Source organism: Schistocerca serialis, chromosome 5, assembly GCF_023864345.2.
Source record: "Schistocerca serialis cubense isolate TAMUIC-IGC-003099 chromosome 5, iqSchSeri2.2, whole genome shotgun sequence".
Classification (NCBI taxonomy): Eukaryota; Metazoa; Arthropoda; class Insecta; order Orthoptera; family Acrididae; genus Schistocerca; species Schistocerca serialis.
This window is the reverse complement of record NC_064642.1, coordinates 38,559,161-38,847,518: the sequence shown is the minus strand read 5'-3', so window position 1 is coordinate 38,847,518 and position 288,358 is coordinate 38,559,161. Positions and strand designations below refer to the sequence as shown.

At 41.8% G+C, this 288,358-nt stretch overlaps 2 protein-coding genes across 2 annotated transcripts in view; both read right to left on the bottom strand.

The window, feature by feature from the left end:
• The window catches only part of LOC126481167 (leishmanolysin-like peptidase), a 549,175-nt gene extending 452,059 nt beyond the window's left edge, over positions 1 to 97,116 (bottom strand). Inside the window, exon 1 of the mRNA XM_050104734.1 lies at positions 96,984 to 97,116. Within this exon, the coding sequence (XP_049960691.1) occupies positions 96,984 to 97,103 (120 nt within the window). The 5' untranslated portion in view covers positions 97,104 to 97,116. The remainder of the gene's footprint in view (positions 1 to 96,983) is intronic.
• A 46,803-nt stretch (positions 97,117 to 143,919) lies between these two features.
• LOC126481396 (leucine-rich repeat and WD repeat-containing protein 1-like) lies at positions 143,920 to 278,798 on the bottom strand. Its single transcript, XM_050105126.1, has 6 exons — positions 278,589 to 278,798; positions 265,163 to 265,305; positions 260,905 to 261,119; positions 214,529 to 214,730; positions 214,192 to 214,451; positions 143,920 to 144,681 (listed from the first exon to the last, which is right to left on the bottom strand). The coding sequence occupies exons 1-6, from the start codon at positions 278,748 to 278,750 to the stop codon at positions 144,401 to 144,403; spliced, it is 1,263 nt and encodes a 420-aa protein (XP_049961083.1). The 5' UTR covers positions 278,751 to 278,798; the 3' UTR covers positions 143,920 to 144,400.
• Between the last annotated feature and the right edge of the window lie 9,560 nt (positions 278,799 to 288,358).

Here is a 288,358-nt window from a genome sequence, read left to right as displayed (position 1 = left end):
CGATTGCACGACACAAACCTTTACGCCTCGCCTGGGCCCGTCAACACCGACACTTTACTGTTGATGACTGGATACGTGTTGCCTCGTCGGAATAATTTGCTTTCAAATTGTCTCGAGCGGACTGATGTACGGGTATTGAGACAACCGCATGAATCCATGGACCCTGCATGTCAGCAGGGAACTGTTCAAGCTGATGGATGCTCTGTAATGGTGTTGGGCGCGTGCAGTTGGAGTGATACGCGACACTTGCTACGTCTAGATAAGGTGACACGTGGGTAAACATCCTGTCTGATCTCCTGCAACCATTCATGTCCGTTGTGCAGTCCTACGGACTTGGCCAATTCCAGCAGGACAACGCGACTCCCGACACGTCCAGAATTCCTGCAGAGTGGCTCCGGAAACACTGTTTTGAGTTTAAACACTTCCGCCATATGTAGCCCGTATTGATAAATAGTAGTCCCCATTTGCTTTATTTCATGCATACAGGTGGAAGTAAAGATTATTTTTTACCGCACTTTTGTTTTCAGTTATTGCAACTAATGATGGGCATTCGTTAGCCCGACGCCGGTCGTGAGTTTAAAAATAAAAGGCCTACGACTGGAGCGACTATTTCCATGTCTATTACGATACTCAACTGCGGATGTTCCCCAACAGTACTATTGCAGACAGCAAGACTATTACGAAATAATTTCCTCGCTGCTTCACGTGGTGAAAAGCAGTAAAATTAAGCAACATATGTAACAATGGAAAACGGATATAAAGTCAACTAGAAATTGGGTTAGCAACGAAGTATCTCATGATACATATTCTAGTGTTTTCTACCACACAGAGAGAGAAATAATCGAGGATCACTAGCCGAATGACACCAACATGTCAAGGTGTTTACGGCTGACGTGCTTCAGGGTAAGTGTCAAACTTCCTGTGGAATCTGATGTTTTATAGTTACTACACTACAATGTCCTCTGCCGACGCAGTTGGTGCCGGGGGTACGGGAAGGGGGAGGGGGTGCAGTCTCTTACTGCTGTAATACCCTTCATTCTCAGGACGAAACCGCTACAGATCCCAGATGCTTTAGCTGAATCATCTAGCTATTGCTGATGTCCACTCACTGTGACTCATTGTCTTATTGCCGCGACGCTCCGGTACGAAGGACGCTTCACTGGCTGCGCGCGCCGTAACTGCAGAGCCTCCTGCCCATAATCGCGGTGTCTGTTACGCAAGGTTTCGTTAACGAGGCGATTACGTAACGGCCGTCGCCGTCGTCGCAGCCTGCTTTGTGACAAAGCGGTGCGGCAGCTGGTCGCTTTGGCGTCACCTGAAGCGAGGCCGGCCGGAGGCGAGCGCGAGTTAACGGAATGGGGCGGGGTGAGGGGGCTGGGAAGCTAGACCAGCCTCCTCCAACCAGCCGCGTGCACTGCAGACAGCTGAAGGCGACGCCGACGCCACGCGGGCGGCTGCTCTGCGGCCGACAACGCCACCTGCGCAACCCCGCATCTCCGTCTATACCTCGCAGACTACAATGAGGTATCTGGCGGAGGGCACCTCACCTACGAGGTGCATTCAAGTTCTAAGGCCTACGATTTTTTTTCTCCGGACTGAAAAGAGATAGAAACATGCGCATTGTTTCAAAATGAGGCCGCGTTCATTGTCAATACGTCCCAGAGATGGCAGCACCGTACGGCAGATGGAATTTTACCGCCAGCGGCAAGAATGAGAACTGTTTTAAATACTTAAAATGGCGACGTTTTCCTTACTTGAACAGCGCGCAATCATTCGTATTCTGAATTTGCGTGGTGTGAAACCAATTGAAATTCATCGACAGTTGAAGGAGACATGTGGTGATGGAGTTTCGGATGTGTTGAAAGTGCTTTCGTGGGTGCCACAGTTTAATGAAGGCAGAACATCGTGTGACAACAAACTGAAACAATCTCGGGCTCGTACAAGCCGGTCTGACGACACAATCGAGAAAGTGGAGAGAATTGTTTTGGGGGATCGCCGAATGACTGTTGAACAGATCGCTTCCAGAGTTGGCATTTCTGTGGGTTCTGTGCACACAATCCTGCATGACGACCTGAAAATGCGAAAAGTGTCATCCAGGTGAGTGCCACAAATGCTGACGGACGACCACACGGCTGCCCGTGTGGCATGTTGCCGAGCAATGTTGACGCGCAACGACAGCATGAATGGGACTTTCTTTTCGTCGGTAGTGACAATGGATGAGACGTGGATGCCAGTTTTCAATCCAGAAACAAAGCGCCAGTCAGCTCAATGGAAGCACACAGATTCACCGCCACCAAAAAAATTTCGGGTAACCGCCAGTGCTGAGAAAATGATGGTGTCCACGTTCTGGGACAGCGAGGGCGTAATCCTTACCCATTGCGTTCCAAAGGGCACTACGGTAACAGGTGCATCCTACGAAAATGTTTTGAAGAACAAATTCCCTCCTGCACTGCAACAAAAACGTCCAGGAAGGGCTGCGCGTGTGCTGTTTCACCGAGACAACGCACCCGCACATCTAGCTAACGTTACGCAACAGTTTCTTCGTGATAACAACTTTGAAGTGATTCCTCATGCTCCCTACTCACCTGACCTGGCTCCTAGTGACTTTTGGCTTTTTCCAACAATGAAAGACACCTTCCGTGGCCGCACATTCACCAGCTGTGCTGCTATTGCCTCAGCGATTTTCCAGTGGTCAAAACAGACTCCTAAAGAAGCCTTCGCCACTGCCATGGAATCATGGCGTCAGAGTTGTGAAAAATGTGTACGTCTGCAGGGCGATTACGTCGAGAAGTAACGCCAGTTTCATCGATTTCGGGTGAGTAGTTAATTAGAAAAAAAATCGGAGGCCTTAGAACTTGAATGAACCTCGTATTTCCTGTGCCAGTGGACAGAACACCTGTCGGATCCGTACGGGACCGAATTTTTCTAATTTTAACCTCCTCCGTTTTTTCTCGAGAACACCCAGAAGGTAGCGAAGTATTTGCTGAATACTGAATTGTTGAGTCTTTTGTGCCCACTTGTTGGAGTACTGCCGGTTGGCTTTCTTAATTGGGATCTTTCGCCGACGACATCCTAATGGTTTTCCTTGACGTTTCGGCAACAGTAGAGACTGTCACTGTCAAAAATTCACCCTCCACTGCTGACGGCGAACGTAAGATACCACTTTGTAAGACTCTCAGTGGGTGTTGTACAACATTTCACAACGCTCAGAATGTCAAACCGCTATGTATTTTTTTAAGAATGAAGAAAAGGAAGATTTTGCATTTTAATGGTCGCTCTAAGTATTCTGTTACGTGTACTGTACGATGCCTGAACCAGATGTGGCGACAGCAGAGCCACCTACCAGCGAGAACCTGAACCACAGACGCTGACGGTGCGCCAAAGTTAATGCGGCCAAAAACTACGTAAATACGCGAGGAGATATTATAGGGACCGTATTATAATTCTCAGCTCAGGCGTGGTGTGTGACTACGATTAACGGAATCTTTGATATCGTACTGGCAGATGTTTTAGTTAGTGGCAACTCATAGAGGGAAGTGTTTGGTTATTTTTTTGTTTATATAGAACAGGAAGTGGCGGTGCCAAGTAGGACTACAAATGTTTGTCTCATGTTTATGATGATTAAGTTTAATGTGGAAATAGTAAAAGAGTATTGGGATACTTAGATTCTTTTGACCCAACACCACGCCAATCGATCAATAAAATTAGAACGAATAAAGGTACTTGTGATCCAATAAACCGTGCTTCCTAATTGGCGTAGAGTGGTTGGACACTGGACTCGCATTCGGGAGGACGACGGTTCAATCCCGCGTCCGGCCATCCTGATTTAGGTTTTCCGTGATTTCCCTAAATCGCTCCGGGCAAATGCCGGGATGGTTCCTTTCAAAGGGCACGGCCGACTTCCTTCCCCGTCCTTCCCTAATCCGATGAGACTGATGACCTCGCTGTCTGGTCTCCTTACCCAAAACAACCCAACCTAATTGGCCTAGAGAAAAAGTAGCGATTATTACCGAAGTTGGAATTTTTGAAAGTCGACAAACTAAATTGAAGGACACTATAACTTGAGGGCAAGGAAACGCTTTCAGCGCGTAACTAAAACAAAACAGTCAGATGACATGGAAATTTCCAGTGATCGATCGTCAATCGTGTTATCGTTCAGTAACGGATCTTTCCGAATATTTATGTCGAGTACGTTGATTTGTCTACGTTCGGGGCCAACTCCCCATTCCTGCACAGAGCGTCGATGTCCGGCAGGTCTTACTGCATCTGGCTACAATTCTGCAGCGTTGCACCTACCTGAATTTTATGACGACATAATCATGGAGCTCCGGACTTTATCCACTACGTCGCATATATTCTGAGTAAGTAATAAGCCTGTAACACTCCATTGGAGTAGACCCAAATCTATATTTACGTGTGAAGATTTCTCTTCTTTAAGAATTACTGGTCGAGTTCTGTATGCCAGGAATTCTTCAGTTCAGTAGCACAAAACTGGTCCGATATTCCGCAGAATCCTGTCTCGGGCATGGATGTGTGTGATGTCCTTAGGTTAGTTAGGTTTAAGTAGTTCTAAGTTCTAGGGGACTGATAACCTCAGAAGTTAAGTCCCATAGTGCTCAGAGCCATTTGAACCATTTGATATTCCGCAAGTTATCCATTAAGCGACGCTGCGGAACCAGGGAGTATGAGCGACTTCAGGTTCTCATTGTCGAACAGTTTTTTGTATAAACTCTTTCCGCACTATAAAAAAAATCATTGCCCTTAACTCTACTCTGGAGCACGACCACTTTGGGAAGCCAGTTGCCTGTCATTTTCCCACTCCCGAGATCTGGAACGCTACAGATTAACGGCGTCAAGTAAATCACCCGTTTCTCGACTTTTGGGAGGCATTCTCACGCAACGTGTTCCCCCACCATCGCAAAGTGGACCCACGGGTTCGACTCTCTGCAAATACGGTTGCAGGTTTCAAATCTACCGGATGAGCCCGAATGCCAGCGACGAATCTTCGGAGGTTGTTCAGTTATAGTTTCTGGGTTATTCTGGTATAAGGGACTCTAGCTCTCTTTTGGTTCTTTACAGCCTATAGTCCGATCCACGGACGATGGTGGTTCGCGCATGTCGAGCCATACGGATGTGGACGGCATTGTTGGCGATTCCTGGCGACAGTTGCGGTACGTGCTTTCCCCCTTGAACGAAGCGCATATCCTGAAAACTATGCCTCTCACTTGCTTATGGAGAATTTATCACTTATCGCCATCAGCGATAAAAACTCGCAACAACGAAATAGAAACTCACCAAACAATTCGCTACGATCACGTTTGGTGCTCGCCTCAGCTACGGCATTCAGAGCAGAGCGCTGAGAACACTGCTGAACGCTCTTTGGCTGTCGGAGTACGCGTGACGTAGGTGCGCAGAACAAGCGTAAACTCGACTGCCATCGTTCGTGACTCCAACTATAACAACATAATAACTGTGTATTGAGCTCGTTATTCGTCACCTTGGAAACAGGCCAACAGTCTATGATACACTGTCACCACAACATGCACCCGAAAACAGAGCGATGCAAAAGTTCCGTGACGTGACTGCCGCAGCTGCTGGAACAGACCGAAATAGCGCCGTTTTGCCGTTCCTCCTTCGCACTCACCAAGAGCCACTTCAGTGCGAGGTCCCAAAAGGCCAATGGCATTCGACGCTCCTCATTTTGTCTGCCGTGCAGCCGCAACATTGACTGCTAATGGCTGCTGGGGGCGGGACTGGGGTGCACAGCATGAAGCTACGGAGCTCACTTCATACAAGGGAACCTCCCCACGCACCCCCCTCAGATTTAGTTGTAAGTTGGCACAGTGGATAGGCCTCGAAAAACTGAACACAGATCAATCGAGAAAACAGGAAGAAGTTGTGTGGAACTATGAAAAAATAAGCAAAATATACAAACTGAGTAGTCCATGCGTCAGATAGGTAACCTCAAGGAGAGCGTGAGCTCAGGAGCGCCGTGGTCCCGTGGTTAGCGTGAGCAGCTGCGAAACGGGAGGTCCTTGGTTCAAGTCTTCCCTCGAGTAAAAGGTTTAATTTTTTATTTCAGACAATTATCAAAGATCAGTCAATCACACATAATCAACTTCGCTCTCCAAAATTCCAGGACATGTTCAGATTTGCTTGGACATATGCAGGATTTGACGATCTACACACGGAAAAGTTTGAAAACGTTAAAAACATATGTTTTGGCAGAGCACAGGGAAAACTGTGCGACTGTGAAACTGTTGCATTCATTTGTTGCAGTTTATGTGACAAACTCTTATGTTTTCATCACTTTTTTCGGAGTGATCATCACATCCACAAGAAAACGTAAATCGGGCAAGGTAGAAGAATCTTTTTACCCATCCGCCAAGTGTACAAGTTAGGTGGGTCGACAACATATTCGTGTCATGTGACGCACATGCCGTCACCAGTGTCGTATAGAATATATCAGACGTGTTTTCCTGTGGAGGAATCGTTTGACCTATGACATTGCGATCAAATGTTTTCGGTTCCCATTGGAGAGGCACGTCCTTTCGTCTACTAATCGCTCGGTTTTGCGGTGCGGTCGCAAAACACAGACACTAAACTTATTACAGTGAACAGAGACGTCAATGAACGAACGGAGAGATCATAACTTTGCGAAAATAAAGAAAGTACAGTTTTCACTCGAGGGAAGACTTGAACCAAGGACCTCTCGATCCGCAGCTTCTCACACTAACCACGGGACAACGGCCCTCCTGAGCTCACATTACCCTAGATGTTGCCTATATTGCGCATGGACTACTCAGTTTGTATATTTTGCTTATTTTTTTCATAGTTCCACACAACTTCTTCCTGTTTTCTCGATTGATCTGTGTTCAGTTCTTCAAGGCCTATCCACTGTGCCAACTTATAGCTAAATCTGAGCGGGGTACGATGGGGAGGTTCCCTTGTTAGTAGAGTTGTGGCGATTCGTGAATGAGTCGTTCATTTAAACGACTCTGAATAAAGAATCGTAAGAATCGAATCGTGATACGGACGAATCGTCGTTCAAAAGAATCGTAAGAGCGATTGCGTGTTTCCAAGTCGTGACGATTCCGAGTTTCAACGATTCATCGATTCTTAGTACGCTATGCTTCGAAGGCAACTTCCGATCATGCCGAGTCGTGCCGAATAATTACGACCGCCAGATGCTTCTGCCACTACTGTTTATGTGAGAAGACGACATACTTCTAAAGTGTAGGATACAAACGTATACAGCGACATTACTTCACTGCTAGTTTGCTAATTCTGTTAGTTCCACCAGTGCTGTCACTAAATGGCTGTCGCACTAGACCAATATTACAGAGCCTATATAGAGAGAATATAGGCTCTCTAACCAATACCTTTCTTGGCGGATTGCCGTGTAATACCGTCTTTAAACAAAAGCTTTTTAATTAATAATTTCAAGTTCGAGTTTTCGAATGTTATCGTGTTCAGATCCATATTAAATTTTAGTGGAGTAATGTCGCTGTATACGATTGAATCCTACTGTTCAGAAGTAGGTCATCTTCTCACGTAAATAGTAGTGACAGCGGCAAGTTCTGAGACAAATTACAAGCAAAATACCTATGCTTTGTATTTAGAAGAAATGAAAGTTAAGCTAAATTTGCTGTGTGGGAGGGTTGTCAGCTGCGTTATGAATTACAAGGGTGATGTGGACTTGGAAAGACATCTTAGCACAGAAAAACATAGGATGATATGAACCAAACCACGTCTGCCTCACTGCTAGATTTTGTTACTACAAAACAGACGTCTGTAGTCAGACACGTTCAAGCCACACAACCAAACTGGCATACCACATAATTTTGCACCACCTTTCGAACAAATCGACTCCTCTTTCCTGGTATACTGAAATAAAACAATAGATGCAATCAAATCAAACGTGACCTTTCATCAATTAAGGCATTACACGTATAAATTGAGAATCACACTTGTAACGTCATATGCATGTTTACTCATAAATAAACTATTTCTGGCATATCTTATCATGACACAGTTAGATTCTAACCCCACTGACAATTTAAGACATGTCCTGCCATCTGTGAGTAAAATGTAGAACTTTTCGCATTCCGTAAGAATCGTGCCATCGCAGACTAGAATGAATCGTGAAAGAATCGTGAACGAATCGTAGGAATCGAGTCGCAATGTGAGATTGAATCGTAGCAATCGAATCGGGAAAAAGAATCGTGTTGCCCAACTCTACTTCTTAATCAACGATTAACTCACAACAGTGCTACAGTGCTAGTGGTGTTGACACAAATCTAAACAATGGCAACAAAAAACAAAGCAAACATTGTTGTACATTCACAACAACAGTTGCCGAAGCCGACATTTCGGCAGAGCGGAACCCAAGGACTTTGGTAGACTGAGAAAGAAGTGGCACATGAAATATTAGCGTTTATGGAAAACGCGTCAGTGGAATGTGTGGTGTCGTTGACTGTACGGACAATATACATGAGGAATGCAGTGATGACTACACGAGATTAACAAGTGAAATTAATATGGGAACAACTATCAAGCTACGTAGTTCAGCATCCTTGTCGGACAGAGATGCATAAACCTCGTCTCCAGTGAAAAGTAGTAAAGAACAATCGATGTTCACGGAGCAAACACTAAACATAATTACGTACCCGGAGATCATCCGCAGCATACTAAAAAACAATTATGAATAGAACAAAGCTAATACTGAGCGAGTGTCGCACACGGGCACTGAAAACGGAAGACATCGCCTCTCCACTGCTGGCTTGTCAGCAAGACTCGGCTCCCCACCCTCGTAACTCAGAAGACGAATCATCTTCATGAAGCCACGGAATGGTCTCCCGTCTACAGATTCTTCCGAACGCCGACGAACCATATTTTAGTCTTTTGTCGTTCAGCGCGGAAAGTTTGCGGGAAAATATCTATATTCGTACAATGGTACGCTTCTGACAAGGGAACCTCCCCATCGCACCCCCCTCAGATTTAGTTATAAGTTGGCACAGTGGATAGGCCTTGAAAAACTGAACACAGATCAATCGAGAAGACAGGAAGAACTTGCGTGGAACTATGAAAAAAATAAGCAAAATATACAAACTGAGTAGTCTATGTGCAAGATAGGCAACATGAAGGATAGGGTGAGCTAAGCAGTGCCGTGGTCCCGTGGTTAGCGTGAGCAGCTGCGGAACGAGAGGTCCTTGGTTCAAGTCTACCCTCCAGTGAAAAGTTCATTTTTTCTTTTTTATTTTCAGACAATTATCAAAGTTCAGGCACTCACACATAATCAACTTCCCTCTCCAAAATTCCAGGATATGTTTAGATTTGCTTGGACATATACAGGATTTGATGGTACGCACACGGAAAAATTTGAAAACGTTAAAAACATATGTTTTGACAGAGCACAGGGAAAACTGTTGCATTCATTTGTTGCAGTTTATGTGACAAACTCTTATGTTTTCATCACTTTTTTGGGAGTGATTATCACATCCACAAGAAAACCTAAATCGGGCAAGGTAGAAGAATCTTTTTACCCAATCGCCAAGTATACAAGTTAGGTGGGTCGACAACATATTCCTGCCATGTGACGCACATGCCGTCACCAGTGTCATATAGAATGTGTGAGACGTGTTTTCCTGTGGAGGAATCGGTTGACCTATGACCTTGCGGTCAAATGTTTTCGGTTCCCATTGGAGATGCTCGTCCTTTCGTCTACTAATCGCACGGTTTTGCGGTGCGGTCACAAAACACAGACACCAAACTTATTACAGTGAAAAGGGACGTCAATGAACGAACGGGCAGATCCTAAATAAAAAAGTAAACTTTTCACTCGAGGGAAGACTTGAACCGAGGACCTCTCGTTCTGCAGCTGCTCACGCTAACCACGGGACCACGGCGCTCCTGAGCTCACACCATCCTTCATGTTGCCTATCTTGCGCATGGACTACTCAGTTTGTATATTTTGCTTATTTTTTTCATACTTCCACACAACTTCTTCCTGTTTTCTCGATTGATCTGTGTTCAGTTTTTCAAGGCATATCCATAAGAGTTAACGATTATTTACAAGGCATAGGTGATAATGTCAGTCTCCTTTAAATATTCATTTATACGATGTACAACCTATCAAATGATAGGTAATTGTGGTTGTAGATTATAGCAAAGTATGTAGATGAGTGCTTGTAAGGTGCAAAATTATAGCCACCTTACAAGGTGACCGTCTGATGTAGTACGCGTCATCCTGTCCACACTACTGCATACCAGGACAAGCAACTCTGAGACACCTCTCTTTCCCCTCAGCAGACGTGGACGCGTTACACATATGAAATAAAACCGTCGTAGAACGGAAACGGTACGTTTCCAGATATGGGATCCTATTCAAAATATTGTGTACTCACTCCCCTCTGCATCTCCTAGACGTTTGTAGCGGATATTTTAGAACACCCTGTAGCAGTGCTGAACCATAACGAGGCACGTATAACAGAGTTCGAAAACTCGGTGTTGTGACAATGGCAGTACCCGCAGACGCGCAGTTGCACAGCATTAGTAGCAACTACTGTTAACTTCGTTATGCCAAAAATAAAAACTTTTCGATTGAACAATTTCTGTTTCGTGTCAAACGGGGAAAAAGGCACGAGACTTCATAACACTCTGTCACGAGCGCAGCATTATTTCGTTTCAACCGTTTGTAACCTCCCCCTCACTTATCGACCTTAATGACAGTGAAAAATTAAACCGCGTGTACCTAATGGAAATTTGGGAAAAGCAATCGTCACCGAAGTTAATCTGTCGGTAAAGAGGGAGGAAAGGGTTACATCTAAACGCAACGAAAAATGCAAATGAAACTGGTCGAAGTTAATTTTGAGAAAAGGGTAAAATTAATAAAGAAAGTAAATGCGCGGCCGTTACGTTAACAATTAACTAGCGGTAATTAGATATTTGAGATTTGGGGGAAATCACGGTCGCCAGTCCTAAGGACAATTACTATAGTAACTGAAAAAGAAAGGTTATTACACATATAATTAGCACTAGAAGCGTGGCAACTGAAGGTTGATACGTGTAGTGTGAAAACTGAAAGTTTGTCAGAAGTAATAAATTTCGCTACACTCTGACTTAATTTAGGGAAAGAATTAATAAAACCGGAAAATTGAAAGTTAATTTAGTGACTGAAATTAATAGTGAGCTTTGTTTCTGAAGCACATCGAAATTCAGTAAAATACGGTTAGTCTTGGGCTACCTCAACAATCATTTCAAAACCTACTTGAATCTACGCAATTTAGAAATAAGTGATTTAACTTTGAACTTGAATTAAATGATTCTGGACAATTAAAAATAGTAACATTTAGTACGTAACAAGCTGAGCTGCAGTCACAGGTAAGCTAAAATATGCTAACAAAACTTGCACTCTTAATTTGTGCTTGTGTAATGTAAATATTGTAGCCAGCTATGAATACCTTAACTGAACTTTGAAATTAAAGCAGTAAAATGGAATGCTATTACTTTAATGCTGGCGTCTGAATTTCAACGACACTCGGGTTCATTTCGGAAAAGGAAGGAACCCTGCTTGGTAATGCAATTGGGGCAATGAGCAACAAAGGTTCAAGCTAAGTTACTGTAATTTTGTGATGCAACAATTTTAAAAGCTGAGGTCTGCCATACAGTTCTAAAACTTTACGTGCTTCCAGTCTTCCTTGTTGGTTGATTGAAGGTTTGAAGCCGTCGATCGAGGAGGTGGCGACAGTCGCTCATTGTCGGCCGTCGCTGTTGCAGAAGCTGGATGTTGGCGCGCCTTCTTCTCGACACGGTCTCCAGCCGAAACGGGCTCTTGGTGTGTGCCAGCTAAGGCTTCCCGTCCGCGACACCATGTCAGAAACCATCATCGCAAGTCGAGCGCAATTACATGCTGCCAAACCCCAAAAGCGCGGCAACTCGCGGGAGCTTCACACAACACACCTGCTCCACTGCACCACCCCAGCCAGACTCCCCTCTACCCGCGCTCCACGCGGCCGAGTTCACACTACCAAAGATCCTAAACACTGTGGTTCTCCACACGACCTATCGATGTATTAGTTCGATAGCATAGTTATCCCTAGGCAAGACCCAGTGTAAAAATACAAATAATATTTACAAAACAAACCAATTATACATCGACATAAGTGCATAAATATATATATAGAAATAGTAGAACAATTACAATATATAAAGACACAGAAATGTCATATCTTGAGGTAACAAAACGAGGAAAAAAAATTATAGTAAAATAGATGGAAATAATAGGATGTGCATTTCCGGCGTTACACGTTTCTTCGTCTAAAGCGTTTTCTTGTCAGCTACCTGACGAATCTTGTGAAACAGACATAAAAAACGGAACAGCATCAGAGGCAATGAAATGCACATATGGGCGATTTTCTGTTCACAGCGGTTACATGAAGGCTTCCTTGTTGTACATCAGATTTCAGAAGATGGAATCAGTAGGAGAGGGGGAAGTGAGATATTTTAAGGCGCTAAGGTGATCGGAGAAACACGCTGCTACAGGCTGGAGCAGTTACACCAAAAACCTGTGAAACTTGTGGCTTTTGCGGATTGAAGCAAATGTTGTGAACTTGTTGTGGCAACACGGACGTGGCTGCATATATTCAAAGCAGGGCCTTTAGGCGTGCTGGTTTTGTGGTTACGCGGGAAATCAGGTTTCACTCGGAGCGCCTCTCCTGCTAACAGGCGCGTCAGCGAGGCTCTCACTTGCGGTAAATATTATGGAAAAGCGGGGAAACTCTCCGCCACGGACCTCTCGCAAGGCAGTATTGAGTAATAGCAATTTCTGCGGTCCATCCCCCCCCCCCCCCCCCCCACGCTGCAACTGTTATGACAGCATATTTTTTGTAAACTGAATCGCTATATGGCGCTGATTACAGTCAATGAGAGCGATTGGTGAGAACTATTAAAGGGTGCAGTAGAGAATGAATTTTGTGTTATAGTTTCAGAAACAACACATCTTAAGATCAGGCAGAGAATAAGATATTCTGTAACAGGGGAATCATAGAGGCCCGAGTCCAATGCGATATCTTTTTTCAGTCTGTTTTAAACGTCATCTTTGATTTTATGTCAATTTTTGACAACAGCAGGTTTCTTACACCAAAGAATAGTTTATTTGCCTGTAGCAGTCTGTTAATTACCTCTTCTCTGCCGATGTCAGTTTCACCATTTAACACTAATTTGCCTTGTGTGTATGAGTTCACAAGTTGTCACTGATGTTTGCTTTCTGTTTTATTGTACGTCAGCTTTAAAGTAATTGCTTCAGTCAATTTAACGGTTCTCATCTGTCTGTCTTTTCGCCAAAATGATAATGCCATCCGAGCATTTCGCTATTCCTGGAATCCCCTGCCCGGATATTTTCTACTCTCGGGCGGTAACTTTCGAGGCCTGTGACAGCTACCACGTAAAGCAGGTCGCTTTCCTGCCAACTGTCAAGTGGCATTTCCTGCCTGCGTGGCTGCATACCGCGTCCGGGCAGCAAGAAGAGCCGCATGCAAGGCAGGAGATATGAGGCCGCAGCCTGCCACAAGAGGACGAACATACGGCGCTCACAAAAGGCAAAGGGGACAGTGCACCAGCTGGCAGCGGAAGTCTGCGTTTCCACGTTCTGAATGCACTTTTAGACGCAGACTCATTTCAGCTCACTGCAATTTTTCCTACGTTTTACCACCGAGTAGATCATCAAATGGAAGTTACATAGTGACAAATCTAACGAAAAGAGTGTATCTCCTAGCACTTTATATGTAGATGTCCGAAGCACATTTGTCCGGAAGTACGGGAGGTAGTCGAAGGTTAGTCATCGTAAAGAAAAAAATGGTGGATCATGCAGGAACCCAGTGAGAAATTCGCACAGACCAATACGAGCTGACATCAACAGCGATAACGTGTTGGTCATGATGCAGATGATCATAACATTGAAACTAGCTAAAAAATCCTACACAATAAAGACATAGAACTTACAAAGAATATAAGAAGGACTGACAACTCTGGGAGAGGCGATTACTTAAACTATAAATGAAAAACGAAGAAAAGGAAGACGTAGAGGAAAGCTGGACAAAATTCGAAAGTGCTGTAACCCAAACACCAAAGAAGAAATCGGATGCTTCCATGGATACAGAGCAAAGAAACCATGGGTAACAACAGAGACGATAATGAAAATGAAATAAAGGAGAAAATATGAAAATAAACGAGACGAGAATAGTCAAGACAACGCAGGAAAGAATGAATAATCACCTAAGAAGGGGAAAAAAGGTAGGGAACAGTGGTTGAAAGAAGAATGTGATGACATCGAAGACCTGGAGGGTAAATGACAAATAGTTTATAAGACACTGACGAGAGTTGCTTTGAATAAATGGACAATGAACTGTAGGCGGAGAGAAATGAAAACAGTAGAAGGAAAAACAAGTAAGAAAGAGGTGAAAAGGGCATATAGGACACTTATCTGCAGCAAAGGAGAATGGATGACGGGACACGAGAAAAAGTAGCTTCAGTTTTGACCTCTGAACAAGAGAACACGATAAACGAAATGAAGAGAGGTAATTCTGGTGGACTGGATCGTCTTCCTAGAGAATAACTTCAGCGTAAGGATGAAAAGGGCATAGCAGGAATGACACTTTTGTGTAAATGCGATACAGGAAAGTGGTACGTTGTCAGAAGACTGCGAAGAGAGTGATGGATGCAATCCACAAAAACTCGGGTATCAAGAAATGCACAGAATAGAGAAAAATGAGTGTAGCATTTTATGCTGTCAGAATTATGTGGAGATTATTGAACAACAGATAGGTACGTATAATGGAAGAATACGTGGGAAGAGAGTAATTTCGTTTCAGAAAACAGACAGGTACAAGAGATTCTACTGGGCAAATGAGAATGATTGGTATGTAGCAAGGGGAAAAGGAATGAGTCTGTGATTCATTGATCTAGAAATGCCTTTGACCGAGTCAAATAGGGAAAAATGACTGAAGTTCTAAAATTCAAGAAAGTGAACTGGAAGGACAGGAGACTTATTAAAACTAAAGATAGGAGACTAATACTCAAGCCAGCTAGCATTCTTGAAGCTACGATACGACAGATTGGTTTGAAACTGGAAGAGGAATAAGGCAGGGTGGTTGTCTTTCACCAACTCTGTTTACGAAACATATATATCGAATACTTGATGATGGAGACGCTACAAACATATAAGAAAGTGGTAAGCATAGGACACCGGAAGATTAGCTCAAATGGCTTTGAGCACTATGGGACTGAACATCTGAGGTCACCAGTCCCCTAGAACTTAGAACTATTTAAACCTAACTAACCTAAGGACATCACACACATCCATGCCCGAGGCAGGATTCGAACCTGCGACCGTCGCGGTCGCACGGTTCCAGACTGAAGCGCCTAGAACCGCTCGGCCACACCGGCCGGCCGGAAGATTAGCTGCATCATATTTTTTGATGACATAGTACTGCTTGCACATAAAACAATATGTCTTCAAGAACATTATCCAGACTACTGCAAATTTACGGAATGAAAATAAACACAAAGAAACTAAGGTTATGAGAGCAGATGACAAAGAGAACATGTGGGACAGTAAGATATTTAGGGAACATGTTAACTGGTAACTCAAGAAATGAATAAGAAGTAAAATCAACTGCGATGGCAAAGCAAGCTTTCCTGAAAAACAAACGTTTATTATGCAGAAAATTGAAGTTTAGAGTTAATAAAAAGGTTAGTTAAATGCGTCGTGTGATATGTTATTCTTTACGGCTGTGAGAACTGGTCACTGCAGAAGAGAGAGAAAGATAGAAAGAAAGTTGAAGCATTCGAGATGTGGATTTGCAGGAGAATGGTGAAAATAAAATGGGTAGGTAAAGTGAAGAACAATGAAGTGTTTCAAAGAGTGAAAAACGAAGAACTCTCCTAAATATACACTGGTGATAAAAATTAAAGCAACAAACCGTTAGTTTCCCTTTCTGTGTCTGACTCACTATATTATCATACAAACTGTCAACTAGGTGTCCGTATGAACTTGATCTGCACGGAATATGGCATTCCGATCAACGGACGACCACGCCAACGATGATGTCAAGGCACCTATGAAACGAGTTAGTGTTTGCCGGGTGGCCCCACATCCACACTCGCTATTTGCACAGTCACAGACAGAGAAAATGTCTACCAGACACTGCGCGGAGGAGAGCTATAGAAAGAACGGAAGCAGGACAGTCGCAATCTGATTTGGCCAGAAGCATTAGTGTGAATCGTTCTGTTGTTTCTCGGATGTGGCGACAGTTTAGAGAGACAGAAACCGTATCCCAAAGACCAGGGCAGGGCCAGCCACGTGTGACTTCAGAATAGAGGACCGTCATTTGGCTGTATGAATATCTTCACAAGAATTATACCTCATAACTCTGAGGTCATCGGTCTCTAGGTTTATACACTAGCATGGAGAGCTGCATCAAACCAGTATCAGGACTGAAGACCACCACCACCACCACCACCACCACCACCACCACCACCACAACAACAACAACAACAACTGTCTGCATTAGACTTGTACAATATCCATGTATCTGAGTAAAAAAAAAAATTTTAAAAATTGACTTTTTCCACATCCCAGAAACTCCTCTCCAAGGGATCCACGGAAAACGATAATGTGATGTATGTGCGTGACAGTACCGCCTTTGTACCGCACGGCAACTGGCATGTGAGCTCGTAGCATTCGCAGGACGTGGAGGCAAACTGTGTGCGGATGGCTTCGGTAGAGTGGCCTTTATTGTCGGACATCTGCTGCTGCATATGTGCCTACGACGGGAATGTCTACTAGAGTCGAGTCATCGACATGCCGCCTGGGCGGTCAAACAGTGGGCCAATGTTTTCACAGAGGAGTCCCGATTTAGCCTGGGGTGTGTTTCTCGTCTGGAGGGAACGTGGAACACAATTTTGGGACCGAAACATCGTGGAAAGAGACGAACATCGAGGAAGATCCCTAATGGAATGGAAAGGGATTATGTTGAAAGGGTACAGTACTGCCTGACATTGAAAATAGGTACAACATTCTTCGTTATTCTTGTCAGAACAACACATTTTTTCTAATAAAAACTCAATTTCAATTAATACAGCGAAGCCTGATACCAGTGTGGGAAAGAATGACAATTTATTTATTTAATTGATCACATGTGCACTCCCACAAAATAAATCCCTACATCCAGTTTGGTGAGATCTGTGAAATGAATGAATGTATGGTCGTCTACTAACCGCAGATAGTGAATGTGAATATATTATCATCTCTGAGACGACCCTTTGGTCACCTTTGGTAGAACCAAAAAGATAAAATTTACCGGAGCTTTGAGCGCCTGAAATGTGGCTGACCAATACGGTAGCAAGGTGCTCCCCCACTTCGGCAGAGGTGCGAGAGGACCTGAAGAACAGCCATGTTTCAGCACTCTGCTGCAGGATCTAGTGTTGGTAAGACCTGTCTTAGGCGTGCTCCGTAAGGACAAAAGAGTGGAGACATGGTATGCATGTGGAATATGCAAGAGTAGTTTGAAATAATAATTTCTCTATTTCAGGAACTTTTGTGGGGAGAATTAAATGTCAGGCAGGTAATATTAAGGGGATCGTATTAATCTTCGGAAGTGACCAACGGTCACAATGAAACCACGTGTAGCAATACGTTGAAATACTTCAGAGTGCTTAAGTTAAGCTGAATTTCTATCGCGTGTACTATAAGTTGGAAATATTTAAAAAATGGCGTGTGCAGGACTTGAAATTAGAGACGAGTACTTCCACGTGGTGAGTACTGTGTGAGTCTCAATCTGTGTATGAGACAAAGGATAAAGAGAAGTACTCGTCCATGGTATCAGTTGAGGAATCGCGTGTGTGATGAATATGTTCTTAATATTACTTTGCGTGTTATGTTTCCTTGTGACGCTTGATTCAAACTATAATACTCTGAGAGAGAAGCAAGGTGAGTCAGCCGTCTATCCAGCAACGCCACTTGGCTTGCATTGCACAGGAAGACGTCCATATATCTCCAGAGTTAATAGTAGGAAAGAAGAACTACGAAGTGGGGCAGTGTCGTGTTAAACTGGGATAAATACTAATTGAAGTGGGAAAGTTGAAAGTGATAGTGTTGTGACTATTTATTGTGTTGTATTCCATGTTGTAGTGTGGTGTATGTCATGTAATTTGGGTATGTGTGGTTTGCATGGGAGAGTAGCAAGGTAGTTTCAGAGGTAGTGGGTTATGCGTGTTCCTTTTGTACCGCTCGGTCTGGAGGAAAGTTTCGAGATGATGATTGTGAGAGTCGAAGTGTGAGATATAATAAAAGATCCACCATCCTATCCAGAAAGTGCACTGTAGCATTAAATAATTACGAGACCATAAGATAGAGAATCACCAATGTAAAGCCATGCCCACTGGGCGGAATTTCTCATGTGTTATTGTTGTAGGTTATAGAATTTGTGTGTTTAGGTTTTCGAATTTATCGGAATAAATAAGATGGTGAAAAGAAAAAGATTGGTGGCCTTTTCCTTCGAATTGTATGTTGTCATGATATCCAGAACTTATAATGTGTGCGCCATTCATATTCAGTGCGAAGGCCACGTGTTGATAAAAGCCGTTAAATAAAAAAAGAAAATGTGGTATTGCCAGTGCGTAGTGAACAGTCAGATTAGTGTAAATTACTAATAGTCAGATGTGCGTTTCCGTTGCGTAATATTCTTACAGGAGAATAATTTGTAACTTAATTGTGAGTACTAGAGTTCATGTTACTCGACAAATAAGAATGAATCCACTCGCTTGGCAGACCACTCATCTTGCAGGCCTGACTGCTTGATGCCACAGTATGAGCAAGGCATGTGGGTGCCTCTCAATGTTTACCGCTCGAACCCCTGTTCATGAAATTGTACGGATGAATCGGCAAGGTTTACGGCTGTCAGGTATTGTGACGGGATCTTGGAACCTCATCTGCGGTTGTTTCTAGGTGCTGTGGCCCCAAACTACGTATTGATGGACGATAATGCTCCACCTTATAGAGCACGGGTGGTTTGATTTGACTAATTTTGTGGTAAGTTCCTATGGGACCAAACTGCTGTGGTCATCGGTCTCTAGGCTGACACACTACATAATCTAACTTTAACTAACTTACGCTAAGGACAACACACACATCCATGCCCCAGGGAGGACTCGAACCTCAGACTTGGGGAGCCGTGCGAACCGTGGCAAGGCGCCCAGACTGCACGGCAGCACGGGTGGATGATATTTTCTTGGAAACGGAAGATACTGCACGCATGGCGTGGCCTGCTCGCTCTCCCGGCTTGAACCCCATACAGTAAGTCTGGGATGCACTAAGGAAATGGCTTGAATCACGTCAGCCTCCACCGACCACTCTCCAAGATTACGAGCAGCTCTGCAGGAAGCATGGCGGTTATTGCCTCAACACGAGACTGGTGACATCATTCACAGTACGTCCAGTGAGGCATGTATTGCTGCCATACATGGTGATACATCATCGTCAGCACAATAACCAGTATGTGCAAATCCGTTAAGCTGGAAACAAACGAAGAACATTTTTGTATACTGTTATGCATGTTGCAGTTGTTTACGTTCTTGTTGTTGCGTTGTTTTGGGGGAAGAGACCAAACAGTGAGGTCATCGGTCTCATCGGATTAGGGAAGGACGGTGAAGGAAGTCGGCCGTGCCCTTACAAAGGAACCATCCCAGAATTTGCCTGGAGCGATTTTAGGGAAATCACGGAAAATCTAAATCAGGCTGGCCGGACGCGGGATTGAACCGTCGTCCTCCCGAACACGAGTCCAGTGTGCTAACCACTGCGCCACCTCGCTCGGTAGTTGTTTACGTTCTGAATTCTTTGCATTGTTTCTACTTTACTACCACTTGTTTATACTGTTTCCTGGCAAAATAAAATCAAGTTTGCAAAATTCCCGTTTGTTGCTTTAATTTTTGACACCAGTGTAGTTAACGAAAGAATGGGCGGGGCATTACTGCGAGGAAGAAGAGGTTCAGTGGGAGGACAAAAGAAAATAGGAAGGAGGAGAATAAAAATACTGGCTGAAGTGGAAACTGGAAGATACCAATCCACGAAGCGGTTGTCCCGGAGGCGGATCCGACTGAGGCAACAACGGTGCCAGGAACCTGCCGATGCACACACCACCTTATAATTGTGACGACGATTGCGTCTCAAGTACTGTACAGCGGGGGAGGGCCGCTTCCACCGCGTACCAGTATGGAATCCTATCAACACGGCACTCAGGCGTGACGAGAATTCGTAGCTTAGCGCCTCGTATGGAAGGAGAAAACAGCGGTTCGTTGGCAACACTACCATACTGGCAGGCACGTCGCATTTCGAAACTGAACATTAAGGACACGATAGCGACGTAACGCCGGCTTATGCAAGGAAGACGCGTCATTTTCAACGATGAGTATGCGGTCTAGCTGTACTGTCTACTTGTCATGCTGCTCAGCATCTCCACCTCACCAGTCTGCAAACCAATGTCCCTCTTCTCCCAGTGTTTTCTCCACCAGAGATGCAAAATCTCTGAACAACTACAAAGAGTAGCTAATGTTCTACGTAAGTGCCGTGCTCACGTCTCTAACCTAAACACCATCTGAGTTACACTTCATATCGTGTCAACATGTTTGTGGATGCAGCGTCTTATCAAGCTTGGAATAAAACTACAGATAAAAACAAAGCCACAGACACTCCGTTTTACATGAATCACTGGATGAATAGCCCCATTTTCCAGCTAATCTATACTACCTAGATTACTACGCCCAGAACGCTTTATCCTGCAGGGACATACATCTATGAACGCAGTTGAACAGTGAATCGTAAGTGGAGACTGATAGTTACAAAAGCAAGCAAAGTCTGTCTTACAGTAGGGCACTATAGCATTAACATTAGGAAAAGAGGCGTATTTTCAACTCATTAGTAACGATTTGATAATTTTAGCCGGCCGAGCGGTTCTAGGCGCTACAGTTTGGAACCGCACGACCGCTACGGTCGCAGGTTCGAATCCTGCCTCGGGCATGGATGTGTGTGATGTCCTTCGGTTAGTTAGGTGTAAGTAGTTCTAAGTTCTAGTGGACTGATGACCTCAGCAGTTAAGTCCCATAGTGCTCAGAGCCATTTGAACCATTCATGATAATTTTAAATGATAATGTTTGTAAACACGCAGTGTCACTGAAAATATCCCTACCGGTTAAGAAATATCATTGGATAATATTATACTAAAATAAACTGAAGTGTCAAAGAAACTGGTATAGGCATGCGTATTCAAATACAGAGATATGCAAACAGGCAGAATACTGTGCCGCGGTCGGCAACGCCTATATAAGAGAACAAGCGACTGGCGTAGTTAGATAGGTTACTGCAGCTACAGTGACAGGTTATCAAGATTTAACCGAGTTGGGACGTGGTGTTATAGTAGGCGCACGAGCGATGGGAGGTAGAGATGAAGTGGAGATTTTCCCGTGCGACCATTTCACTAGTACACGATGAATATCAGGAATCCGGTAAAAGATGAAATCTCCGACATCGCCGCGGCCGGAAAAAGATATTTAAAGAGCGGGATCAACGACGACTGAAGAGAATCGTTCAATATGACAAAAGTGCAACCCTTCCGCAAATTGCTGCAGATTTCAATCCTGGGCCATCAACAAGTGTCAGCGTGCGAACCTTCAACGAAACATCATCGATATCGGATTTCGGAGCCGAAGGCCCACTCGTGTACCCTTTATGATTACAAGATACAAAGCTTTACGCCTCTCCTGGGTCAATAAACTCCGACATTGGACTGTTGATGGCTGGAAACGTGTTGCCTGGTCGGACGAGTCTCGTTTCAAATTGTATAGAGTGGATGGGATGGATGTGCACGGGTATGGAGACAACCTCATCAGTCCATGGACACTGCATGTCTACAGGGGACTCTTCAAGCTGGTGGAAGCTCCAATGGTGTGAGGCGTGTGCAGTTGGAGTAATATGGGACCCCTGGTACGTCTAGATACGACTCTGACAGGTGACACGTACGTAAGCATCCTGTCTGATCACCTGCATCCATTCGTTGCGTTTGTGCAATCCGACGAACTTGGGCAATTCCAGCAGGACAATGCGACACCGCACACGTCCAGAATTGCTGCAGAGTGGCTCCAGGAACACTCTGAGTTTTAACACTTCCGCTGGCCACCATACTTCCCAGACATGAACATTACTGAGCATATCTGGGATGTCCTGCAACGTGCTGTTCAGAAGAGATCTCCTCCGCCTCGTACTCTCACGGATTTATGAACCGTGCTGCAGGATTCGTGTTGTCAGTTCCCTCCAGCGCTACTTCAGAAATTACTCGAGTCCGTTCCACGTCATGCTGCGGCACTTCTGCGTGCTCGCGGGGACCCTAAACGGTATTAGGCAAGTGTACCAGTTTCTTTGGCTCTTCAGTGTATAACGTAAATGAATTTTCAGGTTCAAATGGCTCTGAGCACTATGGGACTTAACATCTGAGGCCATCAGTCCCCTAGAACTTAGAACTACTTAAACCTAACTGACCTAAGGACACCACACACATCCATGCCCGAGGCAGGATTCGAACCTGCGACCGTAGCGGTCACGCGGTTCCAGACTGAAGCGCCTAGAACCGCACGGCCACAACGGCCGGCTGAATTTTCAGGAATGCTCGCGTTTCATCATGTTATGCGACAGGGAGTAAAACTTTTAAACAGGAGACAGACATTGGTCTTTATGATACGGCATTGTATACAGTGGGATTGCAAGACTTCTGTTCTGCATCAGCTTTACAGAACGGCGTGTGACCCATTCCAGCGAGATAGTGTGCTCCGTGAAACGCATAACGGGCGATAACTAAAATACTTGTGTAGTTTGAAGAAGCTCAAACGAACTTTTATAAAGTGCTTGGTAACAGAAAGGGCATCAATATTTACGGGAATACACGTTCCCAGAATACCGGTAATTTTTATCTTTTTTATGCAAGATCTTCACTATACCACTTGTCAATCAAGAACATGATAGTTTCATGTACTCCTCGCTTTAGACATTCAAAAACTCTCAAATTAATATCTACACCATGCAATGAGGTACCACGTCAATGGCGTCTGTATCATCCACGTCAAACATCAATAAATTTTACTGTGTGTGTGTGTGTGTGTGTGTGTGTGTGTGTGTGTGTGTGTGTGTGTGTGAGAGTGAGAGTGAGAGAGAGAGAGAGAGAGAGAGAGAGAGAGAGAGAGAGAGAGAGAGAGAGAGAGAGGAGAGAGTGGAGAGAGGTGGGGGGGGGGGGGCATTCTGACAGAGCTCATTTGCTACATACATAATAGCACTCCTCCATTCCTCCACTAGGCACCCACACATGATTTAAGATAACGCATTAAGGTTTACATTATGTCATAGTTTTGCTATATTGTTAACAGTGAATTTTTTTAACTTGTGAGGTTCTTAAGAAAGTACTAGTCTTTTTTTAAATTGAATGATGTATTTGATATAGTGGTATGCGATAGCTCACGAAAACAGCATAGAGATGAATGCGATATCTGCAGAGCAACCGAGATGAAAGCATGCTGTTTCGACACATTTCAGCCTCACATTTAGCATATTTATCGGCCATTTTTGCGAAAATTTTCCTTGCGGACAATGACATGTGCTTTATGTTGCTTCGATATAATTAAGCGTTTAGAAAATATGAAATCTTTTAATTTTTCCTATTTCTTGTTTCATGACTTGCAGACCAATTTAGCATTCACAAAAAAAAAAAAATTGTCTACTAAGCAGCTACCCACATAGCAAGAGCCAAAATCGTTGTGCTGCGAAAGGAACGCGGAGCTGATTAAAAGCTTAATGCACCTATTACAGTGCGAGGACATAACAGGCGAAACATTCGCTTCTTTGCAGGTAGTCATCAGACAGCCTCACGAGAGGGAGGTGTAGTGAACAGATGCATTCCAGCATGATGCTAGCCAATAGGAGGGCCGTGCGCTCTCTAAAAATGTTTACGAACTATTACAGTCGAAACTAAACTATGAAGAGAGCTGGGTAGCTGACAGAGGTGTCATCAAAACTAACGATTGACACAGCTACTCAATCCGAAAGTTCATACTACTCAAAGCTTGAATTAATTCTCGCTGTCGACGAAGAGAGGCAGTAGTTGTACCAGTGCAGCACAGCCGAGAGCTACATTAGGCCTGTTTAACATCAGGAACATTTGCTTTTCCGATCTGTGTGTGACTTTCGAGTGGAGTGAAAAGAACATATGTACTTAGTGTCTTGAGTGATTCGGGTTTAGTACGTAACAAAAGCATTTGAAGGAAGTACTGCTCTTCTGCAATCAAATCAAGACATCAGCTGCGGAAACGCATTGTTTGCTAGTGGAAGCGTATGAAGAACGTGCTCTGTCGGAAACAGCTCTGACGATTCAAATACAGCGGTTCTGAGGTGAATGACAGATGCGTCCTGGTCCGTGTGGTGTGCCATGGGCTCATGCAGCCGGGACGAACGGTGGACGCTGAGCGCTACGAAGCGTAGTTAATCTGAATCGTGGAATATCCACAGAGATACGACAAAGTCAATCTGCTTCAAGACAACGCCACACCACACGTTGGAAACCGAGTGGAGGAAGCCCTGATGTGACTTCTATGCGATGTCTTACAACCCTCCTCCCCCCCCCCCTCTCTCTCTCTCTCTCTCTCTGCCCGCCCGCGCACACACACACACACACACACACACACACACACACACACACACACTGCCGTACTCACCCCAAATGGCACCACTTGTTTCGCTCCATGCAGCATGGGCTTTCTGGACCACACACATCCTTGAACGATCTCGAAAACTGGCTCCATGAGAGGATCACCTCAAAAGAACCTTAATCTATTTTTTTATTGCGGTATCCATTTGTTACCCGAAAGGTGGGGAAAGATTGTAGCTGCCGAACGGTACTAATTTCAGTAAATTATCTTACAAATTCACATGTGTATTCTGACCAACAAACATCGAGAACTAACTGAAATAATAACTTTTGATGTCGCATTCTATGACGACTGAAACAGAGATGGAATTATATGGAGCTGACGAAATGGTGAGGTGGGCGTGGCAATTTCGGTCTTTCATTCGATCTCTGAAGCGTGTACCGGCAGTATATCTGGCAGTGCACTACCAAAGGCAAGGATTCGCGCTCGAATTTCGGCACAAAGTTTCGACCTGTTACAGACGGGACCACGGCTTTGGTACATGTCTTATGTGAGGATAGTGAAACTGTGCAACGTATTTCTTATATACGTTGCACGCGGAATTCTCGGTGCATTTGTATCTCTTCCGACAAGTGAACAAGTAAAACAAAACGTAAATGAAATAAGAAACGTCAGTTTTTCTGAGAGTAATTATTATAGAAGTGTTTTGCTACTGCAATGTCATTGTCGTTTATATTATTTTCATGTATAATTGCGTGGGCTTCCGCGGCCAGAGTCAGTCGACATAAAAGTTTTCTGGGTTTGGTACCGCGTCATAATGTAAAAACTACTGCTGCTGGAGAAAAGCCAACGTTTCGGCCACGATTGCAGCGGCCTTCTTCTGGGTCTCAGAAGGCCGCTGCAATCGTGGCCGAAACGTTGGCTTTTCTATAGCAGCAGTAGTTTTTACATTATGACGCGGTACCAAACCCAGAAAACTTTTATGTCGACTATTTTCGAGTATACTTAACAACACAACCATTCTCAACTGGTTCACCAATTGACACTGTATCAGTGGGAATCTGAAAATCTGGGCGCCAGGAACGTAAAAATGAGAAATAGAAGTTCTGCTGTGACGAGTCAGACTGTGAAGACCAAGCAACTGGCCATATTCTAATAGCGTGTGAGCTGAGCACATGCACATGACAAGAGTACTAAGTACCAGAAGCTGAAACATTCGTCAATTCACTGAAAGATTGTGACATCAACCGCTATTTTCATTTGAGATACTCTCTATGATGATATTTTTGTTGAAAAAATTGTTATCTGTTACTGCTTTACGTCTTAATGGTATGACAGAAAACAACTAGGTTACTAAGCGTCATCTAAGTTGTGTATGTACGTGAATTGTTTATGTCATCGAAGGAAATTCTTATTAGGAAATTAGTGGAATGGAGTTGAAATTAGCTATCATCCATTAAAGAGATGTACTTCTATTTCTTTGAAACGTCACAAGATAAATTTAAAAGATCGTCAGAATAATTTAAAGTGAGAACACGTGGGAATTTCTGCGACTACCCTTGTATGCTCATTATCAACAAAGAATACATTAGTCGAAATAGCTCAAATGGCTCTAAGCACTATGGGACTTAACATCTGAGGCCATCAGTCCCCTAGACTTAGAAGTACTTAAACGTAACGACATCACACACATCCATGCCGGAGTCAGGATTCCAACCTGCGACCGTAGCAGCAGCGTGGTTCCGGACTGAAGCACCTAGAACAGCTCGGCCACCGCGGCCGCCAATACATTAGTCAACCGCAATATTCGTATCGTTGAGTTGTTTATCAATTCATATGCAAAACGCTTTAGACACTAAATATGGCTCGAGAGTAATATCGACGTGATCACCGACAACGGACCCACTTCGAAGTAAGCTTCAACAGTTATTTCCTGAGAAACTCATTCTCGAATAACTCATACAGTCGTGGGACAAAACAAAAATATCGACGGATCTTTACAACTGGCAAGTTTCGCCAGATATCGACGGCACAGTCTCTTGAGAAAATGTGGAAACGAAGACAAGAGTCAAGCGTCTATTACACATCAGCGTATTTTATACAGAAACGAAACAACCGCATGTTTTAAATTCCACGTTTAAGAAATCTTTCACGCAGGAGAATAGTACAAACGTACCGCCGTTTGACCATCGAACAGACTCCCTTACGGGCGACATAGTAATAAGCAGCACTGGCGCAAGGAAACAACTCTCAGTTGCACATAAACAAGTCGCCAGGTCCGGATGGAATCCCAGTTCGGTTTTATGAAGAGTAGTCTATGTCATAAATAAGAAGGGTGAAAGAAAGGGTCCAGAAAATTACATACCTATACCCTTAACATCGGTTTGCTGCAGAATTCTAGAGCATATTCTGAATTCGAATACAATAAATTTTCTGGAGACCGAAAAGCTCATGTCCACGAATCAGCGCAGCTTTAGAAGGTATAGCTCCTGCAACAAGCAGCTTGATCTTTTCTAACATGATATACTGCGAACTACGGATGAACGGCAACAGGCAGATTCCACATTTCTAGATTTCCGAAAAGCGTTCGACTCGGAACCCCACTGCAGGCAGGCTGTTAACGGAGGTACGTTCATAAAGAATAGGGTTCCAGATATGTAACTGGTTCGAAGACTTCTACAAGGTGTACAACTTTGCCGATAGGTGGCGACAACGGTAAGTAGCGGTCGAAAGAAACTGATTGCAGGCGTCAGGCAGTTAGCTTGAACCTCGGTCAACATAACCTCATTCAAACATTAGTCGATTTGTGTCTGCATCATAAAGTTGTTCTTGATTGAAAATGTCAGTTTACGAGCCTAATTCTCGTCATTTGCGGAAGGTGTTACTGTTTTGTTTCAATATGAAGGAAACAGCGGCTGAGTCTCATCAAGTACGTATGGTAAGGACGCTATTAGTGAAAGAACGTGTCGTGAGTGGTTTCAACGCTTCAAGAACGGTGATTTTAACGGCGTAGACCGGCATAGGGGTGGAAGAGAGAATCTTTTCAAAGATGCAGAATTGGAGACATTGCTGAGTGAAGACTCGCGTCAAACTCAAGAAGAATTGGCACGAATAGAGGGAGTGACACAGCAAGCCATTTCAAAACTTCTCAAGGCTAAGGGAATGATTCAGAAAGAAGGGACTTGAGTGCCATGTGAGCTGAAACCAAGAGACGTTGATCTGCGTTGGGGGTGTGATTGTGAATAGTTGCTTCAGAGGCAAAAACGGAAGGGATTTCTGCATCGTATTGTGACCGGGGACGATAAATGTGTTTATTACCATAACCCTAAACGCAAAAAATCATGGGGATGTCACGGCCATGCTTCCACGTCCGCGGCCAAACCGAATATTCACGGCTCCAAGATTATGCTCTCCATTTGGTGGGACCAGCTCGGCGTCGTGTACTGTGAGGCGTTAAAACCAAGTGAAACAACCACAGGTGCTAGTTATCGAACGCAGTTAATGCGTTTGAGAAGAGCATTAAAAGACAAACGGCCGCAATACAGTGGGAGGCACGATAAAGTGATTTTGCAGCACGACAACGCTCGACCCCACGTCGCAAAAGAGGTCAAAAAGTACTTGGAAACGTTAAAATGGGATGTCCTACCCCACTCGCCGTATTCTCCAGACATTGCTCCCTCTGTCTATCACCTGTTTAGAAGAATGGCGCATGGCCTGGCTGACCAACACATCCGATCTCATGAAGAAGTCACAAACTGGATCGATTCGTGGATCGCTGCAGCAGATGAACAATTTTTTCGACGCGGGATTCGTACACTGCCCGAAAGATGGGAGAAAGTAGTGGACAGAAATGGAAAATACTTTGAATGATACGTGTGTAACCAATTTGTTTAATTAAAGCCTCAAATGTTGGGGAAAAACGGCGGAAGCGAAATTGTACACCTTGTAATAGAACCCAGTATGTTGTCCTCGATGGCGAGTGTTCATCGGAGACGGAGGTAACATCAGAGATGCGCGACGGAAGTCTCATAGGACCGTTGCTATTTTCTACGTACATAAATGATCTGCCAAATAGAGTGGGCAGCAGTCTGCGGTTGTTCGCTGATAGTACTGTGGTGTACAGGAAGAGGTCGAAAGATCAGTGACTGTAGGATGATGCAAGGTGTTTTAGACAAAATTTCTAGTTGGTGTGATGAATGGCAGCTGGATCTAAATGTAGAAAAATTTAAGGTAATGCGGATGAGTAGGAAAAATAAGCCCCTAATGTTCGGGTACGGCATCGGTAGTGTCCTGCTTGACACAGTCAGGCGACTGATGACCTCAGAAGTTAAGTCGCATAGTGCTCAGAGCCATTTTGACACAGCCATGTCGTTTAAACATCTGGGCGAAGCGTTGCGAAGCGCTATGAAATGGGACGAGTTTGTAAGGACTGTGGTAGCGAAGGCGAAAGGTCGACTTCGGTTTATTGGGAGAGTTTTAGGAAAATGTGGTTCATCTCTAAAGGAGATCGCATGTAGGACATTAGCACGATCTAATCTTGAGTACTGTTCGTGTGTGTGGGATCCGCACCACGTCGGACTGAAAGAAGACATCGAAATAATCCAGAGGCGAGCTGCCATATTTGTTACCGGTAGGTTCGATCAGCATGCAAGTGTAATTGATTTGCTTCGGGAACTCAAGTGGGAATCCCTGGAGCGAAGAAGGCATTCATTTCGAGGAACACTGCTGAGAAAGTTTGCAGAACCGACTGCATGAGAACTGTGCGTGATTCGGAGACTGAAACGGTAGCCAGCTTATTGATGAAATCGTCCTAGTTTTCGCCAGAACTGATTCGGGAAATCAAGTAAAACATAAATCAGGATGGGTGGACAAGGACCTGAAGACAGTGCCTACAACAATCAAATGTTTTACAGTTACGCCAGCTCACTAAGTAGAGACATTTGTAAGTGGTTTCTGATAATGATACCGATACTTTTAAGTAGCGGCGCATGCACTTTATACCCAGCGTCACAAAACCTAACGGTAGCTGTCGGTAACAATAAAGTGGAATGGTTCGCAAATGAAACCCCCACACTGACAGAACAGCGTTGTCTACCTTCACATGCGTTTTTGCAGTCTTTTGCGTGTGTAAGGAGCTCATGAAGCCTTTGAATGTTATTTACATAACTGCACAGAATCAGTACGAGATTTGGCACAGATGGTCATCTCCCGTGGCCCGATCCTTTGTCTACAGGTTACCTTTCTTTGAAGTACCAGTGTCCGGCGACACTGGAAAATCCTCTGCTGCATGCGTTGGGATTGTTGTTGTTCTTCCTCCTCCTGTCCAGAACGACAACGTCGGCGATCATTAAACGAAAATCACAATCGAGTGGTCGAACGAAATGGGACAACGGGAGGAAGTTACAGCTTACAGGCCCGTCGACGATGTCATCAGAGACTAAATTGGACCAGGGTAGCAAAGAAAAACGGTACAGTCCTTTTCGAACGGTGAATCCCTGCATCCACCTTCTCCAGGAGTGTAATTTATATGACCTGCCAGATGCGTATGTAGCTCGGGAGGAAAAGGAAACGACAGTTTTTCTGCGACCCTCGTCAGATGACACCGCAAAGTCGAATTTCCGAATCCAATTTCAATCTAATAGACTGCGTTTTCAACTATTGTGCAATTATTTTTGACTGTCGCGAGAGTTTTTAGTACTGAGAATGTTATCACTGCCTCCACTTCCACCTTCTTACTTGCCTTTATGATCTCTGGATATTTATCATCACGCCGGCAGAGTTTTCTCTGGGCCCTGCTGCACAAAGTCTTCGTTCACGTTGCTTTCGTTACACTAAATTACACAGAGAATTCTATTTCAAAGGGAAATTACATTTCCATTGAAATAACGGCAACTCCCCCAGCGTTCAGAGGGAACACTCGGTACCGAATGACCTTTTTTGCTCTCGCATTCTATTAGTTTTCGCGTCTGCTTCCAATAAAGACGTAACAGATTTTCAGATACACTGTGCATGTTTGCAGAAAAACTAAAGAAGAAAATAATATAGAACGCTTATCCAGTAAATGAGCTAGAACTTTTTAATTTTTTTTTATTTACGCAGCAAACAACCTGTATAATGTAATTTCCATACGTACACAGTGTGTCAATTTGTACACATTATGCCTGGAAAAAAGAGAGGTGGGGGGAGAGTTATTTCTGCTCGTCATTACAGAGTAATCTTTAGCACAGGAGCGTCCCTGTAATTAACAACAGTGACGTTGCTAGTTCATTTCTGCAACGTGCACCAAGCGGTTCTATGGTTTAAAGTGGAAATCGAGTAAATATCTTTACTCACGAGAGCGCGGACGGGAAAGGCGTGGGCGGAATTCTTCTAACAAGAGCGGGCAAGACTTCAAAATTGCAATTTTTTTTATATAACTGATTTCATGAGTTTGCTAACGTGTCTTGCCCCCACAACTAGATTTTAGAAGAACTACTCAAAAGTTCTTGTATCTCAGAACTGCTCTTCCTCCACCGAATATGTTCTGAAGGTAGGTACGTAGACTACATTACCTTGACACGCAAGAGTCATTTCATTTATATTTGCCAATTACATCCTTCTATGTCATTAATACGGTTATGGATGACATCTCTCTGAATTAGAGTGTGAAATTATATACTATAATAAAAAAGATATTTTTATTCGTACACCTTCTGTGTCGGTTCACAAAGGAAATCACAAATCTGAAATACAGAAGAATCAGCAAAGTTGAGAAAATCGTATTCGATACCCATAAACATAACGAGTGGAAGTACGGAAACAGGAAATAAACTTCAAAAACGCTTATGAACTCTGATACCATTTTTAACGCATCCATCGATTATAAAGGTTTGCATTTGATCACGTTAACGGCTACATTATATTATTTTCATATTTATAACGTTAATACATTCACAGCTACTGTCCATAAAGATTAGTCTATTAGGGGACAGGGTAACAACATTCGAGAAGCAACCTCAAAAAAATCTTTTCACACATCGCGTGACGCTGTGATTTAACAATCGACGTGTAACAAACAGCCACCTCATGAAGGTGCATTTTTCTGGAACGCGTTGTGCCAGTAAATATTGCAAAATGATCGTGAATGAAGTTGAAGAAGTGTTTCTGATTCGAGGCACGCTGCTTAGGAATGCTTGGTGCGCAACTCCGTAATAATGAGGAAAATTTGATAAATCTTTATTTTGCCCGTCTCAGTTGCATGAATATACTGCTGCAATGGTTACGTCTTACGAGCTGACTTGCCCATTCTCAAACCACGCACCTTCTTATTAACCGTAACTAGTTACATAATGTGGTGCCAAAAGGCACGACCTGCTTCATGCAACATAGTCAAAACTGTGAGCACCAGATACGCTCATTGATACGAGAGGCTCTGTTTCACCTGAATGACACAGTCAAACTGACACGTAGCCTGTCGTATCAGTGGGCGTGTCTGTTGCTCACAGTTCGACTATCTTGTATGAAGCAGTTCGTGCCTTTTGGCACCGTGTTATGTAACTAGATAGGTTTAACATGAAAGTGTGTGGTTTGAGAATGAGCGAGTCAGTCCGAAACCGGTAACCACTGCAGCGTTAACTTGTATATTCATGCAACTGAGACAGACAAAATAAAAATTTATCAAATTTTCCTAAAAAAGTGTTTTTAAGGATTTCGTTACACAGTCGCAGACCGAGGAATCCCACGCAATGGAAAATTTAAAATCATTTTCACATGTTCAATTTTTATGACGACTGGCACAATTTAGGATTGAACAAATGTTTTGAAAGCCACATTTTTTAGTTGTTTGTATCAGTTGTAGACGAAAGTAGGAAACGTCTGAAAGCTATACTCAGTTTGGCTAGTCTCATGGCCGAACTAACAGCCTAGGACGAAATGGAGACCGCCTTCGTCTGCCCAGTTTGAGAGCGTATTGCGCAGAAATGCCAGCTGAAACGCAGGAAGTTTGAACTTTATCACAGCAGGTTCCGCTGTGTTGCAACACCAAGGAGATCGGGAAGGTGCCAGTACGGGTGTAACACACGTTTACGGCATCGAAGTTTCGAGGTATTTTTTTCCGCTCGCTTCTAGACTAGAGCAGGAAATTATGATGTGTGTGTTCGCCTGATGATTTTTTGACCACATAGGAAAGTGTCTACAGTATAGCGTGGTCTCATCATTCATAGTCTACTATAATCTCTGCCATGTAAAGCTGAAGGTAATCTGGCCAAGCCGCATGGTCTGTCCACGGAAAACTGTAAACTAGTTTGAAGCCATTTTGACTAGTTTTCGACCGTGACTGTCTCACGAAATATGTAAAGTTTTTTTTAATTTACCGCTACCAGTCACAAATTTGTGAACTACTGTATTATTTATTTAGCGACATGTTTCGATGGTTAAATCTCATCTTCAGGCTAAATGGCAGTACAAAAACAACTTTACAGTAAGGTCATACTGATATTACATAATCTTTTTTACAGGATGACCACAGCATTTACTAAAAGACTATGTAATATCAGTATGACCTTATTGTAAAGTTGTTTTTGTAATGCCAATTAGCCCTCGAAACATGTTGCTAAATAAATAAGTAATACAACAGTTCACAAATTTGTGACTGGTAGCGGTAAACTAAAAAAAAAAAAAACAAATTACATATAAAATGTAAACTGCTGTTGCGAGTTATCTGTCCATCGATGGAGGGGCGGGGGGGGGGGGGGGGGAGGTAGGAATGTCCTTAGTCCTTGTATTCAATTGGGACAGATGTAGCGGCCTCGTACAATACTGCCACGTGTATGTTGGAATGTCGAGAGATGAGGGGATGTATAGGGTACCTTGTGGCGTATTCCACGCAGCAGTCTGCTAGATCGGTCGATTTCTGCAGCTCGACGAGAGTTGTATTAGAAAGGGGCAGTCGAAAGATTACGGAGTATGGCCGAGCGGTTCTAGGCACTTCGGTCTGGAACCGCGCGACCGCTACGGTCGCAGGTTCGAATCCTGCCTCGGGCATGGATGTGTGTGATGTCCTTAGGTTAGTTAGGTTTAAGTAGTTCTAAGTTCTAGGGGACTAATGACCTCGGATATTAAGTCCCATAGTGCTCAGAGCCATTTGAGCCATTTATTTCACCTATTTTTTCTTGCCTTGACTACAAATCGCCCACCGCACCATGGAAACGACACAATGGCCTGAGAGCAGCGTGACCAACCAAGCAGACCTCACTTCACCTCCCAAATATCTGCACCTGGCATGTCTGCCCATGATGTAATTTTCGTGACATACTACCTAGAATGTCCCAGAAAGAAGCCACAACTGGCTATGTACCGGCACTTCAAATATATTAATATATCTGATCTTGCAACTGAGGCGCAAGAATTAGTTTGGGGGACGACATCTGTTTTCTTCTCCGACAGAAACAAAAAACTTCGTCGATTTACCAACAAAATTACTTAATTATATGACAAATATGCTCGCCTAAAGACCGGAATAGTAAAATGGAAACCTGCACCTTGGCTAACTTCTGAACTAAAACAGCTCATCAATCTCAGACGCGGCTGTACATAGGGGGCGCAAAAAATGGTTCAAATGGTTCTGAGCACTATGCGACTTAACTTCTGAGGTCATCAGTCGCCTAGAACTACTTAAACCTAACTAACCTAAGGACATCACACACATCTATGACCGAGGCAGGATTCGAACCTGCGACCGTAGTGGTCGCTCGGCTCCAGACTGCAGCGCCCAGAACCGCACGGCCACTCGGGCCGGCTAGGGGGCGCACAAACTACGCCATATAACTGAAAATCGTATTGCAGCAGCGGAAGTGTGTCAAGCTGTGAGAAATTCTGAATTCAGGCATGCCCGTACTTGAAGTGACAACAGATATAGACCAGCTGTCCTGCAGGAAACCTGCGTGTTCTAGGTATAGGCAAAGTAAAAGCTGCGCCTGACCCCACTGCCCCAGTCGATGAACTGAACCGGTACTTTACATTACCTACAACCACATTTGAACCGAAAACGAACCACAGACGCGTTGAGTACTTCATGAGACAGCAGCCACCAAAATATCTAACTGAAACATGTTACTTGCAACACCGTCAAAAAAGGCACAATGCGTATCAGATCAACAACTACTGGACACGATGGCCCCACAGTCCAAATGATGGACGTTGTTATTGACTCACTACTGCCCACTGTAACATATTTTCAAACACTCCTCAAGCACAACTGTTTTCCCTGAGGCCTGGAAACGTGGGCTAGAAAGAACGTTGGTACAGCATCCTTTGATTATCAACTTAACTGCATTCTTTCTGCACTGCCCAATGCCATAGAATACATAGTCCACAACCAGCTAGCAAATTACTTAACTACCAGAGCAAACTGTTTTTGAATGTCGGATTTTGTTTTTGCATCATCACCTAACCTTTAGTATTGTTTATATCAGGATCCACGCCATTCGAGACGACAGCACTATGAAGTAATGGTCTTCCACGCGACGCACTGATCGTTAATACTAGTTTAAAAATAGGTGGTAATCTTGGTCAGAAAACTGGAAAAATGACATTAATGAAAATCTATAAAAATGATTTTAGTACGGAAAGGAGAGATTGTAGATGTATATGAAAAAAACATTTAAGGGAACTCCAGAAGGCACTGTTCAGCGTGTCTCAATTTAAATAAGCTATCAACACCATTCGGCCCTCCCCCTTTCCCAATTACATTCGCTGACAAAAATTACTGAACAGTTCTTAATCCAACGACAAACGAAGAGCTAAGAAGAAAGCAGAAGGCAGGGAAAACAAGGTCTATACAACGGTTGGTAAAATAAATGAACTGTAATGATTAACATTGCAAGATCACAGGTTAATGTAAGCTTGGGAAAAGTCATTGGCAAGTATGAAATGCTGGTACATTAACAATCGATGCAACCGCCAGAATGTTGAATGGAAGCGTGTAGAACGTGAATGCGTTGCGTTGTACAGGTGCCGGATGTCAGTTTGTGGGACGGAGTTCCATGCCTGTTGCACTTGGACAGTCAACATAGGGACAGGTAATGCTGTTTATGAATGACGCTGGAGTTATCTCCCGATGATGTGCCATATGTGCCCGACTGGAGACAGGTATGGTTATCGAGTAGGCCACGGCAGCATGTGAACGCTCTGTAGAGCACATTGGATTACAACAGCGGTATGTGGGGGAGAGTTATCCTGTTGGAAAACACCCCTTTGAATGCTGTTCACAACAAGTAGAGGCACCAGACATGCGGTCGCGGTGCATGGGATGACAAGGAAAGTGCTCCTGCTGTCACAGGAAATTGCACCCCAGGTCACAGCTCCAGGTGTAGGTTCAGTGTGTCTGGCACGCAGAGCGGTTGGATGCAGGGCCTCAACTGGCCTCTTCCTAACCAACACACGGCCGTCACTGGCACCGAGACAGAACCAGCTTTCACCAGAAAAACAACAGACCTCCACCCTTCCCTCCGATGAGCTCTCGGTTGACACCACCGACGTTGCAAATGGGGGTGGTGTGAGGTCAGTGGAATGGCGTCTGGCTCGGAGCTGTCCTTGAAGTAATCTATTTGTAACAGATAGTTGTGGGACTGTGGTGCCAACTGCTGCTCAAATTGCTGCTACAGATGCCGAACGTTTGCACGAGAGCAATCGCCTAACACGATGGTCTTCTCTCTCGGTAGAGGCACGTGGCCATCCGAAACCCGGTCTTCTTGCGACCGTACATTCTCGTGACCGCCGCTGCCAGCAATCATTAAAGTGTCTACATCTCTGCAAAGTCTTTCTGCAGTATCGCAGCAGGAACATCCAGCTTCTCGCAGCCCTGTTACACGACCTCATTCAAACTCAGCGGGGCGTTGATAATGGCATCTTTGTCGCCTTGAAGGCATTCTTGACTAACATCAACTCACCGCGCTCAGTTTCGAAGGTAACTAACGCTCATGACCGTTACAGTGTTTATTTAAAGCAAACCCGATTTGCATCCTCATAGTGGCGCGAAAAAAATGTTGCGTTTTTTTTCTTTTTTTTTTACGCCAGCGTATTTCTACGAGGAATAAAATTACAGCACTAAAGTTCGTCGTAGGGGAACCGTTGTAAGGTGTTGAAAACTACTTCGTAAGATCCATCTTTTTGATTTACAGCTCCTTGTATTGGCCGTGTTTGCAGTTAAAAATTTTTGGATGTGAGGTCCGCCAGTTATGCAAAACACCGTTTTTCTCAGTACCCAAACATGTTTCGGCACCACTGTGCCATCATCAGTGGGTTTTCGTTTTTACGTATTCTGCGATGTGACCATTTTTGTTAAATGATTATAAAATTGTGTCAATTTTTAGTTCAAACAGATCATTTCTTTTTTAAATACCTTTACATTTGGTGTGCATGACTTTTCTGGATCACTTTTGTGTTAATTACTACCGGTAGCTTGTCATCTGCAACCAAACGATATTGACGAGAAAGTTTTTTGCCGGGAGTTAACCTATCTTCTAGAATGTAATTCAGTTTTTCGCGATGTTTTCGCGGCTATTTTCGTATTTACTTACGTTTTCGTGTGGCAAGCACTTCTGTTCTCCACATCCTGCTGAGATGTTGTGATGCATACGTAACCACAGCAAGTATTTTCCACAGGTAACGTAGTAAAACAATTTTTCACTACACCAGGACACAGTGTAAGGCATACAAAGAACGGGAAATATCGCCTTTGCAGAAGGCGGTATTTTGAAAAACCCGAATCTAATTCGCAAATACAGCAAAGTGGCATCAGAGGTTTGCATGCGCGGCAGGATGATTACGGGGACCACATTCGCGGCCTCCGTCCGCCGGAGCTCTCCGGAGTGAGTGGCGCGCGCGGCGTTTCGCAAGGGGCGCGGCGAAGCGGCAGGTGGCGGCGGGCGTGGCGCGCCGAATACAAAGCAGCGAGCCGCGGAGAGCCGGCCGGGCTGTATAGGCAGGCCTTCCTCACGGGCTCCACTCCGCGGCCGGCGGCTCAGGCTCTGGCTGACTCACGAGTAGTACGGCGATTTGCGCGAGCTGTGTTCAGACGCCAATAGACCACCTTCGAATGAATAGTTAAAGGGAAACAGAAAACTCTGGTTTCACCAACTGCGACATGGTTGCGTATACAAACAGTGATCCAATACTGTCAAATGTTTTTTAATCCAGTCTTTGATCACAATATGAATTCCAGAATGAGATTTTCACTCTGCAGCGGAGTGTGCGCTGATATGAAACTTCCTGGCAGATTAAAACTGTGTGCCCGACCGAGACTCGAACTCGGGACCTTTGCCATTCGCGGGCAAGTGCTCTACCAACTAAGCTACCGAAAGCACGACTCACGCCCCAGGCTGTGGCTAAGCCATGTCTCCGCAGTATCCTTTCTTTCAGGAGTGCTAGTTCTGCAAGGTTCGCAGAAGAGCTTCTGTAAAGTTTGGAAGGTAGGAGACGAGATAGTGGCAGAAGTAAAGCTGTGAGTACCGGGCGTGAGTCGTGCTTCGGTAGTTCAGTTGGTACAGCACTTGCCCGCGAAAGGCAAAGGTCCCGAGTTCGAGTCTCGGTCGGGCACACAGTTTTAATCTGCCAGGAAGTTTCACAATATGAATTATTTAGACGATGACCGGTTTCAGTCCGTAATGACCATCCTCAGATCTATAATATACAAATATATACACCTAGCGAGCAGTGTCTTTCAATATAATACAGCAATACGTATCACAATATACTATCATACAACCAGGGAAATGTACAGAAAATACGGTAAAACGTACCTTTTTTCACCATGTCCTAAAGTGATAATAGCATCGTCAAAACATATAAATATAATCATCACAGCATCGTCACAGAGATCTAAAATAAGGTGCAGAATAGGCCACATCGTCCACACAGTCATTATATTAGATTAATACTAGTTCCATGGATCATGAATACGATATTTCGTAATGATGTGGAACGAGTCGAATTTTCCAATACATGACATAATTAGGTTAATTTAACAACATACTTAAGTTAATATAAAAACTTTATTTTTTATTTTTTTTTTATTTTTTTTTCTTAATTTATATCTAAAAATTCCTCTATGGAGTAGAAGGAGTTGTCATTCAGAAATTCTTTTAATTTCTTCTTAAATACTTGTTGGTTATCTGTCAGACTTTTGATACTATTTGGTAAGTGACCAAAGGCTTTAGTGCCAGTATAATTCACCCCTTTCTGTGCCAAAGTTAGATTTAATCTTGAATAGTGAAGATCGTCCTTTCTCCTAGTATTGTAGTTATGCACACTGCTATTACTTTTAAATTGGGTTTGGTTGTTAATAACAAATTTCAGAAGAGAGTATATATACTGAGAAGCTACTGTGAATATCCCTAGATCCTTAAATAATTGTCTGCAGGATGATCTTGGGTGGACTCCAGCTATTATTCTGATTACACGCTTTTGTGCAATAAATATTTTATTCCTCAGTGATGAATTACCCCAAAATATGATGCCATATGAAAGCAATGAGTGAAAATAGGCGTAGTAAGCTAATTTACTAAGATGTTTATCACCAAAATTTGCAATGACCCTTATTGCATAAGTAGCTGAACTCATCAATGTGTTTCTTCCAATTTAATCTCTCATCAATGGACATACCTAAAAATTTGGAATATTCTACCTTAGCTATATGCTTCTGATTAAGGTCTATATTTATTAATGGCGTCATACCATTCACTGTACGGAACTGTATGTACTGTGTCTTATGAAAATTAAGTGAGAGTCCGTTTACAAGGAACCACTTAGTAATTTTCTGAAAGACAGTATTGACAATTTCATAAGTTAATTCTTGTTTCTCAGGTGTGATTACTATACTTGTATCATCAGCGAAGAGAACTAACTTTGCCTCTTCATGAATATAGAATGGCAAGTCATTAATATATAATAAGAACAACAAAGGACCCAAGACTGACCCTTGTGGAACCCCATTCTTGATAGTTCCCCAGTTTGAGGAATGTGCTGATCTTTGCATGTTACGAGAACTACTTATTTCAACTTTCTGCACTCTTCCAGTTAGGTACGAATTAAACCATTTGTGCACTGTCCCACTCATGCCACAATACTTGAGCTTGTCTAGCAGAATTTCATGATTTACACAATCAAAAGCCTTTGAGAGATCACAAAAAATCCCAATGGGTGGTGTTCGGTTATTCAGATCATTCAAAATTTGACTGGTGAAAGCATATATGGCATTTTCTGTTGAAAAACCTTTCTGGAAACCAAACTGACATTTTGTTAGTACTTCATTTTTACAGATATGTGAAGCTACTCTTGAATACATTACTTTCTCAAAAATTTTGGATAAAGCTGTTAGAACGGAGATTGGACGGTAATTGTTGACATCAGATCTATCCCCCTTTTTATGCAAAGGTATAACAATAGCATATTTCAGTCTATCAGGGAAAATGCCCTGTTCCAGAGAGCTATTACACAGGTGGCTGAGAATCTTACTTATCTGTTGAGAACAAGCTTTTAGTATTTTGCTGGAAATGCCATCAATTCCATGTGAGTTTTTGCTTTTAAGCAAGTTTATTATTTTCCTAATTTCAGAGGGAGAAGTGGGTGAGATTTCAATTGTATCAAATTGCATAGGTATGGCCTCTTCCATTAACAGCCTAGCATCTTCTAATGAACACCTGGATCCTACTATATCCACAACATTTAGAAAATGATTATTAAAAATATTTTCAACTTCTGACTTTTTGTTCGTCATTATTGCAACTGGCTACTGAAGTACAGTAGCTACCAGAAATCTGTTTGCCTACATCCTCCCTAGATGTCGCTACTGTCTGCTTAGATGTAGTCATCATTTACGCAAAAAACATGATCTGATAAAAAACAAATTATGTAAAATACATATAGCAGACTTTTAAAATTGATAACAATTGTGATACATTAAAAGACGAATACAGTTACCCACATAAAATTATTAAAAAGAAATACATGAATAGAATAGGACCGATCGTTTTTATGGTGAATTTACGTTCAACAATTAATACACGTAGTATATAGCCTGTAGCAACCTATAAATTGTCTATGAAAGATAAAACTTCTATATGACAGCTGAAAAAAAGGACAGATCAATGATCAGCGCCATCTGTTGGGTCGGCCGCCAGGATGTTATTTACGCGCGCACCGATCGTGAGAACTTAACCACTAGATGGCTTTACATACAACGTGATATGTCTCCCACAGAAAACTTTTAAACAATATATTAACAGTCAACAAATAAAATTATATAGTCTGGTTATACATTCAATGAATAGGTAGGACATAATCAGTTACAGGATTAGTGCGATTAATGTATGGAAGTAAGGCAAATGCCTAATGTTCTCGACATAAACCGTCAAGTAAGGCTAGCTATAAATATGGTTATCGTAATACGTTATCAAACAAAGCAAAGTAGGCGCTGGGCACCAAATCGCTTTGTCCATTGAGCACCCTAGTGGTCTCATGCTTTTTCGCTTTGTAAATCTCCAAGGTTTTTGGTACCTACTGTACTTCAGTAGCCAGTTGCAGTAATGACTGTGTGGACGATGCGGCCTGTTCTACGCCTTATTTTAGATCTATATGACGATGCTATGCTGATTATATTTATATGTTTTGACGATGCTATTATCACTTTAGGACATGGTGAAAAAAAGGTACGTTTTACCGTATTTTCTGTACATTTCCCTGGTTGTATGATAGTATATTGTGATACGTATTGCTGCATTATGTTGAAAGACTGCTCACTAGGTGTATATATTTGTATATTATAGATCTGAGGATGGTCATTACGAACTGAAACCGGTCATCGTCTAAAGAATTCATATTGTGATCAAAGACTGGAATAAACAACATCAGAAAACTCTGGGACAATTCGCCATTTTCCTTTTTCTCTGTCCGGTTCTTCAACATTACAATTTCTTTTGTATTAACAATGCTTAATATCACTCCTACTTTGTTTCCGCAGTGTCGACATCAGTAAAAAGCATAACTGCATCCGCCGTACCTGCCAGAACACGTCATCATTTCCGCAGTGTCGACATCAGTAAAAAGCATAACTGCATCCGCCGTACCTGCCAGAACATATCAGTTTTCTTTTCTCTCTACTGGCACTTGGGGCGGCAACCGGGCCTCACTCTTGGGTCCTACAAACTGTCATTACAGTTTGTAACTTGTTATCGGCGCTTCCATGCGAGGACGAAGACCGTTTCCTTCTGTTTATCTGGCCAGCACACCTTGATGTCGTACGACTGGCAGGAAAAAAAGCCCTGCGATCCACCGAGGATGGGTCAATTTCAACACCATCGTTTTCTTCTCCATTTACACCAGCATCTAGAAAACTTTGAACGTTGGTAAAAGACTCACGGTTTTTGAAGAAACGGCATTAAAAGCTGCATTTAATCTTCCAGTCTCCGTTTCTTTACCTACTTTGCAGCCCGGCCGGAAGTGGTTCCGCGTGTAGTACGAGCTCTAATATAATACGATCTCAGTAGAGCCCATTTGGTTCCGCGTTCATCACTTATAAGTAACCAAAGTTACAGCTGAGTGTGAAAAATGTTGTCACTGTTACCTTCAGGAAGTACAATAAAACGTAACACGAAGAGGGAAACAAAACGTATACTTACTGGATTTGTTAAACTTCTTACCGATGTCCCTCCACGTATTTTCTTTGACAAGAGTATTGTCGTAATTAAGCGACAAATCGCAGAGTTCTTGACGCTGAAGAACAAGTATTACAAGCTCCGCGTCCGTGTTTACGAAAAACAGGCAGAGTCTAGTGTGACGTCAGACAGGACACGTGCGTTCCAGGAAAATTCGTAGCAGTTCGGGCAAAGCCGGAAAGAGCCGAACACCGAGCGACCGCCAACAGGCGACGTACCGGCGCCTTGATGTACTTTCCACAGGAAAGCACTGTGTTTGCGCTGTGTAGCGGTAGTGGACTCGCTAGCCCGACAGCCAGACAGCCAGCCTACAGCCCTACAGGCGCAACGCACGGACACAGCAGCGACGCTGGACACGTGAAAACGAGGTGTGTGACGCCTGTGCAAAGGGAACCGGACGCGTACAGTCGCGATCCGCTGCGTCATGACACAGTCGCAGCACAGTCAGAACACGGACTCCCATCATGTGGAAACCGGCCCCTATGACTCAGTTACGCGGCGCAGACGCTTTCAGTGTGCTCCAACAGGTCTGAATCACGAGCAAAGGACTGGCAGACTAACCGCACTTCTCTGTGAACAACAGGGAGTTGCGAGAGAAGAGCTCCGCATTTTTCAACATCCTACACGACATTCTGAACATGTTTCGCGATTTCCATATTAAAAACCTTCCAACCGATGCAGCAGCTGAAATATTACACCTGTGTCAGACCAATCCAGGCAACCACCTTAGCCGCTTATCGCCACTTATTTTTTATTTTATATTTATTTTACACGTCTAGTTCCGTAGGAATAAATTGAGGAGAAAATCTGGAAGGTCATGGAACGTGAAATTACAACACAAAATAGTAACAGATAAAACAAAATGTTTATGAACAAAAAAAAAAGGCAAGCCATAAGTTTAAGTAAACGCAATCAACAATGTAACATAGGAATCAGCTTACTTTTCTCCAAAGAACTTCTCGAAAGAATAGAAGAGTGACCCATGAGGCAACTCTTCAATTTCGATTTGAAAGCGCTTGGTTTACAGCTAAGATTTTTGAATTCTTGTGGTAGCTAACTGAAAATGGATGCAGCAGTATACTGCACACTTTTCTGCACAGGAGTCAAGGAAGTACGATCCAAATGCAGATTGGATTTCTGCTAGTACGAGAGTTGAACTTTAATAGTGGCAAGGACTTACTTACAGCTCGTAGAAAATAGATACGTGTTTCAATGTTTTACTGACCTTCAAAATTGTCACCAGCATTGCGCATAACCAGTTGCCTGCGATGTGGAAGTCGTAGGACACTCTTAGCAGTGCCAGTTGTGGTGACAGTTCGACCGGCGCGATCTATTGCCCGACGAATTTGTAGCAGTTCTGAAGCGAATGCTGCAAAGTGTTTCCTTCAGTTTAGAAATCGAGTTGAACTCACAAGAGCTTAAGTCAGGGGAGTGCAGTAGGTGGTATAGCACTTAGCAGGTCAATCAGTCAAACAAATCAGTAACAACTTGCACTGTACGTGCTTGAGCATTGTCCTGCATAATGATGGTCAGGTCCTAGCATAACGTGTCGTCACTTTTGTGTCTAAGCTGGTCGTAGGTTGTGTTCCTTCCCTTTTGTGCGCCTTGACTCTCATAACTGCCCTCTGGTTTCTGTACAAATTGTAAATAGCCTGTCGCTCCCTGTATTTTACACCTCCCACCATCAGAATTTGAAAGAGAATATTCTAGACAACATTGTCAAAAGCTTTCTCTAAGTCTACAAATGCTAGAAACGTAGGTTTGCCTTTCCTTACTCTTTCTTCTAAGATAAGTCGTAGGGTCAGTATTGCCTCACGTGTACCAACATTTCTACGGAATCCAAACTGATCTTCCCCGAGGTCGGCTTCTACCAGTTTTTCCATTCGTCTGAAAAGAAGTCGCATTAGTATTTTGCAGCCGTAACTTATTAAAATGATAGTTCGGTAATTTTCACATCTGTCAACACCTGCTTCCTTTGGGATTGGAATTATTATATTCTTCTTGAAGTCTGAGGGAATTTCGCCTGTCTCATACATCTCGCTCACCAGATGGTAGACTGGCTCTCCCAAGGCTGTCAGTAGTTCTAATGGAATGTTGACTACTACCGGGGCCGGTATATATTGAGATAGGACAAGTTATTCTTAGCCAAGTAAGAGCAATTAAATATGTTAGAAGTACAACGCAATGAAGAAATGAGGTGCCATCAGGAGGTGAAAACGCGCATTCCTGTTCGGAAGGATGCATTCATTAGGAAAAGGGGATTATTATGCGGCAAACTACATAAAGCTCTGAGGAAAAGACATGGCAAGATTTTTGTCTGGAATGCGGGACGTTATCGGGCAGAAACAATGGACAATGAGACGAAGGCTGAGAAAAGGCTAGAGGCATTTGAGATGTGGATGTGGAGGAAAATAGAGAGGATAAGCTGGATGCAAAAAGTACAGAAAGGGTTTGGAAAGGGATTGGTGAGAGAGGATTGCTGAACGTTGCAAGAGAAAGGAAGAACAGGATGGGACACGAGATTGTTTGCTAACAGACACTTTGGAAGGTCTAGCTCGTAGGAGGAGACACAAGATGATAGACGACGTAAAGAGAGGCGGAAGTTATGCAGACCTGAAGAGAATGGCGAAAGACAAGACACGTAGAGTTAGCACGTGAAAACCTACCTATAGTAGAGATGAGGCATATTTAACCTAAGTATTAAAATAACGCTGTTACTGAGTCGTATGTATTAAGCAAATAACGCATTCCGCGCTGGGTCATATTAAAATTTTAGCAGGGTAGGATGCAACAACAATTAAGCGAGTTTACCTGATTCATCTTTATTTTGGACAGCAAGGAGAGGTGTTTTTATTACGATGATGTTTCTTTTGCTGTTAAAATTTCAGTAATTTTAAACAGGTCAACACCATTCGTGTGGTGGGCAGCCTCAGAGTCGCGGCGCAGATTGCTCTGTTGTGGTCACGGTGCCACTCGCGCGCCTGCACCGGATGCCCCACTGCGGTCTGCGGCGGATCCCCGCGGCAGCTTCCACTCACCGGAGGCTCCATTCGCATGCGGGCAGGCCGCGGCAGGCTGCGGCTCGCGGCGGGGACGTATCCGTTCCTCCGGTAGCGGCCGTGACAGGGGCAGACTTTAGACAGCAGAGCAGTCTGTCCCCCTGCGGGAGCTGCGCCGACGCTCCACAAAGCGGACGCCGCGACGCGTTTACAGCTACACACCTACATAACCCGCAGAACACCAAAGTGAATGGCACGGGCTACTTAGCACTGTACATTTGTTAGCCTTTCTCCCCATTTCTGTAGCGTTTCGAGACCGATAAGAAAGAATGCTTGGATACCTAAACGCACGCTGTCCCTACAGCAGCAGCACCTACGTGCTGAAGAATAACTCGTATTCTTCACTTGATTCTTAATACACCAAACCGAGTAGGCTTTCGTGATGTGATTGGCATCTATATTCGAGCACCTGCAAATTCGTATTTTTCAGTATTTCCGTTACGTTCCCCTTCAAGTCGTACAAGCCTGTGTACATTCGCGCTGTCCTCTCTTAATATTAATTCGCTGTGGGTCTAACACACTTCAGCAATATTCTAGGTTGGGTCGCAAGGGAATTTGATAAGCACTGTGCTCTGTAAATTGACTGCATTTTCCCAGTTTCTCCCCAATGAACCTAAGTCTGCAACATGCTTTACCATCGATTGGCCCTGTGTGACATTTTCATTTCATATCCCAGTAAACTGTTACGCTTGTATAAGTTGACTAATTCCAACTGTGATCCATCGATAGTCTTTCTAGTCACGGGTTACTTGGTTTCTTTCATTTTGTGAAGATTACAATTATAGATTTCTGAACATTTAAAGCATGACATTAGCTTTCCACCACTTTGAGACCTTATGCTCTGACTAGATATACACGCAGTTTCTTGAGATAGTACTCCATTATAATTACACGCATAATCTAAAGAAAGTCACAGGCTACTGATCAAGTTTTTCTCTGCGTGGCTGATTAATGGTGTACTTCCGGAAGCACACCACTAGTCAGAGGTTATTTTAAGAAGATGGTGCCACAAAGCTCGCAAATATTTGAACAACGTCATGAAATTTTGCCAAGAGCTACTGATAAAATTTCTTTATGCTACAATTATTTTCGGTCAACAAACCACCAGGTTCATTTTATTATTTGGCGCCGTCGATTTTATTACCTAGTATCATGAAAAAATGTTTAGGAACCTGGTGGCGGTCTGTGTACCGGAAGTGGTTGTTCACTCATGAAATGTTATCAGCAGCTCTTGGCGGTAAATCACGAGTCCTTCATTCAGACGTTGCTATTAATACTGTATTTCATGTCATTAACATACAACAGGAAGAGCAAGAGTCCACACACGTCCCTGGAGCATGCTTAAATTTACTTCTACGTCTGTCAATTACTAACATGCTGCGTTCTCCCTGTCAATAACTCCTCAGTCCGATCAAATTTTTTGTTTAATATCTGGAATAATCGTAATTTTTTGTCAATAAACAAGTCACGTGCATTCTTGGCAACAGTCCTGTAGCCCCAGATTATGCCAATTTCATGAACTACAGGAAACCAAAGTGTATTAGCTTACATTCAGTTTTGTGTGTAATTCTGTGGGGGTCGTCAAACATGAATATAAGAGAGAAAACTAATTCATTGAGACCATTTTTTTCTGTAAGAGACGAAGCTAGCAGGTGCACAATGCGATAGTAGTGATCAACCATTATGGTTCAAAAGATGTGTAACATCTGTTGTGAAAGGTGTTGCCACAACAGAACTTTTATTATTTTTTATGCGTACATGTATCTTTGAGCCTCATTTAGCTTTCTCATGCACTTGTTCTCTCACTTCGTATTTTACAAGCTTCGGCGTGTTTCACAGTCTACGTGAAACTTCTCAATTAGTAGGATTCTGGAACCTATTATTTGCTTGGAACCGGGACGTTGTCAGTTAACACTAGTATTTAATACTTCAGACCATCCCTAAAGAATCGTTGACTTTGTATGCTAAGGATTACGCTTCGTTGACTTGTACTATTTGAGGTATTGGAGGAGAGAAGACACTTAACACAAAGCCAAGTTCCGCTACAAAAAAGGTAAATTTGTCAACATACACTGGACTGGTTGGAACACAACAGTGTAGGACTAGGCACGGCCTCAGCGGCGGTGGAACGCCTTTACCTTCCTCTGGCCTTTAAACTGACTCGCCCAGGCGGTTGTCTAGAAGGACGAACAGCTTAACGTGGACTCCGAACCACCGTGCGACTCGGCATTGTTGACATTGCTGTAGGTGTGGCAGGGGAATGTTATGGGACGATTGCTTTTCAAAATATATATATAAATGGCCAAGTAGATAGTGTCGGAAGTTCCATGCGGCTTTTCGCGGATGGTGCTGTAATATACAGACAAGTTGCAGCATTAGAAAATTGCAGCGAAATTCAGGAAGATCTGCAGCGGATAGGCACTTCGTGCTGGGAGTGGCAACTGACCATTAACGTAGAGACAGCGTAATGTATTGCGAATACATAGAAAGAAGGATCCTTTATTGTATGATTATATGATAGCGGAACAAACACTGGCAACAGTTTCTTCTGTAAAATATCTGGGTGTATGCGTACGGAACGATTTGAAGTGGACTGATCGTATAAAATTAATTGTTGGTAAGGCGGGTGCCAGGTTGACATTAATTGGGAGAGTCATTAGAAAATGTAGTCCATCAACGAAGGAGGTGACTTACAAAACACTCGTTCGACCTATACTTGAGTATTGCTCATCAGTGTGGGATCCGTACCAGGTCGGGTTGACAGAAGAGATAGAATAGATCCAAAGAAGAGCGGCGCGTTTCGTCACAAGGTTATTTGGTAAGCGTGATAGCGTTACGGAGATGTTTAGCAAACTCAAGTGGCAGACTCTGCAAGAGAAGCGCTCTGCATCGCGGTGTAGCTTGCTGTCCAGGTTTCGAGAGGGTACGTTTCTGGACGAGGTATCGAATATATTGCTTCCCCTAGTTATACCTCCCGAGGAGATCACGAATGTAAAATTAGAGAGATTCGGGCGCGCACGGAGGCTTTCCGGCAGTCGTTCTTTCCACGAACCATACGCGACTGGAACAGGAAAGGGAGGTAATGACAGTGGCACGTAAAGTGCTCTCCGCCACACACCGTTGGGTGGCTTGCAGAGTATAAATGTAGATGTAGATGAAAGAAATAATAAGGGGCAGATAAAAATACTTGAGTTAACCCGAGACCTCTGATCACTCACTTATCATTCCTTTACCTCTGGCAACGTTTGAGAATGTGAAAAATACCGAATTGCACTGTGCTTCTGTGTCCACTTTAAATTGTAGTTCCCCTGAAACTGGCTGTGTCAAGTCTGTTCAAAGGTTGTAGGAAGGCCAAAGCATAACACCTCCAGTAGCAACTCGTCCCGTAAAGCAGTGGGTGATGTGTACAAACTTTTGGATTGACGATAGCTTTACCTGAAGCTCAGGTGCCACGTGCAAAATCCAATGACGGGGGACATTTCTCTGGTCTAGTGACGTAAGGCAGATTATGGTGAAGAGCTACTAATTCACTCGTCAGTTCTGTACGGCCCTCGGCAGGGACACGCTGGGGCGTCGGGATCACTGCTCCGTGAGCCTCCGGCCGGAGCCAATGTGGGAAGTGCCTGGTGGCGGGTTACGGCCAGCTGGCGGCAGAGCGCAGCAGCAGCCACACAAAGAGCGCCAGCTGGGCTGCCCTTGGCTCGGCTCGGCCCGCGACCCTGGCCGCCGCCACTTTCACTCGCTCCTCCAACCAGTTCGCGAGCGCGCCCAACCTGTCGCCGCCTTCAGAGCGCTTGCTGCCGCGGTGCACATCGCAGCCCATCTGGTTCCACAGTGGAGGGCGATCGATCTCCGGCAATTCCTCCGGTTCGCGGCACAAGTAGCGCGTCACGCATCTACAGCTACTCTGCAATTCATACTTAAGTGCCTGGCAGAGGATTTATCGAACCATTGTCATACTACTTCCCTACCATTTCACTCTCGGATGGCGCGTGGGAAAAAGGAACACCTAAATCTTTTTGTTCGAGCTCTGCATCTACGTGATTACTCTGCTATTCACAATAAAGTGCCTGGCAGAGAGTTCAATGAACCACCTTCAAGCTGTCTCTGCCATTCCACTCTCAAATGGCACGCGGGAAAAGCGAGCACATAATTTTTTCCGTGCGAGCCCTGATTTATCTCATTTTATCGTTATGATCATTGCTTTCTATGTATGTGGGTGCCAACACAATGTTTTCACAATCGGAGGAGAGAATTCGCGATTCAAACTTAATGAGACGATCCCGTCGCAACGAAAAACGCCCTTGTTTTAGCGATTGCCGCTCCAATTCACGTATCATGTCTGTGACACTATCTCCCCTATTTCGCGATAATACAAAACGAGCTGCCCTTCTTTGTACTTTTTCGATGTCATCCGTCAGTCCCACCTGATGCGGATCAGGAGAACGTACCTCGTAACCCATGCATTCTTAATCCTGGTCTCAAGCGGAAGGAGAGTGTCACCATTAATCTGTTAAGAGCACGCCAACGTCGCAACAGACGGAACTAACCACCTGTTCAAGTCCTCTCCGAATTCCGATTTCTGTTATACACTACCGTTTTTGGAAACTGCAACACCAAGAAGGAAACGCCTGAATTCAATTAATCTAATACCAAAGGTCAGGTACATGACAAGTAACAAATGATTACCTTTTCAAAACTGTACATGTCCTTTAAGCACTACTATTCAGCATGTCGCGTGGCCACCATGCGCTGCAATTAGAGCTGCTATGCGCCGTGGCATTGAATCAGTTTGGTTCTGAATACGTTCCTGAGGGATTTCCCTCCACGCTGTTTGTATCCGAGCCCACAAATTCGTGACACCAGTTACTGGAGGACCGCGACGCACTAGGCGCCGACCAACCATATCCCAGACATGTTCAATGGGCGACATGTCTGGGTACCGGTCGATCTTCGAAGAAGGCCTGTACATTCCTCGCAATATGTGGCCGGGCACCGTCCTGTTGAAATGTGGCCTGTGGAGATGCCTGAAGCAGGGGGAGTACCTCAGGCTCCACAACCCTCGTTAGGTACCTGTTGCTGTCCAAAGTGACCGCAATACGTACGAGGAGAGACTGGTTGTTGTAACCAATGGCGCCCCAAACCATCACACCTGGTTGTCCGCTATGCCGCTCCACAATGCAGCCCTCCAGGTTGCGCTCACCACGGTACCGCCGGACACGTTTGCCGCTATCACTGTAGAACGTGTTGAAGCGGGACTCATCCGAAAAGATTACATGTTGCCACTCAGCACCTCAGCGACGGTGTTCACGTGCCCATTGCAGTCGAAGGAGCTTGTGGTTTCTAGACAACGGAAGCCGACGTAATGGCCTGAGTGCAGCCAGTCCAACCTGCAGCAGAGGGCGACGAACCGTCGATGCAGACGAGTTCACACCTGTTGTGTTCCAGCGACGAGCCAACACTGTGGATGACGCTGTACGGTCCGTAATGGCCATGCAGACAAGATGACGGTCATCCCGTGCTGTGGTCATGTGTTCCGTGGTCCAGTTCCCGCTCGTCAACGCGTACGGCCTTCCTCTATCCACTGCTTCCACACACGCATCACTCTCGTAGCAGCATGCCCTGTGCGAGCCGAAATTTCACGTATGACAACCCCGTTTCCCGGAGACCTATCGTTCTGCCCTCTTCGAACTCGCTCACACGCCGATATGGCTCCCTTTGACGTCGACGAGGCACACTGGCAGTCATTGTATTGTTTCCACCGTGTGTGACAGCTCTGCACCGAGTACACTAAGCGCTACACCTACCCTGTCGGACCGACACGAGAGGGCTCTGCAAAACGTATCACGTATTGCTTACACACCCGTCGCCACTTCCACCAAATGTGGCGCTATTCGGATAATTCCTTCTCGGCGTTGAACTTATCACAAACGGCAGTGTACAATTGAAGAAGATATTGTGCATTTTTTGGTCGAGCGTGCAAAATATAACGACGGGCGAAAACACAACACGAAGAACCAAAACTGAAGACGAGTTTTGACTCTGATAAGTTCTAAGTTCTTGGACTGATCAAGTCTGTAAATGTATTTCGAAGGGATCCCTAAAGGAATCTTTTACTTGTTACCTGCTTGGTTCTTCTATTTAATTAGTTAATGATAAAAGTTTGAGTGGTCAGCGTTGAATGTCCTACATTCATGATACAATTTACAGATATTAATTTTAAAATTTCAATATGTTTGTATCTCATATATGAAAAAATATCAATTTTATCGAGTCCCCACATTTTGTCATTTTTCTATTTAGTTGTATGGCACATGGTCGGAAGCTATTTACAATAAAATTAATACTATGACAGTTCCTTACTAGCCGACAGAGAAACTTGAACAACAATACCTGCGTGACCGACGAACTATAAAGATACACCAGTCATTCGTGGTTATCCGTGTCGCTTTGGAAAAGATCCCAGCTTAACGTCATGCTGACGACGACGTCACTTGGGATGGATCACAAGCACAGTTTAGGAAAGAACAGCGAAGGAATTTGGTCGTGTGCTCTTCGAAGGAACAATTCGGTATTTGTCTGAAGCAATGTAGGGAAAACCACGGGAGCACCTAAATCTAGTGCAGGATAATCACTATGCCAACTCGAATGGGGAACACTATTACGCCACCAGGGCCCTTACATGTTCATCCCCCGAAAGTGAGACGTCACGCATTTGTCCGGCAGCGACTCTCGTACAGCGGGTTCGTGCTGATTCATCTCACGTCATCTGCCTGCCTGCCGTGCATGCACGGCTTTGTTCGCCTACTAAGCGCAGCTCCCGATGACGAATAGAGTTGGTTTCTTACAGCACAAGATACACAAGTGGAAAGTAACTTATGAGCCCTTCTTTATTAGTAAGACGCTGTCCCACGTCTTTTCATTACACTGAATATTTTACGTATCTCCACTGCAGGATGTGATTTTAGTGTATTTTACTTCTGATGAAGGTATATTTAGATATACCGAAACCGTGGTCAATAAATCTTTATCCTGCAACTGTTTGGCTGTTATCATTTACCGTGAAGCTTTGTCACTACCATATTTCCGTGCCAATGATATACTGCTTTGATTTCTGTAATCTGTTATCTCGGACTTTATGCACCCGGCAGTAGCCAGTGATACACCAATCACCGTAACAGATATTCCACTGAAAAACATTGCAACCAACTCTTATCTTTAGGTTCGCCAATCCACTGGGTTGCTTTAGCAGCTATCACACAGGTTATCTCAAAAGTGCTATTGATGGTTTATTTACTGTTCACATTTTTTTATATCAGACTAATCAGCTTTGTTGCTACAGCCTTTCCCAAGAATTTCTGAATATCCATCAACAGACTCTACCGACGAAACGGCGCTGATATTTGAACGTAATTCGTGTAGGTAATAAACGACACTCAGATGCCGCCATAGCTAGAACCAATAAACCATCTTGAGCACTAACAGTCGGTTAACGAAGCATCAAACTGTAATACATTTTGCAGACACTCTTGAATTCTTGTCTCTTATCAGTCCACACTGTCCAGTCAAATTAATGTGACCACCACCTATGTTCGACATCAGTGTGAAATAAACACTCGGCAAGTGGCAGCACTAGCAGTGGAGGGTATATGAAGTTTGTCAGAGGGACGAGGATAAACAGTGCATTCAGTGAAACTTCCGGGCAGATTAACACTGTTTGCCAGACCGAGAATCGAACTCGGGACCTTTGCCTTTCGCGGGCTAGTGCTCTACCAACTGAGCTACCTAAGCACGACTGACGCCCCCTCCTCACAGCTTTACTCCTGCCAGTACCCCATCTCCTACCTTCCAAACTTTACAGAAGCTCTCCTGCGAAACTAGCAGAACTGGTACTCCTGAAAGAAAGGATGTTGCGGAGACATGGCTTAGCCACAGCCTGGTGGATATTTCCAGAATGAAATTTTCACTCTGCAGCGGAGTGTGCGCTGATATGAAACATCCTGACAGATTAAAACTGTATGCCGGACCTAGACTCGAACTCGGGACCTTTGCCTTTCGCCGGCAAGTGCTCTACCAACTGAGCTACCCGAGGACGACTCCGAGGACGACTCACGCCGCGTCCTCACAGCTTTACTTCTGCCAGTACCTCGTCTCCTACCTTCCAAACTTTACAGAAGCTCTACTGCGAACCATGCAGAACTAGCACTCCTGAAGGAAAGGATATTGCGGAGACATGGCTTAGCCACAGCCTGGGGGATGTTTCCAGAACGAGATTTTCACTCTGCAGCAAGGTCCCGAGTTCGAGTCTCGGTCCAGCACACAGTTTTAATCTGACAGGAAGTTTCATATCAGCGCACACTCCGCTGCAGGGTGAAAATCTCATTCTAGTACATTCGTTGTCGAAAGGCGCAATCGGAGCGACTTGTCTGACGTCCGAAGAACATTTGCTTTCGGGCCAACAGTGGGAGCTTTCCAAAAGATTTAACTTTGTAAACTGTTCCGGTACCGCGCACCGTTGAAGCACACCGCGCACCGTTGAAGCACACCGCGCACCGTCGAAGCACACCGCGCACCGTCGAAGCACACCGCGCACCGTCGAAGCACACCGCGCACCGCTGAAGCACACTGAACATGGTAAAATGGCGCTAGCGAAAACTGGCGTCGAGGCAGCTCTGGTCCACCACAGGTCATAGAACCACGAGGCCACCGTTGTCTCCTCAACGAAGGTTCAGCGAACGTCGCTGCATTTGGGACTTCACGGCAGGCGCCTGTTCACGCAACCGCGCTGACTGCCGTTTATCGGCGACGAAGGCTGGAATCTGCAAGCGACTACCGCAACTGGACGTCCTCTGGGTGGCGGCAGGTGGCCTTTTCAGATGAATCACGTTTTGCGCTCCACCGGACAGATCGCCGTGTGTGTGTAGGGCTCTGCAACAATAGTGGGGAGGTTCCAGACCGGAGGAGGGACCGTTACGATCTGGGGGTCCGTTTTCGTGGTATTTCCTGGATGATCTAGTCATTCTGGAAGGCACAATGGATAAACAAAACTATGTTTCTATCCTCGAGAACAACGTCCGTTCCTATGCGCGGTCTGTTATTCCTCGGCACGAAGGCAACTACCGGCCGTCTGTAAGTGGTTGACGTGAACAGAGGCGGTGGGCTCAGTCGCGTGACTGTGCCGTGTAGACAGTTACAGATCAGGGGAACCACGTGGAGGCTGGTGCGACCCTCTTTGGCTCAGACAGTTAAGCTTTATAAAAGCCCACCAGAGCTGTACATTAAGCCGTCGGTACACGGACCGTGCTGTCGAACATTAACGTTGAGCGTGCCGAGTTCAACTGGACGCTCAGGAACGATGCGGCTTGTGCATACGGTACGTGGGCCCCAACGTGGTATACACGATCGCAACGCACTCCAGCGGCAGTTGAGGGATGTTTCTAGTTCGTAAATCAGACTGTTTACTCAACGGGCGCGCGTAAAATTCCCACGTTAGCTCTATTAAAACGCAAATTTCCTTCATCGTCCACGAAAAGGAAAGTATCACGTCTAATCAATAAGGACACAGGCTTATAAAAGTTCCATTACAAACAGTGCGGTACAAATTAGGAATTTCATCATTCCCACATTTTAGTAAAGCCCCAAGGTCAGTCTTACTCTATCACTGTTCTTACCCAGTAGCAGAATCTTTGCAACATGTGAATTACGAAGCTTAAAAGAAAAAAGAGCTAAATATCTTGATACAAGTAGCGCAAGCTGTCCTGTAGATTAAGCCAATCGAACAGTAACCCCCCAAAAAAGTTGAACTTCTATTTACATAACATCAAATATTATAGTATATGCTTATATTAAACTAATAATAAAGTATCAGAACCTAATAAAAACGCCAATGTTAGGAAAAAAAAATTGAAAGTGTTAACGACGCGAACTACTGCCCCCATCAAAATCTCGTTACTGGACAGAGACGCTACTCACTACGTTCCCCCCCCCCCCCCCCCCCCCCCCCAGGAAGTTTCAAATAAAATATAAAATGTAAGTTGAATAACAGGGAAACAATAGATTCCTACTTCACGTAATTAGTTATGAAGAACAACATAGCTCGCGAGATATTCACTTCTAAACCCATACTACGTCTCCACTGCAGAAGCCACGGAAAGCTCACAAGTGCACAAGTCGGCACTACGAAATATTCTCCCACGACCAAGCGCAAACTGCTCAACACTCTCCAAGTATTTCCTGCGACCGTCCGTCCCGCCATCCTGTCCAGCAGTCCCCAGTGTCCTGGGCGACCGTCCGACGCGCCTTCTTGTTCCGTACTGTCCCTCCATTGACTTCGGTAGTCGCCTATCGTAGTAACGAGCGCTGTGACTGGCTAGAGCGCTCCCGCCTTGTCTCCAAGCCAACGCACACTCACAAACATTTTGAAACATATACGAAATACTGGATTTACATTAAAACAACTTGAAATTAAATAAATATTCCTGCAGCTGGACCATACACACGCTCTAACACACATTACTAAATACACAAACAAATCAAATATACATATATCACAGGAGTAGAAACAAAAGTAGGCCAGTAGCCTAATGTCTCTGTGCTTTCTAAAACGCAGTAAATATTTGACCAATTTCTTCATGAGTAGTATATACCGGATATAAACAAAGACACAGAGCAATAAATATATTTATAAGCATGCTGCTACCGCTTTTTCGTGTAACTGTGGAGTAGTTATGGCCTGACGCGATCAATAGTATTCTGCCACTTTGACCTCCACTAAGTCATGTACTATTCAAGTCACATGCCTGTAATTGATACCAATTGACGTTCAAATGGCTCTGAGCACTATGGGACTCAACTGCTGAGGTCATTAGTCCCCTAGAACTTACAACTAGTTAAACCTAACTAACCCAAGGACATCACAAGCATCCATGCCCGAGGCAGGATTCGAACCTGCGACCGTAGCGGTCCTGCGGTTCCAGACTGCAGCGCCTTTAACCGCACGGCCACTTCGGCCGGCTACCAAATTTACACTAATAGTTTTCTAAAGACATGTCGATCGACAAAATCGGATGACCCGTTTAGATTTTGGAAATTCGTCGCTGGGTGTTACTTGCGTAATTTACAGTCAGATACTAAACTTTAAAGTAATAAAGATATTGAAAATCTGATTACACCATCAGAATCGTCATGCAAATAATGGTTAAGTACATGTTTCTTTTTGAGGTATCATGATTCCTCCGGCTGTTATTAACTTCTACATGACTGTGAAATTAATGACATTTCCGGCGGCGGTGGCCGAGCGGTTCCAGGCGCATCAGTCTGGCACCGCGCGACCGCTACGGTCGCAGGTTCGAATCCTGCCTCGGGCATGGATGTGCGTGATGACCTTAGGTTAGTTAGGTTTAAGTAGTTTTAAGTTCTAGGGGACTGACGACCTCAGATGTTAAGTCCCATAGTGCTCACAACCATCTGAACCATTTGCTTGACATTACGGTTTCACAAAGTCCGCCATCTTTGGCACTCCCGGCATACAAGTCTCCTTCATCGACACAAAGCACAGTCCTCGACACAGCGTCAACACGGAATTGACAGCCACGCGCTGGGGCTGCCCCTCTTGCTACGGCTCATGCTCGGCACCACGCGGCTGCTGGCGAGCCCCGGCTTGCCGAGCGGCCCGTGCGGCCGCGCCAACTCCAAACCTGGAATATTTCCAGGGCGCCGCAGCTCGCCCCTCACCTCACAACCCCCCCACTCGCGCGGAAGCCCCGCCGGCGCGGCCCGACACGCTTCCACGCGCCAGCACTGCCGTCACCTCGTCATTCCTAAGAATTCCGTCGGCGGCAGCTTTTGTACGGTGATTCTGCGTGTCACCACCTATGTCCTTTCTCCATTGTCAACAACCTGAGCGCAAAAAAGCAGTAGAAGCCCTTATACACAATAATCAGTTGCGAAGAATCATTTTGAGGTCGAAGACCTCGTGTCCATGTTTGCTTACAAACAGAATTGTTTTCGAGGAGGTGAGTCTCGAACAAAACACCATTTCATCTTTTATTTCTCAGACATGTTTCGCTGCAGTTTCAGCATCATCACTGGGCTTTTATCATCTCTCTTTTAAACAGAAAAAATGCTATTTACTACTTGTAAACATACAAATTTCACATTTTAAGACAGTATTTACAAATCTGAAGATGGTTTTCTACGTATACCTTGTTACTGAATGCTGGTGTTTTCCTGGATTTTTATGGTCTTTTTTTTACATTTGTTTTCTTTCACCGTTTGTCATCTGCAACCACATAGAATTCAATGTCGAACAGTTATTTACTTCGAAATTTTTACGGCTGAGAATGTTATGGTTTGCTGACATGAACTAATTGTATGTGAAAGGAGTGTGTGTGTGTGTGTGTGTGTGTGTGTGTGTGTGTGTGTGTGTGTGTGGAGGGGAGGGGGAGGGGGAGGGGGAGGGGGAGAGTTTTCGTTCAAATGCGGTTTTTTGTATGGGGACACACAACAAACAGCTCGTCACCAACTTACAAATACAGACACACACACACACACACACAAAAAGAAAAAAAAATACAAACACACACACAAGCGCGCGCGCACACACACACAGGCACATATGAACAACAAACACCAGTAACAACGAGCACAGACACAGAGAATAAACACGAACAACAAACAACCACAACAAGCAAATGGTACACACAACAAAGCAACATACTAAATAGGCAATGGCAACAAACAAATAGCCTAGACGACAGACAACTCAGTACGAAGAAAGATAAGGGCAACCAATACAAGCACGGACTAACACAACACATTTGGTAGCCAACTAACAAACCGCCAACGTCCTTGCCGCAGACGTAGCACCGGTTCCCGTCAGATCACCCAAGTCAAGCACTGTCGTGCTGGGTTAGCACTTGGATGGGTGACCACCAGGTCTGCCGAACGCTGTTGGCACAGGGTGTGCACTCAGAAATTGTGAGGCAAACTGAGGAGCTACTTGATTGAGAAGTAGCGGCTTCGGTCTCGCAAACTGACATACGGCCGGGAGAGTGATGTGCTTACCACATGCCCCTTCACATCCGCATCCAGTGACGCCTGTGGGTTGAGAATAACACGGCGGCCAGTAGGTACCGTTGGGCCTTCATGGTCTGTTCGGGCGGAGTTTAGTTTCTAACTGACATGCGAGGACTGCAAATCAATTTATACAGGGCAGACGAAAAGAAACCTTAATACCAGATACACAGAACGTAGAAGAGCGTTAGAAAGTAACACCCCTCATTCCACCATTGCTGAACACCTTATGTAGATGAAACGCAGCCCAGCAAACGTCAACACTGACTTGAAAATTCTCAAATGCAGCAACAGCCCCCACAAAAACAAATAACTGAAGAAAACTATCAAGCACAAAAAGCTATAGCTGAAGGAAAAACAAATAATAAATGAATACACAGTTCTCTGTCCTCAAACACACACACACACACACACACACACACACACACAGAGAGAGAGAGAGACAGAGAGAGAGAGAGAGAGAGAGAGGGGGGTGGGGAGGGGGGGCGGGCGGGAGAAAACTGAAAAAAAAAAAAAAAAAAATAATCCAGGAAGAGCCCAGTATGTGGCAACAAGGTATAACAGTTTTTCAGATTTATAAATACTGGTGTGGTCTAGGGGTAGCGTCTTTGATTCATAATCAAAAAGTCTTCGCTCCCGGGTTCGATCCCAGCCACTGCCTAAATTTTGATAAATAATCAGCATTGGCGGCCGAAGACTTCCGGCATAAGAAGTCAGTCTCATTCTGCCAACGGCCTTGTCAAAGAGGGCGGAGGAGCGGATAGAGGTTCAGGGCACTCTCTTGTCCTAGGGGTGGGAAATTGCCCCTAAAGGCGGAAGAATCAGCAATGATCAACGACATGAGGATGCAGAAGGCAATGGAAACCACTGCATTAAAGACACGTAACGTGTATCCACAGGACATGTGGCCTGTATTTGAAGAAGTGTCATGATGATCTCTCCATTGGCAAAAGATTCCGGAATAGACCACCATTCGGATGTCCGGGAGGGGACTGCCAAGGGGGAGGTTACCATGAGAAAAAGATTGAATAATCAACGAAAGGATAACGTTCTACAAGTCGGGGCGTGGAATGTAGGGAAGCTTGAACGTGGTAGGGAAACTAGAAAATCTGAAAAGGGAAATGCAAAGGCTCAATCTAGACACAGTAGGGGTCAGTGAAGTGAAGTGGAAGGAACACAAGGATTTCTGGTCAGATGAGTATCGGGTAATATCAACAGCAGCAGAAAATGTTATAACAGGTGTAGGATTCGTTATGAATAGGAAGGTAGGGCAGAGGGTGTGTTACTATGAACAGTTCAGTGACTGGGTTGTTCTAATCAGAATCGACAGCAGACCAACACCGACAACGATAGTTCAGGTATACATGCCGACGTCGCAAGCTGAAGATGAACAGATAGAGAAAGTGTATGAGGATATTGAATGGGTAATGCAGTATGTAAAGGGGGACGAAAATCTAATAGTCATGGGCGACTGGAATGCAGTTGTAGGGGAAGGAGTAGAAGAAAAGATTACAGGAGAATATGCGCTTGGGACGAGGAATGAAAGAGGAGAAAGACTAATTGAGTTCTGTAACAAGTTTCAGCTAGTAATAGCGAATACCCTGTTCAAGAATCACAAGAGGAGGAGGTATACTTGGAAAAGGCCGGGAGATACGGGAAGATTTCAATTAGATTACATCATGGTCAGACAGAGATTCCGAAATCAGATACTGTATTGTAAGGCGTACCCAGGAGCAGATATAGACTCAGATCACAATATAGTAGTGATGAAGAGTAGGCTGAAGTTCAAGACATTAGTCAGGAAGAATCAATACGCAAGGAAGTGGGATACGGAAGTACTAAGGAATGACGAGATACGTTTGAAGTTCTCTTACGCTATAGATACAGCAATATGGAATAGCGCAGTAGACAGTACAGTTGAAGAGGAATAGACATCTCTAAAAAGGGCCATCACAGAAGCTGGAAAGGAAAACATAGGTACAAAGAAGGTAGCTGCGAAGAAACCATGGGTAGCAGAAGAAATACTTCAGTTGATTGATGAAAGGAGGAAGTACAAACATGTTCCGGGAAAATCAGGAATACAGAAATACATGTCGCTGAGGAATGAAATAAATAGGAAGTGCAGGGTAGCTAAGACGAAATGGCTGCAGGAAAAATGTGAAGACATCGAAAAAGATATGATTGTCGGAAGGACAGACTCAGCATACAGGAAAGTCAAAACAACCTTTGGTGACATTAAAAGCAACGGTGGTAACATTAAGAGTACAACGGGAATTCCACTGTTAAATGCAGAGGAGAGAGCAGATAGGTGGAAAGAATATCTTGAAAGCCTCTATGAGGGTGAAGATTTGTCTGATGTGATAGAAGAAGAAACGGGAGTCGATTTAGAAGAGATAGGGGATCCAGTATTAGAATCGGAATTTAAAAGAGCTTTGGAGGACTTACGGTCAAATAAGGCAGAAGGGATAGATAACATTCCATCAGAATTTCTAAAATCATTGGGGGAAGTGGCAACAAAACGACTATTCGCGTTGGTGTGTAGAATATATGAGTCTGGCGACATACCATCTGACTTTCGGAAAAGCATCATCCACACAATTCCGAAGAAGGCAAGAGCTGACAAGTGCGAGAATTATCGCACAATCAGCTTAACAGCTCATGCATCGAAGCTGCTTACAAGAATAATATACAGAAGAATGGAAAAGAAAACTGAGAATGCGCTAGGTGACGATCAGTTTGGCTTTAGGAAAAGTAAAGGGACGAGAGAGGCAATTCTGACGTTACGCCTAATAATGGAGCAGGGCTAAAGAAAAATCAAGACACTTTCATAGGATTTGTCGACCTGGAAAAAGCGTTCGACAATATAAAATGGTGCAAGCTGTTCGAGATTCTGAAAAAAGTAGGGGTAAGCTATAGGGAGAGACGGGTCATATACAATATGTACAACAACCAAGAGGGAATAATAAGAGTAGACGATCAGGAACGAAGTGCTCGTATTAAGAAGGGTGTGAGACAAGGCTATAGCCTTTCGCCCCTACTCTTCAATTTGTACATCGAGGAAGCAATGATGGAAATAAAAGAAAGGTTCAGGAGTGGAATTAAAATACAAGGTGAAAGGATATCAATGATACGATTCACTGATGACATTGATATCCTGAGTGAAAGTGAAGAAGAATTAAATGATCTGCTGAACGGAATGAACAGTCTAATGAGTACACAGTATGGTTTGAGAGTAAATCGGAGAAAGACGAAGGTAATGAGAAGCAGTAGAAATGAGAACAGCGAGAAACTTAACATCAGGATTGATAGTCACGAAGTCAATGAAGTTAAGGAATTCTGCTACCTAGGCAGTAAAATAACCAATGACGGACGGAGCAAGGAGGACATCAAAAGCAGACTCGCTATGGCAAAAAAGGCATTTCTGGCCAAGAGAAGTCTACTAATATCAAATACCGGCCTTAATTTGAGGAAGAAATTTCTGAGAATGTACGTCTGGAGTACAGCATTGTATGGTAGTGAAACATGGACTGTGGGAAAACCGGAACAGAAGAGAATCGAAGCATTTGAGATGTGGTGCTATAGACGAATGTTGAAAATTAGGTGGACTAATAAGGTAAGGAATGAGGAGGTTCTACGCAGAATCGGAGAGGAAAGGAATATGTGGAAAACACTGATAAGGAGAAGGGACAGGATGATAGGACACCTGCTAAGACATGAGGGAATGACTTCCATGGTACTAGAGGGAGCTGTATAGGGCAAAAACTGTAGAGGGCAAAAACTGTAGAGGAAGACAGAGATTGGAATACGTCAAGCAAATAATTGAGGACGTAGGTTGCAAGTGCTACTCTGAGATGAAGCGGTTGGCACAGGAAAGGAATTCGTGGCGGGCCGCATCAAAACAGTCAGTAGACTGATGACAAAAAAAAAAAAAAAAAAAAAAAAAAAAAAAAAAAAAAATACTGTCTTTAAATGTCAAATTTATATGTTTGCAAGTAGTGAGAGCATTTTTCCTCTTCGACAGGTTCAAATGGTTCAAATGGCTCTGAGCACTATGGGACTTAACATCTATGGTCATCAGTCCCTTAGAACTACTTAAACCTAACTAACCTAAGGACATCACACAACACCCAGCCATCACGAGGCAGAGAAAATCCCTGACCCCGCCGGGAATCGAACCCGGGCGTGGGAAGCGAGCCTGTTCGATAGGAAGATAATAAAAGCCCACTGATGATGCTGGAACTTCAGTGACACATTTCTGGGAAATAAAAGAAAAGATAAAATTGTGTTTCGCTCAACTACAGGCGGACCAGTTCCAGAAACAAATCTAATTGTGAACGACTTCATTCCGAGGTTACGCGAGTTAGCAGTGAAAATGTACCTAGAGAAAAACAGTCGTTCGCACTAACCGACCACCCTGTTCACGTAAGAAAAACCCGCAATTTATTAAGAATAATTCCTTATAGACGGCTTAATGTATTTACGTGTATTACAACGTTCTGATCATTATCATCAGCTCAAAACTTAGAACACCTAAAAAAACCTTCTATGGCAGTTGTACCTGTACCTCAACGGCACAACAGCAGCTTGTCAGCTGACGCCTCATGTTAATGCCGATCATGATTTTAAAAAATGCTATAAACAGCCTGTATTATATGTAATATACAAATAGAAATAAGATATCAGATCACCTGAAGTTTGTTCTTGTAGTAATTAATTTATTTTATTTTGTGCTCTCATGTTATCGCCAGTCTGATTAAAATGTTTGCTCTTGTATCGACTTTAACACGTATAAAGAAGAACAAATTACATCTCTGAGCAAAGTAGGCCTATGCCATATCTCTCTGTGAAGATCTTTGTTACAAGCAGCAGTTGTAAAGCGCATGCTGGATGCTGGAAAAGTCTCGCTGTCAGAGTGTAAATTAATATAGTTTGTGTGGAAGTGTGTGTAGTGATGTAACAACTGGACATCAAAACGGAGGCAGACAGATGGACACTAACCGAAAAAAGCCGCCTATACTGTCGCAGGAAGTAAAAACTAAATTTACAGCCAAATCGACAGATAAGCTATTATCATGGCGATACATTAAAATGTATTCCATCTTTTTGTCATAGAGCCAGCACCATGCATTATGCTAGCAATAATGATGTAACTTCCTGAAACCATCTGAAGATCTGCCTGAAAAGGTTCGAAAACCGGTTCATGGAATAAAACATAATTATTCAAAAAAGGGACTGGTTGCAGTTTTGTGTAACTTATTTACATTCAATATACAGTCACGGTTCTAAAATATCTAAATGGATAAGCATAATTTTTTCGGAAGATTTCACCTTAAGAAAGTAAATCCACTTGTCTTCTACGGAATGTTTAGACTTCCATTCTTCCGGGTCACACTTAGTTTCTTCAGTTACATATATTCCTGAAAACAATTGCCGCATGATACTTTCACCCATTTTTAGTCAGGTATATAATACTGTTTTCAATCATCATCCAATCTGGGGTTTCAGAAAGGGTCATCCAATCAAATACTTGATATTTATTAAAAAAATCGCCCATTTCTCTACATGATCAAATGCTATGGTATAGAAAACCATGGGTCAACGGAAGCGTCCGATTCCACCCGTCGGCTTTGACCCGTGACGTAAGGCTGTTGTGGTGTGTGACGTCCCGACGGCGCGGATTTTAGTTTGTGAGACTGGTGTGTTTGTAGGTGTCGTTTTGATGTGATCGGTGGTGCTCTCTGGTAGTGTGTTTGTGTGTTGTGTGTTCTCTTCCTCAAATTTCGAAATCAGGTTAGGGTTAGGGTTCTCATTCTTTAATTTGCTCAAATTCATCTTGGTTTGCATGCCAATAAAACTGGCAGTCTTCCTTTCAGTCAGGCATCAGTTATCGAGACTATATTCTTCTCCATGCTTTTTATATATTTTTTCAAACAGAGTCAAGTTTCACTGCAGAAACAAGACACAAATTTCACTGATCTGAGTACAGAAAAACTCTGAAATTATTTTAGGTGGCCTGTCTTCGGCGTCAAAATTTGCTTTAATCAAATCCATAGCTTAAGTACGCTCGGAACTGCGGGAATTAAAGGCAGCCATCTTGTTTTTGAGTGAGGTAGAAGAGTCTTGATGACTGACATCAACGTAGGACTACAACTCTCTCAGCTTCTTTGTTCTTACTGTGTATATCGAAAAATAAATATTTTCATGACGATTATTTCAATGTCGACAGTTAAGACTTCGGCAGCACTTGATCTGGTATTGTGGAGAATATGAGCAGGGCATCCAATTCACTCTGCATTTTTTCGTAGTTCTTTAATTTGGTGAAACGCATTCCGTTAGTCGCGTCGATGAAACCTCTTAAGTTGGTATTGGTACCGACTCCACAAAAAGCGATTAATTTATCGAATGGAATTGCCTATGCCGTAAAATGAAACATCTTGCAATTGTTTTAGGCATTCGTTCATGTTACATGGTGCGAGAATATTTTTAACGATCGCTGTGTCTTTGGTCCTGACTAGACATTGCTTTGTGGTGACTTTGGGGTCAGGATACATTGCGGCATTCAGTTTCACGGTACAGTCAGGACAACTGAAGGACTGATAATGCCTGATAACTTTATAAGCTGCTGTTAGTTCTGCAGCAGCGACGACCAATTCTTCCTGGGTATCGTCTTTAATTATTAATGTAGAAGTAGACTCAGATGTCGATGCTACCGCGAATCTATTCCGTATGATTCTTTGTAGAAATCTGATGCCTCACATCTGCCTTACCGCCGTGAGTTACTAAACAGCTAAAAATCTCACACAACGCTTCCCAACCTACTAAGGAGACTGCCTACACTACGCTTGTCCGTCCTCTGTTAGAATACGGCTGCGCGGTGTGGGATCCTTACCAGATAGGATTGACGGAGTAATCGAAAAACAGCACGTTTTGTATTACCGCGAAATATTGGAGAGAGTGTCACAGAAATGATACAGGATTTGGGCTGGAAATCGTTAAAAGAAAGGCGTTTTTCGTTGCGACGGAATCGTCTCACGAAATTCCAACCACCAGCTTTCTCCTCCAAATGCGAAAATATTTAGTTGACACCGACCTACATAAGGGAGGAACGACCACCACGATAAAATATGGGAAATCAGAGCTCGTACGGAAAGATATAGGTGTTCATTCTTTCCGCGCGCTATACGAGACTGGAATAGAGAATTGTGAAGGTGGTTCGATGAACCCTCTGCCACGCACTTAAAAGTGATTTGCAGAGTATCCATGTAGATGTAGAATCCGTACGTCCTTTCTTGACAGAACACCACTCTTTTGTGTTCTCATCCGAAAAGTGACACTTCCTCTGTCCATCCTTAGGCGTTTTCGCAAGATATAAGGGGCGTTCAAAAAGAAACGAGCCGGAATCTGGAATGCGCAAACCGCTGACAGGAGGGTATGTCGTGGCGTGTGTAAAGAGCTGTGGTTCCGACCAGAGCGTGGAAGTTCACAGCCCGTCGCTAGAGGGCACGCGTGCACGTCACGTGACTACTCAGAACTAGCAGCAATTATCGAAGGCTGCCAGTGGCATAGCAAACAGTGACACGGAGGCGTCAAAAGAAGAGCAAAGAGGTGGTGTTCGTTTTCTGACAGCGGAAGGAGTGCGAGGAACGGACATTCATCGACGAATGTCACAAGTATACGGCGTACACTGCATGTCCCTTGCAAGGGTCAAGGCGTAGCACAAGCGCTTCAGGGAAGGACGGGTGTCGTTAGCAGATGATGCACGGTCTGGAGCACCACACTGCATTACCGATGACATCGGCCAGCTGGTGGATGCACTCATTACCTAGGACCACCGAGTGACGGTGAAAGCCACAGACGCCGAGGTCGAATTGATCGTCGGAAAGTGTTCACACCATCATGAAGGAACGACTGCACATGCGCAAAATGGGTGCCCAATGGGTGCCCCACAGCCTTCATCCACACCAGGAAGCATGTCGAATGGCCCACTGCCTTGCTCATCTGTAGCGCTATGCTCGGGAAGGGAATGCGTTACTGGCACGAATGGTGTCATCGCGTCATCGCTTCGAACAAGAATCTAAACGACATAGTCTCCACTGGAAGCACAAGGCAAAAAAAAAAGCCAAGGCCATCCACACGAGTGCAAGAAAGGTTTCGCTGACGTGCTTCTTTGACCAAGATGGCCCCCTTCTGAATCACTTCCTGCAGCACGAGACAACAGTGAACGCCCAGCGTTACTCGCAAACTTTGACCACCCTTCGCAAAGCGATCAAATCAAAACGACCAGGCAATCTCACCCATGGGGTCGTTCTGCTCCACGACAATGCAAAGCCTCATACGGCCAACACAGTTGCGGCACTTCTTCGGAAATTCAAATGGGGAGTTCTCTGCCACCCTCCATACAGTCCGGACCTCTTTCCCTGTGATTACGCTATTTTTGGTCCCCTAAAAAGACTCTGAGGGGCAAATGATTCACCTCGGATGACGACGTCCAGCTTACGTGCGGAACTGGTTAACATCGCAGCCCTGGGAATTTTATGAGACAGCCATTCACCACCTCATGTCACAGTAGGACAAGTGTCTCAACAGCCAGGGTCAATACTTCTAACATACAGGTACTGGTTTCTGTAATTATGCCTCCCGCTCGTTTCTTTTTGAACGCCTCTTATAAAGATAAGTTTATTAGACGGTAAACAGTCGACAGTAACACTATAGTCATTTAAGCACACTTTACTATACACTTCACGCTCTATATACCTGAAATGTACTCTCCAGACATTACTAACTTGGACTCGTTTCTATTATGTTCAGAAAGAATCGTTTTCTCAGACCGCTATTGAAATGGGAACTGTGCTTCTTTCGCGAGGGCGCTGCTTAAATAGTTCCAGCCCCATACTGCTGGTGGAAATCTGAACTTGCTGACATAAATAAAACAAACTGAGGCTGCATTTACATGTTGCGCTAACAGATGGCGTTACTTCAGTACCTGAGCCAAGCTCGTAACAGTATTTTGCAAAATCGGGACAAAATTGGATCTTGTCGGGATGTCAGGACAAGAAAGTCCACAATGGTGATACGGAGGGAGGGGGGGGGGGGGGGGGGAGACCAAACTGTTAGGTCATCGGTCCCCCGCTCTGATTAAAATAATTCCATAGGTATGGAAGTAAAACAAACGAGACACACAAAACAAAGCTGGAAGAATGGAAAAACCAAAAGAACGAAAACAGGGCAACAAACACTAAAACAGACAAAAGTGGACAAGAAACCCAAAGAGAGACGCAAGACACACGTAGAAGGGATAAAAACAAACTTGGCTGGCCGACCACGAGAATAAAAAGGATAAGCCAGCCACTCTGCGACACATTAAAACATCCAGCCTAAAAGCACTAGGGTGGAGAACACAAATGGACAAAGGACATGCGCTAAGACTTCGATCGAATGATAACACCCACCATCACGTATAAAACGTAAGACTAAATTAGCCGACGAGGCGTTGTCAGTTAAAATTAATGGTAACGAGTCCAGTAACTGAAGAGTCCATCGCAGGACTGCCAAAGGAGGACAGCTCAACAACATTTGTGCCACTGTCAGCCGGTGGCCGCACCAACACTATGGTGGGTTATCATGGCACAGGAGGTAGCCGTGCGTCACCCGAGCATGGCCAATGAGGAGCCGAGAACCACGGAGTCCCTGCCAGAGGCCCCGTCACGGCACGAACGGATATACTGAAGTACACGAGACATGGCCTGCAGCTCTGCAGTGAATACACTGCAGCCATTGGGCAAGGAATGTTATTCAATATGGCCTCTGTGGACAAAGGCGAAGCCAACATTACCATCAGCCATCGAGCCGTTAGTGTAAACCACTTCAGAGCCCCGGAACACTGTAAGAATGGAGAGGAAGTAACAGTGGAGAGCTGCCGGGTTGACAGAGTTCTTAGGGCTATGCGAAAGGTCCAGGTGAAGCTTTGGCCTACAGCTACACCATGAAAGTGTACGTGAATGGACCTCGACGAGAGGTGATGAAGGGAATGACTCCAGTTCAGACAGAAGCGATCGCACGCGAATCGCAGTCGTTAGCCCCGACGTGGACCACCTAGGCAGGAGGTGAACTGCCACTCTACAACACCGCTACTGAAGGAGTAGTACGAAATGCAGAAGTTCTGCATGCAGAGAAGGCCCAGGCCCCACTCATACAATCTGGCAAGGATATGATGTCGCCAGGTAGTAAGCTTTGAGTAAGTCAAAAAAGATGGCAGCAAGGTGGTGTTGGTGAGGATGATGGGCCAATAGCTATCCACATCAAGCGGGTTTTTTTCTGGGTTTTAGCATTGGTATGATGGTGCTCTCCCTCCATTGCAATGGAAAGACGCTATCGCACCAGATCTGGTTAAAGATGATGAGGAGATGTTGCTTTTGGTCAGATGAGAGATGTTTAAGCATCTGAATGTGGATCTGATCTGGCCCAGGAGCTGTGTCGGGACAATGTGGAAGGACACTGAGGACCTCTCACTCTGTATATAGGGAGTTATAGGGTTCACTGTGGCATTTAGTGAACGAGAGGACTTGTCCTGCCATCCGTCATTTGAGAGTGCGAAAGGCTGGGGGGAATTCTTCAAAGCAGAGGCTCGAGCATATTGTTCAGCAAAGAGGTCGGCAATCGCATTGGCGTCAGTAGATAACACGCCATCGATGGTAACGCCAGGGACACCTGTTGGGGTCTGGTACCCAAAAACACGTCTGATCTTCATCCAAACTTAGGAAGGTGGCGTATGGCACTCAATGGTCGAGACATACCTCTCTCAACACTCCTGTTTCTGTCTTTTAATAAGCTGGCGAACGCGGGCACGGAGCTGTTTAAAGGCTATTACATGCTCTAGGGAAAGGGTGCCGCTTATGTCGCTGTACAGCCCGCCGACGCTCTTTTAATTGCCTCAGCGACTTCCAGCGACCACCCGAAAGAACGAGGGATCGCGTTTTCCGCCGCAGAAACAATCGTTGTAATGACCTGTTCAACCACAACATCGATGGCACCATGTGAGGGATATTCAGCGGTGACAGCAGAGGTGTAGGTTTCCCAGTCAGCCTTGTTGAAAGCCCATCTGGGTAGGCATCCATGGGCTTGACGCCAGGGCAGTGACAGGAAGATGGGGTAGTGGCCACTACCACAAAAGTCGTCACGTGCTCTCCAATGGATAGATGGGAGAAGGCCCAGACTGCAAGTCGAGTGATCAACTGCCGAATATATGCCATGTGCCACACTGAAAAGTCTGGGGGCACCTGTATTTAAGAGGCTGAGATCGAGTTGTGACAGTAGAGTTTCGACATCTCTGTTTCGGGCAGTAAGCACAGTGCCAGCCCACAAGGGGTTATGGGCGTTAAAATCTCCCGAAAGTAGGAAAGGTTTAGGGAGTTGATCAATCAGTGCAGACAATACGTTCAGGGGTATTGCACGATCTGCAGGGAGATATACGTTGCAGACCGTTATTTCCTGTGTTGCCCATATCCTGACAGCTACAGCTTCAAGGTTAACTTGAAGGGGCACGTGTTCACTAGATACCTAGTTCAGGACAGACGCAAACTGCACATGACACTATTATAGTCACTACAGTTCCTGTAATATCCCTTATATGCACAGATGGCAGGGGTCCGCATTGCCGGGAACCAGGTTTCCTGGAGGGCAATGTAGAAAGCAGGTCTAAAGCTTGACAGTTGCTGTAGCTCCGCCAGGCGGTGGAAAAAACTGCCGCAATTCCACTGGAGAATGATGTGATCATCAGGCTGCGTCACCAGCTGCTACCGACTTATTGCCTGAGCAGTCTTGTGTCTGAGGGTCCGGCGAGATCTAGGTCCTCAGTGGACGCCAGAATCGCCACCTCATCCTCAGACGCAGATTGTAGGTAGCGGTGGTGTGGGTGCCACCACAATTCCCTTGGTTTTGGGGGGTCTTTCTCTCGCTGCTCCTTGGGTTTCTCTGGCTGGGTGGGCTTCACTGAATCAGTCTCAAGAACTGAGGATGAGTGTGAAGCCCTACGACCAGCTGCTTTTGGGCACTTTAGCCGCTGGTGGGTGTCACCTTGCCCACTAGTAGAAAGCTGGGAAGGGTGTGACCTAATGGACCCCTTCCTAGCGAGGGAAGCTGAAGAAGACTTACACTGAGATGTGGGAACTGTTATCCCCGGTGGTTTGGGGGTGCTGCTCCCGAAGTAGGTGGTGCGGAGCAACAGGGGGTGGGGGGGGGGGGGGGGGGGGAATGCCACCTAACATCAAGGGGGCCGGTGTAGTCTTACTGCTCTGAGAGACGACCAGAATTGGTGCAATGGATGTGGCTGGAAGAGTAGTTACAGCGGCAGCGTAAGTTGTTGTCATGCGCATGGGATGGAGCCTTTCAAATTTCCTCTTAGCCTCTGTGTAGGTCAGTCGGGCCACAGTCTTGGATTCCATTATTTTCCTTTCCTTCTGTAGAATCCTACAGTCCGGTGACCAAGGGGAATGGGGCTCTCCACAGTTGACACTGATGGGAGGTGGGCACATGGAGTATTGGGATGTAATGGACGTCCACAATCTCGACATGTGATGCTGAAAGTACAACGGGAAGACATATGCCTGAACTTCCAGCACTTAAAGCACCACATAGGGGGAGGGATACATGGCTTGACATCCTTGACATCACAGCGGTAGACCATCACCTTGACTTCACCCTCGAAGGCCAAGATGAAAGCACCGGTGGCAACCTGATTATCCCTCGGACCCCGATGGGAACGCTGGATGAAATGGACATCTTGTTGCTCAAGTTGGCATGCAGCTTGTCAACGGATTGTAAAAGAAGGTCCCTGTGGAAAATAATACCCTGGACTGTATTTAAGCTCTTATGGGGTGTGATGGTGACAAACATCCCCCAGCTTGTCACAAGCGAGTAGTGCCTGTGACTGGGCAGAGGATGCTGTTGTTATCAAGATTGACCCTGACCACATTTTGGACTAGCCCTCCACCTCCCCAAACTTATCCTCTAAATGCTCCACAAAAAACTGAGGCTTCACTGACAGGAAAGATTCCCCATCAACTCTCGTACATACGAGGTACTGGGGTGAACAAGCTTTGCTGCCATCCCTAGCTGCCGTTCCTCCCATGGTGTGGCCAGAGGGGGGGGGGGGGGGGGACGATTTGAGATCGTATTTCTTAGCACTGAAGTTAGACCTTGATCGCTTAGAGACTGCTAGTGTTTGACCACCAGCAAGAGATGATGCACTACATTTCATGGCGTGTCATGCCACCCACTCTGACCAGGGGCCCTCCCTACAGGCGCCACCCAGCCGCAGCAAAGGCTATCTGGCAGGATGGCCATTACCGGGAGTCCCGATGGCCCAGGGTGATGGCCATCTTCTCTTTGGCACATGTGGGAAGTTAACGGCACAGGCATCAGCAGAGCGATCCCTGTGTGGTCAGGGGGCTACAACCAACAGGGTACATGGCAGCCCCACCACAACGGGCTGGCTACCGTGCTGGATATCGGGTGTAAACGAGCTAAGAAGTCCATTATCGTCGTCAGCGTAGAAAGTGATACTGCACAGTGGATGAAGGAAAACGCACCCAGGAGGGTGACCTCGCCCAGTAGCTGAAGAATGAATGGAAGTGCAGATCCACATTGACGATGCGAGAGGTCTCAGTGCATGATGGACATGACGCACCATGTAAGGAACCGTTCCCCAACTGGCTCACTCTTTGGAAAAATTTAGAAGAATGGAGGTCAACCCCTACAGGGGACCATCACATAAAGGCCGAAATGTGTGAGACTCCTAGTCGCCTCTTATGACAGGCAGGAATACCTCAGGCCTATTCCAACCCCTGGACCCGCAGAGGGACAAAGGCGACGGTCCCCATGTATCGGGATGGATGGCAACCGTACCCCCAATGGAAAATAAGCATTAATGGTTTGTTCTTGCCACACCTTCTTGGAAGTACTAACTAACCTAAAAACATACTACTCCTAATAGCTATAATTATTAGTTTGCAAATGAAATAAATACTAATGTAATATTCTGAAGTACACCAGCCACCAATAAAAATATCTGCACTTATATCCCTAACACACTGCGTAATGGTAAGATAGAGTTCGAAACCAGATTTTAAATTGTAAACCATTCATAGGAGCATACGTGGACTTTGACCGTAATTTATTGGCTGTGGATTCTTCATTTGTGTGTCCTCATAGTGTCCTTAGCTGCTTTCCAATTATTAAAAGTACTTGAAATTCGTCTTTGCATCTATTAAAAATGCGTTTTATCTTACTATACGTGTTTTTTTATTAATTTAAAGCATGGTCAGTGGTAGCGTTTTCGTCTGAACAGTTCAAATACTTTTGACGGAGTTCATGGGCAATATGAGCTTGGGGGCGGGGGAGATACAGGGCGGATACACGAAAATTGTTGAAAGTGTCTTACGAATATTGTTGAAAGTGGCCTCCATTATGCGAATCACATAACTGAATGCGGCGTTGGATATTTTTAAACATATCTTGCAACGTTGGTTGCAAATTTGTAGTAACACATCGTTCAATTTCTTTCTGCAGTTCGATACAAGCGTGAGGATGAGTCTTGTAAGCAGCGAAGTTAAGGCATCCCAACAAGAAAAGGAGACGGGGGTCAATGAATTCTTGGAAATTATTTATCCATGCGAACACAGATGTAAGAAAGTCATGGCGGGTTATGTGAGGCGTGGTACACACCTGCAGGATCTCAGTCAACTCTAACTGGTGATCAGGAATAGGTGTTTGTAAGTAGTTGAAACGCTTGTACGAGGCAGTCACTGCTCACTGTGCCTTGAAAGAACTATAGGGTGACTCGCCTACGTGGTACTGCACACCGAACATCGGTTAGTTCTGCGTGCAGAAGCGGATGTAGTGACGGGAATTTTTCGTAGCCCAACAAAACGTGAGAATTCTATGCATTCACGTACCCAGCAAGGTGGAAAAACGCATCGTCGCACCATTTCTCCCATCTGGCGTTACGGGGACAAGCCATGATGGCAGAAAGCTACACTACTGGCCATTAAAATTGCTACACCACGAAGATGACGTGCTACAGGTGCGAAATTTAACCGACAGGAAGACGGTGCTGTGATATTTATATGACTAGCTTTTCAGAGCACTCACAGAAGGTTGGCGCCGGTGGAGACACCTACAACGTGCTGACATGAGGAAAGTTTCCAACCGATTTCTCGTACACAAACAGCAGTTCACCGGCGTTGCCTGGTGAAACGTTGTGATGCCTCGTGTAAGGAGGAGAAATGCACACCACCACGTTTCCGACTTTGATAAAGGTTGGATTGTAGCCTATCGCGATTGCGGTTTATCGTATCCCGACATTGCTGCTCGCGTTGGTCGAAATCCAATGACTGTTAGCAGAATATGGAATCGGTGGGTTCAGGAGGGTAATACGGAACGCCGTGCTGGATCGCAATGGCGTCGTATCACTAGCAGTCGAGATGACAGCCATCTTATCCGCATGGCTTTAATGGATCGTGCAGCCACGTCTCGATCCCTGAGTCAACAAATGGGGACGTTTTCAAGACAACAACGATCTGTACGAACAGTTCGACGACGTTTGCAGCAGCATGGACTATCAGCTCGGAGACCGTGGCTGCGGTTACCCTTGACGCTGCATCACAGACAGGAGCGCCTGCTATGGTGTACTCGACGACGAACCCGGGTGCACGAATGGCAAAACGACATTTTTTCGGATGACTCCAGGTTGTGTTTACAGCATCATGATGGTCGCATCCGTGTTTGGCGACATCGCGGTGAACGCACGATGGAAGCGTGTATTCGTCATCACCATACTGGCGTATCACCGGGCGTGATGGTATGGGGTGCCATTGGTTACACGTATCGGTCACCTCTTGTTTGCACTGACGGCACTTTGAACAGTGGACGTTACATTTCAGATGTGTTACGGCCCGTGGCTCTACCCTTCATTCGATCCCTGCGAAACAGTACATTTCAGCAGGATAACGCACGACCGCATGTTGCAGTCCTGTACGGGTCTTTCTGGATAAAGAAAATGTTCGACTGCTGCCCTGGCCAGCAGATTCTCCAGATCTCTCACCAATTGAAAACGTCTGGTCAATGGTGGCCGAGCAACTGGCTCGTCACAATACGCCAGTCACTACTCTTGATGAACTGTGGTATCGTGTTGAAGCTGCATGGGCAGCTGTACCTGTACACGCCATCCAAGCTCTGTTTGACTCAATGCCCAGGCGTATCAAGGCCGTTATTACGGCCAGAGGTGGTTGTTCTGGGTACTGATTTCTCCGGATCTATGCACCAAAATTGCGTGAAAATGTAATCACATGTGAGTTCTAGTATAATATATTTGTCCAATGAATACTCGTTTATCATCTGCAGTTCTTCTTGGTGTAGCAATTTTAATGGCCAGTAGCGTATATGGTTTCACTGTCTTCGGGCGACAGCACGAATTCTGTACGGGTTCTTCTGTAAACATTTGCGCGGATCAGACTGGGCACTACCTGACAGGCTACGAGGTCTCCGCGGCATGTTTGGTAAGGGTAACTCGGGTGTTATTTATCAGCTGAGCGCCGTACTCTGCTGCACAGGTCAGAACGGCTCCAGCGCTGCGTCAGCGCGGCACAGAGAGGCCGGCGCATTTCGCGGCGCGGAAGGATCCAACGGAAGCGGGCAGCACCAGCCGGCCGAGCCGGTCTGTCAGCCGGCAAATGTCACAGGCGTGGGCGGCGGTCACGTGAGGCGGGCACGCGACCGCCGCCACCACAACAGGTGAAGGGGCAGCGGAGCGTTACCAGCACTCGCTCCGTTTCATCGCCGTCAACAGAGTTCTTAAACAAGGTAAAAAGACGAGGGCTAATAGAAATCCTTCGGTAACAGAAGAAATATTGAATTTAATTGATGAAAGGAGAAAATATAAGAATGCAGTAAGTGAAGCAGGCAAAAAGGAATACAAACGTCTCAAAAATGAGATCGACAGGAAGTGCAAAATGGCTAAGCAGGGATGGCTAGAGGACAAATGTAAGGATGTAGAGGCCTATCTCACTAGGGGTAAGATAGATACCGCCTACAGGAAAATTAAAGAGACCTTTGGAGATAAGAGAACCACTTGTATGAATATCAAGAGCTCAGATGGAAACCCAGTTCTAAGCAAAGAAGGGAAAGCAGAAAGGTGGAAGGAGTATATAGAGGGTCTATACAAGGGCGACGTACTTGAGGACAATATTCTGGAAATGGAAGAGGATTTAGATGAAGATGAAATGGGACATAAGATACTGCGTGAAGAGTTTGACAGAGCACTGAAAGACCTGAGTCGAAACAAGGCCCCGGGAGTAGACAACATTCCATTAGAACTACTGATGGCCTTGGGAGAGCCAGTCATGACAAAACTCTACCATCTGGTGAGCAAGATGTATGAGACAGGCGAAATACCCTCAGACTTCAAGAAGAATATAATAATTCCAATCCCAAAGAAAGCAGGTGTTGACAGATGTGAAAATTACCGAACTATCAGTTTAATAAATCACAGCTGCAAAATACTAACGCGAATTCTTTACAAACGAATGGAAAAACTGGTAGAAGCGGACCTCGGGGAAGATCAGTTTGGATTCCGTACAAATGTTGGAACTCGTGAGGCAATACTAACCTTACGACTTATCTTAGAAGAAAGATTAAGAAAAGACAAACCTACGTTTCTAGCATTTGTAGACTTGGAGAAAGCTTTTGACAACGTTGACTGGAATACTCTTTTTCAAATTCTGAAGGTGGCAGGGGTAAAATACAGGGAGCGAAAGGCTATTTACAATTTGTACAGAAACCAGATGGGAGTTATTAGAGTCGAGGGGCATGAAAGGGAAGCAGTGGTTGGGAAGGGAGTGAGACAGGGTTGTAGCCTCTCCCCGATGTTATTCAATCTGTATATTGAGCAAGCAGTAAAGGAAACAAAAGAAAAATTCGGAGTAGGTATTAAAATTCATGGAGAAGAAGTAAAAACTTTGAGGTTCGCCGATGACATTGTAATTCTGTCAGAGACAGCAAAGGACTTGGAAGAGCAGTTGAACGGAATGGACAGTGTCTTGAAAGGAGGATATAAGATGAACATCAACAAAAGCAAAACGAGGATAATGGAATGTAGTCAAATTAAATCGGGTGATGCTGAGGGGATTAGATTAGGAAATGAGACACTTAAAGTAGTAAAGGAGTTTCGCTATTTAGGGAGCAAAATAACTGAGGATGGTCGAAGTAGACAGGATATAAAATGTAGACTGGCAATGGCAAGGAAATCGTTTCTGAAGAAGAGAAATTTGTTAACATCGAGTATAGATTTAAGTGTCAGGAAGTCGTTTCTGAAAGTATTTGTATGGAGTGTAGCCATGTATGGAAGTGAAACATGGACGATAACCAGTTTGGACAAGAAGAGAATAGAAGCTTTCGAAATGTGGTGCTACAGAAGAATGCTGAAGATAAAGTGGGTAGATCACGTAACTAATGAGGAGGTATTGAATAGGATTGGGGAGAAGAGAAGTTTGTGGCACAACTTGATTAGAAGAAGGGATCGGTTGGTAGGACATGTTTTGAGGCATCAAGGGATCACAAATTGAGCATTAGAGGGCAGCGTGGAGGGTAAAAATCGTAGAGGGAGACCAAGAGATCAATACACTAAGCAGATTCAGAAGGATGTAGGTTGCAGTAGGTACTGTGAGATGAAGAAGCTTGCACAGGATAGAGTAGCATGGAGAGCTGCATCAAACCAGTCTCAGGACTGAAGACCACAACAACAACAACAATAAGAAATCATTTTGTAATCTTAACTCGCGACGTTTCGTCAACCCAAAATCTGACAGAACTTTTGAAGGAAATTGCAAATAAATAAATAAATATCTTTTGAAAAGACAGACTACATGACCTGCAACAAACAAGCATCAGAATTCATGGTGACGATAGATGACTGAATCAAGACTTCCCACGGGTTAAACATCTCGGAGAAACCATTTAGGAAAACTGAATGTCAACAAAAGCAAACGAAATTAAATCTCAGAAGATGGAAACTGCATGCCGATTTACCAAAAACATCCACAACAGGAAGTGTACTTCCATGCACGCAGACCCGAGACATTACAACAGAGCTTCAAACCGGAATGCGTCTATGCGCCAGAAACAATTATTTTGAACGCAAAAGAAAAGCTTCTGAGAAAAAGGAACGCAAAATCTTAAAAAAAATTATAGGCCCTGAAAGTCGTCTCAGTGGCAAACAAGAAATTAAACAATACACACACGTCCATGGTGAGAGACAACACAGGTTACGATTATATATAAACATTAAAAGAATTAAGCCAGACATGCTCACAAAAAATAGTCGAATTCTTCGACAAGAGGAGTAAAGCCAAAACGGACACGATGGAATTGATTGGCGAGAACAAAACTGACCTAAAATTGGCCGTAACTACATCAACCGATGTCCAAAACCGTAAAAAATCTTCGTGTCCAAAATTAGCAAATGGTATTTTGAACAAGAGGAAAAACCGTAGAAGAAGACTGCAACAACATGGTCAGAAGAGAGAAAGGAAGCGCACAGGGAGGGAATGAAATAGGGGTAGAAAGGAAAGCAAATTCTCACGTCTAAGAGCTCTGCCTAGGCCTAGTCCTAATGGGCTTTTCCGCAAATAATAATAACAAGATCGATGCCAACAGAAAAACCGCCGCGCTGTTTAAACGAATCGACAGTTCTCACACATCTGATGACTAAGAATCAAAGATGTCCAATGGTTATCGGTATTTACAAAATATCGATGTTGGAAATATAAACAACCGTATTTCAGTATCGATACTGAAACCTTAGAACCATCGATATTAAAGACAAAATATCGACCTACGAGGTTGGCCAGAGATGGAAGGCACTTAGTTACTACAGTCAATTTTTTTCGCCATTTAAACAAATCTCATTGTGAACATGTCTCGTAACGACAACATTGCAACCCAATTGCTACTTGTCACAAGAGCCCGTGGGGTGATGGAGGAGGAACACTGGCTTCTATTGTAGTAGCTAAATGTGAACTAACGCCTTTCATTGTTCATCCACTTCATGCTTTCGCGGTGACAGTGTGGCAAAAAGTTGATATGTTAGGGACACACAGACAAACAAAATTTAATTTATAGACCGATCATTATAAAATATAACTTCTTTTGTGTTCTGCCTTACGGCAGGTCTTGTCATGGGGAAAGCCTCGTCAGAGAGGTCCACCGCATGAGCGTCTAGGGAAGTGATTCCAGTGGTGGTTTACCGTTGCCTTCCACTGATGATGATGACGAAATGATGATTAGGATAACACAACACCCAGTCCCTGAGCGGAGAAAAATCTCCGACCCAGCCGGGAATCGAACCCGGGCCCCTTGCGTGACAGACCGCCGCGCTGACCACTCAACTATTGAGGCGGACAAAATACAACAAAAGACTAATTTGCAAACTCGAACAGAAACGGCTCCAATATCGACGCTCAGTTATTATCTGAAAAACGGCATTTTATACCTTAAATAAGAACCATTACAAACATGGAATCACATCAGTACTATCCAAAGCTACAAAAAGCTGAACTGAAGTATTTCAGCTGTACAGTCACATGGCCAGCTGCTGAAACATTGTTCCTAAAAAGCAGCATGTGCAACTACGAAACAGATTAAGCGGATACTTCTCTCTGAAACGTTTTCGCAGTCTGTAGACAAAAAGTTGTGGGATACGTAATATAAACTGTTGCTGTATCTATGGATTAATAAATGTGATGATATACGTATTTGTATGAGGCATTCTATGCATTCATCATATAACATCGATTTTTTGGGGGAGATTATCGTCAGCCACCAGTGCTTAGACGTCGATAATGAAATCTAAACCAGCAGCCACATAAGATTTGTCAACATCGCTGGTAAGTGTCCCTGTTTTCGACCTACTACGTAACGTGTAACGTCTCGTCGATGGTAGATGAGAACATTTTGTTACGAATGCGCAAACTTCCACAACTTAACTTGAATCTCGCCAGCTTGCCGCCACCGCTGTGCTGCCATACGGTCACTAAATACACCGGTCGGCAAAACTCGAGGACCAATGTAACTTACGCATGATGTGTAACTAACTACCTGGTAACAATTCGATGAAACTTGTGCCATACATGGACAGAACTGCTACAGTACAGTACAGAAAGGTAACTGAAAGAAATAGCTACGCAATGAGACTAACAGGAATAAAAGCACTCAGTCTTCAGGCCACGAGTGGCCTACCGGGACCATCTGACCGCCGTGTCATCCTCGTGGAGGATGCGGATAGGAGGGGCGTGGGGTCAGCACTCTGCTCTCCCGGTCGTTATGATGGTATTATTGACCGAAGCCGCTACTAATCGGTCGAGTAGCTCCTCAATTGGCATCACGAGGCTGAGTGCACCCCGAAAAATGGCAACAGCGCATGGCGGCCTGGATGGTCACCCATCCAAGGGCCGACCACGCCCGACGGCGCTTAATTTCGGTGATTTCACGGGAATCGGTGTAGCCACTGCGGCAAAGCCGTTGCCAGGAGACTAACAGGAATAACATTTTTATTTAAAAACAGTAAGTAAAGCTGTGAGGACGGGGCGTGAGTCGTGCTTGGGTAGCTCAGTTGGTAGAGCACTTGCCCGCGAAAGGGAGAGGTCCCGAGTTCGAGTCTCGGCCCGGCACAGTTTTAATCTCCCAGGAAGTTTCATATCAGCGCACATTCCGCTGCAGATTAAAAATCTCATTCTGGAAACATCCCCCAGGCTGTGGCTAAGCCATGTCTCCGCAATATCCTTTCTTTCAGAAGTGCTAGTTCTGTAAGTTTCGCAGGAGAGCTTCTGCAAAGTTTGGAAGGTAGGAGACGGGGTACTGGCAGAAATAAAGCTGTGAGGACGGGGCGTGAGTCGTGCTTGGGTAGCTCAGATGGTAGAGCACTTGCCCGCGAAAGGCAAAGGTCCCGAGTTCGAGTCTCGGCCCGGCACACAGTTTTAATCTGCCAGGAAGTTTCAATAATGACACTGATGTCGCAGCGATTTTTGATGGTCCCTTGGATATTACAAGCGGTGAGACATGGTTGTTAATAGACCACGGACGGAGTGCATGATCTGCAATGTCCTCCCATTCTAGCCACAAAGCTGGTAACGAGTTCCTGCGGTAAGGCGTTCCATTCCTCCACCAGCGCGGTCTTTGGTACTCGTCGATATGCTGCATTACGTCCCTCCAACGATCTCACACGTGGTGGATGGGGAAGTGGAGAGAACGGGCAAGCCGGTCCATTCGCCAGAGGTCTAAGAGCGCCTCTACCCGAGCAGTTCGATGCGGTCGCGCACTGTCATCCATGAAAGGATGTCAGGTAGGGGTGCACCCCTGAAAAGACGCTCATGGAGAAGTAGTAAAGTCTCACAATAACAGTGATCAGTTAGTGTAACGTGTTTAAAGACCAGAGGGTCAGTACGCCCACGTAACATTATGCCTCCCCACACCATAACTATCATGTTCAACAATGTTCCTGGGGGTGCGTTATGTGCTCCCAACCCTCGCCATATGAGTGTACTTCCAGAATCACTATTCAGACTGAGTCTCCACTTCCTGGTTATCCAGTCGCTATGCTCTTGGCACTATCACGAACGCTGCCGCCGATGTCTGTGTGTCAGTGGAATACAACGTACTGAAGTCGTCGGGCAGAGAGACCACCCGCATGCATTCGTCGTACCAATGCGGAGCGTAAGATTGCGTGCCTTCTGGTTGCTACTGGACCCGCTGTCCAAATAGGTCCCTTCTAGCCTGTTGCATAATGCAGCTGTAGTTGACCGTGGTCGACGACTTCCTCTTCTCCTGTCAGCAGTGCCTGTGATTCGGAACGCTCATCGCGCACGTGAAACAATGCTGCGAGCAATATCAACTCGCCACGCTCAGTCCTCCTTCCACTTTCCAGATGATTCTTCCCCGTGTGAAGTCACTCAGATCTTGTCTACGGGCCACGTTATAACGAAGACCACCACCACTTTGCAGTGCACCGTCACTGCTCCCGGACCCATAGACACTGTCTGTTCCCTTTCCTTCAACTGCCTCGTTTTGCGGGGCCAGCCCCACATGCCGCTATAGTCACGCCTTCTGTGCATGACTGCGAGACACCAGCAACACAATCCCACACATTCATTCATTTCCACCGACTAGTTAACATATCTAAAGGTCGCAAGGACGCCACTGTAAATTATATCTCTGGATTTTGTACAGTTTTCTGTATTTCATCTATCTCGTCCTTAAGTTTTGACGAGTAGACAAATTCCCTCTGCATAAAATTATGCTGTCTGAGGTTGCGGCCAGCTCGTGACATTTGAAGCTCCTCATCAGAGTCAAAGCGGTTGTATCCAGTATAGTTTATCCTGTGCAAGACGATGTTGTCAGACAGCTGAGACAGACGAAAGGCCAGCTTTTCACGATCTTCTCGTCGCTGACTAGAGACGGGCGGTCGCTTCCGTCATTCCAGTGACCGTTCGGTCTTCGCACTCTTCAGTGACGCCACTGTCGCACGACGCCTTCAGCGCTCTCATTCGGTCCGTAAAGGGCACAAATTTCGCGACGAATGTCAGTAGCTTTAAGATTTTTTTACGCCTATAAACGGTATTGCAGATTCGATTTCACATTCGGCATGATTTTAAATTGTAACGCTCGTTTAGGAACAGATAGTGTACGGGAAGGTTTCAGGTCGTGTAATGGTAAGACAGATTTCGAAACCGGATTTTAAACTGCAAAAGATTTGTGGATCTACATTTGTACTCCTCACGCAATCTGATGGTGCGTGGCGCAGGGTACTTCTGGTACCACCACCTTCTCTCTCCCCCTCTTCTCTGTTCCATTCGCGAGTGGTGCGTCAGAGGAGTGATGGTCGGTAAAAATTCGTAATGAGCTCTGATTTCCCTCACTGGTACATATATGACATGAGAGGTTGTAACGTTTGTGATGTCGACCTATGACCAATGCAATGATGGAACATGAAGCCTTTCTATCTGTAATGTTAAATTATTTGATATTACAATATGTGACATGCAATATCACACATCTGCCTGAAAATGACTTACAGTCGAAATTTGCTAATTCCACGTTTTAAATAAACATCGTTTGCACCACAGCCTACTGCGAACCATGTTTTCTTTTATTAAAAGCTAATTAGGTTCAAAGAGAGTCTTATTGCGAGCCAGATTAAGTTACATCGAACAAATCTGCACTATTCCTTGCAGCTTGTTTTTTCTGCCACTCAATCATCATCCTAAACGACCATCATTTCTTGCTATCCTGCGTCAGACTACTTGTGTTTGTCGTCACACAAGTGTTGCCAGATTTTTTAACCTTCAAGAGAAAAATGTTCAGCTGGGCAACATAAAAAGGCGTTTCATTCTTTTACTCGTGAAAAATGAAAAGTACATTTTTTCTGTGATTTATTGGTCTTCACTATATTTTAATGACGAATTTGTAAGGCTTAAAATGCTTTCGTTTGATTTTACATATTAAAACAATCAATGCATCATTTCCTTCAATTTCTCAATCGTACCCTTTTTTGTCATCAAAAGACTCTTAATTATTTAAAAGTCTTCGTATAAGGAGTCCATCTTCAGTTGCTCAATCCTTGCGTTAGTGCTTAATTCACCCATTATTTCTCTTGTATTACTTTTATTCTTTGCTCAATCGTTTTGCGAATCCCGTGCATTTCAGCAACTGATAGAGAATGTGATCCAATCTTCTTCCTTTTCGTTTCTACCTATAACATACCGTTAGGCAGAAACGACAAAGACGCCAAAGTTTTTTCTCTCCTCCTCCTCCTTCTTATCCTTCTTCTTCTTCTTCTTCTTCTTCTTCTTCTTCTTCTTAACGACATGTGATTACCTTTCTTGACAGACGAGAACATTCATCGTGGAATTCCAGAAAAAATGGGATTTTCGTGCAGGCCAAATTGTTAATATCATTTTGACAGCGGGACCAAGAGATAAAAATCTCGTGGCATCTTCTTTTATTATTTCTTCCCATTGCAACTCATTCATTCCAAATTGGAGTTGCAAGTCCGCTCTTAAGTTTCGCAGATCTACTGAAAAGACTCCATATTTTTGGTATCAAGCTTTCTACATCCTCTTCCAGTGTATCATTACTGTATTTTGCAGCACTGTTGAGAATATGGACGGGGCAATCGGCCTTTGACAATATATCTTTTTCAGCCAAAGGAAGTGTATAAATGGAATGGTTTCGGCTGAAATTTACATTTGTGTTGTCGGCGGCGAATGCCGAAACTTTACAGGACAATCTGTTCTTCTTCAATGTATCTTCGAAACTTGATAAGCACATTCATCGATACATTCTGCATATTCCAGTAGACGGTTTACAACCCCAGTATCATTATCAAACAATAATAAGCAAATTGGGGAAACATTTTTCTATTTTTTTATTAGTGGCGTCTGTCGCTACAGAAAAGTATAGAGTTTTTTGGATGGTCTTTAAAATATTCTTCGACCATTACTTCGTATACAATAGCTTCCGCTTTTTTCTTGCGCACCTAACATTTTGAGCGATTTCTGAATCACTGCAGATATATGGTAATAATTCGTGTGAACAAACTATACTGTTGTAACTACGAGAATGCTTTACCGTGTGATAAGACGAGAGTTGTCCAGCAGTAATCTTGCATGACTCCGAGGCATATGGTTCAGGCTTCGAGAAATACTTGGATAGGGTACTTGACGCTCTGTCTTTAACAAGTCACGTGAGATTTAGTAAAGGTGCGTTGCTTTACATCAGCAACGTCCCATAAGCTCAAGAGAAATATTTATTGCATAACCATTTTTCTAGTTCGGATTGTATTTAGTAAGCCTTTTGGCTTTCTTACAAGGTATTCCACCACTTCTAGATGAAGTATCTATGTCACTGTCACTTACAACACTAATTTTGTCTAAACGTTTAGAAATAATTCACAAGCGTAACACGTATTACACTCAACAGTTTTGCAAAACAATGAACAAAGTTTTAAACTAGAATGACAATCAAGAATGGAATTAAAAAATCGTTCCATTACTGTTAATACGCCTTGACATAGCTTTTAAACGAGTCAGCAAACGAACGAAAACGCTAAACACAAAATCGTAGAAAGAAAGCGAATTGCATAATAAACAACGAGAAGATGGTAAAACAGACGGCCACGCGCGAGGGCGGGAATCGGAAATTACGGCCGCGCGACGGCACTCTCATAGTGTACACTTCTGAAATTGTCCCATGAACTGTATTCCAGGGTCGCATGACCCTCAGTTATTTGCTGGAGAAATTGCCTGAATATAGGACATTGTGTAATGAAATTGGACTCTCATATACTGAACGCGTTTTATTTCACCTCTGTCGTGTACTGCCTCATCAGTATTAATACCGCCAAAATTCGAGACTACGTAAAAACTGAAATGGAAGCTTTCCAGTGAGGCATCTTTTAAGATCTACATCCACATGGATACTCTGCAATTCACTTTTAAGTGCCTAGCAGAGGGTTCACCCAATCACCTTCACAATATCTCTCTATTGTGCCAATCACGTACAGCGCGCGGAAAAAACGAACACCTATATCTTCCCATGAGAACTCTGATTGCCCTTATTTTATTATGATGATAGTTTCTCCGTATGTACGTCGGAGTCAACAAAATATTTTCGCATTCGAAGGAGAAAATTGGTGATTGAAATTTCGTGAGAAGATTCTGCCGTAACGAAAAACGCCTTTGTTTTAACGATGTCCACCCCAAATCCTGTGTCACTGCAGTGACACACTTTCCTCTATTTCACAATTATACAAAACGTGCTGCCCTCCTTTGAACTTTCTCGATGTACTCCGTCAATCCTATCTGGTAAGGATCCCACACCGTGTAGCAACACTCCAAAAGAGGACGGACAAGCGCAGTGTCTATTAGCTCTGTTACTTTTTCTAAGTGCCGGCCGAAGTGGCCGTGCGGTTAAAGGCGCTGCAGTCTGGAACCGCAAGACCGCTACGGTCGCAGGTTCGAATCCTGCCTCGGGCATGGATGTTTGTGATGTCCTTAGGTTAGTTAGGTTTAACTAGTTCTAAGTTCTAGGGGACTAATGACCACAGCAGTTGAGTCCCATAGTGCTCAGAGCCATTTGAACCATTTGAACTTTTTCTAAGTGTCCTTCCAATAAAATGCAGTCTTTGATTAACCTTCCCCAAATGGGTTCCTTTTAGCACTCATGTGGATGACCTCACTTTTCGTTATTTAAGGTCAGTTGCCAATTTTTGCACCATACAATCTTTTCGAAAAATCTTTTTGCAGTTTGTTTTGATCTTCTGATGACTTTATAAGTCGATAAACGACAGCATCATCTGCAAACAACCAAAGACGGCTGCTCAGATTGTGTCTTAAATCGTTCGTATATAAAGGAATAGGCCCTATAACACTACCTTGGGGAACGCCAGAAATCACATCCGTTTGTGCAATCCCCATGACGTTATTGTGAAAATTTACGAAACTAGTGCGACATAAAAACAACCGTAATAACGAAAATATTGCTAAAAGTCATAAGACGATGTGATGTGATTATTGCAGTGGAATATTGTAAAATATAGAAAATGAACAATGAAAATTACTATTAATACGAAAACTATGTATTTCAAGGATAATCTGTGAACTAAGATAAAAACGAATAAACAGTCCTCTAACGAGGAAGAAAGAGAAAAAACTAACTATTCTTCGTTTTGTTCTTGATTGTAGAAGGACGCCGTTGACCATCCGTGATGAGAATGGTATGTGTTTGTTACTAATATTGTAAGAAAAAGCATTCTTATGATAATAATTAATTCTATAAATGTGTAAAATTGTGTTTTTCATTCAACAGTATACGGAAAGGGATCCCATAATTATTACTGAATAGTTTGCAGTTTTCATATACTGAGCTGATTTTGTTTCAAAGACGCTATTACGGGCGAGAACATACAACTGTATGTAGCCTATCCTTTCGCAAAAATTTCGGCTGAACTTGTCTCCGGCTTTGGCCAGTTCTCAGCGTATATAACGATTTGAGCATCAGTGCTTTCTATTAGCGCTTGGAGCTCTTGTACTTTCCCAACACAGCTACGACATTTTGCAACTGTTATACCGATGGTTCCTGTATCTACGTTGTTCTTGTGTTCGGCCTGCACCCTTTGTGTTTTACCGAGACCCTCTGACCAAAAAAATTGCCCATTTCACGCCACATAGCACCTGCTACCCGTGTAGCCGCATCCTGCGTGTAGTGGGCTCCTGACCTATTTCAGCAGAACCCGAAACCCAACCAGCCTACCGTGCAAGTCGCAGAACCGTCTGAGCCTCTGATTTAGACCCTCCACTTGGCTCTGTACCAGAGGTCCGCAACCGGTCATGTCGACTATGATACAAATGGTGAGCTCTGCTTTTGTCTCGCAAGCGAGACTGGTAGCCTTTACCACTTCCGTTAGCTGCTCGAAACCAGAGAGCATCTCTTCCGATCCAAAATGACAAAATCTTGGTACCGACATGAGCCACCACCTGCATTTGGCTGCACCCTGTGTTCTTCATGGCATCCGGAAGGATCCATTCCACGTCTAGAATGACTCCACCCGGTATGCACACAGAGTGCACATTTGCTTTCTTCCCCTTCCTGGCAGACATGTGCTTAAGGGGCACCATAACGCGCCCAATATTGGAGTTCGCAACTACCAACAATCCCACCCTCTGCGATTGCCCGGATCTTGCAGGCTGAGAGGTTTCCTCTGAAACATGACAGGTTACTGCATCTGGCTGAGCGACAGTGTCAGCCGGACAGCACCTGGAATCTGTTTGTCAGACTAACTGGGGAGGCCTTCCCCGGGGAAGTCTTTCGCCTGCAACCACGCCACGAGGCGACCTCCCACTCGATCATGGGTGAGGGGTCGTCCACCTCAGTGTGAGCAGTAACCGTGACGGCCACCGGCGAGGAACGACTGGAGGACTTGGATGTGATGGACGTCCGTTGGATCCCCACGGCCGGCCCACAACAGTGATGCCCATCCAATGCAGCTTCCAGTTGTGTAACCGAAGCCATCACAACCTAGAGCTCGACTCGCATCCACACACAACAATCACAGTTCCTACCCGTGCTAGAGACCGTGGGAAACTTCACTACTCAGAAAAATGGACTATCGACACTTGCTGCGGAGCTATCCTGCAGACCCTGACAAAAACGCAAGAACTGTATCTAATAAATTAGATTAATACGCGAAGATTCAAAAACCGACTACCGAAGAACTCTGGTGAGACTAAATAATTCGCTCCTGATTTGGAACTTCTAATACCGTCAGAAATTCGGTTTACTTTCCGACGCAAACGGAAACGCGGGAACTGTGTATTAGTTATTAAATTAACACCCAGAAACCCCCGAAACTAAACTGTCAAAGCACACAGATGAATTTATTCAATTTACTCCTGGTTCTAAAAACAATTTGCAGTTTAACCGTCAAACGGAGTTGTGTGATCCTTTTCCATACCAGTGAAACTGTATATCGCTGCATTTCCTCTTTTGGTCATTCTATGGTTGGCGATCCCACATACTTTGCCAATGTTGACAATTTAGTTGTTTTCCAACTGGATCTAGTTTTTTTGGAAAGGCCATCTGTTTGTAAAATTTAAGATCTGGTTTCTAGTGAGAAATTAAGTCTTTTTAAAATATTATCTAGTTGAATTCTAGTGTTTTTAATATTACATTCTCCGAAAAGTTTATTTTGTTCATTCTAGTTCATTTCAGTATGCTCAACAGGTTACAGAAGAAATTACTTTCTTGCAACTGCTTATACTATAAAATCTGTTAAGAAACATAAAACGTTTGTTCGAAAGGCTGCTTTCTGGCTAGAGCGCATGCGCAGAGCGGAAGTCGCGTTCGAAGCGAGTCTAGTCCCTAATCTGGCTACTTGAAGTGGGGCGCCTGCTGTTTGAAGAGCGACTAGCAAGTGGCAACAAGTAGGCAGATTTTACCTACGGAAAATTTTCTGGTGCTGTAAAGTTGCCCGTTTCGCGCATGCGCACAGTTCAGTGGCTTGTAGTGAGGGAACGTGGCCGCGTTTTTCGATTGTCTTTCAATAGCCGATCGCATTAGTTCAATGTTTGTGGATCTTCGATGATTGTAAGGTAAGCACTTTATTTGTTCTTATTTTTATGTATTCTTATAAAATCACCTATAGAAGTTCAGCTGTTCGCCGCTCGGTGACAGTCGATCAGTAAAATTCGTTCGAAGAGCCCAGACACCATGCACGGGCTCTTGACAACATTGACGCATATGCGCAGTAGCGCCTGTTTGCTGGTTCTTCAAGTAGCTCCCTGGCAGCTCTTCGAACGAACCTAAGCTTAATTGCTACTGGTACTCAACAACGTAAATAACGAGTGCAAGAAGTACGGAACTCTCTTACTTTGTAAAATTATTTTAAATGTATGAAAAACTGAAATGGTAATTTAACTAACTACAATAATGCATGATACGGTATAATACACATTCCCATTGTCGAGGACCGTGCAGCTTAACGCAACGCAAACAGCTTGTTTTTATTCAGTTATTGCCGAGTTCGTGTCAGAGGTGCCTGTGCTTAGTGCTTGTTGTTCTCGTCATAGTGATTGATTAAAGTTCTGTTAAAATGGATAAAGTTTAAGGAAGAATGGTTAAAAAATCTGAAATTTGTCCACTGGTTATCATAAGCTGTAGGAGATAACACAAAGGCATTATGTAAAGTGTGTCACTGTACTGTAAAAGCTCGGTTAGCGGATGTAGAAAATCACGCAGAAAGAAAAAAAAAAACAAAAACACAAATCTGCAGTTTCTTCCTTTTCCTCCCAAAGACAGGCAAAAATTAATCTTAAACCAGTTCAGGATTCCATACGACGTTACGAAGCTGAAGGGTCACTCGCTCTGTGTCCGCACATTGTGCTGTAATGTCGTGTGGTCACTTAGGAGAAATACGAGGTTTATCCGGAAAATACGTATAAAAGTTGAATAATAACTTTATTTTACAATTATTCAGGTATTACAATATGGTCTCCTTCAACGTACTCGCCCTGAGACGCGATACACTTCTGCCAACGCCGTTTCCACTGTTGATAACATTGCTGAAAGTCTTCAGTTGTGATGTTGTTCAGTTGCTGTGTCGTTTTCGCTTTGATGGCTTCCATATCTCCCAAGTACCGCCCCCGAAGCACCATTTTGCATTTCGGCAACATGAAGAAGTCACACGGGGCTAAATCGGGTTAATAAGGCGGGTGGTCTGTCACGGTGATTGAGCTTCGGGCCAAAAACTCGCGTACAACGAGCGACGTGTGAGCAGGCGCATTGTAGTGATGAAGGATCCACTTGCCCCCTTTTGCCAACTCCGGTCGAACTCGGGCCACACGAGCTCTGAGACGTGACAGAACTTCAACGTAAAAATTTCCGTTCACTCTCTGGCTGGGAGGGACAAATTCCTTGTGAACAATGGCCCTAGAATCAAAGAAAACAATCAACATCGTCTTCACATTAGACCTTGATTTTTGCGACTTTTTTGTTCTCGGTTGTGCTGCTAGTTTCCATTCCTTGCTTTGGGAATTGAGCTCCACATCGAATTCGTAAAACCAGGACTCGTCTCCAGTGATGACTCGGTTGAGGAAGTCCCCTCGTTCCTCTGCTTCCAACCAATCCTCACAGCACTCAACCCTCTTTGCTTTCTGTTCTGGCGTCAAGAGCTTCGGTACGATTTTCGCACACAATTTCTTCATTTCAAGTTTTTATGTCAGGATTTCGTGAACGATTGTTTTGGGGATTGACAGCTCGTCAGCAATCATTCTGACTGTCAATCTAGGGTCTTTAAGAACACAAGCCCGAATTCGTTCAACATTTGCATCGGAACTCGATGTCGACGGGCGTCCTGGGCGAGGGTCATCGTTCACTTCTTCTCGGCCATCCCGGAACCTTTTTAACCACTTGTTCACGGTTGGTTCCTTCAGAGAATTGTCTCCGTAAACCTGTTTCAAACACTCAAAAATCTCACGGCCATTCTTGCCTAGCTTTGCAAGAAACTTGATGTTGACGCGCTGTTCCTCAATCAGAGAGAGCTCCATGCCGACGGCAGGTGAAAAAGGGTAACTGTCAACAAGCTGCCGCACACTCCCACCTTCACGCAGAGTGCTCTGACTCGAACTGAGCGTTGATGGGATTGATTACAGCAGTAGTCCCACCTGGCGGTGACTGCAACTTGTAACATAAAGACATTATTCAACTTTTATACGTATTTTCCGGACAAATCTCGTATGTAAAAACAGGTTCAAAGACAGTCTTATTGCGAGCCAGATTAAGTTACATCGTACAAAGTGTAGTGCTATTATCAACAATGCTCTTGGGCCCTATTTTGCGAACGATCTGAAAAGTGATGATGGTATGTGCAGTATTTTAGTTGGCGAATCAACTGATAGTTGTCATTGAACTTCTAGCAATTGCTGTAAGTTATCATAGTAAAACATCCCACAAGATTGTTTCGACACTTCTTACACTAGTCGAACGTGAATAATGCAGTGCTGAGTCTATTGTATCAGCTATTAAAGAGGCGTTGAAAGAATTTAATTTAGATTTAAATAAATTGCAGGGAATAGGAACAGATAATGATGGTCGGTATTAATAACGGAGTGTATGAAATACTTAAAAGGGAGAGTCCGGATTTGGTATTTATAAGGTGTGTCTGTCATTCCATTCAGTTGGCAGCAACTGCAGAGTGTCTTCCAAGAAATTTGGACTTTTTGATTACGAAAACTTACAACTGGTTTTCTCGATCTCCTTCACGACAGCTCTTTTACCGCCAGATTTTCTCAGTCCTAAATGACGAGGAGGAGCCACTGAAAATATGTAGAATAATTGAGCAATGGCTCGAGTTAAAAACTAATTTTGAAATTTTTAGGCAAATCGAAAAATGCTACACAGTTGGACTGCTCTATTCGATGTTCAGTGACAAACTTAATTTACTATACTTGCTATTTTCGAAACCTATCCTCTCAAGTCTTCAGAGAGTTAATAAGGAATTCGAGTCAAATGGTGTGGACCCATGCAAGTTATTAGATGACCTGGTAATTCTTATTCCCACTCTTCTTAAGCAAGTAGTCATTCCCACCACCTGTCCAGTTCAGAGAAAATATCTTGACAATGATTTCGAAAAACACCTACATCCAAAGCCGTATCTTGGATACTTGTTTGAAAAAAATATCAGAAAATAGTAACAAAATAGCCGAAGGTGAAGAAAAATATAGAAAGATGTGTAAATTTTGTTTCTTAATTTGTCAAACAATTACAGCAAAGATTGCCTGATAATATTGAAGTACTGAGGAAAATATCTTTTCTTGCAGTTTCAAAGGCGGAAAGAACCCTTAATTCTCCTGTTAGAAAGCTCTCACTTGGATAATGATTCAATGACAATAACTGAATTACAGTGGCAAAAAATGACCGTCGTCCAATGGGATAACGTTAACAATTCTGTCGATTTCTGGTGTGAGGTTTACAGATACCATGACGCCAGCGGTGAAAATCCTTTTAAAGAACTTGCAGAATTTGCATTATCTAGGCTTGTGGCTCGTAATTCTCTGGTCCAACGGCGAGGTAAAAAAAATATTCAGCCAGTTAAATCTCGTCAAAAAGAAGATAAAGAATCGAATGGTACAGATATGGTAAACGCCATATTAGGAATTCGTGCAGGCCTTCGCAGAAAGAATTGGTGCTACCATAATTACATATTTCCTGCGTCAGTTCTCAGAACAAGTGGGACAACTGAAGCATATAAATCGGGACCAACTTCTACTGCAGCTTCTCTTTCCCATGGGGACGGTGGCGATAATGAAGACGACATTCTTATCCAGTTTTAGATAAGTTTAGTAAAAAATGTGTTATTTATGTAGCCTATCTCTCGAGTGAGTGGCGTTTCATTGTCATTTCTATATTTCTGAATAAAAATTTAGAATCTAGTTCTTTTAAAGCAGTTTTGGTCTTTTTTACTCTCAGTCTAGTTGGAAGAAGTTATATACTGTTGGCAACACTGTAACTTGCCACCAGCTGATAACTAACCGGGAGAGAAACTAGCAGCATTGTCAATACGTTTGCTTTCTCACAAGGGAACCCCCCCCATCGCACCCCCCTCAGATTTAGTTATAAGTTGGCATAGTGGATAGGCCTTGAAAAACGGAACACAGATCAATCGAGAAAACAGGAAGAAGTTGTGGAACTATGAAAAAAATAAGCAAAACATACAAACTGAGTAGTCCATGCGCAACATAGCCAACATCAAGGAGGGTGTGAGCTAAGGAGTGCCGTGGTTAGCGTGAGCGGCTGCGGAACGAGAGGTCCTTGGTTCAAGTCCTCCCTCGAGTGAAAAGTTTACTTCTTTTATCTTCGCAAAGTAATGATCTGTCCGTTCGTTAACTGAAGTCTCTATTCACTGTAATAAGTTTAGTGTCTGTGTTTTGCGACCGCACAGCAAAACCGTGCGATTAGTAGACGAAAGGACGTGCCTCTCCAATGGGAACTGAAAACATTTGATAGCAAGGTCATAGGTCAACCGATTCCTCCACAGGAAAACACGTCTGATATATTCTATACGACACTGGTGACGGCATGTGCATCACATGATAGGAATATGTTGTTGACCCACCTAACTTGTACACTTGGCGAATGGGTAAAAAGATTCTTCTACCTTGCCCGATTTAGGTTTTCTTGTGGATGTGATAATCACTCTCAAAAAAGTGATGAGAACATAACGGACGGACAGATAATAATTGTCTGAAAATAAAAAATTAAACTTTTCACTCGAGGGAAGACTTGAACCAAGGACCTCTCGTTCCGCAGCCGCTCACGCTACCCACGGCGCTCCTTAGCTCACAGAGACTGATGTTTCCTATCCTGTCCATGGACTACTCAGTTTGTATATTTTGCTTATTTTTTCATAGTTCCACACAACTTCTTCCTCTTTTCTCGATTGATCTGTGTTCCATTTTTCAAGGCCTATCCACTGTGCCAACTTATAACTAAATCTGAGGGGGGTGCGATGGGGAGGTTCCCTTGTCAGTGTTTAGCTGTAAAGTTTGGGTGGTGTAGTCATTGATGCTACGACACCGTAAGTGTTCGTTTTCCATGTGGTCAAAATATACTTAACTAAAAAATTTATTTTAAGTCTTATTTGATGTTTTCATTTCATTGTTACTATGGCCTCGTGCTCTCATTCGCCTGAATTCCAGCAATCTAAGATCGGTGAAGAAAGTTCAACACTGTGTGGCTTTTCAAATCACAGAACATTGATTTCTTATGTCCTTAAAAAAGGTAAACCTGTAACTTCGATCTTAAGTACACGTCATTCAAATAACAGAGGTTCGGAAAAAGGAACATCAGGATTAATTTACTATCACAATAACATGTAACTTGAGTAGACCATCTTGAGCAGAAGTGTGCTACCTAAAGCACAAGCACACGAACATGCGGACAGCCTCTTGCTATTTTTTTCCAATTCTGGTTTAAACGGGGTTAACTCAAGTACACACCTATTTTCCGAGTTGACTTCTTCGCAATACTGCCCACGCAACTTGCTGAACCCTATTTAAGCGGCCAAACCTCTTGTTAAATCGTGCGTAAAGGGTGCTGAGAGAACAACATAGGTGAATATTGAACGGCGAAATTTTTTTTAATCAATTCATATGAGAAGTTCATTACATGTCGCCAATTTTTTGCTCTCTATACGTTATTTCTAATACAATAACTAGTTTGAATTTTTGTATTGTAATATACGCAGATATGAAATTTATGAATAAATAACTCTGATGAAAGCAAAATAAATTACTTTTATGGCTAAAACCAAGTAATACACTTTTGGACCCCAGAACACCATTTATGGTATAAAGATGTCACGGTTACGTGTGAGGGTTAAATTAGATAAGGCTGCTAATGTTCATTTAATAAAACACACATATTAGACGAATATTTTGATGTGTTCACACTCATTCATTCATTACTACCACGGAATCTGGATTATCATGATGTAGGCAACTCTTCTGTTAGGGACAGCTGTGTTCCAACAATGACCATACTTTCTTCATTGCTGTCAAATTCAGCAGATAGATCAGTTTCCACACTGCCCATAAATGTTGCAGGAGCATCAGCTTAAGAATGACTATCATCACGAAAGTCACTTTCACGATTCAGTTGTTCTAACACTGTTTCCCGTGTAACATCTTCTGATAGTGAAATGCCATTCCAACGTGCCATTTTCATTTACACTCGGCGACAGAATAGTTATTACGCTGTGTACTCCAGCGCACAGTGACCCTTTGTAAAATGCTTCTGTCAAATTAATCAGATAAAAATGTCTCACAAATTCGATCGCCCGTCCTTTTACTAGGTCTCACTCAATGCTGAATTTACATTGGTGGCAGCGGACTGTGTATGTGCAGTAACAAACTCCAGGGTCAGGATGACACCGATGTACACTTCTAGGGTTAAATCGAGTACAGGAAAGCACCTTCCTTCAGTGGTAGGATCATGGAAAGGTGAAATTAAGTTAAGATGGCAACTTCAAAAATTTTCGTACATGATCAGTTCCAGTGAGGTTCAAGAAAGTAGTTTTGCCTGATGGCACTCAAAATCTGTTCGATTAGACTATCGTTCCAGTCAGCATTACAGATTCAGTTGTTAAACCGTTGTGGAATCTCTATAAGAAAGGTATTAAGTATAACGAAAAAAGGTCTGAAACAGGTATCACTGATGAAGAGGACTGGAAAAAATTTAAGTTCATACTGAAATGTCCAAGCAGCCGTATTGTCCACCCACCATAAACAAAATAGGAACGATAATATTGGGACACTATATACGATCCATCACACGCAGATGTCAGATGCATATGTACATAAGGGCTCGTAGAGCTCTTACCCCCAATAAATCAATATTTTTCTTAGTTACGTATGTAAGAAAATGGGCCTTGACATTAAGGGAAAAAATTCAACTGCTATTAATTACGACACGCAAGAAAGCAGCAGTATATATTTCTGCCATCAACATAAGTAAAGGCAGCGAAATATGAAATTTGTCTGCGCAATATTCAGTAACGCGCGCACCATCAGCTGGGTTACTTCAAGTATTCACAATGCTGCAACAGCCGACGGTGCAAAACAGCATTATAGATGCAGTTTTCACCAGAAGTCTTACGTTGTTGGTTATTTTAGACTGTTCTGAAATTTCGTTCTATGAGGGTAACAAAGGACTATTAAGAACGAATTAAATTGTTTTCTAATGGTAAAATTAAAGCAGAATAGACTGCGCGCACATTTCGACAGCAACAAAACTATTAGGTTGTAAGTTGCATATTTTTTGCACAAAAATCTCAATCTTTAGCTACCTCCGTGTTAGCAAAGCGGCAACGCGTTGTTTCATGTTGCACAGAAAGTGGTACTCTATGGCTGTACAGCAAATGAATCACTGAGCAGGGAGGGAAACCGCTGGATCAGAACGCCGTGGACGTGAACAATTGAAAGTAGTAGAGCGGGAACTCTTGATTTCCAAATACAATAGTGCATGGCAAAACCAAATTAGCTTAACCACAATATTCAGAGAACTGTTACGTATTGGTATTTGACAACGAGCGTAATTCTTCAAAGCTATTTTCTAATCAAATCACCTACACGGAATAACCTAATGCTATCAAGATGTGAGAACCAAATTGCTCGTGGCACTGGTTGGACTTATTAATTAATTCAGACCTTCATAAGTTGATACTTAGCTAGAGAAACGCGACAATGAACAAAATATGTGTGTAATTTTTACATGTTACTTCAGCTTTCTCGGCATTAAGTTATTTACTGAATGTTGACAAGCCGCTTCTACTGTCGGATGTTTTACATTTATATAAAAGGCCTAGTTTCTGTGAATTTAACACTGTCCTGTCTCAGTTTGAGCTATAGTTCATCATTTAGACATAGACCGTGAATTACGGTGAAGAGAATACATTACTCTTGTCGGTTTATATCAACAGTGGTTTCCAATAGCTCTCTCCGGTACCTTTCACAATGATTTTCTTGGGGTTGTTCCCGAGTACTATTGACAGGTAGCTGAGAACTGCAATAATTCTTAGTGTTTACATACTGGCAACCGGCGCGGTACGTTAAAACTGCTTTTTCGATAGCCACATTACTTTCACAACATTTTAATGACGTGTGATGAACACAGCTTCCACAATGTTTACGTTGCTTCAGCAAATACGTACTGATAACGGACTCAGACCCGGCGTTAGTTGTGTACATGAGCTGTCAGTTCCATTGTTTTGATCACATACAAGGTTAACAGAGCAGAAATGAAAGTGAAGCATAGTACTCACGTCATCTTCCTTTGGGTGTACGTGACTGCACTGACGACGAATAAACATTCCATTGACAGAAAACATCCACACTAAAACGAACAGTGAGAATACTCTAAACACACATCCTCCACCTGCCATATTCACGAACCGACTGACGCTCTCTGCCTGAAACAACCGCATGAGGCCGCTGGCAGCTGCTCTCGCGCCGTTCTCTGCTAAAGATGGCAGCGTAATCGGCGCGGCAGCGCGGGAATTACAAACTTGTGGAACACCTGGTTACTCGTTGCGCAGGGTGCGGTGTACCGTCACCGTCTGTTCGTACGGTCGTTCATCTATCTATGATATATAATGCGGCATTAAATAAATTATTTGCAGATAATTGGGATAGTTATCCATAATTATGTACTATGTGGAAAAAGCGGGTCTAGTGTAGCAGGGGGTACAACCCGTCGGCTTTGGACAATGACGTCACAAGTCGCCAGAGAGCAGTTTACCATTTTCGCTTTTGCTGTTATGTTTCAGTTTCGTTTTTTTACTGATTGCTTAATAAAGTGGATCTGTTTATTCTATCTCGTGAGATTTTTTTTTTAAAAAAAGCCAAAAAAACACTTGTCAGCTACTGAAGGGAGCTACAACACTAAGAAGAATCGCTTCTCGTTTGGCGACTTGTGACGTCATTGTCCAAAGCCGACGGGTTGTATTCCCTGCTACACTAGTTCCGAAAAAGCAGCACGAATACCCAGTAAAAATCTGGACGATTTCAAAGTCATGCAAAGATTAGCAACTTGCTTCAAATATAAAATTGTGCGCCTAAAGAAATGCAGAAAGGTGGTGTGCCTGACTGCAATATCAACGAGACCCAGCTGGAATCAGTCAACACATACAAATACCTGTGTTACAGTTTGTATGGAAACGAAATGGAATTCTCACGTAGGCTGAGTCTTAGGTAAGGCAGTGACAGACTTCATTTACTTGGCAGGTTACTGGGAAAATACAGTCTACTATGGAGACTGCTTACAAAATACTTTTGCATCCCATCTTGCTCAAATGTGTGGGGCCCATACCAAAGAGGAGTAACAGGGAGTGCTGTACATATTCAGAGGACAGTATGATTGGCCATTGGTTTGTTTGACTCACGAGAGAGGGCACAGAAAGGGTGAAAAACACTAAATGGCAGACGTTTGAATATGAAACATCTACTCTGTCTCAATTAAATTACAGCAGCCTATAATATTATGAGGAAGCTGTCCAGTGCCACTCAGATTAGACTAGATTAATACTAGTTCCAGGGATCATGGATACGATATTTCGTAATGATGTGGAACGAGTCAAATTTTCCAATACATGACTTAATTAAGTTAATTTGACAACATAATTAAGTTAATATAACAACTTTTTTATTGTTTTTGTTTTTTTTTAATTTTTTTGTTTGTTTTTTTCCTTAATTTATATCTAAAAATTCCTCTATGGAGTAGGAGTTGTCATTCAGAAATTCTTTTAATTTCTTCTTAACTACTTGTTGGTTATCTGTCAGACTTTTGATACTATTTGGTAAGTGACCAAAGACTTTAGTTGCAGTATAATTCACCCCTTTCTGTGCCAAAGTTAGATTTAATCTTGAATAGTGAAGATCATCCTTTCTCCTAGTATTGTAGTTATGCACACTGCTATTACTTTTGAATTGGGGTTGGTTGTTAATAACAAATTTCATAAGAGAGTATATATACTGAGAAGCTACTGTGAATATCCCTAGATCTTTAAATAAATGTCTGCAGGATGATCTTGGGTGGACTCCAGCTATTATTCTGATTACACACTTTTGTGCAATAAATACTTTATTCCTCAGTGATGAATTACCCCAAAATATGATGCCATGTGCAAGCAATGAGTGAAAATAGGCGTAATAAGCTAATTTACTAAGATGTTTATCACCAAAATTGCATAAGTAGCTGAACTCAAACGTTTCAGCAGATCATCAATGTGTTTCTTCCAATTTAATCTCTCATCAATGGACACACCTAAAAATTTTGAATATTCTACCTTAGCTATATGCTTCTGATTAAGGTCTATATTTATTAATGGCGTCATACCATTTACTGTACGGAACTGTATGTACTGTGTCTTATCAAAATTAAGTGAGAGTCCGTTTACAAGGAACCACTTAGTAATTTTCTGAAAGACATTATTGACAATTTCATCAGTTAATTCTTGTTTGTCAGGTGTGATTACTATACTTGTATCATCAGCAAAGAAAACTAACTTTGCCTCTTCATGAATATAGAATGGCAAGTCATTAATATATATTAAGAACAACAAAGGACCCAAGACCGATCCTTGTGGAACCCCATTCTTGATAGTTCTCCAGTTTGAGGAATGTGCTGATCTTTGCATATTATGAGAACTGCTTATTTCAACTTTCTGCACTCTTCCAGTTAGGTACGAATTAAACCATTTGTGCACTGTCCCACTCATGCCACAATACTTGAGCTTGTCTAGCAGAATTTCATGATTTACACAATCAAAAGCCTTTGAGAGATCACAAAAAATCCCAATGGGTGGTGTTCGGTTATTCAGATCATGCAGAATGCAGAATAGAGTCATTAGAATAGTGAACTGAACTGAAGTAAAACAACAGAATCACGCAAATGTGCTTTCACAGCGTTTAATATACTCCTTCTAGTAAAACGCAGGGGGGTACAGTTCACATAGGTTTCAAGCTTTTTAACAAACTCCTTGATGATATAAAAACACACTAGAGACATGAAGCTCTCTGAACAATTCTGAGTCATATTTACAGTGCCACTGCTATTGCTCAGTGACTGAGTATAATGGATTTGTAAAGTACTGAATTGTAGGCCATTTGTTACCAATGTATCATGGGGGTAAAATTACAGTGCAGCTACCCACAGAAGTCCAATGATATGGCAGTGAAACTTTGTAGATATGCTCATATGAAACCAAATTACACTGGAAAAAATTAGTTCCAATGTTAATCACCAGGTGAAAATTTGGCACTTAACAGCATATCTTTGACATATTCAGTACTCATATTCAACAGATAGTGTAATCAGCAGTTAACAATAAAAATCAACATTATGCCTTTCTCACTTGTGTTACCTTTTCCGCACATATCCTGTCCCTAATCCATAACGTATGAAATCAGATCTCTATGCCTTTCCTGAATTCACAGTGCCAGATTTGTACATGGTGGCCAAAACTGGAACTAATTTTTTTTTTTCCAGTGTAAATCAGTTCCTCATTAGTGCATTAGAATATCTACCAAGTTTCACTGCCATACAATAGTTACAGCCCACATTGCAGCTCTAAGTAGCTGCACTTTAATTATAAGCACCCAGTACATTTCATTTAAATATGTGTGCTAAGTGCTAATATTGGATTTAGAATTGTCTTAGATGTTTAATTCATGTAGAAATTTAAGGAATTACCTATGAAAAGTTGTGTACAATTTCAATGCATTAGACATGTCCAATGTCCATAGCACTCAGTGCTGTTACAGATAACTAGTAAAATAAATCAGTATCATGCAAAAACCTTCTTCAAAGTTTCAGGAACTACTATCAAGTGAAGAATCTAGAACTGTACTTGAGCCGCAATAACAAGATTAGACTAGTCACAGTATGCACAAAGGCATTTTAACATTCCACACGTAACTGGAACAGGAATAAATCCTGACATGTGGTACAATTTTAAGAACCCTCTGTCTTGCACTTCACAGAGGTCTGAAGAGTACGTGTGTTGACGTAGACTGTGAAAATAAATAAATAAATATATATATAAGGAAACATATAGCAAGAAAGACTTACAGTAGTATTTTGAAATTACATAATGGGACATTTTAAAAATGTTGCTATACTCACAGAAAAAAAATCAAGAGGAGAGATGGAAATGGTCAAAAATTAAATCTGTATAAATCACATGCAAACAAATCACAATCTGACTAACAAATACCGTTGCTTAGAACTGAGATTCATGCTTCTAAAACCAGAGAATTATTCTGAAAAAGAAAAACTAAAATTATACTGACTAGAATGACAAGATACTCACAAAATATTGGACAGATGGATGACAAGACTGACTTCTTTTTTTTCAGTCATCAGATTCTGTGTATTCCATCACAAAGGACAATCTTATGGATGTGAAATGGTCAAGGTATACATTAACAAGGCAATTGCATAATAGAAACTTCACCTGTATATTTATACTAACAACAAAATATCACAATACTGTTTAGTGCTATTCATGTTTATGCCAGCTAAATTTAATTCTGTAAATTAGAAAGAAAGCCAATATTTTGCAAGGGAAAAAAGCTGTCTCTTCAATTATAGCTGTTGTTTATCTCCTAATGACCACTTAATATTTACTTGATTACACTGACATCTATCAGAGATATTTACTCACATCTGGCAATACAGAGTTCTGCTTACAGTATATTAATATGTCATTCAGCTTAACAATGAACACTGCTACTTGCCACACAGTTAACAGAACTTTTCAATCTTTGAATAAAGATACTCAGATAATTTGCAGAAAGAATGAATAATGAAGTAGGTTTTCAGTTTTCTTTTAAATTAGTAGCAACCCCACGCAGGCCTCGGTAACACACCATCCACCACCACTGCACTCCCGGTGACGAAAGCTTTCTGCTCTGCTCACACGGACCTCCAGCTGCCGCTACTGCACCAATATGTGTTACCCGGCTGGTTTCCTAAGCTGCCTGCTTTGCAAAAAGATAACCCAAAGACTTGGTTCGTGTTAGTGGATCACCTACTGGATATCTACGGTATTTTGGACGATGACGCATGTTTTGTCTGCCTGGTTAGTCACCTCTGTGCTCATCTGGACCTCATCAGCGATCTGCTTCTCTCACCGCCTGTCTGGCACAAGTATTCAACGGCAAAATCACTGCTCATCGAGCATCTTTCTCGCCCCCCGGCGGAGGCTACCTACCACATCATTCATGACGAGCACCTCAACAACCGCACACCTTCACAGCTATGGCAGCGCCTCCGGGTATTAATTGATGATCGAGCATTACCTGATGTCGCACTTTGGACATTGTGGATGGTCAAAATGCCTTCAGATCTGCAACTTCACCTGCTGTCTTACATCGCCGACCCACTCGAGGTTTGCTTACACGTGGCTGATCGAGCTTACACTATCATTTGTCACCAACACTGTCTGTCACGGATGATGCCTCCATCACCGTCAGTTGGCATGCCTGCACCTTTGGTTCCGCACCCTGTCGACAGAGGTCAGTGTGCTTGCCTCAGCATCTCAGCTGCCAGCCCGAGCTGCTACCAGCAACGACGCAGCCAGGTGCAGGCCCCTCCCTCTCCACACCGCCTCGCCTCTCAGCCTACCCACTGTGCTGGTACCATGCTACTTACGGGGATGTCGCACCCACCTGTCGCACGCCTTGCACTTACCCAAACAATTCCAGCGGGCACGTTTAGGCACCACATTTCTTCATGGTACCTTCCTTTGATGCAGCTCCACTCGCTTCAGCAGTGCGATGCCTCTACACCACTGACTTGTCTTCGGGCATTCGCTTTCTCGTCGACACTGGCGCCGACATCGGTGTTATTCCAGCCAAGGACGCAGGCAACATAATTTCACCTGTTAACCTTGCCTTGATCGCTGCAAATCATTCTCCTATTGCGGTCCTTGGCTCCATCAAGATGTTGCTTCCCCTATCACCAGTCCACACCTTCCCTTGATCTTTCCATGTCGCCGACATGGATGAACCTGTGATCGGGTTGGACTTTCTACACCATTAGGAACTTTCACCGGACCTGCAGGCTGCCACGTGTCTAGTTCTACTGTTCCGTGCTCAAACGAGTTCAGCATGATTTCACTCCCCACCTCCTTGGCTATGCTTTCCAAGTGCGCATCTCTGCTCGAGCGTATTACTGCACAGCTCTCTGATTTGTCAGACGTGCACACACATATCAACGAACTCCGCACCCAGGACAGTGCGTTATGTACCTACATTGCCTCTGCCTGTGATGAACTGTCACATGCGCAGTGTACGATACGTCGCCTATCTTCAGGAGTGAAACGAAGTGACCCATCACAAGCCTCTACTGCATGTTCTTTGCATTCTACCATCTGCTGCCATTTTTGCATCGCTGTGGACGAATCTCCAGGATGCACCTGTTTGCGCTACTTCTGATTCCTTGCACTGCGTGGCTGCTGCACCATGCCTTCCTTTGTCGACTACAGCCGACCCCTGCCTACGCTTGCCCCAATCCAGCAAGGTCAGTGAACTGACGTTGCTTCCGGACCCTCTCTCGACCCCTCTTGCTGGCCTCCCTTCGCGAGTGACGGTCATCAGTAATGGCACTTGTCATAGGATTCGCACCACAGACAGCCCACCTGTATGTCATAAGGCCATGTGCCTTAACACTTCTAAACTTCTGCACGCAAAAGAAATTATTCAGGATTTGTTGACTTTGGGCATGCTCTGCCCTTCCAATAGCAACTGGTTTTCACCTATGCACCTTGTTCCTATAAAGGACGGCTCCTTACCCATGTGTGGAGACTACAGGTCTCTTAAGGCTCATACAGTTATTGATAACTACCCCATTCCTCATATTCAGAATTTCACGCAATTGCTACATGGTTCTAATTTTTTCTCTGTTTTACATTGTTTGAAGGTGTAGCATCAAATTCCTATGCATCCTCCGGATATTCCAAAGACAGCTGTCATCACACACTTTGGCCTATTTGAATACTGTTTCATGCCCTACAGATAGCAAAATGCTGCACAGACATGGCAGCAGTTCATTGATTCCATTTTGATATCTTTGCCATTTGCTTACACTTACTTAGATGATATACTGATCTTTTCCTCCTCTGCTGAGGATCATCAAGTTCACCTCAATGCAGTCCGCTCAGCATTCGCTGCCAAACTGCGTGGTGATCAACCATGATAAATCTCAACTCTGTTCCACATCTGTTACGTTCCTAGGCCATACTGTCTCTGCCAACGGCCTCCAACCGACGAGTTCTCATGTTGAAACCATACTGTATCTCCTTCTTCCTGAAGATTATGCTCAGCTCCATCGTTTTCTGGATGTGGCAAACTTTCACCGCCGCCATATTCCTCAGGCTGCCTCCGTCCAATTGGCCCTCACCGGTGCCCTCTCCAGCAAAAGCAACACAGGGAAATGGAAGCTGGACTGGACCAAACCAATGCTTGGCGCATTTGGTAACCTTAAAACTGCCCTTGTCAAAGCCGTTACACTCGCCCACCCTTACCCTGAGGCCTGTGTTTCGATCACAACTGATTCCAATGACTCCTATATGGACGCTGTCTTACAACAGCACACCGCCAACTCAACTCAACTGCTCCACTTCTTTTCCAAGAAACTGACTAAGAGCCAGTGTAAGTGGTCGGCTTTCGATCATGAGTTTCTCACTGTGTAGGAAGCGATTAAACACTTCCGTAGTGACCTCAAGGGGTGACCTTTCATGATCTGCTCAGATCACAAGCCTCTCGTGGACGCTATTCTTAATCCAGCTAAGGACCTACCGCCGAGGTGTTTCCATCATACGTTTTACATCTGTCAGTACTCTTCTGACACATGCTACATCCACGGCACGGAGAATGTTGTGGCAGACTACCTATCCCACATCTGTGTGCTAACCAAACTGTTGAACTTGGAAGAGCTCGTCCGACTTCAGGCTGAAGACAGTGATGTAGAGCAATTAATTTCAGACAATGAGTCATCGCTCTCTGCCTAACCCATCCTACACAGGTCGCTGACCCCGGTCCTTCGCGATATCTCTACGGGCACTCCCTGTCCCCTGGTCCCTACTGCTCTTCAACATGGGATCTTTACTGTTTTGCACGGCTTGGCCCATGTGGGAATGCGGGCCACAATGAGGTTGACCTGGTGTGAAGCACGACTGCTGCACTTGACCTGCGCACGTGTACCTTGCCAGCATAGCAAGGTCGGCAGGCACGCTCAACCTCCATCAGGCAACTTTGACATTCCAAGAGGATGTCTTTGGCATGTCCACATTGACATCGTTGGCCCCCTGCCCCCTTCCCAGGAGTACAGATACATCTTATCAATCGTCGACCGCATAACCTACTGGGTCAAGGTGGTCCCTCTTGTTGACATCACGACCAAGACCATTGCGCATTCCTTCATATCTGCACGGGTCGCACGATTCGGTTGTCCTCTTTCCCTGACAACTAAGTCTGCGGTGTCGCTAAATTCCACACCGTGGCCTACCACCCACAGGCAAACGGCCTGGTCGAATGGTGGTACCGCACTCTCAGGTCTGCACTTACGTGCCTTGGCGGCTTACGGCCCGAGGCCCTCCCTCGGGTGCTGCTGGGCATCCGCTCGGCACGTAAACAAGACTTGAATGCATCGCTTGCTGAGATTCTATATGGTGAGCCCCTCCTCCTGCCAGCAGAGTTTGTGGAGGACTCACTGTCGGCCGATACTACGGACTTTCTGACTCTGGTTGAACGGGTTCGTGTGCACATCACATGCCTCTGCACCTCCATGCCTCGGCCTCATTCCACACCGTTGTGTTCATCCACAAGGACCTTACATCTTGTGAATTTACGATTTTGTGTAACGACTCCGTGCAAGCGGCCTTGCGACCACATTATACAGGGCCTCACCGAGTGTTATGTCGAGGTGTAAACACATTTGTAATTCGTCAACACGGACGACCACAGACCGTGTCTGTTAATCGCCTGAAACCGGTGTGGTCACTCTCCGACCTGCCTTCCGATGCTTCCGATCTGCCTTACATTGCTGCAGCCCCACCTCCCGATGCCGCCGACCTGTCCTCGACCGATGCCTCTCCGCATACAAAGCAGCTGGCTGCACAGGACTCTTGCAGCACAGTTTCTGATGTGCCTACTTCCCGCACCAGCCACCACCTACAACCGCCACACTCGCACGAGGGTTACGATTTTGAGTGACGAAGCTTCCCTCTGCTGTGCTCCGCACTGCTGGGGGGTAGGGGGGCTCCGTGGTGTCTCTGGTGTGGAGTGCCCTATCTTTGACCCTGACTTCTTTGAACTGCTTTGTTCTATGTCTCTTTTGGCACGCAACTTGTGTATTGCCGTGCTTCGTTCTTCTTGTTTCATATGTAATAAATGCACTTACGATATTGAAAGTGTGTTCTTACTGACCGGCATTACGTGATAACCACAACTCCATCAAACTGAACGCGCAATGACTTCCCTACCTAGAAATCCTAAATCCATTCACAGTCTCTCCTGATACACAAATATGATCGTACATTCTATAATAAGCATCTGTGAGGTATTGAGTCAAATGTTTTTTTGGGAGTCAGGAAATACTGCATCTATCTGTCTGCCTTGATATATGGCTTTCAGGATGTCATGTGAGAGAAATTCAAGGTGGGTTTTTCATGACTGATGTTCTCAGAATGAATGCTGATTGGCATGAAGGGCTTATTCTGTTCAAGTTACTTCATTACATTTGAGCTCAGAATATGTTCCAGCATTCTACAACTAATAAATGTTAAGGATATTGATTGGTAGTTTTGCAAGTCACTTTGGCTGTGTTCCTTGTAGATGGGTGTGACTTTTCTTCCAACCATTACAAATAGTTTTTTGTTCAAGAGATCTACATTATATTACTGTTAAAAAAGGGTCAAGCTCAGCTGCAAACTTATATAGAATCTGATAGAGATTGGGGTTCAATCAATCCATGAAGCTTTGTTCAATTTGAACGATTTCAGTTGTTTCTCAACACCACTGTCACTAACATCTATTTTGGTCATCTTTGTCTTGGAACAATAATTAACTTGGGGCAATACTCCTGAATTTTTCATTGTGAAGGAACACTCATTTCTCCTTCTTGTTTTGATACCCTAATTTCAGTTCCTGTCTCATCCATGATTGTCAGAACATTAACTTTGGTGCCACTAACACAAACACAACAAAAATAATCAATTTTTGAAAATACAGTGTAATTGCTCCCCCTCCCCCTCCCCTCTCCCATGTACCATGGACCTTGCCATTGGTGGTGAGGCTTGCATGCCTCAGAGATACTGAGAGCCGTAATGTACGTGCAACCGCAGTAGAGGGGTATCTGTTGAGAGGCAGACAAATGTGTGGTTCCTGAAGAGGGGCAGAGCCTTTTCAGTAGCTGCAGGAGCAACAGTCTGGATGATTGACCTTGCTTTGTAACATCAACCAAAGCTGCCTTGCTGTGCCGGCACTGCTACAACTGAAAGCAAAAGAAACTACAGCCATAATTTTTCCAGAGGGCATGCAGCTCCACTGCATCCTCTTGGGTAAAATATTTCAGAGTAAAATAGTCCCCCATTCGGACCTCCAGGCGGGGACTAAGCAAGAAGATGTCATTATTAGGAGAACAAAGCGGGCATTCTATGGATCAGAGAGTGAAACTTTAGATCCCTTAATTGGACAGGTAGGTCAGAAAATTTAAAAAAAAATGGATAGGTTAAAAATTAGATATAGTGCAAATTAGTGAAGTTTGGAGGCATAGTGAACACATTATTGTAGTCAAGATGTACATGAAACCCGCACCCACCACAATACTGCAAGTTTATATGCCAAACTGCTCCATGAATGATGAATAGGTTGAAAAAATGTGTGATAAGATAAAAGAAATTATTCAGATATTTAAAGGAGATGAAAAATTAATAGTCATGTGGACTGTAAACCAATAGTAGGAAAAGGAAGAGAAGGAAAAATTGGAAATGAATATGGACTGGTGGAAAGGAATCAAAGAGGAAGCCACCTGGTAGAATTTTGCACAGAGCATAATTAAATAATCACTAACACTAGGTTTAAGAATCATGAAAGAAGGTTGTACATGTGGCAGAGACCTGTAGACACCAGAAAGTTTCAGATTGATTATATAACTGTAAGACAGATTTTGGAACCAGATTTTAAACTGTAAGAAATTCCTAGGGGCAGATGTGGATTCTGACCACAATTTACTGGTTATGAACTGTAGATTAAAACTGAAGAAATTGCAAAAAGTCAGGAAATTAGTGAATAGGACCTGGATAGGTTGAAAGAATCACAGGTCACTGAGTGTTCAAAGGGAGCATTAGGCAATGACTGAGTAGAACAGGAGAAAGGAATACGGTAGAAGATGAATGGGTTGCTTTGAGAGATGAAACAGTGAAAGCAGCAGAGGATCAGATAGGTAAAAAACAAAGGCCTGATAGAAAACCTTGGGTAACACAGGAGATATTGAATTTAATTGATGAACGGAGAAAAACATATAAATCCAGTAAATGAAGCAAGTAAAAAGGAATATAAATGCCTAAAAAATGAGACTGACAGGAAGTTCAAAATGGCTAAGCAGGAAAGGCTACACGTTAAATGTAAGGGTTTAGAAGCATCTATCACTACGGGAAAGGTAGATACCAACTACAGGAAAATTAAAGGGGCTTTTTGAGAAAAGAGGAGCAGTTGTATGAATATCAATAGCTCAAATGGAAAATCAGTCCTAAGCAAAGAATGGAAATCCGAAAAGTGGAAGGAATATACAGAGTCTCTGTACAAGGGAGCTGAACCTGAGGGCAATATTACAGAAATGGAAGAGGACGTAGATGAAGATGAGATGGGAGATGTGATACTGTGAGAAGAATTTGACAGAATTCTGAAAGACGTAAGTCGAAACAAGGCACTTGGAGTAGATGATATTCACTCACCACACTAATATCCTCAGGAGAGCCAGCCAAGACAAAACTCTTCCATCTGCTGTGCAAGATGTATGAAACAGGCAAAATACCTCAGACTTCAAGAATAATATAATAATTCCTATTCCAGAGAAAGCAGATGCTGACAGGTGTGAATATTACTGAACTATCAGTTTAATAAGCCATGCTTGTAAAATACTAACACGTATTCTTCACAGAAAAATTGAAAAAACTGGTAAAGCTGACCTCGGGAAAGATCAGTTTGGATTTCAGAGAAATGTAGTAACACTTGAGACAATACTGACCCTATGACTTATATTAGAAGATAGATTAACAAAAGGCACACCTATATTTATAGCTTTTGTAGATTTGCAGAAAGCTTTTGACAATGATGAATCGAATACACTCTTTGAAATTCTGCAGATAGCAGGGGTAAAACACAGGCAGCAGAAGGCTATACACAACTTGTACAGAAACCAGAATTATAAAGAGTTGAGGGGTGTGAAAGGGAAGTGGTGGTTGAGAAGGGAGTGAGATGGGATTGTAGCCTATCCCCGATGTTATTCAGTCTGTACACTGAGCAAGCCATAAAGGAAACCAACGAAAAAATTTGAGTTGGAACTGGAGCTGAGGGAGACGAAATAAAAACTGAATTTTGTCAGTGACATTGTAATTACGCCAGAGGCAGTAAAGGACTAGGAGGAGCTGCTGAATGGAATGGACAGCATCTTGAAAGGAGGATATAAGGTGAACATCAAAAAATGCAAAACAAGGATAAAGATGTACTCGAATTAAATAAGGTGACACTGAGGGAATCAGATTGGGAAATGAGACACTAAAGTAGTAGATGAGTTTTGCTATTTGGGCAGAAAAATAACTGATGAAACTTCCTGGCAGATTAAAACTGTGTGCTGGAGCAAGAATCGAACTCGGAACCTTTGCCTTTCGCAGGCAAGTGCTCTACCATCTGAGCTACCCAAGCAGGACTCATGCCCCGTCCTCACAGCTTTACTTCTGCCAGTACCCCATCTCCTACATTCCAAACTTTACAGAAGCTCTCCTGCGAAACTTGCAGAACTAGCACTTCTGAAAGAAAGGATATTGCGGAGACATGGCTTAGCCACAGCCTGGGGGATGTTTCCAGAATGAGATTTTCACTCTGCAGCGGTTCGCAGGAGAGCTTCTGTTAAGTTTGGAAGGTAGGAGATGAGGCACTGGCGGAATTAAAGCTGAGGACGGGGCGTGAGTCGTGCTTGGGTAGCTCAGATGGTAGAGCACTTGCCTGCGAAAGGCAAAGGTCCCAAGTTATAGTCTTGGTCCGGCACACAGTTTTAATGTGCCAGGAAGTTTCATATCAGTGCACAATCTGCTGCAGAGTAAAAATCTCATTCTGAAAATAACTGATGATGGCCAAAGTAGAGAGGATATAAAATGTGGACTGGCAATTGCAAAGAAAGTGCTTCTGAAGAAGAGGAATTTGTTATCATAGAGTATATATTTACGTGTTAGGAATTCTTTTCTGAAAGTATCTGTATGGTGTATAATGAAGTATGGGAGGGAAATATGGACAATACAGTTTAGGCAACAAGATAATAGAGACTTCTGAAATATGGTACTTCAGAAGAATGCTGAAGATTAGATGGGTACAGCACATAGCTAGTGAGGAGGTACTGAACAGAATTGGGATGAAAAAAAATCTGTGACTCAATCTGACCAGGAGAAGGTATTACCAATTTAGTACAGGAGGGAAGTGTGGGGGATAAAAATCACAAAGGGTGACCAAGAGATGAATACAGTAAGCAATTTCAAAAGGATGTAGGTTGCAAGAGATGAAAGGGCTTGCACAGGACAGAGCAGCATGGAGAGCTGCATCAAACCAGTCTTCAGACTGAAGATCACCACAAAGACGGCAACAATGAAATTGGATAGACAAAAAATCTAATCATCAAGTGGCGGTGGGAGAAAACATAGTAAATGTGCAAGCTTTCAGAGCCGGTGACTCCTCCTTCTGGAAGAAGGGTTGAAGGGGAAGGGAGAGGCATGAAGGAAAAGCACTGGCAAGATTTAGGAAATTGTGAGAGTCACAGTGAAGTTGCTCAGAACCATGGATCAGGAGAAATTCCCGAATTGGATGAGAAAGGAAGACTGCCTGTTGGGGACTGCACCAGATGAGAATGGAAAATCTGAGAACTTAAATGTGGAAAACAAGCAGAGATTAATGGCAAACCATCATGCAAAACTTCACAAGAACAGAAACCTAAGTGTGTTGTACTGGCAGAGGTGGAGCACAGGGAAAAATAGAAAGCTCAGAAAATAAAAGGTATAGGTGAATAAAAAGGAGTGAAGAAAGACATAGTTTCTGGGAAGAAATGCTGAGGCCACAGAAATTAGAGAAAATAATTAACACAAATTAATGCCAGGTAGTTGGAGAGAACCAAGGACATGTTGTAATGACAGTTGCTGCCAGTGGAGTTCGCAGAAACTGGTCTGAGGGCAAGAATCCAGGAGGCACATGTGGTGACAAAGGCACTGATGTCAAGATCGTCACATTATAGAGCGTGCTCTGCAACAGGATATTGTGTGTTACCAGTATACATCCTCTGTCTAAGTCCAATGATCCTAACTGATACATGATGATTGTCATACCAATGTCAAAGGCCAAATAGTGTTTACATAACAACTGGTAAATGGCATGTGAGATTCTATTATATTATATTAATTATTCATTCCACAGACCCACAAAAGAGGGGATCCTCCTGGGTGTGGAACATGTCAGATAAACACATTACAAAAACGTAGTTAGAAAAACTTGAGTTTTATTAATTTTAAAGATCCTCAGTCAATAAACAGTAACATTGTGTACATGAATTAAAATTACACTTCTAATATTTACAGGTTTAATACTTACATCTGCTTTCATTAAATCCATCATTCACACAGTAGGTAGTTACTTCGCTGTTACAATCAAGTATTGTCAAAAATTAAAGTATAATAAATTTTCATTAAAATGGTCTACTATACTTGTTGAGAAATTCATGGCTGGAATAGAAGGAGTTGGCCTCCAAAAATTCTTTTAAATTATGTTTAAATTGTGCCTTGCCTGAAACTAAACTCTGAATGGTTGCTGGTAACTTATTGAAAATATGCATAGCTGAATACTGGATTCCTTTCTGGGCAAGAGTAAGTGATTTTGAATCTTTATGTATATTGTTCTTATTCCTAGTATTGATATGGTACTAAGCAGTTAGTTGGAAAAAGAGATGTATTATTTACAACAAACTTCATTAAGGAATAAATATGCTGAGAAGCTGTGGTTAGTATGCTCAATCCTTTGAATAGGTTTCGACATGATGTTCTCGGATTTACACTACACATTACTCTTATTATGTGCCTCTGGATTCTAAAAAATTTTTCTCGGTTTGTGGAGTTACCCCAAAATATGATACCATAAGGCATAATGGAGTGAAAATAAGCAAAATATGCCAGTTTTTTAATATTTATATGTCCTATGTCTGACATCATTCGCATTACAAACACAGACTTGTTTAGGCACTTTAGCAGTTTGTTAGTATGTCGCTCCCAACTGAATTTATTATCAAGTTGTAATCCAAAGAATTTTACACTCACAACTTCTCCTATTTCCATGTCATCATACATTATGCACACACTAAAAGGAAATCTCTTGGAAGTTCTGAACTGTATATAGTGGGTTTTTTCAAAGTTTAATGACAGTGAATTGGCTATGAACCACTTATTAACGTCAGTAAAAATTTGATTAGCTGCCCTTTCTAAATTTATATTTGTTTTACTATTTATTGCAATGTTTGTATCATCTGCAAATAAAACAAAGTTGGCATCTGATAATATAACAGATGACAGGTCATTAATATACACAAGAAAAGGTAGTGGACCTAGTATGGAACCTTGGGGAATGCCACATGTAATTTCTTTTCAGTCACATGATGTCTGATTACCTACTGCTGAAGTGTTACGTAATGACACCCTTTGTTTTCTATTATTAAGATATGACTGAAAACACTTTGCAGCACTACCAGTGATGCCATAACATTTTAATTTACTTAAAAGAATGCTGTGATTCACACAGTCAAAAGCTTTTGCCAGGTCACAGAATGTGTCAGTTGCCTCTAATTTTTTGTCTAATGAATTAAGGACATTTTCACTGTATGTGTAAATAGCCTTCTCAATATCAGAACCCTTAAGAAATCTAAACTGTGACTTTGACAGTATGTCGTTTCACAAGTAGCTCTCACTTTGATAGTACTAATACACACACACACACACACACACACACACACACACACACACACACACCATGAAGGAATATTCCGAACCTGGTAGAAGTGATGTATGTGTACAAACAAACAAATGATTACAAATTCAGAAACATTGGATGATTTATTGGGCAGAAAGAGCTTCACAAATCGAGCAAGTTGCTAACACATTGGTCCGCCTCTGGCCCTTATGCAAGCAGTTGTTTAGCTCGGTATTGATTGATAAGAGTTGTTGGATGTCCTCCTAAGGAATACCATGTTAGATCTTTAAACTCCTGAGCTGGTTGGAGGGCTGTGCTCATAATGCTCCTAACACTCTCAGTTGCAGAGAGATCCGGCAACCTTGCTGGTCAAGGTTTAGTTTGGCAAACACAAAGAAAAACTGTGGAAACAACCATGTGTGCGTGGGTGCTGAAATGTAGGCCCAGGATAGTTTGTCATGAAGGGCAGCAAAACAGGGCATAGAATGTGGTCGATGCACATCTTTGCTGTACGGGTACCACAGATGACAATCAGAGGGTCCTGCTATGAAAATAAATGGTGCCAGAGATCATCACTGCTGGTTGTGGGGCCATATGGTGAGTGACAGTCAGACTGAGGTCAGACCATTGTCTGGGGCATTTCCATACACATCTTAAGCCTCAAATCTCATAGAATTTAGTAGAATTATGTTCAGTGATGAGTCTCACTTCAAACTGTGCCCCGATGACCAATGATGATGTGTCTGGAGATGCTAGGGGCAGCGGTTGGATGCCAACCTGACTGTCGCTCACCATATGGCCAGACAACCAGGAATAATGGTCTGTTGTAACATTTATTTTCATAGCAGGACTCTTTTGATTGTCATCTGCAGCACCCTTACAACAAAGTGGGTTGTCGGCAGTATTCTATGCCCTGTTTCATTGCTCTTCATAGTAAGCCATCTTGGGCTTGTCTACTGCTTGTCTACGTGCCTCCAAACCCTAACTAGGCCAGCAAGGGCACCAGATCCCTTCACAACTGAGAATGTTTGGAGCATTATGAGTAGGGTCCTCCAACCATCGTGGGAATTTAACAATCTAACACACTAGTTGGACAGAATTTTGCATGGTATTCCTTAGGAAGAAACCCACCAACTCTATCAATACCAAGCCAAAAAGCCAAATAACTGTTTGCATTAGGGACAGAAGTGCACCAACTCTTCATTGACTTGCTCAATTTGTGAAGTACTTTCTCCCAAATAACAGCTCTTCCAATTTTTCTGAAACAGTAATCATTTTTTGTCTGTACATGTACATCATATCAGATGTGATTTCTGTCCGCTTCCCATAGTTCCTTCATGGGGCATAGTTTTTTTGTCTTAGAGTGTATATGCTTTTATATATAAAAACAAAGATGAGGTGACTTACCTCATCTTTGTTTTTATATATAATTTTTCCCACGTGGAATGTTTCCTTCTATTATAGTGTATATGCTTTGTGTTACAAGGGTGGCACAGGTGGTTGTAGGAGTGTGCATAGAGCAAATCTTACCCCAGGGACGCTCACAGGGTAGGGAAACAGGAGCAGAAGGAGCATGGGGTCTTCTGATGAGGATATTGCACAGATTGGGGAGGGCGGGGTGCTGAGAAGCTATTCTATGCATGGTTGGCAAATTGTCGGACGTAATGAACCTCATTTCCTGGCATGGTTTTACAAACATATTAATCAACTACTTCAACATGGCTATGAGTATTAATCAGCTAGAATGAAACTTTCTGCTTTGCATCAGAGCGTGAGTTGGTATGAAACTTCCTGGTAGATCAAAACTGTGTGCCGGACCGAGACTCGAACTCGGGACCTTTGCCTTTTGTGGACAAGTTGCCTTTTGTGGACAAGTGCTCTACCATCTGAGCTAGCCAAGCACAACTCACGACCCGTCCTCACAGGAGAGCTTCTGTGAAGTTTGGAAGGCAGGAGATGAGGTACTGGAGGAAGTGAGGACAGTCATGAATCGTACTTGGGTAGCTCAGATGGTTAAAGGCACAGGTTCCGAGGTTGAGTCTCAGTCTGGCACACAGTTTTGACCTGCCAGGAAGTATTAATCAGCTACGTCAACATGGCTATGACTTCCACAAATCATAATCTGAAATCAGGTACACCCTATGCTCCTTCTGAACCCATTTCCCTATCCTGTGTCTCCCTACCGTCCCTGTTGTAACACTTGTCCTATGCACCCTCCTACCAACTCCTACAGCAGCCCTGTAACTGGCAAAACATATTACTATCAAAGGGAAAGCCACCTGTGAAACAACACAGGCTGTGTACCAGCTGTTATGTAAACACTATTCGGCCTTTTTACATCGGCATGACTATCATCGAGTCCTCAGTGAGGATGAATAGTTATAGGCAGAGGGTGTATACTGGCAACACACAATATCCTGTTGCAGAGAATGCTCTACAATATAACAGTTGTGACCAGGGTCCTGTTTCACCACACGTGCCATCTGAATTTTTCCCCCAGACATCAGTTTTTCAGAACTCCACAAGTGGGAACTGATGTTACAACACATTCCCGGTTCTCGTCGCCCACCTGACCTTAATTTATGTTAATATCTTTTGCTTTCTGAACTGTCTGTTTTTACTCCGCCCTCCACCTCTACCAAATTTAACGCATTTAGCTTTCTGCTACACAATATTTTGTCAGTAATCTCTGTCTTGCTTATTACTCTATCTTCCACATTTAAGCTCTCAACTTGTCAAATCTCATCTTGTACAGTTCCCAAAAATTAGTCTGCATCTGCATCTCATTGTATCTGTAAGTCCCTGACCTGGGTTCAGAGCGACTTTTTCTAAACTCTTCCCATTTCCTAAACCTTGCTGTACTTTTCCTTCATTTCTCTTCCTTCCCCTTCAATCCTTTTGCCATCTTCAAAGAGTTCATGTCATTTGTTGTTATTAGATACAATTTATTACCGTATTGATTGGGAGCCTGAGTTAACTGTTCTATGTAGTTTTCAGAGAAGCTGTTTAACGCCTTTTTGCAGGATCACTAGTCATGCCCTCCACTTACACTCTGGAGCACCAAAGAAACAGGTATTGGCATATGTATTCAAATACAGAGATATGTAAACAGGAAGAATAAGGCACTGCAGTCGGCAAAGCCTATATAAGACAACAAGTGTCTGCCGCACTTGTTAGATCAGTTAATGTTGCAACAATTGCAGGCTACCAAGATTTAAGTGAATTTGAACGTAGTGTTATGGTCTGTGCACAAGCAATGGGACACAGCATCTCCGAGGTAGTGATAAAATGGGGATTTTCCTGTATGACCATTTCACGGGTGTACCATGAATATCAGGAATCCAGTGAAACATCAAATTTCTGACATCGCTACGGCTGGAAAAAGATCCTGCACAAATGGGACCAACGACAACTGAAGAGAATCCTTCAATGTGACAGAAGTGCAATCCTTCTGCAGATTGCTGCATATTTCAATGTGGGCCATCAACAAGTGTCAGTGTGCAAACCATTCAACGAAACATCATCAATATGGGCTTTCGGAGCTGAAGGCCCACTTGTGTACCCTTGATGACTGCATGCTCGTGAGGGCTCTGCATGATATTAGGCAGGTGTACCAGTTTCTTCGGCTCTTCAGTGTAAAACTGTTATTATGTCAGTTGGTTGTTGGATGAATAGTTTCTGCTAGTGACACAATGTACTATTGAACTGAGGTTTTCTCTCAAACTTGCAGTTACATCTGTTGGTTGCTAGAAGGATTCGCAAGTTTGTGCCCACCACTGTTACTCAGTATTGCCGAATAATCTTGCACGTAATTTCAATTTCAATTTTGGTGGATTTGAATTTCTTGTTGACTGTGACAAATATATCATCTCCATTTCCCTTTAGCCTATGTTTTCAATACACACTTAAAATTTCCCCAGAAAATCATCTGTGCTTTCAATTTTGGGTTTTAACCAGCTTTCTGTACCTATTATTATGTGAGCTCCACTGTTTTTTAAGAGCATTTTGGCATTTTGTTGCGAATGCTTTGGCAGTTAACCATTAGGAATTTAAAACTCCCACATGTATGGGATATTTCTTTGTATTTTACCCCTGCATTTTACAACATTTTTTTCCTTCCCGGCACACCAAAGTACATTTCCAACTTTCGTAAGAGTCCTACATGTGATTTTTTCCTAGATGCAAAAAGCTAACATGTATAGTACATACATTTCTTATTATGGAATGATTACAAATTACAAATATATTATGTAAGATTCTTGAATAGGAACATAAGCATAAGGCATGCCATTAATGAAACTTATTACTCTTAAGCAGGAACTTAAAAATTCAACATTAAAATATGCTGTGCCTTATCTTTCCAGTCTCCCACCACTTCCGAAAGTCCCACTGTCCAGCCACAGAGGAGCAATCCTCTTGTAACTCACAAGGGAACCTCCCCATCGCACCCCCCCTCAGATTTAGTTATAAGTTGGCACAGTGGATAGACCTTGAAAAACTGAACACAGATCAATCAAGAAAACAGGAAGAAGTTGTGTGGAACTATGAAAAAAATAAGCAAAATATACAAACTGCATAATCCATGCGCAAGATAGGCAACATCAAGGACAATGTGAGCTCAGGAGCGCTATGGTCCCGTGGTTAGCGTGAGCAGCTGCAGATCGAGAGGTCCTTGGTTCAAGTCTTCCCTCGAATGAAAAGTTTACTTTCTTTATTTTCACAAAGTTATGATCTGTCCGTTCGTTCATTGATGTCTCTGTTCACTGTAATAAGTTTAGTATCTGTGTTTTGCGACCGCACCGCAAAACCGTGCGATTAGTAGACGAAAGGACATGCCTCTCCAATAGGAGCCGAAAACATTTGATCGCAAGGTCATAGGTCAACTGATTCCTCCACAGGAAAACACGTCTGATATATTTTATACGACACTGGTGACGGCACGTGCATCACATGACAGGAATATGTTGTCGACCCACTTAACTTGTACACATGGTGAATGGGTAAAAAATTTCTTCTACCTTGCCCGATTTAGGTTTTCTTGTGGTTGTGATAATCACTCCCAAAAAAATGATGAAAACATAAGAGTTTGTCACATAAACTGAAAATAAAAAATTAAACTTTTCACTCGAGGGAAGACTTGAACCAAGGACCTCTCGATCCGCAGCTGCTCACACTAACCACGGGACCATGGCCCTCCTGAGCTCACATTACCCTAGATGTTGCCTATATTGCGCTAGGCTACTCAGTTTGTATATTTTGCTTATTTCTTTCATAGTTCCACACAACTTCTTCCTGTTTTCTTGATTGATCTGTGTTCAGTTTTTCAAGGCCTATCCACTGTGCCAACTTATAATTAATTCTGAGGGGGGTGCGATGGGGAGGTTCCCTTGTCAGTACCACCCAGGACTGAGAAACTTAATTACATTCTCCACCAGGGTTTTGACTACTTCTTGTTGTGCCCTGAAATGATAAATGTCCTGCCCACTATCCTTCCAATCCCTCCAACAGAGGTATTCCACCGTTCACTGCTCCTACACATTATACTCATCCATCCCTACACAACCCCTGCTCCCAATCCCCATCCCTGTAATAGATATAGATGCAAGACCTGTCCCATACATTGTCCCATGACCACCAACTCCAGTCCGGTCACAAACATCACCCATCCATCAAAGGCAGGGCTACCTGCGAAACCAGTCTTGTGATCTACAAGTTAAGCTGCAATCACTGTGTTGCATTCCATGTGGGCATGACAACCAACAAGCTGTCTATCCACATGAATGGTCACCAAGAAACTGTGGTCAAGAAACAAGTGGACCACCCAGTTGCTGAGCATGCTACTACCAAACATGACTGCTTCACAGCCTGTGCCATACGATTCTTTCCCACCAACACCAGCTATTCTGAATTGCGCAGGTGGGAACTTTCCCTGCTATATGTCCTACGTTTCCATAACCCTCCTGGTCTCAACCTTCGATAGTCATTGTCCTCACCCATCCAGACTCCCTGTTCCCATTCCAGCACTATACAGCCCTCATTCCACCATCATACCCAGTCTTTTTACTTCTCTCCTTTTCCACTACCCCCTCCTCCCCCTCACCCCTGCCCACCGTCTAACCTCCCGAGTGCACTTAGCTGCCCTACCCACTCTCCACCTAGTCCCTGCATGCTCCCCAGCAGCACTGCACTGTCTGTCACCCCTACCCTACTATACCTCCACCTCCCCACCTCAGCCTCCTTCTTACCTCCACCCAGTTGCCACTCCCATCATGCAATGGTGCTGGGCTTGCAGTGTGGCTAGAGTTCCCTGAAATTGCAGTCATATGTGTGTGAGTTGCATTTGTGTGTGTGTGTGTGTGTGTGTGTGTGTGTGTGTGTGTGTGTGTGTGGTCTGTTTTTGACGAAGGCCTTATGGGCTGAAAGCTTTATTTGTGATGGTCTTTTTGTTGTGCTATCTGCGATTCAGCATATTCGCTATATGGTGAGTGGTAACTTTCATTTTTATAATCTTGTTACAGTCCATGCTGGATTTTCCATTATTTGATTAAACATTAACATCTGAAATATAAGAAGACATAAAACTTAATAACTAGAGAGAGATTTGTTCCTTACAATTTTTGTAAAGTAGATCCTATACGTGGACGAAGTCTTGACACATGCACACTCATCTTGCTATCCACAGCAAGCATGTGAGACCTGGAGTCACATTTTATATTCTTCGATGTAGAGAATCCAGATTCACAGAAGTAGGATGTTGAGAAGGGAAGTAAAAGAGATTTTGGTTTATTCGTGTTATCCAGATATTCACCATTGGGAGCATTTTCTTTAAATTTCAGTTTCAGGGCTATATTTAGTGATATTTCAGTAAGTTACTCTTTTGTTTAATTCTGCTTTGGATATACCTTTCTGCAATTCAGATGGGTGCCCTTTTATGTGTTCCTTTATCTGATTTTTTCCACCTGTATTCAGCTCAATTGAGGTGGTAGCTGTAGCCCTAAAAGTGGTTGGTTCTCTCCCATGGCTGAGACACAAATAGTGTTTTATATTTTTTTTCCCTTTCAAAAATGCCTTGCTTTTATCATTTAATGACATGATCTGTAGTGCTCTACTATGGATGGGACATGGAATGTATAATACTACCACCTCTTCTGAATAAGCACACACTTCATTATAACAAACATGGTACAACAGATATAACAGAGCTATATCTGCACTTACTGCAGTTATTAGCCAAACAGCGCCAGAGATTGCTCGTGTGTGGTCCGAGTCAAGACCGCCAGTGATGTTGTTTATTGTCACAGATCACAAAGTTCCAAAAGAGAAAGACTAACCCCCCCCCCCCCTCCCCCACTAGTTAAGAGAACTGTATAGTGCAGAAGGCAGTGGGACACTGTGGTGGTGGAGAAGTCGTCAGGGTGCCGGGTGAGGGGCGTGTGTCATCTCAGCTGAAGTCAGCATGAGGACGTGGTGTACATCACATGGAATACAGGTGATAGTTGTAAAGATGTGCGAGTGCACGGCCGGGGTGGCTGAAGCGTGATTACGTGGTGTCGTAAGAGATAGGAGGGGTGGTGGAGAGGTCACTGGTGCCGGAAGGTGCCAGTGAGGGTTTGAAGAGGGCAGGTGGGGAGCCAAGATGGTGAGGAGACCATCGACAGGGAAGCAGGAGATTAGGCAGAAATAGCGACATTGTGTGTTATCTTAAAATTTCTCTCGAAGTGATGGGCAATAGAGCTGTCTGTGGTCAGAATGCTGTCCCTAAATGAGGAGGTTGTTGTCAGTCAAACAGACGTTAAAGTCTTCAGGAATAAAATCATGATCATCAAGGCGCAACTCGAAAGCTGGATGTGGGTCATGAGATGAAGTAATGGAGGGCGATTGGAAGGGGATCATCGTCTGGTAAAGGTTCTTGCAGAATACACGCTGGCTTAAGGCATTAGGCAGTCAGTTTCTTAAGTTTCCCATGTAACAGTATATCAAACTGTAAGGCTGGTTGGATGGTGTCATTGCGTGACATCACACTCACCACCTTTTAGAGCCTTGTGGAAGAATACCTTAGGCACAGAATGAGGAAAGAAGAGAAGGTACACGGGACTGAGGAAATCAGGAGGAGCAGAACGAAGTTAGTGGGCAAGGAGAGCACTCTGTTGTACAAAATTTCAATAAGAGAAGCTCCGAGGTCATGTTTTTAGACTGTATGCACTCTCATGAGTACCCACAGGAGGGCCTCTGTCCAGCGTCCATAATAGCATATGAGAATCACCTTTAAGGTGTGATCCCACTGCCTGATGAACCTGTTGCTCTGTGAACAATATACTGCAGCTCTAAACCAGCAGGTGCTGCCCATGTTGCACAATTCGAGGAAAAGGGTCGATTCAAACTGCCGAACTCGGTCAGTAGTTATGGACGTGAGACAACCGAAGTGTGAAATCCACGTCGATAAAGGCTTTGGTAGTGGAGTCAGCCATAACATCCTTAAGCGGTACCGCTCTTACACATTGAGCAAAGCAGTCGATCACCAACAGGATGTATCAATGAGTGTCAGACATGGGTAGTGGGCCCCTGAGATCTATGTGAACATGTTGAAAACAGGGGTGGTTGAGCATGATGTGATACCTTGCTCTTTTGGCACAGAATGCACACACAAGTCAAAAGCTTACAATCCTATCTCACATTAGGCCCACACAAAGTGGTCCATCATCAGGCGGATATCCAGACATACACTGAGGTGTGAATGTAAGTGGTCAATGCTGACACTGCGAAACGTTTGAGGAACAAGGCATCAAGACTGTTTTTATAAGATGTCACAGAGGATCAAACAGATCACTCCAAGAATAGCCCAAAGTTTGATTTAGAGATTCGTGAAGGTGTTGCAAAGAAAAGCCTGTCACTACTGGCCCAACTGTTGCACTTCTGTGAACTGGTCATAGTGGACTGACACAGCGTATATGCATGACAGATCACCTGTCAAGATGTTTTCCACACTTTTCATATGACAAATGGTGGTGGTGAAGTGCGCGATGTACTCTAAGTACTGAATCTGTTGGGGGGGTAGGGGTGCCCCTCAATGTCTTGCCACAAGTAACATGCTACTTTGTAACTGTGCAAAGGTGAGAGCTTGCATGAGAAAAAATGGAGTGGCTATTGAACATGCTTCATCTCTCATTGCAAGATAGTGCCAATAGCTGAGTCGCTCGCATCCTCTGTTTCGATGAACTGTGTGTCAGGAAGGAGGTGCGCAAAAGTAATGGTTTGGACAAGACAGTCTTTAATATGTTCAAAAGTAGATTGCAGTCCATGTGAATTTATGTCTGCTGGTAGTGTTCTTGCCTTTGAGGGCTTGAGTGAGTGCTGCCTGAAGAGAAGCTGTCTATGGAAGGTGCCCGGGTAAAAATTAACCATGCTTATAACCGGCATAGTTCATGGTAGTCCTGCAGTAGCGTCAGTTGTTGAAGATCTCCAAGTGCTGTGACATAGGGCGGATGCTGTAGGCATTTACTGTGTGGCCGAGGAAAACGACTTCCTTTTTTGGAGCCACTTTTGTTCGTGGATTACAAGTTCACTGTCAGAGAGCTCATTGAAAACTTGTTTGAGATGCACATTATGAGGGTCTTCATCTGCTGAGAATATAACAGTATTGTTGATATAAGTGCAACAGAATGGGAATCTGAATAGCACACCTTCGATAAGGCACTGCTAGGTTTGAGTGGTGTTCTTGAGTCCATATGGCATAAACAAGCCAGAAGGTGTACTAGTAGCCATTATGTGAATATTGTCTGGGCACATAGGGGTTTGCATGTATGCTTCCTAGCAATCAATAATACAGACGCATCTGCCAGATAATGAGTGAAGTCTCAGATGTTGGAATCTGGTGGATACAGTCAACGAAGATGGTCCAGATGGCAGCATGCCACGTGGAGTTCCTCCTCAACTTCGTGTTGCAGTTGGATATTTATCCTGTGTGAGTCAAAATACAGCTGCTGTAGTTTGTGAATGCGATCAATGATGAGAAGGTAGTACTGTAGGTAATGGCGACCATTGAGCCATCAGGTAAGCAGTGGACACTATTGCGTAAAGTAGGCAACTCTGTTGTGCCAGGCTGCCAAAGGGACGTGGTCCCTGACACCTGTGACAGAGTGACCAGCAGCAGTGTGAGTCAAAATGCTGCCATGCAGATAGAGAACCAAGTGGAAGTACTGAAGGAAGTCTGTGCTGAGTACTGGCTCATTAATATCTGCAACAATGGGGTCCAGATGAAGAGAACCTCAAAATCCATGTCCAGTGCACGGGTCTGATATCCTCAGACTGAGTTTGCTGCACAAAGTTGGATGGCTGAGTATTAGGCATTGGGGATGGAGAAGAGGATGGTAAAGTACTGATTTCTGTGACAGAGTCGACAAGAAAGTGTTGGTTTCTGATGTGGCTGAGAATGAAAAGCCTGCCGTCACAATGAGAGAGAGGCAGGAGAAAGCTGACATCATTGTTCTGAGAGTCTAGGTGGGTTAAATATCCTGCAGGGTTCAGTGGGCATCCTGGGAACCATGCATCAAGTTTGAGTAGTTGCACAGCGGACAACAGTTGTGAGCAGAACCACTGAATCATTTTTGGTACCAGCAAAAGCGGTTCTGCGCAGGCACTGATGTGGAATGTGGGTAGGTGGAGGGTTTGTTGCGACAGTGCATATGTTGATTCTCACGCCAATGGCAGTGACGTCACAGTCTGCAGAGGTTGGGTGAGATTTGCTTGGCTTGTAGTAGGTAAGACATTGGTTGTGCTCCTGGTACGGATGTAAGTAACATTCAATGCCACTGTTGTCTGCATTATTAATACAGCATCAATGTTGAATGATGGAAAGTATGGCAACCATGGCCGGTTGAATTAGTGGTGGAAGCTTGATGACCATAATGTCTATAATGTGCGGTCAGGATTGAGGCGTAAATCCGAGTGTGTAACCCACATCATAGTTGCAACTGAGTCCCGTCCTTGAAATATTCATCAGATAACATGGTATAATTGTTCTTCCAGGGCATGGAAAAGGTGGCAGAGGTGTGGTGTTATAGTAGGCTCTTATTTATTGGTTATGGGTGAGAGGATTACCATATCACTGATCGGTTCTATGTGTTCACCTATTCACCCTACTGACTAAGCAGAATTACTAATTGTGTGCTGTCACTACTGATGTCACTCAAAGCAATAGTGCTCTCCATGATGGTTGCTAAGAATAAATATTAGTATGTAACTGTTTATTTTTAGTTAGTTTGGGTGTAAAAGAAATAAAAATCATAAGAAAAATACATAATTATGTGCAGTTTTTTGGAACTTTATGGGAAATATTTTTCTTGATGGACTATAAAGGTAACACATATTATACAATGGAAACTCCAGACTGGAACATCAACCACGCAGGAAAAGATAGACTGGTACTTGCCATAAAGATGACATATTAAGTTGTAGACAGGCGCAATTAAAAGGCAGTCACACATAAACTTTTGGCCACAGCCTTCTTCAGATAAAGAAAGAGAAACACACACCATTCATTCATGCAAGCAAGGACACCTCACACACATGTGACAGCCAACTCTGGCAACTCGGACCAGCATGCATTTTCACTGTAAGTAGCCATATATATTTTCCTATATTGTTAATTCAAATTATAGTCTGACTTATTATGCAGTTTCTTTTATTTATTGGTTTATTGCAACAAAATATTAAGAGTAATACAAAATTATGAAACACAAGTACCATATAAAATGATGTGCTAATTATCATATTCTGTGAAGCAATTTCTTCTGGTGGTGAAGCAGTGATGGGCATAGCCCATAGTACATATGTTACGCATACTATTTTCTTTATGGCATTTAGCACAATCTGCACATTTCTTCCACTATTTGCATCCTGTTCTGTGCTGGTAAATTGTGTTTTGTACCAGTATGCCCCCCCCCCCCTCCCCCAGTAGTGACTACAGTGAGCCTTGGCCACTGTCAAAATGCATAATTATTAGACCTTGTGCTTTGTGTTGACAATACTTAAGGCTGCTCAGAAGCAGTCTTTTCACGCATTGCACTTCATGCAACTTCACGTACATATGAGGTTTTAGCGCTATGCTTTACAGTCAGCCTCATAGCATGCTTTGTGCTGATCCATGAGGTTGATGCCGCCCATATGTTTACTTTAGCATATGACAACTTCTGGACAAGTAGCATTTATTTTTTCACCAGTTCTTGCCTGCCTTCTATTGACTGTGCCAGTCAGTACTGGAGAATTAAAACTAGTCAACTTATGAACCGATTCTGTGTCCATCCATTTTACAACTGATATGCCATTTGAATTTTCTGCATGAATGTTACTCCTTGCATATTTTTGTCCAGTGGCAAGGATTTGGGTGCATTTTTCCTATTAGTGCAAACAGTACTAATACCACAGGCTTTGGTATTTTGTTTTTGTAGTTTGTGTGTAAAGCTGGAGAACTGAAAAGGTTATCAAATATACACTTCGCACCCAAGGCTTGTTAGCTTTTCTGTCAGACTTAGTACAACAGACTCACCTAACCAAACTTCAGTGTTCATTCTCTTGCCAGTGTACAAATCAAACTAAAACAGGTGGCCTATGGAAGACTCAGCCCTGCACCACAGGTTTATTCTTGATGTACTGCTTCATATTATTGTGACCTTTGAACTTGATCATGTTTTCCTCTACGGACTGCATCTTTGAAAATAGAAATTGAAGTGTTGCATGAGTGTTCTAATTTTATATGTTCTATCATTCACTTGTGTGACTACAGTACCACTATTAGCACAAAAATGTAAATTTTGATCTATTTGCTCAAGTCTTGTTCTTTGCATTACATTAACAGTGACAGGGACATCCATATCTTCATCAGTCAACCAGTAACTTCTAATTGTTAGAAAAACATGGTATCTCATTACAAGATTAATGCCCCATAATACCTTCACTTGCTTTGAGTCTGTTTTGTTCTGTGTATATAATACTTTCTTTTACTACTATGCCAGTCACTATCTTATCTAGCTGTTTCACTCTCATAGAAATATGTATTGGTGTCAACATACTTTGTCAGTCAGAGGCAATTTACACAGCCAGATTCATACTCACTTTCATGAAATACAGAAAGTGCAGGAGAGTTCTTTTTGTATTGAAAATTAGGGACAACTTCAGAAGTCTCACAGGAAATGGTACCTGGAGTAACACTTTTATGAGTTACCTGAACAGAATCTTCTATTTTAACTACAGCTGTCCCATTTTAAACATCTCCAACAATGAACTGCTGATCTTCTTCATCCAACTGAAGTGCATCTAGTCCATCACTATCGTCTGCCATGAGTAACTGCAGTATATCATCATGTCATATGTGGAATTCCCTGTGACCTGTTCTAGCCATTTCTGTGAATAAAACAAAAAAAAAGTAAGTAAATACAATAATTATTAAGATCAAAAACAGAATATTAATAGTTTATGAAAATTTCACTTATGAACCAAAGGAAATTTTTATCTCACAGAATTATTTGTTATCATCAGGCATTTGTTTTTGTTTGTTCAAATATACTTTATTATTGGATGAAAAATATACATATTGAGTAACAGAAAAGTGAGGAAACAGTCATATATTTTTACACAACACACTAAACTGAAATAACAACAGAGTATAGCCAGCATATGTTATATTGTTGGTGCCTACTTATTTGATAGGTTTTCTTTTTCCTGTTTATGTAATTGCACTTGGCATATGTTCTGTTTTGAGATTCTGTTTAAAAAATGTGGATAAGGTTATAATAAAATATGACAGTCATCCATTTTAAAATGGGTAAAATATTTCCTTTGGTCATTATAATGGTTGGGGAGAGAGATAATGTGAATTGTTCGGAGCTGAAATAATTATGCTAATGCGTGTTTAGCCACACCAGAAACTGTATGCCCAGAAATGCACATTGGTATGGATGGGTGCAGGTTAAGGAACGTTGCTTGAAGATCAGTTCCTTTGAGTTCTGGTGTGTGGCTTGAAATTTACCTTGTCTCCCCAACTACATACAACAACGCCAGCATCGCTGGAGCAGCTTCTCTCTCTTTGTGTCCACTTCTTCTCCAAAAATGTCCATTTAAAAATGCAAGTCCTGGTTGCATTGGGAGGTGGAGGTTAGGATGTAGCTCGGTAGGATGATGACAACTTGTGGCTTCCGCATATTTTAACTTTTAATTAACACAATACTGGGGGAACGCAGTTAGATAGATCTTTATTGCTCCCAGCTCAAAATGCTGACAGACACCAAGATTTGTGAAGAAAAATAGGTACATAAAACAGTTGATAGTTTAACTTTCAATCTTCTGTCATCTTGGATATGATTATACCTCCCTACATCTTTTCTGCTCAGGGATGGCGCGAATATATATTTTATGTGCAGGCCATTTAAAGAACCTATCTGTGGTAGAATGTCTTGTCAATAACAGAGTCCATCAAGGATCTATCTGTGGTAGAATGTCTTGCCAATAACAGAGTCCATCAAGGATATATATGTTCGTTATTGCCCAGCACTGGCACACTTACCTTTTTTTCAACAGGAACATAGAGAATTAAAAACATATTCAGCTTTACACTGCATCATACTTTTTACATTTCATCATTGTTACAATCACCTAAGTGTTTACATTTTAAATGTATTGACACACAAGGTTTGCGTATTTCTTGCAACATACATACACCTTTTCATGTAGCATTTACATTTATTTACATAAATATTGTACGAAAATTTACATAAACTCTGCACAGAAATTATACATACTACTCAGTTAATATTAGTACATTTCTTGTGATTTTATGTCATGTAACGTCTTTCAGTTTTTATGTTGTCATTCTCATTACATTTTGCTCTTGGGTATTGCCCTTCTGAATGTTCATTCATGAAAAATCTGTATTCATAGTCTCATCTCACTTTAATACTACACAGGTTTCCATTTGGTAGCATGAGACCTAAGTTCAACCTTTTTATACATTTGGTGCACTGTAGCTTTTTACACACACATTTACACCATCACACTCACATATTTTTGTACATATAATTATTTATTTTCGGTGCGGCACTTATGCTTTGATACCAAATGCCTAACTATTGTCTTCCCTATCCTACCCAGGACGTGACTCTGCATCATTCGCTGTAAGGACACTTAAAAACTAACTTAAAACTAAGTACGCAGTTGCTCACTGGCTACTAATTCATCACACTTTCATTATTCATATTTTCAATTTCTATCAGTGTGTAGTTCAGAAAACATGTTCGTACTGTGGTTGTCATTTTGATTTGCCTTTTTGCACCTGGAAAGAAAGGTGGTGTCGTAGGCAGGGCACAATCCCATCTCTCGTAGTATATTCAAGACTTAGTTTATATTCCTTCATTCCTCATGTAGATATTTCCTTTCATGTAGTGTGCAAATAGCCACTTGTGTAAATGTGAACAATTTGTACATAGTATCATAGTGCGTAGCTAGTTTTCTGCAGATAGTGTTTACTTCATCCTCTGTGTATATATTCCTTAGCTTCGTTCTTCCTAATTTCTTAATCTTAGTTTAGTTCTGTAGTGCAGACATTTTTTTTCCCTGGTAGTCAGCTCATATTAAAAAGTTTTCTCCAAGTGTAGATTGTCTGGCATTTCTTTGCTAAGCTACAATCACTGTCTGGCACAATTTGCGGCTTACACTGTGTTGGATGCAGTTCTGTCCCACTCCACTTCACCATTTACACATGCTGTGTCTCAATTGCATGCCTACTGTGTTTTTAAACAATAGTGTCAAATTAAATAATTTCTCACACTCAGTGAGGGTAATGTTTTCTGAGCTTTCTGGCTTGTAAGCATACTATGAAAATCTTACATAAATAAAACTTACATCTTAATAAGGCAACACACATGAAATAGGCCAAATGAAATATTTCCTTACTACTAAACATCAATGGTAATAAGTCTATTCAAGTGGACAGTATGTCATCTCTTATACACATTGCTCCAAGCTGTCAGTATCAAATTCTGTTTAGTGCACAAATTCACATATATCTTTGTTCGGTAGAGCCATTTTCCCTTACCGCTATTTAAGTAGAGTTTTTGATATAACAAATGGCTCTATGTAGAGCAGTTGCCACTTGCGATTTAACTTACCATACTTTGTTGATTTTGGATGAGTCCTCTGGAGAACTTGTTGTCCTACATGGTACTCTGCAGTGTCTCTTAATTTCTTATCATGCAGTTGTTTTCTTTATTTTGCCGTTTCTTCATTGCTAACCAGTGCCCAATATATTTTCTTCTCATGCAATATTTCCTTCCAAGGGACCCTGGGTGGAGGTTCTTCCCGATTGTCTTTTGTCAAACAACAGTTCTGAAGGTGTAAAGCCAGTTAAGCTATGTGGGAGATTGTTAATAACTTGCTGAAATGGGGTAACATATCCCCATTCACCTTGTGTGTTTGTGAGGGGTCAGATAAATCTGTTAAAATCCTTAAATATCCTCTCTATGGGACTTGCTTCATTCATGAACTCTTTCCAATGCTTGCCTGTAAAATATGACATTTTGTCCATCATCAGTATTTCTGACTTGCCTTTTCTGGGTAGATAATCCGTTGTAACCCTTCTGATGATGGTGCTCGCAGTCACTGACTGCACTGCATACAATTTGACATACTTGGAGGAAACATCATATAGAGCAACGACGTATCTTTCACCTCCTTTACCTTGTGGATATTGTCTAGCTGTGTCCAAGGAAACTATTTCCAAGGATCTTTTACAAAATATAGGAGGTAGTTCAATTAATAGTTTTGACTTATTTGCATGCTTAGTCTTCTGACAGACAACACATTTCCGTATAACCTGCAGAACTTATATCTTAAATTTGGATAGTAACAATAAGTGCTTACCTTACTAAGGCATTTGGAGATGCTGTAGGCTCCCCAATATTGTGTGTGTGTGTAACAAAGTCATTAACGTGATCCTCTGGTAAACAAACACAGCACTGGCTCTGCTCTGGGTGAAACAATACACCTTGGTAAATAATAAAAAAATTTGTTCAACCCGTAATCTATGTTCTACAACTGTTTTAGCCTCACCTTTTGCCACACGGGATCCTTCTGTTGTAGCTGCTCCTCCTTGCTTTTTACACATCTTAACGTAGTATGGCTGTTGTGTTTTTATCTTTCATCTACAGAAGCCTGGTTTCTGAACTGTTCTCCACGAATTCCAAGAACTCATCTAGACCTTGTGGTACCCTCGGTAAGGCAATGGCAATTACGTTTGATAAACGCAATTTCAAAATTAAACAATGGAAAATCCAGGATGGAATGTAACAATATTATGAAAAGGAAAGTTGCTACTCACCATATAGGGGAGATGCTCAGTCGCAGATAGGCACAACAAAAAGACTGTCACAAATAAATAAAGTTTTCGGCCAGTAAGGCCTTCATCAAAGCTTTTGGCCAGTAAGACCTTTATCAAAAATAAAAATACACACACACACACGCGACTGCAGTCTCTGGCAACTGAAGCCACTCTATGAGCAGCAGCACCAGTGCATGATGCGAGTGGCAACTGTGTGTGAGTAAGAAGGCTAGGGTGGAGAGGGGAGGGATAGTAGGGTAGGTGTGTGGGGGACAGTGAAGTGCTGCTGGAGAGCATGGGGACGAGGTGGAGAGATTGTAGAGTGTGGGTAGCCAGGAGGTTAGACGAAGGGCGGGGGAGAGGTGTGGGGGCGAGGTGGGGGGTGGGTGGAGGGGGTAGCGGAAAAGGAGGGAAGTAAAATGACTGGGTGCGATGGTGGAATGAGGGCTGTGTAGTGCTGGAATGGGAACAGGGAATAGGGAAGAGGCTGGATGGGTGAGGACAATGACTAATGAAGGTTGAGGTCAGGAGGTTTCCTGGAAGATAGCATATATTGCAGTGAAATTTCCCACCTGTGCAATGCAGAAAAGCTGGTGTTGGTGGGACGGATCCATATGGCACAGGCTGTAAAGCAGTCATTGAAATGAAGGAAGTCGTCTTGGGCAGCGTGCTCAGCTACAGACTGGTCCACTTATTTCTTGGCCACAGTTTGTCAGTGGACATCCATCCAGACAGAAAGCTCGTTGATTGTCATGCCCATATAAAGTGCAGCAGAGTGGTTGCAGACCATCAGTACATTTCAAGAGGGACCACACTGAGGCCTTCACAGACTGTAATTATCCTCCCAACTTTGTACAAAAACAAAGCTCCCATGCCTTATCTTTTCAGTCTCCCACTACCTCCCAAAGTCTCCACCGTCTGGCCACAGAGGAGCAATCAGTACCACGCAGCACTGGAGCAACTGAATTAAATTCTCTTCCAGGGTTTCGACTACCTCTCGCCACACCCTGAAATAAGAAATGTCCTGCCCACTATCCTTCCCACCCCTCCCACAGTGGTATTCCACCGTCCACCAAACCTACACAATATACTCGTCCATTCCAACACAACCCCTGCTCCCAAACTCCTTACCTCAAGGCTCATATTCCTGTAATAGGCATAGATACAAGACCTGTCCCATACATCCTCCCACCACCACCTGCTCCAGTCTGGTCGCAACATCACTTATCCCATCAAAGGGGGGGCTACCTGTGAAACCAGTCATGTGATCTACAAGCCAAGCTGCAACCATTCTGCTGTATTCTATGTGGGCATGACAACCAACAAGCTGTCTGTCTGCATGAATCTCCACTGTCAAACTGTGGCCAAGAAACGAGGGGACTACCTTGTTGCTGAGCATGCTGCCCAACATGGCATCCTTCATTTCAATGACTGCTTCACAGCCTGTGCCATATGGATCCTTCCCACCAATACCAGCTTTTCTGCATTGCACAGGTGGGAACTTTCCCCACAATATATCCTACATTCTTGTCCTCACCCATCCAGTCCCTTCTGTTCCCATTCCAGCACTACACGGCCCTCATTCCACCCAGTCTTTTCACTTTCTCCTTTTCCGCTACCCCCCTGCCCCCCCACCTCTCCCCTGCCCACCGTCTAACCTCCAGACTGCACATAGCTACCTTACCATACCCTCGTGCCACCTTGTCCCCCAGCAGCACTTTACTGTCCCCCATCCCTACTCTACTATTCCTTCCCCTCCCTGCCCCAGCCCCCTCCTTATCCCCACCCAGTTGCCTCCCATCATGCAATGGTGCTGCTACTTGCAGTGTGACTTCAGTTGCCAGAGACTGCAGTCGTGTGTGTGAGTTGCACATGTGCGTGCTTGTGTGTGTCTGTCGTCTATTTTTGACGAAGGCCTTGCTGGCCAAAAGCTTATTTGTGACAGTCTTTATGTTTTCCCTATCTGCAACTCAGCATCTTCACTATATGGTGAGTAACAACTTTCTATTTCATAATATTGTTGCAATTTCAAAATTAAATTCCTGTAAATACAAACTACACCTAGTAATCCTTCCGTGTGAGTTTACAAATTAGAAGGAAGGAAAAAGACATGGTTGCAATACATCTTGGTGTGGTTTCCCCACAGGTAATATTCGAACTTTTTGAACACTCATATTAATGCGAGAGCTTCCAATTCAGTCACAGAATATGCTTGTTCAGCTTCAGATAGGGTTCTACTAGTGAAATTAATTACCTTGGTGGTAACTCCCTATTTGTGTCAGTGATTTGGAATAAAGAAGCGCCAAATCTCAGGACGATGCGTCTGTACACAGACAAAAATCCTGGTCATGTCGGGATAATGTAAGATGCTGGCATTCAAAGGAGCTTCTTTAATGTCAAAATCAGTTTGGCATGCAGGGATGGTTCTTCTGTAAAGGATTCAATAGAGCATCACTGTTTAAAAGCTGCTGTGGTATAAATTTTCTGAAGAAAGATACTAATCCCAGATGTCCCTTCACCTGTTTCTCATTTTAAGATACAGGGCAGTGTCTGACATCATCGAGCTTCTTAGGGTCTGGAAGTATGCCTTGAGGTGATATTATGTGTCCAAGGAATTTAAACCTTTCCTTGCCAAAATGTGACCTCATTAGGTTGGCTGCGACTCCATATTATGAAAACCTATACAAGACTTCAGCTAAGCGCCTTAAGTGTTCTGACCACATAGGAGGCGCAATCAGTAAATCAAGTTTAGCTATCTATTTATCGCTTTCCTCACAGCCTACTTCTTGGCCCATGGAATGGGATAAGACGAAAAGCAGATGGTTTCGTGTGGGGTACATCTCCATTTTGTATCTGTAACCTTTGATTATGGCAGGGTGTAGGATGCATGCAGTCTTCAGGTGGCAAACAAGGGGCAGCCACGTCAGATGAAGGCCCAAGTAATGGACTGAGCTACACATCTAGGTGCTGGTTGCCTAAATAAAGTTCTGGATTGGGGTGTACTATAGGTTTACAGCAATAAACGCATAACTCGCATTTTGGAGGGAGAAAACTGGAAGCCATGGGAAAGGACCCACGCTGAGACCCATCGGATGGTGCCTTGGAGCTGGCATTCATCAGATGCTACTGAGTGGGAGCTGCACCAGATGCAAAAATCGTTGACATGCAATGCTGGGGTAACCAGAGGCCCAAAAGAAGGTACACAAGCCCATTGATGGTAATGAGGAAGAGTGTGACACTTAACACAGAAACCTGTGGGATGCCTTTTCCTTGGACTTATATATCTTCTTCTTCTTCTTCTTCTTCTTCTCCTCCTCCTCCTCCTCCTCCTCCTACTGGACAGCAGGCTTCTGCCAGGTCCAGGACAGAAAGAGAGCGAGCAACTTTGGGGTGCACAGATGTGCCTTGTGACCGAGTTGTGGTAGCAGGCTTCCAGCCAGAGAGACATCGTGGGGAGGGGGGGGGGGGGTTTCAATGAGGAGAGGGGGGGGCAGGAGCCCCATCACCAGTGGGTGCCGAAGAAGGGTGGGGCACTTCTTCGGTTCGGGAGGGTGAGCGATAGCTGGAGGGACGGGTGTGGGAACCAGAAGGGGGGGGGGGGCATGGGGTTGGGGTAAGGTAGAGGGAGGAGGGGGAAAGGATGTAACAGAGGCAAAAGTTGAAGTAATCGACTCTGGGTCATATTTTTAGCGAGCCTCAGCATAAGATAGGCGATCCAGGTATATGTACTCTGTATTTTTTTTTTCTCTCTCATAAGCTGGGCAATCTGGTGAGCGTGGAGAGTGGCGGTCATGACAATTTATACACGCAGGTGGTGGAACACAGGGGCTTCCCTCATGGAGTGGGTGTCCACAGTCACCACACAGAAGGTCCACCTGCGGGAAGACATGAGCTCAAAAAGCAAGCACCGAAAGTACCTCATCAGTGGCAGGACATACAGCTTCAAGTCACATCAGTAACACATGGCCTTTACCTACTCTGGGAGGAATTCACCCTCAAAAGCCGAATCAAGTTGCCAGTATCGGTGCAGTTGTCTTTATGACCCTTCCTGCACACGTAGAACAAAGTGAATGTTGCATTACTTCAGATTAGCCTGGAGTTCATCAGTTTGAAGGATGAGGTTCTGATGAAAAATCACTAAATCCCTGGACCATATTCAGTGACTGGTGTGGCATAATAAACACCAGGATGTCGCCAAGACGATCACGAGCACGAGAAGGGCTATGGACTAGGCAGAAGAAGCAGCTTTGATCAGCAGGGAGCCCAAAAGCATGTTACTGAGGGACTCCATTTCACCAAACTTGTCCTTGATATTCTCCACAAAAAACAACGGCTTTGTGGCAATGGATGTGTTACCATCCATCCTAGTAGAGACCAAGTAGCAGGGAAAGTGTTTCATCCATCCCAAGATGGCAAGCCTGCCATTCCTCCCGTGGTGCACCCAGGGAAGGATAGGCTGTTGGCCGGCCGTTGTGGCCGTGCGGTTCTAGGCGCTTCAGTCTGGAACTGCGCGACCGCTACGGTCGCAGGTTCGAATCCTGCCTCAGGCATGGATGTGTGTGATGTCCTTAGGTTAGTTAGGTTTAATTAGTTCTAAGTTCTCAGAAGTTAAGTCGCATAGTGCTCAGAGGCATTTGAACCATTTGAAAGGCTGCAGGGTCATACGAAGCAGCGTTCAATGAACAATTATTACTCAGAGAGACGACCATTTGAGAATGGCCAGATTTTTGCAGCTTGACACGCTTCATGCGGCAAGCATCCACCTTGACACCACCCACTCGGATCAGGGGCTCTCCCAATGGGTGGTAGCCAGCCAAAGAAGGGGCTGCCTGGCATGGCACTGCCGCAAGTTCCGATGCTCCAATATGACAAGCAACCACTTCTTGGCATACATAGGAAGGCAACAGCTCACTTTTCAGTAGTGTGATCCCTCTGTTGCCAATGGGTTGTCAGATGGGTACATAACAGCCCCATCACACAGACTAGCTACAACTGCTGGTGACCGGTGACCTAGTGGGGTGAAGAGGGACTGCAGTGGGGAATGAAGAGGGGCAGAAGAGGGCGGGGGGACAGAGGAGGAGGAATCCAGCCACAGATGCTACGATGGGGTCCTTCCCCACATGGCTCACACTAAAGAAAATTTAGAAGTGGAGGTCAAACCCTAAGGAGGACCAAATGCCAAAAACGATGAAAGAGAACAGGCAAGAGGAACAATATTGCAAGGAATACAGGGAACCATGTGGATAGCCAGGTCAACATAAATCAGAACACTGTGAGAGTGGAAGGAGGGAGCAGTGGGGAAGGAGCGTGCATGGGGGAGGGAAGGGCATGGTGAAGAAAATGCAGCCAGGGAAGGAAGAATGGGCTGCAATAGCTCGGGGCCCCGTGTGCGCCACGCACGAATTCATGAAAGAAATATGAACCTCCTGGGGGGAGGTTGGGGGGTATAAAAGTTCACCAAAGGTTGAGTTGGTTAGTAATTTTCAGTTGCCTTTGAACTAATGAGATAATGACTAAATATGAGAATATTTCTGGGGGAGGTTATGTTTGCGTGTGTGTGTGTGTGTGTGTGTGTGTGTGTGTAATGCTTTATACAATTGGAAGGGAGCATTTTCCATAGACATTTTCATCGATAATTGGGTAACCAACTTTCTCCATCCTAGGAGCCAATAGTATATCTGACTTAAAGGTTGGTAATTGTGGGGGACCAAACAGAGTTTATAGCAATGAATATTAGGGTCTGTATAATCCTTGGTGTCACACTGCAGTGCCATTTGTACTACAGATTGAGGAATACACCAAGGGTCACCTCCATCTGTGCGGTAAGCAGACAAGTTATTGGGGGAAAAAGAACTCCCAATGAATGTCTCTTAGGCTAACCACTGTTATTCTCTCTGTTTTTAAATGATTTATAATAATACAGATATTGGTAATTTGGAATTGCAACATGTAAATGGGGGGAGGTAACCTTCTCTGCAGCAAGACCTGAGGAGGATGGTGGGACATCTGGCAGCCTTAGCTGGGGGTATTCATCAATGCAGTTTGGGTGACGTTCAAAGGAGATACCCCTTCTCCCTCTCAAAAGGTTTGTTGATTTAGGAAGGGGTCCACAACTTTGAACAGAGGAGGTGCTAGCTGTAACTTTCACAGAATTTGTTTTCATGCCAACTGGATGAAGCCAGCTTTTTTTTTCTTTTCTTTTTTTTTTCAGTCTTCAAAGTATGACAGGTGATTGAAGGTCTTGTATGGCCAAACTTTCTATTGAAAAAGAAATAAAGAAAGGGGGGGGGGGGCAGTAAACTTGAAACTTGGGATGGTGATGGCTCTAGCAGTTTGTAGACAGTGGTGGTTATTCATATTAGTGATCACCCTGAAGATTTCTGCCACCATTTCAACACACAGTTCTGAACTACAGTAAGGCAATATGCGACCAAAACTGAAACACTGAAAGGACATCATGGGCGGTAGGAAGTAAAGCTTAACAACACAACTATGTACCACGATTTAATTTTGTTGAGAATACTTGTCCTTCAGATGTTGATTGAAGGTACCTGTTTTCCTTTGGCATTCTCTACATGCACTATACGAAATGACTGCTGCAGTGTTCCAGATTTGATTTGATTTTGGCAGGGAAGCTAACACAGTTTTGGTCGAACCCACCACTGCCCACACCGAAACTGAATTTATTGTACGGTATCACTCCCTGTATATCTAGCAAAGCCAACCAATGACCTTAAATAGCGCAAGGAGACCCTTTACCAATTTTTTTTAGACACAATTTCTTCAGGTGTAGTTGTCCTGAAAATTCTGTCTCTTTTGCTCTCCAATGCCATGCATTCGAAGATTAGGTGTGATGCAGTTTCTTCACTCTCATCACAGATCGTACATTTAGGGTCTTCTTCTGTTATACTCTTTGTATGTAGGTGTTTTTTGAAATTCCCATGGTCGGTCATCAGTCCAACCATGAGTGTAATCTCTTTCCTGTTCAAGCCCAGGATTACAGAGCTTCTTTTATAACATGGCCTTGGCATCATTACCTTACCACGTTTTTGTTTATAGACGTTGGTCCAGTATTCTGTGTGTTGTCTTCTAAGCCCGTTCCATACTTCTAGTTTGATCATAGCTTTGGTGATTGTAAGGACAGGTTCCGGTCCGATGAATGGAGTTTTTGCCCCCATCCTGGCCAATCTATCAACTTGTTCATTGTCACCAATCCCTGAGTGGCCAGGGACCCGCACTAGGTTTACCCTATTGTTTCCCCCTAGCTCTATCAGAGCCCTGTGACATTCTGGAACAATCTTAGATCTTGTTGCAGGAGCTGCCAATGATTTCAGGGCTGCCTGAATAGATGTAAATGCTATGGTCCTTGTAGCGCCTATGCATATTCTCCTCCACACACATACCCTGATTGCAATGATTTAGGCTTGGAATACCGAGGCCAGTTTTCCTAGAGAGATGATGCCCTCCAGTCTTGGCTGAACCCCGTACACCACAGCCCCCACACCTTGGACTGACCTATCAGTGAGCCAGACGATGTCCCCTGTATGGTGTCGAACTGTTTTTTTCCCACTGCTCCCTGCTTCTAATTATTATACTGTAAGGCTTGTTGAAGCAGTTGGGAGTTATATAGTCGGCCGGCATTTCCCCAGCCATTCCTACATTTATCTCACTCACTATTTTAGTGTGTGAATCTGGATATCCCAATGAGATCCCATTTTTCCCACTTTTGAGTCTGTATGCACCAGTTGCTGCCTTCATCTTGACCCAAAGGTGTAGTGGAGGCATGTCCAGCATGGCTTCCATCCCAGAGGCTGGTGTGCTGCTAATTCTGCCTGTTATGGCTAAGCAGGCCAGTCTCTGCACCTTAGCAAGCTCCTTAGCTGCAACCTGCTGTTCTACCTTCTTCCACCACACTACAGACCCGTAGGAGATACTAGGTCTAACCACTGTGTTGTATATCCAGTGCATACCTCTGGGGCTTAGGCTCCAGTTTCTGCCACAAGCCCCTCTGGTACTCACTAGAGTACCTTTCACTTTGGAGCAGATGCTCTTAATGTGAGGGGACCATGTTAGTTTCTAATCTAAGGTTACCCCTAGATATTTCACTATCCCCTTCACAAGTAAAGTTTCATCAAAGAGCTTTAGATTCCAACTTGAGTGTTGGATAAGCTTCTTCATGAATGGTACCACAACAGTCTTTTAGGGATTAACCCTTAGATCCTGTTCAATGCACCAGTCTTGCACAGTGTCCAATGCACCTTGTGCCATATTCCTAACATGTCAGTAAATTTGCCAAATATTACTATGAAAAGGTCATCTGCGTATCTTTGGCAAACGCACTGTCTGGAATTTAGTTGCTCAATGATTCATTCACCACTGTTGTTGTTGTGGTCTTCAGTCCTGAGACTGGTTTGATGCAGCTCTCCATGCTACTCTATCCTGTGCAAGCTTTTTCATCTCCCAGTACCTACTGCAACCTACATCCTTCTGAATCTGCTTAGTGTATTCATCTCTTGGTCTCCCTCTACGATTTTTACCCTCCACGCTGCCCTCCAATACTAAATTGGTGATCCCTTGATGCCTCAGAACATGTCCTACCAACCGATCCCTTCTTCTGGTCAGGTTGTGCCACAAACTTCTCTTCTCCCCAATCCTATTCAATACTTCCTCATTAGTTATGTGATCTACCCATCTAATCTTCAGCATTCTTCTGTAGCACCACATTTCGAAAGCTTCTATTCTCTTCTTGTCCAAACTAGTTATCGTCCATGTTTCACTTCCATACATGGCTACACTCCATACGAATACTTTCAGAAATGACTTCCTGACACTTAAATCAATACTGGATGTTAACAAATTTCTCTTCTTCAGAAACGCTTTCCTTGCCATTGCCAGCCTACATTTTATATCCTCTCTACTTCGACCATCATCAGTTATTTTGCTCCCCAAATAGCAAAACTCCTTTACTACTTTAAGTGCCTCATTTCCTAATCTAATTCCCTCAGCATCCCCCGACTTAATTAGACTACATTCCATTATCCTTGTTTTGCTTTTGTTGATGTTCATCTTATATCCTCCTTTCAAGACACTGTCCATTCCATTCAACTGCTCTTCCAAGTCCTTTGCTGTCTCTGACAGAATTACAATGTCATCGGCGAACCTCAAAGTTTTTATTTCTTCTCCATGAATTTTAATACCTACTCCGAATTTTTCTTTTGTTTCCTTTACTGCTTGCTCAATATACAGATTGAACAACATCGGGGAGAGGCTACAACCCTGTCTTACTCCCTTCCCAACCACTGCTTCCCTTTCATGTCCCTCGACTCTTATAACTGCCATCTGGTTTCTGTACAAATTGTAAATAGCCTTTCGCTCCCTGTATTTTACCCCTGCCACCTTTAGAATTAGAAAGAGAGTATTCCAGTCAACATTGTCAAAAGCTTTCTCTAAGTCCACAAATGCTAGAAACGTAGGTTTGCCTTTCCTTAATCTTTCTTCTAAGATAAGTCGTAAGGTCAGTACTGCCTCACGTGTTCCAGTGTTTCTACGGAATCCAAACTGATCTTCCCCGAGGTTGGCTTCTACTAGTTTTTCCATTCGTCTGTAAAGAATTCGTGTTAGTATTTTGCAGCTGTGACTTATTAAGCTGATAGTTCGGTAATTTTCACATCTGTCAACACCTGCTTTCTTTGGGATTGGAATTATTATATTCTTCTTGAAGTCTGAGGGTATTTCGCCTGTTTCATACATCTTGCTCACCAGATGGAAGAGTTTTGTCAGGACTGGCTCTCCCATGGCCGTCAGTAGTTCCAATGGAATATTGTCTACTCCGGGGGCCTTGTTTCGACTCAAGTCTTTCAGTGCTCTGTCAAACTCTTCACGCAGTACCATATCTCCCATTTCATCTTCATCTACATCCTCTTCCATTTCCATAATATTGTCCTCAAGTACATCGCTCTTGTATAGACCCTCTATATACTCCTTCCACCTTTCTGCTTTCCCTTCTTTGCTTAGAACTGGGTTTCCATCTGAGCTCTTGATATTCATACAAGTCGTTCTCTTATCTCCAAAGGTCTCTTTAATTTTCCTGTAGGCAGTATCTATCTTACCCCTAGTGAGATAGGCCTCTACATCCTTACATTTGTCCTCTAGCCATCCCTGCTTAGCCATTTTGCACTTCCTGTCGATCTCATTTTTGAGACGTTTGTATTCCTTTTTGCCTGTTTCACTTACTGCATTTTTATATTTTCTCCTTTCATCAATTAAATTCAATATTTCTTCTGTTACCCAAGGATTTCTACTAGCCCTCGTCTTTTTACCTACTTGATCCTCTGCTGCCTTCACTACTTCATCCCTCAAAGCTACCCATTCTTCTTCTACTGTATTTATTTCCCCCATTCCTGTCAATTGCTCCCTTATGCTCTCCCTGAATCTCTGTACAACCTCTGGTTCTTTTAGTTTATCCAGGTCCCATCTCCTTAAATTCCCACCTTTTTGCAGTTTCTTCAGTTTTAATCTACAGGTCATAACCAATAGATTGTGGTCAGAGTCCACATCTGCCCCTGGAAATGTCTTACAATTTAAAACCTGGTTCCTAAATCTCTGTCTTACCATTATATAATCTATCTGATACCTTTTAGTATCTCCAGGGTTCTTCCATGTATACAACCTTCTTTCATGATTCTTAAACCAAGTGTTAGTTATGATTATGTTGTGCTCTGTGCAAAATTCGACCAGGCGGCTTCCTCTTTCATTTCTGTCCCCCAATCCATATTCACCTACTATGTTTCCTTCTCTCCCTTTTCCTACACTCGAATTCCAGTCACCCATGACTATTAAATTTTCGTCTCCCTTCACTACCTGAATAATTTCTTTTATTTCATCATACATTTCTTCAATTTCTTCGTCATCTGCAGAGCTAGTTGGCATATAAACTTGTACTACTGTAGTAGGCGTGGGCTTCGTATCTATCTTGGCCACAATAATGCGTTCACTATGCTGTTTGTAGTAGCTTACCCGCATTCCTATTTTCCTATTCATTATTAAACCTACTCCTGCATTACCCCTATTTGATTTTGTGTTTATAACCCTGTAGTCACCTGACCAGAAGTCTTGTTCCTCCTGCCACCGAACTTCACTAATTCCCACTATATCTAACTTCAACCTATCCATTTCCCTTTTTAAATTTTCTAACCTACCTGCCCGATTAAGGGATCTGACATTCCACGCTCCGATCCGTAGAACGCCAGTTTTCTTTCTCCTGATAACGACATCCTCTTGAGTAGTCCCCGCCCGGAGATCCGAATGGGGGACTATTTTACCTCCGGAATATTTTACCCAAGAGGACGCCATCATCATGTAATCATACAGTAAAAATTCACCACTAGATTCCACAATAAAGGGGCAAAACTCCCCTTGTGGACAACCTGTAGTGGTGTTAATTACCATCTTTTCATTCATCATGGTAGCCTCTGCCATCCTTCCACTAAACATGGCCCTAGTCCACCTAAATATAGTGGTCCCTAGGTCATGCACCTCTACTGCCCTAACCAGGGAATCAAAGGTTGTGTTGCTAAAGGCCCCCTTGATGTCCAGGAAGATGCAGAGTGCTATTTCTTGAAAGTGGACTGCTTTCTCCACCTTCCCAATGAGTTGATAAGGAGCTGTCTCACATGATATACATGGTTGATATGCATGTTGGTTTGAATGTAGAGGAGCCCTAATTAGCCTCCTTTCCCCAACATGTACATTAACCAGTTTTTCCAATGTTTTAAGAATGAAGGAGGACAGACTGATTGGTCTCATATCCTTGGCCTTCGTATGATGTTCTAGTTTTCCTCTGAGGTCTTTGTCAAATTGGAGCATTATACGTTGTCACAGATAATGCCATGGATCATATTAAGGCTTTGTATTGAATGTGTGCGTTGTTTTTTTTTTTTTTTTTGTCCTGTCCTTCATCCCAAGGCATGGCTATGGAAGGAGGTAGGTTGACGGATTGTAAATTTCCACATTAAACTTTCTTCTTCCAGTCACAGACAGATGGTATTACACAATCATCATCTGGTGTAAATTTAATTCTTTTCATTTGCAAAGTGTCTACCATCATGCCACCTACTCCGGTCAAGTGCTCTACCACGAGCATCACATCAAGGTCCAATCAACTAAGCAAGGTCTGCAGTTTTGACAGTGTATGATGACCCCATCACCTCAGATTAGCTACCACACAGTTGACAGGAGCAGTTATTCATGCACTGAGGTTGTGTAGGTGGCCACTGTATGCCATAGATGGGAGAGGGGGCCTCATCTGAAATGTCATTCTCCAAACGTGCTAAACACTGATAAAAATTTGGAAAAAATAAAAGTGAGTCAAACCCAAAAGTGGGAACAAATCTTGAATACGCCTAAAGATGATAAAAGAAAGCAACCTGAGCAATCACATTCAGCACCTAAGAGTTGGAGGAGGGTGGCAAATGGATTGCAGCACAAGAACTGAGAAGAAAAATGTTGCTTTACCTTGTGGACACATGCTCGCTATGCATACACTCATGAAAGAGTCATAGCCTGCAGGGAAAGGAAAAGATTTCCAAATGAACTTCCCAAATTTTTGACATCTATAGAGTTTCAAGTGGCCTATCTAATGAACTAATGATGAATGTCAGATTTTGAAACAGTAAGATACTATGGGAGGAAGCACCACCAATGGACTTAACCTGCAACTTTGCGACTTCCAGTCACATTTGCAATGTAATTCTACAGCCATCCAAAGACTAATTTACATACACAGGCACAAAACAATGATAAATTCAATGCTCGCATCTTCTTTTTACCTACACAAATTTCAGAACGAAAATATCTATCTTCAAGGTTTACAAATTTAATTCTAGATTTTTAATTGTGCCCTGGTGAAGCACCCACCCTTGTAGGAGGTTGTAATGCTAAAAGTTACTTCACCATTAATGGATGATGAAGTTACACTATTTTATTTGAATTTTATCTCGCATGACACACTGATGTGCGAGTGCACTGGTCACATAGGCTGCTTACTTTCAAAGCATTCACTTAAAGTATTCGATTTTATAAATATACTACATTGGGGAAATAGGACTGCTGTTAAGTAAAATAAGGAAATGAGGCAATCAAGATTTCTTATGCACGTACTTTCAAAAATTAGTGCCAAATTGTTTTTATATAATGAATGGAAGCAGATAAGAAATCCATACCACAGCACACTGTAATGGGTACGATTCTTCAAGCCCAAGTCTCTTTAAAGTAGTACGAACTGTGGTATATTCAGTGAATGTCTTTTCGTTAAGCACCTACAAACATTAGTTATTTTAAGAGGTAGCTAGTACATTATAGACTAAGCTATATTTTCCTGTTACTGCCAGAGTATGTGAAGTATGAACTGTCATTTCATATTGCAATTTTGTATGAGGTCTGACTCCTGTTACATGTATCCACTGTTTAATAATGTTTATTTCTTTTCTCTGAACCTGCTAGAGACAACCGTAATTTGTTCAGCTTGTGTCTCATGGATCTAAAAGGAGTAAATTTGTGTGATGCACAAAATTCTGGTAGTAACTAATTCCATACACACCGATAAGAAATGCTATCTACTTTATAAATTGTTTTGTCTCACTTTATTTATGTTGTTCTTTTCGAATTTAAGCGATTAAATAACATGCAGTATCTCAAAATAGGGTTTTCTGGGTTAGCACTTCCTCCTGTTGATCTCTTCAATTTCTTCTTCATACATCATTGTTCTTGAGATTCTCAGCAGGTGCAAGATATTTTACACAGTTCCTTCAGTCTTTTACATAAAATAAAAACACTAAATCCAATACAGTTGCATTGCTTCATATCTATCTTTCAATAGTGAGGAGTTGATTTGTGAATGATATGTCTATAACATAATACAATATATTTTTGAGGATGAAAGTAATTTGTATTCCTCTTAAACCACATTACTACTTTGCCAATGAGAAAGTGCAGCTCTCCTTTATTAATTCCATTCTGTCCCATGGCTGTCACAAACTTAATTAAAATACTTACAAAATGTTGGTTATTTGATATAATTTTAAAGCCACAATAACAGTGTCATTTTCTCTTCCAAATACACACCAAATTGTTGCTGGTTACAGCTACTATACAGTTTCCAGCATAATTAATGGCAACTTTGTTTATTACAGTAGTGTCATATGAATCCAAATTACATTTATGTCTTTTTATCACATTGTTATCTACAACATCAGGCCACTGAAGAACACACACTGGGTTAACTTCTGAGTGGTTCGTTATTTCACTATTATCAAATAAGTTTTTTGTGTCATACAACCACAGTCTTCCTTCGTCATCTCCACATGCTAGCACACCTGATCCTATGACAAAAAACAAGAGAAAAATACAAATTAACACAAATGTTCATGAACTAGAGAATCAGCCACTAAATACAACATAAATGCAGAGAGGCAAAGTCCAAGTTCAGAACACAAACTTACTACACTAGCACTTTTTATGGAGTGAGGAGACAAAAGAAAGAGAATAAATTGTTTTTAACATTTGACCAGCTGTATTGTGTTCTACCAACCATGTTTGATTTCAAATTACAAGAAGCTTCATCCTTGGATGTTTTGATATCAATACAAAATAAATTACAGACATTACCATACACTGATGAGCTAAAACATTATGACTACCTGCTTTAGAGTGTGTTGGTCTACCTTTGGAGTGCAATACAGCAGTGATTCTGAATGACATGGATCTATCAAGCCCTCAGGAGTTTTCCAGTAGTATGTGGCACCAATGTATATGTACAGGTCACACCATTTTTATGAATTACGGTCCAGCGGTTTATCGCCACGGATATGTCACCTGACAGTGTCCCATTTGTGCTGCATTGGGTTCAGATCGAGAGAATTTGCTAGCCAAGACACGAGTTCCCTATCATGCTCCTCAAATCACTGCGATTCTGACCTTGTAACACAGCCACCCACCTTCCTCAATTGCTGTTGGGGAAGACTTTGAGCATGAGGAGCAGCAAGTGGTCCACAATGTTTGTGCAGTTGCCAGCTATCATGGTGCCCATGGAAGCCTAGATAATGTCACCCACAGTACAAAATTGCCCCCAGCAGCTGGCATCTGTGGGGCAATTTTGTTTTGAGCAGCTGTTTGTCTTGATGTAGGTGTATCCACATATGACTATCAATGTGATGTAACCAAAAGAAATTGATTCATCTGATAAGGCGACATTTCCATTGTTCCACGTTCCAATCTCTATGATCTCATGTCTACCACAATCTTGATGATGCTGCTGTTGGGTCAATATGGGAATGTGTAGGGATCATTTGCTGTGGACTCTTATGTTCAACAATTTGTGTTGAACAGTATCAGGGTGTATACATGGACTAGGATTTACCAGTTGAAAATACACTTTCTCCTGGGAGAAAATACAGTTTTTCCGTGTTAAATGACAATACACTTTTCCTTGGCAGTGTAAAACTTATCAGTCCTTTGAATGTTTATGGTTTTCCACACGGAAACAGAATTTCCCGACACTTTAGAAAATGAAACTCGGTGGGGGAGAGTGGGGGGGGGGGGGGGGGGGGGCTGCATATTTTTGTGTTATGAACATATAAATTCGAATACCACCAAACACCGCATGTTACTTTCCAAAGCATTGAAATCGAGATTGCGACGCGCTTCTGTAAGCCAGTCGTAGCTCATGTAACGTGATCTCACCAGCTGATGAAAGCATACAGCACATGATGTAGTCAGCCAATAGCAAGATCACTCTTAAGTAGCACGAACACACAAATAAGATAAGTTAACTGTTTGAATTAATATACATAGTGAAACTTCCTGGCAGATTAAAACTGTGTGCCGGACCGAGACTCAAACTAGGTACCTTTGCCTTTCACAGGCTAGTGCTCTACCCATTGAGCTACCCAAGCACGACTCACACCCCGTCCTCACAGCTTCAGTTGTGCCAGTACCTCGCCTCCTACCTTCCAAACTTCACAGAAGCTCTTCTGCAAACCTTGCGGAACTAGCACTCCTGGAAGAAAGGATATTGCGGAGACATGGCTTAGCCACAGCCCGGGGCATGTTTCCAGAATGAGATTTTCACTCTGCGTGTGCGCTGATATGAAACTTCCTGGCAGATTAAAACTGTGTGCTGGACCGAGACTCGAACTCGGGACCTTTGCCTTTCGCAGGAAAGTGCTCTACCAAGTTTGGAAGGTAGGGGGCGAGGTACTGGCAGAACTGAAGCTGTGAGGACAGGGTGTGAGTTGTGCTTGGGTAGCTCAGTTGGTAGAGCAGTACCCTACGAAAGGCAAAGGTCCCGAGTTCGAGTCTCAGTCTGGCACGCAGTTTTAATCTGCCAGGAAGTTTAATAACAGCGCACACTCTGCTGCAGCATGAAAATCTCATTCTGAATATACATAGTGTTGCTACAAGAAACGAAAAGCTTTCACATATAAGATTGGTCTAGAAGATTAATAAGCTGCAAGAGGAGCTAAGCTTCCACATATAATGCTGATCTTTCTTGAGAGTGTTACACTTTAAGATTCATCACACAAACATGCCAGTAAAATTTTTAATAACGACATAAATGTCTGATCTTCTTGGCGTGAAATTCTTCTAGATGGTCGTCCTCAAAGAGGTGATTTTTAAATGAGGGTCGAATATTCTATGATTTAAGAAATTCTGTTATAACCTTTAATCACTAATAAAGTGCGTGGAGATACAAAAGTAGAAACACTCGCGGGTTACATGTTACTAACTCCGTATCTGTCACTCGACTGCCGGGCCGTGACATGCGGCCGGCGCCGTTCATAACCAGGTGGCGCTCCCGCGCTCGGCCGAGCTGCGGAGCGCCTCTATCGCCGTGTTCGCGTACTAACGTAGCGGCACTTTTGAATGTCGTGGCACTGTCACAACACTTTTCCCCCCTTGAAAAAAGAAACGCTCACTTTCGTGGAGACACGGACAGTGCGGAGACATCCATGGCCTCTTGGGAGGTCCCGAGAAGATCCCGCGGAGAAACACGAGAGTATGGTCGAAAATGTCCAGGACGGAAGCTGGCGCGTGGAACGTGCCTCCTGGACGAGATGATGGGTGAAAACTCCGGAGCAGCATCCATAGGTGTCGTGGACCTGGGGGTGTGCTCCAGCGAGATGGGTCCCGGAGAAGGTGGCGTCGCGACTGGGGCCGGTTCCGGCGTACTCTGAAGCGGTAGCGACGGCGGCGGCAGCAACACGCCCGGAAGATCGGCAGCAGCGACAGGACTGGCTTCTCGGGCTGGTGGAGATGAAAGAAGGGGCGGTGGTACCGGCGTGGCCACCACTCGTGGGCGCATCTGGTCGTAATGGCGAACAACCATGCCGTCGTCCGTACGTATTTCACAAAGCCGGCGGCCGCGAAGAGCCTGGACCACCCCTGGAATCCATTTAGGGCGAGATCCATACCCCCGTGCCCACACGTCGGCGCCCACCGGGTATTTTCCCGCACTAGGGGACACAGTACAAGGCCTGACAGGGTGAAGCAGATGCAGTAGGGTGCGCGGTTGGCGGCCATGCAAGAGTTCAGCAGGGCTGCGATCACCCAGAGGCGTGAAGCGATAAGAACTCAGAAATTGCAACAGAGCGTCATCTGTGGAAAAATCACTAAGGAATTTTTTCATTTGGCTTTTGAAAGTGCGGACAAGGCGCTCGACCTCCCCATTCGATTGCGGATGGAAGGGCGGTGCTGTAACATGATGAATCCCTTGTCCAGTACAAAAATCACGGAAGGCCTGCGAAGAGAACTGAGGGCCACTGTCCGTGACAATCGTGGATGGAAGACCTTCTAGCGCAAAGATTTTTGACAAAGCCAGCGTCGTCGCCGCAGTGGTGGGCGACGGACAGCGAACAACAAACGGAAACTTCGAGAAGGCGTCAATCAACAGTAGCCAATAAGTGCCGAGGAAGGGGCCGGCAAAGTCAGCGTGCACCCGTTCCCACGGCTGCGCCGGATCAGGCCACGGAGAGGGCAGAGTACGAGGCGCAGCCAGTTGTTGAACACACTGATCACACGCAGCGACCATGTGGGCGATGTCCGAATCGATACCGGGCCAATAAACGTGCCTGCGGGCCAGGGACTTAGTCCAAGAAATCCCCCAATGGCCCTCATGCAATAGTTTGAGAACAGCTTTGCGAAGAGAGGCGGGCACCACAACCCGTGGAGATGCGCCATCCGTGGCCAGAAGAACAACACCCTCACGAACAGACAGACGAAGGCGCAAGGCATGGTAGTTGCGAAGGGGATCCGACGCCCGGCCCTTGGTCCTGTCCGGCCAACCCCGCTGAACAAAACCAATCACCTGACGCAGGACCGGATCCCGCGCAGTAGCCGACGCGACCTGCGAACCTGTAAGTGGAAAACCCTCGACCGCACGACGTTCTTCCTCATCAATGTGGAAACAGAGGAGTTCATCGCGATCGAAAACTGGGTCGGGGCCCATCGGCAAACGCGACAACGCGTCAGCGTTGGCGTGCTGGGCCGTGGGGCGATAGTGAATCTCATAGTGAAAACGAGACAAGTATAAGGCGCAACGTTGCAGGCGGTGAGCTGCCTTATCCGGAAGCGACACCGAGGGGCTGAACAGAGAGACCAGCGGCTTGTGGTCGGTGATGAGGTGAAACTTAGAAACATACAAAAAAACGCTGAACTTTTTCAGAGCATAAATGATAGCGAGCGCCTCCTTTTCTATTTGAGAGTAACGCCGTTGGGCATCGTTGAGGGTCTTGGAAGCGTAGGCGATGGGTCGTTCCGACCCATCCTCATACGATGGGCGAGAACAGCCCCTAGGCCATACTGTGACGCGTCAGTCGCCAGAACCAAGTGCTGACCCGGACGGAATGTGGCAAGACAAGGCGCCGACTGCAAATGAGCCTTCAGGCGGACAAAAGCCTGCTCACACTCGGCGGACCAACAGAAAGGAACGTTTTTGCGTAACAGCTGATGCAGAGGATGAGCCACCGCCGCCGCGGAGGGAATGAATTTGTGATAATAAGCAACCTTGCCTAGAAACGCCTGAAGTTCTTTGACCGTAGACGGCCGGGGTAGAGCGGTAATGGCCGCAACGTGCTGTCGTAGAGGGCGTATACCCTCACGGGACAAGTGGAAACCAAGATACACAATGGAGGGTTGGAAGAACTGAGACTTGTCCAGATTGCACTTCAACCCTGCTGAATGCAGAACCCGAAACAGTGAACGCAAATTGCGAAGGTGCTCCTCAGTGGAGGCCCCCGTGACAACAATGTCATCCAGGTAGTTGATGCAGCTGGGAACGGAAGCCGTGAGCTGTTCCAAAAACCGCTGAAAAATGGCCGGCGCGCTAGCGACGCCAAATGGTAACCGCTGGTACTGATACAACCCACAAGGAGTGTTGATGACGAGAAATTCCTTGGAAGATGCATCCAACGGCAACTGATGGTACGCCTCCGATAAGTCAAGTTTGGAAAAGAACTGGCCCCCAGCGAGCTTGGTAAATAACTCCTCAGGACGGGGAAGAGGATAAGTGTCAATGAGGCTTTGAGCGTTGACAGTGGCTTTAAAATCACCACACAATCGCAGACTCCCGTTTGGTTTAGAAACCACCACGATGGGCGATGCCCATTCGCTGGAGGTAACAGGAAGGAGAATCCCCGAAGCCGTTAACCTGTCTATCTCAGCTTTGACAGGCGCACGCAACGCCATCGGAATAGGGCGTGCCCGGAAAAACTTAGGGCGAGCCGTAGGTTTAAGAGTAATGTGGGCTTCAAAATCCTTGGCACGACCCAGACCAGCAGAGAACACGGACGAGAATTCAGAACACAAGCCATCCAGCTGGGGATACGGAATGTCCTCAGATATGAGGTGCACATCATCATCAATGGAAAACCCGAACAACTGGAAAGCATCATAACCGAACAGGTTTTCAGTGCCCGCATGATCCACAACATAAAACGTGAGGGGCCTTACAACAGACTTGTAGGCAGTGGAAGCATCAAACTGGCCAACGATAGGAATTTTCTGCTTATTATAAGTTTGTAGATTACGCGTAACAGGAGACAAGGGAGGGGAGCCCAACTCCAAATACGTGCGAGAATTAATGAGAGTTACTGCAGAGCCAGTGTCCACTTGCATGCGAATGTCTTTATCCAGAACACGAACAGTAACAAACAACTTATTCGTTTGAGAAAGCACACAGTTAACATCCATGTCCGATGCCTCGTCCTCGTCGACAGGAACTTTAGGGGACTGACACACAGAAGCAATGTGGCCTTTTTTCCTACAGGAATTACACGTGGCCCAACGTTTTGGACACGCGGCTCTGTCATGCTGCACGAAACAACGTGGACAAGAAGGAAGGGCGGAACGAACCTGCTTCTGTGGTTGCTGTTTTCGCTGCGAGCGCGGCGGCCCAACGCGACGTTGTTGACACGAGTGCACCGCCGCCACATCGTCGTTTCCCTGTGAAACAGGCACATTGTCTGCGTCGAAAGTGGTCTGGACAGCGCCTACATCACACCACGCGTCTATTTGCGCACCAGCAGCGTGAGACACTTCAAACGATTGAGCGATGCTGAGAACTTCCGACAACGACGGGTTTGGCAATTGTAAGGCACGTTGCCGAACTTCTTTATCAGGAGCAAGCCGTAAAATAGCGTCCCGAACCATTGAATCAGCGTAAGACTCATGATGAGTGTCCGTGACAAACTGACATTTCCGACTCAGACCGTGTAGTTCCGCCGCCCAAGCCCGGTAAGATTGATGGGGCTGTTTACGACACCGGTAAAAAGCCACGCGGGCGGCAACGACATGGGTGTTTTTTCGGTAATAGTTAGACAATAAGTCAGACATTTCTTGGAAGGACAGAGAGGCAGGTTCCCGCAGAGGGGCTAACTGAGATAGCAGCTGATAGATCCGTGGGGAAATCCAAGATAGAAATAACGACTTACACATAGGAGCGTCGACAACGCCGAAAGCCAAGAAGTGTTGCCGCAAACGCTTCTCATAATCCTCCCAGTCTTCAGCGGCCTCGTCATAAGGAGGGAACGGAGGCGGAGAAGAGGAAGACAGACGATGAGTAAGCGACGTCGACAACGCCTGAATAGCAGCCGTCAGCTGTGTTTGTTGTTCAATAAGCGCTTGCATGTCTGCCCCGACACGAACACACAAGTCCACAACGCAGGGAAAAAAAAAATATCCCATCCTCGTCGCCAAAAAGTGTTATAACCTTTAATCACTAATAAAGTGCGTGGAGATACAAAAGTAGAAGCAATCGCGGGTTACATGTTACTAACTCTGTATCTGTCACTCGACTGCCGGGCTGTGACATGCGGCCGGCGCCGTTCATAACCAGGTGGCGCTCCCGCGCTCGGCCGAGCTGCGGAGCGCCTCTATCGCCGTGTCCGCGTACTAACGTAGCGGCACTTTTGAATGTCGTGGCACTGTCACAACAAATTCATCTTACATTTTCGCACATAGTTCATCTTGCGTGAAAGGAAATTTACTTTGAAAGTAACGCTTTTCAAACCACCATTCGCAATATTTTCCCGTGACCTTAGAAATTGGTTCGTTTCAGCATTACCAGAGAGCGCCAGATAACAGCCGTCACTGCGCTTGCACAGCTACGATGACGCAGGAAGCCCGCATGTTCGTACGTGTTAAAAATTAAAAGACTTTGCATTATGCCATAAAAGAAAAAAGACATCAGAGTATACTTCAAGAACATCGGAATTTCGTGAACCATTCTGAAATGCATAATTCGGCTTAAAGTGCATATTCGTATGTCCAGATTCGGATGTAAATTTTCTTGGATTATGTTTGGTTCTTTATTATGGCATACGAGGTAGAAGATGGAAAACGTGCACTTGAAATTCAGTGAACTGTTGAAACTAGCCAACACTGTGAAATTCAAAACTTCGTTTCAAATAAATTGACTGCTTCAGCGAAAAAGATTAATAAAAGCCAAATGTCTTTAGCAAACCGACAAAAATAACTTCATTGTTTTGCAAGGCGATTAATGCTTGACTGTCAGAAAGGTTGAAATAAAACTTGAAACTAATAACATATTTCAGCCTTCCGTAGTTATGCGGGGTTGGAATGTTGGAGGAAAGAGACCAAACAGCGAGGCCATCGGTCTCGTTGAATTTGGGAAGGACGGGGAAGGAAGTCTGCCGTGCCCTTTCAAAGGAACCATCTCGACATTTGCCTGGAGCAATTTAGGGCGTAATTATGCGAACATATTTTAATTCATTTGATAGCTCCCGGCCACAGAAACCCGTTTTCCTTTCATTTAATGTGAGAGTTCATTTAATGTGAGAGCAATAAATGAAGAGGAAACAGCAAAATCACTAAACGCAAACACAGGTCACGTGGAGACGTCCCACCTCCCCACTATAACTAAGACTGCTCTGTGCATCAGCCCCGAACCTATGATATTTTCGAACTGCGGCATTAGTAGATAGTGGCGCCCAGCCACACACATCTGTAGCCAGAAGCGGGAGAAGGTACTACTCATACGAGACTCAACTGTACATGCACAAGAGCCCACCCACAACTGCTCAAAAGAATCTAATGTAAAGAGCTGTCATGTCACGCTCATCGGAGGCAATTTGTTGTTAGGAAGCATTGCATAGTCTTCCTAAATCCTTTGACACACTTTGCTGTTGGCAGATGCTTGTATGAGCACTGTGTTTTTTCGTTGTATTAGGCGCATTTCCTTTGCGACTTAAGTTTTATTTTCTTTTTTTTCTCTCATTCATGTTTTGTTGCTGCAGTATTATTCTCCAGATGCAGAATACAGTGATATCCTTTGTTGGAGTATTGGTTCTTACCACTCAAAATCACAAAAATTTAACTAAAAACTAAAACAATGAAAAATTCCCGGAATTCTAAAAAATTCCCGGAATTCTAAAAAATTCCCGGATGAAAAAATTCACGGTTTTTTCCCGGCTCTCCTGGTTGTCCCGGGTCGTATACACCCTGAGTATGCTTTGAAACACTTATGCCTGCACCAGCAGTGTGGAATTCAACACTGTCACCAACATTTAACCACTTTCCACCAATCTCATGACAACAGCGAATGAACAGACAACCAGCTTTGCAGTTTCAGAGATGCTTGTTCTGAGGTGCTGGTACATAATGACCTACCTTTGTCAAAGTGCTTACACCAATGGAGTTTCCCATGTGCAGCCCATATTGTCATTAGAGAGATTTACCATTTGTCTCTGCTCCACTTGTACACTTCTCTTACAGCTTTGCTTGCTCGCACCATCAACAGGTGGCATACAGCTCGGTTATGGGATTTGGTCATAATATGCCTGGGAGTGAGCATTGATGGCAAAACTTGTCAGCTGTTGTGGAGATACCGAATTTTTGTGGAATTAAATCTGGGATTTCCCCCTTAAGAGTCAGATGTACAATTTTCAGTACTGTCACTGTCTATTTTAATTTTATGTTGAAAGTTATGATTTCAAATATTGCCCAGATGTGCATTTTTATACATATGATATTATGTGGTAGTGCAAATATTTATTTTGGATTGTATTATTTGTTTGAGGTCTCCTTGGGTGGCATTCAGTGGTTGGATGTCACCAGCAGACGCCTTTGTATCGCCAGCAAATATGACTGACTTTCCAATTCTGCATGGGTAAAAAATATCTTCAGTTTGTTTCAATGTTAATGAGGTCTCCACTACATATTTATTTGATAAATGTTCATGGCTATATAAATCTGCAGAAACTAATCGAAAAATATAGAAGAATAAGTAATACACTAAAATCAAGAATGTTTTAGGATTTTGCCACCATGAACCCTCCATTTGATGACCCTAGAATGTAAAACGAATCTGTAAGAAACGAGTTTTAATTGAAAATTGAAGAAGATGAAACCTACTAAGAAGAATCCTACCACATTTAAAAAAAGAAAGGACATGAGTTACTGAAGAATACATTAATTATGACTTGGTTACTCAAGATCCAAGAATAGTTTGCTACTTTCAACAGGACAGTGACACAGAATTTACAAATGCGGACAATTTCATTATGTTTGTGAGCACCGTTGTGCGAGAAAAGACAAAATAAAAGAAATTAAAAGACTTTATGATTACTTCAGGTGAAAAATAAAATTAAATATTGTACTTCATGTTCGACTGAAAGTGAATTAACACATTATCTGAAACTAATATTGAATAACTCTGATTATGTGGTGTAATTTACATGTAGATAAGATGTACATCGTAGAAGAAGCAATGTGAACTGGAAGTGACATAAATGTTTACTTATCGAGAAGTTATTAAGAGCTGCATGTTGGAACTGAAAACCTTTTTAAAACAGTTATCGTCATTTGCAAAGAAGAAATAGTAGTGAATTTTTCTTTGACAACATTAATAAACAACAGGTTGGGGTGCTCAATTGCAAAGATGAGAAATACATCATTAAACATTATACCACTTTTAGTAACAAATATTTACTATCAAGTGCATTTTCCGTAAATAGAAGACAATTTAAATTGTTCTAAAATGAAAGTTAATCAAAAGTTGCATATGACAAGCAAATATAGAAGATTCACGTGCACTATAACATTATTGGAGGTCAGCTTAGTCTGCTGGAAGGCTAATTCAAGAAAGCAGCAACAGAGTGTGCAGCAGACTTGCTCCACCAACAGCGATTAGCAGCCTGCAGTTCAATCAACAGTTCCTATACAACAGAGCCAGGCAGCACAGTTGGCAAGCAACACAGAGCATCTACGAGCTACAAATCGAAGAAGTGGGCAATCACTAACCCTGAATCGGGACGCATGACAACAGCAGATGGTGAGATGCATACAATGTCTCATATATGGTCATTTAGCAAAATACACAATCATAATCTCGTACGTTCTATTTCTTTAATATATATTTTGTTGTAGAGTGATCTCTTAATTCCACCGAGCGAGGTGGCGCAGTGGTTCGACACTGGACTCGCATTCGGGAGGACGACGGTTCAATCCCGCATCCGGCCATCCTGATTTAGGTTTTCCGTGATTTCCCTAAATCACTCCAGGCAAATGCCGGGATGGTTCCTCTGAAAGGGCACGGCCGACTTCCTTCCCCAACCTTCCCTAATCCGATGAGACCGATGACCACGCTGTCTGGTCTCCTTCCTCAAAACCAGCCAATCTTAATTCCAAATCCTACAGTTGTTTTGACAGTTAACAGAGCAAATATGTTAGTTAAGTACCAAGATATACACTGATCATCCAAAACATTATGACCACTTCCCACCACAATATTGGATGGCACCTGGTGGCATTGTGGGTATGTGACGCGGTAACAAAAGAATGTAAGCGGAGCATGGACAGCAGATCACTTTAACGAAGCTATAAGCTGCAGGTGGGGAAATGCTTTGAGATTAGTGACTTTGACAAAGGGCTGATTATTATTGCTCTGTAAAGCAGGATAGAGGGTGATCTGCGACATCTCTGCCAAAAGAGAGAAACACTCGTGCATGCACAAGTGTTTAGGAGCACACTGTTCATTGTACATTGTTGAACACAGCTCCGGAGCGACCACTCCTGTGTGTTCACATGTTGACCCAATGACAATGTCATTTACAGTTGCACCTATGCAAATCAGCAGCTCATTACTTATGTGAATTACTCGACCTGTGTGTAGACATCTAATGCTACATACTTCCATGTACCTACCAACAAACTGTAGGATCCCTGATATGCAGAATCAGTTGTGTATTACGATCCAAAGACAGACAAATAAGCTATTAAGCAGGTGGTCATAATGTTTAGGCTCATCAGTATACGGCTGAAGTGTCAAGCAATATTCAATTGTAACAGAAAGTTTGTTCAGAGAATTTAGTTAATTATTAAATGATACCGATAAAGGGAAAAATATACCAGTTATTATTAGTAGTACATTGATCAGTTTGCATAGCAATTTTGAAACTATTTTCGTTAATATTTATTCAGAGGTTGACAAAATGACTTTCACATAGGGAAGGTAACTCTAGAAACAATTATGCAGTCAACAAAAACAGAAAAAAAAGAAAAAGTACACCAATAAAGGACATGTTTGCTCAAATGAACAAAGAATTTTATCAAATAGGTAAAGGATTATCTAATTTCAGAGATAAACTTGTGGATTTTGGTTCTCACTTCAATACAGATAGGCAGTGAAGAAGAAACAATATATTTACGAAAAAACAAGGTAGAAGATTTCGATGATCATTTAGATACAGGGGAGAAAAGACTGACCATGTTAAACATGCAGAAATTTGTCATGGTGAAACTGATCATAATGACAGCAATTTTCTTCTCTTAAAACCAATAAGTTAAAACTTCAGATACTACGGAGAAATTCCAACTTTCTGTTACAACAGAAAAGTTGCTGTCTTAATACTGAGAATTTATCATCTTCTGCTACTATTTACAAATTACTACTTTTATTAACCCTCAAGCAGTAACATGAGCAGGCGCGCTGTGCACTTTGTACACAAGTAGTCAAAAACTGTCATTGTGCTACCAAGGGAAACATGTATGAGCTAAATCACAGTTCAGTTTTATATTTAAACAACAATACAAGAAACTCATATTACGTTGCTAATTTACTATTTGATTAAACAAATAAGTAAACTTTCATATCATTATATTGCCGCAGCTGACATATCAATCTATTCCAACATTTTTTTAAGCACATCCTGAACAAAAACACTCATTGAGATATAAAAGGACAAAGGCTTTATATATTGAAGAAAAATTAGTTATCACAAAGTTCCTTCCATCTACACAGTTAATTGTCTTGCACATTTTCGGGAAATGCTTTACTTTTCTCAAATGTATGCAGTGTTTTTACATGTCCTTTGCAAACAACGCGATGGCACGAGTTACACCTTACGATAATAGATGCGTTTCTTGCTCATCCACATGTCACACACCGACCTCCTTTCTAGGTAGTAGCTCCTCAGTTCTTTCAACACGTTGATCTTAGTATTTCATGAAGAAAGTTGCAATGTTGGCAGGAAGTGAAGGAATATTAGCTCGTCCACTAGTTGAGGCTTCATAAGAGACGGAGGTAAATCTTCCAAGAAAATTCTTATCTTCTTTTTTGGATTTGCCTCATTTGCATGAAAAATTATTTGAGCATTGATTCTTGCTATTACCATCACAGCATAGAACACAACCAATGGCTATCTTCTTGTCACCTGTGTGACGGTATACGAACCTTCCAGTCGATCAACTATGTCGACTCCTTGCTTTGTTATATTGTAATCCAAAACCATCTCTGGTCTACCTGTAACTTTGTCAATTGTTCCAAAAGTGTGCATAGCTGAAAGTAATATAACTGCCATGTTTTGTTTCAGCACATACGAAACTAGCATCATATCATTCTGAAAACCAAATAAAGAGGAGTGGATAGCCCTACACTTTCCAGGTAAAAGTTCTTGTGGGATCTTGCGTTTGTTTTTTCTCAATGTGCTGATGCACATTAGTCACTTTTCCAAAAGGGAGTTGGCTAAGGAATAGTTAGTGTACCAATTATTCATAGTAATGTTTCTTCCTGAGCCTTTAGTGTAACTAGCCTTCCTACAATATCATAGGGAGAATTAGAAACATCGTGTGGTCTTCTAGGTTGTTTTCCACAAAATACTTCAATATTACTAGTGAAGAATAGTTCAGCATCTGCTAAAACAAAAATCTTTATCCCGTTATTCGCTGGTTTGTTCGGGATGTACTGAACAAAAGAACAGCAACCCCAAAAAGCTTGAAACTTTTCATCTACTGTCACAAATTGTCTTAAACTATAAGCATTCTTGCAGTTCACCACAAAGGCATCCAATATTTGCCTTATTGCAGCAAGTTTATCAGTCACTCTTGTCACCAAAAAGGATACATTGTAAAAGGAAAAGAAATCTGTAGCTCATCACAGCTCACGTAATCTCCAACCAGCACCATCTGTTGTCCACAGTTCAATGACATTTGTGTGGTTTGCTTTCTTAGACCCGATGAGGTACAGCAATTCCAACAATGCCATTATTTCATGTCTTGTAGTTTCCTTAGCGTCCCTTTCTCTGGAATATTGTACACATTCTTTCTTGGATTGAATGTATATGTTCGTTTATTTTACAATTTCATCAATCACTTCCAGGCTAAGTATTGTTCATAAAGCCTCTGTTTCTCTTTGTTTTCAAAGTCACAATAGGACATATTTTATTCCATTTACACATTTGGCCCTCCCAATAAAAATACTTGCTTTTCACAGTCATCATCTGAATCATGGACTTTGATCAGAATCTGAATTGTGGTCACTTCGTGTGATAAATTCCTCTTCTTCTTCAGAGTCGTCATCGTTTTCATTGTCTGGTACAGAGTTGAACTCTGGATCCTCGATGAGTAACCAATCAAGTTTGTTGTCTGTCAGCTTTGATCTCGCCCTGCACAGTGATATACCCGCTTGTTACATGTTATCTTTTGATTTGATTAAAAAGGAACGAAATAAAAGTGAAGGAAAAATTACTTACATGATCGGGCATGTGGTGTACTTTGTACATTAAGATGACACTCTCGCAGTTTATTTTAAATTACTATAGCTCAAGTGAACTTACGACAACACTTCTCACTGTACTAGCTGAAACAATGCAGGATTAGGAGGAGGATATTAGTGTTTAACGTCCCGTCGACAACGAGGTCGTTAGAGACGGAGCGCAAGCTCGTGTTAGGGAAGGAAATCGGCTGTGCCCTTTCAAAGGAACCATCCCGGCATTTGCCTGAAGCGATTTAGGGAAATCACGGAAAACCTAAATCAGGATGCCCGGAGACGGGATTGAACCGTCGTCCTCCCGAATGCGAGTCCAGTGTGCTAACCACTGCGGCAGGATTAGGTAGGGGCTTGCTATTGTAAAACAACAATGGACCTGTGCATGACAATGTTATTTGTGGGTGGGGTATAATGGGAAAATGCAGACTTAGGTTAGTATTGAGAAGTCCTACTGAAAATTTACTACCTGCTGCTATTAATAATAAGTTACTGGTGTACAAGTTTAGAACAACAGATCTACTGTAAATAAACGACATATTAATAATTACTTGTACTTTGAATTTGTTAAATATGACTTAAATGAACAATTACATGATTTATATTTTGGTCCAAAGAAGTGTGTACGATAGAAGAACCATTATTACTTTAAAGTTATGTTTAACGTTACAAAGACAGTGAGAATACAGAAAGTGAGAGATACTGCGGATGTGCATAATATTTCATATTTAATAATACCAGAGGCACTTTGAGATTTTGTGTCTGGGAATCAAGTTGGTCCACTCCCTCATGGTCAGGGAGAAAAATTGCACACTCCCATTAGTATTGTACTATGTGTAGCCGACACACAGTGACATGAAACAATACCAAATATGACACAGAGATAATAAGAATTCATATTATAGAATGTCACAGCTATCAAGAAAGGTTGACCAAGTAGCCAATGTGCTCATGGCAGAATTTTTCATATTGAAGTATCTCCAGGATCTTCAAACTTTGGTTGATCATTAAAGGGAAATAAACATTTAGCAATGCAACAATTAAAGAAAATATTTTTGAGAATCTTTCATAGACAATCATATCCATATTTTTTTTAATAACTGTAGTTTTTTTTTTTTTTTTTGGGAACACGAAGAGGTGATTTGATAATGATAGTGTGAAGAGTGCAAATGCAAACTAGCAGTAAATGAAATGGAAGCAATACTTATATGGAATTATATATAATGTGTAGTGGTCCGAGAACCTTTAGTGCTCTAGCTAGGGGGGAGGGGGAACATCTACTAGAAAGTCTTAATAGATTTTAAAATGTGCAGATTCATGATAAGTTGTAGCATTAATCAGTATGTCGGTCTAAAACAATTTTAGGTTTAATTTATTTAATAATGAAATCTGGTGGGATTTGCACAGTTTTCTACTAGCTGGTTATGATAAATAGCATAGGTTTTTATACAAAGGAAATTTGTACTATTCTGAAGTCACTGAATGATTAAATGATTGAACTTTAATAATTTTCTGAAGATGGTTAAAAGTTGTGGTTAGGAACTTATGCGAAGACAGTTACCTTATATAATATAAATAGTTGTTGAGTTTATTATTATTTTGGTATACATAAAAAATTTAAGCCAGCAGTTATCTGCCTTTTACATTGGCGTGACTATGACCTGGTTATTAGTCATGATGAATGGGCATAGGCAGAGAGTGTATACAAGCAACACTCACTATCCTGTTGCACAGTATGCCGTACAATGTGACAGTCATGACCTAGGTGCCTGTTTCACCAAACGTGCCATCGGGATTCTTCCCCCAGCTCCAGTTTCTCAGAACTCCATAGGTGGGAACTAGCACTACAACATGTCCTTGGTTATATAAGAATATACAGCCTACAGTTACTGGTTAACTTTATCGTTTACCTAGGTTTCAACATTATTAATAACGTCTTCTTCAGAACCTGCAACAAGTTAATATTATAATGCGCCAGCAAATTATATTAGATATGGTCATCCTACAGGATGCAACGTATAGTACTTACATAAATTATTATTTAAATGTGTGCCTAAAACAGGCCATGTCCTAAGTCAACTTCATAAAACTTGATGCATAACCATAAGGTTTTGTCACTTCTATTAAACCAACTGTAGAAATTCACTTTAAGCCCGTTGTATGGGCCTCATCATGTGAGTAGAGACTGCGGACCGCGAGGGCTTCGAGGTCTGCCTCACAGAGGGCGGCGCGCATGCGCGAGACGTAGAGAGTCAAACTTATTACGCACGCGTCAGATAACCTTTTTGCTATGAATTAATTTTATATTTTACTATTGTAAGTTAATTGCAGTATCCAGCATGACTAGGTTTTACATTCCATTACAAAGCTTTCTAAACTGACCAACAAATCTCATATGAACATCTGTAGGAAAGGATCTATTATTACAGAAACTGTGAGGTAAGATGCATTATGAATTATTGTAAACCTAGTATAGGTTGGAAGCCTTCAAAGTATGCCCTATTTTTTAGATACAGTTGATCGTTCAGTAAATTGCTTCTATCTGTAATTAGGTGTGCATAAATTTGTAGTTCCTCAAGCGTGTCAAGTCTATATCCCTTAACTTCATGATGTAGTAGCTCTATGTCACGTAAAGGTTTAGGTGTATGAGCCATTTGCACCAGATGTTCCACAAAGGCTGACCCCCATGTTCCTACGCCCTTTATTGGAAGATGTTCTTTAAACCTTACCTGCAGTATGAAGTGACAAATCAGCGCAAGAGCTATTTTTGAGGAAAAATTGTGGCAAGCCATCAATTATTATGTGTGATATAGCAGTTTGAGTATTCAAAAATCTCACCCCTTCAAATCTGTCAAGATAAGTAATCAAGTGATGTCTGATGCATACACTGCACTTTTGACTCTGACCAGCCCTACAGTAACATACAAAGGTAAAACACACACACACACACACACACACACACACACACACACACACACACACACACACACACACACAGAGAGAGAGAGAGAGAGAGAGAGAGTGTGTGTGTGTGTGTGTGTGTGTGTGTGTGTGTGTGTGTGTGTGTGTGTAGGATTCGGCCTCACAGACAGCCCGGCAGTAACACACGCGTTACTAGTACAAGTGCTCAAAAGGGCATTTTAAATGGAAACATTATTTTGTTTTAATTAACATGCTCCATTTTTTTTGTTCTTAGAATTCCAAAACGACACTGAAATATACACAGATGATCTGCAAACCACATAATTGCAAGTTTGCTATGTTTGTATAACTTTAATTGCATTGTTTTCTTTTTATCAATTTTAATGGCATTTTATGAAATCACTTAGCATATACAGGGTGATTCACAAAGATAGGCAAATATATAAATATGTTATTCTACAAGTAAAACTAAAGAAAACGTTCATATAAAGATAAGTCTGCAAATGTTTAGTAATGGAGTTACTGCTAATAAAAGATTTAGCAACTTTGCTACTATGAAGACATCGCAAAACTATACGAGGTTAAAGTAAAGCACAATTTCCAGTTATTTTGTTGTTATTGGTTTGGTGAATCTAATAAAACATATCCCAGAAGGGTCCAAACATGAAAGCACGTACGAGTTTATGTTTTAGTGGCGATCTTTCAAGTAGCTTTTGTATTATAGCAATAATACAAGAACATATTTCTTCTTTCTACATCTACATGGATACTCTGCAAATCACATTTAAGTGCCTGGCAGAGGGTTCATGAACCACCTTCACAATTTTTAATTATTCCAATCTCGTATAGCACGCGGAAAGAATGAACACCTATATCTTTCCGTACGAGCTCTGATTTCCCTTATTTTATCGTGGTGATCGTTCCTCCCAATGTAGGTTGGTGTCAACAAAATATTTTCGTATTCGGAGGAGAAAGTTGGTGATTGGAATTTCGTGATAAGGTTCCGTCGCAATGAAAAACGCCTTTCTTTTAATGATTTCCAGCCCAAATCCTGTATCATTTCAGTGACTCCCTCCCCATTTTTAGCGATAATACAAAACGTGCTGCCTTTCTTTGAACTTTTTTGATGTACTCCGTCAGTCCTATCTGGTAAGGATCCCACACCGCACAGCAGTATTCTAAAAGAGGACGGACAAGCGTGATGGAGGCAGTCTCCTTAGCACGTCTTTACATTTTCTAAGTGTGATGCCGATAAAAACGCAGTCTTTGGTTAGCCTTCCCCACAACATTTTCTACGTGTTCCTTCCAATTTAAGTTGTTTGTAATTGTAATACCTAGGTATTTAGTTGAATTTATGGCTTTCAGATTAGACTGATTTATCGTGTGACCGAAGTTTAACGAGTCCCTTTTAGCACTCATGTGGATGACCTCACACTTTTTGTTATTTAGGGTCAACTGCCACTTTTCGCACCATTCAGATATTTCTTCTAAATCGTTTTGCAGTTTGTTTTGATCTTCTGGTGAATTTATTAGTCGATAAAAGACAGTCATCTGCAAACAACCGAAGACGCCTGCTCAAATTGTCTCCCGAATCGTTTGTATAGATAAGGAACGGCAAAGGGCCTATAATACTACCTTGGGGAATGCCAGAAATCACTTCTGTTTCTCGATGACTTTCCGTCAATTACTACTAACTGTGACCTCTCTGACAGGAAATCACAAATCCAGTCACATAACTGAGATGATATTCCATAAGCACGCAATTTCACTAAAGCCGCTCGAGTGGTACCATGTCAGAAGCCTTCCGGAAATCTGGAAATACAGAATCGATCTGAAATCCCTTGTCAATAGCACTCCACACCTCATGTGAATAAAGAACTAGTTGTGTTTCAGAGGAACGGTGTTTTCTAAACCCATGTCGACTGTGTCAATAGACCGTTTTCTTCGAGGTAATTCATAATGTTCAAACACAACATCTGTTCTAAAATCCTGCTGCATATTGACATTAATGATATGGGCCTGTAATTTAATGGATTACTCCTACTACCTTTCTTGAATATTGGTGTGACCTGTGCAACTTTCCAGTCTTTGGGTACGGGTCTTTTGCCGAGTGAGCGGTTTATTTATTTGGTCCTGTTGATTACATATTATACAGCCAGTGTACAAGTAATATAGGAAAAGTCAATTGATGCAATTACAGTAATACATAAATATTTATACATCACATTGCACAGACATTTGTTTATTTAACAAGAACAATTACTTGTATGCAGTATTAAAGCCTGCATTATGCCAAAAACAGTTTAAGTGACCGTTTAAAATAGTAGAATAAGTGACAGTGCATATTTTTATGCTACTGACATATATAAGCAGGTAAATTTTCTTCATGGTCATGGTTTGAATTGAATATAAATTTTAACTGCATTCCTTAAGAAGATGTTTAAGTAAATGCTGAAGAGAGCATTTTCTCGTAATGAAACAGATAAATTTACATTTTATCACCACAATTTCAGTTAAACTACAAATAACAGCATCACACTTTATCTTTAAGGGAGTGCTTTTCTTGGGCAGTTTCTCCCACTCTTATACCTTAGTATTCATTCATTTTATAGAAGGTTTGTTCGATAAGGAATAATTTGAGTTTCCTTTTTAAAACCTGTACATTATTTACTTCCTTTTTTATATTGATGGGGAGCTTATTGAAGACCTTTATACCTGACTCAGTAACTCCCCTATGTACTTTAGTGAGAGTTGCAGAGCCTTGGTGAACATTTTTCCACCTGTCTTGTGTCATGGTTGTGGATGTCTCAATTTTTCTGAAACAATTCCCTGTTGTTGGCTACAAATAACATCAGTGAGTACATATACTGACCTGTGATGGTAAGTATCCTGAGAGATGTATATGATTGTTAAGTATGGAGCTAATGCATACTCCGAAAGGAACCTAATTGCTATACAGTCTTGACCAGAAGACTTTATTTATTTATATCCCATAAATCCAATACTGTGAGGTATTCACATGGATGTAGGACATGTCAGAATTATTACAAATAATACAAAAGGAATACATAAAAGTACCTCTTGCAAGAGGATATCTGGTATAAGACAAAATACACATTAAAAATATGGTAGATCTTAATAGCTAAATGAAAGAGACAGTAATGTTAACAGTGATTGTGAGTATCGTAATGCACAATAGCACATCAAATTAGTAAATGAAAAAATCAATTACATTTAACTCTACTGAAATATTCTTTTACCGAATAGAAGGAATTATCTAATAAATACTATTTGAGCTGTTGTTTAAATTTGGGAAGCTCGTGGATAAGTAATTTCAGTGATGGTGGGAGAGCATTGAACACCTTGCAGCTCATGTAATGGACTCCTTTTTGTACAATAGTAAGGTTTTTTGATTCATGATGGAGGTCCATCTTCCTCCTGGTATTATGGGTATGGTATGAATCATCGGTTTTGTATGATTGTCCATTTTTACCAATGAAACGTAACAGAGAGTAGATACATTGGCATGCAGTTGTCAGTATCCCTAATTTTCTGAAAAGGTTCCTACAAGAATGTCTAGGCTGGACTCCGCTCATTATCCTAATAACTCTCTTTTGAGCAATGAAAATCTTTTTGGATAGTGGCTGATTACCCCAGAAAACTATACCATAGAGCAATAATACATGGAAATAACTAAAATAAGCAGTTTTTGTGGTGTCTCGGTCACATAAAGTGGAAATAATATGAACAGTGAATGTTGTCGAGCTGAATTTTTTGTGGAGGTGCAAAATATGTTCAGACCATTTTAGACTGTTGTCAATGTGTGCACCCAGAAACTTGGTTGACTCAGCGTGTAGTAACTCACTACCATTCAATGTAATACTTAATTGATCCTCAACTTTTTTTCCTTACTTGGAAATGCACAAACTGGGTCTTATTAACATTTAGTGATAACACACTATTTACAAACCAATTACATACTTCACTAAAGACAATATTGGCCGATTCCTCAAGATTGAGGTTGGGAGTTTTGTTGATGAGGATAGAAGTGTCATCACCAAAAAGTGTAAAGTGAGTTTTGAAGCTAGTATGCAAGGGAAGGTCATTGATAAAGATGAGGAAGAGGAGGCGGCCAAGTACAGAGCCCTGAGGAACACCACAGCCAGTAGAGCCCAGCTAGATAACACAGAATACCCCTCCGAGTCATTCAACACGACCTGCTTTCTTCCAGCTAGGTAGGATTTAATCCATGAGCCAACTGAGCCGCTTTTACCATAATATTCAGCCTTTGCTAAGAGGATTTCATGATTAACACTATCAAAGACCTTAGAAAGGTCACAGAAGATACCAACAGATGCGAACTGGCTACTGTTTAATACCTTATAATGCATGACGTGTTCAATAAGTCTTCTGAACCAATTTCTAAAGAATTTTAGAAAAGGCTGTTAAAAGGGAGATAGGCCGATAGTTGGTAACGTCGGCTTTATCGCCTTTTTTAAAGAGAGGTTTGACAATAGCGTAGTTTAGTCTCTCAGGAACAATCCTGTGCTGGATGGATTCATTGAATATATGGCACAGTATTTTGCTTATTGGCTTATAGCACTCCTTCAGTAATCTTGAAGAGATACCATCTATGCCAACAGAATTCTTGCTCTTCATCTCTTTAATTATATTCTCAATTACATGTACTGTGACAGGAGACACTTTAATCTGCTTGGTTTTTTTATTAATAGCTTTTTGAAGGGATAACATGGCTTGCTTTTATTAAGTGATTCAAGTTGCTTCACTACTCCGAGGATATTTACTTCTATGTTACTCATGTTGGCAGCTGTTCTCGATTTGAATTCTGGAATATTTACCTCGTCTTCTTTTGTGAAGGCATTTTGGAAGGCTGTGTTTAGTAACTCTGCTTTGGCAGCACTGTCTTCGATAGTATCGCCATTGCTATCACGCAGAGAAGACATTGATTGTTTCTTGCCGTTAACATACTTAACATACAATCAGAATCTCTTTGGATCTTCTGCCAGGTTTCGAGACAAAGTTTTGTTGTGGAAACTGCTATAGGTATCTCGCATTGAAGTCCGCACTAAATTTTGAGCTTCTGTAAAAGATCGCCGATCTTGGGGATTTTGCGTCTGTTTAAATTTGGCATGTTTGTTTCATTGTTTCTGCAACAGTGTTCTAACTCGTTTTATGTACCAAGGAGGATCAGCTCTGTCGTTTGTTAATTTATTTGGTATAAATCTCTCAATTGCTGACGATACTATTTCTTTGAATTTAAGCCACATCTTGTCTACAATTATATTAATAATTTGGAATGAGTGGAGATTGTCTCTCAGGAAGGCGTCAAGTGAATTTTTATCTGCTTAGGTATATTTTTCGCTTATTTTTCGAGGATTTGGGGATTACAATATTCAATCTCGCTACGACAACCCTGTGTTCACTAATCCCTGAATCGTTATAAAGTCAGGATTATTTGTTGCCAAGAGGTCTAGTGTGTTTTCATAACCATTTACTATTTGCGTGGGCTCATGAACTAACTGCTCGAAATAATTTTCAGAGAATGTGTTTAGCACAATTACGGATGATATTTTATGTGTACCTCTGGAATTAAACATGTGTTTTCGCCAACATATCGAGGGTAAATTAAAGTCACCCCCGACTATTATCGTATGAGTCAGGTACGTGTTTGAAATCAAACTCAAGTTTTCTCTGAACCTTTCGGCAACTGCATCATCTGAATTGGGAGGTCGGTAAAAGGATCCAATTATTATTTTATTCCAATTGCCAACAATGACCTCTGCCCATACTGACTCACAGGAAGTATCATCTTCAATTTCGCGACAAACACGCCATCGCCAACCGTGTTTAGCCTATCCGTTCGGAACACCATTAGGTTCTTCGCAAAAATTTTGGCTGAGCTTATATTCAGCTTTAGCCAGCTTTCAGTGCCTATAACGATTTGGGCATCAGTGCTTTCTATTAGTGCTTGGAGCTCTGGTACTTTCCCAACGCAGCTACGATAGTTTACAACTGTTATACCAATGGTTCCTGTATCTACGTTCTTCCTGTGTTCAGCCTGCTCACTTTGTGACTGAAGCACTTCTTGTGTTTTCCCAAGACCCTCTAACCTAAAAAACCGCCCAATCCACGCCACACAGCCCCTGCTACCTGTGTAGCTGCCTCCTGCGTATAGTGGACACCTGACCTATTCAGCGGAACCCGAAATGCAACCACCCTTTGGCTCAAGTCGAGAAATCTGCAGCCTACAACGGTCGCAGAACTGTCTGAGCCTCTGATTCAGACCCTCCACTCGGCTCTGTACCAGAGGTCCACAATCTGTCCTGTCGACTATGCTGCAGTTTGTCAGCTCTGCTTTCATCTTGCAAGCAAGAATGGCAGCCATTACCACTTCTGTTAGCCACTCGAAACCAGAGAGAATCTCTTCTGATCCAAAGTGACACACATCATTGGTACCGACGTGAGCAACCACCTGGAGCTAGCTGCAGCCTGTGCTCTTCATGGCATCCATGAGGACTCTTTCCAAATCTGGAATGACTCCACCTGGTATGCACATGGAGTGCACATTGGTTTTCTTACCCTTCTTGTCGGCCAAGTCCCTAAGAGGCCCCATAACGTGCCTAATGTTCGAGCTTCCAACTACCAGTAATGCCACCCTCTGCGATTGTCCGGATCTTGCAGGCTGAGTGGTTTTCCTCTAGAACAGGACAGGCGACAGCATCTGGCTCAGCAACATTGTCAGCCACAGACAGCACTTGGAACTTGTTTGTCAGACAAACCGGGGAGGCCCCACATGCGGCTGCCTGGGAAGTCTTTCGCCGCCTGCTTCGCTCCGGGGTGTCCACCCACTTGACCACAGGTGAGGGGTCAGCCTCAGTGCGAGCAGTAACTGGACTGGCCACCGGTAGGGACTGATCAGAGCTCAGATGAGCTGGATGTCTGTTGGATCCCTACAGCCAGGCCACAACGGCGGTGACCATCCACTGCAGCCTCAAGCTGTGTAACCGAAGCCATCACAGCCTGAAGCTGAGAGTGAAGTGTCACCAACTCAGCTCGCATCTGCACACAACAGTGGCAGTCTCTGTCCATACTACAGACCCTGTAAAACTAAACTATGCAGATAAACGGACTATCGGCATGTGCTGCGCAACTCTACTGTAGACCCCGACGAAAACACACGAACTGTGTCTAGTAATACACAGACATTCAAAAACATAACTACCAAAGCACTCAGGTGAAACTAAATAAACTGTTAGGAACATGTAATATGTCACAAAATCGGTTTACTTTCTGACGCAAACAAAAACGCGACAACTGTGGCCAGTAGATATTAAATTTACACGCAGAAACTCAAGAAACTAAACTATTAAAGTACACAGATGATACAATAAAATTCGCTCCTGGTTAGGAACTCGTAAATGTCACAAAAGCAGTTACTTCCCTGTTGCTGCATCTGTCTCGGCCAGCTAATATTGCCTGACTCATGTGAGACAGACTCTTAACTAAATTTTGAGCATTTTGTGTACTAAAATCCAAAGCAAAGCATTGCGCAGTGAAGACATTCTTCTTATCTTTCACGTCGACCTTCATGAGGGATTTATGATTTGCCAGAATGTCTCATCTGACGACTCGCTGCATTAAAGAGGTGGTAAGAACGAACAATTCATTGTACAAAAAAAGGAGCCATAGGTACATCACTTTGGAAATCACATAAAAAACTTCGAATGCACGTGCAGTTGCAGCAAAAAAAGCCAATTTTGGACCTAATAATTTGTCTTCAACTGCTTCAGATACGGTTTAAAAACTTGCTGAATTAAGAGTTTTATTTTGAGCCAACTGAGAAACACACTTTCTTAGATGTGGAAGAATTTTTTGAGCTCTTTCTCAGCCATATTTGGATTTTTGATCCATCTTGTGCCACAGAATTGCAAAGAAAAATCAGAGGAGACTGTATATTCTGTATATTGACTTCCTTTGTGTGGGTGGATCATAGAACAAATAATATAAGGCTCCTAAACACTGTTCACTTTCCCAATTTGTTTGTGACACGCCAATTTAGAAAGCTCCATGAGCTACATGCAGGCTGCAACTACATAGCTGTAAGAATTCCATGTTCTCAGAAATTTCTTTTAGCCCATTATTCAAGTCCTTCCAAATTTTAAAATCATGTTTGGTCCATCCATCGACAACTGCAAAATTTTTGGAAGATTCTGTAAACCAAAAGATCCTTTCAAAGGATCTAGTAAGTCACTTGCCCTTGTGCACTGAATAAAGAATCAAAATATCGGGTTGAAACCTGAGACTTATTTTGATTCCAAAATCTAACATGAATGTCCATTTGTGTTTTTCGAGAAACAGTGTTTACACTCTTGTCATATTTAAGAACAACATTGTCACATTATCTAATCATGTCTATAAGTTTGCCATGAAGATACAGAGCAATACCCTAAACAATACTGTAAGCAATTCTTGTTATTTGCTATTGCATTTTTGCCACAGGAAACATTTCCAGAAACAATGATAAACAAGCAGCAGAACTTTGGATTGACAAATGATTATAAATTGCATGTAAGCACCATAAGATTTCAGCTTTTGTGACATTTTCTGATAATAAAAATGGCTGCACTGAAGATTGTTTAGATTGCCAGTTTTTTGAAGTTGAAGGTGTCAGACCTGCTTCTGTAGTACCAGTTACCTTGGCAGAATTGCTAGATGCTGAAATTCCTGTAAAACTGAAGTAGTGTTTAACTTATACTATTTGCTCTGAGCACTATGGGACTTAACTTCTGAGGTCATCAGTCCCCTAGAACTTAGAACTGCTTAAACCTAACTAACCTAAGGACATCACACACATCCATGCCCGAAGCAGGATTCGAACCTGCGACCCTAGTGGTCGCGCGGTTCCAGTCTGTAGCGCCTAACTTATACTATTCCTGGATTTCTTTGTTAAATTATGCTCTTTGGCTCGCTGTGAGTCGATGTAGGGCAGAAAAATCTTGGAAAGAATTCCTCCATTATTCTAAAAATCTGAACTGCACATCATAACAAGCCATACATCGAGGCTATTTGACATGCATTCCTGCCAATTATTTTTCTGTAAAAACTTTGAAATACAGCAGAAACCATCATGGCAGACTGAACGCAATGATTTCCAACATCAACACAGGCAGTTCAAAGATCAAAACAAAGAACAGATTAACTTAGATTAAAAAAAGGACTCCAAATATAATTTGCATGGTTGCAAAGAATATAAAAATGAAATAAATCATAGCACTCTAAGGAAAATTTGTTGTCTTGTAATGGCTGATATTTAAGAAAGTTGACGCAATTGGGCATAAAAGAGTGTACCATTTTTAGTGCAAAGATAATTTTTATCGACTCAGAGTATCAAGGAACACAGTTCAACAAACACACCTACATTTTGATTGTTTATCTAAGATGACAACATCATAGCAACATCCAAGTGTTAAAAAAAAAAAAATCTTACCTTGTTTGGTGATGTGGAACTCAATTTTCATTGCGTCAGGTTCTTGGCGTTGCTTAAAAACATTCATTGTATGAGATTTCCATTTGTTTGAGGACAGTTTATGTTTTTGGCTGTTAGCATGGCTGCCAAACCACTTTTCCCCATTGTCAAAATATTTATCATTGCGCTGCACCAAGAGCATAATGCATTCATTAGTAATTTGGTGTCATGCATAACCCATGAGTAAACTGACTCGTATGTACTTTGGTATCAAGTTATACTGTGTTTAGGCTTTACTGAAAAACACTGCACTCTGAAAAGGTTATGAAATTGTCAAAGTGTCTCCATTGTGTTCTTGCATGTCAGAACGATGTAGATGGTGCTAGTCTCAGAAGAGTTGTAACAATGGGTTTGTTTAGGGAGTTGCTTGACTACTACTTTTAAGCACTAAAAAGCCGGCATTAGTGCGTATGCACAGCTATGACGATGTAGAAACCTGTGTTTGGTCTGCCTGCTTGAATGTTTCTTGTCCAATGTCTTATTATATTCTACATCTACATCTACATCCATACTTCGCAAGCCACCTGACGGTACATGGCAGAGGGTACTTTGAGTACCTCTATCGGTTCTCCCTTCTATTCCAGTCTCATATTGTTCGTGGAAAGAAAGATTGTCGGTATGCCTCTGTGTGGGCTCTAATCTCTCTGATTTTATCCTCATGGTCTCTTCACGAGATATACGTAGGAGGGAGCAATATACTGTTTGACTCCTCGGTGAAGGTATGTTCTCGAAACTTCAACAAAAGCCCATACCAAGCTACTGAACATCTCTCCTGCAGAGTCTTCCACTGGAGTTTATCTGTCATCTCCGTAATGCTTTCACGATTACTAAATGATCCTGTAATGAAGTGTGCTGCTCTTAGTTGGATCTTCTCTATCTCTTCTTTAACCCTATCTGGTACGGATCCCACACTGGTGAGCAATATTCAAGCAGTGGACGAACAAGTGTACTATAACCTATTTCCTTTCTTTTCGAATTGCCAGACTGAGATTCATTGGAAGAATCCTAAGGAAATGCATCTGCTTTACCGATGATCAACTTTATATGATCATTCCATTTTAAATCACTCCTAATGCTTACTCCCAGATAATTTATGGAATTAACTGCTTCCAGCTGCTGACCTGCTATATTGTAGCTAAATGATAAAGGATCTTTCTTTCTATGTATTCGCAGCACATTACACTTGTCTACATTGAGATTCAATTGCCATTCCCTGCATGATGCGTCAGTTCATTGCAGATCCTCCTGGATTTCAGTAGAATTTTCCATTGTTACAACCTCTCGATATACCACAGCATCATCCACAAAAAGCCTCAGTGAACTTACAATGTTATCCACAAGGTAGTTTATGTATATTGTGAATAGCAACGGTCCTAAGACACTCCCCTGTGGCACACCTGAAATCACTCTTACTTCGGAAGACTTCTCTCCATTGAGAATGACATGCTGCATTCTGTTACCTATGAACTCTTCAATCCAGTCACACAACTGGTCTGATAGTCCATACACTCTTACTTTGTTCATTAAGCGACTGTGAGGAACTGTAGCGAACGCCTTGCGGAAGTCAAGAAACACAGCATCTACCTGGGAACCCGTGTCTATGGCCCTCCGAGTCTCTTGGACGAATAGTGCGAGCTGGGTTTCACACGATCGTCTTTTTCGAAACCCATGCTGATTCCTAAAAAGTAGATTTCTAGTCTCCAGAAAAGTCATTATACTCTAACAGAATACCTGTTCCAAAATTCTACAACTGATCGGTGTTAGAGATATAGGTCTATAGTTCTGCACGTCTGTTTGACATCCCTTCTTGAATATGTGGAAGACCTGTGCCCTTTTCCAATCATTTGGAACGCTATGCTCTTCTAGAGACTTACGGTATACCGCTGCAAGAAGGGGGGCAAGTTCCTTCGCGTACTCTGCGTAAAATCAAACTGGTATCCCATCAGGTCCAGCGGCCTTTCCTCTTTTGAGTGATTTTAATTGTTTCTCTATCCCTCTGTCATCTATTTCAATATCTACCATTTTGTCATCTGTGCAACAATCTAGAGAAGGAACTACAGTGCAGTCTTCCTCTGTGAAACAGCCTTGGAAAAAGACATTTAGTATTTCGGCCTTTAGTCTGTCAGTCTCTCTTTCAGTACCATTTTGGTCACAGAGTGCCTGGACATTTTGTTTTGATCCACCTACCGCTTTGACATAAGACCAAAATTTCTTAGGATTTTCTGCCAAGTCAGTACATAGAACTTTACTTCCAAATTCATTGAACGCCTCTTGCATAGCCCTCCTCACACTACATTTCGCTTCGTGTAATTTTTGTTTGTCTACAAGGCTTTGGCTATGTTTATGTTTGCTGTGAAGTTCCCTTTGCTTCCGCAGCAATTTTCTAACTCTGTTGTTGTACCACAGTGGCTCTTTTACAACTCTTATGATCTTGCTTGGCACATACTCATCTAATGCATATTGTACGATGGTTTTGAACTTTGTCCACTGATCCTCAACACTATCTGTACTTTAGACAAAACTTTTGTGTTGAGCCGTCAAGTACTCTGAAATCTGCTTTTTATCACCTTTGCTAAACAGAAAAATCTTACTACCTTTTTCAATATTTCTATTTACGGGTGAAATCATCGATGCAGTAACCGCTTTATGATCGCTGATTCCCTGTTCTGCATTAACTGTTTCAAATAGTTTGGGTCTGTTCGTCACCAGAAGGTTTAATATGTGATCGCCACGAGTTGGTTCTCTGTTTAACTGCTCAAGGTAGTTTTCAGATAATGCACTTAAAAAAATTTCACTGGATTCTTTGTCCCTGCCACCTGTTATAAATGTTTGAGTCTCCCACTCTATATCTGGTAAATTAAAATCTCCACCCAGAACTATAACACGGTCGGGAAATCTGCTTTAAATATTTTCCAAATTTTCCTTCAGGTGCTGTGCCACAACAGCTGCTGAGCCAGGGGGCCTAGAGAGACATCCAATTACCATGTTTGAGCCTGCTTTAACCATGACCTTCACCCAAATTATCTCACATTTCAGATCTCCATCAATTTCCTTCGATACTATTGCACTTTTTATCGCTATAAACACGCCTCTCCCTTCACTGTCCAACCTGTCTCTGCGGTATACATTCCAATCTGAGTTTAGAATTTCATTACTGTTTATATCTGGTTTCAGCCAACTTTCTGTCCCTAGTACTATGTGGGCATTGTGGCCATTTATTAATTAGAGCAGTTTTGGCACCTTTCTATAGACGTTCCTGCAGTTTACTATTACCACATTAATATTGTATTCTCTGTTGCGTTTTGCCTACTACCACCACCTTGTCGCGTCTCACGAGGCGTCTTGTCGGGCCTGTGCATAGCGGTGAATAAACACCTGATATGCTTATCCTACTATTAACAATGAAGTGTTAAACTGTCCAATATCAATTGTACAATTTGTGCTATATGATAAAACTGGACCAATAAAAAATCAAATCAAATATGAAATAGCCAAATGCAGGAACTGCAATAGCTTCGAAACCATTGAAAAATGTGAAACAAACAAAACATGACTCACGCGAAGTTTCACCTTGCTCTAACTCAGAGCTATGAGCACGCACGATTCTGGCAGTGCCAGAAAAAAATTTCGAGTGGATGTTGGCTGGCTAGCTCTCACTGGTCATATACCAAACAGCCATACTCTCAGTAGCCAGAAGCAGGAGAAGGCGCTGCTTATACGAGATTTCAGCTCCACGCATTCATGACATGCTGTCTGACAGCTGTTAAAGGAATTATTCAGAGCTGAACAAAACTCACCTTCCCACTGAATTCGTATATTTTCAAGGTTATGCTCACATCGTTTATGGCTGATTATCAGCATGTTAAAAAATCACTACCAAGACAACACGAAATTGCATTTACAATTAACACTGCCAATGTGAAGTCATCCACAGAAACTATTGATCGTTATTACTAACAAAACATCAATACCAAACTCGTATGAAGTTTTAAGTTTGAATTGTCAAAATGCTCGCAAGCATGTTTCCTGGAAGAGATTTTCCTACACAGAATGAAGTAAAAGAAAACTTACTTCAGAAGAACAGATCTCATATTGGGGCGATATTTAATATAGATCTGTGTGGGTCATTTATTGAAATTTGAGAATTTAGTGCGGATAAATAAAGCCTTTCATTCAAGTTGCGATTTTGCACAAATGGACACTCCAATAACTAGTGTCTCTCTAACAGAGAACCATGGTGGATGAAAGCCAGACCAATCATCTAGACTGTTCTCCCTGCAACTACTGAAAAGGCTGCTGCCCTTCTTCAGGAACCACATGTTTGTCTGTCCTCTCAACAGATACCCTTCCGTTGTGGTTGCACGTTTACCCGTATCGCTGAGGCATGCAAACCTCCCTGCCAATAGGTGTGTGTGTGTGTCTAAATAAATACTGGTACTCATAATTAAATTAATAAAATAATTAATTTCTAAGTACATGCTCATAATCAAATTTCACACGGTCCTATTCTGAATCCTATGTCACTTTCCTTCATGTTGACCTCATTCTTACCAAGGGTCAGCCATACTTCTATTCAGGACTAATGAAGGACAGTACTTACATTCTGACAGTTGTATCTTTTCCATGTCACAAGTTCTCTCCTATAGTCTTGGCATTAAACGCAAACGTATTTGTTCAGATGCAACTCTTTACAGCAATACCCCCCCCCTTCTCACCTTGACATAATTACCCCATCACCCTACTTCAAAAGGAGATTTTCCGGGATATCACATCCAGTTCTGGTACTGCTGACCCCTTTGATGAAAAACTTACACCTCTAGTCACTCAGTACTATTCTATTCTTTGAATGCATTAATCAGCTACTTTGACAGAGCTATGACTTCCCGACTTCATACTCTGAAATGAGGTCCATTCTGTCAGACATTTTGCCCATCACAACTGAAGCAACGTTTTGGCTCCCCCCCCCCCCCCCCCATCTATGCTATATCCTAGCCAGATCATATGGTCCTTCTGCACCTACTTCCCCACCCTACGGCTCTTACCCCAGTGACTATCCCCATTGTAAGATTTGCCATATCCACCCCCCAACCTCCACCTACACGAGCCCTGTAACTGTTATCATGTACACTACCAAAGGGAGAGCCACCTGCGAAATGAAGCACTTCGTGTAGCGGATGTTATGTTTACACTGTTCGGCTTTCTGCATTGGTATGGCTACCGTTGAAGTTATCACTTAGGGATGAATGGGTATAGAAAGAGAGTGTGTGTGTGTGTGTGTGTGTGTGTGTGTGTGGGGGGGGGGGGGGGGGCACACACACACACACACACACACACACACACACACACACACACACACACACACACACACACACACACACACACACTCTCTATCTGAATTCTTCCCCCTGGCACCAGTTCCTGAGAACTTCACAGATGGGAAATGGCGTTACAGCATGTTGTTGGTTCCTGCAATCCTCCTGCCCTTAATTTATGTTAATTGTTTTCTCTAATTTCTGTAGCCTCAGCATTTCTTCACAGCAACTATGCCTTTCTTCACTCCTTTTAGTTTTTGACTTTTTTATTTTCTGAACTGTCTATTTTTCACCACCCTCCATTTCTGCCAACACAAAACACTTAGCTTTCTGCTCTTATGAACCTCTGCATGATGTTTTATCAGTACTCTCCGTCTTACATATCACCCTATCTTCCAGATTTAAGCTCTTGGTCTTCAATTTTTGTCTGGCGCAGTCTCCACATCCATTCTTTCCTTCTCATCCTGTCTGGTAAGTATCTCCGTCCCGTCTGATAAGTATCTCCTGACGCAGGGTTCTTGGCAACTTTTCCCAGCTCTCCTCATTTCATAAACCTCGGCAGTCCTTTTCCTTCACACCTCTTCCTCCACTTTCAAACCTTCTGCGAGAACAAGCCACTGGATGCAAAAGCTTGAACATTTTTTAACTTTTGTACACGTTTTCACTTTCTGAGGCTTGGTGAGTAGATTTTTCGCATACAGTATTAAAAGATATGACCCCAATATATAGAAATATTACGTCACAGACAGAATTGATTCAATTATTTCACAGGGATGTTTCTTATTAAAGTCCATATGGTTAGCTGACATTGAAAGAAACATAAAAAATGAAAACAATGAATAATAATAATAATAATAATACAAAAATGTATATACCTACCAGATGTAACTATAAATAGTGGCTTTTAAGAGGCAAAACATAATGTTACAAATGTTTTAAACAGAGGAATAAGGAATTAATGAAAAACACAAATATGAGTTATGTTTACATGTCTATTGCACGTGAATGAAAAATGCGTCTTCTTAAAATATTCAAAACTCAGATTACTTAGAAAATAGTAACATGTTTACTCAGATATGAGTACATGGACATCATGTCGTGACGTGTGACTACCAAATTTTTGTCAAATTAAATCTGGGATTTTTCCCTTAAGAATCAGATGTGTGAAGTATTCTATAACCTCATTGTCTATAAATGAGAAATATGTTGTTATTAATTTTATGTTAGAAGTTACATCTTGTAAAAATTGTACTTAATTACTCATACTGGCCACACAAACTGCAGCCGGTCCTTGGCCTCACTCAGTCCAGTCTTCCACGCTTTCCTGTCATCTGCATCTTCATCTCCCAGACCCAGTATCTGCATTTCTTCTGTGGTATTATCCTTCTACCTCATTCTCGGCTGTCTCAGTGGTCTCTTTCCTTCAGCTTCTCCATCCATTACAGCCTTTATTACCCTGTTCTCCCCTCTCCTCCTCTCATGGTCGTACCATCTTAGTCTCCTTAATTTTCGCAACCGCTATGGCGTCAGGCAGTGTGTATAATTGTCTGAGTTCTCTGTTTTTCATTATTCTCCACTGTTTATTTTCTTTCACTGGTCCATATGTTTTTCTCAGTACTTTATTTTCAAAAGTGATGAGTTTTTCCTCCGTTTTCTTTGTCAGGGTCCATGTCGCATTTGCATAGCACACTATTGGTTTGATGATGGTCTGATATGTTCTTATTTTGCCTGCCTGGATAGTAACTTCAATCTTATGATGTTGTGCATAGCTCCTAGATATCTTCTCCCAGCTTGAATTCTTGTTACTGTCTCTTGTTCTATAAGGTTTTGTTGGCTGATGTTGACACCGAGATACGTGAATGTGTCTGTCTTCTGTATTGTTAGATTTCCGATTTTTAGATGGTTTGGTCCTAAATGAGCTATTCTTCCTACTACCATGAACTTTTTTTTTACTTTCATTTATACTTACGACCTAATTTCTTAGCTTCTTCCATTAGCACAGTCCCCATTTTCTCCAGGTGTTCCACGTTCTTTCCTATCAGCACAATATCATCCGCAAAAGCCAGGACATTTATCTTTTTTCCTATGGTGACTTGCAATTTCACATGTTACTCTCTTCAGGGTGTTGTTAAGAGCCAAAGTGAACAGGGTTGGTGATATCTCCCTGTCTCATTCCTGTTTTTACTCCAAATGTTTCTGAGAACTCCCCCTATACTTTCACTCTACACTTTGATTCCATCACACTCATTTTAGCTAGCTTTATCAGCTTTTCAGGTATCCCATACACTGCCATTATCCTCCACATTTCCTTTCTTACTATGCTGTCATATGCTTTGTTGAAATCTATAACAGGCAAAAGGTATCATGATTGTGCTCCCAATTCTTATCTAATATTTGTCTTAGTGTGAATATTTGGTCGATTGTTGAATTAACTTTTCTGAACCCTGCTTGTGCTGTGTCTAATATTTTGTCATGTATGGCTTGTGCCTGTTCAGTATAATTCTTGATATTACTTTATAGCATGTGCATAGGAGAGATATCTCTCTGTAGTTCTGTGTCAGTACTTTGTCTCCTTTCTTGTATAAAGGACACACAGCAGCAGTTTTCCATTCCTCTGGCATTACTACTTTTCTCTAAACCTCTTATCAGTTCGAATAACCATTCACGTATCTTCTCTGCCCCCTCTTTGAGGAGCTCTGCTGATATCTAGTCTATGCCAGGGGCCTTCCCATCTTTTAGTCTTTTTATTGCCTCCTTCAGCTCCATCACAGTTGGTTCTTCGACTAATGGTTATACGTTCTGATTGTTTTCTGCCTTGTTTTCATTATAAAAATATGCTCCTGTGTACTTTCTTTACATGTATGATAGTATGTGGTGGTACAAATATTCGTTTTGAGCTATATTATTTGTTTCAGGTTCTCCTTTGGGAGCATGTTGCAGTTGGAGTTCACCAGCAGATGCCTACACATTACACAAGCTTCCAATACTGCATGGACTGCTTAAGGGGAAACTCAGTGTAGGCGATGTAAGATTCGTCTGCGAAAAACAAAGACATGAATGCACATATCACAACTCTCCATCTACATCTCTACTTCGCAAACCACAGTGAGCTTCATGGCAGAGGGTATGTCCCATTGTACCAGTTGTTATGGTTTCTTCCCACTTCATTCATGTATGGAGTGCCAGAAGAATGATTGAATGCAGTAATTATTCTGATCTTATCCTTATGAGAGTTATACATAAGGAATTGTTGTACATTCCTAGTCATCATTTAAAGCCAGTTATTCAAACTTTGTAAATAGACTTTCTCAGGATAATTTACGTCTATCTTCAAGAGTCTTCCAATTCAGTTCCTTCAGTATCTTTGTGTTACACTCCCATAGATGAAGTAAACCTGTGATCATCCGTGCTGCCCTTCTCTGTATACATTCAATATCCCCCGTTAGTCCTATTTGGTACAGGTCCCACACACTTGAGCAATATCTTGGAACCAGCCTCTTGGGTGATCTGTAAGCAATCTCGTTTGTAGACTGATTGCAGTTCCCCAGTATTCTACCAACAAACCGAAGTCTACCACCAGCTTTACCCATGACTGAGCTTATGTGATCATTCCCTTTTATATTCCTACGAAGTCAGTTGGCTGATTTTAACAGCGACTCATTGATATTGTAGTCATAGGATAGTATGCTTTATTGTTTTGTAAAGGGCACAATTTTACATTTCTGAACATTTGAAGAATGTTGACAATCTCTGCACCACTTTGAAATCTCATCAATATCTGACTGACACCTCTAAAAAGAGCCTTTATTATTGTAGCGTTAACTATATCTCCGTTCAATGGAAGTCTGAACGTGGTTACAAATTGAATGTTCATAGTTATATAAACAAGTTGAAAATTAATTTAAGTATATGGAAGAATAAATAATATGCTGAAATTAAACCTACATTGAGTCTGTTTAAGAATTTTGTCACGTAGAATGTGACACAGACCACATCATATTGTAGTGAGCATCTACTGAAAGTGGTTGAAGGATGGTGAAAATACGAGTATGAGACTAGCTGTTGGACATCCAGAAGGTCAGAAGCCTGCCAATTCAGTATAACAGTGTTGCACATATGGATAATGCAACACCTGAAAGGCGAAGAGCAGAAGCCAGAATGAATGATTTTTGCACAGAGTACAAAGAAAACGCCTCCAGAAAGGGGCTGTCTTAGGCATGGCTAGATGCCACTGTAGAGCTCATATGGAATCATGTGAACAAGCTGCTAGGCTAGATGCGGCACTTGGTGGCGTAGTGTGCTGATAATATACATTCACACTAGCCTTGGAGAGCGGCTGATGGAAAATCCAATGCGGAAGAGGGTATATGGCCTGCTGCACAATATAAACTCAGAGTTGATTGTGCCTGCTGGAGCAGTTACAAGTTTACCATTCTGAAGCCCGGATTTAGAGAGTTCGCTCTGTCTCTGTCGTTTTCAATAGCTGCATGACCTCCTTCAATATTTGTGCTATTTAGCATCTAGACTTCTCGCTCAACATGACACTGGTAAATATTTTATGGTGCCAGGTGTGGGGCTGGTCATGGATTAGTGTACCATTGTTGCCATAGTATACAGGGTGTTACAAAAAGGTACGGCCAAACTTTCAGGAAATATTTCTCACACACAAATAAAGGAAAGATGTTATGTGGACATGTGTCCAGAAACGCTTAATTTCCATGTTAGATCTCATTTTAGTTTCGTCAGTATTCTTCCTTGATTCACCGCCAGTTGGCCCAATTGAAGGAAGGTAATGTTGACTTCGGTGCTTGTGTTGACATGCGACTCATTGCTCTATAGTACTAGCATCAAGCACATCAGTACGTAGCATCAACAGGTTAGTGTTCATCACAAAGGTGGTTTTGCAGTCAGTGCAATGTTTACAAATGCGGAGTTGGCAGATGCCCATTTGATGTATGGATTAGCACGGGGCAATAGCCGTGGCGCGGTACGTTTGTATCGAGACAGATTTCCAGAACGAAGGTGTCCCGACAGGAAGACATTCAAAGCAATTGATCGGCGTCTTAGGGAGCACGGAACATTCCAGCCTATGACTCGTGACTGGGGAAGACCTAGAACGACGAGGACACCTGCAATGGACGAGGCAATTCTTCGTGCAGTTGCCAATAACCCTAACGTCAGCGTCAGAGAAGTTGCTGCTGTACAGGGTAATGTTGACCAAGTCACTGTATGGAGAGTGCTACGGGAGAACCAGTTGTTTCCGTACCATGTACAGCGTGTGCAGGCACTATCAGCAGCTGATTGGCCTCCACAGGTACACTTCTGCGAATGGTTCATCCAACAATGTATCAATCCTCATTTCAGTGCAAATGTTCTCCTTACGGGTGAGGCTTCATTCCAACGTGATCAAATTGTAAATTTTCACAATCAACATGTGTGGGCTGACGAGAATCCGCACGCAAGTGTGCAATCACGTCATCAACACAGATTTTCTGTGAACGTTTGGACAGGCATTGTTGGTGATGTCTTGATTGGGCCCCACGTTCTTTCACCTATGCTCAATGGAGCACGTTATCATGATTTCATACGGGATACTCAACCTGTGCTGCTAGAACATGTGCCTTTACAAGTACGACACAACATGTGGTTCATGCACGATGGAGCTCCTGCACATTTCAGTCGAAGTGTTTGTACGCTTCTCAACAACAGATTCGGTGACCGATGGATTGGTAGAGGCGGACCAATTCCATGGCCTCCACGCTCTCCTGACCTCAACCCTCTTGACTTTCATTTATGGGGGCATTTGAAAGCTCTTGTCTACGCAACCCTGGTACCAAATGTAGAGACTCTTCGTGTTCGTATTGTGGACGGCTGTGATACAATACGCCATTCTCCAGGGCTGCATCAGGGATTCCATGCGACGGAGGGTGGATTCATGTATCCTTGCTAATGGAGGACATTTTGAACATTTCCTGTAACGAAGTGTTTGAAGTCACGCTGGTACGTTCTGTTGCTGTGTGTTTCCATTCCATGATTAATGTGATTTTAAGAGAAGTAAAAAAAATGAGCTCTAACATGGAAAGTAAGCGTTTCCGGACACATGTCCACATAACATATTTTCTTTCTTTGTGTGTGAGGAATGTTTCCTGAAAGTTTGGCCGTACCTTTTTGTAACACCCTGTAGATTATTGGAACCACAGTACAATTTATTGGAACAGGTCACCCTTCTCTGGAATATCAAAGCTACTCAGCCCAACACCAAGTAAAATGAGAGAACAGCTTTGAGAACTCTTTCTGTTACCTGAACAACCAATACACAGGCCAGTGGCAGAGCCTGGAGAGCAAGTGGCCCTCCAGCTGAGAGAGGAAGAGCAACGGGTGATACCAGGAGTAGAAATAAGAGGAAACTGGGACTAGCCTAGCAGACAAATGGCACACGGGAATAGAGCAGGCGTCACAAAAGATGTCCTGAGACTGTGTCACATCAGCAGTGGTGGATAGACAGCACTCTGGGTCGACGCAATCACCTCAGAAAGGCAGCCAAATATGGCGCAAGAATCACAGACAATGCACAGAGACAGTAAAGCAGCATCGACGGCGGCAGATGGTGGCGCGAGAGCAGCCAGCAGCAGCAGCAGAAGAAGAAGATTGCAGTGCAGGTCGCAGTAGCGCACAAAGGCGGTTCATCAGTAGTGGCTGATGGCAGTGCAAGGGCAACAGAGGATGCTCCACAGTAGAAGGCAAGAGTCAGCAGCAACAAGAAGTAATATGGTGAATAGAACAGCTTAGCCCATAGCAGAGATAGTGTTTCAACAGCCAGCACTGATGTGCAAGAGCCCCCAGTAGTCAAGTTATTAGTTCATCAGAAGTAATCAAATTAATACCGCGGCAATACAATGGCAGTAAGAATACTCTACGTGAGATCCTCAACAACTGGACTGTGCTAAAATTTGTATAAACTAAAAAAGTAGGTTTAGCAGGTAGCAAATTGCTGTCTGAGACCTAAGCGCTACTCACTGAAATGTGCCTGCCATACTAGTACAAATTATACCAGCAAAAAGACACTATCACTGTGTGTGTCAGATATTTGTGAGTCCACAAGAAAGAGGGAAAGCATAGCACAGTGGGTCTTGTGGTTGGATGCAATGCGGCATCACTTCACAGAAGCTGTCAGAGGTACCTTGAGAGAACTGATGGCAGAAGACAGCCTTGCACTCATCTGGCAGTTCATCCAAGAGATTTGCGATAATAGTATACAGACCACAGTGCATGTGTGTGTTAGCAGAGCCTTGGTCTGAGTGAAGATGAGCACTAAGCTGTTTGACAACTCGGTGAAACGAAAAGAAAGCAACAAAGTGCTTTGCCTGTGGGAAGCCAGATCACATGGTGTGACATTATCACACAGTTGAAAGAGTGAGGAAGGAATCGGGAATGTAGGGAAACTGACAGAATACAGCCGATAAGATGATAACAGTGAAACAAGTCACTATGCAAGAGACTCCACAGAATGTGCATAGGGAAAGTAAAGGGCATGGAAACTAAGAAAGAGCATAATAAAGCATTGTCTTACGCCTCGCTCAGAAAGATACTGACAGTCAATCATGAAATATAAATGAGTTTGTAGAACAGAAGTGGCAGGAAGACACAGAGAATCGCATGAGATTTCTTGTAGATAGTAGGGTGCAGATAATCCTAGAGCGAAGAAGCCGTTTGAGAGACAGCAGAAGGTCAAAAGTATTAGCGTTTGGTGAATCATTAGTATGGCTGCAAAGACAGCGGGAACTATAACCCTCGGATAAAAGAAGAGAAGTGGAAAGCAAGTGAGGCATTGCTTCCTTGTAATTGGGGAAGAAGTGGATCTTCCATTTGATGGGCTGGTGGGCTGATCAATTACACCTCTGGAAGCCTGTGGATCCCCAGTTGATTGAAATAAAGACAGCAAGAGTGTGAGCTCAACAATACAGTCAGGTATTAGAATTCAGGGAATTACTAACATGGTTGCAGAGGTACAGGAAAGAGAAGGCTCTTTCTGAATAGCCCCAAATGTGGAGCAAAAGGTGCATAGAGAAAATGAAGAAGGAGCCACAAGGTGAGCTCCACAGAGTTCATTTACAGGAAAAAGAAAGCACTTTTCAAAGAGACTTGAGCATGAAGCAAGAAACACAAAGAAATGCGAGAGAAGTAGGGACAAAGGAAACCGTCTACCTACAACAGAGGCAGGCAACACGGATTTCCATAGACACAAGCAAGGCTAATACTAGGCTCTCAAGGTGTGGTAGATTAGAATAGAGGTGAACAGAATTGGAGAAGCTATCATTCCAAGCCAGGAGATTGCGAAGAGCATGTATCTACCTGAGACATTAATGAAAGTGCATTTGGGTGACACTACGGTATATTGATAAGTTGAGAGGCACAAAAGGTGAAGATGGCATTTGGGTGAATGCGTAACAGGTGTACAAACACTATAAATGAGAATGAGTCACTAGAATCCCAGGACTGCTAGCTGAAGCAGCATTAGAGTGGGAATCATTCAGAGTGAGTCATACTAGTGAAGACAAGCCACAGTTGAAAGCTTGAATAAGTAAACTAGAAGAGAATATCCATATGAGTTGTTAGAATGTGGAAGGGCAGGCAACAATTTTAAAGCTACATACCACATATAGAAATATTTTTCATTTACCAGGAGACAAGACGTCTTACACAGATAGCATCAGGCACAAAAGCAAGCTGCTACTCAAAGTAGATTGACTGACTAATTGACTGAGGATGGTTATGGGACTAAACAGTGAGGTCATCAGTCCACCAATACAAAAGCTATGCGAGTAAAATGAGGTGTCTGCAAAAAGTTGGCAGATCCAGCTAGAGGGGTCAAACTATAGGGCGAGGAAGATAACACACACACAGAACAAGGCATAAAAGAGTAGGTCAAATCTAAAAACTGGAAAAAAGAGGGGTAAAAGAGCAGTCTTTGCACAGGGGAATAGTCATGAATCCCAGACACAGAAAACACAAAGAAAGGCCCCAACCACCCAAAGCAAAACCTTATAGCTGAAAATAAAAATAATTTTCACAAAGGAAAGTGAAGACCAGGTCAAGCAACTTCGAATCGTCTGCCAACATTAAAGACAAGGAATTTAGTACAAATGGCAAAAAGAAGCGGACACTGTACAAATATGTGGGATACAGTCAGTCTGGCTCCACAACCATAATATGGGGTGGCTTGTTACTCAAGAGGAAACAATGGGCGAGCCTAGTATGACCGACTCTTTGATTGTTTAGGACCGTGGACTCCTTCCGAGAGGAGAGGAAGGAAAAGCTCCACACTGCAATAGTCTCCTTGATTATGCGGAGTTTGTTACTAAGGGCAGTAGTGCACCAGATGCCATTCCACTTGTTTTCAAAGAGGATGGGGTAAACGGGATGGTCAGAGAATTGTAGAATGGTGATTGCATACGAAACCAGGAGTTGGCTCTGTCATATTTGTAGAGGAGGAATCCCCAACTCTGCGAGCAGGCTGTTCACGGGACTATTGTGAAAAGCAAAAATAGCCAGATGCGCCCTATAATGATGAAAAGGGTCAAGTAGTTTCAGAGTGGAAGGAGCTGCTGAGCCATAAACTTGACAACCATAATCTAGTCTGGACAAAAGCAGAGCATGGTAAAGATAGAGAAGAATAGCACATTCTGCACCCCAAGATGTGTAGACCAGGAGGCGGAGAGCATTAAGCTTCCGCATGTGTCTAGTCTTCAGGTGGCAAATATAGGGCAGTCACATCAGCTTTTTATCAAAAAGAAGGCCCAAGAAATGGAACTGCACTACAACATCCAGGTGCTGGTCACCTAAATAAAGTTCTGTATTGGGATGTACTGTATGTCTATGGCAAAACTGCATAACATGCATTTTGGAGGGAGAAAACTGGAAACCATGGGAAAGGGCTCACACAAGGGCACCTTGGAGCTGGTGTTCAGCATATGCTACCGAGTGGGAGCTGCACCAGATGCAAAAATCGTCGTTATACAATACTGGGGTCTAACAGAAGGTACAAGCTCATTGATAGCGATCAAGAGTGTGACACTTAACACAGAATCACGGGGGATACTGTTCCCCGGGTTCCAAGGCATGTTGAGTGAGGTGCCAGTCTAAATCTGGAAGAGGCGGTGGAATAAAAACTAGCAGATAAAAATCTGAAGGTGGTTGCAGAAGCCCATCATGGAGGGTAACTAAAATGTGACGGCACCAAACTGTGTCATATGTTTATGTAGATCAAAAAAGACCGCAACAAGACAGTGACAAGGTATCAGCGGTTAGTAAAAGGCTGTTTCCAGTCCGAGTAGATGGTCAGTTGTCGATCATCCCGCCTGGAAGCCACTCTTATATAGTGATACAAGGCCCCGAGATTCGACTACCCAACATAATCTGAAGTTAACCATTCTCTTGAGTAGCTGACTAAGTGCATTAGTAAGGCTAATCTGTCAGTGGCTGTCGAGACACGTGTTCTTCGCGGGATTAAGGACAAGCTTAACTATGCTGTCTTGCCATTGCAAAAGGAAGGCACCCTAAAGTGAAATGTGGTTCAAGACCGTGAGTAGATGTTCCCTCTGGGTAACGTCCATGTGTTGGATCAACTTTGTGGGTGGAATCCAGGCCTGGGGCCGTGTAATGTGAAGAGGTAAGAGCCTGTATGAATTCCCATTAAGTGAAGGGTTCATTACAGGTTTCAGCTTGGTGGGGGGTTGAAACAGAAGAAGGTTTTTACAACTTGTTTCTGCTGGAAAAATGTATCACATAGGAAGAAGACGCCAATGCTGTCGCAAAGTGTGTCACAAGGTGTACTGCAAGGACCGATGGATCAGTACACAAAGCAACCTGTAGGATAAGACCCTGGACAGCTGCTTGTCACTGGTGGCCCGGAAGGCAATGGAGCTTGGACCAAACATGCAATGAAGAGGAATACATTCCCAGGGAGGAAACATAGCACTCCCAGCGTTCCTTTTTACTCTGCTTAATAAGGTAGCGGGCCTTAGCACGAGGATGCTTTAAAGTGATAAGGTTGATTTGTGAAGGGTGCCGTTTAAATCATTGCAGCACCCATCAGCAGTCCTGAATAGTGACTGCTACATCCTTGGTCCACCAGGGTACTGGTCAGTGACACACGGGGGATCTGTTGATAGTACTGGTAGCGGCTTGAAGGATAGAGTCAGAGACATTGTCACTGTCCCAAAGATCATCATGGAGTAACCAATGTAGTGAAGCCATAAGAGTAGGGGAGGAGATCGTGAGAGCGATAGCAGAAAGGGTGCCATGAGTGACACTGTTGTGAGTAATGGAACCTTCATTGCATAGACACAATTCAAAGTCTGTAAGAAGTTTGTCAATTAGATGCCCCCTACTCATTGAATTGGCTCTCCTCCACAGGAGGACTGAAGTCCCCGAGGAGGAGATATGGGGGCGGGAGTTGCTGTATTAAGGTAGGCAGTTCAACATAAGGAAGTGTCCTACATGGAGGGATGTAGACATTGCAAATGGTGATTTCTGGGATAGTTTGCACTTGTACCGCTATTGCTTCCAGGTTGGAATGAAGGGGGATCCAGTCATTAATCACATCAATGAGAACCAAAGTGCAGACCCCTCCAGAAGCTATCCAAAGGCCAACATCTTCCTGACAGAACACCCGATAACCACGAAACATTGGAAAGTGGTCACCATGGAAGCGCATTTCTTGAAGAGCAAGACTGAACGCAGGATAAGAGGAAACAAGGCATATTTTCGGTAGATGACGATAATATTCACTGCAATTCCACTGGGTTAGCATGTGGAGAGTGTTAGAGTACAGGATGGACATAAAGAACCCGAGAGGAGGTCATGTCACTCTGTCAGTCATTGTCACCGACAAGGGTGGGGTGACATCCATAAATAAGACGTCAGAGTCTGGTTGCTAGGGGAGAGATGACACTTCTGGGAGCACCAGGAGGGTGGGGGGTGGGGGGGGGGGAGCTTGTCCTGGGACTTACATTTCTTTTTCTTCTTCTTCTTCTTCTTCTTCTTCTCCTCCTCCTCCTCCTCCTCTTCCATAAGATGAGGTGGGCAGGGCAAGAGGGAGAGCAGGCTTGTACAAGATACGGGACAGAAAGAGAGCAAGTGACCTTGGGGCTCACAGATGGTGTGTCTTGTGGCTGAGTTATTGTAGCAAGCTTCCAGCCTGAGACATGGAAGCGGGAGGGGTCCTGTGGGGAGGGGATGGGAGACTATCACCAGTGTGTACCAAAGGAGGGGGGGGGGGGGGCACTTCTTTGGCTGGGGAGGAGGAGTGGCATCCTTAGGTGAGGGTGTGGGAATGCAGGGGAGGGGCAGGGGAGAGGGTGACAGGGTGAGGTAAGAAAGGGGGAGGAGGGAGAAAGGATCTAACACAGCAAAAGTTGAAGAAATGAACAATGGATGGAGTCTCATATTTTTGGCGAGCCTCAGCATAAGATAGGCAATCTCATGACTTAATACTCTTAGATCTTCTTTTCTTCTTGTATGCTGGGCAATCTGTCAAGCATGGAGTGTGGCAGTCACGAAAATTTACACAAACAGGTGGTGGGAGACAGGGGCTTCTCTCATGGAGTGGGTGGCCACATTCACCGTGCAGAGGCCTGCCATACAGTGAGGTGACACATACCCAAAATGCAAGCACCGAAAGCACCTCACGGGTGATTGGACGTAAGGCTTCACGTCAGATTGGCAACATATGATCTTTAACTTCTCTGGGAGAGTATCTCCCTCAAAAACCAGAATGAAAGTGCCGATATCGTGCACTTGTCTTTATGACCCTTCTGCATATGTCGAACAAAGGGAATGCCGTATCACTGAGGTCATCTGTTTGAAGGATGAGGTCCTGATGAAAACTCACTCCCTGGACCATATTCAGTGACTGGTGAGGGGTAATAAACACCAGGAGTCACAAAGATGATCACAAGCCCGACGAACTGCACACTGGGCGGCAGAAGCAGCTTTGATCAACAGGGAGCCAGATTGCATCTTACTTAGGGCCTCCACTTCGACAAACTTGTCCTTGATATTCTCCACAATAAACAATGGCTTTGTGGCAGTGAATGTGGTCCCATCCGTCCTACTACAGACCAAGTAGCAGGGAAAGAGTTTCCTCCCAAAATGGCGGACCTGGCACTCCTCGGACCTGGCACTCCTCCTAGCATGCAGCATGGAAGGAAAGGCTGCAGGGTCATACGAAGCAGCACTCAACAAACATTTACCATTTGGAGAGATGGCCGTTTGAGAAAGACCAGATTTTTGCAGCTTGATACACTTCATGTGCCAAGCATCCACCCTGATACCACCCACTCCGATCAGGCACTCTCCTCATGGGTGCCACCCAGCTACAACAAGGGCTGCCCGGCACAGCAGCCATTGCCAGGAGTTCCAATGCTCCACAATGACAAGCAACCAGTCCTTGGAATACATGGGGAGGCAACAGCTCAGGTATCAGCAGTCTGATTGCTGTGTTGTCGGTGGGTTCAGGCAGATGGGTACGTAACAGCCCCACAACACGGACTGTTTACACGTGCTGCTGGTGACAGAGGGGCTATGGTGGGGAGGGAAGAGGGGGAGAGGATCCATGCTGTGGACACTAGGGAAGGAGTTCTTCGCTAAATGGCTCACACTAAAGGCAGAAAATTTAGAAGTGGATGTCAAACCCCAACTGGAGACCAAAACACCGAATAGGATAAAAGAGAACAGGCAAGAGGAACAAAATTCTAAGTAATACATGAAACTACGTGGATTGCCAGGTTGACATTAATCGTCGAAAGGGGAAAGAGGGGGGCAGCAATTGAGGACTGAGGATGGAGGGAGGGGGGGCAGTGAAGGAAACACACCCAGGGAAGGACAAATGGGCTGCAATAGCTCGGGGCCCCGTGCACGCCACACAGCAACTCATGAAGGAACTGAGCCCCCTGCGGGAGGGAGGGGGGGGGGGGGGTAGTGAAAGTGGAAAGCAGGATAATTTGTTCATGAGCCTACAGAATACCACAAATCCAAGAAGAGATGTTCAGCAAGAGATTGAGAAGATGTCAGAGGATAATATAGTACCAAGCGAATGTGGTTGGAATTTTTAATTGATAATGATTTTGAAGGAGGTGGATGCCAGTGAAAAGCAAAAATGACATAGCCTCTGAACTGTAGGTGACAGTGTAATCTCCCTAAATTCTGTTTATCCAATGCTGAGGATAGATGAAACTTTTTCTTTTTGTTTTTGTTTTGTGCTCAATGGCAAAAAAAAACAATCTAGGAAAGGCAAATTATCTTGCAAAACTTGATTTAATGAAAGATTGTTACCAAGTCTTATTAGAAAAAGAGGCTAGGGGAAGGACAGCTTTCAGTACACCATACAGCCACTACAAATACAAGTGGATGCCCACGGGCCAGCAAGTGACAAGTGTGTATTTTCATGAAATACATGTGCTATTTGGACCATACCTTATCAGGTGCAGGCTTGAGTCAGACCCAAATAAGGTTGAGGTTATAAAGGGGTATCCACAACCTAAAACAAAGAAACAACTCGGGGATTATCTAGGTCTTTTGAGTCACTGTAGACATTTTATAAGGAAATTGTGAGGCCACAACATGAATTATTAAAGAAGGAAGTTCCTTCCACCTGGGATGTTGAGTACGAAAACGATTTCCAGCATGTGAAAGAGAAGCTGATCAGTCTACCAATGCTGCAGTATACAGATTTGAAAAGGGCTTTGTAATCATCAGGGACTGAAGTTGGACATCTATTGGGGCCATTTGAAGTCAGGGAAAAATCTGAAGCAACTTACCTGTTGCTTTGCCTTGAGGATGTTGAATAAAGTGTAAAGAGCATGCAATACTACTGAGATGGAGAGGTTTGCCATTTCATAGGCAATCAAATACTTTAGACTGTACATATTTGGCAGGAAGTTCCTGATAGGTACTGACCATAAACCTGCGACATGAGCAGGTAGAATATCAAATATGTCATTCAGATTAATGAAGTTTAGGCTAAAGCTGGAGGAATATGATTATCAGATAATGTGTAAGGGTGGCAAACGAAATCATACTACCGATGTAATTGATTGTTTGTTTGTGTGTATGTGTGTGTGTGTGTGTGTGTGTGTGTGTGTGTGTGTGTGTGTGTGTGTGTGTGTGTGAGTGAGTGAGTGAGTGAGTGAGAGAGAGAGAGAGAGAGAGAGAGAGAGAGAAAATGAAAATAAGTATATCATTACATTTCAGGATGCACTGACCACGTCTATAGTAGCTGAATCTATTGAATGGCATGATGCCAACACGATAGCAAGATGTCTGTTAAAAAAATGAAACTGAGGTATGAAATACCGTACCTACTGGCGACTGATATAGAAAGTAATGTCAGAGAGGTGGCATTGAACATTAACTGAGATGCTACGACATTACATTAACAGAGCGCAAACACATTGCGACAGTTTATTTCCATATGCATTTTTTTTTTAATGACATTGCACAGCGTGACAGGATACACACCACATGAATTTTTGTTGTGAAGAACAAGGAACATTCCAGAGATACTATAGAAAGCTCCAGCTGGACTGAGATATAATTTTGATTATGTAGCACAGTTAAAAGACTGTTAGCAAGAAATGCATTGACATGAGAGAGAACAGAATGAACAGCGTAAAATAGGGAACAAGGAATATTGTGATAAAACCCAAAACCCAAAACAATTCCATTTTGGTAACAGGTTTTGTATGATGAGAGTAAGCAACGAAATCTACAATTGTGACTTAGATACACAATGGTGAGGCATGTACACAGTAGGGTGAATGATGGGACCTAACATTGTAATCTGCCTGAAAAGAGAAATATCTTATGGTACATGCCACTAGACTGAAAGAGTTTCTTATTCCGTATGTTAGCGTTGTACCGCATTGTCAGCGTAACTCTCCTCCTAATTGGAGGTGAGCATGTGGGAAAAGAACTGTCCATGCAGATAACAAAATTCTAGTCGTCACACAAACTCCATTATGACAACATGGGAAAAGTGAAAATTTTCAGTGCAACTTTAAGAATTGTGAGTCATTTAATTTGATACAGCAGAAGGAGACATTTGAACACAATGAAGTTTTCGCAAGGCAAGCGAATGGATATTGTAAAGATAGGCTGACTTTATTGAGTATCAGGAATGTAAAAGTGTGGAAGTTGTGTTACATTGGCACGTAGGAAAAACTGAAAAAGCACAGGGTTTAATTGGACCTTTGGTATGAGATGAATCCCTTATAAGGAAGCAAGGGACATTAAACAATGTGGGTGAAGTCAGTAAAATCCTGTTTGGTATGTTAGACAGAGAGGACACTGTATTTCAAAGTAAAGATAGATGTGTTGCAAGGGGGACACAAACAGATACTCACACTTTCAAAGAAGCTAGTGACTATAGAAAAGCAACTTCAACTAGTTTTAATCAAACTGTAAGCCCCATAACAAAAAATGGAAGGTATCATGCAGGGAATGAAGCAATTGAGCCTACACACAGTAGAATATGATAGCAGCACAGACAGATGGTTGCAGACAACAGTAACTTCGATCATCGTTAATGAACAGCTAATATAGCTTATAGGCATTTTCAGTCAGAGCTAGAATGCAATATGTTGATATTAGCGATTATCAACACTCAGAAATGTTTCCTGGAGTGGCATCTGATCAATCCAGATTGTGAAGTATCTTCAACTGATAAAAGATAACATCAAGGACAAGCAGCTCCCTGTTGCCCTTACAGCAGACAGTGTTTGCAAATTGATTAGATTATTGATCTGGATTTTTTCAATGCTAAGACAACCTAAGCTATGTGTTAAATATTCTGCTAGCAGAGAGGAGCTACTGCTAATTGATGGCACAAAATGGTAGTATGAGCAGCTATGTAGTGAAGAGATACATTGTAAAACAGTACATCAGAGCCTAAGAATATCAAACAAGTATTTATACTATTATTCACACACAACATGAGAGGCGTGAGCTAAGATGCTGCAACGAGCCCTAAAATTTCCAAAGGATTACATGTAGAGGCTAATAGTGTTGAAAAAAAGTGTGTGGATGCTACTGAGTAAAAATGAATGGCTATTTGCTGTTCTGATGGATGAAGGCACTGCTGTCATCTGTCATGAACGAAGACCCGCCAATGTCGTGCGTTGGAGCATATACAAATTAAAATTTACACGTAAATACCATGAATATACCGCTCAATTAGCAATTCAGTCTGAGAAGGTAATATTAACAAATGTCATCAGTAGTCTAACAGAAAGAGGGAGGTTCTGTTAGTAGGCAGTTCACACGGTAGCGGTGTGGGCCAGCTGTTGAAGGAAGTGTTGGGGAGTGAGTAACAGGTCACCAGCATTTCACAAGCCTAGTGCAGGGTTGGCTCAGGTGACTGACTGCATAGGGGAGATATGTAAGAATTTTACAAAAGAGGATCTGGTAGTGACTGTGGGTGGGGCAGGGAGTAGTCTTGGTAGGGATGGGGAATATTATGGAGATGGTGACCTGGTAAAGATAGCTGCTCAAACTGGTGGCACTAATGGGCACTTTGTGCAATTGTTTCAGCGTCATGATTGGCCTCATCTTAATGCAGCTGTTAGGTGTGTTAACATGGGGCTGGAGAAGGTACTGATGGCGGAGGGCATGGATCACATCTCAGTGACGCCAGCTAAGTATATCAATAGATCGGGTTTCACTAGGCATGGTCTGCACCTCAATAGGTATGGGAAGGGGAGGCTGGAGAAGCTTATAGGCAATGGTGTAGTGGGTGGTGGTGGGATCACTCATAGAAAAATTCCTCTAGCAGTTGTAGTTAGACCTGCACATTTTTTAGATGAAGTCAGCTGATAGGTATACCTGCTTAAAGTAAGTCCCTCAAACTAAGGAATCACCTTCAGAGGTGGTGAGGTATCCAATTAAAGAAGAAATTAGCATATTTCATCCAAATATAAGAGGTATTAGAGATAAACTCAGTGAACTGCTTATATGTGTTGACTCTGAAATTACTGGTGTATCGGAGCACCACTTAAATAATTTGGCAATTCAGAGGCTTCTTTTACCAGGATACAGATTAGCTGGCTGTTTTTCAAGGAGTTCCTTGCAGGGTAGGGGAGTAGCCATGAACGTAAAAAAACAGTATTCCATTTGAGTCCATCAACGTATCATGGCACTGCACTGAACAGGTATTTGAATGTTGTGCAGGGGCAGTTGAATTTAGTGAAACTAAACTTCTAATTGTTGTTCTTTATAGGTCCCCTAACTCTGACTTCAGAGCATTTTTGCTCAAGCTAGAGAGGGTTCTTGGTTCACTTGATAGAAAGAACCAGAAATTTTTTATTTGTGGTGACTTCAATATAAATTTTGTATATGACTGTGCAAGAAAAAGGACATTGGTGGTAGATCTCCTAAACTCTTATGATCAGATGCAGACTGTGTTTTTTTCCAACTAGGGTGCAGGGGAACAGTAGCATGGCCATAGACAATATTTTTATTCATTCTTCATTACTAGACTGGCTTTCTGTTAGTAGAAGAGTGAATGACCTGATGCACAAATTTTACCACTAAAAGGTTTCTGTACTCAAACAAATGTCACATATAATTACAAACTATGTAGCAAAGCTAACCCAACAGCAATGTAGAGTCTTTTAAACCTCGATAAGGAACAAGAGTGGCAGGATGTTTATAGTGGCAATAACATAGGTGACAAACATGATGCTTTCCATAACACATTTCTCATGCTGTTTAAAGTTGCTTTCCATTAGAATATTCTAAATGATGTATCAGCAGTAAAAGGTAGCCTGGGTGGCTGACTAGTGGGATAATGATATCATGTAGAACAAAATGGGAATTATATCAAAATGTTAGAAGTAGTCAATCAAGCTACAGCAGCCCATAACAAACAGTATGTGGTAAGCGAAAAGAACAGCTAATTCCCAGGATAAAATTGAAACCTTAAGGTCAGTTGTGAAGGAAGTGTCTGGTCAGCAGCAAAAGGTCGACGATATGAAGTCAGTTGATAGTTAAAACCTTTCTACCACTGATAAGTCAGATATATGTACAGTATTTACCAATATTTTCTGAGCATTGCTGGCAAATTAAATAAAACCTTAGTTTCTACAGGAAATCATATAACTCTTTTGGAAAATGCCTTTCCGAGACTGATGTCTGAAATACTCCTTTGCGATACTGACAAGGGGGAGACCGAGTCAATAATTATATCACTGAAGACTGAGGACTCTTATGGATATGGTGGAGTGCCTAGCTGAATATTAAGGTACTGTGCTGTACATGTTAGCCCTGTATTTAGCCATATTTGTAATTTTTCCTTTAAAAATGGCCAGTTTCCTGAACAATTAATGTACTCAATTGTAAAGCCGCTTTATAAAAAGTGAGAAACGTATAATGTAGACAATTTTAGACCTATTTCTATGCTATCAGTGTTCACTAAAGTTATTGAAAAGGCTGTGTGTAAGGATAATTGATCATTTTATATCACATAATTTGCTATCAAATGTACAGTTTGGCTTTAGATTGAAAACGCTATATTCTCTTTTCTCTATGAGGTACTGGATGGATTAAACAAAAGGTTTCAAATGATAGGCTATTTTTTGATTTAACTAAGGCATTTGATTGTGCTGATCACAGAATGTTGCTCCAGAAGTTGGACCATTATGGAATATGGGTAGAAGCTCACAATTTGTTAACCTCTTACTTTAACAACAAACAACAAAAGATCATTATTCACAGTGTTGAGAATGGCTGTGATATGGAATTTAAATGAGGTACAGTCAAATGGGGGATGTCCCAGGGTTCAGTGTTGAGGCCACTCTTGTTCCTTATTTATATAAATGATATGCCCTCTAGTATTACGGGTAACTCTGAAATATTTCTGTTTGCTGATGACACTAGCTGGGTAGTAAGGGATGTTGTGTGCAGCATTGGCTCAGTTTCAAATATTGCAGTTCATGACCTAAGATCATGGCTTGTAGAAAATAAACTAACACTAAATCACAGTGAGACTCCGTTTTTCAGTTTCTAACATACAGTTCAACAAAATCTGACATTACAATTTCACAGAATGGACATACGATTAGTGAAACTGAACAGTTCAAATTTCTAGGTGTTCAGATAGAACTGTCATGGAAAGCACACATTCAAGATCTTGTTTGAAGACTTAATGCTGCCATTTTTACGATTTGAACGGTATTTGAAGTGAGTGAATGTTTGACACGAAAATTAGTCTACCTTGCTTATTTTCATTCCCTTATGTCCTATTATATTTTGGGGTAACTCTTCCCATTCTAAATTTTTGGCTCAGAAATGGGGTGTTCAGGCAATAAGTGGTGTAAGTTCACGAACCTTTTGCCGACCCCTATTCACTATTCTGGGTATTTTGACACTACCCTTTCAGAAGACGCGACCCACCAAACGAAAGCGCCGGCAGGCCGATAGACACACAAACAAACACACAAAATTCTAGCCCCCGCAACCAACGGCCGCCCCACCAGGAAAGAGGGAAGGAGAGGGAAAGACGAAAGGATGCGGGCCTCAAGGGAGAGGGCAAGGAGCCACCCCAATCCCGGGAGAGGAAAGACCCACCCTAGGGGGAAAAAAGGACAGGCGCGCCCACCCACACACACACACACACACACACACACACACACACACACACAGACATTTCTGTGCGAGTGTGTGCCTGTCCTTTTTACCCCCTACGGTTGGGTCTTTCCGCTCCCGGGATTGGGGTGGCTCCTTGCCCTCTCCCTTGAGGTCCGCTTCCTTTCGTCTTTCCCTCTCCTTCCCTCTTTCCTGGTGAGGCGGCCGTTGGTTGCGGGGGCTAGAATTTTGTGTGTATGTTTGTGTGTCTATCGGTCTGCCGGCGCTTTCGTTTGGTGGGTCGCGTTTTCTTTGTTTTTAGATGTATTTTTCCCACGTGGAATGTTTGTATATATATATATATATATATATATATATATATATATATATATATATATATATATATCTATCTAAAAACAAAGATGATGTGACTTACCAAATGAAAGTGCTGGCAGGTCGACAGACACACAAACAAACACAAACATACACACAAAATTCAAGCTTTCGCAACAAACTGTTGCCTCATCAGGAAAGAGGGAAGGAGAGGGAAAGACGAAAGGATGTGGGTTTTAAGGGAGAGGGTAAGGAGTCATTCCAATCCCGGGAGCGGAAAGACTTACCTTAGGGGGAAAAAAGGACGGGTATACCCGTCCTTTTTTCCCCCTAAGGTAAGTCTTTCCGCTCCCGGGATTGGAATGACTCCTTACCCTCTCCCTTAAAACCCACATCCTTTCGTCTTTCCCTCTCCTTCCCTCTTTCCTGATGAGGCAACAGTTTGTTGCGAAAGCTTGAATTTTGTGTGTATGTTTGTGTGTCTGTCGACCTGCCAGCACTTTCATTTGGTAAGTCACATCATCTTTGTTTTTAGATATATATTTCCTACGTGGAATGTTTCCCTCTATTATAACCATTATATATATATATATATATATATATATATATATATATATATATATATATATATATATATATATATATATATATATATATATATATATATAAAAAAACAAAGATGATGTGACTTACCAAACAAAAGTGCTGGCAGGTCGATAGACACACAAACAAACACAAACATACACACAAAATTCAAGCTTTCGCAACCAACGGTTGCTTCATCAGGAAAGAGGGAAGGAGAGGGAAAGACGAAAGGATATGGGTTTTAAGGGAGAGGGTAAGGAGTCATTCCAATCCCGGGAGTGGAAAGACTTACCTTAGGGGGAAAAAAGGACAGGTATCACTCGCACACACACTTAGCCATCTCTTCCTCATTGTATCTGTGATCTTTTCTGTATTTTTGTATAGGTCTTCATTTCTCCTTTTAATCCACCTGTTTTCCTTGTTTTTCTCAGGACCTAGAATTTTTCTTAATATTTTTCTCTCTCTTTTTTCTAGTTCTCTTAATTCGCCTTTCTTATTCAATGTTAGGCACTCTGATCCGTATGTTGCTTGTGTCCTAATAACTGAATTATAATGTTTAATCTTTGCTTGTATGGATATTGATTTCTTATTGTAGTAGTTTTGTGTTAATTTATATGCAAATTCCAACTTTTTTATTCTTTCTTTATATATATCTATATATCTGTCATTTCTTGTTAACAATATCAGTTTATACCCAAGAATTACCAGCTTTCACTCAGTTAATACTTGGCAGAAATCCAGTCTGCATTTGGATCGCACTTCCGTAACTCTTGTGCAGAAAGGTGTGCAGTATACTGTTTCATCCATTTTCAATAATAAAAAGTCAGGCAGACGTTTAATTGCTTGAATGAGAAACTATTATTTGAAAGTTGCTGCATTGAACTTTTGGAATACAGCAAATTAATTATTAGTATATATCATATCCCTGACTATTTTGCTACACGTGCATTTTTAGACAAACTTGAAACCTTGCTGTATAGATTGCAGGTAGAAAAGTTATGTAAAAAGGTCATAATTTGTGTTGACTTCATCATAAATGTAAGAGCTGATGACAGGTTTGCCATTTCTCTAAAGGACATGTTATCTGCAAACTACTTAACATTAAACTTTAGTGAGTACACTGGAATAACAGCATCTTCTGCAACACATATAGATAACACAGTGAGCAGCATCAACTATGGTGCTCCAGAAAAGTTCATCTTAGAAATAGGTATATCTGACCATTCAGCCCTTTTTATCTCATTTCCAAATTTAGATAAAACAGTAACAGTGAAATGAGTCAGGAACTTCAGCCAACACAATGTGAATACATTTGTCTCAAGACTAAATGAAACATTCTGGTCCTTCAGCAAGTGGTACTCAGTAAACAGAAACTACAATGCTTTTGTATCAGAATTCATGATTGTTTTCAATGAATGCTTCCCCTTCATAACAGCACATGACAAAAACTGTAAAAAGAACTCATGGAAAACTGAAGGCATCAGGATCTCTAGTATTAGAAAGAGGAAACTGGACATGCAAGCGAAGAGCGACCATGATGCAGAGTTTGTCAGCTACGTAAACAAATACAAAAGAATATTTGGTAGAGAAATTAAACAGGCAAAACAAATGTCAAACAGTAAATACATATCAGATGCCTCAAATAAATCAAAAGCTGTATGGCTAATTGTCAGGAGTGAAAAAGGTGCAGAAAAAACAAAAAGTTTTAATCATAAATTAGAAACAGATGGGGAAATGATTACAAACTCCAGACATATTTGGGAAGAATTCAGCAGATATTTCATAAATTCTAACAAAATTGACAAACTCCCTCCTCCATAAGTAAGTCCCAATATAATGCAGCACAGATCAATAGAATTCAAATTCACTCACGTATCCTGCTATGAGGTGGCTAACATTATAAAATCCCTTAAAAAAAATCTCAAATCTGTGGGCTGGGATGAAGTCCCAACAAAAATAATAAAGGCAGGATGTAATAATATTGCACCCCAACCCCGTCACATAATAAATCAATCGTTTGATGAGGACTGCTTTCCAGATAGGCAGAAGTATGTGTAAGTTCGACCTATCCACAAAAAGGGCAGACAAGAGGAGACAGGAAATTTTTGTCCAGTATCAATACTACCAATTATTTCTAAAATATTTGAGCAAGTAGAGTGTAACCAACTAGAAAAATATAACAAAAAACACTTAACATTATTCTTAATAATCAGCATGGATTTAGGAAGGGCCGAAGCACTGTGCATACTATTAATGAACTAATCACTAAAATAAGCAAATGCCTTTATCACAAGGAGAGCGTATCCGGCATCATCTGTGACCTCAGTAAGGCATTTGATATGGTAAACCATACGCAGCTGCTCCTCAAATTAGCTTCTTATGGCTTCCTGAAAAATCTTTAAATTGGTTCAAGTCGTATCTCAAAAGCAGGAAACAGAGGATAGTTATACAACATAAGGGCGAGAAAGCTTGCTCTAGTTGGAAGTGGAAGGAAATACAAGCAGGTGTACCATAGGGGTCCATACTAGGCCCATTATTATTTCTATATTATATAAAGGACATGCCAGGTAAGATAACTTCAGATACAATTCTGTATGCAGATGACTCAACAGCAGTAGTCTGCTGTAAAAACAGCAAAGAATTAGCATAGAAAACAAAACAGACTTTTCAAGAACCAGAAAACTGGATAAAAAAATAATGCTATGAAACTAAACAATGCAGGCAGAGAACTAATAACTGCACATTTTGTCAAATTTCTGGGAGTGACCATAGACAAAAACTTGTCATAGACTGATCATGTGGATTGCTTACTGAAGCAGTTAAATAGTTTTGTTTACGCAACGAGAGTTCTGAGTAAAGTAACTGACTTAGCTGTTAGGAAAATCGTGTATCGTGCATATTTTATATCAGTTGTAAGATATGGCATAATTTTTTGGGAAGCTGAAAAAGGAAGCCTTCTCAGAGTGTTCAAGCTACAGAAAAAAATTATCAGAGCTATGACTGGAACAAACAATAGACAATTATGCAAACCTTTATTTGCAAGCCTTGACTTAATGACAATTCCTGCTATGTTTATAAGTCAAACACTTCTCTACGAGTTAAAAATCCCACATCTTCTGGAGGAAAATTCATTTACACATACTTATGAAGCAAGGCACAAACAAGATTACATGTTACCTTGCCACAGACTAACATTATTTGAAAATACTCCATATTACATGGCTTTGAAGCTTAGCAATAAAATCCGTTCAAAGTTGAAGGACTGCAAGCTAGAATCCACCTGTGCAAACATTGAAAAATATTTAAAAAGCAAATGCTACTACAGTGTGGTTGATTTTATAAACGAGGAAGACAAGGAGATATTACATTTGTTCCGTTTTCCTGTTTTTTCTACATTACGTTCTGTGTGTATGCTTATGTTCCGTTTTAATGGAGGTATATGTTCTTTTCATGTTTGTCCATACTTATAAACTATGTAGCATGTGAACTATGTATCTAAATATCTAGATGTAAAATACATACTACTTTTATGGAAGTATGTGGTCTTTGAAGTATGTCCATATTTATAAACTAATGAAATAAAAATACTTTAAAAGAATGATTTCAAACCACTGTGGAAATTTTAAGAAAAAGGAAGATATCTAACATGTAATTATCTTTTTATGTTGTAATGTGCTTCTAGGAGCATCCATATGCATTATTTTAGTGTATCTTGTTTTAGGTATACTTAGGTATACTTAGGTAGGCACAGAATTATTCATTGACAAGTCACCAATGTTTCAATCAAATGATTGTATGTAACATGTCATGTGACAATAAAGATTCTATTCTATTCTACCACAAGAATTCAACAATCTTAGCAGTAATCCACAAACTTTCAAATCGAAACTGAAGAGTTTCCTCATGGGTCACTCTTTCTGTTCTGTTGAGAAGTTCCTTGAAAAATTAAGGTGATTCTTATGTTATATTGCTGACTGCATTTACTTAAACTTATTGCTTGACTTCTTTTGGGTTCATAAACATTTTATTTTATATGTTATTACTTTTATGTTGTAATTTCATGTACTGACACGTTCCATGGCCTTGGAGATTTGCTCCTCTCCTTGGCCTTGGAGATTTGCTCCTCAATTTGGTCTAGGCGTGTAAATAAATAAATAAATAAATTCAGCAATTTCTGGATAAGTCATTTTTCTTTCTGGAGAGACACGTGCTGTGGCTTAGTAATTATTATATGCTGTTCACATGAATACGGCAAGTGTTCAGAGACTGCTTTAAATCGGTGTTCAGAACAATTGGTGAAGATTGCTGTGAAAGAATGTATGTTAGAATAGTTAGGTGCCATCCTACTTTAAGGATATCGGGAAAGTCATTATACTGGAACATAATACGTGTTCCAAAATTCTACAACTGATCGACGTTAGAGATATAGGTCTATAGTTCTGCACATCTGTTTGACATCCCTTCTCGAAAACGGGGATGACCTGTGGCCTTTACCAATCCTTTGAAACGCTATGTTCTTCTAGAGACCTACGGTACACCGTTGCAAGAATGGGGCAAGTTCCTTCGCGTACTCTGTGTAAAATCAAACTGGTATCCCATCAGGTCCAGCAGCCTTTCCTCTTTTGAGCGATTTTTGTTGTTTCTCTATCCCTCTGTCATCTATTTCGATATCTACCATTTTGTCATCTGTGCAACAATCTAGAGAAGGAACTACAGTGCAGTCTTCCTCTGTGAAACAGCCTTGGAAAAAGACATTTAGTATTTTGGCCTTTAGTCTGTCATCCTCTGTTTCAGTACCATTTTGGTCACAGAATGTCTGGACATTTTGTTTTGATCCACCTACCGCTTTGACATAAGACTAAAATTTCTTAGGATTTTCTGCCAAGTCAGTACATAGAACTTTACTTTCGAATTCATTGAACGCCTCTCGCATAGCCCTCCTTACGCTACATTTCGCTTGCGTAATTTTTGTTTGTCTGCAGGCTTACGCTATATTTATGTTTGCTGTGAAGTTGCCTTTGTTTCCGCTGCAGTTTTCTAACTCGGTTGTTGTACCACAGTGGCTCTTTTCCATTCCTTACGATCCTGCTTGGCACATACTCATCTAATGCATATTGTACGATGGTTTTGAACTTTGTCCACTGATCCTCAACACTATCTGTACTCCACACAAAACTTTTGTGTTGAGCCATCAAGTACTCTGAAATCTGCTTTTGGCACTTTTGCTAAACAGAAAAATCTTCCTACTTTTTTTAATATATCTATTTACGACTGAAATCATCGATGCAGTAACCGTTTTATGATCGCCGATTCCCTGTTCTGCGTTAACTGTTTCAAATAGTTTGGGTCTGTTTGTCACCCGAAGGTGTAATACGTTATTGCCACGAGTCAGTTCTCTATTTATCTGGTCAAGGTAATTTTCAGATCTTAAAAAAATTTCACTGGATTCTTTGTCCCTGCCACCCATTATAAACGTTTGAGTCTCCCAGTCTATATCCGGCAAATTAAAATCTTCACCCAGAACTATAACATGGTCGGGAAATCTACTCGAAATATTTTCCAAATTTTCCGTCAGGTGCTCTACCACAACGGCTGCTGAGCCTGGGGGCCTATAGAGACATCCAATTACCATGTTTGAGCCTGCTTTAACTGTGACCTTCAATCAAATTATTTCACATTTCGGATCTCTGTCAATTTCCTTCAATACTACTGCACTTCTTATCGCTATGAACATGCCTCCCCCTTCACTGTCCAGCCTGTCTCTGCGGTATACATTCCAATCTGAGTTTAGGATTTCATTACTATTTACATCTGGTTTCAGCCAACTTTCTGTCACTAGTACTACATGGGCATTTATTAATGAGAGCAGTTCTGGGACCTTTCTATAGAAGCTCCTGCAGTTTACTATTACCACATTAATATTGTTATTCCCTGTTGTGTTTTGCCTACTGCTACCTTGTCGCGTCACAGGAGGCGTCTTGTCGGGTCTAGGGAGGGAATTCTCTAACCTAAAAGACCCACATGTGCACTCCACACGTACTCCGCTACCCTTGTAGCCGCTTCCTGCGTGTAGTGCACGCCTGACCTTTTCAGGGGGACCCTACATTTCTCCACCCGATAGTGGAGTTCAAGAAATTTGCACCCCAGATCTCCGCAGAATCGCCTGAGCCTCTGGTTTAAGCCTTCCACTCGGCTCCAAACCAGATGACCACGATCGGTTCTGGGAACGACACTACAAATAGTTAGCTCAGATTCCACCCCACGAGCGAGGCTTTCCGCCTTCACCAACTCCGCCATCCGCCTGTATGAACTGAGGATGACCTCTGAACCCAAACAGCAGGAGTCATTGGTGCCGACATGAACAACAATTTGCAGTCGGGTGCACCCAGTGCTCTCCGGCAGGGCCTCCTTCACATCTCAGATGAGACCCCCTGGCAAGCAGAGTGAACACTGGCCTTCTTTCCCGACCTTTTCGCTATTTCCCTATTGGGCTCCATCACTCACCTAATGTTGGAGCTCCCAATCACTAATAAACCCCTCCCCCTGTGCCTGCTCGGACCTTGCTGAAGGAGCAGCCACATGTCCACTCAAAGGCAGAGCGGGCGATGCCACACGGTCAGCCTCCACATTGACCTTCCATCTCGTGCGACGCGAACACCGTTGAACCCGCAACTCCCATTGGGGAAAGGGTGGCCCAACCGCACCCAGTACCCGCGAAGATGTTTCGACAGCAGGGACCTTGGGTGAAGCATGTAACACCTGGGGTGTACCATGCGACGCACCAGACTCCCCACTGCCGCTACACTCCGAGGCAGCAGCCTGAAGACAGCTGACCGTGGCCATCAACGCGTTCAGCTGTTCACGAACAGTGGCCAGCTCCTCCTGCATCTGTACACAGCAGTCATACATCCTATCCATCCTAAGAAATCAATTTACTGTAGAGAGTTAAGTAATCGACTTTTAACTAGACTGCTAATTCACTAAAGGCATCTGATAGCTGACTAATCTGTGGTTACTAGACACTTCTTGTTGAAAACAATGAAAATAAGCACTACCTGTCTCTGGATTGTATTCAAAACAGAAACTAGCACTACTGGCACTACAGCTGACTAAAGGGACTCTCTGACTGTATTCAAAACAAACACGAAATATATGGAATACTATTACTAGTACTCGAAAATTAAAGCTTCCTAAAGGCAAAAACACATGGAAAAAGAAGGACAAGTAAGAAAAATACAGTTAATACTTAAATTAACGTAGCTCACTGCACAGCAGATGTGAAGCAAACGGCAGTTACGACGACACTGCCACTAGATAGATGTTAGATACTTGAGAAATGAAGGCAAAATACCATACTTAAGTGTTGTAAGACTGGACAAATGCTTAAAGCAAATTGTAGCCATAATAAGAAGTGTGTAATAAATGTGTCTTTTTTTCAGGTATTAAAATTTTTCTTATTTATTAAGAAGTGAAATCATTGTTAAGTCAACTGTACATAAAGAGCATACCCCTCCTTTCCAGAAAACAAGTTGTAATAATCACAAAAAGTGTCCCTTTACTGTAAAGTAAATGTGGATTTCTCCCAGCAGACTTAATTGCAAACCAATAATGTAATTCTTTTGTAAAGCAAATATGTTCTACTTTCAAATAACTGTAAATGTTCTTCATTTGTGTGGCCATATTGTCCATAATTGCTTTACAATTCCTTAGGGTATTTTCGTTCTGTCATTGCAGCTACAAAAAATGCAGATGCATTTTGCTTTATTGAGGTAAAACATCATCAGTTGTCTGTAATTAAGTTATTTACATTTTGATTTACTTTAAGATCAAAAAACAGTTTGGTAACAATATGTTGGATTTTACTTACACTGATTTTCGCTTGATTTCTCACCTAAATCAGGATACACTGTCTGCTAGCACATCACTGATGCTTTTCTTCTTTCGACACTGATAGTTTTAGTTTAATTTTTAGTTGCTCTACAGAACTATGCATTTTTTTGTTTTACACAGCACACTTTTTCACACACCACTGGTTTCTGTTTGTTTATACTTCTACATATGTATTGTGGTTTGTTTTGTAGTGTTGCCAATGCAATAGTTTGCCTTTGATCTATACTCTTTTTAGTTTATTGTACGTGTTTAATTCTATTTAATTATGTTGCTCTGTATTTATATACCTTATAAGGATAGTAAAGAAATAGTGATGGAGGTTTTTTTGTGGTGGAGGGAGAAGCCATGATGGGTGGACAAAAGTGTATAGTAGTGAGATGGAGTGTAAGTTGGATGAGAAGGTGAGGAGCACGAAGTGAACCTAAAAACAGAATACAGCAACTACACAAAGACATAAAATAGTGTACACAAAAACAAAGTTCACAACAGAAGAAGACCAAGAAACTCACTCAACTTTCTAGACATAACCATAAGAAAAGACAATAACAAACACATATTTAACATATACAGAAAACCCACAAAACAAGTAACACTATCTTAAATGCAACCTCAAACCACTCACAGAATCACGAAAAGACTTTGATCACATACATGTTAATCAGACTGAACACGATTCCCCTAAACACTTCTGATTACCAGAAAGATCTAGCCATTACAACACAAATGGCATTGAACATGGACACAAAGAAACAATAATAGACAAACTAAAAAGAAAAATAAAGACACAAATAATGAAAAAACTAACCAAACCACACCAACACATAAAACATGCACTACTATAAGAAATGGCATACACTGACCTAACACAACAAATTCACACATAAAATAAGGAACATATTTTTAAAAAAAAGGCATAAACATTGCTTACAAAACAAGCAACTCAATACAAAAGCATGTCCCAAAACTGAAATCAAAACCAGACAGGTACCAACGATCTGGTATCTATCAGCTCCAGAGATTGTGAAAAGATATACACTGGAATGACTTGGAGAACATTTGACACAAGTTATAAAGAATACATCAGCACATTTAAATACAGTAGAAATCATTCAACATCTGCTGATCATCTAAAACAAGATCATCGTGGATGAAGCAATATTGAAAAGCTATGATCATCATCATAAGAATCAGTCAAGACAGACACTATCTCCCTTTCTGAGAACATTTCCATATACACAAAGCATTAATGTAAAATAAACAGTAATGACCAAATAAATATTGGAAACCCAGCTGATGAAATTACATGAAAAAGAAAAGATCCTTTTCCATCCTTCACCGTCTCCCACTCAACCCCCACCCCTCCCAATTTCATTTCACTTCTTGCTCCTCACCTTCTCACCCAAGTCACACTCCATCACACTTTTGTCCACTCATCATTGCTTCTCCCTCCCCCACACAAAAACCCTCCTTCACTGCTCTTACACAGTATATGAATACACAGCAACATAATGAAACTGAATTACACACATACAGTAAACTAGAAACAGAATAGGTAAAAGACAAACTAGTGGTAATGTCATGTTGGCAACACTGCAAAACACAAATCACAATACATATTTAGAAGTATAAAAACAAACAGAAAACAGTGATGTGTGAAACAGTGTGCTGTGTGAAACACGAGAAAAGTCCAGTTCTGTAGAGCAACTAAAAATTAGACTACAACTATCAGTGTCCAAAGAAGGAAAACACGAATGATCTGCTAGCAGACTGCATTTCCTGTTGTTGGCGAGAAATCAGGAGGAAATCACCACAAGGAAAAACCAACATACTGTTAAGGAACTGTTTTTCGATCTTAATGCAAATCAAAATGTAAATAACTTAATGACAGATGCTTTACTTCAATAAAGTGAAACACACATGGTAAAAAGAACACACATTTTTTTGTAGTTGCAACAACAGAACGAAAATACCCTCAAGAAATGAATACAACAACAGAACGAAAATACCCTCAAGAACTGAATAAAACTAAAAATTTGTAGTTGCTCAGGATAGCAGTTACAAGTTTTTTTAGTCGTAGAGTGGTGGTAGGGTGTGGTGGTATCGCATATTAGGATAATACAAAGCCTGGAAGGCAAAGAGCAAAACCCAAAAATGAATCATTTTGGTGGAGAGAGCACAAAGAAAATGCCACCAGGAAGATGTTTGCTTAGGCATATCCAGATACCAATGTGGAGCTCATGTGAAGCCACTAAGTGCAGCAAGACATTGGAAGTGTAGAAAGCTGACCATATATGGTCACAGGAGGTCTTGCAGGGCAATAGCCAGAAAAGCTGACATGGAAGGGGTGATGTAGCTTGCCTCACAGTATAAAGGAAGAAGAGACGGCCCCTGACAGGGCAGTTACAAGTTCACATTTGTCCTAGAGGGACCTCCCTACAGGCCAGGCTCGGGGCCTCAACTTGGAGAATTTGCTCTGGCTCTACCATGTTCAGTAGTTAAATGCATACCTTCCTTCAGTGGAACTTTACTGTCTGTACAGAAGGAAATACTTTGTGCTCAGACGAGCATTAAAGGTGGTTTTTGTTCAAGCATTTTGTCTTTGTTCATATATTTTTTGACTAAGTTCCATAACTCCTTCAAAACAGTTAGCCATCACCAGTTAGCTGACCGAATGGACATTCCTCAGTATGGATGTCATTTAGCATCTAGACTGCTCATTGGATGCACAGCAGGACAGGTGACGACCTGTGGCAATGTGATGACAGAGTAAAATGCAGATGCAGCAACAAGTGTTTCAAAGCATTCCATTCTGTGTACACCGTGTAACATAAGGCTCCCAGCAGATGACTCCTAAGTGCTCCCAAGTTGACTGAACATCACCATCAGTTACACCGTCTCGAGATTAGAATGTGGATCAATGGAGACATGTTACATGGTTGCATGAATCTCATTTTTTGTTACACCAAGTTGATGCTCATGTCTAGATACGCTATCATCCAAATGAATAGCTGCCCGAAACAAGCTTCGCATGAAAGACACAGGTTGGTGACGACAGTATTGTGCCATGGAGGACATTGACATCTGTGAGATTTGTAGCACCAATCTAAGGCAGCACCACCACAGCTGCACAGACTACATGAATATTACTGCAGACCAATTGCTGCCTTTCATGCTCGATGTCTTCCCCAACAACGATATGGGCATCTTCCAGAAGAATAACTGTCCATGTCACAAGACCAAAATTCTGCTACAGTGGTTTGAGGAGCGTGATAATGAACTCGCAATGTCTTGGCCACTATATTTGCCAATCTGAACATGTTGGAACCTGGAATGCTACTGGGCACCAGCTCCGCACTGACACATCACTGGCCCTTAATTCGAGGGAACTTAGTGACTTGTGTACAGACATCTGGTGCCATATACTTCTGGAAACCTACTAAGGACATGTCGAATCCATCCCACATAGAATGGCTGCTGTGCTTGCATTCAAAAGGTGGACCAACAAGCTAATAAGCAGATAGCTGCAACTTAATGGATAAATAAATGGTGAAGCTTAACTTGAGACTATCTTGTTGATTCCATAAAATAATTGTTTTTTGAACTTATAGCGACTAAGCCCCCATGTGCACCTGCATGAATAATAAATTGTAAATTTGAAAGTCAGTATCTACAGGGTCTCCGAATAAGTGGCTGGATCTGTAAGTGTTGGCTATGCTACAGTCTAGGGGCCAACCAATGCTCTAAAACCAAAAATCCAGTCACAAACTTCAAATAAATGCAGGTAGGAGTTAGCAGTGAAAATAATGTTCAGTATTCAACGCATTTTAATTTGTAACAAAACTGAGTTTATTGGATCACTGTAATTTATCACAAGCTAATAATGAAACAATGGAAACCCCATGTAGGAATGTCAACAACTTAGGAAAAGATAAATTGCTACTACAGTAAAGAAGATACGCTAAGTTGCAGACAGGCACAATTAAAAGACACTAACACAAAGCTTTCAGCCACTGCCTTCATCACCAAAAGAGAAAGAGAAAAACACACACTATTTATACTTGCAAGCAAGCAAATCACTCACTCACTCACTCACACTCACACACACACACACTCACACACACACACACTCACACACACACACACACACACACACACACAAAACCACCAAATCTGGTGCTCTGAGCTGGTAGGGTAGCACCATATTTAATAATGTTTCCAATTCATAATTGACAAGAATATATGAAATATTTGACTACGGTTCTCCTCAGATACTGAAGAATACATTCTCTTGTTCTTCAGTTTGCAATGTAATTTCTATGAGCATCATTGACTTTTCTTCTCTTCGTTCGTTCTCTCTCTCTCTCTCTCTCTCTCTCTCTCTGTGTGTCTGTCTTTTACTCATAGAACTTCTCTATTATTTGACTTTAATTCTAGAAATTTTAGCTTACTTTCTTTGTGATATAGTTGGGTCTACCTGCACTGTTATTTCATTACCTTCAGTCATAGGTTCTAGCTTCACAGCATTATTCAAAATGTTTACACGTTCAGCTTGTCTTCTACTCTGTTCTCATTGTCTAACACCACTTCATTTTAAATTGATTTTAAACTATTTCCTCCTGTTTTCTGGTCTCTTACACTTTGACTTTTGGTACCAATTTTCTTTCCCCATTTCCTTGTTGGGTTCAGATCTACTACTGAGCCTTCTCATGCCTCTGCTGTAACAGGTAACTTGTTCCCAGATCAACAAAATCACTGTCTTCTGAATTACATACATTTAAATTATGAGATACTGATGGTTCATTTGCGAGTAAGAATTTTGCTGGTGGTACAATTTAAATTTTTGAGCAGGCAATGTCAGATAATTGTTGGGCAGCTTCAATATTTTACTTCCTCTTGTTATGCAGTTATTTGCTTGTATTTGCATTTCCTGCAATATTAATAGAAACCTCCAGAAAATTTGCTGCTTGGATGTAAAATTTATACACTATGTGCCACTCTGTATAATTATTATAGGTCTATAGCATTGTGGGAGTCACCAGAAGAACATCTGTGAATGCACAATGAAACACATTATTCTGTGGCGACGAGTGCACAGACAATCTGCTTTACTCTTTGATTTTTATAAGTATTCTTTGTACTGACTAACGTTTTTCAGTTGATTGGTGTTTGAGCTTTAGTAAATAAAAAAGTTATTGCTTGACTGCTACATTGTATCTCTTCAGCAGACGGGGAGAAGCTGTAGTTGACCAAAGCATATTACCATCTATGTCCACAGATTTGGCACATTAACATATAATAAGACAGGAGAAAGAATCGCAGTACAAAGCTAAGCTAGCCTTAATTGTATTGGTGAATTCTGTTTTAATATTGGTCTACACCTGCTTATTTTCGTACTGAAAACAGGATGCTTTATTGTTTGTGGACCCCACCATTTTTACATAGTTCATTTAATCCTCTACACACATTAGTTAATCACTTGAACAATTAACTACTTATTATATTATCACTACACTAGCAAACCAGTTTTATAGTTTAATGATAATTTTGTTAAATTTCAAAAATAATGTTATAAATATTGACAACAAACAAAATAATTATTACACTGGCACAACAATGAAGAAAGTGTGGTAAATTTCGAAACAGAAACATTCTTCTGAGGTATGGGGTTTCATGCCTTAAGATCTGACTGTTATAAGATACGAGTTTTCAATCCTTTGCTGCAGAATGAGCAAAGCATACCTGTATTGCGATATAGGGTTTTTATGCACGACACATTTCTTAACATGTAGAAACACACAACTCCACATTAATAATCTGAGTTATGAGGCTTTGTTACCTTGACATTATGCTAATCATATCTTAAATATCTTGACATATAAAAGCTATGCCCTAGGTCTGATCTGGGAATTTAAAGTTGGAGCACAACTTACACATCACGGTTATTACTGTATTACTCAGCCACAAATGTATCTGGTTATCATAAGACAGTTGTAAAATAAACAAGTTGTTGTTGTGGTCTTCAGTCCTGAGACTGGTTTGATGCAGCTCTCCATGCTAGTCTATCCTGTGCAAGCTTCTTCATCTCCCAGTACACACTGCAACCTACATCCTTCTGAATCTGCTTAGTGTATTGATCTCTTGGTCTCCCTCTACGATTTTTACCCTCCACGCTGCCCTCCAATGCTAAATTTGTGATCCCTTGATGCCTCAGAACATGTCCTACCAACCGATCACTTCTTCTAGTCAAGTTGTGCCACAAACTTCTCTTCTCCCCAATCCTATTCAATACCTCCTCATTAGTTACGTGATCTACCCACCTTATCTTCAGCATTCTTCTGTAGCACCACATTTCGAAAGCTTCTATTCTCTTCTTGTCCAAACTGGTTATCGTCCATGTTTCACTTCCATACATGGCTACACTCCATACAAATACTTTCAGAAACGACTTCCTGGCACTTAAATCTATACTCGATGTTAACAAATTTCTCTTCTTCAGAAACGATTTCTTTGCCAGTGCCAGTCTACATTTTATATCCTCTCTACTTCGACCATCATCAGTTATTTTGCTCCCTAAATAGCAAAACTCCTTTACTACTTTAAGTGTCTCATTTCCTCATCTAATCCTCTCAGCATCACCCGATTTAACTTGACTACATTCCATTATCCTCGTTTTGCTTTTGTTGATGTTCATCTTATATCCTCCTTTCAAGACACTGTCCATTCCGTTCAACTGCTCTTCCAAGTCCTTTGCTGTCTCTGACAGAATTACAATGTCATTGGCGAACCTCAAAGTTTTTACTTCTTCTCCATGAATTTTAATACCTACTCCGAATTTTTCTTTTGTTTCCTTTACTGCTTGCTCAATATACAGATTGAATAACATCGGGGAGAGGCTACAACCCTGTCTCACTCCTTTCCCAACCACTGCTTCCTTTTCATGCCCCTCGACTCTTATAACTGCCATCTGGTTTCTGTACAAATTGTAAATAGCCTTTCGCTCCCTGTATTTTACCCCTGCCACCTTCAGAATTTGAAAGAGAGTATTCCAGTTAACGTTGTCAAAAGCTTTCTCTAAGTCTACAAATGCTAGAAACGTAAATAAACAAGTATCAAGTCAAAACCCTGAAGACAACATTGGATGAACTCAATAGCGACTTCTTGTATGCATTACAACTTGTTACCACTGACAGTAATTTTAAGCACTGAAGGTGATGGCAGCGATAACTGTCAAAAGCTCAAAGATTTTAACTCAAATGATATTTGAAAACAGAAGATTTTAGCGACTAAAAGTCCAGATTTTCCACTTTATTTTTATTATTAGACATTTCATAAGCTGCAATAGAAATACAAGTAGATATAGATAGAACCTAGTATAAATGTCCAAACATGGCACAACTAAGGTGCGGCAGGTCCCCCTAAAGATTAGCCGTTCATGACTGTATTGCCTCAATTACTTCATTAGAGCCCTTACCTGAACTGTTGTTGCTTTTTAACTGGAGTTTATACTTCCCTTACAATCCAGTTAAGCAACGAAATATCCTCACTTGTTTCAATGCATAATGTTCCCTAGTCACAACCATTAGTGGATGCTGAAGCAGATATTCAGTTGACGGTAAATGATAACAGCCAAACAGTTGCAGGATAAAGATTTATTGAAATCCTTGACCATGGTTTTGGTATATCTAAATATACCTACATAATTATGCTGTACAGATGGAGGTGATATTTTAATTTTAACTACTGACAATGCCTTTGTCATGATTGTTTTATGTATCTCCATTGCAGGATGTGATTTTAGTGTATTTTTGCTTCTGATGAAGGTATATTTAGATATACTGAAACTGTGGTCAAGGATTTCAATAGATCTTTATCCTGCAATTGTTTCGCTGTTATCATTTACTGTGAAGATTTTCAACAGTTACTGCTTCAGCCATGTTTAAAACTTTTGAGATATTCACTTCCTACTGACTGCACCCCCAGAGGGGTTTATAGATCTAGTTCAAGTGGTGAAAAGGCATTGCAGGGAAAATGATATAAGAAACAATACAATGAACAATAAGTTAGATCTGCCATGCATTAATAAATTCACAACAATTTATGATTGTGGAAGGAAAACAATATTTACCTTTGCTAAATCCCATGTTCATGAAGTAATTATCTGTGTTGCTCCATTTTAATGTATACGCTGGAAGTATTTTCACAATGCGTCTACTTTTACAACTTTTTAAAGTTTCTGCTAAGCTCCATATATAAATGGCGCCATGCAATGCACATTTTGCAGCAATTCTTCCACAGCCTAGAACTTCAATTGAATCAACCAGCTGTGGACTATTGACATTAATACTGCCAGGCATTGGTGGCATTTTCAGTTCTTTCTCCTGGAGACTAAGAGAGATTATATATATAATATCACTTATATTTTAGACTTACATATCTGTCGTCATTAATCAGCACTAAAGTACCTAGTATCTCTGACATCTCCGGACCATACACAAATACCATCTGCACATGATACCAGGAGAGATTTAGTTTCTAAACAGTACGCAAGTTGAAATACTTCATGTTTTGATGATAACTGATGGAGTGTAGTAAATTTCACTGCATACTTTGGAGGTACTGGGTATCCAATGTCCCACACTAGGATAGTGCCATCGCTCTTTGCTCCTGTAATGAAGACTACCTCAAAACACATGAAGTAACATTATATTTATTAAAATGTAAGAAATATTTCAACTGAAAAACTTATTACTCATTCATATTTGTTAGACACTAAACAAAAATCATTAGATGACTGGAACACTCACTGAAACTATAAATCCTACATAAATATACACCAATTGTTTCAAAATCCATCTATGAATGAGATTCCTCTGTTTATTTATCTTAATAATCGACACCATGAACTGTTTCACAAGAAACAAGATGTTTCTTGTGGAAACTGGAGTAAATACAACACAAGCAAAATTATAAAACCTTCCAAAATCTGTTGATTTAACTTTTAATAGTTATTCTGCTAACATGAATTAACCTTCTTGATAAATTTACTAATTATCTTGAGTTCTCACTCTGTTACAGACTTTTCGATTTAACTGCTGTCTTTGCCAGCAAGGTGATGCACGGTAAATATTTTTTATAAAACATATTTAATTCGTTTTACCCAAATGAAACTAGCAGAGATCTTTTGAAGTCTCAAATCTCTCTCTCGAACCACTGTGCCAGGGTGGTGTAGTGATTAGCACATCTGCCTAGTGAGCTGGAGACCTGGGTTCGAACACCGCCCTTGGCACAAATTTTCATTTGTCACTTCAATCTGCATATATACATCATAGACGTTCGAGATATGAAAAAGTCTCTGGTACCATGTAGTTTCTCTTGATTAAAGCACCTATACCTGGATTTCAGGCAGACTCCTGTTTCGTTCAATGCTGAGGTTCTATTTCAATACAGTTGGAGAGGTGCTGCAATGCTGTTCAAGTCTAGAGGGAAGACCAATGTGGGATCAATTCCAGTTAACACTGTAGCAACATGACCAATAACTAATCAAGAACTGATATCCTAAGTTGCCATGCAAACTGCCACAGTATCTGGATGTTACTAATAAACATTTGCAGAAAGAACTTGAAAGCAAAGAGATAATACACTTATATACCTCTATGTATCTACAGGAAAAATATGTTTACACTAAGCAAGCACATGATCACATAACAGCTAGGCATATCGAAGAATGCTGAAACAACTTAACTGGACCTGTGCGAAGAGAACACCTTGGCCTAGCATGGTCGCACTGGGCTAAAATCAATCTGAGCAAAATATTTAGAAAATAACATTATGTTAAGCATATGACTTTTGTAATGCCCAGATTTAAGAAACACTTTCAAAACAATCAACCCCACATCTACTATAATACTCTTCTGCTTTCAACCCCCGAATAAGATTTGCTGAAATTCATCTCACAACTTTGAGAGTATCTACTACTGTCCATCCTACTTCTGTACTTATTAGGCTGTGTAACATCCTGTGACTTACGTCCTTACACGTGATTCCTGCTGAAGGGAGTGACTCTACAGTAAGAACTGTTTTACGCAACTTAAATATCAAGTAGACATTGTCATCATTGGGCAGAAGTAGAGAACAATCTAAGAGCACAGATGCGACTGATAAAATTACTCACATTTTCTTGAGTTGGGAGGTGGTGTTGCACTTTCCTTACTGCTCATGTCATGTGTATCCCTGTGTGAACAAACACTTTAGAATTCCAGAGATTAAAACTAACAAACACAAACTTTGCTCTCAGTACCTTCTCAGTCTTCATTTAGATTAATTCCTTGCTCTTTTCCTTCTTCACTCACTTCTAACAATTGTTCATTCTCTTTCTTAATTACAGACTGCTCTTTTAGCACTATTCTTCTATCTACTCTCTTTTATCTTCTGCCTAATCCATCTTTCTAGTTACTGTCCAGCATTAATGTATCAAACCTTTTATTTTTCCTGTTTTCTATTTCCCTGTCTCCTGCCTCAAGTTCCAAATGATAAAAATCAAATGTCACATTCTGTGAATGAGAAGATAAAAAATCTACTCATCTAGTGGCAGTAGGAGAATACACACACAAAAGGGTCCAACTTTTACAAATTTTCGGAGCCAGTAGCTCGTCCTCCTGGCAGAAGAATAGAAGGGGAAGGAAGAGGGTGAAGGAAAAGGACTGGTGAGGCTTAAGGAAAGGGGTACAGTTAAGAAAAGTCACCCAGAACATCACGCACAAGTTAATAAGATTGAAACACTAAGTTCATTGTACGTAACTGAAGTAGGAGGAGGGTGAAAAAGACAGGTCAGAAAATGAAAGATGTAGATAACTGAAAGAGAGTGAAGAAAGGAGTAATTACTATGAAGATATGCTGAGGTAGAAGGCACAGACGTAAATTAAGGCCAGGTGGGTGGTGAGAACCAAGGACATGTAGCGCTGGTTCCCACCTGCGGGGTTTTGAGAAACTGGTGTCTGGGGAAAGAATCCAGATGGCTTGTGGGGTGAAACAGGCACCACAGTCATGACGGTCATGCCTAGTTCTAAAGCAGATTTCCCAGGCCATCACACCCAATCCTGCAAAAAACAACACTTGTCACCCAATATTATCCTGGTCTTGAATGTATTAATCAACTACTTCGACAAGGCAATGACTTCTTAAAATCATGCCCTGAAATGAGATCTACTCTGCCTGAAATTTGGCCCACCACACCCAGAATAGATTTTCGTTGCCCTCCAAGTCTCCGCAATATCCTTGTCAGGTTCTTTGCTCCTTCTGTGCCCGACTCTCCACCCTATGATTCCTACTCCTGTAACCGTTTCCGCAGCAAGACTTGCCCTATGCACCCTCCTGCCACAATCTATTCCAGCCCTGTAACTGGAAAAACATATACTACCAAAGGGAGAGCCACATGTGAAACGACACATCATATACCAGCTGTTATGTACACACTGTCTGCCCTTTCACATCAGCCTGACTATCTCCCAGTTATTAGTTAGGATGAATGGGCATAGGCAGAGGGTGTATACTGGCAGCACCCAATATTCTGTTCAAAAATGGTTCAAATGGCTCTGAGCACTATGGAACTTAACTTCTGAGGTCATCAGTCCCCTAGAACTTAGAACTACTTAAACCTAGCTAACCTAAGGACATCACACACATCCATGCCAGAGGCAGGATTCGAACCTACGACCGTAGCAGTCGCGCGGTTCCGGACTGTAGCGCCTAGAACTGCTCGGACACTCCGGCCGGCATATTCTGTTGAAGGGCATGCTCTACAGCATGACAGTCATGACCTCGGTACCTTCACCACATGTGCCATCAGGATTCTTCCCCCAGACACCAGATTCTCAGAACTCCGCAGGAGGGAACTAGTGCTACAACATGCCTTGGTTCCCACCACCCACCTGACCTTAATTTATGTTAATTCCTTCTGTCTCAGCATTTATTCACAGAACTACAACTTTCTTCACTCCATTTTGTTTTCTTCATCTTTCATTTTCTGTCTATTTTTCGTCACCCCTCTCACCTCTGTTACATACAATGCACTTAGCTTTTCACTCTTATTAACTCATGCATGGTGTTGCATATTACCCTGCTGCCCATCTTAAGTTTTCAGGTTTTCAAATCTCATCCGGTGCAGTGCCCAGCAACGTTTCCTTCTCATCCCTTCTGGTAAGTCTCCCCTGATCTGAGGTTCTGGGTGACTTTCTGAACTGTACCCCTTTCCCTAAATCTCTCCAGTCCTTTTAATTCACACCTCTTCTTTCCCCTTCAACTCTTCTGCCAGAAGGAGGAGCTACTGGCTCCGACAATTTGTATAAGTTAAACCCTTTTGTGTGTGTATTCTCCTACTGCCACTAGGTGAGTAGATTTTTTATCTGTGCACTTACATTATATTGTCAATAATTAATTATTTTGTTGTTAAATGTAATATCCTGATTCATTTTTCTACCAGTTCTACTCTACTCCAGTCTCAAACAATGGTACATTCTGGATTTATATTTAATACACACCCTTTTCTGCAAATAGCACTTAACACATTATAGTGGAAGGATGTGGGAGAGGGGCTCCTATTGGAGGTGCAGACAATTAGACCAATCTGTTGCAAAAACTCTCTACTAACAATCATTCATGAATGCACAGCAGTGCATCTGCAGCAGGCAGACACAAGGCAGCAGCTGATGTTCCTCGGACCCAAGCAAGTCAGCCCAGACATCCCGAGAGCACGGGACAGGACGGCAGGCCAGAAGTGAGACAGGGAGTAGCTAGGGTTAGGCAGGCACATTCAGTGGGAATATAAAACTGAAGACCACAGAGTAGTGAAGTAGGGTGGAAATCACTGTGTGGCCCCAACCATGAAATGGTGTCACAGTTCTGGCTGCCTGGGTGCAGGCAGACAGACACTGGTCATCGGTTTGTTACCAGGGTATGATGGTCATAGCTGTGTCTTATGTACTGTGATGACTGGCCAAGCTGTACTCATGACAACAGACTGGACCTGGTGGTTTAAATACTGCTGCCCAGGGATGACTTTGTGGAAGAGATCGTGTTTCCATGTCGCTTAGAAACATCTGGAACAGAGGCCGATGACCAGAGTCTGGCTGTTGTCATGCAGTAGCTGGTCACTGTCTCAGACTGTCAGCAGTTTGCAGTAGTGTATGACATGGAAATGGTGGTTTCCGCTGAGGCTGCTATATAGGAAGGGGTGTAGATCAGATAGCAGATTTGTGGTTGCGGCCTGTTTATGGTTCTGGGCTGTTTTCTGTGCCACTGCAGAACGTTTATGATGGTAAGTATCCTGTTTAACTTTGCAACCTTGCCAAAACCTTTGTGTGGACCACAAAATTCTGCTTCAGAATGTTTGTGTGTGCAGGTTTAAAATCAAGCGCGAGAAGAAAGAAGACGTGGCAGTCGAACGGCACCGACAAGTACTTGTCAGGCAATCCGAACCAGGGAGTTTTTATGCAGCTCTGTGTCTATTGTGTCAGTGACTTTTGTTATGTGAAAGAACAATTGAAAAAGTAATCTTGAAAACTCTTAATCCAGCCTTGTTAGAGGCAAGACCTTTTCTATTATTCATGTGAAGTAGTGTCACGGTCATTAAGACAACTCTATTATAAATGTAATTAAATTTGTTTCTGACATTGGACACAGCGAGTGACTTACTGGAATTCGTACATATATGTGGAAAGTAAGAATTTATTTTGTATGGAGTTCAAATATTCTGTTGGTTGACGAAAAGTAAAGTTCGCCTAACTACTTATTTCGCAAGTAGAGAGAGAGGCTTAAATATTCCCGTACCTAGCATCATTCTACGGAGAAGAAGTCAAGAGTATTCTCCAGCAGCCAGCTAGCCAAGAAGATCAGCTTTGAATCTCAAGTAAGTCACCTCGTATAAAAGAAGTGGGAAGTTTGTACGTCTACTTCCCGCTTTAAATCGGCATCAAAAATGTTAGAATGTGGTGACCTGTGTGAAAGACCCGAAATCAAAAACTAGAGAAGAAGTTGTTACGTGTTGTCCTAGCAACCAAACATAATACGACAAGGGATTTACTCTGAGACATTGGAATATGTTCAAGTATCCAATGAAGCAAAATTTGAATGAAAAATGGTGAAGACTTGGAAACTTCACAACTATAAAACAGCAAAGAAGATTTCAATGCATCTGTCTAAGAAGAAATATGCGTAGTACACTTCGACCAAAAAGATCCAGTGCGGGGAGTATACAGCTCTCATACACATCATGGGGACGCAGACATGGAAACCAACCTATATCCGACGCTGCTAGCACCAGCTGCTTTTCACCAGCGCTGTCCTGCCTCTACATCTGCCCACCTACACAACAAGACTTCTACGCCAGGTGAGCGTGAAACAAAACTTCATTACTTTAGTATGAAGTGGTACATACTATTGAGTGAACTTTTATTGTGTAATTATAGTATTTAAAGCTAGTTTTAATTGCTTACTAGGGCTAAGTCATATAAAAACATGGACAATATACAACAAACTGAAGACACTCAAGAACCAGCTATGGCTATGAGAGTTAGCAAAGAAACACCTGACTGGGCTGACTTGGTAAATTTAATCAAAGCTCAGAGTGCGACTAAGTTTGGTAAATTCTCAATTAAATACCCAGATTTAACTTTTAATTGCTCAGAGTCTTAAGTTAAACTCATTAGATTCACAATTAAATACACAGAGTGAAGTTTTGAATGCTCAGTGGGAAATTCTAAATGCCCTGAGTGAAACTCTGAATAATCAAGCGACAAATCTACGTTTGCTAAATGCCAAAGTCGACTCGCAAAGCACAGAAGTTAGTAATCTACGGAGAAAGCAGGCATGGGTGCTCTTAAGACTGAATTTGACGCCTTAAATAGTAGAGAATTTAAAAATAGATTTAAAGAATGAATTGACTAATTCCTTGACCATTTGTGTAAATCAAATGTTTACTGATCTTAGAAACTGAATGATAACTTCCAAGACTTATCAAGAAGTTTAAAATTTAACATTGAGGAGAGATGTAATAATGTGGAATCCGAAATTAATGAAAAATTAGGATCTTTTGAAAATGTGTGCAATGTTAAGTTTAGTGCTGTAAAGCAGGGATTGAATACTTTGAAAGACCGTGTATATAAGAATAATGAATTAATACCGATTATTCAGTCGCAAATTACAGGTGTCAGTACACAAGTAGATAATGCAGAAAGAAAGTTCAAAGAGAAAATAACGAACTCTGATATCATAAATGTAAGTAGTTTGGAGGGACAATTTGATGAAGTTATAGATCGAAAAGTTACTTAGAGAATAACCTCCGGAAACATATTGCTTATTCTGTCTCCTGAACTTAGTGATACCACGATGGGTATAGACGACTTGTGGAGAGAATTCAAGCTTATCCAGGATGAAGTAGTAAAAAGGGTAACATCACCTAATGTGGTGTTATTTAGTGAAGCTGTAACTGATTTACAATGGGGGCTAATTCTGGGTTATCTAGACAGTTCCCTAAATTTAAGCGAGATAGAGATGTACATCCGACCCATTTTTAAAAAGGTTTAACCAAGCATTACCAAAAAATTGGGAAGATTCTAAGAAAATCAAATTTGCTGTGGGGTACAGTAAATATTGAGAATTTTTCATCTTTGGAAGACTTTCAAAATAAATTTAAACATAAATACTGATCTTCAGGGCTCAAGAAAAGTTAATATCAGATCCATGGGATCCGGGTGGAGTCATCTATCCCCCAGGGACGTTAACATTCCGAGTTAACGGGCACAGTGACGACTGTCAGAAAAATGGCTCTGTGCACTATGGGACTTAACATCTGAGGTCATCAGTCCCCTAGAACTTAGAACTTAAACCTCACTAACCTAAGGACATCACACACATCCATGCCCAAGGCAGGATTCGAACCTGCGACCGTTAACAGTCACGCGGTTCTGGACTGAAGCGCCTAGAACCGCTCGGCCACACCAGCCGGCTGACAACCATCAGATCCAGAGTTGTTTTCGGTGTTTTTCCAAATAGTTTCCTCCACCTAATACCTTTAAAATCTTAAACTATTCTGTCATCTATTCTTTAAAATCTAGAACTATCCTGGAGTCTTATTGCTTAGAAAACCGAACATGACTATAAAATAGAGAACAGAACAACTTAAAAGAATCATGGAAATAAAGTGATATCTAGATAAAATAAACTGACAGTAGTATTATCTATCTATATCCGAAGCCTGCTCCAGCTACTGCCAGGTCTGGGTGCTGACGAGTCCCCTCCATTTGGCTCGGTCCTCCCACCACTTTTCTTCCTCCACTTGCTGCCAGGTCACACCTCTCCTTTTCCACAGATATTCTCACTCCCATTTTCCACCGTGTTCTTGGGCACCCTCTAGGTCTTTTCCCATCCATCTTTAGTTCTTCCATAATTTTGGGGAGTGTCTGCCATGCATCCTCTTAACATGCCCATACCATCTTAATCTCTTTTTTTCAATTTCTTCTCTCGTACTTTCTTGTTTAAGGTCCTTTCTAATATCTACATTCCTTACTCTGCCTATTCTTGTTTTTCCCCGCTCTGAGAAATTTCATTTCCCCTGCTTGCAGTCTGCTCCAGTCCCTTTCTGTCATTGTCCATGTTTCTCTGCCGTATGTGACAATAGGGAAGTAATAACTCTTATACATAAGGAGTTTTGCTTTTTCTGAAACTTCCTTATTCCAGATCAGGTGTTTTATTGTTTGGTGGCAATTGCCTCCCTTCTGTAACCTCCTATCAATGTCGTTAGTTATTCTTCCATCCCTAGATATTTCACTCCCTAAATAAGTGAAACTTTTTACCACTTTGAGGGGTTCTCCATCCAAGGTACTATTTCTGTTGATCCCTTTCTCTCTTCCAAATCCCAATACTTCACTCTTATCTTTATTTATTTTTAATCCATACTTTTTCATTATTTCCTTCCACGCATCAAGTTATAACTGTACATCTATCTCTTTATCATCCCATTTTACCATATCATCTGCAAAAATCATTTCTTTTGTCTTTTTCTTTTACTATATCTTTAACTGCTCTATTCATTCCCTCCATCACAACATTAAAAAGTGCAGGAGATAGAATACTTCTTTGCTTAAGTCCTTGTCTTATTTTGAAGTATTCATAGTTCCCCAATGGGGTTCTAATTCTACAATTGTGTCCTCTGTACATTGTCTTTATTACATTAATGTATCCATCTTCTCTATCTATCTTCTTCATTTCTTCCCAGAGTCTTTCCCTGTTAACTGAGTCATACGCCTTATTGGTCTATAAAAACCATTATCACCATTTTGTTATACTCCCATCTTCTTTTCATCCTTTGATTGTGGCACTATACACAATCATTAACCAGACTCCAGGCAGGCAGAGTCCCCTTCCATATTCCTCCACTTGGGTAATTCCTGTCTGGCGCACCCATGTCGCAGGGGTGGGCATCCTACTCTTCAGTAGGCCAGAGTGCTAGGATGGCTGAGTTCAGGCAGGGACCCAAACCCGTGGGGTATAACACGGAACCCATGCCCAGGGTTACGGGTAAGACCTTAATGGCAGTGACGGCATAGAAGGAAGATTTCGGAACAGCATAGCTGGCAGATGAGGCAACCCTCCTTCTTTCTGGGGAGTAAATGAGAAGGGAACCTCTGCCTTGTGGTGGAGGGGAAACTCCAAAGACTAAGGGAGACAATCCCATCAGAAAATCCTTTCTTGCGTTAGGCCTAGCAAGCTAGAGTATTATATTTGTGGAAAATGTAATATGGCGTGACTAACTGAACAGTTGTTATACCGAAATGTATAGCTTTTCTATTTTGTATAGAGTATTTTATACCTTTTATAACACGTGATATAGATGGGAGGGTTTGTATAAATTTTGAAAGGAGTGGATATCGTAGCCAAAAGCTTGATTTACACGAACAGATAAATCATGACCAACACAAAACACACATCACACCTTTCAAACACCCCTCACAAACAAGTGTACCTGATTGTTCATCATTTGCCATTTCCATAGGGTTGCTACGATTTCCTTCGGGTGACCTCGATGGTGAAGGTGGGACAAGTCCGTTCTGTAGGAGACGATTTAACAACCAACCTCCTCCAGCGTCTCACTCAAGTACCTGAGAGGTAGGGATCCTGGGGAAGGGGGTGGGCAGGGCTTCCTGTCTTTGGGGCTACCTTCTTTCTCGTCTTCGATCCTAGCAACCACATCTATTTTTTCCTTGTTACTTCTCATCTTGAGGACACGTCTATTTTTTCCCTTTTTCCGCATTTGTAAACTTCTATCGCTGAAGTCCTTCCTTATTTCCATGGTTTCTAATAACCTACATCTTATCTTTAGATAAGAAGGTCGAAAAATCAGACTACACAAATGCACACACACATATACACAAGTATACACTTAGACATAAACATACAATTACAGACTATTAGACTGTCAAGATGTGAGAACCGCTAAGTGTTGTAGGAGAAAATGTGGGTACATCTAGAAATATGCACGCAACTATAAGATGCTCTCTGACTGTTCTACATCAAATATACATAAGAAAAGGTGTATATAAACTAAGAAAGAGGCATGAGCAAAGAGAGAAAACGAAAGCAGGAGAGAACGTTAATCATGCTGATCAATAAGAAATGTCAGTATAATAAATACTCTAATGAATTGAAGGATAGTGGGACATGAATAGTATATGTTGACATAGTATCTATTGATAGTATAGAAGTTGATAAGTAGAGGAGGACTCTAGGGAGTGAATGCTATATTAAAGAATGAATGCGAAGTTTTAAGTTAGATTTATATCTTTACCAGAACATACTTAATTATGGTATACACCAAAATGTATATTAGGATAATGAACCATGAGGCCTACTCAGAAAGGATAAGGGGGGAGTACCTGGCAATCATTAAGTATAAAGGGCAGGCGTACCTATGTGAAGATAGGACGATCTGTGGCCTAAAAAATAGAGATGTTTTGTAAGGGGCGTACCTACCAGAATGGAAAGAGGAAGTGCTCTCATAAGGTCAACCCACAAGCAATACGGTACTGATCATGGGAGAAGGGGACAGTATCTTGACAGAAGTCACAAATTTTATAAAAATTATTCTGGAAAGTGTAAATTCTATGAATGACTAGCACTATTATGTTTTGTAGAAATAAATGAGTGTCAAAAGAAAACTTTTAATTCGCCCCAAGTTCCTCCAAGCTACAACTAGTGAAAATAGTACATACTAAGGAAAAGGTAGTACAAAAGATAAAAACAGAAAATAGATTTACTCATGTGTCAAACACCTGAAGTTTTTGATTGAAAAAGAAAATAAAGACAAGAGAAAAAGTCCTCACAATTCCTAAATATTAGTAATGCTGACTAAAAACTCAAGCGAATGATTGTGTCTTAATGTCAAAGTAAAATAAGAATGAATAGCGAAACAAAAGAAAGAACAAAGAACTGTTACTGAAAGAAGAGATATGTATATAAACTTAAGTACGGAATGTATGCTGTTAAGATATGAAATGTTATTGTTAAGTGATATTACTTGCATAATGATTACGTATAAAATATCGCGTGTTCGATCTGAGGGAGAGGGGGAGGATATGTAGTGATTCGAGAATTTGTGTGTAAATTCTAGAAACACTCAGCCTTCTACTGTCTCGAACAGACGATATTCTAGATACGAGTGTGAGATAGTAAAATCCTGTGTGTGTGTGTGTGTGTGTGTGTGTGTGTGTGTGTGTGTGTGTGGGTTTAAAATCAGTAGACACGGCAGTTGAACGGCAACGACAAGTACTTGTCGGGCAATCCATAGATAGAACCAGGGAGTTTTTATGTAGCTCTGTGTCTATTGCATCATTGACTAATGTGTGAAAGGAGAACAGTTAAAAAAGTAATCTTGAAAACTCTTAATCCAGCCTTGTTAGAGGCAAGACCTTTTTTATGATTCATGTGAAGCAGAGTCATGGTTATTAAGCCAACTATATTATAAATGTAATTAAATTTGTTTCTGACATTGGACGCAGCAAGTGACTTACTGGAAGTCGTATATGTATGTGGAAAATTAAAATTTATTCTGTATGGAGTTCAAATATACCGTTGGTTGATTTCACAAGTAGAGAGAGAGAGTTAAATATTCCCGTACCTAGCATCATTCTACTGAGAAGAAGTCAGTCAGTCAGTCAGTCAGTCAGTCAGGCCTGACTGACTGACAGCCAGCCAAGAAGATCAGCTTTGAATCTCAAGTAAGTCACCTCGTATAAAAGAAGTGGGAAGTTTGTACATCTACTTCACGCTTTAAATCGGCGTTAAAAATGTTAGAGCATGCAATAAAATCTACCTCAGCTATTGTGCATTCTTCCATTTTTGGTATGTGCTAGACATAGTAGCAGCATGTTTAGATATAAATTGCTTAGCAGAGTGATTTATTTAGGTGGCAATTAGTTAAAGCAACATTGCAGTGAGAAATGAATTGAAATATTCAGCTGCAGAAGATTCCATTTGTGGCGTGTGCTTTGGTCCAGGCATCTCATGAAATGGATGGAGAAGTGGCTGTAGTGTTTCAGCTGCAATTACTGCAGTGTACTGCGTATTTCCCATTCTGTCTTCACATTCAATCAGTGTACCAACAAGATGATCACTGTCGCTTTCTGAACCACTACTACTTTCACTAAAATATTTTATCACTAATATTTTCCAATAACATACAAACTTAATTATTGAAAAATGTTACGAAAAGGAAAGTTGCTATTCACCATACAGCAGAGGTGCTGAATCGCAGATAGGCACAACTAAAAGACTGTCACAAATAACGAAGGTTGAGGACAGGATGGTTATGAGAATGTAGGATATATTGCAGGGAAAATTCCCACCTCTGCAATTCAGAAAAGCTGGTGTTGGTGGGAAGGAATCCTGTCCCTGCGCACTCCCCGCCAACACGTAACTGTCCCCCACTCCTATCCTACCATCTCTCCCCCTCCCCGCCCCAGCCTCCTCCTTACTCCCACCCGAGTCACCACTCCCATCACGCCCTGGTGCTGCTGCAGGAACAGAGAGTCTGAACACAGGAGAAGGCCGTAGGAAGGGAATAACAGACTCCAGGGTAACAGAAGATCAGATAATAAGCGAAATGGACGGGGAAACTGAGGGCCATCCCGTTGGGGGCAAGTCGGTGAGTTGAGTAACTGGTATCGAAAATCAGGTTAATAACTATTGAATGAGACACATTGGGAGGAGATACTCAGAGTGGTACAAACAAAATATTTGTAAGACACATCAGATAAATAGAATTCATTCTGACAAGAAATTTGGGGGGGGGGGGGGGGTTAAGAATCTTAGGGTAGAACACAAGAAACAGTAATCAAATATGTATTGTGGAGCTGGAATTAGATTACATAAATTTTTATAAGCAATCAAAAAATGTTATGTGAGAGGTCATGCCAGGTAGCAACTGTGATGAATTTGGACTACATGGGCTAATGGGGAGGGTTGTGGAGAGGCAAATTTGCTGATTCTAATTTAAATACTGACAGGACTGATAACTATGCAGAGAGGCAGGAAGAAGTTTTGACATCAAACAGCAATGATGATTTAGATGTTTAATTTTAGTGTACGGAATGATGATTCTATCAATGAGGATGATTATGAAATTAGCAGAAATGGATAGTGAAGATGATACAAGTTGTGACAGCAACAACATTGGCAGTATAACTTGTTAAAGTCAGATCTTGTCGATAAATACTAGTGAAATAGAAGCAAAAATAATGATTTGTGGCCAGTATGGTTAATTACAAAGACCTTAATGAGAACAAGGGAATTAAGGCTAAAATATAAAAAACTTCATCCTGACTGGTGGTACGAATCAAACCACAGGCCAGGTGATGAGGGAAAATCTGTAGAAGTCAGTCAGCATGTTAATGGGAATTGTGTAAGTGAAGGGGGATCTGGTGTTACCCTCAGTAACTTACAAAGAGAAAAATTAATAAAGAAGAAGGAAGTAAAATAAATGGACTTAGAAGAGATTGTAGATGACTTGTATGAAGAAGATGAGGGAAAAGAATACGATTTATGTGGGAGTCCATACATTTACATAAAATCTAAAAATTGGAAAGATAATTCACAACGAAATTTTCTCTCTGTGGCAGAGTGCCCGCCCATCTGAAACTTGTGTGCTGCATCGAGACTCAGACTTGGGACATTTGCCTTTTGTGGGCGTGGGCTTGAGCTAACCAATCATGACTCGTCGTCCTAGCTTTACTTCCACCAGTACATCTCCTACCTTCCAAACTTCACAGAAGTTTTCCTACGAAACTTTCTGGACTAGCATTTCTGGAGGAAAGAATATTGCAGACACATAGCTTACTAACAGCTAGGGGGGTGTTTCCAGAATGAACATTCTGGAAACATCTCCACAATACTCTTTCTTCCAGGAGTGCTAATCGAGCAAGTTCAAGTTTCACAAGAGAATTTCTGTGAAGTTTGCAAGGTAGGAGTTAGGGTACTGGTGGAAGTAAAGCTGTGAGGATGTGCTGTGAGCTATGCTTGGGTAGTGCGGTCAGTAAAGCACTTGCACATGAAAGACAAATGTCCAGAGTTCGTGTTTCAGTCCAACACACAGTTTTAATCTGCCAGAAAGTTTGGGAAGGCAATTATTGTTTACTTGAAACTGATAGTACAATCTAAGGGATTTCCAAAAATTAAGAGAAAAAACCAAACAGTTCCGATTTTGTTCAAATGCTTTTTGTTGGTGTAAAAATAAAGGGAGAAACTGGTGTGTGTATAGTAAGCAACATAGTGAAGAAATAGATACTTTTTACGTTCTCTTGGGTATATAAAGTTTACACAAGGCTGCCTTGTAATTCAAGATGTGAGTGAAAATGCCATCTTGGTGGTAGACTGAATCATGAGGCTAGAGGTAAGATCCTACTTATCTAATAAAAAATTAGTCTTTACTATGTAGCAGATTGGGGTTTAGTGACATAAGACAGTGTCAGTGACAGAGGGGAGCAAAGGTCATTATTTTGTCAGGGATGATGGGACGAAAAGCGACACTTTGTGGGATGGCTCAGAGGGTGAGATGTGAGTGAAACATTGGTGGTTCCCCTAACAGTCATTTATTATTTATTAGATATACAACCCTTTAATCAAACAGAGTAATACAATGTGTTTCAATTTGATCAATTCCTCATGGAGGCAGAGCGGTGGAATCACAGCAAGCAGGTTCCGGTGGTCGCTGACGCGGCGGGCTCTTGTTGCAGTAGCGTTCTGGTGGCATAATCTTATATTCAGTACTGTACCCATGACCTGCAGCAGTGCACCGGTGGCATGCTGTTCTTTTCAGTATTATACCCATGACCTGCAGTGGCGCGCCAGCGTGTTGTTCTGTTCAGTTCCATCCTGGTGACCCGCTGCGGTGGCGGCAAGGTCTTCTCCTTGTGAATTCACTCGTCATGTTATTAACAAGTGGCTACGACATGGCGTGGAGTCCTCTGTCCCAGAATTGAACAAGTGACCCTCAGGTTCGGCTACTTCTGGCAGAGTTCATCAATCTCTAGGTTCCCAGGTGACCCACTGGGTGAGGTTGGTTGGTTGGTTTGGGGAAGGAGACCAGACAGCGTGGTCATCGGTCTCATCGGATTAGGGAAGGATGGGGAAGGAAGTCGGCCGTGCCCTTTCAGAGGAACCATCCCGGCATTTGCCTGGAGCGATTTAGGGAAATCACGGAAAACCTAAATCAGGATGGCCGGACGCGGGATTGAACCGTCGTCCTCCCGAATGCGAGTCCAGTGTCTAACCACTGCGCCACCTCGCTCGGTATCCACTGGGTGAGGTTGTAGTCCTTTCGTCCTCACCAGCCACCTAGGTAAGTACCACATGAACTACTTTCTGTAACATCTGGGATGGCATCTTCTGCGTTGACATATTGGTGCAGTACCGACATCATCCTCTGTCAAGTAGCAAAGCAGCTAAGTTGTTGTAACGAAGTAAGACGTCCGCTGACTAACCATCAGCCTGTCTGTCTGTCCAGGTGGCGTTCCTTCATGTCTTCTTTCTCCCCTCGACGGACCTCCTCAAAGGACACCCTCATGCCCATTTGTCGGAGGTATTTATTCGGGGGTTTTGCCAATGTCATGAAGTTTCTAGGGCGGCGAGTGACACTTCAGTTGTTGATCTATGCTTCTCACATTGGGCAGAAATGTGACCAATGTTGACACACGTGCTGGCTTTCCACTGTTTTGCCTCTACACTGGCATGGTTGGGCATTGCCCTGTCATCCTCCTCCCTATTGCCAGATACGTCACACACTTTATTTCAGTATGCTGGCAGTTCCTGGAGCATTGACCGCTGGTGTTCGACCTGGCTCATCATCGTTACCCTTGAAAGCATTGCCCGTCCGCTCGGTTGTTGATCTGCTGAAGGGCTGATTGCTGCTGCGCAAACTCTGCTTGTCATTGGCCTCCTCATGTTGGGCAGAAACGTGACCAATGTCGACATACATGTCAGCTTTCCTTGTTCAACTGCTATCGCTTCTGAATATTGTGGCTTAAGGTGTGAAAGCATCTGAAATGTTCACTTAACATATAATAAGTCTTAATATATTTTTCTACTTTGAACAACCATAAATAACACAATTATTATACATGGGTCAATCCATACCAAGTGGTCCAAGAAAAAAATAATTGGTTGCTTGACCGTCTCAGGAAATTTTTATATTTTCTGGGTGAATTCCCCAATGTTTAGTAGTCACAAAAATATTTTTAAAAAAATTTATTGTTTAATATTTTGAAATTGCAGTCATATTTGTTCCAGGCCGCATGCGTTTTTTCGTATTTGCAAGTATCTACATTTTTTTGCAATTCTTCAGTAGTGGATTGTCCTAAGCCTTTCAGATAAAATGCATTTAATTCAACACACTCTGGGCTACAAATTAACATCATTATCACTTAGCTGAATGTATTCTTTAATATTTTTCAATAGTTTAAAGTTATCAGCTGCAAATTTTAAAAAATCTCAATTTTTGAACAGTAGTTTTCCAAAGAAAGATTAAATTCTCAGCTTTAATATTTTTCTGCTATTACACTGTATAGTACAATTACTAGACAATATGGGTTGGAATGAATGACTTCAATGTCCATTTCAGAGAGGCGTGCAGACCAACATGTCAAATGACTTGATGGGTTGTTTAGCCCAAGTAACCTCTTTAGGGCACCATGGTCCGTGATTATCTTGAATTTATTCCCACACAGATAGCACCTGAAATATTTGATACCATAGATGACACTCAATAACTCCTTTTCTGTTGTTGAGTAATTATTTTCTGCCATATTTAATTGTCTGGTTGTGAAGGCTACTGGATGTTCTGCACCATCAATATTTTGACTCAAACCTGATCCGACAGCATGTCCAGATGCATCACAGGACAGGATGACTTCTTTGTTGAAATCTCGATTGGATTAATACAGGACTGTGTGTTAATTTGTATTTCAATGTTTCAAATGCTATGTCGCATTCGGTTGTATAGGGAAATTTAGTACCTTTTTTCAATAACTGCATGAGAGGTCATGCTATTTCAGCATAGTCTTTTACAAATTTTCAATAATAATTTGAGAGGCCTACAAATTGGTGTACTTCCTTGGTAGATTGCAGTGTTGGAAAATCTTTAACTGCGGTTATGAGCTATGAATCAGTTTTGATTCCGTGTTCGCTGACAACATGGCCTAAATATGTTATGTCATTTAGTGCGAAGTGACACTTTTCCAAATTCAATGATAATTTAGCATCTCCGACTCATTGAAAATTTCTCATAAGTGAATCACGTGCTCCTTGATGTCTTTTGAAAATACGATTATGTCATTGAGGTGCACACGCATTGTCGAGGTTTTAACCCATGTAATGCACCATCTAGCAATCTTTGGAATGTTGCAGCGACATTCTTTAATCCAAAAGGCATCCCTAAGGATTGCCAATGGCCTTAAGAGGTGGAGAAAGCAGTTTTATGTCTGTACTCTGGTGCAACTTCTATTTAATGGTACCCACTCCCAACCTACTGTTACCAAGATGGTCAATGTTATCTACAATGTCTGGTAATGGATACTCGTTCAAAATTGTTTTGCTATTTAAAAGCCTGTAATCACAACAGAATATATAAGATTTTGCACCATCAGCAGATTTCTTTGGCACAATTATGACATTTGCACTGTATGGCGAATCCGAATACTCTATTATAGCATCCTTTAATTGCTGATCTATGAATTCATCAAGTCACAGGAACTCTGTATGGTCTCCTATAAACTGGCATATTAATCTCTTGTTGGAATCCTGTGTTGTGTGATATTCATTGCTGGCAGCAATCACCGTGAAGTAAACATACCCTGAAAGTCATTCAACACTGCTTCTATCATATGCTGTACCTTTTAAGCGTGATATCTTCTGGCGCAATGCAGTTTTGTAGGTGGCTGGTTTGTCGCTGTTGTCTACATCTGACCAATCAAATCATCTTCCTCTAAGCACTTATGTTTGCTGCTAACATCCTTTCATAATTCCTTGTCTTCTGTCCCAAAATTATCTACATGCACTGGTATCTTCTGTACTACATCAATTATTGCAGTATGAACTATACTCCAGTGCACAAAACAATATACTGTGTCTAATTCATCATTTCCTCAAGCAGTTCCATTGTCTATATAGTACATTTGCGGGTAAAGCAGCAGTAAAGTCCACCCAAAGTAGCTTAGCTGTTTCCGGATGGTATTTTATCCTGCGAATCTACCTTCAAGCACATTCCTCACAGTTTAGTTGATTCATCTTTCCGGGGAGCATCCTTGGTAGCTGTGTCACCTAACTGAAACAATGTTCCACTAAGCACCACTGTTTGCTGCCCAAGATTACGGCGCATCCAACCACCCGCTGGCCACATTCCAGGAATTACTTACCTCCAACTCAGCCTCACCATCCTTCCTCATGTCTCTTCCTCAGAATACCAACCTTTCAGCAGAAGAAAGGCAGCCATACAGAAACTCAAAACTAATCCTGAAATCATCATACCTGCAGACAAACGTTCCCCCACAGTTGTTATAAATTGCAGTGATTACCTAGCAGAAAGCCTCTGCCAATTATCTGTCCCCCTCCACCTATAAACTCTGCCACAGTGATCCCATCCCAGAAGTCCAACACAGTCACCAATTCCTGCTTAAAGCCTTAGACCCTTTCCAGAATCTTTCCCTTTAATCCACTTCTCTCTTCTCCCCTATGATACCACATGCACCCACCTTCTACAAGCTTCCCAAAATCCACAAACCCAACAATCCTAGTTGTCCCATTGTGGTTGGTTATTGTACCCACACTGAAAGACTTTCGACCTTCATTGACCAACATTTCCAACCAACTGCCCGTAACCTAGCCTCCCATGTCAAAGGTACCTACCACTTCACTGACTCTCCACCATCCTCACTCCTTTACCTCCTGGATCCCTACTCGTCACTGTTGGCATCATCTCCCTATACACCAACATCCCACATGCCTGTGGTCTTATCACTATTCAACACTACCTTTCCCAAAGTCTTTAGTCCGAAACCACTACCTCATTCTTCACACACTTTACTAACTTTATCCTAACACATAATTACTTCTCCTTTGAAGGGAATTGTATACAAACAAATCTGTGGCACAGCCATTAGGCCCACATGGTGCCCTCCCATGCCAACCTGCTTATGGGCCATCTAGGGAAGACCTTCCTCGCCTCCCAAATTCCAAACTCATAGCCTGGTTCAGGTCCACTGATATCTCAATTATCTGGACTGACGGTCAAGATATCCTGTCTTCATTCCTTCACAACCTCAACACTTTTCCCTCCCATCCGCTTCACTTGGTCCTCCTCAACCCAGCATGCCACCTTCCGAGATGTTGACCCTCTCTCTGACGGCTCCATCCACACCTCTGTCCACATTAAACCAACCAACCACTAACAGTACCCGCATTTCGACATCTGTCATCCCTTTCACACCAAAAAATTCTTTCAATACAGCCTGGCCACCCGGTGATGGCATATCTGCGATTACAAGAACTCCCTTGCCCAGAATGCTGGGGGTTTCACTGAGACCTTGACGGAGAGACACTGTCCCCCCGACGTAGTCCACAAACAAATCTCCCATGCAATTCCCCTCAGATCCCCATTCCTCACACCACCCTCAAGGACCAGCCACAAAGAACTGCCCCCTTTGTTACCCAATGTCAATCTAGACTGGAACAACTGAACCACATGCTTCACCGGGGCTTTGATTGCCTATCATGCCCCAAAAAGATGGACATCCTACCCGAAATCCCTCCCTCCCCTCCTGAAGTGGTGGTCTACTACCCACCCATCCTAGTTCATTCATATGTCACTTCCAATTCCATCCCCTTGCCACAAGGATCATGTCCCTGTGGAAGACTCAGGGCAAGACCTACTCAGTTCACCCATCCAGAAATTCCTATTCCAATCCTATAATAACTTTATCCTACTGCATCAGGGGCTGGGCCACCTGTGAAAGCAGCCTTGCTACAATCACTGCACAGCTTTTTATATTGGTATGACTGCTAACCAGCTGCCCACCAGGATGAACGTTCACCGCATAGCTGTGGGTAAGAGCAACATCAGCTAACACACTTTATTTCAATGGTTGCTTCACTACCCGTGCAATCTGGATCCTCTCCTCCATAACCAGCATTTCTGAACTGCACAAATGGGAGTTAGCCTTACAACACATTCTCCACTCCCATAATTATCCTGTCACAAACCATGGTAACAATGTTCCCACACCATCAACCCTACAGTTTCCTACCCCCCCCCCCCCCCCCCCCAATCCTCAGTTTGCCACCCTCTGACAGCGCACCTGCCCATCTTTCCCCACTCCTCTTCTTTTTTTGTTCCGTTTTCCCCCACCTCCCTGCCCCACAACCTCCTGTCACTGTGCCTTCTGGCATTCTAGTCCCTGCACACACTACCAGACAGCACTCCTCTCCCCCCCCCCCCCCCCCCCCCACCACACACTTGTACACCGCTATCCCTTCCCCTTCCCTGCCCCCTCCAGACTGTCACTTCCATCCCACGTGATAGCTGCATTCTGGCCCAAGACGTCAAGAGTTGGTGGTCATATATGCGTGAGATGTACTTGCTTGGTTGAACGAATGGCGAGAGTTTCTCTTTTTCTGACAAAGCTGTGACCGAATGAGTGTATGTAAGTGTCTTTAAATTGTGCCTGTTTCTCAACACTACTGACACAAATATTTAGTTTCCTCATATTTTCAGTGGTACGACGATTAAATTGGGACAGTTTTCCTGTGTTTTTCTTTGTAATGGAACACCTGAAAACGGAGTTAGGTATTTCAGCTTTTGTTCTGCTACCCTCAATTTCAGTTCCTGTCTTACTCACTAGGGACTGGACACTTAACTTCAGTGCCACTAACAGTCTTCACACATAACCAGAATTTCTTTGGATTTTGAGAAATATCATTTGACGATATTCTGCTATGGTAGTCATTAAAGGCTTCATGCACTGTTCTACTGGATACATATCTATCCAGTACATGGTCAATTATTCTTTTAAACTTGAGCCATATTTCCTCTACATGCTCCTGCCCTGTGCTGAAAGTTTCAAGTTCCTCACTGAGGTACGACACTACTGATTTTTTAGTTTCCTGAACATATGTATCTTTCTGCTTGTTTAGTTGTCCTCTGTTAAGTCATTGTTGCCACAACCATGTCATGGTCACTGATTCTAGTTTCGATGTGGACAGCCTCAAAGAAGTCAGGTCTATTTGTTGCCATCAGATCCAATGTATTTCCATCATGAGTGGGGTTCCAAACTAACTGTTTTAGGTAGTTCTCAAAGAAGGCATTTAGTGATGTTTCACATGATGTCTTCTCACTCCGAACCCCAACAAAAGTGTAATTTTCCCAATTGAGTATTGAATGATTAAAGTCTCCACCAATGATTATAGTATGACTGGGGAACTATGTACAAGTGAACTGAGGTTTTCTCTGACATTTTCGATTACATCAGGAGATAAGTCTGGTGGGTGACAGAAGGATCCAATTATCATTTTATGCCCATCCCTGATACTGAGTGCTGCCCAAAAAATCTCATACACTGCTTGAATTCCTATCTCGGTGGATTTGAGTTTCTTGTCTACTGTGACAAATACACCACCTCCATTTTCTATTTGCCTATTCTTTTGATATACACGCACATTTTCCCCTGGTAATTTCAGGTTTCAACCAGCTTTCTGTACCCAGTATTACGTGAGCGTCACTGCTTTTCAGTAGCACTTCAAACTTCAGCACTTTGTTGCAAGGTCTTCGGCAATTAACCATTAGGATTTTAATATTCTCACCTGTGGGAGGCATTTCTTTTGATCTTACACTGATACTTCTTGATTTCCTACAGCTATTGTTATTTAGATTGGATGGAGAGTCACTGATTATAAAACAACCCTTGTGTGCAACCCACACACAGTCAGCTATCTGATTAGCGGCCTCTGATGTGTAGTACACACCTGGTCCATTTAGGGGACACTACAGTTCTCAACCCCATTGCACAAGTACTGGAATTCGCAGCCTATCTTGTCACAGAACCTTCAAAGTCTTTGTTTCAGTTCTTCCACTCGATTCAGAACCGAAGGGCTGCAATCATTTCTGAGGACAAAGCTGCAAATTGTGAGCTTTGTTGAAACTCCACGCGTAAGGCTGATCTCAACCTTCTCTGCCAGTTGTTGGAATGACCCAAGTGTGACCTCAGAGCCTAGATGAAAATCATCATTTGTTTAAACGTGCACCACAGTCATCATTTGGTTGCACCCTATTCCCTCAACGGCTGCTGAAACAGCCTCTTCAGCGTGTTGAATGAGGCCTGTCCCTTGCTGTCACTTCCCTAAAGGGTATTATCATTCGCCATATGTTTGAACTGCCGATGATTAATAGACTCCTGCCCTTTTGCGTTTGCTTCCTCCTGACACTGTACAAAACAGGTTTCCCCAAAACAGATGAAATGAGTCCCACTGGTTCAGTTTCAGTCGAAGACAGAATCTCAGACTTGTTGGTTAGGGGGACCAATAGAACACAAAGTCCTTCTTTGTCCCTGTCCACCGTGTATATGATGCCTAGTTCTACCATTGAAATGCCTCTTGCAGTCAAGTGGATGAGTAACGACAAGTCCCTACTTTTTACTCAGGACACAGGATCGACAGGAATGGATAGTATTCGAGGAACCTCTGGTACCGATATCAGAGGTACACGACTCTCGGGAGCTCTTTGAACACGATGACTTGGAGCAGCTGACAGTAGTTAGAATGACTTCCAGCTGCTTAAGAATGTCAAACAATTCGCCCCATGTTTGAGAACAACATTCACAGTGAGGCTGCATTTTAGGTTTTGCGATGTGTTACAGGGCAGTGATCGACTTATAAATTAAGCCCACCGATTATATTTTAGTCTGTTAGGCTAAGAAATTGCTAGTGAATGCAGAAAACAAGATTTCTATTAAGACAAATCCAAAAAACCTGCGGTAAAAATTACTACTTTCTTAAAACATCTCGAGTTTTATTACAGTTGTTAGCAAACTCAAAAACAGAGTTTATTTATGATAAATGTGACTATAGGCCTACTCCTCTTTAAGGGAAAACTACAATAAACACAGTATGTTGGTTAGAACAGCTGCTACAGTTGCTAAATCACAAACATCAATTTACTACAAATTAGATTTTGCATAGGACAATGATAGCTTCCAAAGCCTCTAAAAACTGCACATTTATTTGCGTTGATATACAATGAAACTCAAGAGTGATTTGCTACGAAATAAGCTTCATATCAAAAACACTTGTACCAGTAACTTACGAAAATATCGGTTTGTCAGCATCCGAAAATTCTCAAAAATAACCTACTTCTCATGTAATTATACAATGAAATTGGAGGATTCTTTTGAACGAGGATAGGCTAACTTTTCTCAAAAATTTTAAATGGGCACAAATAGGTTTAAGCCTACAATTGACAATAACAGTACGAGTTTATTGCGGCACTCGTGAATGTTCAAAATTTCACAACATAACACAATACAAAATATGCTAATCTAGACTTTCAGATCTGCACAGATCTTGTACAATCTTTGACATAAAACTCGACCGGCTGCCGGCCGCTTCAGAAGCTAAGCCCGCGCCGATCGCGACATGGGACAAATAAACTGGCCAACTTGCTTATTCTCTAAGTCCAGTTATCTGCACAATCTGGCAACACTGTAGACTGCGGCACTTCCTGGAGGAAAACTTATCCCATGATAGAGAAACCATAGGCTGGTTACGCCTGTGGTCTAGCGGTAGCGTGCGTTGTTTCTGTTCATCATGTCAGTGGATCGAGAGCAGTTGGCGCAAAATATTTTTATAGCCTCTTCTGTCTGAATGCTGAAGACATGAATGTAATGGTAGCGCAGACACAATCTATTTCGCTTTCTGACACACTGATATCAAAATGTTATCCAGTAACTATTTTGCGGAAGATTTCCTGCAGACTGTCCTCCTCTGGACCTGTCGTATGCTGCAAAGCTCCGGGATCCATTTGCTGGCTACCGGCAGCGGCTGTGGCGACAGCAGTGGCGCTGCGCTCCCCCGTTCTTCATCGAAAGCACCTGCTACCGCTCATCGCTTTTGATGATTTAAAACGCTTTATTATTAAATGTTGCTCCACAGAAAATTTCTACAATTTCCATTCACACTCAAAAGCAATGGAGACAGACGCCGTGATTAGTACGTGGGTATTATATTACATTAACCGGCAAGAGTTGAGTATGGCCCGAAATTAATTTTATAGACTGCGATGAAATTAAACCACCTCACTACATTCGATGAATTTATAAATGCTTCATACCTCGTTTCTTTTCCTTTCAAAGTCAATTATTTGTGCAACTTTTGGTCAATGTTCAGATGTTTTCGTCAAGACAGAGAGAGCGTCTGTGGTGTAAAGTGTATTACAGTTCTTGTTTCATTCCTTATGGTAAGTCTATGCGATAAACTGTGTGAATACCTTGCAATGTATGCTCTGTAGCATTTGTGGTGTCACAAGGCTTAGGCCTGTCCCACCCCTCATTAAATCAACCAAGACTTATACAAATAATTGTAAGAACACTTATTATTATTATGTTCTTTAAGTTTGTTTTTGGGTTTTCAGAAATACTGCGGCAAGAAAGTTTATTTATGTTGCAGATAATGCAGAAGAAGTTGACCAACGATCACCACGAAAGCTCGACATAGCGGCAAGTGGGCAAGGAATAATACGAATGCTGCAAACTACCGCGAGCCATGGAAGAGCCTGGGCCGCGAGGGCTTCGAGTTTCCTAGGTCGTTGTTGGACAATGTCAAAAGAAGAGATAGTCTGCTTTCTCTTTGTAAACAAATCGATGGAGTCTTCAAAGGTTCATGTAAAACGTATGGTGGGACCCGATGCGTGTAATACTTCCACAGTCATTAAAAAGTTGTTAAACAGCAAAACCAATAATTCCTCATTTATATAGATAAAAAGTAGTAAAGATACAAATTAAGCATAAAGCCACGTAACACTGGTCAGTGCAGGAACACTGCACATTTGTAGTTCCATGTATGGGTTCATGAAGTATTTAATGTTGATCAGAAGTGATAGTTAAGGTCATCAGATTTAAAGCAGAAAAATTTATTGTTTTGGGGTTTCAGAGAACGGAAAGGAATTGCTAACGCCGGTGTCAGAAAACGTCTACAGTTAAACGCTATTGCAAAGATTTAGAAGAGAGGAACTATATTAATCAACATGTGCACTTCATAAACAACCTCCTGACATGTTAGACCTATATGACGAAGGAAGCTCAAATTTATATCGTTGACAGTCGGTTTGAATCTTTTCAGGATCTATTTTACAGTGAAGCACCTTGGCATTTGCAAAGCAGACATCCATGATATTAACATAATTTACTAAGTCGAAATCGGGTGAAGATTGATGTTTAAAGGCATTCTTCAGATTTCGTATAAGGAATTTTTACTAGCAGTTTGCAACTTTATTAATTAAAATGGAAAATAAAAGGTTGTAGTCAGCGGCTTCCACCAAGATTGGAACTGCTATGTCGTATAGCAGTAGCATCGCAACGCACAAGGGAACCTCTGAGCTAACAACACACTGGCAGCAACACGCGGACTATAGTTACTGCGACGTTGCCTGAGCCTCAAAATGCAACCTTAAACACACAAACAGGTATTACTTATGTGAAGAATGCCGTTCTTGGCGTCCAGAAATTAAATATACTTCCTAAGTGTCTCATCTTACAGTGGATTATATCGTATGAGTCTTCGATGTGGAAAACGAATGTCAAGTGAATGTAAGGAGGTAATGCCGGCCTACACCCGGAGGTAAATGCACTATCACAGTGTTGACAAATACTTGCTACAATGCTGTCAATTCTCGGCTCTCTTACGAGGCAACTCTCTAGCGAAATGCTTGTGGTGACTGTCCGATACGGTTCTTCAGAGTGGAGACACGCGCGCACGTTTGGTTTTTATGCGGCGTTCTCCCCTGATAGTTTCTGACGTCGCCTTGTGGGCTGTGTATACATTTGAGACATTCAATTAGCACTAATCCAGAACGATACAAGTTTCAGCTTCCGGCGTGGAAGAAGGCTGTTGACGCCGACATTATATCATTTCAACGTAGGGAAAGCAAAACGGATGATTCAATGTTTCTCATTCAACACAAAACATGTGAGATAATTTTCCGTAACGTTCATAATCATCTAAAAATACAAACTAAGTAAAAATACATCGGAAGCTTACTTGAATGGAATATAACTTAAGATACCATACGCTTTGCACCTCGATGTCGAATGTGTCCACGTGCAATCTTTTGCAGCATACATATAGAATGTCATGATTACCACGAGAATGAAGAAATATGTTGGTAAGGATGGAAGCAAGAAGAGACGCAGTCAACAAATATTCGATTCCTCATGGCATTCATTTCATCTGAGATGTAAGAGGAGGTAAAGCGGGATATTACTTTCGTTAACACGAAAGATATGCCGCACATATTGATAACGAGGAAGTCTGCGTCTTCATACGTTTCCTCCTTGAAATCTGTATGCTCTATTATATACTAAGTAGCCTGATCATTGTTTGAGTAATGTTACTCTCTTGTTTGACCCCGTAATGGTGAACAGATTCCAAATGCATGTCTCTGCATGAAAGTAGTTGTTCAAACCCTTCCTGCGTTGTTTTTTGTGTTTTATTGCTTGGAGTTCCTGAAGCAGACCCTTCTTTCATAGCTAGTCTTAATGTGCATCGATACTCAATATGGATGTGAAAACTCTTGAAAGTGAGAGAATGGCAATAATATTCGTAACAAGAACAAGCAAATAATGAATGAAGTTTATTGCAATGCACAATGAGAATGGCTGTGAATATAAACATCTATAAAAATAGGTTGATCTTTGAGTTGGCACAATGCAAATATATTCTTAGCATTTTGTTACTGAGTTTAGTTCTGGATGTTTGCAGAGAAAAAGGAAAAGTCGGTACTTCTCGCTAGTGTAATACAATGTGAACCCGCAACTACCCTTTCCTTAGTACACGACTCAAGCAGGTCTCCAAGTAGCTACCAAGGCACTGCTGCATTCTGTTACCTGACATTGCTCTGATGATGGTTAATGCAGATAGTTCCGATTATGAAATACAAAACGTATTGCAGGATAGGTCCTAGGATCGCAATATTAAATTTGCCATGTAGATGGCACATGAACGTTATATGACTATCCAGATTACTCGTCAATATAAAAAGACAATATTATGGGAATTTAGCAGGATTACTCATTATTAATTCTGAAATTCGGCGACTGTCCGCACAGGTGCTAAACGTCGTCAAGAATATACGAAGTCCCAATTGCACGATCAATATGAAGATCGTCTTCGGCAGCTCGTACCTTTCACATTGCTGTTTCCACCCTACTCCAGACAACCCTAGGTGGAGATGCACTATGTTGCCGATGTAATGGAAGGCCTTCAAACTGACAACAGACCACATATTGAAAAACACAAGCGAATTCTCTTGCAGCGTAAGCTTATTGTAACTAATCTAAAAGTTATTGTAGAGGAACATTGTCCTATGCAAAAAAAGTAAAATGTTACACACTGTTTACGTCAAACGGACATTATCTATGTCCTGCCTTGTGTCCTACTCATCTATAATATCAAGTGTACTATCAAAATGATTATATATAATGGATGATAATGTAATGCATTGATATCAGATGGTGGGTTCACAACAGTATTGATGCGAAAATAAAACAGAAGTTCGCAAAAGTGCAGTTGTGCATTTTCGTACGTTTTCACCTCGAGGTGTACCACAGATAATGCATACTAACAAACTTGGTCACTGTCCCTGTAGTTTTTTCCCTCTTATTTCAGACCGAGTTGATTAAAGAAAGTACAAATTCGTGAGTCTTATAGATGCTTCGAATGTGTTCAGTAATTTTGTCATTAATTTTGATGTGACGTAAGATTAGTGAAGTCTACGGTCATGGCAACCCCTGCGAGCTTGCTAGGACACACTTACATGTGACACGTAGCACGTGATATAAAACTTACCGAAAGGAACTGATACATCTTTTGCAGCAAACCTTGAACTGCTTTCGGAGGCAACTACCATTTTATAAAGTCACTACTTTACAACTACGCTGCCAAGGAATTCCTGCATAAACACTCTCATTGCCATCATAGCAGCTGCAGTAGATAACTGATAACGCGCAACGTGAATGATGAGAAAAGGGGTAGCTTCTGCATGACTCAGGGATGGTCAAGGTAGTGTACCCAGTGATGAAACATAGCATTAGGATTTTACCAGAAATATTGACCCTTAGACAATGTGTCTAATAGTGTATTTTAAATACGACAGTAAGCCATCTTAGGCACTGTATAACATTAAAACACTTGATAATGGCATTTAATCCGAAATCATGATCGTGTAAATGTAACACTGCAAATAGAAAAATGGCGGTACTGACTTTAAAGCCACACGTAATTGCTAGAATACCTTGTTACGTCAGGTATCAGGTACCTGTTATCAGACGCTCGATCTGAGTTGTTAGTTTTTATTGAACCAACCTGCTGTGTTAAGGAAATTGATCAGAGCAACTGGATGAGTTTATTATTTTGGTATAATGTATGAAAACCCACTTATCCTATCCTAAATAGTTGACGACTGGGTTGATAGCAAGGTAAATAGTATTCAATGTGGATAGAATGGGAGTAAATATTGAAACGAAATTATTAGACTCATGGGAAGGCAATGACGTATCGATATGTAGCGACATGAGAGTTTTCTGAGGTAAAGGTCTGTCTCTGACATTGGAGAGACGGGGGCCTAGGTTTGTCTGTATTCTTACGTTAAGCTCATCGAGTAGAAAAGCGCGGGCAGATTTTATTGTGTGCTGGGGAGAAGACAGCCAGGAGTTTCAAATGCTTGAAATTCTGGAGCCTTGATTGACCAGGATGCACACCACCCTCGCCCTAGGCAGGGAGAGAGCGGTAGCGTGGTAAGAGAAAGGCACTTGCCTGGGGACGACTGAAGCAGCCGGATGGACTGAGGAAGTGGCGGAGCAAAATGCTCTTCGCAAAGGGAAAGGAAATGAGTTATTTAAGGCTTTACTGTTCCACCTTACTTAGAAACCTTCTCTTTCAGGGTGGATTTAATTTAATATAATATTTTGGAGGGAACCAAATTGATTATAGGCAGGTAAACGATAGGCGAATGTGAGAATACTATGTAGCGACCATGAACAGTAACTTGAAAGTTAACGGAGTTTGATATTTCGTTTGAATAATACGATGAACAGTTAAGTGTTAGAATTCAATTGTAAAGCAGGTACGACACAAACAGGATGCATGTGATGAACTATTATAACCTAAAGACTTGGCACTCACTACATGGGGCTGATGAGGAAAATGATGAAGTGTGGATGACAGAGTGCTAGGAACCATTAGTTTATAAGTAGAAATGTGTTGATTTAGCATAATTCTTTTTAGTAATGGTCAATTTAAATTCATGATTTTGGTCAGTTTGTTTAAAAATCTGATCTGGAAATGCAGGAAAATATTATCTCGTGGCTTTAACTAATCGAGCTGCTAACAGAAATTCATGGTAGAAAGTAATGCTCTTAATTTTGACCTGAAAGAATTGGTTTTCAAAGAAGCCATTTGTAGCTTTCATGTGTTTCAGTTTGTAATTTGACGAGTTTCTGAAATTCACGCATAAAGGCAAGGTTGCTAACCTAATATGAAAGAATAAGAAGTCACCTTTTGTGATATGAGTCAGTAGAAATTTACGTGTGAAGCTGATTTTTAGAGCAACGGGACTTGAAAGATACGTGGGAATCAGTGAGATCGCTTTCCTGACTTAAATGTAGGGAAAACAGCATAATAGTAATTCATGTAGCCATGCTATGCACGCTAAATCCCACGCGGCTGTAAGTATTCTGAAAAGTTCTGTGTGTGTATTTATGTGTCTTTTGGAGGGGAAGTTTTGGATGGTATATTATTTAATGGTGCCTAGATATAATTAGGAAATCAGTCTAAGTAACTTGTGGAGTTTTCTTTCAGTTGCAATAACGTGCTGCGCACGAATATGAGGGGAAACGTAAATTTCAGAATCGCGACCGCGCGAAATTCCAACCACGCGAGACTTAGTTAACATCAAGGCACGTCAATAATTGAGAGGTGTTTCTGGGATCAGACAGCGATTGAAGCAGTTACAGAATATTTCTAATACTAGTCCGCGTGGAGAAACGATAATTGCTTTGGCCAATGGTAATAAGAGTGATAGTGTGTTGCTGTGACGTTATGAATGAAGCAGTGTGTGCTATCCTTCATTCCTTCTCGTGGGTGAGAAAAGGGTTATCTTCGTAAGAGACCATAGGAAGTTGAAATATCTTTATATGTGCTGTTACAAGATCAGCTTTTGGCAATTTAATCCTGTATGTTACTGGTAATACCGTTATTATGTTTTGAGAGATGAAAGTAAGACAGAATGAAAAGAAATAGCTTACAGAACGGAGAAGGAGTTATTATGCAGGTCCAATTACGATTCCGCTTACTTAAGTGTTTAAAGAAAACGCAGTCGGATGATTAACAGTGTACCAAATTTGGGGTTAATACGACAAAATCAAACTTTTATCCATATCGCATACATTTGTTTATTTATTTCTTTGAGTAAAGAATTTAATTAGTAGTTGATATGTGTAAGAATCACGCAGTGACACATTTAATGAGAATACACAAGGACCATTTAGCTTTAGTAGGTTTCTGGAACACTTTAAGACCTCGCAACTTTATTTTTCTTTCAGTACCCTACCTATCCTCCACCGTTTTCTATAACTGCTCGAAGGTGTCTGGGAAGTGATAAGGCTAACTTCCTCGAGAGATTGTGATGATCGTTTATCTCCCACCATGTATTCTCTATATTTTCCCCACAGAGTTTCTGAATTCCTTGACCCAGGTGGTAACGACCTCGTAACCTCCGTCCACATATTTTCAATGGGGTTGAGGTCTGGTGATTTTGGCACGAAAGGAAGAAGTTTCATTCTCTGCTGACCTTGGAACCAGTTCTGGACTGCTCTGCTATTATGAATCAGGCTATGGTCCTGTAAAGAAATGATCAACCATTAACTTAGAAATTTCAATACTTCTGATACTATGAATACTTAATTTCCATACTGTGAAAAAATTCGACAACTGCAAAGGCTGTGTAGTCTAAGCTACAGGTTACAAATTATTCAGAGGATTCCACACTCCAAAATACTTTGCTGACAGCTGTTGACAAAAACCTGCATTGACAAGGGGAGGGTACTGGGACGGAGCTCAGAATACAGAGTGAATGGTAATAGAGTTAAAGGCGCCAGTTGTAACACACAGGTGGGCCTTCTTTCGGAATATACCGCCTCCTGTGCTTTGGTAATGATGAGGTAGGGTGTAAGTTGTTCAATACAGCGCGGCAGTCTGTTGAACTGTTAGACTCTGTTGCATGGTTGTGAAGCTAATCTGCTTCGCTTATTCAAAACGATTGCTAGCCTTCACTATGGAATTCTTTTTTCTATCTTTCCACTGACAAAGATATATAGAAGAAACAAATCTGTTTTATAGCGAGATATTCTTCTCTACGGACTTTACATGTGCTCGTTCACTCAATGTGTTGCATTTACTGAAGGAGACCGTGGCCGCTGACGTCGCCTGCTCACACCTCGTGTCAATGCGGCCCAGCGCTCGGGGTAAACGCCTGCAGTTGAGATAAATAGCTGATTTCAGGAATTTTAATAAAATTAGTCTTACCTTCATATTAGTAAGAACTAGATACCACTACATATACGTATCTTTATGTAATGCTCATTGGCAAGAACAATTCGTTTATGCAACATTGCTGTTTTGACTAAGATCATAAAATCTATAAATCGTAACCCAATTCATATATTTGCATGCACCTACGGGATATTAAAGATGGAAACAATTTGTTTCTTTGTCATATAATTTTTAATCAAGGCAATTCGGGCAGTTGCCAGCTGATATCAAAATTGAATGTAAAGGAGGAATAAAGGAAAAGATATACGAGAAACAAATCTCGAACCCATGAACAACTGTATACTATCCTTGAAACGTGCTGATGCGGCTATCTGAAAATATCAGAGGATGAGAAAACCATCCTGTCCACTTTTCGAGGACGACATTTTCTGACAGAAAGCACACTAGGGTGAACGGCTTTAGGTTGAGACACCAGGAACCTCAAACTATGTCACCAGTACATTCACACTCTGATTCCTAGCCCCGTCACCACGCACTTCCCATGTCAAAGTGGCTGGCAGAAATGGGCGCGAACGATATGGGATTAGGTGATACAGTACTCACATCTCCTGTTTGACAGTTGTGTTATCATTCACCCATTCCACGAGGTGAGGAAATACACTTACGAAACACACTTAATTTTACATGTGGACATTACTGCACAATTATATTCTAAGTTACGAGAACTGACCTGGAGAAAAAGAGTGTATACCATGGGGGATATGTTATAGATCATGATTGTACTGTTAGTAAAGTACTGTAAAGTATATTTTATCTTATGCTTAACTTTAAAAGAAAAATCAGCCAAGGCAGTCAATAGTGAAAACTACAGCATGCTTCCAACAAACATATGAATATCGTACAATATTAGTAAAAGGAAATATAGATCGGTTTATTGGGGCAGGCCTATTCGGGAACAAAGTAAGAACAACCAAATCAATTACAGATTTGTATGTTCTGCTAGTTAAAAGAGAAGAAATGATCCGATAAAGAAATAATTCCTTCATTTATTTAGGAATGGTTCGAAATGGAAGGTGTAATTTTACTATTATAAAAATTGGCCTGGATTGAGTTGATTAGTTCCAATTTTTGAATACATTACAGCCCAATAACCAATACAAATGGAATAAAATGGGAATATAACATCTGGAAATGAGTAAGCGAGGACGTCCTTTGTCTACAAATCTGCTTCGAATATAGGGTATTAAAAACAAGTAGTCCATATTTTGCGAGCTGATAGGATGGACAGAAACAAGACAAACATATCCATTAAACAAGAGCAATGAGTCTGAAATGAATATCTAAAGAGCAATGAGCATTTCTTCACCTTTACCACTGTGAAACACATCTGTTGTTCTACTTAAAACACTTCTCTTGTACCGAAGAAGTGCGTGTAGCTCTTAAGATATGCATTTTGTCTTGTTTTAGTCCATACTGCCGACTCGCAAAGTATGGAATACCACTTTCCTTAACACCGTGTGTATATGCATTACAGAAGCAATACAAACAACGGAACAGTTAACATTAACAGTTAAATTCAATTGTGAAAAGATACGCTGCATCGCATTTGTTAACAATTTCATAATAGTACCATATTTAGAAACAAAATGAACAACATTTTGCAAGTCTTATCCGAAAATTGAGAAAATAATAACACTGGAATGTAAGAACAGCAACAAATAGTAATGGCAATGAGAAAAAGTTATAAACATATGAACACAGTAATAAAAACTGATGCCATTACAAGTATAGCACTTCAGCCACGTCAGGACCAGAATGAGAGAGAAATAGACGCTTAACAAAAGTAAAACGAAGAACAGCACTAGCAAACCATTTATGTTTACGAATAATGTTCTTTCAAGTAAACATACATGTCACAGAAGTATAGAAACACACTGCAAAATGGATTATGTAGAGTACTCTTTTCTTTGTAAGTGAAAGATGGGATCTGAAAAAATGAAGTATGGTCCGCCTACATGTAACAGGATACTGAATGTAGTGGAAAAAGACCAAAACAAGGTAGAAGGAGATAGAAACAAATCGCAGAGTTGTATAAGAAGTAACTGTGGAGAGAAGCCTAAGAATAGAAAAGGTAAGTAGGAAAATGAAATTTATATATATCAGTTATTTATACACGGCGTCTTCCTTACACATACAATTATGGAACGAGGCACTAAGGAAGAAACTAAGATGATGCCCGGGAAAGCTGTATTTCACGGCCATCAGTATCAAAGCAAGGTGGAGAAATCAAAATTATACAACTGACAGAGTAGACGCTTCGATAAGAAGTAGAGCTTATCAAAGTAATGAATAAATTGTAGGAAAACCCGGAAATACTCTTAATTGTTCCACACGTCCACTGTTCATACCTGCAGAAGATATATTTCACAGTCCGGGTACGGCATTTCAGCACTCGGCTTCATAAAGGAATTCAGTATGTTAATGTAGGCCTCTGCGTTGAGAATTCCCTCTGTTCTCCAGAGACAACCTGCCTCATGAGCCGAAATATAGTTCCATGCAGCTACAGAGAACCGTCCACATTTTTGTCTTTCGTTAAGATACATTGGCAGGAAGCGTTGTCCTAGTGGGCGGTATACCTAACGCAAAAAACATTTGCGTGTTAATGCAAATATTCACAAATTCAGGGGTCATATTTACTTATCAGATGAGGGATGAACTACTAAAATCATGATATAGGGAACTGTTTATATTTATTATTTTGTGCCTACTACAAATGTAGTCACTAACAGCATAAACTAATAAATTTATGGAGAAAATTTAGTCTCTCTCCTGAACAGGGGCGTCGCTACAGAAAAAAATATTTTTTCATCCGAAAAGATTACTCTAGTCCAGTCAAAGTTGATATATTCTGCTGCAAAAGCCATGCGGTCAATCTTCTGATAGTCGGTCAATGGCTGCTTCATAGCAGCTCTCCGACAATATGATCCGGCGTCTATCAGTCTCCTCGCAACAGTCTTTCCGCTGCCGGGAAACTGAGATATCTCTTTCAGGCCACAGCAACTGAGGAATGGATTAGCACACATATTCTCCAAAACAAGTTGATCATCTGCTGCAGTAGACACACGGGGCCGGCCACTTCCTCTTTTCCACCCTATATAGCCCCTTTCCTGGTATTCTTTCTACCAGCGTCTAGCTGTTCTTGCCGGTAACTTTTCTCCAGCTTCTGATGCCGAGTAGTTGCCATGCTCAATCAGTGCAACCACACGCACCCTACTCTCTCGATTCCACTGCGACTGTCGCCCTTGTGACATTACCACACGTTTTAAAAGAGAACCATTTACAGCTCAGTGGAGAAAAAAAAAAAAGACTGACAAAATAAAATAATATCTTTTTTCAGTTATCTGACACACAAAAATATAAACTTCGTTTAAATGCTTTGTCAAGAATCACTGTTAAGAAAGAAACAATAATCATTAGGGAAGATATTAAACGATGCTGTTGTTCATTTAGGTCAGACCACAAATAGGCAATGAAAGATAAATTAAGGTTTCTGTCCCATTCATGTAATCCATTTGACTTATTACATGAGTAACATGTTGAAAAGACCTGGCGTCCTCTTGACACTGCCACTCGCAGCATGTGACATGATGAGCAGTGTGCCCAGACAAGTGGTGTTTGTGTTGACGAAACAGGAACGCTGTGGCAGCCACTGTGATGTAGAAACAGCACTCGGTCTTGACCATGATCACATCACTCGACTACCCAAAAACTGATTCCCATTCTCAAATCCAATGGAACTAGTGAAATCTGCGTTACCCGACTTTTTATCATCACAAAAACACCCTTCCCATACACTACCAGACTCTAAAGCATTCATGAAATGAGTTTTTCGAAAAGTATATAAATCACTTCTGCATCTTGTGACGCAAAACATGGGTATTGTTACTGCTCACAGTGTTGTATTCCAGGACCTGCTGACAGCAGTCCCTTCTTCAGAAGTGGTCTTCTGTATTTTCGAATCGCTGCTCAAATGATTTGATGCTCTAAAGCAAGTCAGAGCTTTATGGGTGTCTAACTTATGGTGTGACTAACACTCGATATAACGTGTTAAGAAAACTCTGAGGCCGGAAACAATGAGAAAAGTTTGAAAACATTTCAGTGCGCCATCAAGGAATGGGCTGAAATTAAAATTAATGATGGCCGCAAGCGAAATGCTACCTAACGTGACCAGATATTCTTTCAATTACACGTTGGAAGTAGTTCCCATATGAGTACATTGACGCTTTTGTATCAAGATCATATTTTGGTCTATCAGGAACTAAATTCGACGGACACTGGTCCAATGTCAAGGCAGTACATCAAACCCTCCCCACGCTCGCTATGGTCAACTTGCTCCTTTTCTTTCATTCGGGCTGGTGTGTGCTGCAAATTGAAAGGCTCGTTCAGAGGTTCTGAGCGCTTTTATAAGCACAATTTTCTGATTTCATCACGGTAAACGCTACGTATAGGTGTTATTTCTCTTTCCTTGGTGTATAGCCTTTAATAAAAGGGTAATGAGCAGCAGTAAAATTAAGTAAGGGTATGCAGAGGGCATTAGGTCACTAAATGAGACAATGGTAGTCTTAGGCGTGGTTTCCAATGTGGGCAGCAAAATAACTGCTGCCGCAGAAGTAAGAAGGATATGAAATGTTGTCTGGAAATAGAAACAATAGCTTTATTGAACAAGAAAACCTGCTAATTCCAAAAATGAATTCCAATATCAAGGTGTAAACTCCAAAAGTATTTCTCTCTGTTTCTGCTGTTATTTGATGATGTAGGTAAGCACGGACAGTGGTAATATATGGGCTTTAACCATGATACGAGTCACAGACGTGGGAATATTACTCAAAGGGTTAACAATTAGGTTTTCTGCTCCTTTTAGACATGTAGGCATTCCGCCATATCTGTCATTCGGACTGCATTGTATCCGCATCCGTTCGTGAAGAATTCCTGCTACGGAAACAGAATCTTCTTGCCACTAACATAGTCAAGGACTCACAACGTTGTACGCCTTACTTGGAAACTGTGTTTGTATGAGAATGATTTTCGGTTGTGGGACTACATTGTATCTGCTACATCCATTTACGTAGATCATGTAACTAATGAGGAAGTATTGAATAGGATTGGGGAGAAGAGAAGTTTGTGGCACAACTTGACCAGAAGAAGGGATCGGTTGGTAGGGCATGTTCTGAGGCATCAAGGGATCACCAATTTAGTATTGGAGGGCAGCGTGGAGAGTAAAAATCGTAGAGGGAGACCACGAGATGAATACACTAAGCAGATTCAGAAGGATGTAGGTTGCAGTAGGTACTGGGAGATGAAAAAGCTTGCACAGGATAGAGTAGCATGGAGAGCTGCATCAAACCAGTCTCAGGACTGAAGACCAGAACAACAACAACAACAACAACAACAACATCCATTTAATATTTTCTTGTCATCTCGATCAAATATTGTCAATAATTATCGCAGAAGGTGTGGTCTTGAGTTAGGAAACGTATTTCAGTTCAAAATGGTCGCTTCATGCAAAAGGTGGTCGTACTCTTCATGTTTCACATTGGGAGCTGTATATGTCAGCTACGATTATGGTAAGGGCAGTATTTACTACTGTGCGAACAAGGCACTGATGCAGTAAAGTGCTCAATTTATATAACTATAGCTGTTTTTTTTCATTAGTTGCAGTTTTTCTGCAGAAGCTTGATCTTATCAATTCCTTCCACTAGCCCTCTTTTTTAAGTTCCAATGCCTAAAGTACCAAACTGCTAGTCATCAGGCCCTAGATGTAGAAACTACTTACACTAACTTAAAATAACTTATTCGAAGGACAACACACACATCCATGCCCGGGGGAGGACTCGAACCTCCGGCAGAAGCCGCCGTGAAATCTGACACGTCGCAATAGACCGCGCGGCAACTACTATTCTAAAGGTCAAAACTGAGAGACTGTTCTTAAGCCTCCGTATCATATGTGTTTCGAAAACCTCTCAGGATTTGCGACAGTAGTATTCTTCGCGAATGCCAATTTACAACAACAAAACAAGACTAAGTCCCTGAAGAGACTAGAATTATCTGTCTGGGACCCGAATTTGTGTTGTTTACATCATCTCGGTGTCAAACAAGACGGTAACAGTCACTGAAGCAATAAACGAGGTTATTATTGATGTATTAACTATGGCAGCTATATCCTAGTCATATATAATAAATTTCACGGAAGCTGATGAGTATAAGTACACAATTCATTGGTCAATTTCAGCGGTGTAATGTGCTATCGGATTGGCTTCTGGCAGCGCAGCTTCACTAGGGCTGACAAACAGGCTGTGGATAGCTGTGAGGCCTTTCTGATCTGTCCAATGCCTTACTCATATTGCTACTGTTTTTGATACTTGGTAGACGTATTGAAAGGGTTTGGCACGCCTGTGGTCATTCACTCTCTTTCAGGACTGGTGCCGAAGGACCATGCTCAATCCCCAAAATATTGTCTTTTTATATTGACGAGTAATCTGGATAGTCATATAACGTTCATGTGCCATCTACATGGCAAATTTAATATTGCGATCCTAGGACCTATCCTGCAATACGTTTTGTATTTCATAATCGGAACTATCTGCATTAACCATCATCAGAGCAATGTCAGGTAACAGAATGCAGCAGTGCCTTGGTAGCTACTTGGAGACCTGCTTGAGTCGTGTACTAAGGAAAGGGTAGTTGCGGGTTCACATTGTATTACACTAGCGAGAAGTACCGACTTTTCCTTTTTCTCTGCAAACATCCAGAACTAAACTCAGTAACAAAATGCTAAGAATATATTTGCATTGTGCCAACTCAAAGATCAACCTATTTTTATAGATGTTTATATTCACAGCCATTCTCATTGTGCATTGCAATAAACTTCATTCATTATTTGCTTGTTCTTGTTACGAATATTATTGCCATTCTCTCACTTTCAAGAGTTTTCACATCCATATTGAGTATCGATGCACATTAAGACTAGCTATGAAAGAAGGGTCTGCTTCAGGAACTCCAAGCAATAAAACACAAAAAACAACGCAGGAAGGGTTTGAACAACTACTTTCATGCAGAGACATGCATTTGGAATCTGTTCACCATTACGGGGTCAAACAAGAGAGTAACATTACTCAAACAATGATCAGGCTACTTAGTATATAATAGAGCATACAGATTTCAAGGAGGAAACGTATGAAGACGCAGACTTCCTCGTTATCAATATGTGCGGCATATCTTTCGTGTTAACGAAAGTAATATCCCGCTTTACCTCCTCTTACATCTCAGATGAAATGAATGCCATGAGGAATCGAATATTTGTTGACTGCGTCTCTTCTTGCTTCCATCCTTACCAACATATTTCTTCATTCTCGTGGTAATCATGACATTCTATATGTATGCTGCAAAAGATTGCACGTGGACACATTCGACATCGAGGTGCAAAGCGTATGGTATCTTAAGTTATATTCCATTCAAGTAAGCTTCCGATGTATTTTTACTTAGTTTGTATTTTTAGATGATTATGAACGTTACGGAAAATTATCTCACATGTTTTGTGTTGAATGAGAAACATTGAATCATCCGTTTTGCTTTCCCTACGTTGAAATGATATAATGTCGGCGTCAACAGCCTTCTTCCACGCCGGAAGCTGAAACTTGTATCGTTCTGGATTAGTGCTAATTGAATGTCTCAAATGTATACACAGCCCACAAGGCGACGTCAGAAACTATCAGGGGAGAACGCCGCATAAAAACCAAACGTGCGCGCGTGTCTCCACTCTGAAGAACCGTATCGGACAGTCACCACAAGCATTTCGCTAGAGAGTTGCCTCGTAAGAGAGCCGAGAATTGACAGCATTGTAGCAAGTATTTGTCAACACTGTGATAGTGCATTTACCTCCGGGTGTAGGCCGGCATTACCTCCTTACATTCACTTGACATTCGTTTTCCACATCGAAGACTCATACGATATAATCCACTGTAAGATGAGACACTTAGGAAGTATATTTAATTTCTGGACGCCAAGAACGGCATTCTTCACATAAGTAATACCTGTTTGTGTGTTTAAGGTTGCATTTTGAGGCTCAGGCAACGTCGCAGTAACTATAGTCCGCGTGTTGCTGCCAGTGTGTTGTTAGCTCAGAGGTTCCCTTGTGCGTTGCGATGCTACTGCTATACGACATAGCAGTTCCAATCTTGGTGGAAGCCGCTGACTACAACCTTTTATTTTCCATTTTAATTAATAAAGTTGCAAACTGCTAGTAAAAATTCCTTATACGAAATCTGAAGAATGCCTTTAAACATCAATCTTCACCCGATTTCGACTTAGTAAATTATGTTAATATCATGGATGTCTGCTTTGCAAATGCCAAGGTGCTTCACTGTAAAATAGATCCTGAAAAGATTCAAACCGACTGTCAACGATATAAATTTGAGCTTCCTTCGTCATATAGGTCTAACATGTCAGGAGGTTGTTTATGAAGTGCACATGTTGATTAATATAGTTCCTCTCTTCTAAATCTTTGCAATAGCGTTTAACTGTAGACGTTTTCTGACACCGGCGTTAGCAATTCCTTTCCGTTCTCTGAAACCCCAAAACAATAAATTTTTCTGCTTTAAATCTGATGACCTTAACTATCACTTCTGATCAACATTAAATACTTCATGAACCCATACATGGAACTACAAATGTGCAGTGTTCCTGCACTGACCAGTGTTACGTGGCTTTATGCTTAATTTGTATCTTTACTACTTTTTATCTATATAAATGAGGAATTATTGGTTTTGCTGTTTAACAACTTTTTAATGACTGTGGAAGTATTACACGCATCGGGTCCCACCATACGTTTTACATGAACCTTTGAAGACTCCATCGATTTGTTTACAAAGAGAAAGCAGACTATCTCTTCTTTTGACATTGTCCAACAACGACCTAGGAAACTCGAAGCCCTCGCGGCCCAGGCTCTTCCATGGCTCGCGGTAGTTTGCAGCATTCGTATTATTCCTTGCCCACTTGCCGCTATGTCGAGCTTTCGTGGTGATCGTTGGTCAACTTCTTCTGCATTATCTGCAACATAAATAAACTTTCTTGCCGCAGTATTTCTGAAAACCCAAAAACAAACTTAAAGAACATAATAATAATAAGTGTTCTTACAATTATTTGTATAAGTCTTGGTTGATTTAATGAGGGGTGGGACAGGCCTAAGCCTTGTGACACCACAAATGCTACAGAGCATACATTGCAAGGTATTCACACAGTTTATCGCATAGACTTACCATAAGGAATGAAACAAGAACTGTAATACACTTTACACCACAGACGCTCTCTCTGTCTTGACGAAAACATCCGAACATTGACCAAAAGTTGCACAAATAATTGACTTTGAAAGGAAAAGAAACGAGGTATGAAGCATTTATAAATTCATCGAATGTAGTGAGGTGGTTTAATTTCATCGCAGTCTATAAAATTAATTTCGGGCCATACTCAACTCTTGCCGGTTAATGTAATATAATACCCGCGTACTAATCACGGCGTCTGTCTCCATTGCTTTTGAGTGTGAATGGAAATTGTAGAAATTTTCTGTGGAGCAACATTTAATAATAAAGCGTTTTAAATCATCAAAAGCGATGAGCGGTAGCAGGTGCTTTCGATGAAGAACGGGGGAGCGCAGCGCCACTGCTGTCGCCACAGCCGCTGCCGGTAGCCAGCAAATGGATCCCGGAGCTTTGCAGCATACGACGGGTCCAGAGGAGGACAGTCTGCAGGAAATCTTCCGCAAAATAGTTACTGGATAACATTTTGATATCAGTGTGTCAGAAAGCGAAATAGATTGAGTCTGCGCTACCATTACATTCATGTCTTCAGCATTCAGACAGAAGAGGCTATAAAAATATTTTGCGCCAACTGCTCTCGATCCACTGACATGATGAACAGAAACAACGCACGCTACCGCTAGACCACAGGCGTAACCAGCCTATGGTTTCTCTATCATGGGATAAGTTTTCCTCCAGGAAGTGCCGCAGTCTACAGTGTTGCCAGATTGTGCAGATAACTGGACTTAGAGAATAAGCAAGTTGGCCAGTTTATTTGTCCCATGTCGCGATCGGCGCGGACTTAGCCTCTGAAGCGGCCGGCAGCCGGTCGAGTTTTATGTCAAAGAGTGTACATGTGATCTCACAAAGGAAAATTTCAATGTCTGATTTTATATATAAATAAACATGCGAATTGCACAGATTTTTCACTTATCTGTTTCTGTGCCAACATCTACACTAGCATGCTGAAGACCAACATTGCAGCCTGAGTTTATCTACATCAAAATTGCTAAAAAGTGCAGCGTCAACAAAGCAACCCCTCCACCTCCCCTGGTCCCCTGTCTAAGCTTAAGCTCCCAACTGAACCTAGCTGCCCTACCCCCACCACCTCATCCCTGTATGCTCCCACAAGCAGCACTTTACAGTCCCCAACCCTAACCTGCTACCCCTTTCCCTGCCCCTCCCCACCCCAGCCTCCTCTCACCCCTGCCACCCAGATAGCTTCCCCCATCATGCACAGCTGCTCACAGTCTGGTCTCAGCAACCAGAGACAGTGGTCATGTGTGTGCGAGTTGTGTGTGTCCATGTCCAGAAGAAGGCCTGTTGGGCGAAAGCTTCCTTGCTTAGCTATCTTTTGGTTATGCCTGCCTGTGACTCAACATCTACACCTGAAAAAGAAAGGCCCATAAACTTTACTCTGGGGTATATCACAAAAAGGGGACTCTTGTTGCAACTGGACCACCTTGTGAGGATTTGCTGACCCCAAATGAGCACATTATGTGTGTCCACATTTCCATTTAGGTGAAATGTCAATCCATTACTTAAGGGAACATGATCCAGAAAATCTTCATCATCATGTAGCAATATTTCATTTTCAAAGTTTCTAATGGAAGAGACAGGAAATAGTGCATGCACATGTGCATAGGTATACAAACATAAACTGCTTGAAGTGCTCTTTCATTCGATGTATTATTTGTAACTGTACATTGGATGTAATAAATGTTACAAAACCTTAAAACCTTGATATTTATTTTGAAACATATGGTATAATAAATGTAAATGTTCCACATTTTAACCCTTTAACTGATCTGTTTGAATCCCTTGAATTCACAACGGTTTGGTGCCCAGTGCGGGGAAATTTCATTTGTGATGGGCATGTCAAATTTTGGAATTCACTGCTGAATAGACTAAATTTTCACATTACAAAGAATTTTGGAAAAATATAGAAAAACATAAAAAACTGGGTTAGTTTTCATAGATTTGAGTATCTGTTATTTAAAATATTACAAGAAATATATAAAGATAATCAATACATGTCAGAAAAAAATCGGTAATATACTTTCACACAAAATTAGGACAAGCAAAATCATGTTACAGAGTTGTCCCATGTCAGTAGTGCTATTCAAAGCAAATATTCATATTAGTCTCACAAATGTAGGGATTGTAGATGGCACATATTTGCACCATGTATTATTTGCTGATGACTAAGTCTTCAAGAAGAGAGGGATGTGGATTATACAGGGTTATTCTAAACGACGGACCCATTTTCAAAACTTCATATTTATTGAATAGTGTCATATGAGTGGAGGGGACAAAATAATAGTAAATGATTAATAATTGCTGCTTGAATAATTAAAAAGAAAATTGATTGGAAAGAATAACCGAAAGAAATCTGAAGATAATTTATAAATTGTACACATACCCTGGGTGAATTTTAATTGGTACTAATATTAACAGACCTTCAATGGCAATACATTTAAGATCAGTACTCAGATTTTCAGTTACATACTGTTTCACATTAGTTCCACTGTCCGTAGTGCTGATTACAACAATGCAGATACTGCACTGGGTTGCTGCAGAATCCTTGAACTTAATCTCAATTCGAATTCAAATTTTTTTTTTTTTTTAAAAAAAAAGACATAGCTGCTTACATCCATGAATCAGCACAGTTTTAGAAAGCATTGCTCAAGCGAAACTCGGCTTGCCCTTTTCTCACATGATATACTGCAAGCTATGGATGAAGGGCAACAGGCAGATTCCGTATTTCTAGATTTCCATAATGCATTTGACATAGTGTCCCATCACAAGCTTTTAACAAAGGTATGAGCATGTGGAATAAGTTCATAGATATGTGTCTCAAAAAGTTCTTAAATAATAGAAGACAGTATGTTGCTTAACAGCATGCGTTCATCAGAGACAAGGGTATCATCAGCAGCGCCCCAGGTAAAAGTGATAGGACCACTGTTCTCTATATACATAAATGATTTATATCTAAAAACAAAGATGATGAGACTTACCAAACAAAAGCGCTGGCAGGTCAATACACACACAAACAAACACAAACATACACACAAAATTCTAGCTTTCGCATCCAACGGTTGCTTCGTCAGGAAAGAGGGAAGGAGAGGGAAAGACGAAAGGCTGTGGGTTTTAAGGGAGAGGGTAAGGAGTCATTCCAATCCTGGGAGCGGAAAGACTTACCTCCGCTAATTTCAAGTTGCCGCCGCTCATACCTCACCTGTCTTTTAACAACATCTTTGCCTCTTTACTTCCGCCTGGACTGACATCTCTGCCCAAACTCTTTGCCTTTACAAATGTCTGCTTGTGTCTGTGTATGTGCGGATGGATGTGTGTGTGTGTGTGTGTGTGTGTGTGTGTGTGTGTGTGGGCGCGCGCGCGAGTGTATACCCGTCCTTTTTCCCCCCAAAGGTAAGTCTTTCCGCTCCCGGGATTGGAATGACTCCTTACCCTCTCCCTTAAAACCCACATCCTTTCGTCTTTCCCTCTCGGAATGTTTCCCTCTATTATATACATAAATGATTTGGCAGACAGGGTGGGCAGCAATCCACAGTTGTTCGCTGATGATGCAGTGGTGACTGTAAGGTGTCGAAGTTGAGTGACTGTAGGAAGATACAAAACAACTCGGACAAAATTTCCAGTTGGTGTGATGAATGGCAGCTAACCCTCTATGTGGAAAAATAAAGTTATCACTGATGAGAAGGAAAAAAAAAAAATTATCTTAATATTTGGATAAAACATCAGAAGTGTACTGCTTGACACAGTCATGTCTTTTGAATATCTGGGTGTAATGGTCGTTTGAATATCTGGGTGTAATGTTGCAAAGCGATATGAAATTTAACGAGCACTTGAGGACTGTGCTAGGGGAGGCAAATTGTCAACTTCGGTTTATTGGGAGAATTTTGGAGAAGTGTGGTTTACCTGTAAAGGGAACCACATACAGGACACTAGTACACATACAACAGGATACTAGTACAACCTATTCTTCAGTATTGCTCAACTGTTTGTTATCCGTAAGAGGTTGGATTGAAGGAGGACATTGAAGCAATTCAGAGGTGGGCTGAGATTTTTTACTCGTAGGTTCAAACAACACAATCCTTGTAGGGAAGGCAATGTTCTTTTTGAGGAACACTATTTACAAAATTTAGAGAACCGGCATTTCAAGCTGTCTGCAGAACAATTCTGTAGTCTCCAACACATTGTATAAGGGCCACAAAGGTAAGATTTGAGAACTTAGGGCTCATACAGAGCCATATAGACAGTCTTTTTTATCTTGTTCTATTTGTGAGTGGACTGGGAAAGGAAATTACTAGCAGCAGTACCGGGTACCCTCTGCAACACACCAGAAGGTAGATTGCGGTATTTGATTTGGAAGTAGATACTTTGAACAGTTATCAGAAAAATGATGAAGCAGCATCAATGAAAATTTCAGGGGTGATAAAGCTTTCCCAAAATAGGAAAAGGCAGCAGAAGAGCCTGTCACTAGCCTTCTCCACTCACACAAAAGGAACTCTAGTAGCTTTTGTGTCAGTGAAGAAACAGTTAAGTATTAGTGTTTAAGCATGGGGATAGTAATTTCTTTCAGCATTGCTGTTGATCCTCGTGCACTGACAGTAGTGTGCTATCACCAGTCCCTAATATGTTCACATGTCAATGTTATTGCAAAAATTTTTAAAGGTTTGAGAAAGATAGAATGAGGAAGCTGGTACCCCACTTGTCAGTCAGAGTCTTTTAATAAAGAGGAGGACATCCACCTTTTTTGAGCTCTGAAACTAGCATTTTTCCACTGGTACACTGTTATTCCTTGCCAGTATTATGAACTTAAAAATGTGTCAACAAAAATCTCTTATCTAATACATAACAAATCCTCCATTGCACAATTTTAAGAAACTGAATGAAGGATGGTCAGACATATACAAACTGAAGTAAACAAAGTTATGAGTTAAGAATTATAAAAAGAAGTTACAGCTGGATTACAAAGTCTCATCTCTCTACTTGATACTTTCTCTATCAAAAAGGGGTTAACTTTATGTGGCCTCTGACGAAATATGAGAGACATCCAACTCTTTGAAAATGGAATTAACTACGTAACAGGCTAGAAGTAAAACATACATTATCCTTACCGAATAGGATCTCACAATGTTCTTTGTGGAAAAGCAAACTTGTTATGGCAACACTGGAAGGGCATTTGAGCCTGTGAGTGTAAAAAAGTGCACCATTTTGTGGATGTAGCAGATGAATGATACATCTAGTACCTCCTGCAGCCACAATGCTAATTTTCCCACTCCCTGAGCATTCAGGTGCAATCCAAGACCATGAGAGAGTATAAAAAATTTCCCTGTAATACAAACATTTTATTAAAACTAAAATTAAAATCATATATTCAACTGCAATACTATGACCTTTCTTAAACAAGTATCTACTATGATAAATTAACTAGTTATTCAAGCAGCCATCTTTTCTTAATCATAAATTAGAATGTATGCAGTTTTAGCTAACATTCTTTACCTATTAATTTGTGACCACACTCTATTAATATCATAAAATCAAATTCAAATTTTTACATGCCAGTATTACTTCTAATTACTAATTTACAAGAGCTATTTGTAATCACACAGTTTGCTTTCGTGTTTGCCTTACTTCACTTAATTTAGTAACTGGGAAATCAACACTACTCTAGTCACAAAATCATGTAATTAGGTATATGTACAACACAACCAGTAGACTGAACACAACTTTACTCCACATAAGCATTAACAACTTGAACATAGTATTTAAGTAAAATCCAGCAGGAACCAATTGTGCACACAGAGAGAATTCAGGCCACTTTAAATAGACTTGAGCCCATGGCGCTCTCTCTCTCTCTCTCTCTCTCTCTCTCTCTCTCTCTCACACACACACACACACACACACACACACACACACACACACACACACACACACACACACACGTATGCTGAGGCACCCTCTGCAGATGACATAGCACAGCCACATGCATGGCCTTTTTAAAGTATGTTCACGTGTCACTGCATTCCTCCTTTCTCATGGAGATCATGGAGTCTTCAGTTGTACATGCTCTCCCCGTCTGCTGGACTCTGGCTAAGGTGGCATGCTAAAATGGAAGCATGCAGTCTGAAATGCTTCAGGCACAGATGCATTCTGTAATCACTTTCCCGTGTCAAATCAATGAGCAACACCGGCAATGCAGAGGCTATTTAACCTCAGGTATCGACTGGTGATGGTGCTCGTGGTGCTGATGATACTGGTATCAGAAGTTGCTCAGGAATGGGTGACAGAACCCCTGATAATGGTCTCAGAAGCAATAGAGGAACTGCTGGTTCGGCCACTGAGGAAAGATGCCTTTGCCTGCGCAGGAGTGGAGAACCAGGAGCAGCAGGTAATGTGATACCGATGTAGACTGGCTTGGTGATGGTGTGACAACAGGGGGTGCCCAGCCGTCCATGCGAAGGCAAAGCTTAGATCATGGTGCCTCAAGCAGAGGCTGTCCTCTGTGTGGATATCACAGAGATACCGCCCCTGGCATCTGGTGCTGACAGCTGCAATCTATTTAGGACAACGTCTGAAACAGATAGCTACACCTGGCCGGAAGAAGCACAGCATCTGCATGAACTGACATCCAGATGGAGGACACAGGGGTGTAGCAGTGTCCTCAGCTGGTACCTGTGGGGTGGCTCTGCCAGCCTCTTCTTGCTGAAAGGCATGAAACAGTACGAGTAGAGAAACTGATCTAACACAACTTCGGATGAAGAGTTGGGAACACATTTTTTCATCTGAGTTTTGAATGTCTGCACTAGGCATTCCGTCTCACCGTTAGGTTGTCGACAGAATGGTGGGGCGAAGATTTGATGGATACCAGGAGAATCACAAAGTACCACAACTCTTGCAATGAAAATTGTGGAACATAATCCGACACTAATGTTGTGGGTAAGCCTTTGGGTCAAAAAAAATTGCACAAGGCTGTGATGGGTGGAGGGTGAAGCTTTGACAATGCCAGCCACTCGTGCTGGCGAAACGTCAGAAAAATCATTAGATGAACGTCGGCCGAAGAACCCGAGACAGAAGCCAATAGGCAGTTTGTCAACATACCATATGTTTAGCTCTTTCAGTTTTAGCACCAAGGGAATGATACTGAAGAGATTGTCAGTGTAGACTATGTGGTTCTTTCCGTGAATGTCATGACACAGATGGAGCAAATAATCTCCTGCTGCCCCACGTTCAGATATATTACTGTGTCCTCCTCCAGCACCATGAAACAGTTCAGAGCAACACACATAACCAGACACACCTGCACTCACTCATTTTGTAGTCCCATTTCTTGGGCCTTTTGGGAAGGTACTGCTTCCATGGTGATCTCCCTTTTAACAGAATCAGGACCTCATCAACACTGGGAAATTCTTCAGCTTCAAGAGCCTTGTGATAGTTGTCATGCAAGGCTTCCAAAATTGGTCATAATCTGATAGCTTTGTCAGTATTGTATGGAGGAATTGTAGAAACATCTTTGAAACAGTGTGGTTCTTCATATCTTCTGCAAGACATAGCATCAGCAATCAAGTTCATGCACAAGCCAGTTTCCTCAGACCAATACTGACATACTCTTGGATATCTGAAGTACTTTTCTGTTCTCATGTGCATATAAGCTGGTCTGCTCAACTATTTCAGCAATGAGTTTCTCTGGAAATAGCTTCATAAAGAAATCAAGGGGACTTTTTCCAGTAATGCACACTTTTGTGGCACAATAACTAAATTGTCCAATTCACTGAACCAAATCGCATTCCTTTAGGACATTAAGTTGATATTCCTGGTTCTGAAGGATCTCTTCGAATTCCACTTTCAACCCCAGTATGATTTGTTGCACTTGTTTCATTGTTGGCAATATTTTCATTGTCAGTGTCACTTGTTTCGGAGGATATATTACAAGTATCAGTGATGAGGTCCACTTCAAATGATGGGTCGTCGTCAGAGTCATCACTCCAACCCAAATCATCATCTGAGACAGCTTCCAAAATTTGTAGAATTTCTGCATCACTGATAATCTGGCAAAAGTTCTTACTTCATTCTTTATTTGAAAGAATTCTATCGTCCTCTAATATCTTGGCTGATGAATGTAGCCTGTCTGTCATCCTAAAGGAATAATATAGATTTACTCACTTTTTGGAAAGTAACTATAAAATCGTGTATGCATATAAAACTAATTTTCTGATGTTTGGCTACAGCCACTATCTACATCTGTATAATCAAAACTGACTACGTGACCGAGTGCTACATACAGTAAAATAGGTACTATAAAACAACAGAGGAGAAGAAAGTCGATATTCTGTATGTACTGAAGACAGTAGTGTAAGGTCATCTTGACTGATAAAGTTCTCAAACGAAGACACAAGTAATTTTTTATGACAAACCATTTATACAATTCAGGTATGTGCAAAAAGTGTCAATCTGTAATAATCATTAACAAACTTATTATAACACATACCTCTCCAGAGACAGCAGTACTTTCCTCACAGAACAATTTCAAACTTTCACAACACAGCTCTATGGCTATACCAAGAATGGGGTGACAAATCTAAGGTTCCCGCACGCCAAACACCTATACTGCCATCTGGGAGACATTCTTGCAACTATTATTAGTCCTCATATGAGGTACCAGTGCTTTTACGGTCACCCCAGATGTCAAAGATGACAGAAATGAGCTGAAATTTAAGTGCCCTCATTTGAGGATGTGACGCATGAAAGGGTTAACCTATCTTTTATGAAATAATGGTAATTAAGAATTTATATTTGCAGTGCAAAATGGATTTTTGTGCATTATATGCAATTAGGAATAAGATGATGAGAATTTTTCATAAAAATGACAATTAGAGGTGTGTTAATTAGCATACATTTGATTAATTGTATATTGGCCAGGAACTGACCCATGATCTGTACGTGGGCAGATGAGCATTCTACTACCCAACCACGATGCTTGTAAAAAAAAGAAGAAGAAGAAGAAGAAGAAGAAGAAGAGAAAGACTTTTTAAGAGTTGCATCAAATTGCTTTGGCTGATCTATATTTGAGTTCTGGACTTCACATATCATAAAGATAAAAAAATTACAAAAATCCAATTGCTGTGTAGTCTCCTGTGTAGTCTGATTCTCATAAAAAAAGAGTAAATAATTAAAAAAAGAATTAAATAAAGACAAAAACAATTTGCTGGTTACTTCCAAACACATTTCACTTATCAAAAGAGTAAGAGCGAAAATAAATCTAACATTATCCGTGATAATACAGTAATCACTAAGCGCTTACAATATCAACTAATATACTTTCCAGCTATGTGCCCCACCAATATCCTCTAGAAAAATGTATACAGTAGTGCTTACCTTGGATCTTCAGCATAGTATTTACTTTTGACAAAACCGCTATTAACATCTATAAAACAAATGCTATTTCCTCCACAAGTTGCAATCACATCTGTTGTCTGTTCAGGATGTCTTACATCTGATTCAAATGCACAATGCCACACCTAAAACAAAGAAAATAATCAATTCTTAGAGATAAGGACAGGTCAGACAAGAAGACTGACTTCTTTTTATGTCAACTGTGTCTTCGGTTTTCGCAGATGACTTTTTGCCAACAGCTATAGTTCAGCAATCAGAGAGAGAGAGAGAGAGAGAGAGAGAGAGAGAGAGAGAGAGAGAGAAGGAGGTCAACAGCAGAAAAGAGCTACCAAACTTCTATGTGAAAGTGAAATACAATCAGGGGTGCTGACTTATAAAAAGTATTGGGGGACCCGTACTGCAGGTCTTGCTCTGGGAAATTTTCTAAATTTTGGATGACAAGTTTTTTAAACATTTTAGAGTCATATGATCACATTAGAATGCTGAAAACTGGACTCGCAATAACTCGACACTTCAGGAAACTTGACAAGCCTGACATTTTTTGGCTTTGAAGTGTGTCGGACTGAGACTCGAACTCGGGACCTTTGCCTTTCGCGGGCAAGTGCTCTACCAACTGAGCTATCCAAGCACGACTCTCGACCCATCCTCACAGCTTCAGTTCTGCCAATACCTCGTATCCAACCTTCCAAACTTCACAGAAGCTCTTCTGCAAACCTTGCAGAACTAGCACTCCTGGAAGAAATGATGGCTTAGCCACAGACTGGGGGATGTTTCCAGAATGAGATTTTCACTCTGCAGTGGAGTTGCACTGATATGAAACTTCCTGGCAGATTAAAACTGTGTGCCAGACCGAGACCAGCTTGGGACCCGAGTTTTAATCTGCCAGAAAGTTTCATATCAGCGCACACTCCGTTGCAGAGTGAAAATTTCATTCTTAAAATACTGCTGCCGCACAGTAAAAGCACTTTGATTAATAAGTGAAATAGCTTATTTGAGCTTACTCTGAATAAGGCTCAGGGTTCATTAAATAAAAACAATATCTCAAAGTTAATGCTTTAATATAGTTAATACAGTATGCCTAATATTTTCAGTCAAAAAGTATGTAAATAGTGGGTTTTAATTGAGTCTTACACCCTAAAATTATTTAAGTATTTGAAAATAACTAATACAGTACAAAACTAGTACTAATTTTTCGAAACAGAAAATTTAACATTATGTGCGTAGATTAATTCTCTATTATATAAAGATTTTTAATATTGCTCTAAATGCCATTATTAGGGCTAGAGTGTCTTTAGAAAGGTGCAAATGTTGATCTTCTGACTGTATTACTGAATACGAAGTCATCGATGACTGGTAGGATATCCAATTCATCCAAAACATCTTGCTCACTGTGTGACAAGCTCGCCCATATTTTATGTAAGTGGCCAGCCAATAACAATTTCCTGTGACATTCTTGTTGCTATGTTTCCCCTTTCCTTAGGTTTTACTTTCTTATGTAGCATTTTCCTTCTTTTCCTGCTTTCTTTGAGTGTGTGCTTTAGTTTTCTTAGGTCTGTCCACATTCGTTCCTTTTAATGTGTGTCAGGGCGCTGATGACCTCAATGTTGAGCGCCCATAAGCCCCAACACACCACCACCATCTCGGTGGACATGAAGAACAGCCAAGTTGTTCAATTGCTTCCCTCCCATTGTTGATCAGAGATACGACTTCAGATGTCTAAGGGTGCTAAATTGGAGAAGCTTAATGCACTTCACTATTTCACATAATCTCTCTCCAACTGCAAGCTCTTGTGTAATGTACTTTCTTACATCACACATGTTTTTTAAGACAGTTGTTTTTATTAGTGATATCAGCTAACAGTCAAATGTATGCAGTCTCTCAATGTCTAGGTCATTTTTGAAAAACTCAGTTGATTTTTCCAAATTTGTTTCACCTCTGTTTACTAAAAGCAAGCACTCTTATTCAACTGCAACGACCTGTGTGAGTCCAGTTGAAGCAAACCGCTCAGTCATGCAAGATTGCACTGTTTCAAAAACTTCAACATAAATAGCTTTGTAGTATTCCTTTGGGGTTATGAAAGTGTGCGGTGAGCTGGCTTTGTTGTTTTCATACTTCTTTGGTATTCTCCGATTCCGAGGAAGCGAACGATAATCAACTTGTGAAGGTTTTTCTTTTAAATACAATTCCCAAAAGTGTTCAAAATTATCATGCCTTCACTCAATATACAAATCAAGCTCTCCCATTTTTTCCATATCAGCAACACTTAGATGAGGGCATTGAATTTTTACATTGACATCCTCTACTGGGTTCATTGCATGGCAATAAAGACGTAACAAGAAATAAGACTTAAATTGTAACATTGACTCAAGGTAGCCTGCACATTTGTAACCTGCCTCTGTTTTGTCCTCTGCAGAAAATGTTTCAAGAAACTCTAGAAGTTCTTCAAAGTTTTTCAATATTCTCAAGATACCAGAAACTCGCATAGTCCACCGAGTCAGGCAAAGGGGTCGTTGGCACTCTCACAGGGTATGTTTCTGGAAAGTCTCATCCTTTTGTTGGATTTCCTTACAGTGTTTATTAAGTCCTTGGCTAAAGCCATAATATCCCTCGCAGATGTAAGATGGCGGAGACTGTCTACAACTGCCAAGTCTAAACTGGGAGCAGTGCAGTGCACATATCATGCTTTTGGTTGTATATACAAAACCAACTTTTTTAGTTCTTTGAACTTACCTCTCATATTCGAGGCACCATCATAGCACTGTCCTCTTAAGTTATCCACTGACAAATCAAGACTAGCAAAAACGTCTTAAAATACTAAACATAGTTTGTGATTCAGTGTTGGGGGCCTCATATAAGCCAATAAAGACTTTGTTGATGATTAAGGAATCATCAAAAGTACGAATACAAAATGACACTGTTTGTGAATCGAAGAATCGCATGTTTCATCAACCACAATAGACAAATGTTCAGTCTTCTTGATTGAAGCCAATAACTTTCCCAACAGACTTTCCTTGTAGATAAATGATCTCGTTTTGAATATCGTGGGACATCCATTTATACTTCTAACGCCCTAACCAATCATTAAACTCAGGTATGTCGTTCTTTCCGAGTTCCAACAAAATTTGAGTTTACATCTTCGTTCCCTCCAATTGCTAGTCCTTGTCGAGAGAGAGAATTGTCTCAAGAGCTAAACGGCCTTTCTTCATATCACTGTTTAACTGTTTATTCAATTGGGAGGCCACACTTCGGTTAGTGATAGAATTTAGTTTCAGAACACCTTATTTATGCGTAAACGTGTTTTCATGAAGTTGGAATTTTTCCAAAGTCTTTTTCCAGTTAGAAAACCCTATGGAAATAAATGCATCTGCGTTTTTTTTTTAAGAAAATTGTAATAGATTTTTAGCATCTGCCTCTTTACAGGTTTTGCAAAAAACTTTTTTGGTAGATGCTTCATATTCTAGCCATTTATATCTGATCAACTAAGACTTCTGAAATGATCTTCCTTACCAGATTGTCCAGGTTTCGACTGAACGGTTCTCACCTGAAGACGACGAAGCAATTGACAACACAATAATTGTTGGAGGTCGACTTGCAGTATCATCAACTTCAAAGCACGCCTTTTTGGTGACAAATTTATCCATTGCAAACTTAATTCGTAATACACTAAGAGACTAAAGTAAACGAATAAAATATAGTCATATAAAATAGTCCACTAGACACTAAAGTCAGAACACTAAACATGTCTGCAGCAAGCACTGAACAAAACTATCCACACTGAGTGACAAACAGCAGGGTGGCTTTATATAGCCGCGACGTTGTAATGTCTCGAAGCATCAAGGCGACGCAAGGCAGAGGGTTCCAGGTGCTTCTGCTCCAGTCCTTTTGATGTTGCTGCGGCCACAGCGCTGGCCCGCCAGCGCCAGACTTTACCTGAAGATTCACGCAACAGGACAAATTCTAAGTGTGCCCACAGCACCGTAACACTATCATGATTCACACGACTCTTTTTCAGTTAACCTGCTTACTACCATAATTGTTATTTGTTTTAACTCATTACTAGATGTATTCTGAAAGGTAACTATCGTCAAATAAGGAAAATAAGAAAGTCCAACATAATTTGGTGATTTTACGAAGCATAATATAACTAATAATTTTCTTAAATTATAGGGGAGCGGAGGGGGGGGGGGGGGGTGTCCTCCCCCCCCCCCCCCCAAATGAATTTCTGAAGGGGCTCAAGCCCCCTCAGGCCCCATGGAGTCAGTGCCTGCGAAGACAACATGAACATCAGTGAGGGACAATAACTGCCCATGAGAAGATTGGAAGAGTAAAGAAGTTTAGTACCTCAGTGAAGTATTCCAACAGAATGGGCTAGAACAAGGATAGCGATGTAAATAACCAAATGAAAACAATCCATTTAGTTGGTTGCTGACTAACAATCAACCTATTTGGTTGTAGTTTTACATATTGGTTGGTTTATTTATTCATTTTCTTTATTAAATCCAGTGTGTGGAAACAAATGAATAAAAACTATCTATAGTTTTGTACATTGGCTGAATTATTCATTCTCTCTTTTTACATCAAAAAATTCTGCAGTTTTCATGTTGGTTAAACCACATACTCTTTTTTTCGGCTGAAACCACTCTCCTGAGTTTCAGATAACTGAGCTGTCCATTCATTCTTCTGAATGAAACTAACCTACAGGACTTTCATTGGGTGAACTAATGTGGATATATACTGGTGTACTGATACCCCCAGAGGGTACCCCATAATCCTGGTGGCGTGTGAAGACATCTCGGGTTGTAGGTTGTCACTGCCATCTTCGATCTGAAGACTGGTTTGATCCAACTTTCCATGCAACTCTGTCCTGTACAAAACTCTATCTCTGAATAACTAATGCTAACAACCTACACCTGAACTTGTTTACTATATTCATCTCTTGGTCTCCCTTTTACAATTTTAACCCCCCCCCCCCCCCCCCTTATGCTTCTCTACCCCAAAACACAAACTTTATTTCATTACCACAAAGATGATTCTGATCCTTTGTTTCAGTCAAGTTATGCCACCAATTTATTTTCTCCCATAATCCACTAGCTGTGTGATCTACTCGCCTAATCTTTAGCAGTAATCTGTAGCATCACATTTCAAAAGCCTCTATTCTCTTGTCTGAAATGTTTGTCATCCATGTTTCAGTTCCACACACAGATGGCTACACCCCATACAAATACATTCATAAATGACTTCCTAACCCTTAAATCCATATTCAGAGTCAACAAACTTCTCTTCGTCACAAAATTCCAAAGAGAACAGGTGCTGACAAGTGTGACAACTACCAACTACCAGTGTAGTTGCAAAATACTAAAATTTTTTACAAAAGAACAGAAAAACTGGTAAAAACTTGCATCATGGAAGATCACTTTGGATTCTGGAGAAATGTAGGAACATGCGAGGCAATACTGCCCCAATGACTTATCTTAGAAGATAAATTAATAAAAGACATGCCTACTTTTATAGCTTTTGTAGATTTGGAGAAAGCTTTTGACAATGGCAACTGGACTACACTCTTTGAAATCCTGGAGGTAGCAGCGATGAAATACAGGGAGCAAAAGGTTATAAGCAAATGTACAGAAACCAGACAGAGTTTGGGGAAAAAAGGGAAGCAGTGATTAGAAAGGGAGTGAGACAGGGTTGTAGCCTATCTGAGATGTTGTTCAGTCTGTACACTGAGCAAGCAGTAAAGAAAACCAAAGAAAAATTTGGAATAGGAACTGAAGTTCAGGGAAAAGAAATAAAAACTGAGGTTTGCTGATGACATGGCAATTATGTCAGAGACAGTAAAGGACTTGAAGGAGCAGATGAATGGAATGGACAGTGTCTTGAGAGGAGGATACAAGGTGAAGATCAACAAAAGCAAAATAAGGATAATAGAATGTAGTCACACCAGATCAGGGCATGCTGAGAGAATTACATTAGGAAACAAGACACTAAAAGTAGTAGATGAATTTTGCTATTTGGGTAGCAAAGTAACTGACTGCAGGTGAAGTACAGCATATCAAAAGCACATGTTATGGCAAGAAAAGCGTTTCTGAAGAAGAGAAACATGTTAACATCGAATATACGTTTCAGTGATGGGAAGTCTTTTCTGAAAGTATTTGTATGAAGTGTAACCACATACAAAACTTCCTGGCAGATTAAAACTGTGTGCTGGACTGAGACTCGAACTTGGGACCTTTGCCTTTTGCGGGCAAGTGCTCTACGAAATGGGCTACCCAAGGAGGACTCATGACCTGTACCCACAGCTTCAATTCTGGCAGCAGAGCACTTGCCCGCGAAAGGCAGAGGTAACCAGCTCGAGTCTCGGTCCGGCACACAGTTTTAATCTGCCAGGAAGTTTCATATCAGCGCACACTCCGCTGCAGAGTGAAAATCTCATTCTGTAACCACATATGTTTGATTAGATCAGCTTAGATTCAGTTTTCGTTCCATAGACCCAAAAAAGTGAGATGATTCTCGTGGTTGTGGAACACGTCAGAAAATACATAAAAACATAAAACATTTGAATATAATACTTACTAACCAGATCATTTGTCAGAAGATTGACAAAATAGGTGATTACAATGCAGTAAACTAAAACAGATAATATCTGCAGAATTAACACGCTGTCAAAATGAAACACTGTTATGCACTGTTAATAAATTTATCATAAACAAAACACCTAATCCTGACTAGTGTGACCAAGTATTATCAGAACTTAAGTATAACAGGCATTTTTACTTATGCTGGCTTAACAGTCTCTGTTAAGATACTGATCTATAGAGTAGAAGAAATTGGCTACCAAAAACTATTTCACACACTGTTTAAACCAAGCTTTATCTGAAACCAAGTTTTTAATGGTTGCTGCCAATTTACTGAAAATGTGTGCTCCTGAATATTGGACGCCTTTCTGGACCAAGGCAAGTGATTTTAGGTCTTTATGTAAATTGTTCTTATTTGTAGTATTTATACTATGTATTGAACTATTGGTTGGAAATAGAGATATATTACTTGCAACAAATTTCATTAAGGAATAAATATACTGAGAAGCAGTGGTTGGAATACAAAGTTCTTTGAACAGGTTTCTACATGATGTTCTTGAATTTACACCACAAATGATTCTTATCACATGCTTTTGCACCCTAAAAACTTTTGCTCTGTTCGACGAGTTGCCCCAGAATATGATCCCATATGACAACAGAATGGAAGTAACCAAGGTATGCAAGGTTTTTTTACATTTATGTCTCCTACATCCGACATCACTGCAAATACAGACTTATTTATGTGATTAAGCAATTCTGTAGTTTGCCCCGCCCAACTGAATTTATTATAGAGTCATAATCCCAGAAATTTAACACTGTCAACCTCTTCCATCTGCATGCCTTCATATGTTATACACATGCTCGAAGGAAATCTCTTACAGGTTCTGAACTGCATATAGTGGGTCTTCTCAAAGTTTAATGGCAGTGAGTTAGCTTTAAACCATTAACATCAGTGAAAATTTGATTAGCAGCTAATTCTAAATCTCTACTTGACCTGCTACTTATTGCAACTGTTGTATCATATGCAAACAAAACAAACTTAGCATCTGGCAACGTAACAGACGAGAGGTGGTGGTGATGTTTGGTTTGTGGGGCACTCAACTGCCTGGTCTTCAGCACCTGTACAAAGTCCCAATTTTGACACAGGGCAATTTTTACACAATCCAATCTAGATACAGTTACGAATGATAATGATGAGGACAACACGAACACCCAGTCCCCTGGCAGAGAAAATCTCCAACCCATCCGGGAATCGAACCCGGGACCCCGTGAAACCAGACGCAACAATGCTAGCAAATAGACCATGAGAGTACAGACAGATGAGAGGTCACTGATGTAAATAAGAAAAAGCAACAGACCCAAGATGGAACCGTGAAGAACACCACATGTAATTAATTCCCAATCAGATGAAGACTGACTGCTTACTGCACAGCCATTATGCTGCAACACCCTTTGTATCCTGTAAGATTGATAAGACTCAAACCATTCTGCAGCACTGCCGACGACACCATAATATTCTAATTTACTTAAGAGAATGCTGTGGTTCACATAGTCAAAGGCTTTTGACAGCTCACAGAAAGTTCCAGTAGCCTCTAATTTATTATCTAATGAATTAAGAACATTCTCAATGTAAGTGTAAATAGCTTTCTCTATATCAGCACCCCTAAGAAATCCAAACTGTGACTTGGACAATATATTATTTTCGGTCAGACGCTTAAGGAGACACTTGAACACAACCTTTTCAAATACGTTTGAGAAAACCGGCAAAAATGAAATTGGTCGATAGTTTGATGGTGCCTCTTTATCCCCCTTCTTGCAAAGAGACTTGACTTCAGCATATTTTAGCCAGTCTGGAAATGTTCCACTGATAAGAGTGATTACACAAATAAATTAAGATAGAACTAAACTCGCATGAGCACTCTGATTAACTCCATTGATATGTTATCATACCCACTGGAATGATTAGATTTTAAGGATTTTATGATGGATGCTACTTCTTTGGGAGACATGAGTGTCATTTCCATTTCACTGACATTTTTAAAGACTAGTCTCTGATATTCCATTGCACTGTTCATGGAACCTGATAACTCCAGGCTTTCAGTACCAGAAACGAAGTACTTGTTTAAGAGGGTTGTAACACTACATGCATTTGTTACCAAAGTCTCATTTATTTTTAGAGCTATCTGTTCCTCTTCCTTTTTGGCCCTACATGTCTCTGTCTTCACTATATCCCATCAGTTTTTATTTTGTTGCCCAATGTAATTATTCTTTTCTCATAAGAAAGCCGCTCCAATCTCTGGATTACTTGCTTCAATATTTTGCAGTATTCTTTGTAATGCATTACAATTCCATCATCAGAGCTGTTCCTAGGTAGTAGATACAGTCTTCTTTTTGTCCCACATGATATCTTTATTACCTGTGTAATCCATGGTTTACTCAAGGAATAAAGATATCATGTGGGACTAAAGGAGACTGTATTACTTTTTGACCACTGTGTAATTTGAGTTACCTTTAGGGGAAATCAATTTTCAAAAGAAATTCTTTAATGAATGTTTTGTATTTTCCATTTGGGTCAGAAGTATTGTAAACATCTATCCAGATCATGTCTTTGAGCAATTTCCTGAATTTCTCAATTTTTGTCTTATGTATTACTTTCCTGTACTAAGATTTAATACATTTTCATCCTGGCAAGTTTAACATTTAACAGAAGATGCTACATGTCATGATCAGATAGCCCATTTACTATTGGTTTTGTGATATAACTTTTTCCCTAGATTTGTCTACAAAGATATTATCAATAGCAGTCTCAGAGCATTTACACATCCTAGTTGCAAAGTTCACAATAGGAACTAAATTGAATGATAGTGTTACTGACTGCAATAATTGTTCACTGACAGAGCTTTTCAATAAATCCACATTAAAATCACCAGCAACCACTATTTCCTTTTACCATGGGATGGGACAACAGAGCTTCCATATTTTTTATGAAGAGGTTAAAATTTTCTGACGGGGATTTGAATATACCTACTATTATAAAGGACTTATTATGAAATACTACCACTGTTGCACAAGCTTCTAAATGCTGCTCTGAGCAAAATTTATTAATATCAATATTCTTCAAATCAAAACAGTTTCTGACAAATGTAGCAGCTCCTCCTTAGTCATTCCATGTCAAATCAACACACATATTTTACCTCACCCTCTTAGATTTTGCTGAAAGTTGGTATTTATAGTGGGCACTGAGACTAAGAAAAATACCAGATTTCAATTTTTTATGGTTCAAATGGCTCTGAGCACTATGGGACTCAACTGCTGAGGTCATTAGTCCCATAGAACTTAGAAGTAGTTAAACCTAACTAAGCTAAGGACATCACAAACATCCATGCCCGAGGCAGGATTCGAACCTGCGACCGTAGCGGTCTTGCGGTTCCAGACTGTAGCGCCTTTAACCGCACGGCCACTTCGGCCGGCTCAATTTTTTATCTCAAACTATTCCTGAAATATGGCTGTCTAAACTTTTCAAAAACCAGCCAAAAATGTGTGAACGGACTTTTTTTAAATTGTCCTAGGAGGTGCCCTAATTGAGCTAGAGAACTGGGAAAGGTGTCATTTTGCAGCATTTTGCATGCTCTTTCCAGGGATATACAACAAACCATAGCTTCTAATTAATAACCTTTTTCAAAATACTAATTAATATTTTGATTTAATTTTAATTTTTTTTAAAAAGTACATAATTGAAAATTTTCAAAATATTTCTATAACTACTTTATACTATTGTAAATCACATGGCAAAATATAAATCTGGGATGATGATGGGTTCATTGTCAAAAAAAATTATTCTGGACTCTTGTTTTTCACTAACGGCCCCAGTTTGACCAAATTGACCTTTAACGAACAGGAATTTCTTTAAAATATACTGAAAGGTAAGTAAAAATAAGTATTAGAAATATCAAAACAGCACCTTATTAAACCAAAACTAATCAGCATATTTTGTGACAGTATATTAACCGATATAACAAAAACAAGAAATTGAGCATTCTACAAACTGAAATAAAGTATGAATAAGTACAAGACAGAGATAAGTACAAGACAGAGATTTAGGAACCAGGTTTTAAATTGTAAGACATTTCCAGGGGCAGATGAGGACTCTGAACACAATCTATTGGTTATGAACTGTAGATTAAAACTGAAGAAATTACAAAAAGGTGGGAACTTAAGGAGATGGGACCTGAATAAACTGAAAGAACCAGAGGTTGTACAGAGTTTCAGGGAGAGCATAAGGAAACAATTGACAGGACTGGGGGAAAGAAATACAGTAGAAGCAGAATGGGTAGCTCTGAGGGATGAAGTAGTGAAGGCAGCAGAGGATCAAGTAGGTAAAAAGACGAGGGCTAGTAGAAATCCTTGGGTAACAGAAGAAATATTGAATTTAATTGATGAAAGGTGAAAATATAAAAATGCAGTAAATGAAGCAGGCAAAAAGGAATACAAATGTCTCAAAAATGAGATCGACAGGAAGTGCAAAATGGCTAAGCAGGGATGGCTAGAGGACAAATGTAAAGATGTAGAGGCTTATCTCACTAGGGGTAAGATAGATACTGCCTACAGGCAAATTAAAAGAGACCTTTGGAGATAAGAGAACCACTTGTATGAACATCAAGAGCTCACATGGAAACCCAGTTCTAAGCAAAGAAGGGAAAGCAGAAAGGTGGAAGGAGTATATAGAGGGTCTATACAATGGCGATGTACTTGAGGACAATATTATGGAAATGGAAGAGGATGTAGATGAAAATGAAATGGGAGATACAATACTGCGTGAAGAGTTTGACAGAGCACTGAAAGACCTGAGTCAAAACAAGGCCCCCGGAGTAGACAACATTCCATTGGAACTACTGACGGCCTTGGGAGAGCCAATCATGACAAAACTCTACCATCTGGAGAGCAAGATGTATGAAACAGGCGAAATACCCTCAGACTTCAAGAAGAATATAATAATTCCAATCCCAAAGAAAGCAGGTGTTGACAGATGTGAAAATTACCGAACAATCAGTTTAATAAGTCACAGCTGCAAAATACTAACACGAATTTGTTACAGACGAATGGAAAAACTGGTAGAAGCCGAACTCGGGGAAGATCAGTTTGGATTCCGTAGAAATAATGGAACACGTGAGGCAATACTGACTCTACGATTTATCTTAGAAGAAAGATTAAGGAAAGGCAAACCTACGTTTCTAGCATTTGTAGACTTGGAGAAAGCTTTTGACAATGTTGACTGGAATACTCTCTTTCAAATTCTAAAGGTGGCAGGGGTAAAATACAGGGAGCGAAAGGCTATTTACAATTTGTACAGAAACCAGATGGTAGTTATAAGAGTCGAGGGACATGAAAGGGAAGCAGTGGTTGGGAAGGGAGTAAGACAAGTTTGTAGCCTATCCCCTATGTTATTCAATCTGTATATTGAGCAAGCAATAGAAGAAACAAAACGAAAGTTCGGAGAAGGTATTAAAATCCATGGAGAAGAAATAAAAACTTTGAGGTTCGCCAATGACATTGTAATTCTGTCAGAGACAGCAAAGGACTTGGAAGAGCAGTTGAACGGAATGGACAGTGTCTTGAAAGGAGGATATAAGATGAACATCAACAAAAGCAAAAGGAGGATAATGGAATGTAGTCTAATTAAGTCGGGTGATGCTGAGGGAATTAGATTAGGAAATGAGACACTTAAAGTAGTAAAGGAGTTTTGCTATTTGGGGAGCAAAATAACTGATGATGGTTGAAGTAGAGAGGATATAAAATGTAGACTGGCACTGGCAAGGAAAGCGTTTCTGAAAAAGAGAAATTTGTTAACATCGAGTATAGATTTGTGTGTCAGGAAGTCATTTCTGAAAGTATTTGTATGGAGTGTAGCCATGTATGAAAGTGAAACATGGACGATAAATAGTTTGGACAAGAAGAGAATAGAACCTTTCGAAATGTGGTGCTACAGAAGAATGCTGAAGATTAGATAGGTAGATCACATAACTAATGAGGAACTATTGAATAGGATTGGGGAGAAGAGAAGTTTGTGGCACAGCTTGACCAGAAGAAGGGTATCGGTTGGTAGGACATGTTCTGAGGCATGAAGGGATCACCAATTTAGTATTGGAGGGCAGCGTGGAGGGTAAAAATCGTAGAGGGAGACCAAGAGATGAATACACTAAGCAGATTCAGAAGGATGTAGGTTGCAGTAGGTACTTGGAGATGAAGAAGCTTGCACAGGATAGAGTAGCATGGAGAGCTGCATCAAACCATTCTCAGGACTGAAGATCACAACAACAACAAGTACAAGTATTTACATAATAGTTCTGGTTCATGTTGTTTGAAATGTACTATTAAACAAATTAAATACATAATGCTTGTTTTTTAGTAACAGGTATCTGTACATAGCTAAATGTAACACAATAGGTACTAACAACAATTTTGAAACAACTTTCTATAAAATATACAGTAACACTAACCTGACACAAAAATTAAGTTTTGAGTTGAAAGCAGTTTCCCAATAAATTGTCTTGGAACTTCACATATTTCATTTTAACAAAGCTGACTGGGTTTGGTTTACATCACTTTCATTAAGAATGTATGTTCTCCCTGCCAGAGTAAATGGATTCACTTTTGTGAGAACATCCACAACTGACACCCACAGGACATCTGCATGTGCATGACATGGAGTTCTTTGTGCCCGTTGCTATTGTGCTGCACAATAGTAATCACTCAATTTCTTACCTTAACACTTTACATTTTCTCCAAAAATTGTGATCATTAAATTTCTTACCTTATAACGTTACATTTTCACTAACCTGTGTCCGTACATCTGCCAAACCAGATTTTCTCCAAGAATGGCACCTAAAGAAAACGCTAGGTTCAAAACAAGGTCCTGTTAATAAATCAGCTCTCTTTCTAGAAACACCGTTGCAATCTAACACTTCACTTTCCAGCCCCCTGATCTGCGCTCTCTTCATGATTCCCGCGATGAAGATCAGTGATCACAATACAAACTGCGTAAGATGAAATACATGGGTAAATCCAAAGAGGTTCAGTCAGGTTTCCATGGACATGAATCACAGAATCACATGCGACACATCATCTGAAAGACGAAAACCAAATTTCGGAAACCGTTTTTCGCTGTCGTGTTCACATGTTAAGGTCTGAAGTGAATTTGCTAGCTCAGTTACATATGACGTCAGGAAAATAGCTGTTCCAGATTCCGACTTAGTCAGCGCAATCGCAATTTCTCTTCATTTCAGTATTAGAGATATACCGTTTCACGCTCAGTCCAATATTTCAGGTTCTCCTTCGCCCCGCCCGTATTAGTCAAATATTTTAGCAACAAGACTTAACCTACCAAATCCAAGTACATTTATACCTGGGAGCGAAAATCGAGTGTGGAAGTGGAAAACTGGCAGCTAGAAATGAATTTTCAGAATCGATTTTGGACCAACCAGAAACGGTACTGACTACTGTGAAATATGTTTACGAAATCTGGTTTTGGTAGCTCTATGTGAACAGTTGATTTCACATACGCACCAATTATGTCGCAACGTCTAGTGGCATCCTGCAGTTGCATGTGTGAACTATGAAGACCCGTCCACACGCAACGATCTGTCTGCGCACATCACATCTGAGCAGACAGATCGTTGCGTGTGGAAAGAAGTTTTGCACCAACCTGAGGTGTGTGCAAATCTGGAAGTTGGAGTTGGAGGTTTGAGCGAAACCTCTCAAATCTGTGGGTTCAAACCACATCTGCGCAGACAAGTTGGAGCGTGTGGACAGGAGATCGCCGCAAATCTGGCGCGAAACAGTGGTTTGCACAGTCTAGTGTTTGTATTTGTGCGCACAGGGAATTAAAATGGCTGATACTCGTCAGTGTTCTCGAGAGTTTGTGAGTTCATTGAAATATATAGAAACCATCCATGTTTGTGGAAGATTAAAGTAAAGAATATAGTGACAGAGACAAAAAGACAGCAGCATACAATGCTCTAATTGAAAAATTGCGGGTATTCTTTCACTCAACTCTTGTTTCGATATTGCAGTTGAAAATTCCAAATCCTTGTAGGTCCTTCCTGTTGCTAGGAATCTTAATGTTACCGCCAGCCGTTCATAAGAACTTGCCCTTCTCTATACAAGTATTTTGTCTCATAATATGAGGGGTTACAAGCTTTAAGAGATAATAAGTTTTGACATCCATCCGCAAATAATTTCACCAGTCGTTAGGTTCGCCCTGCAAATCGTGCAGTAAATTTACGTGAGAAAACTACTTTCGTTTTAGCAGCCACTGTCTACACCATTTTGACCGCTTTCTCTGTTTCCTGCGGTTGGTCTGGATGTTTTCTGTAGCACAAGTTGCGAACACAAGCCACAACAGAACTTCCCCCATTTCTATATTTCAAAATAACTGAATTAAAATTTTGACGTTTACGGGGAGCGTAGTCGTTTGCCACTGATATTTCTTTTCTACACCGACAGTTGGCGGGCGAGTAGTAGATTGGGGTTTGTGTCGTGTGAACACACCACCTTTGCAGCGATCTTTTGCATGTACAGACATCTGCGCAGACAGATCGTTGCGTGTGGACCAGACAGAACTTTCGCCAAGCAACAAAACATTGAACTTTATTTTACATTATTGCGCCACTTTACTTCCACGACTGCTCCCTGGTGGCAGTATTTCGAAACAAGCATTCTGCCGCAGGTATCGTGAAGCAATTGCGGCTGTACTCCATTCGATTCCAATGTTTTAATTCTATTACTGCAAAAAGTGAACAAGGGTCGTAGGTACACTTTCGCAGCTTCTGGAGCGACAAGAACAGCAACCTACATTTGATTTTATACAGCAGTTAGTTTGGAGGGGCAATATGTGGAATATGTCATTGGTTTGCACAATCTAAAGAATTTTTTTTGATGAATACATAAATAAACTGTAATTTCCAAGAAATGGTGCCATCACTCGGAGCGATATATATCGAACGCTCGACTCTCCAAGCGGGAAATATGGATAATGTTTACTATTTTCATTTTGACAACGGAACATCGGATGAGAATAGAAGTCGTGAGTGAATCTAATGCAATGCGTATGTCCAGTTCTGTTACGTAGAAGCAGTTGATTCCCCGTTTGAATGATACAGAAAACTCCCTACAATTCTGTTGGAATGGTGCCCATTACCTAAATTACACACGATATTGTGCACGAAAGTTAATACATGTAACCAAAAAAGCGAATTGTATAAACTTCGTGATTTGTGCATCGTATACATTGTGGATTACATGCAGGAAATAGCTCCAGTGTGTCACGTGGCAGTTGTTAAACTATAAAAACTAGTTATTCGAAACGCCTGTATCGACAAAAACAATAAAATCTTGGAGGAGTGATGTTCCTGCAGATGATATTTACATGTTACCTTTTGGTTCGTTTGCCATTTTCGTTTCCGAGTGTTATTTCTTTTATAAATGTGTTTGTGGCCCCCCTGATTTATCCCTGTGTGAATTGGAATTCAACAAAATTTTATCTATTTTCGGATCCAATATTTGGGTTTCGTCTTCCATGCCTTTGACTCGGAAATACGGAAGCGTCCGATCCCACCCGTCTGCTTTGATCCATGACGTCACAAATATGGCGGAAACAAAAACAAACACACACTCTTTCCACAAGAAGCCTAATGACACTAACGGGACAAGCGCGGGAAATAGGGTGTTTTGGGTGGGGGGCAAACTAAATATAAACAAATTTAGACGCCTTGCGTAGCTACAACGTGTAAGTGAAGACAGCCATGCATGAATACCCACCCACCTCCCCAGGGGTCGTAACCCCTGCAACCCATAGAAGATAAAGATGCTTCAGTAGCTGATTAGTGTTTTTTGTCTTTTTTTAAAAAAAATCTCACGGGATAGAACGAACAGATCAGAAAAGTAAATAAAATAATACAGAACTGGAGACAGCACACTCAAACCAAACTCCGCGCCGTCATGACGTCACACACAACACCCTTACGTCACGGGTCAAAGCCGACGCGTTGGATCGGACGCTTCTGTCGACCCTTTGACTCTTATTACAGCTCCAATGTCATAACCTGCTCTATAACATTCATACCCAATCGTATAATTTCAGTTGACACCATTGGGGGCGAAATCCAAAATAGTACTCTAGCTCAGACATGTGTTCTTGCCAGTCTGTGTTACCGATAGGCTTAAATTTTGATCGTTGTTGCCCTGTAAAGAAACAATTATACGCCAATCATATCTTCCTATATGTAGTATCACAAAATCCAGTTTATTTTTATGTGATTTTTTGATAAAAAAAGAGCCGAATGAGGGATTATTAATAGATCTAAGCGATACTGAAACTGGGATTTCCAAATTGCATGACTGTTATCAATGCAAGACACTCATTATCAGAGTGTAACAGGTACAGTTGAATGTGCAACAAAACATTTGAAATAAATCACAAAGTTTTAGGTTAGTTTCAACTAATATTTTTTAATGTGGTGGGCAGTCACAACTTTCTTCCGTATTTTAATAAGCAACCAAAACTGTGCATGGCGGAGGGTATCCTTGTACTACTTACAAATCATTTCCTTTCCTGTTCCACTCGCAAACAGAGTGAGGGAAGAGATGCTATCTATATGCCTCCATACGAACCCTGATTTCGTATATCTTCCAATTTGTCTCAATAGTCTTCAACAAAAAGAACATTATCTTCCCTCCGGAGATTCTCATAAGAGTTAGCCAATCATCTTCATGTTGTTGTTGTTGTCTTCAGTCCTGAGACTGGTTTGATGCAGCTCTCCATGCTATTCTATCCTGTGCAAGCTTCATCTCCCAGTACTTACTTCAACCTACATCCTTCTGAATCTGCTTAATGTATTCATCTCTCGGTATCTCTCTACGATTTTTGCCCTCCACGCTGCCCTCCAATACTAAATTGGTGATCCCTTGATGCCTCAGAACATGTCCTACCAACCGATCCCTTCTTCTGGTCAAGTTGTGCCACAAACTTCTCTTCTCCCCAATCCTATTCAATACTTCCTCATTAGTTATATGATCTACCCACCTAATCTTCAGCATTCTTCTGTAGCACCACATTTCGAAAGCTCCTATTCTCTTCTTGTCCAAACTATTTATCGTCCATGTTTCACTTTCATACATGGCTACACTCCATACAAATACTTTCAGAAATGACTTCCTGACACATAAATCTATACTCGATGTTAACAAATTTCTCTTCTTCAGAAACGCTTTCCTTGCTATTGGCAGTCTACATTTTATATCCTCTCTACTTCGACCATCATCAGTTATTTTGCTCCCCAAATAGCAAAACTCCTTTACTACTTTAAGTGTCTCATTTCCTAATCTAATTCCCTCAGCATCACTCGACTTAATTCGACTACATTCCATTATCCTTGTTTTGCTTTTGTTGATGTTCATCTTATATCCTCCTTTCAAGACACTGTCCATTCCATTCAACTGCTCTTCCAAGTCCTTTGCTGTCTCTGACAGAATTACAATGTCATCGGCGAACCTCAAAGTTTTTATTTCTTCTCCATGGATTTTAATACCTACTCCAAATTTTTCTTTTGTTTCCTTTACTGCTTGCTCAATATACAGATTGAACAACATCGGGGAGAGGCTACAACCCTGTCTCACTCCCCTTCCAACCACTGCTTCCCTTTCATGTCCCTCGACTCTTATAACTACCATCTGGTTTCTGTACAAATTGTAAATAGCCTTTTGCTCGCTGTATTTTACTCCTGCCACCTACAGAATCTGAAAAAGAATATTCCAGTCAACATTGTCAAAAGCTTTCTCTAAATCTATGAATGCTAGAAATGTAGGTTTGCCTTTCCTTAATCTATCTTCTAAGATAAGTCGTAGGGTCAGTGTTGCCTCAGTTGTCCCATTATTTCTACAGAATCCAAACTGATCTTCCCCGAGGTTGGCTTCTACCAGTTCTTCCATTCGTCTGTAAAGAATTCGTGTTAGTATTTTGGAGGCGTGACTTACTAAACTGATTTTCACATCTGGTAATTTTCACATCTGTCAACACTTGCTTTCTTTGGGATTGGAATTTTTATATTCTTCTTGAAGTCTGAGGGTATTTCGCCTGTTTCATACATCTTGCTCACCAGATGGTGATAATACTCACATATTGTTTGAGCCTACTGGCAACCTATATAGCAGCTCACCCCTGAGTTGGTGCAATGTGTTGGTTTAATCAGACTTGGTGCAGATTTCAAACACTTGAGCAGTCATCATGAATGGATCACATTGGTGTTGTACAGGTGGTGTAAGTGATCTTCCCTCATTCCCAATCTTCCAAGTAATATCCATCTTCCCAGAGGACGGAAAAAATGTTCCTGAAAGCTAGAAATAGTTTTTTATTCAAGTTTTGTTTTTCTTTCATATTTCATGCAATGCATTTCATAATTTTACAGACAGTACTGTCAGCTTAGATTAGATTAGATTTACTTTCATTCCAATTGATCCGTAGTGAGGAGGTTCTCCAGGATGTGGAACATGTCAGAAAAACAACAATACATGACAAATATTTACAACTAAAACAAATAAGTTAATGTACCATTCCACAGGTCCCAAGTGGAATCATCGTCATTTTTTAATGAACACTATATCAAAGAGTCATTTTACAAATACTAATGCACTGAATTTAAAATAAAGAAGTTTTTTATTTATTTATAAGGTAATAAACATGTAATACAACTTCTATGATACTTATTTACAATGAACACATTACTGCACTGAAATGGTGCAGAAGTTAGATTGTACAGGGCTATTAAAAATGACTGAAGCGATTTCATAAATTCACTGTAGCTCCATTCATTGACATATGGTCACAACACACTACAGATACGTAGAAAAACTCATAAAGTTTTGTTCGGCTGAAGCCGCACTTCAGGTTTCTGCCGCCAGAGCGTTCGAGAGCGCAGTGAGACAAAATGGCGACAGGAGCCGAGAAAGCGTATGTCGTGCTTGAAATGCACTCACATCAGTCAGTCATAACAGTGCAATGACACTTGAGGATGAAGTTCAACAAAGATCCACCAACTGCTAAGTCCATTCGGTGATGGTATGCGCAGTTTAAAGCTTCTGGATGCCTCTGTATGGGGAAATCAACGGGTCGGCCTGCAGTGAGCGAAGAAACAGTGGAACGCGTGCGGGCAAGTTCCACGCGTAGCCCACGGAAGTCGACGAATAAAGCAAGCAGGGAGCTAAACATACCACAGCCGACGGTTTGGAAAATCTTACGGAAAAGGCTAAAGCAGGAGCCTTACCGTTTACAATTGCTACATGCCCTACACCCGATGACAAAGTCAAACGCTTTGAATTTTCGGCGCGGTTGCAACAGCTCATGGAAGAGGATGCGTTCAGTGCGAAACTTGTTTTCAGTGATGAAGCAACATTTTTCTTAATGGTGAAGTGAACAGACACAATGTGCGAATCTGGGCGGTAGAGAATCCTCACGCACTCGTGCAGCAAATTCGCAATTCACCAAAAGTTAACATGTTTTGTGCAATCTCACGGTTTAAAGTTTACGGCCCCTTTTTCTTCTGCGAAAAAAACGTTACAGGACACGTGTATCTGGACATGCTGGAAAATTGGCTCATGCCACAACTGGAGACCGACAGCGCCGACTTCATCTTTCAACAGGATGGTGCTCTACCGCACTTCCATCATGATGTTCGGCATTTCTTAAACAGGAGATTGGAAAACCGATGGATCGGTCGTGGTGGAGATCATGATCAGCAATTCATGTCATGGCCTCCATGCTCTCCCGACTTAACCCCATGCGATTTCTTTCTGTGGGATTATGTGAAAGATTCAGTGTTTAAACCCCCTCTACCAAGAAACGTGCCGGAACTGCGAGCTCGCATCAACGATGCTTTCGAACTCATTGATGGGGACATGCTGCGCCGAGTGTGGGAGGAACTTGAGTATCGGCTTGATGTCTGCCGAATCACTAAAGGGGCACATATCGAACATTTGTGAATGCGTAAAAAAACTTTTTGAGTTTTTGTATGTGTGTGCAAAGCATTGTGAAAATATCTCAAATAATAAAGTTGTTGCAGAGCTGTGAAAATCGCTTCACTCCACATCGCTTTACTCCACATAAGCATTAACAACTTGAACATGGTATTTAAGTAAAATCCAGCAGGAACCAATTGTGTACACAGAGAGAATTCAGGCCACCTTAAATATACTTGAGCCCATGGCTTGCTCTCTCTCTCTCTCTCTCTCTCTCTCTCTCTCTCTCTCTCACACACACACACACACACACACACACACACACACACACACACACACACACACACACATATTTTCAATGAAAACATTACTGCACTGAAACTGTGCAGAAGTTATATTGTACTTATATACAAATCAGTTGGTTTTACTGAGAAATTCATTAATGGAGAAGAAGGAGTTGGTCACCAATAAATCCTTTAGGCTTCTCTTAAACTGAATTTCATTGGTTGTTAAACTTTTTATTGCTGCTGGCAAGTTATTGAAAATGTGTGTTCCTGAATAATGCACACCTTTTTGTACAAGACTAAGTGACTTTAAATCCTTGTGAAGATTATTCTTATTTCTAGTATTGATTCCATGAATTGAGCTGTTGGTTTGAAAAAGTGATATATTTTTAATTACAAATTTCATTAAGGAATAAATATATTGGGAAGCAGTAGTTAGTATCCCTAGTTCCCTAAACAGGCTTCTGCAGGATGTTCTTGAGTTCACAGCACATATAACTCTTACTGCATGTTTTTGTGCCCGGAAAACTGTAGCTTGGCTTGATGAATTACCCCAAAAAATAATCCCATATGACATTATGGAATGAAAGCAAGCATAGTATGTCAGTTTTTTCATTTTTATATCCCCTATGTCTGACAAAATTCGCATTGCAAACAGAGATATGTTAAGACGCTTCAGCAGTTCTGTGGTGTGCTCCACCCAGTTGAATTTATTATCAAGCTGTAATCCCAAGAATTTAACACTGTCCACTTCTTCTATCTTCTTGTCATCGTACGTTAGACATATACTCGTGGGACACCCCTTACAAGTTCTGAACTGCATGTAGTGTGTTTTTTCAAAGTTTAGTGACAAAGAATTGGCTAGGAACCAGTGATTAATGTCCACAAATATTTTATTGGCTGATCTTTCTAAGACTACACTTGATTTGCTATTTATTGCAATGTTTGTATCATCGGCAAACAAAACGAACTTGGCATCTGGTAATGTTACTGATGAAAGGTCATTGATATCTACAAGAAAAAGTAAGGGCCTCAAAATGGAACCTTGTGGAACCCACATGTAATTAGTTCCCAGTTGGGTGATGCCTGATAGCTTGATACATGTCTCTTTCCTAATAGCACCCTTTGTTTCCTTGCAGAGATATAAGATTTGAACCATTTTGCAGCATTTCCTGTTACACTATCATATTCTAATTTACTTAAAAGTATATTGTGATTTACACAGTCAAATGTCTTTGACAGATCACAAAATATACCAGTTGCTTGCAATTTTTTGTCTAATGAATTAAGCACATTTTCACTGTAAGTGTAGATAGCCTTCTCAATATCAGAACCTTTTAGAAATCCAAACTGTGACTTTGACAGTATGTTATTTGAGATAAGATGGTTATAAAGCCGACTGTACATTACTTTTTCGAAAATTTTTGAGAATGCTAGCAACAGTTAAATTGGACGGAAATTTGATGCTATTTCTTTATCTCCCTTCTTAAACAGTGGCTTAACTTCAGCATATTTCAGCCATTCAGGAAATATTCCATTGATAAACGACTAGTTACACAGATAGCTTAATATGTTACTTAGCTCAGAATCACATTCTTTAATTAACTTTGTTGATATTTCATTATAACCGCTGGATCTTTTTGATTTTAAAGATTTTGTGATGGACATTATTTCTGTTGGGGTAGTGAGAGTCAAATTCATATTATGGAAGTTACTTGAAATGTCTGGTCTGAGGTATTCCATAGCAGCATCTACCGAACCTGACAACCCCATCTTTTCAGTAACAGTTATAAAATGTTTGTTAAAAAGTTCTGCAACACTATACACATCTGTCACCAATGTACCATTTACTCTTAATGCTATTTGTTCCTCTTCATGTCTGATTCTACCGGTCTCCTCCTTCACTATATACCATATTGTCTTTATTTTGTTATCTGATATGACTATCTTTTCCTTGTAATATATTTGCTTTGACATCCGTATTACAGTCTTTAATATTTTGCAGTATTTCTTATAATGTGCTATAGCATCAACATTGGAAATGTTTCGGAGTGACAGATACAGTTTTCTTTTTGTTTTACAAGATACCCCTATTCCTCGAGTAATCCATGGCTTCATTGTAGACTTTGCTCTAACCTTGGTAAGTTTTGGGGGAAAGCAGTGTTCAAATAAGGTAAGCACTTTATTAGCAAAAGTGTTATATTTTTCGTTCGTGCCATGAGCACTGTAAACATCAGTCCAGTGAATGTGTCTGAGGAGTGTCCTAAAATAATCAATTTTTGGCTTACTGATTACCCTCTTGAGCTCAGATTTAA

Coding starts and splice junctions, on each gene's coding strand:
- LOC126481396 (XM_050105126.1), bottom strand. CDS start 278,750: ATGAAGAGAGCGCAGATCAGGGGGCTGGAAAGTGAAGTGTTAGATTGC. Junction 214,452..214,528: donor GGAGATGTCAGAGATACTAG/GTACTTTAGTGC, acceptor AATCTCTCTTAG/TCTCCAGGAGAAAGAACTGA. Junction 144,682..214,191: donor GAACATGGGATTTAGCAAAG/GTAAATATTGTT, acceptor TTTTTGTCATAG/GATCAGGTGTGCTAGCATGT.